At 36.2% G+C, this 275414-nt stretch overlaps 4 protein-coding genes across 8 annotated transcripts; 3 read left to right on the top strand and 1 right to left on the bottom strand.

Annotated features, from left to right (window-relative positions):
* The first annotated feature begins 32227 nt into the window (after nucleotides 1-32227).
* LOC145664846 (intraflagellar transport protein 27 homolog) lies at nucleotides 32228-64010 on the top strand. Its single transcript, XM_081731861.1, has 5 exons — nucleotides 32228-32445; nucleotides 42058-42137; nucleotides 46099-46218; nucleotides 50139-50411; nucleotides 58627-64010. Exons 1-5 carry the CDS (start codon nucleotides 32409-32411, stop codon nucleotides 58723-58725), a joined length of 609 nt encoding a protein of 202 aa, XP_081587987.1. The 5' UTR covers nucleotides 32228-32408; the 3' UTR covers nucleotides 58726-64010.
* Nucleotides 64011-68877: 4867 nt separating this feature from the next.
* Nucleotides 68878-125374, bottom strand: LOC145664844 (meiosis 1 arrest protein-like). Of its 3 annotated transcripts, XM_081731855.1 has the most exons (12): nucleotides 125232-125374; nucleotides 114216-114351; nucleotides 107620-107787; nucleotides 102106-102207; nucleotides 94811-94945; nucleotides 93526-93669; nucleotides 88322-88520; nucleotides 85490-85638; nucleotides 84560-84671; nucleotides 80853-81076; nucleotides 73633-73787; nucleotides 68878-69836 (listed from the first exon to the last, which is right to left on the bottom strand). In XM_081731855.1, exons 2-11 carry the CDS (start codon nucleotides 114327-114329, stop codon nucleotides 73635-73637), a joined length of 1500 nt encoding a protein of 499 aa, XP_081587981.1. In that variant the 5' UTR covers nucleotides 114330-114351; nucleotides 125232-125374; the 3' UTR covers nucleotides 68878-69836; nucleotides 73633-73634. The 3 variants fall into 3 exon arrangements, with proteins under 3 accessions (XP_081587981.1, XP_081587980.1, XP_081587983.1); XM_081731854.1 differs by lacking the exon at nucleotides 68878-69836 and having other exon boundaries at nucleotides 73050-73787; nucleotides 125232-125373; XM_081731857.1 differs by lacking the exons at nucleotides 68878-69836; nucleotides 94811-94945 and having other exon boundaries at nucleotides 73050-73787.
* A 43-nt stretch (nucleotides 125375-125417) lies between these two features.
* Nucleotides 125418-199581, top strand: LOC145664845 (casein kinase I-like). Of its 3 annotated transcripts, none has more exons than XM_081731859.1 (10): nucleotides 125418-125573; nucleotides 125704-125781; nucleotides 162271-162381; nucleotides 167431-167579; nucleotides 170848-171076; nucleotides 176156-176326; nucleotides 179760-179908; nucleotides 183618-183777; nucleotides 187579-187714; nucleotides 197880-199581. In XM_081731859.1, the coding sequence occupies exons 2-10, from the start codon at nucleotides 125706-125708 to the stop codon at nucleotides 197884-197886; spliced, it is 1188 nt and encodes a 395-aa protein (XP_081587985.1). In that variant the 5' UTR covers nucleotides 125418-125573; nucleotides 125704-125705; the 3' UTR covers nucleotides 197887-199581. The 3 variants fall into 3 exon arrangements, with proteins under 3 accessions (XP_081587985.1, XP_081587986.1, XP_081587984.1); XM_081731858.1 differs by having other exon boundaries at nucleotides 125419-125573; nucleotides 197845-199581; XM_081731860.1 differs by lacking the exon at nucleotides 197880-199581 and having other exon boundaries at nucleotides 183618-183822.
* A 57313-nt stretch (nucleotides 199582-256894) lies between these two features.
* LOC145665509 (uncharacterized) lies at nucleotides 256895-257812 on the top strand. The gene has a single exon (XM_081732815.1). It carries the CDS (start codon nucleotides 256895-256897, stop codon nucleotides 257810-257812), a length of 918 nt encoding a protein of 305 aa, XP_081588941.1.
* Nucleotides 257813-275414: the final 17602 nt, after the last annotated feature.

Below are 275414 nucleotides of genomic sequence, written 5' to 3'. Positions count from 1 at the left end.
GATAACTTTGCTGACAGGTCTCCTTTTGCAAACATTTGCTTAAATTAGGCACAGACCCCACACTAATGTCCACCATTAGGCAAAGGGGTAAAAGAAAAGTAGACTTTTACATTGCAAGAACTCACCAGCCAACGAAGTTGGATCTGTGAAATGCTGATGTAGATGCTCAGAAGTCAGCATTATTGAACAACATAATATTACTTAATGACAGAAATGGTGCTGTAATGACTTATGCAACGTACCTGTATCTGTCGATTCTAGAACTTTCAATGTAGAATCTAATATTTTTTTTAAACATGTATTGTGCAAAGTACTTTCTCATTTTGAATATCGATAAATCAAATTGTATGTCTTTTATAATGTTAAGAAACGTTTAAAGAAACTTAAATGAATTGCTTCCTCAGCTTCACATTTATAACTACAAGCAATGAACTACAAGCATTTATGACTACATGAACTTTGTAACGAATGTATGGAAATGGAATAGTTCTTTCTGATTTATCCGAAATTCCATTCTGGACAATGATAAATTACCCGAAAACTCGGTATCTCCATCAAAACTATAAACAACAAGATTTCCAAAGGTAAACCTAGTTTATTTCTCGTTCAACACTTCTCGAGTTTGCTTGTTTGACAGTGCAGTCGCTCAAGAATTTTCCTATTATCAGTTATGTATCACAGGTAAAAATGAAATGAAATCTTTAAGTTTTACGCCCCACGGTTATGCCGGTTAGGCTAAAGGAGACAGTGAAGATGAGAAATGAATGAAATGGTGGAATGAAAGAAGTGGGAGGAAACGGGAGAACCCCGAGAAAACCCACGAGCAAGATGTTTGTCCACCACAAAGTCCACACGGCGCGAGCTGGGATCGAACCACGGACCTCAAGCACCGGAGGTGAACCCTCTACCAGACATGTTTTCACTTAAATACAATTTATATATACATATATTATTCTAAAATCTATAGGACCTTGAGGTTCAATACTGCGTTCAAAAAGCTCTCCACTGATTTCTATACTTAACCAGCTGGATCCAGTTTCTACTTTCTGTGTCTGTTTCTTGTAGATCCATCTTAATATTGTTCTCCCATCAAATAAAAAATATGAAATCGGTCATCCTTTTCATCATCCGCTCAAATAACAATATTAATTGTAGTATTTTCACCCCTCCCTCTTTTTCCTTCCACTATACATTCTACTATGTCCCTTGGGATACAGTTTGTTCTCTAACAATATCCTAAGTAGTTTTTTTCCCCCTGTAATGGAATATATGTTTCAGCATTTTCGAAAATTCCACTTCTAAAACAGAAAAATAGGCCACTTCTACAATTTTAAAATTGCCCTTTATTTATTGAGAAAGTGTTGATTGTCAGGATTAGTTTAAATTGAAACATGTGAAATTCAGCATATGAACTCTTAGGTGAAAATAATGGAATATGTGTTTTTAGCGTTTTCGAAAGTTCCACTTCTAACAGAGGAAAGAGAAGCCACTTCTAAAATATTGAAACTTCAATTTATTTATGTGTTTATTTATTCATAAAGTTTCGAATGTGAGAATTCGCTAAAGTTGGAGGAATTTATAAACTCTTGAATGAAAGTAATGGAATACGTATTTCAGCGTTTTCGAAAATTCTGCTTCTAAGAGGGAAAGGGGGAAATTTCTCTTTATTCATTTATTTATTGAGAAAGTGCCTAATGTGAGGATTTGCTTAAGTTGAATTGGAGATATGAAATTCAGTATTTAAACTCTGAAATGAAAATAGTGGAATACGTGTTACAGCATTTTCGAGAATTACGCTTCTAATGAGAAAAAGAAAGGGGGTTAATTTCTATTATATCTAAATTTCCCTTTCTTAATTGAGAATATGTCCAGTATGATGATTCACAGTAAGTTGAAGATAAAAATTGGTTCATGAATTCCAAAATAAAAATAAAGGAATACATATTTTAGACTTTGCTAAAATTGTGCTTCTAAAGAGGAAAGGGGGGAAAAATTCTATAATATTGATCTTCTATAGATATACCGTATTGACTTGACACCTAGTCTTCCATTCCAAGCGCTACTATCGGCTGAAGGAATTCCACTCCGCTTCGCAACAGCTGAACCCCTATTGGCTGAACGCTTGGATGTGTAGCGGGTGTGAGCTTTAGTTCACATTTTTGCCACGGCTCAAGACATTTTGGCAGCACTATACTATTTATTCGAGAAATGTTTAATATAAGGATTCGCTGAAACTGAAAGTGCAAAAATCGTTATATAAAATCTTAATTAAAAATAAACACATGTTTAAGCGTTTTGGAAAATTCCGCTGCGTAAGAACTAGGGAAATGAAATCTTTGAATTTAACGTTCCACGATTATGCCTTTTAGGCTACTATACGGGAGATGAATGATTACAGCAAATGAATGATGATGGAAGAATGGGTGGAATGATAATGTGGAAGGAAACGGAAGTACCCTCGAGGAAACCCACGGACACGGTGTTGTCCACCACAAACTTACTTGGCCAGGGACTCCACGCACCACAGGTAAGGAATAGGGGAGGGGAAATATGTATTATTATATGAAAGATTGAAAGTGACTCGCACTGGTGGATGCCCAGACCAACCTTTATATCTTTAAAAAATAAATAAATAAATAAATAAAAATAAAAATATGTACGTATCCTAAGGGAGATAAAAGGGAATTCAAATATTTTACCCAGAATAAAGTAAGATAGGCTTTTAACACGGGATATAAAGTCGTTATTGAAAATAAAAGTGGACATATGTCCAAATGGCTTTTGAAAATTTCACTTTGAAGGGGAAATGTTCATTTGTTATACATATTTTTTTTCTCTAGACTAACAGCAAAAGTAGTCTGTTGTTTGTGATAGCATCACGGAAAAACGACTTACCCATTTGAAATGGATTTTGGAACAAAGTACCTATTTCAAGAGACATTGATTAAAGAGAGTGCCCTCCCTAAGAGGAATAGGGAATTTCAAAATTTATGCTAAAAATAGTGTTTTATGGGTTCATTGAAATGCGTATCCGAATGGGGAAGGAGATTCAAAATATTTCCCATAAACCTATCCTCCCCGTGCGAAGAACAGGCATTTCAGGTAGTATTATGTATTTTGATATTAGATTTTGGTGGTGATATCAGTAATAATTACTATTTTAGTCAGTTCAATTGGGCCTACTGTTTTGGGAACAAAAACTATACTTCACCACAATACACAGCGAATAGAAACATGAAGACTCGACAGAACTGATTAATAAATTTAGTAATTGCTTTTGTTCAAATGTTAGTAGATTTGCTTTCTTGCTCGATAACATTCGTCAGTGCTGGGCTCACAAAGGATGCAGCAGTATGTTCTGTGTACAGTTTGTTTACAGTTTTCAGAAGTATTCTTGTGGTTCATAAATTTAATACACAACGACTTGATTTCTAGTTTATTTTAATTTTCTTTACCACCACCACCATAGAGCAATTATAGTATTTGTATTTTTTTAAAAAATAATAACTTTTGGGTACAATAATTGTATTCTACCGCCGATCCGTCTGTCCGCGACATTATTTGTTATTACGGTCACTAGGAATGTTTTTTTTTTTTTTATTATTTTGCCGGTATCTCCGTCTTTTGCTGGTATTTGCGTAGAATCGAAAGATTGAAAACCACTGAAATAGAATATGCATAGGCGAATAATTAAATTATGCGAGTTACCAATGAACTATGTAAGTTTTATAATACAAGATAACGTGTAAAATAAAATAACTATTTTTTTAAAGTATATTTTTGCGTCCTAATTCAGTTGAAAAATAATCGGGTTAAGAAGCCAAAAGAAAGGACTGTCCCGACTAAATTGGGACGTTTGATAGCCCGGGAGTCAGAAAAATTACTGACCATGGTTGGGGATGAGCACATTGCTTAATGCTAACCTTTATTTATTTTTTTTTTTCAACAATTTGAGGACTGCTTAACCTCACTCAAGCAGAAGATTAAAACATTCATGTTCTCTTGTTAAAGTATTGAACTTGAAAGCGAGTTTTATTCGAATATAAATCTTATGATTTTGTCCATCTCTGATTCTGATTAAAAAAAAAAAAAAAAAAAAAAAAAAAAAAACCTTTAAGTTACGACATCACTACTACAATTTATTGAAAAGTTGATTTTAATTGTTAGCTTATTCATATGCTATCCATATCAAAAAAATATTAATCATTGTTTCTTCCAGGCATACTTCCGGAGGGAAAATCTTTCCGACTTTGCCAACCACCCCTCCCCTGAACTATCATAAAGTGAACAGTGGCCCATTGCAGCCAACTCATTTTTTTTATTTACTTCCTCCTTTCCGGACAAATTTTTCTGGTAGAAAGCCTTAATTAACCTAAAGAGCTAAGATGTATTCCTTACACAATGTTTTAACATAAGGACCAATGAACAAGTTCCGTTTGCTTCGAGGCAAACCTCGGATTTATCTGATTAAAAAAATAGTGAAAGAAGTTTGAAGTTTGCAAGGTTAATAGAGATCTACAAAGTTGAAGTTCAATATTGTTTTGGTTTATTTTTTATTTCTTTTGAATGTGTTAATGAGGAATTTCCACAGAATATTTTCAAACTGATCAACGGTAACAATACTAATAATTTGTTTAGTGTGATTACAATGTTTCAGAAATGGTAAAATCGTTATACTTTCAAATGCATTTGCTACAGTGCAATAGTGCAACGAAATGAACTCAGCTGGTTTTTTGTCACTAAAGAATGTGTGGACGTAAATCAAAGTGATCGCTCGTTGTCTTCCAGTTATGCAGGCGTGTTTTAGGATGTGATACATGTTCGCTGTAGGGCTTGAATCATCATAAATAAGAATATGATCCATACAGTAAGGAATGTACTACGTTGTAGATAGTAAGATACGCGGAAGCGTTTCTAAAAGCAAGAAAAGAAAAACGAAAAAAAGAGATGGCAAGAAATGATAAATAGAAAAAAGAAACAGTCAAAGAAGGTTGCTGAACTTGTTAGAACACTAAATTAGACAAAAAAAGAAAAGCCAAGCCTCTTTATGTTCGAATATTGATTGAGATGGCGGCTAGATAAGAAAAAGAGTCATTTTTAAAGAATCTAATTAGTGCCTCATTATATTTCTAAGTTAACTTGTGACAACTGAAAAGCAATAACAATACCTTTTAGTGTTGTGATATTAATTAAGGAACATGTTAGCGCGACATATACCTAATAATTTGCCAACTAATTTTCAATAGTCTTCAATATTTGAAAAAGAGGTTATTAATAGATATGTACGTCATTGTTCAAGTTGAAGACTGATGTTCAGAAGGATCCTAAACATACGTTTAAGTAAGTTGTTCGTGAACTTCACCAGATAACACAACATGATTAATGTTATTTGTGGGAAGAATCAGAATGTTTGTTAAGATTAAAGGAATGCACAAATTCTTATCAATTTGATGGAAAAACCCAGATTTGGAAACACTTCATGTGTCTGGATTGGCAACGGTCAAGTGGCGACCGAGGAGTTGGTGGTGTGTGGGGGGAAACTCAGTACTACGTGAGGAACAGCAGAACGGCTGTGTGCAGTGAACTGAGCAGACGAATATAGCAGTAGCGGTTCGTGGTTTGTAGACGCACCGGTTGCAATATTGCAATATCAAAGATGTGTAGGTACGCGCAAGAGTTCCCTTCCCCCAAAATTCTTGAGTCTTATCCAAAACATATTCAGGAAATATGAAGAGGAAAGTCCTTTTAAGCTCTATTTGTATATTTATTGATTAACCCTTTCACAGAGGAAGTCGACTTTTGTCGACAGAACCAAATTTCCTTAACATGCGAATGTCGACTATAGTCGACGTGTTAAAATTTGTTTGTCCGTATCTTGGCTTTGTCGAGAGTAGTCGCCAAAGTTGTACCGTTCATTTTTGTTTGTGTTCTATTGTTTTCGATAAACAATAGAAATCACACAGAAAACCTTTGGCGACTACAATCGACAAACCCAAGATACAGACAAATTTTAACACGTCGACTATAATCGACATTCGCAGGTTAGGGAAATTTTTTCCGTCGCCTTCCACAGTGAAAGGGTTAAAGTGTATTCTCTAATATTGATTTAATATAAGCTATTCCTTTTTTTTTTTTTTCAAACAAACACTATCAATGTACGTTTATACACTATTTATATACAAAACTTTTTCACTCATGTCATTGAACAAGAGATAAATCGAATATGTAAGCCATGAATGATATCGTTAAAAGAAGAAAAAAGCAAGAAAATTGCATATATTCATGCACGCAGTTAAACAGAATTATTTAATTAAGTAAATTATGCATTATTTTAAAATGGAAGATCTTTCTTCGTTCTTTTCGAGCTTCAAATTTTTCTATGACTTCATTGAAATTTGAATTGCTGCTCGCCAAGTATTTCTGAATAGAAAGCATCGCTACGGCAAATTTTTTCTGCTTATTTTCTTTAGGGTACAGAAACACCTCCCTCCTCCGACAATATGCATTTTGTTAGCATTTCTTTGTATGAATATAAGAGACAAAGAGTCTATTTTCAGTAACCACGTATTTTTGTCTGCTGTTCTACTATAAAGAAGCATGAAACCTAAGATTTTTTCCTTTGAAAATGAAAAAAAAAATATTAGTTTAACATTCCAGCAATTTAGACTAAAGAAGACAGATGAGTATTGAAAGTGAATGATTTGAGACTAATTTTTTATGCTTTCCGCCGGAAATCGAACACGGGATCATGTGCACGAAAGACACAGAGCTAGGAATTAGACCAGTGGTAAGACATTTTCTGCTTCGAGACTCGATCGCCCCCACCCCCCAAAATAGGATATTTCTTTCATTTTAAAAATAAAACCTGTAACAAGAATTTTCACCTTTGTATTACACATGTAAAATAAAACCTATTGACTTCGAACAACCGCCTACTCCAAACATTCAGCCTCGATCCGCCCCTGCTATTTGTTCTTTGCGAGTTTCTGTTTTGTGAATAACTTCTTTCTTCCAAGCGTCTATATCTTACCCACTCTATCAATTGAGTCAAGAGCTGTCAAGCGGAGGAATTCGTAACTATTACAGCAGCTGACTATATACCAGTGGCAGAAAAAGGTGCAACTGGAAGGGAGCAATACGGGAGGATATAGCCTGTCTATCTCAGATGTGCCCTCGGAAAATATGCCAACTAAAATGGCTAACAAGACAGCGCACAGCGAAGTTCCTGAAATAATTCATTGTGGGAACGCTTCTGCATCAAACAATTGAAAGATCTTGGCCGCAGCAACTTATTCCTCATGTTTCGAGGGAAATACAGGAAAACACACATCGGTTTATTTTTTACTAATACACTATTTTAATACCTAAAAATATATTTAGTATTAGGTTGCACAACTATGCAACATATAGTACCAGCCGCCGCTGGATTATAGTGTAAAATGAGCGGCCTCTTTTATTTTCAAAGAGACCAAATTGCCAGTTGTCGGTTATGTGGTGCAATTGTGGTGAAAGTGGTGTGTTGGGTGTGTCGCGAGGTACAGTATACTAGATGATGAAAGTTTGCAAAAATCACTGGAAAACTGCATCGGTGAAGAGGAACTGTGGTCGGTAGAAAACGCTCATTGTTAAGACCCACTGCGGATTGTCACTCAGAGCCACACCACTCATCGACAATCGTAGTCCGCCGCGAGTTACATGACATGGACGTACGGGATGGGGTTGTATGAGAGAAAGTGCTGATGAGCGACCATAACGCTTTAGCACGATGCCAATGGTGCTGCTAACATGCAACATGGACCACAGGGAACTCGAAGTTGGCGGATGAATTATCGTTCATCTTATTTCATACCACGTCTCATATTTATGTGAGGCGGACTCTCAAAGAAGCATATGATCCACAGTATCCTCGTCTAACCATGAAACGTGGTGGCGGCCTCTGTGATGCATTATTCTGGGTTTCAATGGGTCCTGTGCTGACACTAGCCGGTCGCATCGCACTGTCCGTAGGTATGTGCCATTTTAGAGTTATGTGCATCCTATTTCTACATATTGTTTCCGGACAATGGCGCTGTGTTCCAAGTTGATAATGTGTCCATCAACGCTGTTAGAGCTGTTGTGGCATCGCTCGAGGAACATTAAGATAAAGCTGAACACATCCCCTGGCCGATGAGCTCTCTGGATCTAAACATAATTGAATATCTGTGCTCCGTTTTGGAAAAACGAATCCGCCTCCATCTTTTCTCACGGGGCGCTCGTAATGACGTAATATTCACTTGCTACCATTCAAGTCCTCTTTTTCTCCATTTCACGTCTCATCAGAGCTTTTCTGAATGTTCCGAAAATCTGTCCATGGTTTTGTTGTGGTTTGCATTTGAATTTAATGAGGTTTCGGTGCAGCGTTCGTAGGTTTCTTTAAGAAAATTTCCCTCAACTGACTCAAAAAGTTCCCTTTTCTTATCAAGTTTTCCCTAGTTTGTGGAGTGTTCCTATTCCTATGACAGAAATTATGTCATAAGATTAATTATATTAAAGAAAGTGCCAACCATTTTTTTTAAACAAAAAGTACACACAATTAGCCTACACTCAGCCAACAAACGGTACAAATTACGCTGCTTTGAACAAACATTCACACAAACTATTGGTACTATATTGGTTTATTTATCTGAAGAACAAAGAAAAAATCAGGATTTATTTGGTCAATTAGTCATCACGAGAATTTCCCCGAATTTTTGTTTTATCGAAAACATTCCCTTTGTCCCTTTTTGTTATATTTACTTACAATATTTCCCTAGATTCGGGAAATTTCCCTCAAACTATGAAAAGTGTTTGGGTGTCCAAAAGAGACATTAAAACTGTGTTAATTAATAAGTTAACGTTAACGAAATAATTTAAACCAACACTCGATAGAAACCAAACTCCGGTACAATCAGTAGTGGATCCAAAACGATAATTTAGAAACTACGGATCGCCTTTTGGACGATGATTGTAGAGTAGATATATACGATAGGTAAATTTTGCATCAAAACAAGAATCAGTGGCGGATCTAGGCCCGATCGGAGGGCCTAGGCTCCCCAGTTTTTGAATGAAATGGTGGAATTAAGAAAGTGGGAGGGAACGGCAGAACCCCGGGAAACCCCACGGTGTTTACGGTGTTTGTCCACCACAAAGTACACTTGGCCGGAGCTGGGATCGAACCCAGGACCCCACACACCAGAGGCGAACGCTCTACCACTGAGCCACCTTCTTAAAATCCGAATACTATTCTCCTGTAAGTCTGTGTTTCTTTCCATGGCCCAAGGTTTAAAGAGACCAACCTGATATAGTTAACTATTAGCAGAACTGTACCAATAAATTTACATTAGAGGAGAAGTAAACTGTTTGTTTCGAAATTTACGCAACCAAAATTCTCTAACTAGTGCTAAAGTTGACGAGTTAGTGCCACTGTTACCATTGCGTTAGGGGGAAAGGAGGGGAAGGACTGCTAAGATTCGCTAGCCAGGTTTTGTGTCAAAACACAGTGCCAAGCTATAGTAAACGGACAAGGTAGTGGCTACATCCTGTGACGTACGCAGAGTATGGGTCTTCTTGGTCTGGACCTTCCCGAAATTTCCTATTTTCAAGAAAATATTAGTACTTTTACAAGAAATCATCAATTATATTGCAACAAATTATATGGATTTTGAATGGTGGACCCCATGAAGATCTTTGTATCCCGTCCGAGGGGTGTACTCAGCAAGTTTTTCTTAGGTGAGCCCACGATTATTTTTTTTAAGCGGGACTGGAGTTTTACATAACAAAAGCGCACCGAAAGTTCTGTTTCAGAATCTGAAAACATTAATAATTCCCTCTCGTATATTATATATATACCGTATATTACATTATTATTATTATTATTATTATTATTATTATTATTATTATTATTATTATTATTATTATTATTATTATTATTATTATTATTATTATTCTGCCTTTCTGCCTTTCGGCAGGTCCTGGGACTAATGAGGATTTTTTTTCAATTTTAGATTTTGGCCTGGATATGTTTCTTCCACTTTTGTCGATCTTCAGCTTCCTCTTTTAACTCCCAATATTTTCTTCTATTTTTCAAATCATCGATTAGCTGTGTTCATATTCTCCCTACTCTTCGCTTTCCTTCCATCTTTCCTTCTATGGCGGTGTGAAGAAGACAATTTCTTCGCAAGATGTGTCCAATCCAATTGGCCTTTCTACGAAGAATGGTGGCTAGAAGTGTCCTCTTTTCTTCTATCCGTTTTAAAACATCTTCGTTTGTTACTCTCTCTGTCCATTTTATCTTCTCCATCTTCCTCCAACACCACATTTCGAAGTTCTCCAAATATTTCCTCTCTAACTTCCGTAATGTCCAAGTCTCTGAACCATAGAGTCCAATGCTCCATATATTGCACTTGACAAACTTCTTCTTAAGTCCAATATTGAGGTTGCTAGTTAAGAGTGATATTTTCTTGTTGAATGCTTCTTTAGCTATGGCAATTCTTGACCTGATCTCTTTGGTGCAGTAAACGTCTCTCGTCAAAATACTTCCTAGATACTTGAAATGATCGACCTCTTCAAGTTCTCTTTGTTCTACTCTGATCCGTAAAGGCGTGTTTCCACGGGATATTCTCATGACTTTCGACTTTTCGATGTAAATTTCCATTCCATACAGTTTTCCAGTGTCAACTATTTTGTCAATAATCTCTTGTAGTCGTCCTTCGGTCTTAGCTATTATAACCGTATTATCTGCATACCTGATCATGTTAATGATCTGTCCTCCAATCTTGAAATCTCCAATTCCCATTAATGCTTCCTTCATTAAACATTCACTGTAAATCATGGGCGGCGATTAGGGGGGGCAAAGGGGGGCAGTTGCCCCCCCACTTTTTTGAAATCACCCATTTAATTACCCATACATTATAATGTATATAATTTCATTTCGAAATATAAAGTTTTTGTATGTATTAATGGTTCATAGAATAAAAATAGTGCCAAGATATTTGCCGGTATTGGTTGTATTGGTTGTCTTCCCGTACAGTGAAGAAAGCTACATGAATTGCGTTTTAATTGTCACGAAAAATGGCCCAAAAATTAACCTATTGGAGTGCCACAATTCGAGTGTATTTTCATTTCTTCTTAAAAGGGTTCGATATGTTAATCAGTCGCTTTAGAACTAATTGAGATAACATTTCGCAGAAAAAGAAGTTCTTCACAAGCAGTGTTTCTTTCGGAAACAATGTTCCGGGGCACACACTTAGTATTCCGGGGGGAGCACTGCAGGTACTATTCTATTTATTATTATATTATAGACGTATTATTTTGGTCTCCTTCGGGGGGTGGGATACTCTCAGAGTTTCGGGGGGGGGGCAGTGACTCCCAAAAGCATATCTGGAAGAAACACTGTTCACAAATTATTCTCTAATTGCACAAAAATCGACAGTTCCTAAAATGTCTTTTCTTCTTTCTACTGATAAGCAATATTTTGATTTTATTTTTTTGAGTTTAACATCCCGTTTAGCAGTGAGGCTATATGAGACGTGGATCTACTGATTAACATGGAATACAAACCACATGAGCTGCCGCCAGGAATCGAATCCGGGTCTCCCACGTCAAAGGCGCGGCATTGTTTTGCAGTGTAATATATGAATTTACGGGTATACATAGTGTATACAATTTTGTATATACAATTAAATTCAGTGAATTCAACATAAATCTAGGTTGTAGGATTATTTTGCATAACTGGAGTGTGGAGTGATTCTAAGTATTGTTGAGTTTTGATGTATTCCAAAAAAGTGAAAACTGTACCTAATGGCAACGAACATTTTTCGGGAAGCTACAAAAGTATTTCTTTAAATGTCGCAGCATATGCTTGTGGTATTTACTGTTTTTTTTTTAAGAGTAATAACATGTAGGCTAATAATATGCATGGAATTAAAAATATAAGTTGTTCATTAATTCCCAGTTTCAATATAACTTTTGCGAAACAAGCCTCATTTTTCGTTACTATTCGATTAATATTATCCTTTGTGTTTGTTTTACGAATTTGTTATCAAATAAGCCCCTAATCTGACCACACAATTTTCCAGACAGAATTTTAAGATGTTCATGAGCAAGGAATCAAATCTCTTCTTACATCTTCGTTGTTTAAGAGTACAAAGGGCTAGTATCTACTTGCGTTGCTCTTGTAAATTTACTTACAAGTGTTAGTAAAATATGAAACACGATATACGGTATATTAACTGGAAAATACAGTATCCTAATAGTTATACAACCTTTCGTCAAACAAAATGTTAGAAGCAACCAAAAAACTAACATTGATATACAAATATTGAGATCATGTCTTGCCCCCCCCCCCACTTTTAACGTCCAACCGCCGCCACTGCTGTAAATGTTGAATAATGGGGCGACAAATTACATCCTTGTCTGACTCCTGTTCCAATCTCTACACTATTGGTTTCTCCTTCATTCAAGCGCAACTTCACTAGATGTCCTGTGTACAGGTTTTGAATGAGTCATCGACTTTATTCTCACGAATTCAACCACTACCAAAATGCCATATGTTAATGTACTTTCCAATGATATATAATCACCAAAATGTAATTTTAATCACAAATAGCTATCATGAAAACTAATAATAATAATAATAATAATAATAATAATAATAATAATAATAATAATAATAATAATAATAATAATAATAATAATAATAATAATAATAATAGACCAACTACAACTAAAATAAAAATGAAATATACTCTGCTTATTCACTTTTATCCTGGAAACCTTGGAATTAGCATTTACTGTAACAATTCAGAATCGTTTGAGGACTACATAACTATCTCGAGTGTGCATGTTACCTGTTCTTTACACAAATTACATACAAAATAGTCTACAAAATCTAATCAAGTGCATGTTTCATTCCACCACTCCAAACACTGCCCGCACTCGATCCACTTCTCATCATTTCTCTAAATTTTATGCCATAAAGAACTCAAAAGGCACCGTTACTCTCATGTTGATCATAATTCACATGGATTGAACGAGTGTTCGTTCTTTACTCGCATCTGCACCATTTTCAAAATTTAAACGAAGAGATGTTTTCAAGCGTTTCGTTGATGCTGCTAAAACTTGTTCTCTGAACGGGCTGGACATAACGGTACTTGCAGACCCCGTATCACTGATACGTCGACCACATGCGAGGGCGAAGACTTGCGAAGGATAAACTCGAAATCCCGAATTTGATGACGTGGAATGTCAGCATATGGCATGAGAATCCACAGAGTGTATGGTGGAACACGTCAAATTCTCTGCATTTTCGTCTTCATCAGCAAAGTCTATATCTGAAAACAGTCCTCTGTTGATAGGGTAGATTCCTGTGGCACAAAATCCATTGACCGGTGTTTTTCCCGTTTATGAATTCAAGAAAAACAGAACTGGGTCATTTTTAATGGGTTTAACAAAGTTGACAAAATGTTAAGTCACAAAAGGTTTCACTAGTTATTCATCCAGAAGGTTAGCAAGCAAAAAGGCCAAGCATGAGCACCTTTTGCAATTAGGTGGCTTATTTTTTTTCCTAGAAACAATCATTGGTTGAACGTATGTTCCAGCTCCGCTTATGCAAAAGATAACTATAACTAGATCTTGCTCACCACTTTCCGAACCAGTGAGCCGTTTGAAGAGGAATTCCTTCTCTACTTTGTCAATAGCAACATCGTGACTTTCTTGGCTTTCAAAGCTCAAGATTAAGAAATAACTCAACAATATGTGACATTATACTACGAATATACACAGACCAGCCAGAACATTATTACTATCTACTTAATATTTTGTATATCTACCTTTGACTCATAGGACAGCAGCAATGCGGTTTGTCATGGAAACAATGAGACCTCGATAGGTGGCTGGAAGCATTAAGCACTACATCTACACACACAGTTCACTTAGCGTGAATTCCGCGGAGAGGGTCGATAAGCTCGGATTTTACGTTCAATTACATCTCAAAGGTGTTGAATCGAGTCAAGATAGGATGAGTTTGAGTTCCATTGCAGTAACTGAAATTCATCAACCACTGCAGCATAACGTTGGTCTTATGACAAAGAGCGTTGCTCTGCTGAAAGATGCCATTCCAAAATGAAAGTATGTCTTACATGAATGGATGTATATGATCAGCAATGACCTGTCGAAAGCTAGGAGCCATTATAGTACCTTCCACATGCACTACTAGGTCCAGAGATGAAAATGTGAAGGTTTCTCAAATCAAAATGGAACCACTCGTGCCTGTCGTCATCCTACTCTACACACCTCGAGCTGCTGTTTCCCTGGAATATGACGAATCATGACCCGACCATTGAGGTCATAAAGGCGGTATCGTGATTCAGCGGACCATGCAATGTTGTGCCATTGTTCTGCGGTCCAGTGACGATAGTTTCGCTATCCTTTTCCTACCTTGGGAAGACACTAAGCGCGGCCAGATCGCGAAATCTTGACAAGTCGCGCTGTTTCAGAAATGTAGTTCTCAGTCATCTGGTCACCTTATTAAACTCTGATATATCGCCGTTCTTCACCATTCAGCGCACAAGCACCACTGAGTAATCGAGTGAGATTCTTGTCACAGACTGGCGAGCTATTGTGATCTGTCCCGTAACTCTCACGTCAGTCCAATGATTTTGTTTAAAAGTAGCGAGCTGTCATAATGTTTTCGCTGGTCAGTGTATGTTTTGTTGGCTTTAGTTTACTAAATAATCGCGCAGGTGCTGCAGTCTTCACAGGCAAAAGATGAGATATAGTTGCAACATCATTTTTTAAAACTTCACGTCATTTTTAGATTCTAACACCATAAAGTTAATCTTCGAAACTTGAGCCCCCCCCCCCCTTCTCTGCGTTGTGAGCCGTTAGTTACGTCACTCAGGGGCGGATCCAGGATCGACTTCTGGGGGGGCGGTGGGTGTCATACTGCTACTTTTAAGGGCTCCAAACTTTGGGATGGTTTTTATTTATATATATAAAATAAGAAAGTTTCCTCTTCTGGGGGGGCGATCACCCCGATCGACCTTCCCTGGATCCGCCCCTGACGTCACTGTAAATATATATGCCAAATCTCATTTTCTTTTAAACTTCAGGGAACGGTGACATGCACCGTGACTCCGTCTGGCACAAAATTTGAACACTAAGTTACTCCTCCCTTAGAGTACGTATTTGCATAGCATAATCCTTCCTTATCTCTTGCTTCCGTGATGAAAGGAGTACTCGTCCAAATTCTAAGTTTCTCCTATAGTAGTATGGACCTGCCAATGATGAGCGAACAACTTCTACTCTTTTAGATAATAGCATTGGATAAAGTTTGATTGTCCCTTCTTCAATTATGTCCCTCCAAAAAATCTCATGAGCGCAACTTGCGTTCTAAAACCCACTTATAGACACTCCTGGTCAGTAGCGTAACGCAAAAATGTCTTCCCACCCGCAGGATTATTTTTGGGCCCCCATTCCTATGCAGATTAAATTCCTATTATATTATGTTCCTGTAGAAGACAATGGTTAAGAACACCATGGAATATAATAAAATTACAATTAAAATTAATACTCACCGAAAAAGGCAAAAATTATTTTCCCTAACCTTCGAGTGCTAAGATGATTTTTTAAACTGATGTTGCTAGAATGGATGAATTTTCACCCAGAGCATAATTTTCTTTTCTAAAGTAAATAACGTTAAGAGTAATGGATATTCCGTATTCAGCTCCCTTTTTGTAGCCTATAATTTTTGGCGTTTGCTTCGCAGTGGGCCTCGAAACCCTGCGGGCCTCGTCGCACTGCAGGCCCCTCAGTTACGCCACTGCTCCTGGTTTACAATGATACACTTCGTGTCATAAGCCATCCTTTACAAGTGCTTCTTGAATTAGGAACACCACGTAAAATCTGCCCTTGATGATGTAATGGCTGATGGTAAGTATAAAATTATCTTGGAATAGTTAATGGACTGAAAGTGAGGAAAGGAACCATAGAAAACTCATTGTCTTGTGATCGAACCAGGGACTTTTCTTATCAGTGTAAGCGGCAAGCCCGTATCCAGGGGGGTCTAGGGGGGCCGGGCCCCCTCTAAATTTTTGCTGGCCCCCTAAAAGTTTTACAGTAGGCTTGCAAAAGAAATATAATATAGTGATGAACTATCATATGGTTGGATCGGACCCCCCCTAACTTCAGCCGGGCCCCCCCTACATTTTTGGGCAGGCTACGGGCCTGGTAAGCGGTCAACCAAGAAGTGTCTCCGTCCTTATTTTAAATACACAAGAATTAAATATATTTGATTTCACTACCAGATATTCAATTGAAAACATTAATTACTGTTTCTTCTTGTCAGAAAGTAAACAGTTGTTAGTTCTGCAGCACATCACTCCTAACTTGATAACAAATTCGCTCGGTATTTCTTATAATGTTAGTACGTGGATAATCGGCAAAGACATGTATATGGCAAATTTCATGTCAAAAGAGCAGTAAATCAGAACAATAAAACGAAAATAAAACTTTCTTGTCCATTTACCAACATTTTGTTTTACTCATTCTAATTTTCGTATTTGTAATTCTTTTCCTATGAAATTTACCACAAATATACACTTCCGATTATACATATAGTATCAGTATTAAAAAGTACCAATCAAAATCATTATCAAATTATATTCCTGCAAGAAGAGAGTTACAGATATGCGACAATCATTTTGGACATGAGTGTACCATAACAGATATCTTCTTCTTCTTTTGTTTAAAAACCTCACATAGAAAAAAAAAATAAAACGAAATGTGTAAGGAAGAGTACTAGAAAATGGGAAATTACAATAAACATATGAACAGCGAAGGGAAAATTCCCTGTATATCATCCGAAATTTCCCTCTGGCTGGGCATTAATAGCATGAGTTCGCAGCACTACATTTGTGGTAGAAAAACAAGTTGGGCAGGTATTCGTTCGCCTGAGGTAAGGTATTCATTAATAATGAATGTAAAGTATAAAGACTCATGCTTAGTGACATATAATTGAAAACACGTTAGAAAAGACTAAATATTTTGCTTCAACAGTGGTTTGTTTAACTTGTACTTTTGAGGATAATCGGAACTACTTTTTTTCAGACGGCGATGACTCATACACCGTCGACAAGTGAAGAAGAACAGTGATAGACATTCCAATTTTCAAAGGGGAAAACGGGGGGTACTGATTGCACATAGAAAATCAAGCTATATATTCGTTGCTGGTATCGTTCTGAGTTGAGTAATAACCGAAGATAAACATGAGATTTTATACACTGGTTCTGTGTAGTTGAAATCTAGAAAATAGAAATGAAAACTTCAGGGTAGAAATATTAATTTGTAAATATAAGGGTTGTTGGGTGGGGCCCTGCTTTAACCGTATAACTAATTATAAAGAACAATGCATCAAGTGAGTATAAGCTCTTTTTAGAAAACAAATAGAGAAATTACCATCAGAACTATATATTCAATAGGCTATTAACTGGAATATTTCTTTTCATTTACGTTTTTTTTTTTAAATGCGTATAGTTCTAATATTGGCGGTACTTCTGGGTTGCGGAACTATAGGAGATTTGGAGCAGGGGGGCATTCAGGCAGTCTTCCGAGTCCGGACCCCCCAAAAAACTTCCTAACAACATACATTAGTTCATTTTATCAATAAAACTATAGGCCTACTTGTTTAACACAGTAGCGGTGCTAGACTTGTAATAATAGGGGGACAAGAGGAGAGGCAAGAAAATTTTTGAGGAGGCGAGGCAGCCACACTTGTTTTGCTTTGAACATTATTATTATCAGTTGTAGGCTACATACTATTATTTTAACAAAAGAGACACTGACCAAAGCTTAAAACCCACTTTATTTTAAATTATAATTTGTAACTGTTTCGGATATCTAGCATATCCTTTTTCAGACACTATCGAAAATAAATGAAAATACAGACATCTTTTCTCTGTCTCTTTATATTATTATTATTATTATATTATTCACCGGTTGTACATAGAAAAATGGGGGTCGAGAAAAAACACTGGGGTGGCGGTCGCCCCTCCCCGCCCCACTGTAGTGCCGCCACTGGTTTAACAGGGCAATGATTGACGTAGCATGAAACCTACACTTCATCTGTACTCTTTCTCTTACAAAATCATTTTTTCTGAATATATATCTGGTAGTATTTTTCAGTTACTTATCGTCTTTTCGGGTCAGAATAATACCCGTTCAATACTACATAGTTGTGGTGGCTAGCTTGTAGTATTGAATCCCTACCCCCCAAAGCTTGGATCCATCTCAACAAAAATTACTAGGTGTTCGCCTGGCTTGGGGGACCAGGTCCCCTATTCGAAATCTTGCCTCCCTTGTCAGTAGTGGCCATGATGCTTCTAAATAAAATATTGGAACACGTACGGTAGCCATAGTATAGTAGCATCAGTCTAAAGACACCGACTTGCTCACAAACGGATGCTGCCCCCGTGTGAGGTTTCCTTTCATAATGTTCTGTTTGTTTTTTCTCTCTCTTGAAAAGTAATTGACAGGCAATAAACTCAACCCAAATTGTTGCCAAATCTTTGTCAATGATCTTTTTCCTTTGACACAACCTCTGCCCCACACACTGTTAGATACATGGATGGAAGAGAAAGAGAGGGAGAGAGGAAAAGGGGAGAGGGAAGGGGTGACACTACGTATGGCAACGCTTAGTTTTTTCTTCTTCCGAAGGAACCACAAACTTTATGACTTTTTTTTTGGTGCTAAGTTCAAAGTCTCCCGACTGGCTATCGTCTGGGCGCGCCTTCTATACTGGTCGATATATGCTTTACGCAATTAAAAAATTCAAAACTATTTTCCAAGGAGATAAAGCTATGTATAATCCCGAAAGTATTAACCTTTGAGCTGAGCACTATACAAAGAATCGTTTACTATAATGAGCCTAGAGCAGGGCCGGATTAAAAGGGGGCTACAGCCCAGGGCCTCCAAGTGAACAGAGGCCTCTACTCTGATCAAAATCTCAACTGGCTATCTAAAAAGGATCATAAACATACAATCATCATCATAAAATAAAATATGACCAAAAATATGAAACATGTTCTCTTGGCCACAGAAAAGTATTAGGCGAAGTCCCCGGGTTTGAGATGGGTTGTGTCCTGGTCCTGGCCGGGAGTGTTTGTCAGGCCCGTATCCAGGGGGTCTAGGGGGGCCGCCCCCCTAAATTTTTACTGGCCCCTCTAAAATTTTCACGGTAGGTTTGCAAATGAACTATAATATGGAATGAACTAATATTTTTGGATCGGCCCCCCCTAACTTCCACCGGGCCCCCCTAAATTTTCGAGCTGGCTACGGGCCTGGTGTTTGTTCGTTATAAAACTGTACTCGATTTGAGTTGAGTTGATTTTGAGTTTAACGCCCCTTTCAGCAGCGAGGCTATATGAAACGGGACCTACTGATTAACGTGGAATCCAAACCACATGAGCTCCCGCCGGGAAAACTGTATTCGAATTCTTTAGAAAAGTCTTACTTTGGGAGTAAGACCCTAGCACTTCTAGGGCGTGAGTGAGAGGGAATGACATAAAATAATTAAAAAGATCGACCGATATTAGTGTACCATAGTTTTCGGAGCTGCTAAGATGAATAGTGACTCCCTCAATGCCGTTTAAGTCAAGTTCAGCTGCATTAGCACATTCGAAGGCAGAGGCGGATCCAGGACGGACTTCTTGGGGGCGGTGGGTTGTAATACTGCTACTTAGAGCTACTTTTAAGAGCTCCAAACTCTGGGATGTGTTTTATTTATATATAAAATAAGAAAGTTTCCTCTTCTGGGGGCGGCGATTGCCTCAATCGCCCTCTGGATCCGCCATTGCTTGAAGGGAGGAGAAATAGTGACATGTAACAATAATCGAAAACGAGCTATATCACAATTTCGAATATATAATTTTCGGGGTTCCTAAGTTGATTGGTGACAGTTCCGATATAATTTAAGTTCAAATTCATCTTCCAGTGGAGGTAAGACCCTCTATGACACCTAAGGAGAAGTAGGAGGAATTACATGTAAAATGATCGAAAACAACTGACATTAGTGTAGGGTCCATGGTTTTCGGTGCCGCTGAGATGATTAGCGACACTCCCCACACCGTTCAAGTCCATATTTAATCCAAATTAGCACTCTTAGGGCGGGGAGAAGGGATAACATAAAAATAATCGAAAAGACCGACATTGATCGAATCCATAGTTCTCAGTGTCGCTAGTCACACTCACAATAGTGCTGAAGTCCAACATGAGACCTCATCGCAATGGGGGTAAGGGGTGAAAAATAAAATGCCTCAAATTACCGAGATTAGTGTCGAATCCATAGTATTCGGAGTCGCTAAGGTATTAGGTTACAATCTTAATGGCATTTCGTCCGAACTTCATACATGAACAATACAGGAATGTCAACTGCGTTGAGAATTTAGAGGAGCAACGCCAAAGGATTTGCTCATGAATATATTTGGATGTATGTTTATGAACGTATATGTTCGAGCGTACTCCAGAATGTCTGGAGCAATTTCAACCAAATTTGGTAGACATGTGACTTACAATCTGGAAATAATTACTATGGGAGGAAGGCAACCCTAGGACTGGGAATTGGAAGGGTTGAAATAAAAATAACGAAAAGCGACTGATATTAGTGTGCAATCCATAGTTTTCGGAGTAGCTGAAATATATAGTGACGCTCCAAATGCTGTTGAAGTCAAGTTTAGCCACGCGTGGGTGGGCGTGAAAAGCAAAATGTCAACAAAAATAACTGAGATTAATGTCGAATTCATAGTTTTCGAGGTCGGGAAAACAGCTGACCCGTTTGAAATGCCTTTCGGAAGGTATTTAGTATCCACGTCAGGCCAAGTTTTTAAATCATATCAATTGATTAAAGGCATATTCTGTGGGGGGTATTTAAATGATTGTGCCAAAAGTGTCTTCTGTATTTTTTTTACCATACTCTTTCTTTGAAATAAGTATCCTAAGGGGGAAGGGGGTGCAAATATTTCCATAAACCTATTCTCGTGCGAAAAACGATCATATACAGTATATATATATATAAAATACTTTCCTCCAAAGTAAGCTTAAATAATGGAATAACCTAAGATAGAAAGGGTAATTTATATACTTCAGCATTTCGCAATTTACGATACTTTTATAGATTTTAAAAAGCACAGTACCATATCCATCGTCTTTTCAATACTAGTCAAAACAAAAAAGTATTAATCACATACATTTTAAAGGGAAAACAAAACTATATGAAATGATGTTATTCGTAGTGTATGATAGTTATACACATGTTATTTACAGTAAAGAACATCATGATTAAGAGCTGTAAAAGGGATATCAAGGATGCTGAAACAATTTCGAAATAAATTTATTGTAATGGATTCAACTATTCAGACATTTCAGACAATACAACGTAAATTTAATGTCGTTTCAAAAAGTTTTCTCTCTTATCTTTAGCATCAAGAAAATCTGAAACAATCTTCTCTACGTTTAGTCTTCAAGATTTTCTTTCTACATTTAATATTAGGGATGGGCACGAGTCGCGCTAAAACTCGACTTGACTCAAATTCAAGTCGAGTTTCGAGCCTACTCGAAGGTAATTTTCTCGAATCGAGTTTGATAAATGGCTCGCTCGTTCTGATCGTTTTAACTCGGTTTGAAATCATGATCTGATTAGAGTGAAAACCGAGTCATGAGAAATGTAACCAATAATGTGGAATACTTTTAGTGTTGCTCACAAGAGGGGATACTGTTCGCATCTCATCTGGTCTTGATAACAAAACAATAGGTTTTCATAACGAGGCAGCCTCAAATGTCGTGAGGACCAATATAAGTATATACTGTAGTTCTTACAATCAAGGCTTAGACCTACACGGTCGAATTTTTGAGCCCAAGCAGAAGCCCAACTCGGGTAGTGATGTCAACCGGCTCGGCTCGGTTCAACAGAGCGAACAGCTTGAGCCGGCTCGGTTGGAGTGAGAAATCTGTTCGGTTCGGCTCAGATGTGTCATCGGCTCGATTGGGTAAGTTGTTGGCTCGGCTCACTTCTCGGTTCTGCTCGATAGCGAATGAGCTGGAGCCGAACCGTTGACAACCCTAAACCTGAGCCAAGCAGTTTTGGGCATATTTGGCTGGCGCCCTATAACCTTTAACAATTTTTGGCTCTACTCCGAATACTTGCTCCTCTGGAACTCAAATCCAGAACCAGAACCTTGTATACGATTTCCTTGCCTCCTGAAGACTTCTCGACTACCGAGGTCGGTGGTTAACACTTTAACTAATTTTTAGTATTCAGATACAAACCGCCTATGTTTGTGTTATAATAATAATAATAATAATAATAATAATAATAATAATAATAATAATAATAATAATAATAATAATAATAATAATAATAATAATAATAACTAGCTACTGCTACTACTACTACTACTACTAGTATCATAGATAATAATTATATTGTCTATGTAGGATACTTGAAGAGAATACTTGAAACTACACACAGAATTTGGCTCGTTTTGGCTTGACTCTACTCGAAAATCGACCAGAATTCGAGTCAAGTTTCGAGTCGAGCTGGAGGAAATTTTTCGAGTCGAGCTCACAGATGTCTGTTTCGAGTCGAGTCGAGTTTCAAAGAAAACTCGCTCGAACACGCTCGTGCTCATCCCTATTTAATATAGCAACATTTGTTAACGTTTATTGTGAAATGTAGAATACCCATTTTCCACTAAGAATAAGGCTATTTCCCAAATTGTTCGAAGGTTACCTATTTGAGACCTATTATAATCTCTAAATACCAGTATTTGTCATGGAAAATTTAGGCTGACATCACTATTGTACTTTGTAGCAAAGCCATATCCAGATTTCTGAACGTCTTTCTCAGATCCAGACAACAATGTTGCTAGAGTGAGAAAATAAAAGCTATTGAGCACTTCAGTCATTCCTTGGAAACGGGTGCTAAGTTGTGACACAATACTATCCAGAATAGGATAAAATACAGTGACACGAAATATATCTTCCAATACATCTAGTCTACTATCCGTAGTCAATACATCAAAATATTTCTTTGGAAACCTTTTGCGTTTCTCTTGAAATGTTTCAGAAATACTCAATTTTGAGCACACGTCTTTTGTGTATTTTACAAGTTCGTCATACTTTCCCCGAAGATCTTCCATTTGCTGAAGTGATTTCTTCTGATTTTTCTCTGCTATTTGGAGATCAATATCAAAAGACTGCAAACTTGGAAGTTACATACATGGGCATTAGGATCTTGTCTAGGATCAACACAAATTGAAATGTCTCTAATGCCTCAGCTACTCTCAACTCATCTGGTTTCTTACTTGTCAGACAAATCGTGGCAAGGAACTCTTCAACATCAACAATTCTAGCTTTCATGCAGCTAACAGCAGTATGTATTTCCCCCCACCTTTTGTACGTTTTTTTTTTTTTAAGAGTTTTCTTCTTTAATTTTGAAGCCATTTCATCACCAAGTGACCATCTAGGAGCACTAAAACTAAAAAGAAAACAGGAAAATATCTTGAAGAACGTTTAAAAAATTGGAAACGTATGCGGAGACTTTTGCAGCATCGGCAATAACAAGATTCAAATTAGATGCGTACAGCAATGAACGTACGGAGCGTTTGGAGTAGTACTAATTCTTGCTTGTAAACCACTATAAACTCTGCTCATCACTGATGTTCCATCATATCCCTGCGCTCTGCACCAGGGTTGCCACACTCGAGCCTCACGATGATGCCAAACACAGGTCTGAATTATGCTAGATTTTTGTAAATTATGCCAGATTTTCTAATTATCTTTCCTAACTTATTTTAAAGACACGCCCCTACTTATCTTCATTATTTTAATGAAGTGTATTAACTGTATTCATGTACAAATTTAATATGACGCTGTTAGGAATTATGATAAATGGCACGTTATAAGGGAGGATGGTCGAATTTATATTTTATGAATGGATAACATTTTAAGAAATATATATACAACATGCCGCTTCCGACACAGCCCTGAAGCATTTCTTTTAGTGTATTACTAGTTGTCCCCTGACGCTCAAATCCCTCCCCTCTCAAGTTGTAAATTGAAAGGAACAGAAACATCCCAGATAATCACACATTCAGGTGTCAGTTGGCAGTAATAAAACTATGGGTAGGTAAATATGTTTTGCAGTCACGTTTGCTATTTTTGAACATTTGCGTTTGCTCTGAATTCAACAAAAAATTACAACCGCAGAAATACTGACTGGTTTCATTGCTCCAACCATCGCTTCAACTAAAAAGAATATTTCCCGACGGTCTTTAAACCATCTACATTTTCGTTCTTTTTCTTTTTAACAAAGGGTAAAATGAAATTATGTTAGATTTGGCCAGGATGCTAAAGTCAAGATGCTAGATACTAAATGCTTGTGGATTATGCTAGATCTAGCAACAAGATGCTAGATATGGCTTCACTGCTCTGCACCGTTGTATGTCGATTTGGTTGTTGAGTAAAATTTCACGAAAGAGATGTTTATAGTTCACGGCATCATGCTTATCTAATGCATAAAATTCTACGAAACTTTCTTTAATTTCTGTCACTTCTTTATAGTTCACAACAATGTAGCAAAGAATGACACTAACCTTATCAGTTTTTGTTATGTCCAATGTTGTATCTACGATTGTTGAAAAAAAAAATAGATTTTCGAACATCTTCAAAAATAACTTCATGATTACTTCTTCCACATAAGAAATAAATAACAGAATATATGTATTCAGCGCCGAGTAATAAACGGGTTTAGCGGGGTCCCCTGGGCTTGGAACTTCAATAAGGAAATAATAATAATAAAAAAAATGTTGCGAAAGAATTTCACCACAATGATTATTTCTCATAGTAAGAAGAGACCCTATAAGCTTGGGGGTTCCCCCAAGAAATGTTACTAAAATTGCTGGCAATTTTAACATTGACAATGATTTTTCCCAATACACAAGAAGTTAATAACAATATAAGTATTCAGTACTGAGTAATAAACGTTTTCAGCGAGGCATCTAGGTGTTTTGGGGGGCCTCAAAACAGAAAAAAATATTTCTAAAATAATATTTCTAAAATATTTTTAAAATTGACAATGAGCTTCTCTCGCACATAAGAAATTAATAATAAAATATAAGTATTCAGTAGCCTATTGAGTAATTAACGGATTCAGCGAGGCCTCTAGGCTTGGGGGCGCCAAAAACAGAAAAAATATTTCTAAAATTGCTGAAAATTTTAAAATTGACAATTATTTTCTCTTGCACATACGAAATTAATAATAAAATATAAGTATTCAGTAGCCTATTGAGTAATTAACGGGTTCAACGGGCCCCGGTGCGTTGCACCGCTTGCATCGCCCATTGTTACGGCACTGACCCTTCTTGACCTCCTCACTACACACCCTCCAATTCTGAATCATCAATTTCAACTTCCGAGCCGAAATCTTAACTACTCTTCCAAAATCATTGATATTTCTTCTACATTCATTTTACTTGCTTTAAACAATACAAGTTCTGTAAAATGAAATAGTTTCCGAAACAAAATATTTCACTATTTTATCGAACGTGCTGCAGTCAAATGCAGAAAGTTGATCACAACAATCATCCTACATCCTCCTTACTCTTGGCTGAATGTAAGATGAGTAGCATTTCTTCAAGGACAGAGTCTCAGTAAGTATTTAACACGCCCGACAACCAGCCGCAACCCATAATAAGTTACATAGGGGCTAGCTATTACATAAAAAACGAGTTAGACTCGGGCTTCGACGTTTTGGAATAAACATAGCTACAACCCAAGTCTGACTCGGGCTTAGGATCGAAAGTGTTAAGGAGTTCGGTTTATCGAAACTCCTTCATATATTTACACTCTCCGCGTAGTCACCCGTCCATCTAGGAGACAGAAGTCTTAAGAGCTGCTTGATAGACAACTACCAATTTTGGCCAGTATGCAAAAGTCAAAACATAGAAATCGGGTTTTTTAATGCTGGTGATATTTAAATCGTAATTGTAGAAATAAACCATTTTCGTTTTTTTACATTGATCACTAAAGAAAATAAACTGCAACAGAACCCAAGAAGAGGTTTCCTTCACTCGATTAAACGTTCCAAAAATTAATTTAATATCCATTCCTTACTCTCTACTAAAACTACAAGTAACAGAAATCCGTTTCTGCTTCCGTTTTCAGTTTAATCCACATAGAGCAAAATCGATAAATGGTAGCGAGAACAGTGCCTTGCCACAAAAAATCAGCGCCCGAGCGAGAGTATACGATGGCGCCCCCGTACATATGATTTTGGTTGACAGACCAGCCGCGAAGCGCTACCATAGTTGGCGCGAAGCGTAATAAAATTTTCAAAAGTAAACCCTACTTTCCCTTAATTTTGAGGACATTTTATTACTTTTTCCTCCATTTTATATCTATATCTATATCTATCTATCTATCTATCTATCTATCTATCTATCTATCTATCTATCTATCTATCTATCTATCTATCTATATATATATATATATATATATATATATATATATATATATATATATAGTCTTTTTCCTCCCGAACTTTGCGCCCTCTTACTTCGGCGCCGCTCCGCTCGCCCCCCAGGGGCACGGCACTGAGCGAGAAACAGATTTTTGGAATCGATTTAGCGATCTAAAACTAAGAATCATCTCTCTATATTCAAATCGGAAGTGGCAGAAATTCACTATTTCTGGTTTTAATGTTGGTCGTCATAGATGTTTGGTTGGCATATACGTACGTAATTTATATTAAAATTTTAATCTGAAATAAAATTAATTTACGAGGAAAGTTTACTCAAAGTGTTTTACTTATTTATTCTTGTTTCAAAGTTGAGTTTAGATTTAAGTTGTGATTAGTGAATATGTCTACTAATAAAATTAATCTTTTGATTTTTTGAAATGTGAGAATCTTTTGATTAAAAAAAAATATATTGAGATTCATTACATAAATAAATGAAAAACTTTATTTCCAGTGGTGTGTGTGTTTACAATTAAAAATGGTAATGCCATACACTGTGTGCGTTAGGAAACAAAATGTTTCTTCCTAACGCATACAATGTTCGATCCTATTTTTAGAATAGATGATAAACTGATATTTGACAAAGCATATGAACAATGTCAATTATGTATTCTTATGTGCTAATTCAGTGGGTCCTCATTTTCGTCTAGCTGGATGGGTTCTCTGGTTGCTGGTAAACGTCTCACAAGTAAAGGTCACGTTTCGGTGAATCGAGTTGCTGCCCGAAGCATATGTGATAGAGTAGTACTAAGTGTGCTCAACATATCAGGGAAGTTTTAAGTGCAAAGCTCAAAGGTTTTCGGAGATACAGCCACTAGAAGGTCACATGGAGGTACATGTTACATTCATAATACATAGTCCAAAACATAAGAGAGAAGTCTTATACCTATTATTTCCTCTAAACTAGATTATGTTTGTATTTCCATCATATTTAAGTGATGAAAGACGAAAGTTGTTTGTTTTGCAATTTTTAATTTTTTTTATTTTTTATTTATTTATTTTTTGCTATTGCATGGAAAAGTTACCAATTACTACAATCAATATGCAGTTCAGAAAGGAGTGCATGCCTCGCACAAATACTATGGTCACAGCGGGCACACCAGACAAACGCAATCAAGTCGCACTTGAAACATTTGTCGTTCACAATTCCGTCAAAGCAGGAACGATCCAACTTTCAGGCTCCTCATTCAATTAACTAGCCTTATAGAATGCGAATTGAACTATCTTGCGAAAACGAGGAGCACTGAACTGGTAAATTGTGATTGACTGAAATTGTATGAACCTCTCATGATGCTAAATATTCACGTCACTTCCTGTTGTTGTTGTATCAGTGATGAAACCAACAGGCTTTGTATGGCCGGAAGAAGGGGACATCCAGAGACGGAATCATGCCACTACATCACCAGGTATCAGCCATTTGATCAATGGAAAGCCTTCTGGCACACACTGTGATGAAAGAATGTCATCTCTGTTTGCAGACTATCAATCAAGTAACTTCAAGGGAGAACTTTCTTCCTATCACCTGAAATGCTTTTCCTCATGACGTCCTCTTGAGATCCTGCATGTTCATATTAGCTGTTTTACCAGCAAAGGAGATTACGATTATATTAGCCAGATCGGCTGCTTTTACTAGAGGGAACAGTGCATAAAATAAGGTATAACTAGGCGACAAAAGTGTCGCCTAGTGAACAGCCATATCGATTAGTGTCGCCTAGTGAACAGCCATAGTACGGGCAAATCGACGTCATCTTTGAGAAAAATTCAGAAAATTGGCAAGGAAACAAATGTTTCAAATATGCGTTTTTCTCTTTATTTCGAGGTGCGTTTTGTCGAACACTTGATAAAATTGAGTCAAGGTATTTGGAATAAATTACTTTGTATGCAAAAGCACTGGACATCAATCACTGAAAATGTAGAAGTAAGGAAAGTAGAAAAACCTCCTGCCAGAGGATTCCGTTTTTGGAAAGATTGTGATCAACAACATCTCACTTGTCTCATGATGGACTTATTAAGACACCTTCAAACGCTTTAAAAAAAAAGCCAAAAACCAATGATAATCATGATATACCTAATAAACATAGAGCTTGTGAAAAAAAACTGTCATACAGCCTCTTACGTTAATGGAACAAGAACCTTGCCCTGTTGGATTAGAAGAAGGATAGCTCAATAACGATAATATCACAAGTGATGAAGAAGATCTCATTCTAGCTTGGAAGCTCTTCCCCAAAGACGTGATGTCAACCCTCTTGTCCCCACTAAAATGTATACAATAAGGACAGAGTTGGTATTGAGTTGCAAAAAATTTATTTCCGAAAGACTTCATGACGAGCAACAAGGCATTCCGAATTCAATAATGCACTCATCGAGGCAAGAAGCGTGAATGAAGTTGATCAAGCAGCACGCGTCTAAATTGAAAATTTATTTAGAAAAAGTGCCGTTTCTTTTTTGACACACGACATTGTAAGTTTATTTGTTGCTGAAAAATTTCCTGTTCCTGAGAATTTGAGTAACTCCACGGCAAAATTATATCACAATTTAAAGGTATCCAAACCGAACGCTTTGTTTTTAAAATTGATGCTGTCTTACATTTGTTTGACCGCACATAGCGCTGGCCTGAGAGAGCAGTATCAGTTCATACAATATTGAAAACAAGTATGCAGTCAAGTTATACAAGGGAAGCTCTAAATTCAAGAATGTATATTGCTCTTAATGGTGTTGGAACAGCATTTTATTATCCTAGGCCTGCTGTGGCAAAATTTTTACAAACTAAAGACAGAAGACGAAAGCTTCCAGATCCGGAGTTAAATAAGGACCAAGAATATATTATGAAATACTTCTCAAAAGATAGCCGCATCTAGTGCGAAAGTTACCATTGTCTCTTGTGTGGTATGCTACTTTAACTCAGTTATATTTTAGTTCTAAAGCTATAAATATTTCGATTTTTTTTTTGGTAAATAAAACCTTTGAATTTGATTTATGTGCGAATCATTGTTCTAATCATTACTTCTCTTTCAGCATTTGTTTTGGCCCATTGTGATTATTTTTGGTACTTTATATCGTCGACCATCTTTAGATTAAGATTTTGATATAGGCCATAGTTAAAACTTAGTTAAGAGTCTTCATCCCGGCGAAATTAAAATACCGCTAATTTTACAGTAATTATGTGATATCTTCAAATAGATAAAAGATAATCGAAATGTGGAACAAGAGCGCCCTAAACAATATTATTTTACATGAGAAACCGTTATCACGACTCACTTATCTGCTTTCGATTTCGAGCCATTTTGATAATCGGCATTTATTTTCGCGTTTCTAAACGGCTGAACACGGAAAGCTACTAGGTGATTTGTGGTAACGGTACCTCATGCAAAATAATATTGTCTATGGCGCTCTTATTCCATATTTCAATTATCTTTTATCTATTTGAAGATATCACATAATTACTGTAAAATTAACGGTATTTTAATTTCGCCGGCATGAAGACTCTTAAGGAGATTCCGGTTAGATAGCGTATCGTTGACGATGCTTAAATTCGCCATATTTTGTGTGTCTTCTGATGCATTTAAACCAGAGCTGTCCGATTACAATAATCCCGAAAGCAGTAACTGTATTAACCAGAAATATAGAGGGAGGCAAGTCTTTAAACTCTTCAAGAAAAGTAATAATTAAAAATGTCAATAAAATGCAACTTTATATTAAATGACAAAAAATCGGGACGCTTGTGAGCCACACAGAATTTCTTCTACGACATGTGAACTACCTATTGGACGGCCCTGATTAAGATCGTTGTTTTGTCTTCCATTGATTTGAAGATCCATCCTTGGATTTTCTAATATTTTCTTCACTTTCTGTCCAATGTGTGTTAAGAGACCTAATCACTACGAAATTAAAATACCGCTAATTTTACAGAAATTGTGACATCTTCAAATAGATAAAAGATAATCGAAATGTGAAACAAGAGCGCCTTAGACAATATTATTTTGCACGAGGTACCGTTATCACGAGTCACCTAGTAGTTTTTCCGTTTGCAGCCATTAAGAATATTGTCTAGGCATTACATGAAATGCCGATTTTCTAAATAACTGGAAATCGAAAGCAGATAAGTGAGTTCTGATAACGGTATCTCATATAAAATAATATTGTCTAGGGCGCTCTTGTTCCACATTTCGATTATCTTTTATCTATTTGAAGATCTCACATAATTACTGTAAAATTAGCGGTATTTTAATTTCGCCGTGATGGAGCCTTTTAACGCATTCTAATGCTAATATTTCATTACCCAAGAAAGACTTGAATTTGTCCTGGCGACCTGATTTTAATAAGTCTTCTAAGGCTATCAGCCACGTGAAGATATTGACATCCGACGTTTCGAACGCGATGTCTGCATTCTAAACGTCGGCCGCCTTATGCAGAGTCGTTTCGACGCATGATTAGCGTCATACTAAACTACAGACTACTGCAGGAGACTTATGTTAGTCGAACTCTTTAGTATGGCACTAATCGCACTTCAAATTCGGTACGACTCTGCATAAGGTCCCGGATGTCAATTTCTTCACCTGGCTGATAGCCCGAGAAGACTTATTAAAATTTCATTACCTAATTGATTATTTATAAGTTACTGTACTTTTTGTTTCTACTATGCCAGTGTTTCATTATTTCATTTGCAATATTCTGAATTTCATTCTCTTTGGATTTCATAAAAAAAAAAAAAGTCAACTTCATAGATAAAAATATGGAACTTAGAATTACTAAGGTTTTAATACGACAGTAACCATTAAATGATTAAGCCATTATCAGTAAAGATTAAACGATACATTAAGGACAGTTTCATTTATAATTTATAAAATATATTACAGGAAGTGTGACATTCACTGTTCTTATGTTCCTTCTAGACGATGCGACTTGAATCTGTGACACAAAATGTTAGCGTGTAACGAGGCCTTACGAAGACCTTTATTTTGATACCTCAAATCATGATGCAATCTGTTCTTAAGTTCTAATGTCGCCTAGTGAAAGTCTTAAAATATGTACTGATAGGGAACCTACCGTTTGGTTCTATTGTACTATCAGAACATATATGGGACGCAGAATTTCTCCCTCCATGGACACAACCGGCATTATCAACGGGAATTATTATATATGTATAATTAATTAATATATACAGTCAAGTCGGTACAACTGAATAGAATAGAACCCAATATACGTATATAATTTGATGGTCTATTCTGCATCTGCACCTTGATTTTTGATCCGGTCTTCCATACTATATTACCTCTGCGGGGAATTGAGAATGAGATTAAAAACGTACTACTCCACTTTGTAACTGTGCTCTCGATACAGACTCCATCAATGATCTCATTTTCTCTTGCCCTCTCTATCAACAATATCGTCCGCCATTTCTCTCTATTCTTCATAAATTTCACTGTTCTGGTCCATTTAATGTAGATTCGTTTATTTTCACCTTATCCCCATCTGTTCTTACTGCCTATTATCTTTATTTACAAAGACCTACGTTATTTAGCATCTTATAATAATCTTTAAAGATTCATCTCAATTCATCAGCTATTTCTTTTGATAACACCGTCTATAATTGCCGGGAGAGCGATCTTCTCTAAGGAAAGTTGTAACCACAGAAGAAGAAGAAGAAGAAGAATGAGATTAATCATTTATGCGTAACCTTCTGTTGTTTCCATGGAAACTGGGAATGGCGTCTTTATGTAAACATACCATAAATATCGATGTAGGAAAAAGTGAGAACCATAAAATATACACATGAAATAACTCATTGATATTGTGATCAAAGAGGATCATTTGTAATTCAAACATGCCAAACGTTTTAAGAACAAAGTGTGCAGTTGTAGGTAAGTATGTCATAATTTTAGCTTAAGTTATAATTTTAATAACAAACAAGAATTGTGCGTACAGTTTAATTTTTTAGGCGAAAAATAGGAATTTAAATTTGAACTAGAGATTTCTAATAATTTCGAATACTTCATTCTAATTCTCGTTAAAGGTATATTTTGAGCAAAATATGAAGTCATAATATCAGCGGTAATAATCTTTGTGCAGCTTACGAATCTGGATGCCACTACATAATTAAAGTCAGTATAGCGATTTTGGTCCATGTTCCGTTAAAGGGGTCCAAAACTACACTGGACCCCCTTAAGCTATCCTAACCTAACCTGACCTAAGCTAAGCTAAGCTAACCTAACCTAACCTAATATAAGTTATGTAATCAAACTAAAATCAATATAAATTCATCACATATATACTTCTTTTTCGGTAAATCTTTTTGTACCTTAAACATTTTTGACGTGTGGACTTGCATTCCTCTTTTCAGATTCGCTTTAGGGGACCTTTAGTGTACGTACACAATTGTGTAAAAAAACACCTAACCAATGTATGGTATATAGACCTAAAAGCACGATTGCTATCTAATCGAGGTAGTCAGCAGCGGAGCAGGGGGGTCCCGTAGCGGGGGAATGCGTCCGTAAGAATCAGGCGCGTCAGCGAAGGTTATACACATAAACGAGGATAGCACAGGTAAAGTTCCAAAGTTGGTCGTCTGTTTCTAGCAAAAGTTTAAAAAGTTATCGGGAAGAAATGGATATTTTGCATGTTTGTGACCTTGATAATGTATAAGGAGAGCGAAAGTTGTGTTTATTTTCGTATATAAACGATTTTAAAGATGGGACTATTTGGCTAGCGCAGGGAACTACTTGGCGCAAGGTTACTTCATGGTATGATTATGGGAATGTAATGAGCATTGTTTTGTAAACATGGCTGGTGGTAATCTAAAATCTATTAAAAGTAAGTAAAAGTCATGGTTTAATAAATCTAAAATGAAATTATAGAAAACGTGGTAAGGAAGTAACTGCAAAGAAACGTGGAGAAAGTTATACTTTTCAATGTAACAGTAAGTAACATAACCAACATGGCGGCAAGGATATAGAACACGGTCCCCTTCCCATTTAGGTGTAATAAAGACAGGAAACAAGGTGCCTTGCGGGGCTTTAAGCCGCCTTCACTCGCTAACGTTCGCTCGGCAATACTATGTGAATTAAATATTAAATTTTGGACACAAAGGAACCAATTCTTACGCTTTTAGCCAGAATGTAGGCGGACGACTAACTTCGGAATAATTGCCCAAAACGCTGTATATGGTATAAAATTACGTACTTCATGTGTTAAATTATGTATTTGTACGTTATTACACATTTTATAGCTAATGTCCCGATATGTTTTCATTGCTTGCATATTTGTGTTTCAAATTAACATAACACATAACTAATGTAAAAATCACAATTATGTGCATCCCTTAACTCTCGGACACTTCTATAGTTACGCGTCATGAGTAAGAACATTGATTTCAGATTCTTCATTTTACTTCACTTTATATATTGTGGTTACTAGCTACGTTTTGGGTGAACCGTACATAACAGGTTCGACTTTCATTAATGTGTTTTTACGCATCCCACAAGTAAGAACACAACATATTTAAATTATTTACACACTAGTTTATTAAAATATTATTATAAATTTTACAAATCCATGGATCTGTACAGTAAATCTGCACAATTTAATGCACAGAGAATATCAAGGGCGACAGATAAGGGTGTTGCTCACACATTGTAGTAAATCTACGTCCAATCCGTTAATAATTCATCGTGTAGATGGCTTTCAATTTTTGCTAGGTATACGTACACAAAGGGATTTGCTCCCTAATCCACTGGAAAATGTGTGCTAGATAAGGCAAGTGTAGGAGAGTAGCCGTGATGGTTGGAACATCAAATACACTGGGGAGGACGCTGTTTACATTCAATTTACATCTTAATACTTTGAATTAGAGAACTTGAGATATGATAATGCTCTTGAAATTTGGGCATTAGTGCTATATCGCCAGACCAATATGACAATCGAAAAAAAAAAGTACTGCATTCGATTATATTTGGTTGGATTAGAGTAAATTACATTAGATTAGAGGCATAAAAGCTACAGTGCAAAAGGCACAAACCAACCTGTGCTAGGTGGTCACTAAAAAGACACGAAAGCTATCTAACCGAGTCAGAACAGGGCGAATCTGGTGGTCCTGCGCTTTAGAGCGGGGGAGCGTCCGAAGGAAGCAGGCGCGTCTGCGACAGAGGGTATATGCGTAAGCGATGGTAGTAAAAATATGTGGATTTTGACAATCATACAAATTTCAGTAGCACTTGTCATTGTTTCATACTAGTAACGCTTCACTTGTAAACAAAATACAGCATTTATACACTGTGTTGAAGTACATTTCTGATGAGTTAGAAGTCACTTACCTTCAAATCTGAGGCTTGTAAACTTTCGCAATTTCAAGAAGAAAATCGTGTACAACAGTTTCTTAACTGTTGCTCGTTATTTATGAATAGTTCTATATAACTCACACATGATATGCCACAACATTGACATAAACGCACCATTTACACACTGCCTTTCGCGCCACTATATCATAACAAGTGTACCTCTCCGCGAAAAAGTCCATCCGCCTCCTCATACAGTACCGCTTACAACATCAAAAACAACCACTTTCTTAACTTTTACTATTCCCTTACCTGACTTTCACTCGTTCTTCCTCACAAACTTAAATAACGTCTCCCACTGGCGTGGTAAATTTCCTAAAATTTGTGGTCCGGCGATACAGTACTTAACCTAAAATTTGTGTCGATAATCACACTTGAATTTTCTTTTATACGTACTCTCTTGCCTTGTTTATGATGATGGTGTGATAACGTTGTGAGAATCAGGTGAACAGTGTCAGACGAAAAGAACGAGTATACAACCTAGCCCAACTGAACATTCGTAGATGTAAGGGATCAGAGATGCACAAACCACAAACTTGACTCGATGAGCCTTGAGTTTAATAATAGTGCTCGGAAGACTGTGAGCGCAAACCCAATAGGTTAATAGCATGCTAGAGCCGAGCCTCAATACAACTAAGGAACGTAACCAGAAACAAGTACAAACCTATTGAGGATAACGATCTTGAGCTCTTAGTGAGTGCAAGCTTGAGATATGATGAGCCTCATTTACTTTGGGTATTTTTTAGTTTCTTCCACAAATCACTTCGTAGTGACTTTGGTTAAGTAACAACTTCAGAGCCGCTGATGAGAGTGTGGACTTGCATTCCTGTATATAGATTCACTTTAGGAGGATTTCAGTGTACGTACGCGATAAGAACTATTGTGCAAAAGACTAACCAACTTGTGGTAGGCGACCACTAAAAAACATGAATGCTGTCTAACCGAGTTAGGGCAGGAGCGCAGCATGGAGTCCCGAGCAGTAACGAGAATTAAGTCCATAGGCGCGATAGCGACGGTGGGTTTGTGTATACCCCAGCGCAAAACATATTATATGGTATAAAACACTTACCTTATATATGAAGATATTAAATGCCATCCGCAATTTTAATGAGATTAGTGAGCGAGAACCTTATTGAGCCGGAACAGTGACCGTGAATCTGAATGCGCCTCAATGAGATTCCAAAGTGGCCACTTTTGCAAGGGAACACGAATTATAAGCGCATTGTCGGCAATATCTTGTTTTTTGAAGGATAACGTAATGTACTTTCTGTCACGTTTTAAACGTTTTGTGCTTGTGTAACAAATATAGGAAAATAGTATTCCTTAGGGAACGTGATGGCTCAGTTGTAGGGTGCTCGTCTCCAGGATTTCGTAGTTCATTGGCAGTCAATATGAGTTATGTGTGGACAATGTCATACATTCGTTCGTGGATTTTCTCTGTGTTGTCCCACATTATTCCACAAATTATTTCATAATCCTCTAGTTTTATTAATTATTTCTCTCTTTTAGCATAATTGGCATAACGGTAGATCGCTTAATTAAAGATATAATTTCATTTTACATACAAATTAAATGTAACAAACAACATATATTTTTGTCCCCCATTGACAAGCAATATAAATGTTGAGTTGCTAATGATTTTAAAAAATAATAGGGTACTAATGACTCACAGTCAGAGCAAATGGAATACGTATAAAAAGTTAAATTACTATTAACCCTTTTGTATTCCTAAGGAAATAATAATATCCAATATTTCGAAAGCTCCATCGGGCATCCATTTTCAAGAATCGTTAAAGGCATAAATCACATATATAGCTGTAATGTCTTCACATTCTTAATGCTTCGGTTTCAGTTAAAATCTTTAACGTTAAAAATATAATGACCAAAAGGAATATCAGTATTATATTAAAGAACACTTAAGGGAATCCCAAGAGGCCATCTCCGAGTTATCTAAGCATTTACAGAAAACTATCCATGCAGTAAAAGATTTCAAGGTTTTACGAAGCAGTTTTATTCCAAATATAGCACTGTTCGTCTTATTACCTCCATTCCTTTAGTTTTATCTTAGAAAAGAATGTTGTTTAGTAGTTGCGTTTATAAACACAACAAATCAAATAGGCCTCGCTACTATTATTTCCCTTCAAATATTGGTTGAAAGGATTAGGGTTGCCAGATTGAACTTTCCAGAGACAACGATATTTGTATCAGTGAGAACCGAGTTTGAAACTGAAAATTTCTGTATGTTACAGGGTTTCCACAGACCTGAAAAATCTGGAGAACCTGGTAGTCAGGGAATTCAACTTACTCGGAAGAAGTCCTGGAAGAATCGGGAAATTTCATAGAAAACTGAAAAAGAACTTGGAGAAATAAAGTAATTTTGAGTAGGATTGTTACTTCTCAAAACCCATTCCTCTCTTTGCCTTATCCGGCTACTTGGTAGGGGATATTCTATAAGACAAATTAGTTTGTTTTGCAAAATTTCTACACACATACACTATATGTATGTATGTACGTACGTAAAAGATGAGGGATTCCATGATCGAGAAAAAAATAGTTTTTTTTTTTTTATTTTATTTTATTTTTTGCATTATATGTAGATCTGGAAATTTGTAAGTCGTGACCTAGGAAATCTGAAAAAATCGGAGTATTCGTGCTCGCTAAATAAGTGGGAACCCTAATGTTATTACCACCGTTACTTCTAACACTTATAACCACTATGACTAACATTACCATTATCATTACCACTATTACTAATATTACCATTTCTTCTAACATTACCATTATCACTATTACTAATATTACCATTACTACTAACATTACCGTTACCACTATTACTATCATTACACTTACTACTAACTGAGCATTTTGAAATACATGTCGGGGCCGCGGTGGCTCAGTGGTAGAGCGTTCACTTCTGGTGCTTGTTGTCCCGGGTTCAATCCGAGCCCCCACCAAGTGAAGTTTGTGGTGGACAAACGCCGTGTGCGTGGGTTTCCTCGGGGTTCTCTTGTTTCCTCCCACTTTCTTCATTCCACCATTTCATTCATTACTCATCATCACCGTCTCCTTTAGCCTAACCGGTATAACGGTGGGACCCAAAACTCAAAGATTTCATTTTCAAATCCATGTCAAGAGCAATTTCAGGTATCACAAGTTCTTCCAAAAGTGTGTTTGTATCATCTGATCACCAAGCTTTACTGACTGGTATAGTGAGAATATAGCTACTGCATTATTTTGAATAGATTTTTGTGCAGTCTACCTTCTTGAAAAACGAACTCCATAATTCACAATTGTTATTACCTTTCCTGTCAAATGTTGATATCATAGAGTTGAAAACAGAAAACTAATTGTACAGTTCATTTCTATCGAAACTAGTTTCAAATTTCATTCCTACATTTGTCCAATCATTAAATCCAAACAGCTAGTGCCGCGCGACAATAGAGGCACAACAATGAGAATAATTTAATCGTAAACTACAATACACATCTGTACAACGAAAATGCAATCCTTATTAATATCTGCAAACAACTAAATGCAACATATATTGTAAGATGTAAAGAGCATTTATAAGAAATTTAATATTTAAGGCTATAAATTTTGTTCATTGTCCCATAGTGTAAGGCGTCCGAAGACCCGGCAACCCTGGTACCGTTTCATTGAACTTCATGCTGTCCCTTCAGGGCACGGAGATTCAGTGATAGAGAAATCATGTCTGGTACGAAGAATCGATTTACACTAACTGAGTTTATGGTGAATATAATCATTTTTCGTGAGTTTTTTTCGGCTTGACCCGTTTCCTTCCACGTTCTTATTCCACCAATTATCTCGTAATCATTTACTTCCAGTAATTATTTGTCTCTTTTATCCAACAGGAGGGCATAATCGTATGTCGTAAAATTGGAAATTTTATGTACTTCATACTGCCCTCCTTAAATTTTGCTACTGGATATTAAATTTATTTCTCAGATTTCCAAATTAAAAATTAAGTGTATTGCAAAAGCTTGCGATCGAATTTACTTCTCTTATTTGCTTGTGTATTATTGTTTCAATTTGTGAAATAACTTATCAGTCCAACGTCTTGTTTATTGCTTAAATTGGAATTTAGCGTCCCGTTCAGCACCGAGGCTATATGAGACGTGGATCTACAGCTTAATGTGGGATCCTAATCACGTGAGCTCCCACCGAAAATCGAACCTGGGTCTACTGCGCCGAAGTTGCATACGCTGCCCATGGGTACGAGGAAGTTCAACATCCTATTTATTAAACACTGTGTTGAAGAAAGGGACAACTAGGATTTTGTAGTGTTTTTTTTTTTTTTTTGTTTGTTTCTAATTTATTCTAATTCTATTAAACAAAACTATAAAAAATTATAAAGGCTTTCATAGTCTAATTGCTTATACGTACTAAAGTAATTTTCATTGTATATTACACTAGTTAACAAAGGTTTTGTTACATAAAAGGAAATACCTGTTCTTAAAGGAACTTTTTGCGCTGAATTCGAATATGCACTCGGTTTTTCTCCATCACGTACGATTTTCCCGTAACAGAGGGATTTTCGGGAAAATCCCCCAACAATTTCCCTTTTCGTTTATTTTACACCCCAAGATCTTGTCCCCTTGCATATACTAACATAGAAATTATACCTAAGTATACTTTGATTCATATTTAACAAACCCTCCAAGTTTCGTAATAATCGCTTTATTCTTTCTAAAGAAATAAATATGTTTGTATGTATACTGTGTGTACTGTTTATTGCACCTTATAGTAATGCTTTCAGATCTCTTAAGTTGAGGTGAAACGTTTTGCTTTATTACCACAAACACATATATAAAATATAATACAATATAATTTACAAGTGTGACAATTTACAATAAACAATAATACAAATGTACCAAAAGGTCATGAAAAGACAATCAAAACTATCACAATATATGAAACTTCCATTGGGTTACAAAAACGTACACTACTTCCTTCTTTTGTAAGAAATGTTGCATTCTCTAACAAGACCCCAACAATAGTCCCCCATCGTCCCTGGCACCTTTTCTCCATTGCCATTATATCTTGGTGGAATCTTTCCCCCTGTTTGTCGCTGAGAGCACCTAGGTTAGCAGGAAAGAAGCTGAGGTGGGAGTGCAAAAAGTGGATTTTTAAAGACATCCTACAACCCAACTCTTTGTATTTCTGTATCATGTCCTGTACGATTTCTGTGTAACTCTCAGCTTTGTTATTGCCCAGAAAGTTGCGCACAACACACTTAAATGCTGTCCAGGCAGCTAGCTCAGCACTGTTTAACTTGCTGTCAAAGCTATCATCAAGCATTAATTTCCTAATTTGGGGACCAATAAACACTCCCGCTGAAATCTTAGCATCACTCAGGTTAGGGAACTTATCTCGCAAATACTTGAAACCTTCACCAGATGTGTCCATGGCTTTGACAAAGTTTTTCATAAGTCCTAACTTGATATGAAGTGGCGGTAGTAATATCTTATTAGGATCTACCAAAGGAGCGTATTTGACGTTGCATTCTCCAGGTACGTAATTCACTCTAGGTTCCCATTCCTTCACTTCATAATGTTTGTCATCAGCTCGGCTATCCCATAAACATAAAAAACATTGGTACTTCGTGTAACCGCACTGCAGTCCTAATAAAATACCAACTACCTTGAGATCACAACATATTTGCCAACAATGGTCCTTGTAATTTATAAGATTTAGCAAAGTTGACATGGTGTCATAGGATTCCTTAATCTTCACTGAGTGCGCAAGTGGTATAGAAGGTTTTCTATTTCCATTATGTAAAAGGACAGCTTTAAGGCTGACCTTTGACGCGTCGATAAATAACCTCCATTCTTCTGGAACGTAAGGAATTCCTAGCTCCGCCATCAACCCATTTATATCCGTACATACGCACACATTATCTTGCATTGAGAAATAGCTTGAAAATTGAACATGCCTTTTCCTGTACACTGATATGTTCGTTTCTGTATCCAATAAGTTCCACTGCTGGAGCCTTGATCCCAGAAGTTCCGCCTCTTGTTTTGTCAGGTGCAAATCACGGACTAGGTCATTAAGTTCACATTGCCGGATGAAATGTGGCTTGCGAACACAGTCAGGGATGAACGTTGGATCCTTGGATGTACATGTTGATGTCGATGGTTCATCAAGGTCATGATCATCATCAGAGTCTTTTGGCCATATCTCTTCCCAGTTGGTAGGGGGCTCGGGAAGTGGAAGTTCATCCCCGTGCGGAATAGGTCTAATTGCGGATTTAACATTGGGATAACTTATTGTGTATTTGCTTTTTTTAGAATGTCCCTTAACTACTGTGAGACAAAAATAACAATCATCCAGATGGTTGGTGGGTTTTCTCCACACCATTGGTACAGCAAATTTCATGAACCTCCGTTTCCCTTTGGCCCATGCAAGTAAAGTGACGTAGCACGACGCACAAATTATGTTTGATAACATAACATAACATTTGATAACAAATATTGATAACCATTTCATGAACAAAACGAAAAAACTTGGAGAATTGTATATATATGTATTAAGATATACATATACTGTACGTTTAAAAAAAATATACGTTGGAAGTACATTCTATTTTTATACACGTTTCTAATTTACAGAGAGCAATACAAGTGTGTTGTTGACTATTGTAAATATTCATTTTTATGTCTGTGTTTGTAGTAATAAAGCAAATCGTTTTTACCCCAACTCAGGAGATCTGAAAGCATTACTATCAGGTGCAATAAACAGTGCACACAGTATACATACAAATATATTTATTTCTCTAGAAAGAATAAAGCGATTTTTACGAAACTTTTAGGGTTTATTAAATATAAATCAAGGTATACTTAGGTATAATTTCTATGTTACTATATGTAAGGGGACAGGAGCTAGGGGAATAAAATATCTGAAAAAGGGAAATTTTTGAGGGAATTTCCCGAAAATCCCTCTGTTACGGGAAAGCTGTACGTGATGGAGAGAAACCGAGTGCATATTCGAATTCAGCGCAAAAAGTTCCTTTAAGATCAGGTGATTTTTCTCATGTAACAAACAAAAAGTTTAAATTTGTTAACTAGTGTTATTTTACATACGTTAAAAAATATTATCAGTTGTGTTATTTTATGTTGATTACAGGTGATTCAAGAGTAGGGAAGTCAGCTATTATTCAAGTATTTCAATCAGATGGAAGTCAATTTCCCAAGAATTATAACATGGTGAGTTAAATAATTTTTATTAAAGTATTCTAAATTTTTGTATTTATTTATTTATCTTTTTTTCGCATCATCATCATCATTGATTAGAAAGGTCTTACACAGTAGAAATAGAAACATATGAAAATATTTATGACAATAGATTCCATAATACAAAATTTATAACAGTCTGTACAGTAGGGCGGGGCGAACTTCAAGAAATGTAAACAGAAGCTTTTGTCTCTAGTTCTAAAAGTTGATACAGGTAAAGATAATTTTGTATGTAAAATTTCAGATTTTTATCTTTTGATTTAAGGGTCCCAACATTGAGTTAACAATGAAGCTATTATTGGCATATGATAAAAAGTAGTTTTTTTTTTTCTGTTCAGTAGGTTTATTGTTCTAGAACATGCATTAATTTTTTTAAAAGAAGTATTGCTTAATTATCTGCTTTCAGAAACGCATGCTTAGTATCCAAATTTCCAAATTTCCTTCTTGATTCCTCGGATGAAGCAATCATTCCATGTCTGGCTTTATGACCAAAAACTTTTGTGGAAATCCAGGAAACTTCTTTTACGACTCGTTCAACTGCTTGTGAATGACATTGAATTCCTGTAAATTCCAGTGGTCCTATTTCAATCTTTCAGCCAGCAATTCTTCATCTGACATTGAGTTTACAAGTGGAGGTGGCGTTGTAACGAAAGCATCCCAATCAATCATCTTGTAGTAGTTTTCTGCTTCGAGATGAATCATAATATTTAATTTACAAAATTTTCTCACACCAGCTTGATTGGTCGTTCTTGCAACAACAATCTTGTTTACTGCATCTTTTCTTACTTCAATGTCTGGATCTGCAAGAGCTGCAAGAAGAATATTTTCACTGTGGACAAAATAACAGTTTAACTTTAGAGATCTTATTGCAGCTTCCTTCATCTCACTATTGGGTAAATTTCTAACTTTCTCCAAAATAAAGTAGAAGTTACGTGATCCATCAGTGCAGTTAGAATGGGTTTATTATCTCGAACCAACTTGGAGCATACACTCTAACGATGTAGGTTACAAGCTGCAATAGGTTTTTGGATGGATTTCTTGTGCTCATGAACAAACGAAGGGTTCGATTAGCGAGCGTCAACCACCTGGCGTGATTAAGGGCACCTGGAGAAGCAGTTTGTAAAAATTTTATAACAGCAGCATCAGCATTGTCCTTTCCCTTTCGTACTGCGATGCAAGCCTTCAGCAAATACTTTTGATCAGCGATAAAATCTTTTGTGATATTCACACAAAAATCCCTTGACATTTCCAGTGACGGGCTGGAAATCAACTATTGGAACATCCCGTGGATCAAAACTTAGCATCTTTCCGATATGCCCCGAAAATCACTTTGGACCAGTTGTTTTGCCATCAATATTTTTAAAAATTTCTCTTAGTGGAAGCTCATTCAGATGCAATATACAAATGAGCCACTGTAAAAGTCGATTTAAAGCTGTTTCCAGTCGATGTATAATTCCAGAATGTTCGCCGGTGTTTGTATTTGTTCCATCATATACCACAGCACGCAAAGTTGCTGTCGAATCCGTGTCACCTATAACAGAGAGTATTTCATTTAAAATATCTTCTGCTTTGCCACTTTGTGGAGCAATATGATCCACGTATTGCTCACTAGGATATGCAATAATAACGTAGTGATCCTCCTCCTTTGTTAGTTGTTCTCCATCTGGTCCAAATAGTCTGGTTTCATCTATGCGCCCATCAAAACCAACACAAATTAGCCTGCGCAAGTCAAACGAACGAGATTCTGCTCCCTTGTCTCTCCAATAAATTCGCTGTCTCTGCAACTTTGTTGGTTCTAGTATATTTTCCGATTTATCCAGTTTCAGGTCTTTCAGGCATGCATTAATCAATTTGCAAGCATCTCGGTTACTAACGCCAGTTCTTTCCGTCATTTGGCCTAAGTTTGCCTATTTTGTGCTGGCCGTTTTTCGGAATCTGTGTCTTCAGAGTCGGATGTGTTTGCTTCATAAGGTAATTCATCTTCCAAGGCCACACCACTTGCTTCATTTTCTTCCATAAAGTTCAACTGACAGGCAGTAGTTTTAGTCGTAGTTAGGCTTTGCAAATGCTTTTTCCTAAACCGCTCTTCCTGGTCCTTCCTCTCTGCTTTTTTCTGAAGTGAACTCGAAACAATCTTGTCAATCGAACCGATTACCATTTTCCGACCCGAAGTCTGATCTACCCAGAAATTCCACTCAATTTGTGGTACTTTTATGGCGAATTTACACAAATGTCTGTCCATTATTTTGTTTCTAACACACTTGCAAGTACAGATATCAAATACTTGTTTGAAATTACTGAAGTCCACTTTGAATGTAAGTGATGTGCGCTTTGCTGGTGGATATCTTTGGAGCTGTTGGGCAAATCGTATGAGCTTTGAAAGTTTGTCCAAAACGCTGGAATATCCAATGACTGTAATGCTAGCTTTGTTCCAGATATTGACAAGATCATTCGCCACATATTTTAAAATATCTCTCGTAGAAGGTGTTTCTTTCCCCTGTTCAGATAGCATTTTTCTGTAGAACAAATAGCATTTAACTACTTCTTCCTTCGTCGGGAGTTGTCTTCCAGAAAATAACTTGTTGCAAGTTTTAGGATAAAACTGCGTTAATTGCATCGAACAAACATTTATTTTAAGCAAAACAAGAGAAAAATGAAAAAATGTATAAACTATAATTAAAATATGTTGTAAGGAAATTCTGCAACTATACGCAAAACCTTTTGTTTTACAAAAATACACTGACATTTGTGGTGCCATCTAGCGAGAAATTGGAAAAATACAAAATAATAAAATTACTGAATCAAATTCCAGTTGCGACCAGTAGAAGGGTGATTTTTTTAGAAATCACACTGAAAGTGTACTTAGCACATGCAAGAGCAGCGATCTTCATTAAATTTGCATCAATTAATTTTTTTGCCCCGCCCTACTGTACAGATAGAAACATATTTGAAATTCATATTCAAGTGCATAATAGAGCTTCAATTTGCTTTGGAGGGTGGTAAAGTTTATCTTATATGTAAAACTAAATGTAAATGTATATTTTTTGTCTGTCTATAAATCCACTGATTTGGCTTCGGTGACTTTTCTTTCCGTGTGTGATAGGACTGTCCTGATAATTCTATTATACCTGTATGTACTATTGTTCTTCTTCTGTTCGATGTTTTAACTATTTTTGATTTCATTTTCACTCTCAATAGAAAAAAAAATAAATGCAGAAAAGAAATGTATATATTTAAAATAATTTCCATAAGCCGTATACTCTCCTAGTTATAAATAAAAGGTTTATGCCCACGTATTTTTAGTCTTTTTCGTAGAAAGCAGTTTTATGTAACATAGTTCAGAAGTTAAATTTCAAACAGTTCAAATTGCAACAGGTTCGTGGATCAATGACGGAGTCGGCTTCTTGGATCGGCACATTAACCAATACATCAACCAGTTGTCTCCTGAGACCAGCCATACATTATAATTGTATAATTTGCTCAATGCCACAACTTATTGAAGTGTTCATTTAAAAATAATTACTAGGATTGTCCAGACACAACAGATATCAGTTGTAGTATGGTCTACATGGGGTGCTGAAGAAGGGACGCCAACCTTCAATAAACAGCATATGCATAAGCTGAGGTTCATATTGCCTTGTTGCTGAAAAGGGGACGCTAACCTTCAGCAAACAACATATGCGACAATTGTAAGCTTAGGTCCACATCTCATGTAGCTTTGGTGCTGAAAAAGGGACGCTAACCTCCAGCAAACAACATATGATAGTTGTATGCTTTTAAGCTATTCAATGTATGATTCTTATTTTTTGAGAACTGAAGTGTAGTGATCGAAAGTTGTAGCAAATAAAATAAATGTCTTTGAAATTGAGTTGTGAGAGTTTTCAATCATTTTTTTGTTAATATATTTTTTTTCTTTCTTTATATTATTTTCCAGACTTGTGGTATTGATCTGAATGTGAAAGCAATATGTATCCCAGATTCAAACGATGTTGTTGAAATGCAAATGTATGATTCCTCGGGCAAGGATATTTACAGGGAATATTTGCCAAAATATGTAAGTGATATTTAATTAGCATTAGTAAATTTACGAGTAGCATTGTCATAGTGTACACTGCGTGAAAGTGTTTGGTTTGCTTTTCGGTAGATCCAGCACGTAAAGCTAAATTTTACGAAGCCTGGAGTTAAATATAGCCTTTTACCTCTAATTAAATTATATATACTTTTAAAATAAATGAATGTTTGAAAATATAAAGCGGTTTGGTTTCATTTTAGCATGTTCCACAGCCGGACAGACCAATATTTCACATCCTGACCATTATACTAACCCGCAATCTAAATAGAACTGCGGGTAGTCTATCAAGCAAGGATGATATCCATAATTACTTCTATATGAATACATGGGAAACCGGGTTTTGATTGTCCATATCTTGGGTTCAATTGGATGTATCACCTCGATCAACGTACTCGATTCCAAACTTTTGATCCTTTATGTCTTGGACAAAATTGATGGTAATCCGTCAGGTAGTTCTTAAGATTTTGTCTCCTGGACGGATATGCGGACAGAGAGAGCATATATCCCCTTTCTCTTCAATGGAAATATTTTTGTTCAAGTATTTTTTATTGCCAAAAATTTAGTTAAGAATTTATTCATAATCTATATTTATATCACATTGACCTTAAAACCTGCGAAAATACAAACTATTACTGAAAAAGTCATAACATAATGATATGATTATTTCTTGCAACTACTAGTCAAACAAGCGATACAAATTAAATTTTAACAATTACAAGAATAAATAATATGCACTTAAACAGAACAATCCTAAAGCAAATCACATAGTAGAGATTACTTTATATACAAATCAAATTTCTTCTTCTTCTAGTATAAAAAAAATCAGATAACATAAAGAAATGTGTTTCAAAGAAGAAAAATTTCCTCTTGCTCTTTACCTGGTGGTATGGTTCCTAATATAGAGGTTACATTTCCTCTTTGCACTGCCATACTTATTCTCTGAATTAGGAAGGTGCTTGCTTATCATCACCAGATAATTGAGTGAGGCGTTTACCTACTTCCTTTATAAAGCTGAGGCCTTCTTTGCCCCAGGATCCACTGGATTCAATGGCATTGGGCACAAATTGGTACTTCTCTGTTAGGTTACTGTATTTTCTTCTTTTTTCTGTTTCCTTTCGACTGGCTACATTGCCCGCTTGGAGTGAGGAGAAAGGAAGGTTGGAAGGGGCGAAAGTATCTGTGCAGGTAAAATTCTAAATCAATGATTTGCCTCTCTTCCAAGGTATTAAGGTCATCCCATCTGTTCTACTACATCCATTTGGCTCACTTATACCTGCTGAAATGAGTGCTCTCATTATAATGTCATTGACATTTGAGTGTCGGGGATATCTACCTGTACTTTTTATACAAGACAGTCCATGAAGTCCTTTTTTATCTACTGGATTCTTACATGACTGACATTTATGAGGTTCACATACAGTATATTTGCTCCCAACTGTAACGCAACGGCTATTAGAAAACTCTCATTACTAACATGAAGGCCTAGAGGGGACGAAGGTAAAGCTTTAAGCCAAGCTCCTCCTTCTATGGATAATGCAGCAATTATTCTAGCCTTGTCTTCTAGGCTGTCTGAAGACCGTAGTAAAAAGGAGAAGTGTGATTTAAAAATAGCTTCTTCCCACGTGGATTGCTTTGCTCTGGTACTAAATTCGGGTAATTCAGATCCAACTAGCAGTGACCAAGTAGAAGAGCAATCTTTAACTTCAGAATCCATGTGGAAGCTTATATCCTGTTGGAGAAGTGATTCTATTAGACATCAGGAACCATAGAATGATGCCAAGAAGGCGGGAATAGCCAAATCTATGGCTCGTCGGATGCCTAATCCACCAAAACCAACTGGCAGAAAAGCCTGAAGCCATGTGTTATTCTCAAGGAAGCAATTTAGGATAGGTTCTAAACCAGATTTTACGGTGTTATCGAAGCGTTGTAATAAATCTTCTTCCTTCCATGAAGGTGAACTTCTCAGAAAATATAGTAATCTTGGAGTAGTAAATGATGTTCTTAATAAATAAAAGGCAGAATGTGCTGAGATTAATGACAGACGTGTGAAATACATCTCCAGTTTGGTTATCTTCTCAGTTAATAAGGTTTTTCTTGATTCTGTTGAGAAGGCCGTTCCTAGGAGATAAGCGTTTGAAGGAGACATTAATTGAATGCCCGGAGCTACCTCATTGTATGATGTGAACAGTATGTGCATATGCTCTTTCGTTGTTACAAGAAAGCTAATTCACATTTCGAAAAATTAAAACTCCCTGTGTATAAATCACTTTTAATGTATTTAATACGGTATCTGGATCTCCAGCTATGGTTCCATCATCTAAGTACCAAACATTCAAATCTGTGTGTATGTTATTGACTATGGACTGTAAAGTTACTGCGAATAATGCTGGACCTAAGGAATCTCCTTGCTGTACTCCTCTTTGTGAAAAAATGATGTGTTTACCATAATATTAATTGCTGGGCTGAGCATAACTTTGGTGTACGTAGGGATAGGTCGAAGGAAAATTTTCTTTTACGACTGATAACATTACGTTCCTGTCTATCTCATTAAAAGCATTCCTGAAATTAATTTTTAAGAAAACTTTAGGTTTCTGGTGAGGATAAGAATAATATATGCGAGCCGCATGTGCTGCTGCTTCGGCTCCATATCGAATGCCCACTCCAGGTTGGTGTGGAGAGAGAAATTGCACTAGAGGTTGTTTAATTCTCCTACAAATTATTTTGGATGAATGTTTTCTCCACATATTCCCTATTGCAATAGGTCTAATACCTCCACTTTTCTTTGTCAGTGCTATTAGCGATGCTCCAAAGAATATTGGTCGTAATTCTTTAGGCACATCCCCTGATATAATCTTAGATAGGAATTCACATGTGATCTTAATTAGGCGATCTTTGGAATCTTGTGTATTGTAAAGTATTAATTCTTTAAGAATTGAAGAGAGCATGTTATCTATACCTCCTGAAGAACTTGAAGGGAAGGATTTAAGCGCTTTTAAGAATTCGTTGGATGTGACTCTATTAATATTAATATTAAAATCTGCTGTCAGATAGCGTAAATCCAAAAGGATATGCAGGATGTTTCTCTTTTAGGACTTTCAATGTGGTGGCATCTGTTGAGGCTAAAGTATCTTCGGAAGTAAGAAGTCGAACAGCTCCATGTACGTCTCCATCTGCAAGTTTATTCTCTATGTGCTTGATTAAGATGTCATTAGGTGATTTGTTAGCAGTTTTGTTGCGTTTTTATGTGTTCTTCTTCAAACTTGTTAGGTTTGTTATTTCGTCACAACTATTTGACTATAATTGGATTCTCTGTTTCACTCATGTAGTAAGATTAGTGACTTTAACATAAGATGGAGGCATACAAAGTGTTATGTAGGAGAAGAATAAAAGATTCATCCAAGATTCAAAATTATTATATCACTATCTGTTGAAGAACTTCATATAGCGCATCTGCCATAGCATGTCTTGCTCCTCGCGGGACTCTTCGAAGCTTGGCTATTGACGATTTTAATCTTACTAAAGTATTATTGTGTTTAGAAATTAATGCATTTCCATCCTTATTATTGTCATTTGTGTTCAAGTCTTGTGTACCAGGAGATTGATTTTTAAGTAGTATTTTTCAAAATTCACAGAATTTTTAAGTAATATTTCTTAAAATTCATAGGATATTAAAGTAATATTTCTTAAAATTCACAGCATTTTAAAGTAATATTTCTCAAAATTCACATGATTTTTAAATAGTATTTCCCAAAATTTACAGATTTTACAGGTGTCCACAAGTTGTAACATTACTCTTGAAACAAAATGTTTTCTCTCCGTAAGTTAGAACATTAATTTATTGACAAATAAGTTCTGAATAATATGTTTTCCGTACATGACTTAATACTCAATTGCTTTTTCAGTGGAATAGTCCAAATATGGTGATGGCAGTGTATGATGTGACTTCAGAGAACTCGTTTAATTCAATACCCCAATGGGTTGATCTAGTGAAACAGTCCGTACCACAAGTAGCTCCATTTGAAAAGGAGTCAAGCCCCCACGGAAGACCAAGATACTCGTTCCTTGGTGTCCTGTTGGCAAATAAAACTGACTTGAAAGATCGACGGGTTGTTAGCCCTAAAAGTGGTGTAAGTCTAGCAGAGCGTTTGGGGTTGCAATATTTTGAATGTTCCGCGGTAAGTGTAACAATAATTTAAACGTATATTTAGTAATTATAGTTATAGTTGAATGGTTGTGTACTTATCGGAAACCACCGATGTTTAACCTTGCCTCTAGCTGTTAAGATCAATTTTAACGGGTGTCCTAAAATTCATGCAAGAAGTAATTTTGATACAAAACACAGGTTTATAATTAAAAATTGTATTTTTTTTTTATTGATTCATAAAGTATACAGTATAGGGTTATGTATGGAATAGCTTATCAAGCAAATTGCCTCCACAGCTTTGCTGCCACATTCGAACCCTTTTGTTGAAATTTTCCATGATCGTCTGCGTAAATGTGGCTGAATTTTGTTGATACAGCACTCAATTTCCTCCTTCAACGCATGAGTGCTCGTGTGCTAATTGGCATAAACCTTAGACTTCTAAAAAACCCAAAGAAGAATGTCCAAAGACGTTAAATCGTGTGATCTGGGCAGCCAATTCTGATCACCAAAACAGGAAATTACACGACCAAGAAATAACTTGTGTAGTATTTGAATTGTTTTTAGAGGTGTATGGCATGTGGCACCGTTTTATTGAAACCACATGTTGTCCACATCCATATGTTGCAATTTAGGTACGAAAGATTGGTTTTATCATGTCGCAATAGTGTGCACTATTAACTGTTATTGCGTGACCAGCCGCTTTTTTCTAAGAAGAATGGTCCGATGATGCCTTCAGCCCAAAATACGACTCTCACGAACTGCTTCGATGTTTTGTGTTGAACGAAGGACAGAGAGATCCGAAATTAATCTAGTCTCCCTAATTTTTTAAATTAATCTCTTCACAATTGATGAAGTTAAATCACTTTTCCGACAATATTTTGTACGAAAATAGCTACCAGACCTTCATTATTTGTAAAATATTGCTCAACAATGAAAATGCATTGTTCTATCGTATAGCCTTTCATTTTTAACAACCCTAAAGTGTCAGCTGTCACGCTCTTTTTTTTTCTCTCTTTTTTTTTTTTTTTTTTTTTTTTTTTTACTTTGCAACACTTTACTGTACAAATGGCACAAAATTCAAATCTTTCGTGTATTTTGGGACATCCTTTGCAATCGATAATCAACATGGATGGATTTTTCTTTCATATACACCAGGTGTATCAAAAGTCCGGGCTAATTCGTTATGAGCAAAGATAGAAAACATGGAAAGAGAAGAAAGTTGTTGAAAATTGGTGGTTTGGTGGAATTTTTCCCATCACGCCAGCCGTTTGTGCTCCACACTGATAAGGTACCCTATGTTAAGTGGAAAAGCAACGTTGCGCCATGTCAGCAGATTGTTCGAAAGGAACGTAAGCGTGCGAAAAAAAAAAATACACGAGGAACGTGTACATTGTTATGTTAGGGAACCTAGGACACCTTGAATCAGTTTCCCAACAATACTGGCATGGTGTGGGCTCAAGTGAACAGTCTTCTAAATTGGCAACATTGGTTTTCCATTTAACATAGGTAGCTCAGTATTTACAGGGGCAACGCCAAAGGTATTGCTCTTGAATATCGGACTAAATCTGTTCTCGCCGTGCGAAGAACGGTCATTTCAGATATTATATATATAATATAAGAAGAAGTCCTGAATGACTGAGTGAATGATCAATGGCCAGGCCACACTACGTAAGTCAGAAACTTTAAATTTGGCCAGTGGATAAAATTTGTGACGTAAGGTATTACTAAGGAAAGACTTTTGGAAATTCGACGAAGAAGGGGAGAAATACGGATGGCAACTGTTATATTAAAATGTCCATATCTCGGATTCTCTTAGAGTTAGAGACATAAAATCTGGTATTTGGACTTCTCATTTGATATAATTACATACATAATTCAGCGCTGTTTTTTTCTTTCGTATTTGATGTATAGAAAAGAAGAAAACAGTGTGTGGAGAAAAAGAAATGGGAATAACAATTGTTTTAATAACAGACCATAGCTCGGAAGAAGAGATGTGACTAAAAAGAGAAATGGGGTTGCAGTTAGTATAATAAGATGTTCATATCATGAAATTCCTTAAGGTTAGAGGCACGAAATTTGGATTTGGGCTTTTCATCGAAAATAAACACGTATTTCAGCGTTTTTAAATGTTCGACATAGAAGAAAGTGGAGGTGCTTCCCGAAGAAGCCCATACAAGACGTTCGTTTATTTATTTATTTATTTTTTTTTTCGATATTATATAATGAGTGCAGACGTATTCTATATGAAAAATACAGAAGGAAGAACGCAAAATATTGGTCACAATAACACATAGGACATTTACTAGTATATACCCAGGTTATAAGAAAACACTATGTTGTTGTTTAATATGATTAATAAAAAATAAGTTCTAATTTCGCAATGTGTTGCATAACATTGATCTGATCGAACTAGAGAGTACCATAAATGAGTGATATAGTTATGTGAATCAAATATTACGTTAAAACTGTTACTTTTATATAAACATTAGAAATCACAGATAAAAGCCCTTCAAGGCTAGAGTTCTGTAAAAGGCAGAAACTTGTTTCATCTATAGCTTGTAACAGTTATCGTTTTAATTAAAGATGATAACACTTCATCTGATTCTGTTCCTCCATTAATCTCTCAAAATATTTCAAAAAGATTTACTTGCCATAGTCTACAGTTTATTTTATTTCAATAAGCACTTTTTCATTGCTATATTTATAGTCCATTGAATACTTTTGACGCACACTCCCTTTCACGTATTATGTTGTTATTGAAATGATCTTCTTTCATTGGACATATAGAAGAAAATTTGAATTTGTGTGTGTGTGTGTGTTCCATTATAACTTTTATAAACAAATAAAAAAAGTAAATAAAAAAGGTGAGACGTGACGTACACTATGTGATCAAAAGTATCCGGACACCCCCATAAACATACGTTTTTCATATTAGGTGCATTGTGCTGCCACCCACTGCCAGGTACTCATTATTAGCGACCTCAGTAGTCATTAGACATCGTGAGAAAGGAGAATCGGGGCGCTCCGCGGAACTCACGGATTTCAAACGTGGTCAGGTGATTGGGTGTCACCTGTGTCAGAAGTCTGTACGCGAGATTTCCACACTCCTAAGCATCCCTAGGTCCTGATGTGATAGTGAAGTGGAAACGTGAAGGGACACGCACAGTACAAAAGCGTACAGGCCGACCTCGTCTGTTGACTGGCAGAGACTGCTGACAGTTGAAAAGGGTCGTAAAGTGTAATAGGCAGACATCTATCCAGACCATCACATAGGAATTCCAAACTGCATCAGGATCCACTCTAAGTACTATGACAGTTAGGCGTGAGGTGAGAAAACTTGGATTGCATGATCGAGCGGCTGCTCATAAGCCACACGCAGGTAAATGCCAAACGACGCCTCGCTTGGTGTAAGGAGCGTAAACATTGGGCGATTGAACAGTGGAAAAACGTTGTGTGGAGTGACGAATCACGGTACACAATGTGGCGATCCGATGGCAGGGTGTGGGTATGGCGAATGCCTGGTGAACGTCATCTGTCAGCGTGTGTAGTGCCAACAGTAAAATTCGGAGGTGGTGGTGTTATGGTGTGGTCGTGTTTTTCTTGGAGGGGGCTTGCACCCCTTGTTGTTTTCCGTGGCACTCTCACAGCGCAGGCCATTGATGTTTTAAGCACCTTCTTGCTTCCCACTGTTGAAGAGCAATTCGGGGATGGCAATTAAATCTTGCAACACGATCGAGCACCTGTTCATACTGCACGGCCTGTGGCGGAGTGGTTACACGACCATAACATCCCTGTAATGGACTGACCTGCACAGAGTCCTGACTTGAATCCTATAGAACACCTTTGGGATGCTTTGGAACGTCGACTTCGTGCCAGGCCTCACCGACCTGCATCGATCCCTCTCCTCAGTTCACCACTCCGTGTAGAATGGGCTGCTATTCCCCAAGAAACCTTCCAACACCTGATTGAAAGTATGCCTGCGAGAGTGGAAGCTGTCATCAAGGCTAAGGGTGGGCCAACATCATATTGAATTCCAGCAGCACCGATGGAGGGCGCCACGAACTTGCAAGTCATTTTCAGACAGGTGTCCGGATACCTCTAATCACATAATGTATTTCTTGTAGACTTACCTAGGGTTGCCAAATTTTGTAAACGAAAAACCAGGACACCAATCACAGACTATAAGGCCAGGTTTCTTACTCATTTCATCAGAGTCAATTAATTACCTGTCTTTTTCCGGTTATTACTCATAATTTTCTAGTTTATTCTAAACATAGTTAACACAAATGAAGCCGTACAAGGAATATATAAAGAATGTGAAAAGGTAATGTAAGAAGAGGTCTGGTGTCCCTTAATCCGAATTCCGATTTGTTGTGTTTAACAAATCCTAAATATTGTGCCAATTACGACACATCCTCCCATTTATGACTGAAGAGATACTTTTTTCTTTGTTGCGTCATCACCCGAGTCAGAAACACTACCCTAAACGCTAAATCTCTTGAAAGACTTACGCAGGTTCTCCAAAAGTTCGGCAGAAAAAAAAATCAATATAAAAATTAAATAAGACATATACTTTTATGTGTTAACTGCCATTTTTTCTGCCGGAGTAGGATGTTACGGAATTTTAGCCTGAAAATTACTGAAAATTTTATCAGATAATGGAAAAAATATAAATCCAAAATTATTGAATGCGTGCATAGTATATTTAGAAATATTTATCTACACATGGGAAAATATATTAAAGACAACTCAGTTCTCAGAAACTGTGCCTAAGAAGACAGCAGATAGGACGAAATAGACAATTTAAATGCGGTTAACTTGTAGCGACTGAAAGCAGTATCGCCATTATTGATTAAAGTTCTAACAGTCAAGCAGTTCCGTGCTGCCGACAGAAGTATAAAATAACTAGTAGTTAAAGCCCGTCACCAGAAAAAGGACGTTCTTTTCTATTGAAAGTGATATTCAAGAAATTATTTACATAACATATGCCTCCTCTTAAATATTTTTTTAAAATCCTTTTTCCCCCCTCTAGAAGCTAAAGTACCCATACGACGAAAGAATGGATGTGATTTCAAACCCCCTGTTGTTTGTTAAGTAAAATTAATTCGTTACTCAAATCTTCCGTTTTTAGGTGAGACATACTAGTCCTTGCAGGTTGAATTTTTATTTCAATTTGAAGAAAGAAAACCGGGACAAACAGGTGTCCCGGAAGCCTTTTTCGGGACAGTTAATTATTTCATTGAAAACTGGGACGTCTGAAACCCTAGACTTACCAATCATCCTTATTGACTAAATCTATTTTGACTAGATCTTGCCTTTATGGTGGAAAAACGTTGGATTGGTTGGCTACTAACAACATATTGGTTGTACCAAAATACAGGGTCAGTCCTTAAAGTAGTAGGACTGAGTCAATTAAAAACAAGATATTGACAGAAATAACACTTACGCGTAATATTCTTCGATCCTCCTACATCCACACACCACTGCCAGCGGAATTTCCAGTTTTCATACGCTTCCTGGAAGGCGGAAACTGGAATGCTGTTCAGCTGCCTCGTCACGGCCTGTTGTAATGCTTCCACTGAGCCGTGATGATGCCCTTTCAGGGAGGTTTTGAGGCGGGGGAAGAGGAAAAGTCTTACGGGGGGCGCGGTGGCTCAGTGGTAGAGCGTTCACCTCTGGTGCTTGGGGTCCCGGGTTCGATCCCAGCCCCCGCCAAGTGAACTTTGTGGTGGACGAACACCGTGCTCGTGGGTTTTCTCGGGGTTCTCCCGTTTCCTCCCACTTTCTTCATTCCACCATTTCACTCATCTCTCATAATCACTGTCTCCTAACCGGCATAACCGTGGGACGTAAAACTTAAAGATTTCATTTCATTTCAAAGAGGAAAAGTCTAGTGGGACAAGGTCGGGACTGTAGGGTGGCTGAGGCAAGGTTGCAATGTTATGTTGGGCCAGATACGCCACCACTCGGAAGGCTGTGTGGCTCGGCGCATTGTCATGATGCATTCGCCAGGAGTTGGCGATGGCTGGGCGGACGCAGACGATGCGTTTCCTCAGCCGTTCCAGGACCTGGAGATAAAAAAACTGCATTGACAGTCTGTCCGTGTGGAACAAATTCCCTGTGGATCACTCCTTGTGAATCGAAAAAGCAAATGAGCATGCTTTTCACTTTTGATTTCGTCATGCGCGCCCTTTTAGGGCGTGGGCAATTTCGGGTGTGCCATTCCGCACTTTGACGTTTGGTCGCAGGGTCATACTCAAACGTCCACGTCTCGTCCCCAGTCACCACATTGTCTAACAAGTTTGGATTTTCACTCACTTCTTCGAGAAGGTCCTGGCAGATCCGTTTGCGAACGCCCTTTTGCTCGTCTGCCAGCACTCGCGGCACCAACTCTGCACAAATTTTCCTCATTTGTAATTGTTCGTGCACAATTTCGTGAACTTGGGTTTTAGCAATGCCAAGTTCATCGGCAATCATGCGAACAGTTAATCTTCGGTCACTGTCCAGCAAATTCTTCACTCTTGCAACATTTTCCTCCGTTTTGGAGCTCGAAGGTCGTTCTGACCGTGCAGCGTCTTCAACTTCTTCTCTCTCCTCCCTAAACACCTTGTGCAACTCAAACACACTCGATTTTCCAATGGCGTTATCACCGTACGCCGTCTTGATCATTTCATGAGTCTCTGTCCCAGTTTTACCGAGCTTCACGCAAAATTTGATGGCCTAACGCTGTTCCAAAAGATTGGCCATGACGCAGCGTGACGAGGGTCACTCGCAGAGGTTACGATGACGAGCGATCTTTACCCTGCTATGACTGGCAGCCGACTGGCGCTGCTTCCTGTCTTTCCTTAGACCCACCTCAACCAACAACAGGTGGAGTAACCGCCGTCAGTCTGTAAAAAAAAAAAAAAAAAAAAAAAAAAAAAAAAAAAAAAAAAAAAAAAAAAACAGTCCTACTACTTTAAGGACTGACCGTGTATATCAATCCACTCTATGTGCCGCAAGCTCTTCCAATTGAGAGAGTATGGGCAATATTATCTCGATTGGTGTACACCAATGGTTGGAGGCAACATCAGCCGAACAGTTACGACGACGGTTTCTCGTAAGAAGCTGCGACAGATTGAGAATAAAGACCCGTTGCAATGTAGTTCTGTTCCGTTTGTGAATTAATGTTGTAACAAATAAGCCAATGTCTGTGTCTGTTTCTTTCTTTGCTTGTAATAATGGGTTACAATTTATGCCGTTGTCTCTGATACCATAAATTTGCTTTGACTTTTGAATTCGTATGTATGCGTACTTTTGAATCACTATATTTTGCTTATTATTCATGTTACTTGGGATTGTAGTCGGTCAAGGATAAGGATAAGGAGGGTATATTTGGAAGTTTTCGCATAACAAAATGTCCGTCAAATTGATTAATTCTAATTTTTTATTTGTTACATTCCGAGACTGTTGAATATTGTAAAATTCCACACAAGCAAAGAGAGGTTGGAGTCCCGCAAAGCTCAAGGCAAGCTAGGCGGAAAGGAAAATATAGAGCTCCATACAAGCTAGGTGGCTGCGGTTAGGAATCTCTCAGAGTTCCATGGAAGCTAAGAGCGGGGTTGAATTCCCACAAAGCTCCAGGCAAGCTAGGCGGGAAGGAAAATATAGAGCTCCATGCAAGCTAGGTGGCTGCGGTTAGGAATCTCTCAGAGCTCCATGGAAGCTAAGAGAGAGGTTAAATTCCCGCAAAGCTTCAGGCAAGCTGAGGGGCAGGAGGTCTCAGAGCTCCTTCAAGCTGGGAGGCTTGGGTTAAGTTAGAGTATCTTAGAGCTCCAGGCAAGCTAAGATAGGCGAGTTGATCAGCCGAAACTGTTGTCAATTGAGGCGATACATGAAGTTTTATATCTTCTTCTGAGCAGCAATGGTGCTGATGTTCCTCTTCTATCACGTGATTATATGGTGACGAGGATTCGTGTCGTCTGCTTCATGTAGTAACTTGTAGTAGAACAAGTAGTTTAGTTTATAAATAAAAGACACATGTTGATGTTTATAAATACAAACTACGGATAGGATATTACAATATACTCACTTCTAGCGTTACACATTTCACTAGTATTTTAGTGAGCACATTGATTCATGAAAAATATTGTACTGCTTGAAAATAGAGTGTTAATTGATATTGTGTTTATGTAAGAAGAAATTTATTGTGAGCTCTCTTTTATTATGAAAATGTTGTCAAGCATTTATTATATTTATATTTGCAGAAGAGTAACGAAGGAGTAGAGGAACCCTTCTTCTATCTTGCATACGAATGGCATAAATACTTCACGGAAAGGATTGGGGACTTCGCCCTAGCTTCCTGATTGATGGATGCTGAGGGTTGTTCCTCATCCTCACCTCAACCCTCAGCGCTTAAAGATGAAGCAGGAAACTAATAAGTTTCTATTAAGTTTATTCTGAAAAGTTATTTTTAGATAATGTTAATATCATACATATTGAAAGATATATATATATTTTATATAAACATTAGTTACGTTGAAATTTATAATCAAATTATAATTTGATTAATCTGTAAGAGTCAGGAACAGATAGTCAATTTCAGTATCTACCATAAGAGTCACTAACAAATAAAACAAGTATTTTATCTGCCCTTTTGGGTTTTCATTACGTACCTATTACAGAATGATCTTATTCCAGTTATGATGGGAACTTGATTCGAAGTGAAACTTGTGTAAAACGGAAACTTGTTCGAAGTAAATAAACTTCCTAGTCCAGTAATACTCTGGCGTTCAATATGGGTTTGCTGAAAAGTGCAATCTCACCTAATGTGAAGCAATATTTTGATCCTATCGATGGCATCTTTATCAAAATAATTTAAATTTCTACGACAGTAAAATGGAAAGTTTCCAGTCAATTTGCTCCCAGTATTTAATTGTATTTGTTAGCCTTAAATTTTTTTTTATCGGATTTTCGTTTAGTGTATGCATGCCTTTGTCTGATCAGTTGGAATTTAAAGTCCCTTTTCATCACCAGTGCTACATTAGTTGGGATCTACCACTGAAAGTGGGATCCAAACCTGGGACCTCAAGAAAAAAGAAAAAAATGTTAACTACTTGGCCATGAAGGGACACTGTGACTTACGTGTTTCGTATGTAATCTGTTAGTAGTTTCACATTCGGTGTCACGATTATAGTATAACATCCAACATGATCTTATCTTACTCAGATTAATTTTTACAACAGGAAGCAAATAAAACTGATAAAGCATGAGTCTGCGGAATAAGAGAGACGGTCAAGGAATACAAAGAAAAAGTTAATTGCAGCAATTTGTTAAATCGCTGCTCCATATGAAGGTACATTTTGCTGATACAAAATCCCATCGTTCCAATTACGTAGATCATGCGGCTCACAGAGTTTATACACAGTGGTGCTATTCTGCCGGTTTGCTAGAACCGGTTGTTAAAATACTTCGAGTTCGCAGAACCGTTTGTTATACCCAGACATAAACATAAATATGCACACATACGCATTACCTAACCAAAGCTTCTTCATGGCTAAGCGTACGCGCCTTTGGCGTGGGAGACCCGGGTTCGATTTCCGGCGAGAGCTCATGTGGTTCGGATTCTACGTTAATCAGTAGGTCCACGTCTCATATAGCCTCGCTGCTGAACGGGACGTTGAACTCCATCGTCATCATTACCTAACCAAGAGTGAAAGAAAGAAGCCAAACAAATTTGTGAAAACATCTCTGTACTTTTCCTACTCGCTTGTATTGTTGTGAAAACAAACAACACTGAATTGTTTCAATTCAATGGGCAGACAGAAATATGAATGGATGGGCCCCAATAAATTTATCTGATGTGACCGATAAAGTTTCCCGGTCATGTTAATAAAAAGTTTCCAGGTCTTAAATGTTAATTCTTTTGAGTGCTCCATATTTGTATTGGTAATATATATATATATATATATATATATATATATATATATACACAGGGGCGGATCCAGGATATGATCAAGGGAGGGGCTAAACCATATTTTGCCGTTTTATCCAGTGTAAAGCAGGATTGAAGCCCATTTTATCCAGTGTATACCTGAGCGTCAAAAGAAATCATTAAACTAAAATAATAATAGATATTACTATTTTGTTTTAGGTGTATAAAATCAGAATAGCACCACTGTTTATACACCTAAAACATAATAGTAATATCTATTATTATTTTAGTTTAATGATTTCTTTTGAAAATTGCTAAAAATTTCATAGAATTTTTCGGCATGCTAACAAAACAATTAAATTTACTGGACAACTAATTTCTTGAATTGATATTATTCATTGTGCATATTCTGCTTGGTTGTAAATAATTATTCCATTCATTTGATGACCATGGTTAATTTCTTCAAGAATATAGAAGGCGCTGAAGAAATGTTATTTGGTTAAACATAAAGAAAGGAGTATTCTTTGTTATGATAATTACAAATTAATTCGTCCACTTCATGAGTTATTATCTGTGCTACACAATTAAGTCAGTGTAGTTAGTGTCATTGTTTAGTAACTGTTAGAATTGTTTGTCAGATCGTGTATTAAATTATGTTAGATGTTAATGATGTAGATACTGAAAACATACTTGTTTATCCGAGTATAAATGCACATAGTCGTTCATGTTTTCGTTAGCCGAGCATTTAAAAGATATGTGTAATAGTAGTCAGAGCGCAGCCCATCTGCCCTTGGTGGAATTTCGAGATCCATACGGTGTTTTTTTCATGATGAAGCAGTTTTTAAACTTCCGCAATCCCAAAACAACATTATTATTGTTTGTATAATAAATAACTTATTTTAATAGTAATCAAAGACACGCGCACCACCAGTGGCATACGGATACTTCCTAAGTAGTAGGCGTAAGGTTGAGAGCAAAGGGAGATGTATAAAACTAAAGGAAAGTAGAAATTCTTAAGTGACATGTTGAGGACTGCATATAAAATGTGACACTTGCTGCGGATGACCACCTATGTACTATTAGTAGATATTTTTAGTAATTATATTAGTGGCATAGTCGTAAAAGATCATCTTTCATTTGATTTTTATTTTACGTAAAACTTAGGAATCAAAGAATTACACATCATAATATTTCACAGGTTTTTATAGCAGATCAATGTCTACCACCATACTAAATTTGATCGGATAACTTTGGTAGAACTCGTACGATATATACAGGGTGTCCTAATAAAATGTTTACAGTATTTAACATTTTTTATAATAGTATATGAAGGTTTACTGCACGGATGCAAATAAGCAACAAAATATTACTAGCCCAAGAAATAAGCCCACTAGCCCAAATCCCACAATAGAGATAATTTACTTACCTTTGCTATGATATTAAATACTCGCCCGCACCGATGAACCACTCGCTCCGGACGAGTGGTTATTTGCATCCCTGGTTTATTGCGTCGGCAATACGCATGTCCTTATTTCATTTAACGTTAATCTTAAGCTAATTATTCATTTTTATTAAAAAGAAAAGCACTGAACAAAAGTATTGAAAAAATTCAACACAACTCCAAATGCTTTCATGAATGGCAAAGTTGTTTATTTTTATGAACGTACAGTGAAACTTAATGTAGGCCTAAAGACATTTTTAAATCGATTTTCGGAGCGTGAAATTATTTTAAGAAATTAGGAAAACTTTAAACCGGCACGAAAGTACGTCTACACGAAAGTTTCGCAGGACATTCTAAAAAAGAAGGACATTGCTCGATTTTTTAGACATCTTCGCAACACGTAGGATAGCTCTTTAAAAAACAGTACTCTTCTGCCAAAATCAGTACGTCTGGTCCCCCTACCCTACTAATACCTACCAAACACGTGGATTGGACTATCGAGTACCCTCCACGCTCACCGGATTTGACCCCTATGATTTTTTTTTTTTCTGTGGGAGCATGTCAAGCATAATGTTTATAGCTTAAGTCCAACTATTATCAATGAATTGAAAGCAGCCATTGAAAACGAATGTGCCCAAATACCAATTACAACGATTAGGAACATTTTGGATTCATCCGTCAGCGTTATCAGCTGTATCTGGACAACAATGGCCAACAATTTGAACACTTTCGAGAAATGGCTGGTTTCTATATTTGTTCACAGTAGGGATTGCCAACTCCGGAATTTTTACTTTCCGGAATCCGTAAAGCAAAATAGGGAAAATTCCAGAAAGTGAAATTTTCGATTCCGTAAAATAAATTTTCTGGATTTCGAAAATATTTTGCCATCCCTAACTCACAGTACATTTGAATTTTGAAACTTTTCCGTATCATAATAATTATTAGTGTAATAGTCATTCAAAGAGTATATACATTTTATTGGGACACACTGTATATAGTGTCTTAAGTCATATTTTCAGGGAAAATCAAATGATGGACGAAAAGAGTCTCATTTGATGCGTCTAACATTTAATGCACTATTAATTGTACTGCTTCGGTGTTCCCTGATATTTTCCTCAACAGATTTGGTCAACTCGTACGCAATGATTAGGTTCGGAAGTAGCAGATACTAAGCTTTCAAGTCTCGATTGTTGTTCGTCGAAGTGAAGACAAGAAAAGCGGTATGTCCGATCGAGTGTTATTATCAGTTGTTATGAATGTAAACAGAACTGGACTAGTCTCTCTAGTATTCATTTTGCTTCTCTCCACTCCGTTGATGATCTACATTCAAGGTTTTATTTAAGGCTGTACCTCTTTTTTGTAAAGTGCCTATAGGTGTATACGTTCTGTACAACCATGTAAAACTTATTTTGCTTTCATATGTTCAAATTCCGTTAATTTTATATATATATATATAATGATCTTTTGCCAAAACTAACGGAAAAGGTTAGCACATTACTACCTCATTTGTGTCCAAGAAAACTGTGTTAATTAGTCTTCGTACTTAGTAAGAATATATATGAAATGTGTAAGGATTTCTGTTAGTAACTTTAGATAGGTTTTTCTTGGTCTATGAGTATTAGTTTTGATTTATACAGAGTACACATGTTTATGTCACACAATAAATACATGTAAAAGCAGTATTTTAATGTATTTTTTCAACTTGATAAGTTATTTGCATAAAAATAGTAGTGGATATGTACGCATAATCTTGTTAAAGTTATCGTGCATATGCGTGCCCTTATTTCTTATTACGAGGGTCGATCAAAGTTTTATCCGTCCGTAAAACTGTATAGAGAGATAGCGTCATGTGTACAGAGTAAATAACCAAAAATGTATGTCACTATCTGTAAAGTTTTGTTTCTATTGATAATCGGACCTTACTTAAAAAAATAGCCCTCGAAAGTAAATCTGCATAAGAAATATTGTTAAATATTTTTTTTTTTTTCGTAACATAATATCTCTTTATCATTTAGAAAGTGTCATATACAAAAGCGTATATACGAAAGCATTTCTGAAGGCAAAACATTATTTGTGACTCAATATAGTTGTAAATGCTTGTACCTTTGTTAAATGTTACTTAAGTTCTTATGTGCGAATTAAAAATATATTTATGCTGTATTCTTGTTTTCTTGTATGTTCAGTGTATGTTATTTTGTAAAGTTGTTCTGTCTTGTTGACGTAGTTTCCTGTATCATGCTTTAAGTCGTAAAATGTAATAAAAAAGTAAAACAAATTTTGTCCTTAGTTCTTTTATTAATTTTTAGAAAACTTTTCCTCATAATGCGTACTTCGTATTAAATTCATGCAGTGAGTGACATTGTCATATTTTCCAAAACATCAAACTCGTATATACAAAAGAAACATGTGATACTACTACCTCCCCCTTCCCTATTCGGTGGAATTCTCAAAATTCGTGCAAATAAATAAAAGTATTCTGTATAGCACGAGTCTTTCTTAAACAAAATTTCGTGCTTATACGTCCAGCTGCGTATATACGTATACAGAAACAATTGCACTTTACTGTCTTGGGATAAATTTTAAGAACTTTGTGAACTTTTCTATAAATGATAACCTGTCAGCCATCGCGATGGTAGATTACAGAACTATTTTTTCTCATTCTCACCCACTTCCTTCCAGGTTGTATTTTCAAACATTCAATATGATATAAACATCCCAGTCGCTGACTTAACCATGAGTTAAAAAATAATTTCCACAGAGTAATACAGCATATCAAGATACTGAAAATCACAATTTCGTTGCCTCCTGTGTCCGTTATATTGAATTTATGGAAATAAATACCGTATTCTATGAATGAAAAGTTATTTTATAATATGTCAAATTTCAGGCTATAATGTTCAGCAGTTGTAAGCGCCGCACAAGCGTCAGTTGCCTCCGGAATGCGAGAGTGAGTAGATCGCTAGTGGCGTGAGTGCGTGTCAGTGATCCCCACCGAAACCCGAGTGGGTGGAAAACGCAGCGACATTTGGAGCAGCGTTATGCTGTCAAGTTCTGTGCGAAACTTAAAAAAAAAAAAAAAAAAAAAAAAAAAAAAAAAAAAAAACAGCTACAGAGATTTTTTATATGATTCAGGAAGCCTACAAAGAAGACTCCATGTCACGTGCAATGCTTTGCATATGGCACAAGAGGTTCAAAGAGGACCATAAGGACGTTGAAGACGATGACCGGCCTGGGAGACCTGCAACAAGCTTAACTGAGGAAAATCTGCTGAAAATGCGAGAACTCTTATAAACATTGATCATCGTCTTAGTGTTAGATTAATTGCCGATGAACTGGGATTGGGTCCGACTAGTGTGTTCAAGTTAGTGACAAAAGATCTGAAGACGAGAAAAGTGAAGTTTTGGCACAGTTCAACGTGGCAACGCTACCGCATCCAGCCTACAGCCCCGACCAAGCTCCCAGCGACTGTTTTGTTCCCCCGAATCAAGAGAGACTTGGAAGGGAAGCGATTCGGCACGATTCCAGCATCCAGGCGGCTTCGACGATATCCCTTCACAGCCTAGTGCGCGAACACTTTCAGGGAGCCTATGAACAATGGAAAACCGGCTGGCAGCGGTGTGTTGATGCCTAAGGGTCATATTTTGAAGACTTTTAGTTCGTTGTACAAAAATGTGTAATGCATTTGTTATTTTGAGACCAATCTTGAAACTTTGTGAACGCACCCTGTATCTCGGAAAACAAAGGATCTTAGGGAATACGAAATCTTAGTTCGGTGAGTCAAAAGTTGGAATAGAAAGTGTAGACTTATCGCAGCAGACGTGAATACTTGATATTACGTTTACAATGTTGGGATAGATATAATAATTAAGACGTGCCAATACTGTCAAGAAGACCTATTTAGACAAAGTGATTTGAGGCTAGGATGTGATGTCAAAACACATCTCAAAGAAGTCTAGAATAGGTGTGTCAATCTCAGTAAGACAAGTGAGACAAATAGTCATCGTGTATAATAGTGAGAACCGTAAGAAAGAAAGATAGAAAAAAATCATTTTCATACTTAATGATGTATTTAAAAAGTGAATAAAATCTTATCTAATGCTGTAGTGCAGTGTTTCCCAACCGGTGTGCCGTGCATGGGCCGCTGGTGTGCCGCGAGGAATCGAAACAAAATTATTAATTTTATAGCAATCAAATTGCAAAACGTAGGGAAATGTGTATATTTGTATTTCACATTACTATGAACCTCTACTATGATCTACAATTGTAAGTTTCATACCGGGACATTTCTAATGTTGAAAAAAGTATTTGTTATCATTGTTATGACCATTATTGCTTATTTATTGTTGGAGACTAATTCGTAACTTGAAAATTTAAAATATCATTCAATCCTTTCGACAAATTACCTACATTTGTGTTTCAAAAGTAAAAGAGATTTATTTGTTCGTTCGTTATTTAGTGATCTTCCTTCTTAGTAAAAGGTTGGATACAGTTTTTAAAAAGAAAGCCTATTTTTAAATACCTGAGTCCAGTATTTAATTGCAATTGTTTTCTATTTTAAAATTAGAATAAAAAATAAGCACAATGATTTACCACAGGGAAATCCCAGTGATAGAGCTTTCTTCTCTGTGAGAAGGAGATCAATAATCAGAAAAAATACCACTGTGTTTTATATTTATAAATAATAATATCTATAATTGTGCCGCGAGAGTCCAAGTAACACCCGTAGTGTGCCGCAAGTTGAAAAAGGTTGGGAAACGCTGCTGTAGTTCTTTAAAAAAAACTCGGGTAGTGGATTGATACCTACTCTCTTCTTCCTGATTCCTGGCATCTTTTTCCTGCAATAGCTTCCGGGTGTCTGGAGACATGCTGTCCGCACTAGTGATTTTGAGAAGAGAAGTCAGATAGATGAATGTCAGTTAACCTTGATCTCGCTGCAACTTGTTCGTTTTCGTGAGAAAAGTTGTCCACATTTTAATATAGGGTCTACAGGGTGTTCATAAAAATACTATGATACTTTAAAGTGGTATTACGTCACTTTGGACAATCGTATTTAAATGAAATTGGTCACATTTGAAAGAAAAAACTCAAATATTTTTTACTATACTTCATAGACATTGAATGTGGTCCCCACGAATGGCGATGCAGATACCAAGACGATATTCGTTCTTGTGGGATCGCCCCGTAACTCCTTAAAATTTATTCTTTAATAACACAAAACAACGAAAGGAAATAAATTTACGTTAGCACATTACGGCGTAACAGTACAGAAACATAAAAGCTTCCCAAGCGCCTCCAGCAGAAACATTAACTGCCTGCTAAATATCCAACAATGAACCAATATCAACTAATCACAAAGTAAACATGAGTGAATTTGCTTTTCCTGTACTTGATCCCGTTCATTATTGACATTGCTATCTATTGTTGACCAGTACAAAAATATCTCAGTTGTTCTTTTAAATGTGACCAATTCCAGTTAAATACGATTATCTAAAGCGACGTAATACCACTTTAAAGTATAGTATATTTATGGACACACTGTATATGCAGAGAAATGACTTAAGTGTCACGAGTTTGAGATTCTTGCTCTAGATTACTTTTGTTTCCAAAACACCATAATCTATCTGAGAATAACTCTTCAGCTGTCATATTTGGCTGTGTTAGAAATTTCAGACGAGCTACGCTCGCGCTTTGCTTCAATCGTAAATGAACTCTGACTTTAAAAGCCAATTCAAAGAAAAATTTCTAGCAATGCCAATATTAAAAGTTTGTGAAATTAGTTCCATTTCATCACTGTTGTCCAATTTAATATGCAGAGTGTTGTCCAATAGGAGTCGCATAGTACAGTTCGCAGCGAAAAAACTTGCAAGATGAGCATGTAAGTTTATTGTGAAAGACGAAGTATTTTGCTCCAAAATAAGTGTGCAGGGGAGGACGCCGAGGTTTCTCCTGGCGTGATTCGTGCCACTTAGACTTCTGTTGATTCCGTGCGCTGTTAGGCGTAATTTCACAATAAACTTACATGCTCATGTTGCAGGTTTTCTGCTGTGGACTGTACCATCATGATTATTAACAGAAATCGATTCTTCTCTCTCTTCGGTTTTATTGAATTCAGATGAAACTAAAATCATTTTTATGGAATTTAGGATGCACTAACACTATCATTAGCATAGGTGATACTGTTACGATTTTCCGTTCGATTTACCAAAAAATTCTTTCCAGTTACATTTCTTTGTGGTGTTAGTTTCTGAAGAACTGATGTTTCTCAATCATGTAGACAGTCCGTGTCGTATTCAGTGTGTGTTTGTTTCTCTTTTGTTACTCATTGGAGCATTGCTACGGAGTTCAACAAGAAGTGCTGGTTTTAAAAAAATTGAATTTATTACGTAAAGTATTTATTATTTATTTGAAAAGTCTCCATCCTTACCTTCATACCAAACTGGTAAAAACATCCAAGCATATTGCAAGCTTTTGCAACTTGAAACTATCTGCAGAGAGGCAGGGCTGGATTAACCCATCTGGAGGCGTGAAGTAGAAATAATATGTGGTCTCTGTTGACTTCTCCTAATATATTTCTGTGAAAGTGCAGTAGGAAAGCTAAGGGAATATGTTTCATATTTTTGGTCATATTTTATTTTATGACGACGACTGTATCTTCATGATTCTTTTTACATAGCCAGTTAAGATTTTGATCAGAGTGGAGGCCAGGGACTATAGCCTCCCCTTAATCCGACCCTGCAGAGAGGTGAGTAAATATATTTAGGAGATTTAGGATTTAAATTTCTGGGCTTTCGGCATCTGTGGCCATTTAGCCCGTCATGTTTGAGGGATGACATCCCTCGGCGAGCACACTATCCGGGGAGAGGGAGGAAAGAAAGGAAGCAACCTGGGACCTATAAGTTAGGTACCACCTCGGCATTCACCAGGTGTGAATGAGGAAAACCCAGGAAAACCTCATTCAGGGTGGCTGGCCTGAAAGTGTTTTACACTGTTTCGACCGAGTGCCTCCAACGGGAATCGAACCCGGGACCGCTCGTGAGTAAATATATAAAGGATGTAGAAAATACCATGATCTTTTACTAGAAAGTGAAGTAATTATTGTTATAAAATTTTTAAACTTTATTCAATTAATAAAAAGCTTTATTTAATATTGAATAAATTTAATTCGACTGAAGTAGTTTACAAGTAAAATAAACATTGCACATACTGTTTTGCAGCAATTACCCTTTCTTTACTGCAAGACCTTGGTAATCTACTGGATAGATTAACTTACGAACACATTTGAGTTCAGAATAATGTTTCCAACTTTAACATAATCGAGAACTGAAAATTTTCAATTAAATCGATAGGCACAGTTAAGAGCATGACATACTAAAAAATAGTACAAAATTTACCATTTTTTCTCTTGCTCGTTTTTCATAAGTGAAAGGAGATAATGAAATGCAACTTACCACAATCATAGATAATGTTATTCTACAACAGAAAATATGAACTTGTAGAATTTTCAATGTTACCATCCATAGAAATAACAGTGCTGCCAAAATTACATTTCCTCCAAAATCCAAGTTAAGGCAGCAACTAGAGGAACGAACTCAACTGCATTTGATTACGTATCATGTTGTTTTGGAATCCTGTGAACCACTTTTTAAATAATAGTTGTATTTAGTTCGTAATAAACAAAATACTTTTAACATGCAGTTATTAAAATTAAACAATAATGTTATTTAAAACAGTAGCTAACAGGATTCCAAAACAACATATTACGTAATCAAATGCAGCTGAGTTCGTTTCTCTAGTCGCTGCCTTAACTTGGATTTTGGAGGAAATGTAATTCTGGCAGCACTGTAATTTCTATGGATGGTAACACTGAAAATTCTTAATATTTTCTGTTGTAGAACAACATTATGTATGATTGTGGTAAGTTGCATTTCATTATCTCCTTTCACTTATGAAAAACAAGCAAAAGAAAAATGGTAAATTTTGTATTTTTTTAGTGTGGCAGGCTTTTAACGAATAGATTTCTATAACTGTTCTTTTATTACCTTATTTAGGGAACTGGAATTAGATCGATTAATACCACCTTTGAAGAAGAAAGAGGGAAAAATCTGGCGATTAAGAAAAAGAACAACTGTTAGGGATTAAATACATTTGAAAATACTCTTCTATATGTTAATTTATGTATTTATTTATTTATTTTAAAGTATGAACTAATTTCAAGGTATATTCATGAATAACATACAATATAACGCGCGAAACTTTTTTTTTCCCTTAAACAACAATAGAACAAATACTTCTTAACTTACGGAAAGCTATATATAGCATATAAAGATTTCGTTGAATGTATAACGTTACAGGTTGTTAGTATAATCAGCTTAAAGAGCTGTCTTAGAAATGATCTCAAAAAGAAATCGCCGTGTTCGTCTTTAATATATACTGTGGACATTACTTTGATAATAATGAAACTTGTAGAGCTTGGTCAATAAAGCTGCTGCGTCAATGAAAATATTTATTTGTTGAAAATTTAATGGAATTAACTATAACTGACTAGTCCTTACACACTTTTTGGATCATACTCAAAATCTAACATCAGAATTATACAATCTACTTCTTAGCATACAAAAAATATAAAGAAATTTAATTAGAACGGAACACATATGAGGCGGAAACTTATCAATACTAGTTGGATTACATTCTGTCTTAAGCAAAATTTCCTTTACAATATGTACGTGCTGATAATTCTGCTTGCTTATCAAAGACAGCGTAATACGGTAAAAACATAAACTACTTTAATATACAGTATCTTATCACTACAAATAACTTAAGAGCTGGCATCTTGTACAGAAAAATGACAACAGCAGAAAAGTATCAGTTTTACAGTAAGTTTAATTTAGTGGCAATAATAAAGGGTTTTACAAAATGTGTCACAATGTTTTGGGAACAGATTCATTACATCAAAATAAGAAAAGAATTCATAAGGATCGATAGTTTCCTAAAGTCGATAGTTTTCGGAGTTATAGGGTCCCGAAAACGTGAAACAAGTTAACTTTAAAAGCTCGTAGCTCCACTACTATGGGACCTATCGTAGTCGGGTCAAGACCATCACTGAGGAACTGGTAAGTGAACTATCCAAATATCCATATTTAAGAATGCTCCAGTCCTTGCACACCAAGTTTTTTAGAGAGGTAGATGGAGAGTGATCAAGTATTCCCAAACAGCCTCTCTAAAAATGATTGTGCAAGTATGGGAGCTCATAATGAACAAACTCCATGGCTCTGGATAAGTAGCTTAACAAATAAAACGCAGTTCTGACCAGAGCAGAATGAAATATATTAAAAACTATACTTACAATGTGTTACAGTTTCAAGGACCTAACGTCCTTTTGTGTTGGTGTCTGATGAAGAGGACGTTAGGTCCTTGAAACTGTAACACATTGTAAGTATAGTTTTTAATATATTTCATTCTGCTCTGGTCAGAACTGCGTTTTATTTGTCAAGTATGGGAGGTTCTGAAAGATGGATATTTGGATAGTTCACGTACTAGTTCCTCAGTGATATCTTGACCCGATTACGATCAGTTCTTTAGTAGTGGAACTATGGACCTTTAAAGTTCATTTTTTCATGTTTTCGGCACCCTATAAGTACGAAACTATGCAATCCCGACCATATGATTTTTTTTTTCTTATTTCGATATGAGGACTCTATCCCCAAAATATTGTAAATTATTGTAATACCCTGACTTTTGACTATAATTTTCTTCAAAATGTTTATTAGGAACTACCAAGATCTATTGATGCCTCCAAACGTGAAAGGTCTTGTAAACTCTTAGTTATTAACAGTCAGTACGGCCCACTTTTTTTATTCTTAGAAAATTAACAATTAATTAATATTAGCAGGAAGGAGTTTTCGAAATAAAGTCGAATGGAGTCTCTCTTTCTTTTTACATATACATACATGTACAGGTCCCATATGTCTGGGGGAATAATAAAATCAGGATCAAGATAAACTGAAGGAGACTTCGAGTACGGGGTCTTTAATTACTGCAAAAGAGTATCAACATTTCACCTACTCCTCAGTATTGAGAAAATTTAATAATGAAATTTGTTCCTAAATTTGAAGGCAATGATGTTCTGCATGAATAACAATATTTTATACTAGAAGTAATTATCACGATACTTTCAACACTTCACTGGAAATGCTCTTTTATTTGTTGTTAATTCCAGTTAATAACTAACACTTACTGCCGTAATTCTTTAACATTTAGTGATTTTTAAGAGAAATGTGTCAGAGCAAAATTCTTATTGTACAGGACTTCGCTTTAAACAGATATATCCTAACACAAATGTGGCTTGCCACCTTACACAAATTTCGTTACGCAGCAAAACTCAAAATAAATACTCCTTGCGCGCAGCAACATTTTGAACAATGGAACAGTAGAAAGAAGGAGTATTAGGACATTCAAAACATTTAAGACACAAATGTTTAAAGTTAACCATTAGCTAAATATGGCTTTCTATAAAATTTTCCAGTTCAGGAATTAATTCACACACTAAACAGTACGTTTGGATTGTTGTCTCTGGAGCCTATCCTCAAAATCGACATTTTTCAATAAACTATTAAATATATTGAAACCAATTAATTACTAATGTTCATTTACTTTGTTCGATCTTTTTAGAAGCATATTGATACTTTGAACTTAGTTAGAGTTCTTTGTCAAATATAAAAGAAACAATTAAGATAAACCGAAAAAAAAAAAAATCCCACTAATAATCCTTATTACCACTGTTACAGTTCATTTTTATTCTCTTATTGAACTAAATGGTGAGTGCTTATTATTATTTTTTAAATACCGCTCCAGCGCAGTATAAAAGAAAAAGTCTAGTTTCACAAATATCTATAACAATAGTAGCACATTTACTGATGGATCCTAGGGATACACATTTAAAAGTCTAGAAATATCTTACCTTACACCTTTGTACTAAATTATAACATATTGTTTCAAGACTGCTCGGGCCTCTTTCTCTCAAAGTGACTTCTTCAGCTAAGGTGCTAAGCATGACAAATGGGTGGGATTTCTTTTTGTTTTGGAAAAAGCCCATAGTTCGAATAGAATGCCTATTACTTTGTAGAACTATGCATATTTATTCTATACTTGCAAGTTATGGTGCTCAAAATTGCTTAAAAAAAAAGGTTTTTCTTGAAAACCCATTAGAAGGCTGAAAAGTGTTTAAGAAATGTTTGTTGTACTAAAAATATGTTCCAGACATATTTACATTTTAAAAAGTATTTTATTCAAGTTATGAGCGCCCCCCCCTCCCCCCCCCAAAAAAAGCATTACTATGTCACACATTTAGCAGCTTAGCCGAAGAAGTCATACTGAGGAAGAACCCTGAAACAATGTTATAATTTATTACAAGGGTGTAAAATAAGATGTATTTCATTATTATTATTATTAGTTTGGTTCACCAAAATATATTTTATAAGTCAAGCACATCAGTAATCATAAATTACACGAAATAGCAATAACCTTAGCTTGAGTATCCAGTTAGGTGAATTGTTCGGAGTAATGAAAAGCTTAGGTTTCACGTAGCAAACACTAAAAACAGCACTAAGTTATTAAATATATTACGTAAGTTATTAAGATTTATGTTTTATTCTTTTTCTAGGATGGCTCCACAAGAGGGATTATCCCGAAATAAGTATAGTGTAATCAATTTTTAAGAAGTAACTGATTAAAACGTTAGAGCACGCTGAAATTGTATAAATAAACAATTCACCTAACTGGATACTCAAAATAAGAATATTATATTAAATATGTACCCCATAGTATCCACAGTAAATACGTAAGATGGATTCCTTTTATATTCTTATTAATGCTTCTTCTTTAAACATTTTTAGCTCTTACATTTAAACTTTAAACTGTACTTGAGCTCGACTTCTTTTTTGACCTCTACCACGGCCACCTCGAGTCACTTGTGAGTCGTTGTCTAGAGCTGGATGTGAAAACCTTCTATCTCCGATATATCCTTCTCCGCTGTCGCTATGTGCAAGCAAACTTGACTGAAAAAGTAAATTTATTAATTAATAACACATGTTAGTTTTAGATTAACTAACACTTACTTTATAATGTGCCCTGGAAATCCTAAAAGGAATTTTATAATCCAAGAGTAATTTCGGCAACCAATCCGATTGCCTTCGGCGGCTAGTCAGTAATGAAGAGTTTAGGTTTCAAATAGAAAATACTAAAATCAGCAAAAGTTATTCAAAAAGTCATTAAATAATATATGTTAATAACTAGTTGGTCATTCTGATTGATTGATGAGTTTAGCGTCCCTATCGGCACCGAGACTATATGAGACGCGGACCTACAGTTTAATGTGGGGTTCGAACATGAGGTCCCATCGGGAATCGAACCCGAATCTCCCGCACCAAAGACGCGTACGCTAACTATATCGCCACGAAGGATACCAGAAGTGTACAGGGTGTACCAGAAGTAATGACTCACCTTTTGAGTGATGAGTACATTTTTATTATAAACAGAATGGCTTGACACAAAATTATAGGTACAGAGGAATGATGTAAAAATCAAGCGCTTTACAATATCTAATCCCTGTTCTCCATTTAGAGATCCACCTGGCGGCCATTAACATCAATGCATGCCTGCATCCGGAGATGCACATTTCTGCACGCATCTCGGCACATCTGAACGGGAATGTTGTTGAATTCCTCGGTGATTCGCGCCGTCAATTCCGCAACACTGCTTATGGGTCTTGCATATATCTTGTCGTTCAAATGTCCCCATAGGAAGAAGTTGGGAGGGGTGAGGTCTGGTGACTGTGGCGGTCACTCCACTGTTCCCCGACGACCAATCCATCGTCCGGGGAAGGTGTTGTTCAAAAAGTTACGGATAATTAGGGCAAAGTGTGGTGGAGCACCGTCTTGCTGCCACCACAATGAGTCAAAGTCATCCTTTCCCTGCAACAGAGGTATCATAGACTCCTCGAACAACATCAATCATACAGCCTAACCTACTGCACCTAACACGTGAGTCACTACTTCTGAGACACCCTATATATTTCTTGTTTTAATGTTTTTAAAGTGTAATAAACGTATATTTGTGAAGCAGATGCTTTTCATTATTGACTATGTTGAAGGAACATTAAACAGGAAATTAAACAGGAATATAAAAATCCTTTCAGGATGTCCAAGGCACATTATACGTGAAAGTTAATCTTATTAAAATGTACACTCAGGTCCAAAATTATTGTCGCATGTCTATAAATATGTTGTTGTAGGAATATAACTTGATAACGAATTCGCCCGGTATTTTTATAATGTTAGCACGTGCATAATCGGCAAAGACATGTATGTGGCAAATTTCATGTCAAAAGAGCAGTAAATAAGAACAATAAAACGAAAATAAAACTTTCTTGTCCATTTAGCAATATTTTGTTTTACTTATTCTAATTTTCGTATTTATAATTCTTTTGCTATGAAATTTACCACAAATATACATTTTCCGATTATACACATACTATCAGTATTAAAAGTACCCTGCAACATCATTATCAAATTATATTCTTACAAGAAGACAGTTATAGATATGCGACAATCATTTTGGACATGAGTGTACAAGATGGCATCTATGTTAAAATATTAGTTTTAACGACAAGTATGAATTAAAAAAAAAAAATTTACGTATATGCAAAGCAAAAACACGCGCACAAAACATAGGTCCGAATGCGTTGGAATTTTAAAGACAATCTCATACATTGAAATATCTTGACTCATAGTAGGATGATAACAGATGGATAATGTTAATCCTGATCGACACAATCTTTGTTACAACGCAACAACTTGTAAACGATCTCACAACACATTCATTCTTATGAACTTCATTGTATTTATAAAAAAAAATGTATGTTTCAGCATAATTCCGGAACGCCTGGAGCAATTTTCACCAAATTTGGTACAAATACTACTTACTGTACAGTACGGAAACTAGTACTGTGAAAGTAACACCCTCTAAAACTCTCCTAGGTGTAAGCAAGATGCCTAGGAGCAATGTCCTTTTAAATTCGAAAAAATGACCTTCGGGTCGGTGATAGTGATATATAAAAATGATTGAAAACGACCAATATTAGCGTCGAATCCATAGTTTTTGGGGTTGCTAAGATGAATATTGATACTCCAGATGGCATTTAAATTCAAGTTCAGCCTTATTAGCAACCCTGAGAGAGAGGAAAAGGAGACACTTTCGAAAATGACCGATATTCGTGTCGAATCCTTAGTTTTCGTGGTCCCTAAGTTGATAGGTGGCAGTTTCGATACCTTTTAAATCCAAGTTCAGCCTCCAGTGGGGGCAAGGTTTTCTTGCGTCCCTTGAGGAGCGTGGGAATTAGGGAACTACAGAAACAATAAAACATGACCTATATTAGTATTAAAGCCATAGCTTTTAGGGTCCCTGAGACGAACAGTGACACTTCCGCTGCAGTTTCTGTCTACGTTTAGCCTTCATTAGCACCTTAAGAGCGGTGGAAAGGAAGTGACATGTAAAAAAAATCGAAACGACCAATATTAGTGTCAAATCCATAGTTTTTGGTGTTGCCATAGTGAAATGAATAGTCACACTCTCGACAGCGTTAAATTCCAAGTTCTGTCCCATCGGCATGAGGGATCAGAAGGAGTGAAACATATAACGCTTCAAATGACAGATATTAGTGTAAATTCACATTTTTTGGGGTCGCTAAGCTGTTAAGTAACAAGCTTAGGCAAGAATGGGCATGTGAGCTGGATTGGGAATTTACAGGAGCAACGTTTGGGAGGTGATTCCTGTCACCAAGATAAGACAAAAAGTATAGACCAACCTGGGTGCACAAATGCTTCCTTTCGGAGTTATAGGCTGCCGAAAACATGAAAAAATGAACTTTAAAGGTCCATAACTCCAAAACTATGGGACCTACTGTAGTCGGGTCACAACTTCAGTTAGGAACAAGTACGTGTTCTATCCAAATATTTAAGTTTCAGAATCCTGCGGTAATTCTACAACAGTTTTTATAGGAGGAGTTCGGTTACAGGCATATAATTTGAAGTGCCCACCAACTACTTTTACAAAAAATCTTGCGGAAGTACCGCAAGATTCTGAAACTTGGATATTGGATAGGGCACATACTAATTTCTAAATGAAGTCCTGACCCGACTACGGTAGATTCCATAGTTTTGGAGCTATGGGCTTTCAAAGTTCACATTTTCATGTTTTCGGCAGCTTATAACTCCGAAAGGAAGCATTTGTGTACACAGGTTGGTCTATACTTTTTGTCTTAAATTGTGTCAGGAATCACCTCCCAAACGCTGTCGGCGTTGTTTTTAAAGTCGGTCATGAAAGTCATGGGAAAGTAACGAAATTTAGCTTTAGGGTCACGATTTTTTTTTTATCTGTATGAATATAAGTACAGACTGGAAATTTTATTGTATAAAACGTCAAAATTCACCACCAAAAATGTCTATTGTAGTCTTTAGACGCTACCAAATCGCAAGCAAAGCACACTCCTATCGCATGCATGAAAATTCGGCCTAATTCACATTCGAATTCGCTCCTGAGACTGTCCTTCAGCTGGTATCATTGAGCAGTGGCGATGCAAACCGCATCGCATCGCCGAAACCACTTAACCAGTTCACTCAACTGTGAGAAGATACCAACCTTTTATCACTCCAAGGAACAGCCTTTGACAGCAGAGATAAGATAAAGATAAGTGGTGAAGAATATAGGTACTGTTATTACGTTTTGAATTTTACGAAATTTTATGGTTTGGTAAAGAAAAGGTCACGAAACTTCATTTTGAAATTTTAGTAAACACCCTGTGACACTTTTAGGCACAAATTGAGAGCACTCGTTCCGCCGGTACTGGAGGATCGAAAATATAGATATTTAGATAAAGCGCATATTAGTCCCTGCGCAATTTCTTGATTCCATAGTTTTGAACCCAACGCATTTTAGAACGTGATGTTTCGCATTTCCGGCGGTTTGTAACTCTGAAAGAAGGCGTTTTCACCCATGTTTATTAGAACTTTTTTCTTTCATTTGATATAAGGCATCACATTCCGGAGTTTAGTCACTGAATTTCTTAACGTACCAGTGGCGGCTTTTGAAATAAGTCACATCGAAAAAAAAAAAAAAAAAGCTAAATTTTCTCGTTACAAGCTACGAGAAAAAAAAACTTACCTAATATACTAATTCATATACATATATAACGCTTTCTCAAGCTATATGAAGCTTTTTTTTATCATCACTTGAAGCGATATATGAAGTATGATCGAAAAATACGGTTAACATGCAATTCAATTTGATCTCCTATAAAGTACTATCCTTGGCTAGAAATGCACTTATTCTAACGTTGAATCCATGACGGGAAGCATATCTGGAAGGCTTCTTTCGGAATGGCGTTCAGCTACTAAGTCGTGGCCCTCCCAATGTGAGGAATGGTGTCAAAACCTTTTTCCTTTAAACACAGTTTTAATTTTTAGGAAGAGCCAGAAGTCGCATAGTGCTATATATGCAGAGCACAGTAAATGTGGACAGACAGGAATATATTTTCAGCCAAAAACTCGCTGATCAAAAGCAAGGTGTGGAACGGCGCGTTTTCGTGATAAAGAAGGAAGCCATCTGCCCATTTAATCGGCGGTTAAAATGCTTTTCATGGACTCATGCGATGCGAGAGATGTTTAGTTCTTCGGAAAGCTCTCAAATAGTCATTCGCCTGTTTGAACAAATCATTTGTGCCACTTTTTGCACGTTTTCATCTGTTTTTGACGTGTTTCGATCGTTGTTCGTTTTCAACCACTCCTTGCCGCTTTTGAATCGATCATACTATGGTTCGGTCCGGAAAAATATCCCCACTAAGAACTTTGATTGAAAGGTATCTTTAATCAGATTTTCGTTCAAGTTTGCGTCTCTACACGAACTGTTTTCGTAATTGGGCAACCATGTTCGTGTTTTATTCTTAAGTCGTTTGTAGGAGTTTTCACTGATATCTAGTATAATCGACCAATTTTCTCAGAATCAGAATTTTCTCTGTCATGATTAGGGGAAAACATATGCAATCTATAATTTTTTCGATACTTGCAAATATTCATTAAATAGGAAACTGAAGCGTATTGAGATCAAAGACATGCCATGTGTACTGTGTGGGTACTAGGTGGCAGAAATATGTTTGAAGTTCCAAAAATACTTGTCCTAGATGGCGCAACTTTTCGATTCTTGCCATTTTTCAGTCAGCTGTTTTTTTAGGAGGCACAGTGATGGGAAAAGAGTGCGTATTGACAAGTTTAAAGACTGCTGGTGCTGTATTCTAAATTACAACGCTAGGTTTGGCGAATACAAAGTTGTGTTCGTGTTAATATTCATTCCGTTCAGTGATTTTCTCATATATTTTCACTTTCTACATCATGGGAAAGAAAAAGGACCTATTGACCTATCCTCAAGAAAACAAGGTATGATTTTGGGACTGAAGTCGAAAAAATATTGAATAGAGAAATCGCAAGATTAGACATTGACCACAAGAACAGTGCGTAATGTTTTAAAACGTCAAACTGAAACTGGAATGTTAAGTCTACGGCATCAGTATGGACGTAAAAAGAAGGCAACCCCGAGATTGTGCACGGCAATCGAAAGGAATACGAAGCAAGAGAGAAAATTAAGTACAAGGCAGGTTGCTGCGAAGATCAAGTAGGACTTAGGTGAGAGTATTTCACGCCAATCAGTGTTAAGACGTCTCTTGGGCATGAATATTAAAAAGAGGACAGAAAAAGATTCGTGGATATGTTTGGAAAGTGGACAGTTGATGATTGGAAAAGCGTAATTTTCTGAGATGAGAAGAAATTCAACGTTTTCGGTAATGACAGTGGTGTAAAACTGTTGACAGAGCCGAGAGAAGAGTTAAAGCAAGACTGCATCTCGGAAACAAAAAAGGTACAGTGAAAGTGTAATGTTATGGGGAGCAATATGTTCCAAAGGTGTAAGAAGAATTAAAGTTTGCACAGGCCCAATCAATGGTTTATCATACTGTGAAATATTAAAGATGCTTTTGAATACAGCTAGGGACAATTTTAGTGGTTTAAACATTGGCCCATTCATTTTTCAAGATGATAATGCATCGTGCCACCGATCTAGGTTTGTCCAACAGTGTGAGTCAGAATTAGGTACTCAGAGGTTATGGTGGCCGGTCAATTTACCTGATATGTATCCCATCGAAAATTTGTGGGCTAATACGTCTTTCAAATTGAGTAAATATTGTTGTAGTAACAGAATTAATGGTACATGTTTGGTACCATGAAACCGAGCCTGGTACATGTGAAAAACTTGTTGCATCAATGCCAGAAACAATTCAGGCTCTTAGAAAAGGTAATGGATGACACACTAAATAGTGAAACACTGTTCATTTGTATGTTAACTAATGTAAACTGTATTGTAAAGCAAAACATGAAGGTATATTACATAATATGAGTAAATAGCCTCTCATTAACGTCATGAACAAAGTTTTTCTAGAAAACATATGGGTGGGGATATTTTTTTTTTTGGATCGAACTGTATTTATTAAAAGCCTTCAATACCACCGCTTCATCGCATACTCTGATTTTGACATTCTGTGAACTTCTTTGGCACCTTTTTTGCACCTTAGAACAGGTGTTGGCGCGCGACAGACGTTCTTAACACGTCCTCACTCTTCTGCCTCTGGAAGCCAACTAACATGTCACAACTCGTTCAAACTCGACACTGACTGTACCAAAGGTTTAGGCTACCGGGCTTACTAGTTGAAATTCATACAACATCGATAGATGGCACTGTGCAACTACATTTACCGTACTTTTTTAATCATACCTTGTAGTTTTTTTTTTATTTATTTAGTTTTTACTCATGTAACTTCCCACAAGAGGCGCTTCTGTAACTAATGTATATGTAAAATATCTGCAGCACAATTAGTCAATTAATTCTCAAGGTAAACTGCACGGAAAGCCAGTGAAATACTGGACGAAACCCTAGCATAACATATCATTTTGGTTATTATTCTATGTGTTTAGTCTCCTAACAAAAGTAATGATGTTTTATGATTCATTAGTAATACTTACTGCGGAAGGATTGTGCATCAGACACTTGCTTAGAACATTATACAATCCCGAATGGTGTTGATGTGGATCATATTCTTGAAGAAAAGGTAAGTGGCTCAACACTGATCGGACTTCAGATACAGCCTGTTCGGGAAGATTCTCTCCACCGACTGTTTTCTCCGTGTTGTTTGTCGGTAGCAGAAGTTCTGACGACGCCACTGACTTTACAAGCAAGTTATTACTTCCTACAGCATCAGAAAAAGACAAGGAGAAAATGAAGTACCTGAAATTTAATAAACCTTAATAATTTCAACTATCAAATGTAGTCATTCTTGATTAAAATATATTTTCCTAAAGAAAGAATTGAATTTTTCCTGGCATCGTCGTTTTAGTAAGTGTTCTCGGGTTATGTCAGGTGAAGATTTCAAAGATAAAAAATGAAATAAAATACACAACCTCCTAAAACGTACTTAAAGAGGGTAAATGTTTATATTTGATAGCGATGAACTCTTGTGACAGTCACTTCTATACTTAACTTAAATCTTTTCTCACAGGTTATGAGGAATTCGCCTTCCTTGTATTTCTTTCGTAATCAAGTAGGTACGGCTGTGATTTCTGATGGAATGGAAATTACGGCAAGTTATATGAGCGAAAAATGCTGTATATGTGCACGTGGCAAGTAGTAAATTATAAATATTTTGTTCTTTGTGAGATTCCATGATGTTTATTGTTTAGTAGCGAGACACAAGACAGCTGTTTCAGGTATTTGTTTATAATGGTGCACAGAGATGGCCATTATTCCTAATCCTCACTCACACTCACTTACCCTCACTTATCGTCACTCTCACGTATCGAAATGAGAGGAGAACGACCCTCCTGAGAGTAAAATGAGTGAATTTCCACCTCTGTTGCACAAGCTAGCAAGTGACTGGCGCTAACACTCCACTGTATGAAAAAAAAAAAAAAAAAAAGGAAAGGAAATTTTTGAGTTTTACCTCCCGCGGTTATGCCGGCTAGGCTAAAGGAGACAGTGATTATGAGAAATGAATAAAATGGTGGACTGAAGAAAGTGGGAGGAAACGGGAGAGCCTCGAGGAAACCCATGCACACAGTGTTTGTCCACCACAAAGTTCACTTAGCGGGAGTAGAGTTTGAACCCGGGACCCCACACACCAAAGGTAACCGCTCTACCACTGAATCACCGCAGCCCTCCACTGTATGAAGTGGAACAAGAATGGTTGGCGTGAAGTTCAAGTAACATGTGTCTTCTCGTCATGAGTTCGAATTTCTCTTACTGACAATAAAGTTGGGGGCCGCGGTGGCTCAGTAGTAGAGCGTTAACCTCTGGTGCATGGGGTCCCGGGCTGAAACCCTTCTCCCGCCAAGTGAACTTTGTGGTGGACAAACACCGCGTGCGTGGATTTCCTCGGGGTTCTCCCGTTTCCTCCCACTTTATTTATTCCACCATTTCATTCATTTCTCATCATCACCGTCTCCTTTAGCCTAACCGGCATAACCGTGGAACGTAAAACTTAAAGATTTCATTTCATTTTTTTTTCGACAATAAAGTTGACAATCAGCATGTATAATGTCAGTGGAATTTCTATCAATAAAGAATACATGTCAGTTGTGTCATAGGAATTTCTTGATTGTAACGTGATCAGAGATTTTAGTTTTTACGTCACAGGAACAAAGTTCAACATATATAGATACCTCTTTGTAGTAATAACAATACCGGGTTCAATCGCCAGTGAGAATAGTTGCTTCAGATAATACTGTAAGCAGTGGTTGCGATTCAATTTTAGGCACCAGCTTCTACTTTCTTTAACCTCGAAGATAACTACAATGAATCAGACCCCTTCCTAGGATTCACGATAGTAGTTGTGGAGGCACCTACACTATGTTTTTTACATGCATCGAAAGGAAAAATCACAAACTGTCAGATCAGGAGATCTAGGAGGCCACATGTTCAGCACATCGCCCAATCCAACGCCGTGGGACAAAATGCTTGGACGTCCTGTTCTTTAAGCTTTACATAGGCAGCCAGTGTTCTTAAATTGTTGATAACATCTCAGAATGCTTTGGTGACCTGGCGGTGCACTTACAAACTGTTTACGAAATGCATATGCACGGTAACAACGGAGAAACACTTCTCATATTTCAAAACAGAGAATACTTTGTACTGCAGTTAGGAAACTAGGCGTGCTGTCATCTGTCGCCACAAGCCAAGATCACGAATACGAAAAATTAAAGTTTCAGATGTATTCGTTCGTTTTATCATTAGCACAAACGTAGCATATTAAGTTTTCGACATTTTTCACTTTAAACCTTGTGTACTACCTTGGGGTCCTTTTGCGTCCCCAGAGAGATTTAATGTAGTGTATCTCTTAAATGAACGGGGGTATCCAATAGTTCGTTCTTGTATTTTCTCCCCGGTATTTGTTCAATATATTGGACAAACAATATCGCTTGCTGCTGTTTTGCTTCTTTTATATATATATATATATAACAACTTTACCGCTGAAGTCGTAAAATAACCCCAAGGTAATACCCATGTACGTAATCAATTATTTCTTTTTTTTCTTTTTTCTTTTTTTTTGTTTCTTCTTAACAAGCAAAATTAGTAGTTTACATAATGCTCAATAGGTGGCAGAAATTACTAATATATTGTTCCCGCAAATTACTTCATACTTAGCATAATAAAATAAATTTGGTATGTAGTAAGAAAAAAAAATCTTAGATTACGCTACATTGTTTGCGACCTTGTATTTCTTCCTAATATTACAGTTTAAAGCAATATATATATATATATAGATAGATAGATATATAGATATATATATCTTGAAACCTGCTTATATTTTTGAACAGTTTATGAATAATAATGTGGCTAGTTTCAAAGGATTAGCGCCTGTTACTTCAGACAACAACCCCAAGAGGATAACATGACTTGACTATTCTCGGCTGTAGTTGCTCCTGTTATCTGGTTACGAGGTCGTTTGGATGACGATGATGTTAGTAATGTGGAAGGTGACAGTCTAAGTTGGAGTGCAATGCAATAAAGTATTGTTTTGAAATCTATCTGTTTAAAATTTCTGTACGAAATACCAATAACTACTTATTTCTAATTGGGGTCTCAAAGGGACCCACGTTATATAAAATGAACTACTTAATACTTCCGCTCTAGCCATAATTATAACAACACAAATGCTTAACAAAATCAACGAATATCTCCTATGGTATATTTTTCACGGTAATACACATGGATTAAAACCTGATGACTTTTTTATAATCAACCTGTACTATCAAATTCAATCAAATGTTGTTACCAAAAATTCAATCAATGTAGTTACCAAAAATTCAATCAAATGTAGTTACCAAAAATTCAATCAAATGTAGTTACCAAAAATTCAATCAATGTAGTTACCAAAAATTCAATCAATGTAGTTACCAAAAATTCAATCATTGTAGTTACTAGAAATTCAATCAATGTAGTTACCAACGTGTAGTAGTATTTACACACTGTATGTCATTTTCTCATTATTAATAAGATCTCAAAAACCACGCTTACATGTTTGAGACTGTGAATTGTTACCAGCTCACGATATCATGCAATGGGTTTTCGATTGGAAGAGTTAACATTTTTAACATCACATGTGAGGGAAAAATGAATCAGCAAATTAAGAATCTATGATTTTTAACATGTTACATCTATCTGTATGAACACTCACCTGGCACAAGAACAAAGTATCCAGAAACACTATCTGTCCGATAGTTAGATTTCAAATGCGTAAGTAAAAACTGATCGCCATTAGCAAGCTGTTCACACAAAGCAGTAAAATGCTGTAAGAGAACAAATGAAAAATTTTACTAGTACTTTAAGAAATTATTTATTATGAAACATATGCTGCATAGTACTTATTTAATCGCAATTATTATTATCAAACTAATAATTAAATATATGTTCTATTTTTAAATATACATTCATATTAAGGTATAATAAATATACTCCATGGTTCTGGATAATCACAATAACATTTTAAAACACATTTTTCTGACCAGAACAAAATGAATTATTTAATAATTATACGATTTTCGTTAATTATTAAACAGAAAAATGTGTTTTAAAATATTAAGGTATACTTAAGTCTTTAGATTTGTCGAGTAGAAAGTCACTTAGTTCCATTTTAGCGTTGTATTCCACGGACAGATTAGTATTTTACATTCTGAGCATTATACTAACCCGCTAATCTCAACAGCACTGCGAGTAGTCTATCTAATAAGGATGGTATCCATAATTAAGTATGTTTTATCTTCAAATATTCATTCATATTAAGGTATAGTTAATTTAATTTCAGTAAAAATGCCATATTTAAGCCTAATCTTGATAAAGTTTAGTTTCCAAATGAATTTGGTTTATCAAAAAGCAAACCAGATTTCTTCACGTTGTATACACTGGTCATAGCTGCTTGTTGGCAGTATACTAAATGTGACAATACATTTAATCAGGTAATTTATAAAGTATTGCTTTCCGGCCTTCGTAGTGAACATTTCACAGCCTGGCGGCGAAACCACAAACCTGAGAAGTTACTCGAAATAGTATCTACAAACATTACCAACATTTTTTTCTTCCTTTTTTGGAAAAGACTTATGATAATCACCTGTTGATTTCTCAGAAGTTCAGTCCAGTCTAGACGCCAACACTTCGTGGCGAAAAGACGCTGAGGATGACCAAATAACAGAGATTCACACAACCCACTTGACGACAAACTGGCAACAACTTCCAACTCATAGACAGGCAGGTCAACAGCTGTGAAAAGGGAAAACTGGAAATTGGGTAAAACGGATGGATCGAAGGTTAAAAGGAAATACACAAAGGAAAATGAAGACATAGTACTCGCAACTTACTTTCAGTAAATGTGAGACAGTCAGTAATAGTGCTTTCTAGTACACAGCACGTTTATAAATAGATTAAGCTTGAAACCGTATCATAGAACGAATTATTAAAAGATAATGGGAATAAAACAACTAAGCTTCTTGTTTTTTTTTCTTTCTTTTTTTTTCGAAGAATGCAGTAACAATAAACAATACGGTAATTTTCAAAAGTCGGAAACTTCCTACCTACAAAATGCTACTAAATAAAGCTTCACTAAAAAAGGGCCATTTCCTACTTGTAAAATGAAATTAAATGACGCTTACCTCACTTTTCTTTTTACAAATAGCTCAGTAACAATAAAAAACATTATAATTTTGAAAAGATGGCCATTTTCTACTTTTAAAATGTTATTAAATTAAGGTTCCTTCGCCCCCCCTTTTTTTCCAAAGAACTTAGTAACAGTAAACAATACGGTAATTTTGAGAAGTGGGTCATTTCGTATTTACAAAACGGCATTAAATGAAGTTCCCTCCCTTTTTCCACATAATTCAAGTAACAATAACAATATGATAATTTTGAAAAGTGGGCCATTTTCTATGATACTTACAAATTGCTATTAAATAAAGCTTTCCCTACTCTTTTTTTTTTTTTTTTTGCCGCAAATAACTCGGTAACAACAATAAACACTATGATAATTTTGAAAAGTGGGCAATTTTTGGATCAAAAGATCCAATATATTTCAATCAAAAATTTTCTTGTAGACCTCTTATATCTGGAGAACTACATATAGCGTAGCCTAACCCAAACTATCACTTAACTCAGTATGATGTGCTTATTCCGTAGAAAATACAAAAACTCGATTTAGGGTCCGTTCAAAAATTTTGTGGCCCATGATCCAAAACCTAATTATTGGCCAAGATTGGAATCTTTTGATTCATTTTCTTTTTTTGGATCACTCCTAAAATTCTTGTTTCGTAAATAATTAGGTAACAGTAAACAATATAATAATTTTGAAAATGAGTATTTTCCTCAAACAAAATGCTATTAAACGAACTACTTGTTGCTTAAAAGACCGTTCAGAACTTCCTGACGCCCAGAGGAAATCGAGTAGATGAAGCAGGAGGAACCTTAACTCCTGCCCAATTGCACAACATAAGGCGCTTCAGCTATTGTTTGTCTGCCGAAGCAAAATTTGAAGTACAGAAATTACCCTACAAAAGGTTTCAACTCAGCAAAGTTCGAGATATCCGCAGAAATGAACGGGCAATGTCGTTATGTTTTGTACAGCCGGCTCTAAGCGGGGTGTCAGGAGGATATTGTGAAAAAAATTGAGTGCTCGATAAATGTGGCATACGAAAATGCGTGCCAAATTTTCTACTCTAGTACAAGAAAAGACTTAAAAACAGTTGAAAAATGAAATGAAATGTTTAGCTTGACGTCTCACGATTATGCACAGAGGCTAAAGAAGACGATGATGATGAGAAATGAATGAAATGATGGAATGAAGAAAGTGGCAGAAAACGGGAGAACTGCGAGAAAACCCACGCACATGGTGTTTGTCCACCACGAAGTTCACCTGGCACAAGCTGGGATCGAACCAGGGACTCCACACTTAGAAACAGTTATTAAATTATTTAATAGCATTTTGTAGATACCTGGGTTTTTCATATTCTCTATTGCCCTAAGTTATTCATTAAAAAATGGTGAAACTTAGTGAAAACACTTAACACTGCTTTAAAAAATGTTCTATACACTTTACAACAATTAGTAAACAGATAAATTACTTTAAGGGTTTAGGAACTCACAGATTAAAGGCCACAGAAACAAAAGCCATATAATCATAGGATCTTATCCCGTGTCAAGGCAACCCAGTCAGGATTCTTTACTCCTTAAAAAAAATCATGCTCTATATTATCTTTTGATTTACTTACTAGCCTACCGAAAAAGCCTTTTCCCAGAAGCTTTCCAAGCAATAGTCTACGCTTCTAGTGTGTATGGAAGATCGTTGACAATTTTCTGCAAGGGAGCTCCTTCGTGGCTAAGCGGTTAGCGTACGCGCCTTTAGCGTGAGAGGCCAGGGTTCGATTCTCTCGCTGCTGAACGGGACGTTAAACTCAAAATAAACTCAACTCAAATCAAATTTGGCATGGGAGTAAAAGGAAAGAGTAACATATAAAAATCGAAATCAACTTATATTAGTACCCAATCCATAGTTTCCAGGGTTGCTGAGATAAATAGCGACACTTCCGATGCTCTTTTAAGTGCAAATTCATCTCTCATCGCACGAGGGATAAAGGGGGTAGGGGTAGGAAGCGGTGACAAATAAAAATTATCGAAAGCGACCGATAGTAGTGTCCAATTCATATTTTTGGATCGCTGAGATTAATAATGGCACTCCCAGTACCGTTTAAGTGCAAGTTCAGTCTCCATGGGTATGAAGGATGAACAGGAAAAGGGTGGGGTGTGGTGGAAAAGGGATGATATTACGGATTTTTGTCACTATACTTTAATTGAAATGCATATCCTAAGCGGGGAGAGGTCACATATTTTTCATAACCTATTCTTCCCGTGTGACGAAAGGACAATTCAGCAAGTAAATAAATATTTAAGAATTTACCTGAAGATTTTGCACCAGCCATCTGAAAACTAAAGATGTCCGACTGGATGGAGAAGTGGTGTCCAAATGGCAGTGATAAAGAGTTGATTAGGCACTCATTAATGTCACATTTAATGGTAAAGCTCTCTCCACATGCCGAAGTAGGAGGAAACTTAAGGCACACGTGCTCCTGTTCCGTGTCACAATCCAATAACCAACTCTGAAAAATTACGCAAACAAGAAAGTATGAATACAACATTACAATGTACTGCATATTTCAGGATACATGTAAATTTGGATCCCAGGTTAAACAGTATGAGCATGTTTCATAGAGCTTAGGTATGATATGTGATGATAAATGACGAGGAAAACAATTAAACAAATCACTTTATGCGACTTCGTATAATCTTTTTCGACTGTTTAGACAGATCAGCTTATAGGTATACAGTTTTTTTTTTTTTTTTTTTTTTTTTTCAAAGCATAACCAAGTTTTTCCACGCAGGTCAAGATCTGAGGGTTTACTTGTCCCTACCATAAATCCTTCTTTGTAATTCTGGCGTTGCCGCTCGAACTCTGATAGAACTGTATTCAACTCTCAGTATGGCTAATTCCATTATGCGGTTATCATAGTAGCATCATACAGCTTTTGTTTCGTCTGGCATCCGTAGCCTTTACACTGATATAGGCTAGTATTAGCGTGATTGAAGAACGTACATTTCAATTGCTAGGCTTTGCAGTCAGCGCACGTCATTTGGCAATATATGTGATAAGTTCCAATATTGTTTATTTTATCTATTTATGTGAGAATTTTTAAAATAATATTCAATCAGGTCTGATATAGTGGTTTATGTGAGATTGATTCTAAGTTGCAATAAGAGCATAAATAAGAAATAATAATAACAATAATAACGCTATTTATAAAAGATTAATATTAACGTGTCACTCTAACTCTTAATAGCAAATAACGTTCATGCTCATTGCAATAATATAACGCAATAATTTGGATACGAGCAATTATATTTAGATAATCGCAAGTTCATTGGTCGGATAGCTTTAAAAAAAAGTGAATGCAAAAATTAGAGCTCTTAATTAAGTATGGTTTTAACCTATAATTAGTGCTTGAACATTTCGGGTAAACAGGCACCCGTCCGATACGTGTTGCATTTGGTTTACTCGACCGTTAGACCTGATAAACCCGTTTGACCCGATAGATTTGTTACGAGTTCGTACATAATAAATAGATTAATAATTTGTGTTACGACAATAAAGGGAAACAACACACTATTTGCAATGATAAAATACGTTTGTTTTCATACAAACGGGGTTATCAGGCCAATCCTATTCATAGGATTAATCGGGCCACTCCGATTCATACGGGTAAAAATACTACTACTACTACTACTACTAATAATAATAATAATAATAATAATAATTAGGGACAAACAGTTACAGCCACAAAGTGCCCCCAAGAAGGATTATACAAATATAGGGCGCTTACATTTAAATAACAAAATTGCAAAAAAAAAAAAAAAAAAAAAACATGCAATGGGTATTACAGATAGAAATACAATGAAAAGCATAATGAGAAAACAAATAAGCAGAAATATCATCTTAAGTACATCTCAAACAAGTACACCCTGTCATGAGACTAAAATAACATATTGATATGAGTATACAGTAGGAAAAAAAGTATATAACATATTAAAAGGAACATACATATAGTCAAAGTTACAAATGAACATACACGAAAAACATAAAATAATATAAGCATGATTTTCAAATCAATTGACACCTTAATTAAAGTACACTCATACAAAGACAGAAATAAAAATAAGATAAATTTACCAAAGAATACAAAATAAGCATATGGCATGTGAAACTCATAACCGAGGTAATAATAATGATAAAAAGAAGTGTAGTATCCAAAAAAAGCAAAGATAAAAGAAAAAAGATGATAGGAAAAGAGAAAGAAAGTTAAAAGAGAGAACAAGAAAACAACCTAAAAAAAATAAATTTTTAAATTTAAAAAAAAAATCAAAAAACCTTACAAGTTAAAAAAAATTTATTTGTCGTTTAGAATTTTAATTAATTGTGAACGAATTTTAATAAAATTACTTTGAAAGATATCTATAGCATTGTAGTGCTTATTGGCTGTATCTATAGTTTTATAAATTGAACTCTTCAGGGTAGGAACATTCGAAACAAAGGGTACAAAATTTCTAACATTGCGATATGGAATTCTTATGGACCAGAGACCATCAATAGAAAAGACACCTTGAAAAATATTATGAAAAAAACTTAAATCAAAAATACACCGCCTATCAGTTAGAGGTAACAAATAAAGCTCTTTAGATATGCAAGACAGACTCTTATCTTTGAAGTTTTTAAACTTCCATCGTAACCAAGCCAAAAAATTGTTTTGAACAGATTCTATAGCATTTACAAAATACTTAGTTTCACAATTCCAAATAACAGTGCAGTACTCCAAATGGGATCGCACATTGCAAATGTACAAAGTCTTACAGGTGTTGACACTCGAAAAATTACGGCATAGACATTTTAACATAGCTAAGTTCTTCCTAGCCTTAGAAGTTATTACCTGTAAGTGCTTATTGAATAATAGCTTGTTATCCAAAATTATTCCTAAATCCTTGACATAGGCTCCAAAATCGATTCTCTGTTTACCGACTGTGTAATTATACAAAAGAAGATCAGTTTTCCTTGAGAAAATTATGCCTTTAGTTTTGGTGAAATTCAAAGGCAAAAAATTGGTTTCAGACCACTTGACCACTAATTCAATATTATCTTGTAAGGATACTTGATCTTGAAAGGTTTTAATTTCTTTAAAAATTTTTATGTCATCGGCATACATCAAATATCTACAATTTAACTTCTCAGGTAGATCATTTACATACAACAAAAACAGCAACGGACCAAGATTAGAGCCTTGAGGCACACCAGATGTTATATTATGAATAGAAGACATATAGCCATTATACCTTACTTTGAATTTCCTATTGTTTCAGTACGAATCTAGCCACTTTATTATTTGATTCGATAATCTGTACTGATACAACTTACTTATCAATAAGTGATGAGGTAATTTGTCAAAAGCTTTGGCAAAATCAAAATAAATAACATCTGTCTGACCAACCGATCGAATAACAGAAAACAAACTATGTACAAAGCATGCCAAATTTGTAGTAACTGATTTGCCATTTATAAACCCATGTTGATTTACATCCAACTGATCACGTACAGCATTATACAAGTAGTTGTACATTATTTTTTCAAAAATTTTAGGAATAACATTCATTATAGATATTGGTCTATAATCGTTAATTTTGTCACCTTTAGTCTTAGGTATTGGTGTTACGGCTACAATTTTCCAGGCTTCAGGATAAATGTTTTCATTTAAACTCCAATTAAACAAAGATGCTAACACTGGTGAGATTACCTCAGCTACACCTTTTATTATAAAAACAGGTATTCTATCTATACCTGACGCAGATTTAGTCTTTAAGGATTTAATAGCATCTCTGACATTTCTAGTTGTAATAGGATGTATTTTCGTTTCACAAAAAGTTTCTGATGATGTTATATAATTATTTGTATTGCTAATATTTGAAAATGTCTGGTAGACTGATGCGAAGTACTCTGCAAAAAAATTTGCCAACGACTCGCAGTCGGTAACCAGAGAATCATTTACTACTATTCCAGTTGCAGTCTTGTTATTACCCTTAGATACATATCTCCAAAATTTCTCAGGATTACTTTTTAATTGATTTTCCATTTTAGTATAGTGAATACGTTTGTCATCTTTTAACTGAGTCTTAAAAGCCTTGCGGCAGTTAGCAAATAATAAATAGTCTTCGTGTTTTAATGTATTTTTATACTTTTTATGAGCTAAATTCTTTGCTTTTAATAAAGAAACAGATGTTTTGGAGTACCAACACGGATATTTAGATATTCTTGGCCTAGATTTCGGAATATTTGTTTCCATAGCTAATACAATTGCTTTTTCAAAATCAACAACAGCTTCATTTATATCTGGTTTTAACAAGATATTATACCAATCTATATTGGCCAGTTGTTGATATAATGCATAATAATCACCTCTAACAAATTGAAAACGTTCAGAAAACTTATTTATTTTACAACCTTTAGGTAAAAACACAATGATTTCAATCGGATAATGAAAAATGTCAGGATAGACCATGCACTGATTGGTTTTTCTTGGCATAGAAGTAGCATTTGTGATAACAAGATCAAGACCAGAAACTGAAGGTTCAACACACAGGTTAGTATTTTCTAAAAAAAACAGACAATTGCTGAAACTTCAATTTGGAGTAATAATGGATTCCTGGAAGCTGTTCATTATTTAACCAATCAACTTTGGATATATTGAAATCTCCAAGAATCAATATATCATTTTCCAAAGGATTTAACCTACTAGAAATATGGTTCAAATAATTTTCAAAATTCACAGGGAAAAAAGTTGGTTGAAAATAAACACACGATATTAAGAGATTCTTTCCACTATTACATTTTAATTCAATCCACACACATTCACTTATAAGTTCAAGATCAGGCCTGCGATTCACCATAAAGTTTTTCTTTATTGCTATCAAAGATCCACCACCTCTTTGACATGACTCTTCACTATATAATCTGTCGGCTCTAAAACATGTATAGGTATCTGGGAAATAATCGTAGTCTCTATGAATATCGGATAACCATGTTTCTGTTACTGCAATTATATCATATTCACAATCAGAAATTGAAGAGAAAAAATCACTACTTTTAGTTCTAAGTCCACGGACATTTTGATACCAAATTTTAAGGTTTAGGTTCATCATGCTTAGTAGGAGAATTATGATTAGTAATAATAATAATAATAATAATAATAATAATAATAATAATAATAATAATAATAATAATAATATAGTAATAGGAGAGAAAATTACTTTGTTAAATGACCTGTACATATTTTATTCCTATTTTGAATGGGTATTCTTGTTTTATTTCTCTGCTTATTGGTTTGCAACACTGAGTACAGAGAACAGTTCCCGTCTTCATTGTGGCCGCTATTAACCTCTTGACAGTTTTACTGCTGATAAGGAAACTTGGTTTAGCTTTGGAAACGACTATAGCTATAGTTATTAAATATACAATACACGTCTAATATCATCTTTACGAAGCTATTTTACAAATAATTCACTAACCTTGAAGAACTCCTCTAGTTGGGCTTCTGTATCAATTAGTTGTATTAGATCAATAAACCCGCCGGCTGCTTGACGTTTCTGACTGCTATTAATTTGGAAAAAATCATCGATGTTACAAAGTTCTGGATCACTCAATTCCACCACCTACAAAAGGGAAAAAAACATTATTTCAGATGTCACTGAAAGTATGAATGAATTTATTTCAACATAATATTAGAGTTAATTACAAAGCTAAGATCGCTTTACATTTTTTTTAAAATGAAAAATATATGGTCACTGACTAGATCACAAGTAACTTTGTTTTTTTATATACAGGGTGAGTCAAAATGACGTTCCCAATTTCAATGATTATTTTTTTGCTTTTAATAAAACATACGTACACAGGGATTACACACACTGATTGATGAACTCAAAATATGTGCAATGTGCAGTCCACGAGTTACATGACACACATCTAGTCTATAGATGTTTCAAAATCAATATAGGGGTTTTAAGGTTTTTTAGTATTTATTCCATTTAACGTACAATTATAAATACATCAAATGAAAGAGTAACTCAAACAGTTTTTGCTACAATTGTTCAATGTGAGCACCATTCGTCACACGACACACATCGTGTCGATAGGCAAGAAAGGCACATAAACTCTCCGCCGGGATATGGCACAAAACACATTTAACTTAGGGGAGTCTCGTTGCAACTGTACCATCTCGTAGGAATTTGGTGACCCGCAGATGAGAACATTACGAGTGTTCACATCGACCTTAGATGAAATGTCGATTCATCAGTGAAGACGACACAATCCAGAAAATCTTTATCGTCATGCAGCAAATTTGCAAAGTCGGACGTAAACCGTGGCTCTCCACACAGACGGTTTCACTGTAATTACAGAGTCAGTCTTTGTAAAATGTAAAACACAAAAGGCTTTCTGCTCACACTAGTCGCCATCTTTGCTACTAGCGCTTTCTAACGGCAGACAGAGGAAATAGTGCATGCGCATGCATCTGTACAAAACTGTTTGAGTTGCTCTTTCCTTTGATGTGTCATTTATAATTGTAAGTTAATTGTAATAAGTGCTACAAGGCCTTAAAAACCCCGATATTCATTTTGAAACACCCTGCATATCAGATGGATTTGATTTCTACACTTCATCAACTAAAATAAGAAACTATATAAAAAATTACGAAAAAAATAATAGTAACAGATCAGCGGTTTAATATGTCTTCGTTTGTCTATCTCGGAGACTTTTAATGAAATTCCGTTACTTTTATTTTTAATTCTAACTTACCTGTATTCTCTTTAACTTGACTGTGGGTATTTCCTTGATTACGTCTTCTAAAAAATCTTGAACTTCAAGTCCAGATTTTCGTGTCAGAACTGTTATTTGCAGCTGAGCTGGAAATCTCCAACTACTGCTCCCTGGCTGTAATTACACAATGTAGTAACTAAATATGTATATTGGCTAGATATGAGAATATTCTTAACACAACGAAGTATAAGGATAAAATTACAAAGTTCAGGATCAATATTAACAGATGAAAATCATATTCACGAAGAAATTAAATGTCGACTAAAACCAGGGAATTCGTGTTACTATTCGGTTCAAAATCTCTTGTCGTCGCGAATTCTGTCGAGGAATTTGAAGCTTAAAATATATAAAACTATAATCATGCCTGTTGTTCTGTATGGTTGCAAAACATGGTCGCTTACTCTGAGGGAAGAACATAGACTGAAAGTATTTGAGAACAGGATCCTGAGAAGAATATTCGGACCCAAGAGGAACGGGAATGGGGAATGGCGGAAACTTCATAACGAGGAACTACATAATTTATAGGAGGCTAGGAGGCTTAGGTGGGCAGGTCATGTAGCTAGAATGGAAGAAAGTAGGAACGCTTTCAAAGTCTTGACTGGAAGACCCATCGGAAAACGACCATTAGGAAGACCTAGGCGCAGATGGGAGGATAATATTAAAATGGATCTCGCAGAGAAAGGAATACAAAGTAGAAACTGGATCCAATTAGCTAAGGATAGAAGTCAGTGGAGAGCTTTTATGAACGCGGCATTGAACCTCCGGATTCCATAGGCCATAGAGTTAGTTAGATAGTATGTAAAAATAAAACAAATGTAATTATTGACTACTAATATGTGAGGGATGATAAATAAGGTTACAAAGCTTATTATAGATTATGTGTGAGAAAGAGCTGTAAGATCAACACACCTGATGATAGGGGGCACTCAACACTAGTTCTCGATGTAATCACAGATTTTGTTCAACCGCTCATCATAACGGCAGATAAGATTTTCTATATCATTTGCATAGAAATCCACAAAAAATTCTCGTACCCACCGTGAGGCACGGTTTTGATATAATCACATGCCAGATAATGGTGGCCAGCCATTTTTTTGCTTTAGAACAGGGAAAAGGTAGGTTACTGGGGCCAGGTCAGGGCTGTAGAAGGGGTGCTCTAGTCGTTCCAAGCGTAACGTCAGTGGTTCAAGTTACTGGGTCTACCGCTGTGACCAGCGTTGTCATTAACAATATTGCTCCGTCTTCCTTTGAGGGCACGACACCACTTCCCTACATCTTGCTTTGAAATTGAGCCCTTCCCATATACCTCTACAATCTGCCTATGAATGGTAGCAGGAAGTGTTTTTGCCCCACAGGAACCGCACTACTGATCTCATTTCTACTCGACCAAGTTTCCAGACAAGTCGTCATTTTTAATGTCCGCTTCTCGGGCATATATGATCAGAATCCGAAGTCTTCAAGCCTGCATCAAGAGACAGGTTATTAATCTACAAATAAATTTTCGTTAAGTTACATTAAATAACGTACAATATTTATGCTTTGTAACATTTTTTTCGATCATCCTTCGTATATTAATACACTTCACAACTAATCTTTCTGCTGTCGATGTTTGACAAGATTTAGATATCTACACAGGCATTCTATCTATACACTATTAAGCTAATTATATCGTCTTCTAAAAAGGTTGTAGATGATGAAAGAGTTGACAGATATTCTGAAAATGCTATTATTGTCTTCCTGCGTTCTCGACTCATTTTCCTAAATTTACAGAGTCAAGATGGCGAATATTAACCCGTAGTATTATTTCTTCTTCTCCTTAATATAGAAACATCATACCTGTTATTTATCGCTTTTTATATCAGTTTGCTACCTCCTTGTGATTCGGTGAGAATTTTGTGTCCCCATTTCGGAATCGAACTCAAGGCCTCGTACACCGATGGTATGAACTCTTAACAATTCAGCCACACAATGAATTTAGTTCATTCTAAAACATTACATTTACGAGGTGTGGCAATTAAATAACGAGACTGTCCACCTCCTGTCGCGCAGGATCGTGGGGGGTGGGGTAGCTAATGATGTGTTGTTGATTTTGAACCTTCATGAGCAGACACTGTTTCATGATTCTGAAAGCTTTTCTTTTCTTTGCAGGCTTGCATGAAGAGGACAGTGTTCTGTAGTGGTGCCGGAATCATGGTGAACAGTACAGTTAAGCAGCGCATTAACATCAAATTTCTGGTGAAATTAAACAAAACACCGATGTAATGTTGAGCAATGTTAAAAGAGGTGTATGGTGATAATGCTATATCACGTGCGCGAATTTTCGAATGGTACAGAAGATTTTCAGAAGGTAGGGAGGAGGTTGAAGATGATGAACAACCAGGCCGCCCTTTGAGTTTAAGAACGGACGAAAATGTTCAAAAAATTAATGAACTTGTGCGGAAAGACAGACGTCTGAGCATTCGGATGATTGCAGACATGACGAACATTAACAAAGAGACAGTAAGACAAATTCTGCATGACAAAAGTTAGTGAAAAAATTGTCCCGAAAAACCTCTGTCAGGAACAAAAAGACATTCGAAAGACCATTTGCTGTGACGTCATGGAACGACTCAAAGCACATGTGATGAAACATGGATTTTCCAGTATGACCTCAAGACTAATCGTCAATCCATGCACTTGAAGACTCCCACATCGCCAAGAATGAAAAAAGCACGAATGAGCAAGTCGAAAGTGAAGGCAATGCTCATCGTTTTTTCCGATATCAGGGGTATCATCATGATTGAATGGGTGCCTCAGGGTCAAACGGTGAATCAGACCTACTACAAAGAAGTCCTAATCAAGTTGAGGGAAAGAATAAGGAAGAAGAGACCGAATTTGTGGAAGAAGGATGCATGGATCCTCCACCAAGACAATGCGCCTGCCCATAATGCCCTTTCTGTGAAGCAGTTTTTAGCAGCCAAGCGAATTTCTGTGCTCGACCATCCTCCGTATCCCACAGACCTGGCTCCCTGTGACTTTTATCTATTTCCAAAAGTGAAAAGTGCATTGAAGGGAACATATTTTCAGTCTGTGGAAGAGGTGAAACGAAAAACGTCAGAGTTGTTGAACAGTGGGCACCTGATGACCTACAACATTGCTTTGAACAATGCAAGGCACGTATGCAGCGATGTATAGATAGAGGAGGGGAGTATATTGAAGGGGATAACAGTCAATTGTAACTTTCTTTGCAATACATCACATTTATGACATCAATCTCGTTATTTAATTGCCACACCTCCTATGTTTATTCATATGCTTCTGTTTGATTTACCTATATTTTTGTAGAATTCTTTTCGTATAAATATAGTCATTTTGAACAAAGATGAAGAAAACTTTTTTCTATTAGAAGACTCACGTTTAATGTGTGATGCTTTGCCTAAGTATCGAATCTCAACTTTTATATATATATACATATACACATACAGAGTACGAGATTTCTTTTCATTTTAAACAGCTTCCCATCTATACTACAATGCTACATCAGGACTTGAACTTGCGAGCAAAGGAAATGCGCTAACCATTCGGTTATATGCGAGCATATTATTTTTAATTTCTGAGTTTAAAATTTGTAGTTAAATTTAAAATACACATCAATGTTTAAAAACACACAATCGTTTCGACAATGAGATTAGGATTTTATGTGTTAGAAATATTTTCTCCATTCAATTAACTAATTTATCTATCTAACCTCAACCCATGAACTTAAAGCCTGAAAAATTTAATAGAATATTTTCAAACTATTTACATATTTACGAAATATGGTTCTTACGCCTTTTCTCTGTAGTTGTAGATATACTGTAGCTTATATTAAGTCCTACTAATTCGAATTCAGGTATTAACATCAGTTTTCCACTACATAATTTGTTTAATATTGCACGCTTCTGGTTAATATGGTATCTAGAAGTGTTCCTTGTATTTTCTGCAGTCAAAATTACAGTAGTTTCCATATTTTAGAAAAAATAATAAATAAACAAAACATTCTGTTCTCTCTCTTTGCCCAATCTGTGGGTATGACTGTACTTCTGCTTCAATAGTAGTTGGTTTGTTTACGCGTTCTCAAAAAAACTTTAAAGCTGCGATTGGTTTTAGTATCTGTTGATTTAATCACGAAATCTATTTGATTGGTTCTTCATCCGATTGCTAGAGGGTATGCTGGCAAGAAAGAGACGAAGTGGGCAAAGTAGGCTACAACTGATGAACGATACATATATATACAATGGCGGATCCAGGATATGATCAAGGGAGGGGCTAAACCATAGTTTGCCGTTTTATCCAGTGTAAAGCAGGATTGAAGCTCATTTTATCCAGTGTAAACCTGAGCGTCAAGGGGGGGCTATAGCCCCTATAGCCCTTCCCCCTTGGATCCGCCATATATATATATATATATATATATATATATATATATATATATATATATATATATACAGAGGGTTGATTAATTCGTGTGTCAATTTCATTTGTTCACTGTGCAAAAGTGGTATGAGGTGAAGCCGTGCAATTTGGTGTAACTTTAGACGAAGGACATAAGTTTTGTTTCGCCATGGAAGCATGTCACTTGTACTAAAGATTGAAGAGATATAGGGTCAAAGGTCAAATTTCGATTTTTTTCCTTATGGGATTGCAATGGTAAATTCTGAAAGAGCCTGAAAAAAAAACGTAAATCGAAGTGATAACAAAGAAAAAACTGTATGGTATGATTCTATGTCGCAAGCCGACCAAATATGCGTCAATCAAGTGTCAAGGTCAGAGGTCACGGTCAGATCAAGGTCACAGGTCATCTTGAGAACCCATTTGAATACACTGAAAACAACGCAATGTCCGTACTTCATCATATTAAATGGGTTCTCAAATAGACGTGTGACCTTGATCTAACAGTGACCTCTGACCATAGCACTTGATTGACGCATATTTGGTCGGCATGTGACATTATAACTTTCGGGCGTCGCTGCTGGGCCCATTATAACAGCTAGGAGTCGGATGCTGAGACGACAACGAATTCCTTAAGGGGACAGCTCCCGACTTCAATATTGGTTCCTAGATAGTATTAATTGTAAGAGATAGCGGGAAACTTTTTCATATGCATTAGGCTTTCATTTCTGATGCAACCATAACTTCTAGATCTACTTATTAAGGATTCAGCATTGAATTCAAGTAGTTCAGAGATCTACCGTAGATTACACAACATGAAACGAAAATCATTTGAATACCACTAAAAAATCATTTGTACGTATTATTTAAAATTGTTATACAGCAATAATCTTTATTTAAATTGAAAATCTGTGTTAGAAAATTTTCATACATCGGAATTTTTAACAGTTTATTCTTTTTTTAAAAAAGGGATTTATAAATTAACAATGACAAATTTAAAAAAGAAAAAACCAACAACAATCAAATTGTTGCTAAGAGTTAAGTTTTTCTTATTCGTGTGGCAAAATTCAGTGAGTGTATTCAGGTAAGTATTTAATTCCCCTATTTCCCCATTTTTTTTCTAGTGGCGTTGAAGTCAAAAACGTTACTAGGAATGAGGGAACTGCATATATATACAAGAACTTGCATGAATGTTAAATCAATATGGTAGTTTGTAACTTGGCTGTTAAGATTACTTAGGGGCAACAGAGGGAAGGGGAACAGCGCCCTGGAATAAATCCGTCTATGAAATGGAAGCTTCGATGGTTGTTTACCTTAATGGTATCTTCCTCAGGTTCCTTTCCCCTTTGTAATTTGCAGGCCATGGGCGCTGAGGGCCTATATACAATCAATTGGCATCTCTTCAGGCCCGACAAATTCCCGAAAGATGCCTGGATGTTTAAGTAAATGTAACAGTTATCTTCATATTTCTCAAACATTAGTATTTTTAACTATGTAGATACTATTTAAGAGCGCTGAATGATTTATTATTATTATTATTTATTTTAAAAATCCAAAGTTGGAGCAAAGCAGTTTTTTTTTTGTTTGTTTTTGTTTTAAGCAATTTACTTTTTCAGCAACTTCTGCTCTTCATAGATTCATGCAATCCATAAAGTACTAAATCGAGAGTATACATTTCTGAGTTTTAAAAGAAGTTCTGTTTTGTTTGAAACTGTGTTTCCTTTTGTCACAGCCAGCGGGGCAAATCTGTCTTCAACATCGGGGTCGGGTAAGATCGTTCCCATTTTTTTTTTTTTTTTAAGCGATACTCGAAATATTTATGAAGTTGAAAAACAATGCTGTGGAGGGTCAGGGGAGCAGAGTTGTCTTTAACATTGGGAGGCTGGCAGATTTGAGGCTTATTCTTGCGGGACATCAATTTCATCTCACTTTACTTTGTGACAATCGAACACAAGTCATCACATTTCTATCCAAAAAACACATTTCAAATCGGATTATTGGGAGGACAGTCCCCTTCAGTTCCAAGACTGGAGGGGACATGTATATGATTCCGCTTTTAATATAATCGCTTTGAAACCAGCAGGTTTTTCCGTTTAGGTGTACGGCGCTTTGTATCAGCTGCACCCGTAGCGACGCCTACTGTCAGAATCTTCAACTTTAACTGGAAATAGCCTCATGCACATTATGGTAACATGTTACACCAAGGGAGGGTACTTTATGACCACCACGAAAACTTATTTTTTTTAAAAATTTTGGGGTTATTTTCTAGAAATTAAAAGTATTGAATGACAGAAAATAAAATTATATTATTTTAGACACAAAACTTGAGTTATGACATTATACTAGAGAAACATTCATAACAATTCTTATCCTAATAATTGGGGTCCCTGGTTCGATCCCAGCTCGCGCCATGTGGACTTTGTGATGGACAAACACCGTCCTCGTGGGTTTTCTCGGGGTTCTCCCGTTTCCTTCCACTTTCTTCATTCCACCATTTTCACTCATCTCTCATCATCACCGTCTTCTTTAGCCTAACCGGTATAACCGTGGGACGTGAAACTTAAAGATTTCATTTCATTTTCTTACCCTAATAAAGGTGTGGACAATTTTCAACCCACCTTGATGTATGCAGGGTTAAAAGCTAGGGAGAATAATAAATTTTATCGGTGTACTATCATCAGAATTGGACCATGGTTTCTCGCACCGAAGACACAAAACTAGCCATAAGCAGTGGAAACTTTAGAACTGAACCTACTTTATGAGTATGAAAAAGTATTAACAACAATACAAAAGTACAAGAACAAAAAAAATTTCTCCAACTTTACGTGAATTGGTATGCAAAATTTACGTGTAGTACCTAAACTTACCAACAAGTCAAATTTTCCTTTAAACTCATCCATTGCGTCTTCTACCGCCAATTTTAAGTTCACTTTAAAATGCGAAATATCTGCTACTGCCTTGGATTTAACCTGAAAAGTATAAATCATAATATATCACATACCAGGGTTTGAGTTCAAGTGTTTTACGTCTTTATGCAACATCGAGGTCGTGAAGAACAGAAACTACTCTTAACGTGGGCTCAGGACCTCTACTGGGACTTGAATCAGGTATCGTTGAGGACACACAGACAAATGTGTAAGATAAACCTAACAATGTAACCCATTCCCCACTGCACTTCTCGCCTCCTAAAGAGGCGGATTACGTACAAGATCACACCATCGTCACGACGATGTATTATACAAAGTTTCTTTGGAACGTATATGGCGATTGAAAATTAATTCTCTATTAAAAAACTGCTCCTATTTTGTGAAAATATTACAATATTTCTATGAAACACGTTACCTTTGCAATGGTAATAACAACTGTCGATTTTTATTGGTATGCTATGGTTGCGATTTGATTTTACTTTTAGTTTAACGTCCTTTTCAGCAGCGAGTCTATATGAGACGTGGATCTACACCTTAACGTGGGATCCGAACATGAACTTCCTCCGGGAATCGAATCCGAGTCTCCCACGCCAAAGCCCGTGCTGCTTAGCCACGAGGGAGCTCTTGTTACAGTGACGAAAGGAGTCTTGGACGAGAGCGTAGACGAATTCTCGTTGTAAGTTGTAATAAGTCTGTGGTGCAAGCTCTGAGTGTATGGACTCCTTTTGTATCGGACACAAGATTATCACGAACTGTTACTCCAAGCTTAAGACTATAGAATTTATGGAAGATACTCGCAGAATTAGTCGTTATCCGATATCCTGGTTGAAGAATATGCGTAAATGGTATCGGAAATGTAAATTTGAAGCCTCATATAAAGTCAATACCGAGTCGCCCGTGAAAACAATCTCACAAATTCACTGATTCAATGGCCACCGCAGTGGAGTCCGTATAATTTTCACAAACTACCACTTTTGTTTGGTATAAGGCTAGAACCAGTTATATAAAAATATCCTGTGAGTGACTACATTTGATGTACGAGGATTTGTGTATTGTCATTATTAATGACCACGAGAGAATTCTATGATCACCCGAAGATCACAGCATGACGTGCCATTCAATTCTATAACATATTTGAACCTGACGTTAATGAATCGGATAAATTTTGAGAAAGTTATTATGGAACGTATAAGAATTAAGAAGCAGGTTGGAAAGTAATTTCAGAAACAATATTAGCTCTTTAAATTAGTGAGTTAATATGCATACATTGATATACAGGGTGTTTCAAAATGAATATAGGAGTTCTTAAGGCTTTGTAGTATTTATTACATTTAACGTACAATCATAAATAATACATCAAATGAAAGAGTAACTCAAACAGTTTTTGCTACAATTGTTCAATACGTATGAGCACCATTCGTCACACGGCACACATCAAGTTGATAGGCGAGAAAGCCCCATAAAGTTTCTGCCGGATATGGCGCAAAACACATTCAATTTACGGGAGACTCGTTGCAACTGTACCATCTCGTGGGGATTTGCTGACCACCAGATGCGAACATTATGAGTGTTCACATCGCTACTTAGGTAAAATATTAATTCATCACTGAAGACGACATGATCCAGAAAATCTTCATCGCCATGCAGCAAAATTTCATTTGCAAATTTGGTACGCAAACCGTAGTTTGTAAGTTTTAGTGCTCGTAACAACTGCAAATGATAAGGATGTAGTTGTAAGCGTCTCCTTAAAATTCTCCGCACAGACGGTTTTACTGTAACTACAGATTCAGTCCTTGCAAAATGTAAAACACAAAAAGCTTTCTGTTCACTAGTCGCCATCTTTGCTACTAGCGCTTTCTAACGGCAGACAGAAGAAACAGTGCATGCACATACCTGCGTACAAAACTGTTTGAGTTGCTCTTTCTTTTGATGTATCATTTATAATTGTAAGTTAAGTGTAATAAATGCTACAAAGCATTAAAACCCCAATATTCATTTTGAAACACCCTGTATTATCATGGAACATATTTCTGTTGTTGATGAGTGCACTTCACTTCTCATCATTTATCGATTTCAATCAGAAATTATAGGATTACAAGGTGATCGACCTTGTATCCACCTGGGACAACGCTGACGATCATACTCTCATGCAAGTTGGCGCCCATAATCATTTTACAATTAATGTCCGTACACAAATTTCCGGGATTTTGCCTCGATTATCGTCGTGCACATTAATGGTGATGAAAGAGGTCTGAACTCATGTAATGTAACTTCTATTGAATAGAACAAGAGCGTGGTAACTGATTAACTACGCTGATTCTATGTGGGAGTTTGACATTCCATTAATTTCTATCATTCTACCGTACTCGTCAAATATGTTTCACGAAAATCGACCAGTAATTGGTAAAATTATTAATAGAGAGCTAATTCTTAATTACAGCGAAAAAGGAAATGCAAAAGAATCAAGTACTGTGTTAGAACACTATTAGGTACTTAGAGTATACTGACAAATTCTTTGAAATAAAATGCACCAATGCTAATACTTAAACTACTCCAAAGTATGTTTTAATTAAATTTAGTCTGTGTTCTCTGTTAATAGCTAGTCACAGTCTAAAGCAGTGGTTCTCAAACTTTCCGATAACGCGGACCTCCTGCTCATTCGGGAAGTAATCTGCGGACCCCCTTGCAATGCTAATCTGAAATTTCACATGCTATTAAAAATATACTAATTACAACTTATTACTGACAAGAAAAAGATCAAGAAAAATAATGCAATAAGTAATTTATTCTAAAAATACATGATTGTTTCCTAGTGAAGGAAATTTCAATTGAAAGTACAGTAACTTTCAAGACTAAACATCATTTAAAAAAAAAAAAAAAAAAAAAAAAAAAAAAAAAAAAAAAAAAAAAAACCTTGGTAAGCAACGTTCTCAAATGTGGGGGGCCACTAATGTGAGGAATGAAATTCTTTGTATTTCTCCATAATTGCATTGAAATCTGGAATAATTTTTGTCACAACCAATCTTAGGTCCGATCCACATTAAGACGATTTCGCTTTAAAGTTTTAATATACTGCAACGAGCAGAAAAGGTCTGCTTACATAAGTAAGTGGTAGGGAAAGGCATCAAATGCTGCAATGACTTTTTTAGACAACTCTTCGTACTGACAGCGCGCACACAAACCAATTTGAGTCAAGAGTTACTCGTAGTGGCGGGTCTAGGAACATACTTTGGGAGGGATTTCTCATAGTTTTTTTTTTTAAAGAAATACCAGAATTGGGGGGAGGTTTGATATTTATAAGCATAGAAATGACTAACATTTACTTCTTAAAAAAAAAAAAAAAAAAAATGGTGGTAGTGCTGGGAGTTTACCGCCACTTGAAGATGAAATCCATGAAATTCCGAGTTACAGTTAATGAACAACTGCTTTTGAAAATGTGCCCTAACAAAGAAGAAATTTCTCTCACTTGAAGTAGTCCTATATAACGGTTGACCAGCCTCAGGGCAGAAATTTAGTAAAGTAAGAAAACATTTAAATTTACAAACGTAGGTATAATTTCTAATTGCTTTCTTTTAGTAACTGAAAAAATACTTCTTGCCTAACAGGTGTGAGTTCCATTTTATTGCAACACATTTCAATTTTTAGGCGTCGCGGATCCCATGGTCTCCCAGAGGTCTGCGGATCCAACTTTGAGAACTACTGATCTAAAGGAAATAAATAACTAGAAATATCTGGACATTGTACGCAAAAAAGACATTTTAATCTCAAATGAATATTGAGCTTATTGTGTTCCTCAACTGCGTTTTTGCATTCAATAATTTTAATTACCTCGCTGGTTAATACCCTCGACCGTACAAATGTATGGCTTGTTATAATAGGTGAACTAATTGTGTGGAAGTTGGGAAAGGTTATTTTTTTTTTAATACTTATTTATTATACACTGATAGCAAAGAACACAAAAGAAGTACAGAAAAGGTCCGATAACTGTGATTAGAACACAGAAAGCGAAATTACATATATTGTGCGAGCTATAAGTCACTTGTAGAAATAAGGGGGGGGGGGGCGGTGGCTCAGTGGTAGAGCGTTCACCTCCGGTGCTCGGAGCCCCTGGTTCGATCCCAGCTCGCGCCGTGTGGACTTTGTAGTGGACAAACACTGTGCTTGTGGGTTTTCTCGGGGTTCTCCCGTTTCCTCCCACTTTCTTCATTCCACCGTTTCATTCTATTATCATCATCACCGTCTTCTTTAGTCTAAAGGGCATAATCGTGGGACGTAAAACTGAAAGATTTCATTTCATTTCATTATTTGTAGAAATAAACACTTACTAATAAAACTGGCGTTGGTATTGCAGCTCTTTGAAATTAAAGCTTTCAGTTTAACGTTTCACGATTATGCCGTTTGGGCTAAGGGAGACGACGACTAAAGCAAGTGAATGATGATGGAAAATTTGGTGGAATGGTAATGTGACAGAAAACGGAAGTACCCCGAGAAAACCCATGAACACTATGTTGTCTACCACAAACATGCTTGGCCGGGGATCGAACCCAGGAACTTCACACACCAAGGTAAGCGCTCTACCACTGAACACCGTGCTCCACCCAGTCTACTGCAGCTTTTGTCGTCAAATTTTTAATTGTCAGCAAATTCCATTACGTACAAAAATCTGGTACAGATGTGCAATTTTCTTGTTGAAAATTCGGCGCAGATGTTAAAAATTTTGAATCTGGCTATTATTCCAAATTATGTTTTTTTTTAAAAAAAAATCATTATAATAATAATAATAATAGAAAAACGTCTAAGTCTGTGCGTAACGCTAATTCGTAATAGTTCACTATCACCTTAATAGGTGTCTCTACCTGCACTGCCTGGCGACAATAGATGACGCTGGCATACAGGCAATTTGCGATTTCCTACATTGCCTGACGTCAATAAGAGACGCTGGAATAGAGGCAATTTGCGATTTCCTACATTACTTGAAGTCAATAAGTGACGCTGGAATACAGGCAATTTGCAATTACCCACATTGCCTGATGCTAATAAATGATGCTGGCATACAGGCAATTTGCAATTAAATTACATCTTAAAAAATGCATAATTTCAACTTGTTTCAAAGTAGAGACAAAGCGCGATTTTAACCTGAAGTGTTCAGTAAGTGGAAGTCTTGGGGAGAAACAATTAGTTTTAGTGATAAATATACATATCACAAATCCTAACCTTACCAAATTACATATATTCGTGTTTAATCCTGGATTCTTTGTACAAATGCACAAAGGCTTGAATATATTTCTTACTATTTGTGATGCTGATTTGTGTAATATTCAACAAAATATTTTTTCTTGGGGGGGGGGGGGGAGGGAGGGATCCATACATTCAACGAGTTTACATTCCTAACGTCAATTTTCTCTTATAAAAAAATACCTTCTCCAACAAAAGTACAAAATGTTTGGTACTCACCAGACTGGGAAGCACATGACAAGCAGTCACAATCTTATTGAAACGACCTCTAATGGTATCCAATTTGCAAATATTTTGCACCTGAGGACTAAGAACCGAGAGACCAAAAGCCGGTATTCTAACACCACCTCGAATCGAACACGCTAAACTCATTACATTATGCAACGCCTGAAATGAAACAAGTTCGGCAAATAAATTCACAAACATTATAATGCAGAAGCGGATTTGACTCACAAAAATATTCAATGAAGGAAAAAAAAAAAAAACTCGATAAATAGATGTAAATTATAGGTTAAAAAGTATAAATTCATTCCTGAGATATTTAATACACTGGTCTGCAAAACTTACGGACGAAATAGATAAAAGAACATAAAATAGTGCACAGTCGTTGAAAATGAATGGAAGTCCGGCAGCATATTGCCAAAGACCTCCCACATCTGCAAATGAGGCAAAACGTTTCACGGTGTGATATCAGCATGGCGATAGCACCAAATGGATCAGCTCCTCCAATACGAGGCAGCTGAATGAAAGGGACGAAACAGTCAGTGGCGGATCTAGAAGGTAAAAATGGGGGGAAGCCAGAATTCAGACTATGATAGGTATACAAGGTGTAATCAAATTGTACGGTGAACGTAGTTGCACAGTACTATCAATCGACGTTGTATCCATTTCAACCAGTAAACTCGGTAGCCTAAACGTTTGGTACAGTCAGTGTCGAGCTTGAACGAGTTGTGACATGTTAGTTGGCTTTCAGAGGCAGAAGAGTGAAGACGTGTTAAGAGTGTCTGTCGCGCGCCAACATTAAGTTTTGGTTCAAGCTGCCAAAGAAGTTCACGAAACGTCAAAATCAGTGTATGGCGATGAAGCAGTGGCATTGAAGCCTGACAAGTGGTATAATCCTTCAAAAGTGGCAAGGAGTCGGTTGAAAACGAACAACGATCGAGACGTCCTTCGACGTCGAAAACAGATGATAACGTGCAAAAAGTGGCACAAATGATTTGTTTAAACGGGCGAATGACTATTCGAGAGCTATCCGGATGGCTAAACATCTCGTATAGATCCATGAAAAGCATTTTAACCGTCGATTAAATAGGCAAATGGGTTCCTTCTTCACCACAAAAAAAGCGTCGTACCACACCGTGCTTTCGATCCGCAAGTTCTTGGCCGAACAAATATTCCTGTTTGTCCACATTCGCTATGCTCTCCAGATATACCACCATGCGACTTCTAGCTCTTCCCGAAAATTAAAACCGTGCCGAAAGGAAAACGTTTTGACACCATTCCTGATATTGATAGGACCACGATAGAGCAGCTGAACGCTCTTCCAAAAGAAGCTTTCCAGAAATGCTTCCAGTCATGGATTTAACGTTGGGATAACTGAATTGCCAGCCAAGGACAGTACTTTGAAGGAGATTAAATCAAATTCCATGTAAGCTTATTATTTTGTTTCTAATACAATTATTCACCGTATTTTTTGATCATACACCATTATCATGACTTTACAATTTTTCATGTGTCCTGCAGATTTTTCCAACTTAACTCTCTCCCGATGGATATTGTGGCTAGATTTGACACTGACATTGTATACCTCAAGTGTTGTTTTATACATTGCATAACAGAAAAACTGCAACTCAAACTATATTTAATGTTTCAAAAATGTTCCAATAAAGAATAGAAGGCATATAAATAATAGTTTCAATTACTTTGTCACTCAAAAAACTTGGCGGGCCTAGGCCCACCGGCGCCGGTCTAGATCCGCTACTGGAAACAGTGTCAGTCAGAGAGCCGTTAAGATGATTTGTGATGATGTTACTCACAACAACATGGTCCGGACATTTGGATGACACTGGAGACATTTGGGTAACTTACACGAGGAACTGGAAGGACGAACTGTGTCGAGGTACTATCCACAGCATTGTTTTACGTGCTTGGGAAGCGTTCCGAACCACAGGCAATGCTATCGAAAGGAAATGTGGTAATCGATCACGATCAACTACAACAGTGGGAACCGCTACATTGTGCAACAGGCAAGAAGGGACCGACGTCATAACAATGGGTGCAATTTAAAACACATTTAACAGAACTCCAATGGGCCCAATCTCAGGCTTTACAGTGGCACGTCGATTGCTTGGGGGTGGTCTCTTTGCCCGACGACCATTACGTAGTGTTTCGTTGAAATCCGCAATTTAGCGGCACAGTTTGTGGTGGTGCCAAGAACATCAGGACTAAATCGACTCGAGCTCTCTTCTCAGATGAGTACAGATTCAGTACGACTAGTGACTGTACATATACATTCATCTGGCAAGAGCAATGAACCCAGAAACGTTATCCATTATGATTGTTTTAGTTGTCCAGCTGTTCTTGTGTGGGAAGCATAACGTTGCATGGGCATACAGACCTCTAAATTTTTGAACCGGCACACTCACCGCTCAATGTTATTACGTCACTGTATTCGTACCCCGCATGCGTCATCTTAGAAATGCAGTCGGCTCCAACTTCATCTTTATGAATGCTAATGTGCGGTGCGATTTCATCGAACGACAGAATATTTGCCGAATGGGCTGACCTGCCAATTAGCCCGACTATTATTCCATCGAGCACGTGTGAGATGCTATGGGAAGACTTCTTGCAGCACATCCTGATGCATCAAAGATCATGAAGAAGCTGTCAACGGCGCTGCTAAAGAAACGAAACTCCATATTACAACAATTCATTACCGAACTTGTGAGCAGATTGAAAGCACATTGTGAACATACATACCGAACTTGTGAGCATACATCGCTGTCCATGCTGATCACAGATTCTTGCTAAACACCATTTAATTCCTTCGGAAATGGCAGGGGGCCATTGTGAATCGCAGTGCCTTTAGTTTAAGCTATTGTATCTGTATAAAAGTACCATTTTTATTCTTCTAATCACATACTTTTACCTGTTGTTTCTGTATCGTACTGTAGCACTATTTTATATGTATGATTCGTTTCACCGATCTATGCTACTTCTGAGTGACAAAGCATACAAAAATTACGGGGGGGGGGGGGGTACAATAAGTTATCAACCTAGACAGGAAGGAATGCAGATAGGCTCACCTGGTCATCACTGTTTTTCGATGTAGTCCCGATGGAGGTCTACGCACCGTGTCCACTTTGTGGGCAGCGAAGAAATCCCAGAGAAGTCTTTGTCGTGGCCTGCAAACCACTGGGAAACAGCCTGTTGGATCGTTTGACGAAAAACATTGTCAAAGCAGGTGTTTCTTCAGGTGTCGGAAGAAGAACTACGCACTAGGGACCATGTCCGGACTGTAGGGAGGATGATTCAACACTTGGAAACCACAGTCAGCAATGGCAGCCTCAACTTTCCGGGCCGTCACAAAAACATTTGCTACGTGGCATAACACAAACACTTTGCTCATGGCCATTGTGTAGCTCCGACTGACTTCAAATTGTGCAGCTGTGTTCCCCACAGTGGCCTTGGCATGCGTGTCAGGGGTCATTATGCTCCGCCTCTCCCTTCCTGTCTAGGTACATAACTTATTGGACGCCCCTCGTACTTTCATCCTTAAGTTTTGTACACCGATGTATTAAATTGCACTAAGGTCATCATCTAACTTACTTCATAATATGGTTCTTGAAAAGCTCTTGTACTTTCGACTTTCTCCTGGAGCCTTGTTCGGCGAGAATAAAAATCGAAAGAAGAGAAATAAACACATCAAGGACATCTGAAGAAATGGACTAAGGGAAAGCAGTCGAGAAACACTCCGTTCTATCAGCTCCTATTCACTATCACTTGTCAAATAGTGGCTTGGGTTGCTGTGAAATGGCGTCGTCAAGTTGTGTGTTTCTTTGCTTCAAAAGGAAGTTGCCAACTCATGTTTTCAAATAAAAAACATACAACTGGATTGCGTTATTTTACACCAAGTCACACTGCTACTTGAGAAGTAACGGCAGTACCTGAAAGAACAAGGCGTACCTTGATTGTTCCTCCTCAGTAAGACCTTCCTTCCATAAACTGAATCGCCACGGGAGATTCAAGGATTTTTCAGGATTCAGAATTTGAAGAAAAATGTTTCTGAAAGTGTTAGCATGCTGTTTAAGACCAATTTAATATCCAGTTCTTTAAATCAGGGTTCACACTAAAGTTCTAGTATTGATTTCTCCGACTTTTTCTCAATGAATGAGTAAATTTTTCCTGACGTGCTACCGCAAACATTATCACTTATGTTCTGATATATATTCAGTTTCCACAAATCCCATATAGCTGTACAACCGTCTAGCAATGTCAACATCTAGGCATTGTCCGCTACGATCACGATGAAGTTATTATGGAAAGTAAGTACTTTGACTCTTATGAGTCTCTCTTCCTACTTTCTGGTAGGCGTCTGCCAGCAAACCTTACCATCTCAGTTGGAAGCCTAGACGTTTTGTGTTAGATCAGCTAGATGAGGAAATGAGGACTTTGTCAATTTGGGAGTGATTGACCATCTCCATGTGATCATGTGGGTGTTATCACCGTATACTCACTCATGATGTCGTGGCCCCGCGTTCGATTCCCGGTGGGGGCACTCGGTCGAAAAAGTGTAAAACGCTTTTTCAGGCCAGCCACCCTGAATGAGGTTTTCCTGGGTTTTCACACCAGGCAAATGCCGGGGTGGTACCTCACTTATAGGTCCCAGGCCGCTTCCTTCCTTCCCTTCCCCCGGATAGTGTGCTCGCCGAGGGACGTCATCTCTCAAACGTGACGGGCTAAATGGCCTTAGATGCCGAAAGCCCAGAAATCTAAATCCTAAACCCTAAATCACTCATGATGTCAGAGGGACAGTCGGATAAAAGCTATTGAGAAAGCAACTGATCTAATCATAAACGAACTTAAAAGCGTCGCGTGTGAGACTATGGCAAAGCAACGTAAGGGGTAAAGGTACTAGAAAATGCTACCACAATTTCTTAAAAAAGCTTTTACACATACAAGGACTTCCTTGTAGAAAGCAAACAAATTATTCGTTGAAGTAAAATTTAGATATCAGCTGGCGACTTTAAACGAATGTCCGATGTCAATAACCACCTAAAGTTACGAACTCCAACTTAGAAGGCTCTCAATTGATGGACGACTAATTCCCAACATGAATAAAGATTGCCGAACCTTGGTTCATATCCCGTAACAATAGGTTTACCTTCTTACGGTAAATATATGTTTGGTTTGATTTGAGATTGGCGTCCCTTTCAGCAGAGAGGCTATATGAGACATAGAATTAACAGCTTAACGTAGGATCTAAATCACACAAGCTCTTATCGGAGTCGAAGCCGTGTCTCCCGCGCCGAAGGCACGTATGTTAACCATATATCTGTAAATACAAGTATCAAACTTCCTAAAACGCTAGTACCAAACGATAAATATAAGTTAACGAAGTTTAGACAATATAAAACGATGCTCAGAAATTCTATCATTCTAATCGATGTTAATTGACGAAGTGTTTTGTAGCACTGGTCTTTCCTTGGTAAGTCCGTTCCATTTTATTCCTTTGTGTTTCTATTTTTCTTCTTCCTGTTTTATCCTTCGTGACCATGATGCCACGGAAGAGTTGAAACATAGTTGTAAATAATATTCAGGAATTAACAGAAATTTGTAAGTATAATGATCTTCAATATCTCTGCATTCTGAATATATTCATAAACATAAACAAGCAAACATATATATTAATTTGGTGTATCTCTTTGATTATCTACAACCAATAAAGCGAACTTATTTTCTTCTTTTGTAATATTTGATTTTTTAATTTAATTTTCTTCTTTTTCTTTCAAAGCTTGAAGTTTTAACATCTTTCGGCGCTCCTCAAGCTTCTGACTCTATTCTGATCTTTTGAGTCTACCTTTCGTAGCTTACAAAAAGAAATTCGCTGACTCTTCTGTGAAATATAGTAGATTTGCATGACTTTCGGTCTATTTTGAAGCATTTCCCTGATTCTTCCTGACTTTCAAGTTCAGTGTGAACCCCGTGAAGATGATTTTCAAGCACTGATATGAAATTTCATAATAGAAAGGCAAAGAACTAATGAACTAATATTAACCAAACGTTATTGTAATTACCTGTATCAAATACTTAATGCAATATTAAAGTAAAATTGCTAATACGGTCGAATTTTCAGTGATTGAAGGTGGGGAGCTGCCACTCTTATACGAGCCAATTAACTAACTTTTAGGTTAGTAATAAAACAGGGCAAGTTAGGAAATATGTAACTACCTGAATCATAAGTGATGTCTCTGTAGGCCACTTCTCTTCTCTGTTTTAACACACTAAAAACAAGACCTTTCATAGATTTTGATTTGATTTGAATTTAGCACCCCTTTCAGTAGCGAGGCTATATGAAACGCAGCCTTACATCTTAACGTGGGATCCGAACTACATAACTTCCCGCCAGAAATCGAACTTAGGTTTTCCGCGCCAAAAGCAATACTTTTTATAAAGATAATTGATAAGCTCGTAAGTTTGCGATTTTTTTTTTTTTTTTTGGCACAAACCAAATATTTGTGTATTAATATGTAAGATTACACTACATAAAAATATGAAAAACAATAAAATGCTCAAAATCCACTCCAAAACTTTACCTGTGCTGTATTTTTTAAATTCAAAGGTGTAGTTGGTGATTCAATGTCTATTAACAAATAGTGAGCTGGTTGGCGATTGAACGCCGTCCTTGTACCCGGAACAAAGCGATTCATTGTCTTTTATATTCAGATGACACTGAAAGAAAAGAATTTGGAAGTGAATGATTTAGAAAAATCTGAAAGAGATAAATTAAAATCCTTTATAAAATGTACAGTATTGGCCATAATGGACGACTCGCCACAAATAAGTGTCATGCTTATGAATACACAAGAACATTATCATTTAAATACGGATGTATTTGATATAAATGATACATTCCAGTTTAAAGACAGATACAAAGGATACAATTCAGTGATATGCTTGAGAGTGACTTTAAAATTTGGTACGTAAGTCTATTTTTTTAACACAGCTTGGATGCCAGAAAGCACGGACAGACACAATTTTTCGCAGTATTCTGGTGTAATTTTCTGTAACCCAGACGTATTTTATAACTTCTCTTAAATGAGAAACTGAATTAGGATTACGTTAAGCCACTTTTCACTTTAAAATTACCCAACAGTTCTCGATAAGATTCAGGTGAGGAGAATTTCCGGGTTAAGGTTCAAGAATTTGACATCCACTGGTTTCAAGTCATTCCTTAACAGCCTTTGTCTGGTGGCATGAAACTAAGCCACCATGTTGGAAGTGGGTGCACTGGTAACTTCTCTTTAAGTACATCGAGATAGATAGATCCATTCACTGATATCCCTTTTGGCACGAACCACAATTAACATCTTCCTTTAGCAGAAACGGCACCCAGCCCATGATTTTTGAGAAATTCTTTACGGTGGGAGATTCCCTTGTATTGGGAGACTGGCATATGTGTCTACAAAAAACATAAAACTGCAATACTTGGGTCTCGTCCGAAAATATAACTCTGTTTCATAGTTCAACAGTCAACAAAATGTCAATCAATCGGCAATGTTCTTGGTCGACAATTTCGGCTCTTTGGAAGGCGTGTAAGATTTTAAATTGGAACATAATACACTCCTGCGGATAACCTTTGGCTAGGAAGATTCCCATCGTTTGGTAAACCAGCCTGGATTGCTTTGGCTAATTTTTGGGTGACTTCTTTGCTGCCAAAAGTATGGCGTCATCCATACACTTACTTGTACACTTTTGACACCCTTTGGGCTTTTTATAAACATAATTTCCAGTGCTTTTGAAAGTACTTATTGATCCGGTAACTATTTTCTGTGCCAAATGCAAATGGCAGCAATTTGGCGAATACTGTAGCCTTCTTTACTCAGAATCTTTATTTTGTGCGTGCATTTCCAGAAATCTTTTCCCAAGCATAGTCACTATTATTACCCTTCAACGAGAGTAAAAAGAGAACTATTATCGAGTTACTGAAAGGGGCCTCTGACAGATAGCTGCAAATGTAAACAAAACGTGAGGAACAATCTTCGCCAATCACAGCACTATTCTTCCACGCTGTTTCTAGGCAACGAAGGTCACTGACCGCGCTGTTGTCGGTAGTTAAGACAACTTGTTAAATGTCTTAAGTTTGTCGCCAGAGCTGCTGTCTCTGTTGCTGAGCTTCTGGCAACAGCGCCTCCAATACTCCACGTGCTCACCAAACTGTCAGAAGCTACCTTTCCTTGTGCACACAGTAGGACGCGTTCGGTGCGAACAATACAATCTCTAGATACTTATGAACAAAACTTGATACAATGAACAATTAACAGACTACAAACCTAGCAGACGACACTATCACGTGCAAAGAGAATGTCTATTAAAAAAAAAAAAAAAAGTGAGTCACCCATTCTGGCTAACACTGTATATGCATAATGCCATACATATTTTCCCAAAAATTGGCCAGTGTTAACATAACCATATTATACTAAATTTAAAGATATGATTTAACGCTTAATTATATAATTTGTAAAAAATATAACTTACTGTATCCAAGTGTAGTTTAATTTTATTTAATTTTTTTTTCAGTAATTTCTTTTCTCTTCGAATAATACCCCTGTGGAAAATTACATCAGTCACACGAAATTATTCTCATTTCTCAGTATGTTATTGTGCAATTTTTACATATGCCCAGGTGAAAAATAAAATCTTATTAATGTAAATGTTTTGTATTCAAAAAACCCTTGGGGATCCATGGTGGCTTAGTGGTGGAGATAACCTCTGGTGCTAGGGATCCCTGGTTTGATCCTAGGCTGCGTGAATTTGTCGTGGACAACATCGTGTGAATGAGCTTTTCTCCTACACGCTTACTACACCAACCTTTTCACAATCATTGATTTCTTTTATTATCCGTCTTCTTTAGCCCAAATGGCATTATCGCGTGACGTTAAGTTACAAATTCATTTTCGAATAACTTTTTTTTTTTTTTTTTTGAACGAACTACTATTGTAAGCATTTTACACTAGAACTTCTTCTGCAACGACATATTTAATGTACAAGCTAACCAAAAAAGTTTTTGCCGTTCTAGAGCAGTGATAAACAGAGAGCAATACAATGGACAGTATGTACCTTTAGGTTTGGAAGAAATCTCCATCAGCTTCCAACGTTTCTGCAGTTGTACAATACCCTGGTCATAAAACTCGGCAGTCGTGGATGCAAAGATCTCCATGAGTGCGTTCAGCAGGTCTCATTCATTTATGAAGAATCTCCCAGGAGGCGGTTCTCGCGGGAATGAAACAGGTGCTATCTGTTGGCTGAAGGTCCAGTGAATATGGTGCATGACAATGTTTTTCAGCTAAGTTGCTGAAGGGTATCCCGGCTCCTCTTTGCCACATGTGGCTTGGCAGAGCGATTCACCAATACCCTGAATGCACAGTGCATCCTTGCACCGGAATGCACAGTGCATCCGAGAGATCAGCAGTGATGGTTTGACCTAGAGAAAAGGGCTCGTAATGCACCACTTATCGTCAATTGCACCATTACAGAGAGCATAAAATTTTGTAAATGTAGAGCTAGTTTTGAGGTGTGAGGAACAGGGTCACGTGACGAGAACCAATGCCTGGTAAACTTGGGAGTGCCATACAGGACCCACTTTTCATTATCAGTGAGCAAGCGATTAAAGATGGGTGTGTTCAGGTGGCGAGTGAGCATGGACAAACAGGCTGTCACTCGTTCTACCTTGTTGGCTGCCAGCAATGTGTGAGGTACCCACTTGCTTAACTTGTATTACTCTAACAAAAGAGACACTGACCAAAGCTTAAAAACCCACTTTATTTTAAATTATAATTTGTAACTGTTTCGGATATCTAGCATATCCTTCTTCAGACACAATCGAAAATAAATGAAAATACAGACATCTTATTATTACAAATTATAATTTAAAATAAAGTGGGTTTTTAAGCTTTGGTCAGTGTCTCTTTTGTTAAAACAATCAATCCAAAGCCATGAATAGTCTTACTATTGTATAACTCCCATGTAGGTGCAAGTCTTGACTGTTTCAGCGGAAACATAGAAGCTTTGTGCAAGTTCATCATATGTTTGACCACTGTCCCCCTCGATGCCTGCTTTCAGGGTCTCGTCATCCAACACATGTAGCCGTCCACTGCGAGGTTTATCCAAAAGTATCACATCTCCCGAATGGAATTTCTGGAACCGATGCCTGGAGGTGCGTTCGTTCACGGCATTCTTCCCAATGCCTGGCATAAAGTCATACAACAAACACACGCGAACAAGCTGCTTCGATACCTCTATTTCTCTTTAACACTGAACGAGCTATGGCTGCTGTGTGTGCGCAATGTGCCTGTATTACTGACGGTTGATGATCAGACCCCAATGGCAGAACTTTCTTTGACTTTCTGCGATGAGCTTTTGTAAGTCAAAATTTTCTGTAAAAGAAACACTTGTGATTGTTAAAAATACGCTTTACACGACGTAAATAGTTCAAACTATATTTATGCGAGTCGTCCGTGAATGTAAGACATAGCAGGCATGTTTTTACACTTTTCTGTTGGCTATATTTTTTTTTTTCTCTGGCAATTTTTCTGCACAGGCGCAGCAAATTTTCTGCGATCACATCGCAGATCGCGGCATGTTCTGCTATAGAGGATCAGACTGGCTCTCCATTGTTTGGCAGCCACGTGAGTCATTTCGTTTCCTCTCCGTGAGAGCATGATTAATGGGACGTCACAACGGGAAGAACTGTTTTGGTTATCTTGTACATTTTTGAGTGTTTTGTAGACATTTGGAGTGTTTCATTAGCACAGGAATAAAAACTTCGTAATATCTGAGTGATTTCTTTCAGTTTGCAGTCGGAGTGTTCACGATCATGGCCCCAGCGCGGCTGAAATATCGAATAATAAGTTTTAACATCAAACAACGGATACAAAAGCACCGGATGCAAGGTGAGTTCTTTTTCTATGTTTATTAATATTGTTATAAGATAACACTTCTTTCTAATTACCCTTGTAATTACGTTTTCCTCTGTCATAGCTTCTCCTACATTCATACCTGATGACTCATATACAAACAATGCTGGATGACGTTACTGAAGACTGGACACAGTGTTTACAAATCTCAATATTTATCTTTTTTTACTCATTAAATTCTCTCTTACAACACCAGGGATTCAAGAAAACACGGGGAAATCTTAAAACTATTTAGTTCACTCCTTAAAGTCTATATATTAAAGTATATAATCCACATAAGCAGTTCGAGTTACAAATAAAATGATTAATAATAAATATTCAGGATCATTAGAGGTTTAAATGTTGGATATAAAATAAATTTTGGTAGGCTGACGCCTCATCCGAGTTATTTAATTAAGCTTTAAGACGGTAATAATAATAATAATAATAATAATAATAATAATAATAATAATAATAATAATAATAATAATAATAATAAAAATAATAATAATAGCAGTTATTATTATTATTATTATTATTATTATTATTATTATTATTATTATTATTGTTATTATTATTATTATTCAGAAGTTAATGAATTTTGAAAATATGAGATTATACGAAATACAAATATGGGAAAGAAACCGTACTTGAAGTCCCCTCGGAAACTTTACATGCGCTGTATTTCTTAAGTTATAATTGTTGATTTAATGTTTATTAACAAGTAGTGAACTAGTTGGCTGGTTGGATGCAATCTTTCTTCCGAGAAATGCAATTCATAATCTGTTATTTTCCCACGAAACTGAAAGAAAAGAATTTGGCGTAAATGACTTGCAAAGGACGAGAAAAAAAAAAAAATCTCAAAAACAGACAAAAGCGTGCTGTGGACTCATTGGATGACGCCAAGTGCCAATTCGGCTGATTCAGACTATAATTATAGTGATCACGTAGCATTCATTGGCTGGTGTAAGCGTATTGCTTTTATCTTCCTTTACCCGCATAGTCACCGTATCTAACTTTCTTGCTCCCTACGGATGCACCTCCAAAAGGGCATCTAGCTTCTTCCTGCCCCGAAACGGAATAGATTCACTGTTAACTTCTAGTCTCTACAGAGCACACGCTGCAACATGTCTTCCGTACTTGTCTTCCCTTATGCGCATGAAGCACTGTAGTCCAGTGGTTAGAGCGTTGGACTTACGTCCACGTGGTCCCAGGTTTGATTCCCGGCCGGTGCTTCCCAACTTTCGACGTCTACCGAGCATCGTGAGGTAAACTGAGGAGTCACGTGAATGAATGACGTCACGGTCTAGAAAGCTAGTGACAGGATGATGCAGTGCACTGACCATATGCTCGTCGCTAGATTGGACATAGTTCAGCCGGTCGCTGACAGATGGCGTTGGAGCGGCTCAGGTCTTCAAGTGGACTTTTATGACTTTTTTGTTTAAGTTTCTTCCCTTACGCGCATAGTCACTGTTCCAAAATCCCTATGGTCGCATTCCCAACTTTACCCTAACCCAAACCGAAATTGATGCAGAGCTCCTTCGTGGCTAAGCGGTTAGCGTACGCGCCTTTGGCGTGGGAGATCCGGGTTCGATTCCCGGCGTGAGCTCATGTGGTTTGGATTCCACGTTAATCGCTGCTGAACGGGACGTTAAACTCAAAATCAACTTAACTCAACGAAATTGGTGCACTACTAGCTTATAGTCATCACCTTATATAGTCATGATTTTCAAAAGTTTTATTTTTATGATATATACGTGTACACACATGAAATATGGGTTTATGTTTAAGAGAAGGGGTCCAGAATGAGGGTTAAAAAAATTACAAGATTTACAGAAGAAATCAAGTTGAAGTAAGGCAAGCATAATTGATTTATGTTTCCTAAGGAATGCAATAAAAGTACATTTTGTGTCTACTTACCGGAAGGCGTCAAATAAATATAAATAGAACAATTCAAGTACATAGTTCTTTTTTGAGATATTGTGGGCCTGTGTGTTGGATGTGACATTTCCATTTTCAACTTTGTACGTACTTATTGGTAATGAAGTTGAACTATTACGATTTGTACATAGACACGGATTATTGAAGTTGAAGACTGATTGTGGAAAATGCAGTAGAGAAAAGTAGAAATACTTACAACATAAGGGATTATAAACACAATGATGTAAGTAGTTAATACTAACCTAACCTAGCCCAACCTAACACGAACACAAATCACGGAAGTTGTAACATTATTTTAGAAAAAAAAAAAAATGGCTGGGCAATTCAACCAAGTATAGGACGAAATATACAGTAGAGCGTCGATTATCCGAAGTAATTGGGGGACATGGGTGTTCGGAAAACTGGTTTGTTCGGATAATCGAACTGTACATCTTTATTTGCCAAAAAGAAGTACTGTACAGTAAATTTATTCATAAAAAGAAGTGTGCTGATTGTTGAAACACAGCGACTGGCGGCTTGGCCGGTCAGCAGCGCCTTACGAAGGCCCCATTAGAAGCAATGTTCCGCCAGCGGTGGCTCAGTGCGGCGACTACTGTGGGAAACTTGGTTTGGGAGTGAGGGGGATGATGGACGATAGGGTGGGAGAGTAACAGGTGCGAGCGAGTACACAGTTCGGTTAAGCGGTCGTTCGGTTGACCGACGTTCGGATAATCGACGCTCTACTGTATTTGCAAGTACAGCCCTCCTTGCTGGTTTAGTCGCTAGAGCGTATGTCTTTTCTGCATACGGTCTTGGGTTCGATTCCCGTTGGAAGAGCACATAAATTCCATTTCACAATCATGAACCTTTGATATTCAACATTTACCTTTAGCCTCAAGGGCATAATATGGGACGTCAAACTAAAATTTTATTTTGTCTCATATAGCCTCGCTGCTGAAAGGGACGCTAACTCAAATAAACTCAACTCAACTAAAATTTTATTTTATTTATATGAGCTGCATAAATTCTGAACCAATCTTCTGGAGATGGCGGCCCCGGATTAGACCTATATGAACTTGTTTTCAACGTAGTATTACTATTTATTTGTTGTTACTTTAATATACCTTAGCTAGAATTACTTCTCTTTCATTTCCGTCATTCACTCTTAACTGTTAATAACTAATATTTCTTTATTACTTTATATTACTTTCTTTGCTCTTCATTAGATAGGTATTCATCTGTACTGTATTGCTGCTCAAATTTAATACCTTTCAACTGTTAAGTGTTGCACACTACGCACTCTTTAGAAATAACGAAAACATGAATCCTTACTTTCTCATGTTTCCAACCAGCAATATACACAGCATTCTTGTACAATATTATAATATTTAAATACACTTTTAGAGGGGGGGGGGGACTGGGAGCGATGCATCAAAAATTACAAAATGCATATGAAAACACTTCTTTCCTGTACTAGGTTGCCACACAAGGATATACTTATATTCAAAAAATATGAACTTCTTTTGGTGCTGGTGTAGTTGTGGCGCACCACATTTTGGAAGATTCACAGGTAAAATTGTATACTTTGTATGAAAAGACGTATTTATTAGGAACATATTTATGCAGGTGACAGACTTTTACACAAAGTAATACTGATATATTTTAGGTTTACAAGTGTAAGGTGTGTATAAATGTGACATAAAAACTGTAGAGCATAAAACAAGAATTAACTTAAAAACAAAAACAAACTTGTACTTTCTTTCCACTAAAAAGCACGAATGCTCTATAATTAGGGTTGCCAACTCTGAAAAACAAAAAAACTAGCACCCCTTCAAAATTTCCTTTGATATAGGTCTAAGTGTGAAATATGTCTGTATGAACCCATCAATGGGAAGGAAATGTACTATCGTGAACAAAAGTCCATTAGTATCTGGATTCTGTATATCCTTAGTACATTCACTAATAAGCTTAATAGATACATTGTGCTATAAATGAGAAACTGAAATCGGCATTGATCATTTTATTGTATCTACCAGTAATGAAATTTATTCTTTGAGCTTATACTTTAACTACAGGAAATTTCTTTAAGAACTCCTTTTTCACTCTCGATAAATATATAAAATTCCTTACAAGTAAATTTTACAATTTCCCTGGTACAGTCTCTGTCATCTCTTTAAAATTATCTAAACTGATGAACTAAATATATTAATCGTTGATAAACGGTGAAATGCCACAGCTTTGGATTTACAGAATGAAAATTACTTTTTAAATCTATACTTCGAATTAGATGAAATTGCTTCGACCTAGATACAAATTTGAAAAAGCCGGTCATAAAGGAGCTAGTAAGAAGTTTGTACCGGTCACCACTTTTAATCAAAATAACAATAATATTTCAGGCGAGGTCGGTGAAAAAGCGGCCAGCTGGCAGCCCTATATCTAACCGACGCAGAGCAGAAGGGTCCAACTGTTAGCGAGGGAATACTTTCGCAGTGATCTGGTGGACATTTTATTCCGAAGTTGGTCATTCGCTTGCGTTTCGACAAAAAGCGTAATAGAAGCTACGATTAAAAAAAAAAAAAAAAAAAAAAAGACTGCTTTAAAAGGGTATGGTAGAAAAAGAGTATAATAGAGTAGGGTATGGTAGAAAAGAGTAAGAAAGGATAAGCAGGGTAGGGTAGGGTCGGGTTAGGGAAGTTTGGACCCATTTTCTTAAAATTAATAGAATGCAATTTCTCGTCTCTGCCTGAGTATACCAAATGAAGCGTCTTTGTACACATGTAGCCATGTTCAGAATACAAATGCTCGTTACTTTCCCACAATTCAACCTTGCGCGAAATAGTTCCCTCCGCTTGCCAAATAGTTCCATATTTATAACCACGTGAAAAAAAAATACACACAACCTCCGCTCTGTTTACCTATTATCAATCACACAACGGACGAACAACTTTGGAACTTAATCCATCGGGTGCGTCAGAGACGGTAAGTATATGCATACAGGAGAATAGCGAAAAATCTATTTATATGGAATAAAACACATGTCTTGTGTGTGGCACAGCTTTGCGACAATTCTTTGATCACTTTGTACACTGCGTTTACATAGCATTTCACTTTATTATATCTTTCTTCTGAAGTACCGGTAGTACGTGGTGTAGGACACACATTCCATTTCGTATTTCTACCATATTATACATGTAAGAGGTAAGATCCCGATATATTTTGATTACTTGCACAATCTTATTGTGAAAACAAGTAACACACACACACACACATATATATATATATATATATATATATATATATATATATATATATATATATATTGTGCATTTTACAATTGTAGGCTATGCGCCCATAAAATGAGATATCACTCATAGTTTGTCTCCATTTCACTACATTTAGTTGAGATGCTGCTCTCTGCCTCTCTTATTAGTTACCGCCCTACATTCTGTATTTCCCTCTATTACACCAGCACACACGTTCTAGGTTAGTTAATAACACAGTGCCACAGTTAATGAAACGCTACCACTTATGCTCTATTGCCTGTTTATCTAATGTCACATCAATATGCGAACCCATATATTCCAGATTTTCAAATTTTAACTTTGGTTTTCTTCCTAATTAATCAGATTACAATGATACCCTTGGTATAATTTTGGATTTGAGGGGCCAGTACTAAGTTAACCTGATCTAATCTGAACCAATATAAAATACAGAAATATCTGCAGTATAAGTAAGAAATTTTAACTCAAAAAATTCTGGCCCCCCCAAATCTACAAATATGCAGATGATCTTTATTATTAAAATAATAATAATTATTTGTTGGTTACTTTTCGTTTGATCCTGTCTACTTCCCCGTAAATTTTGCCTTTCAGGGTCGCCATCTGCGGTAGTTAACTCAAATTCTGTTCGCAAATAATGGGTAGCATCTTAGTAAAAAGTGGGAAACTGTCTTTTAGGCAATGTACGCAGAATTTTGATAAGAAAATGCTATGCAGTATTACTATACGGATCCATAGTATAAGTAGTTGTTGTAGGAACAGGTTACAAGCCCCACAGGGGTTGGTTGGATTCTGTTTTCGACATAAAATGGGCAAATTAAAGACTTGCCTCAAATTTACATCTATGGTTCCGTATAGTAAAACTGGACCGAAAATGCTGTTTTTATAACGATTTTTCTCTCTTGAAGTCAACCTGCATCGATGACTATAATTAGCCTATGAAATATGATTTTTGAAAGTAGATCTACGAAGCTAAAGCAAAGATAATGGGTCGCCTATTCTGAATCCGCACTGATTTTCTACTCCATAGCTAGTGCATATACATACATACATACATAAACATACAAACACACACACACACACACACACACATATATATATATATATATAATTCTCCTTTGAAAAAAAAAACTCTTTTATCCTTTTTTCTTTTAAAATATTAGTTTGTGAGGAAGTTTTTGTTTTTAAAATTTTGTTTGAATGTTAAGAGCTCTTGTGTTGATACTAATTTATTTACTTTCACATTCAAAAGGCTACACGAGTTTTTGGAAAATTTATCGACTTGTGTCAATTAGGGATTGTCACCTGATCTCGCTGTTTAATAAACGTGTTATGATTCAGATCTCACATGTACTAATAAATATAAACAGTTCATTTTTATCACATAATGTTTACACAGAATAAGAGAATTAACAATCAAAGGAAGTAAACTGACATGATAAATGGCTATAAACTTTACCTCATAATGCATGTACAAGATTTGTTTTTGTTTTCTTTCATTTGTAAACACATAGAATCACCAGACAAAACAAGTAAGTTTACATTTCATATGATTGGTGCGCAATGTCCCCGCTGTTTGTTTCGTTGTCTGCGACTACAGCGCCATCAAAACTAAGAGAGTACAATGCACAATGCAACATCCGGGGATTTGTAAGTTTTAGGTGAAATGATGAGAAATGAAAGATGAATTATCGAACGAATCCTTGTACTTGGTGTGCTCTATGGTTTTCCTGATGAAGTAGTGCATAATATAGGATATTTGCTGGGTGCCCTGCATAATCTTTTTGAAGCTTCGCCCCAGGTAAGATAGAAATTTGTCGTTATAATGAAGTGTTGTTTCTGTAGGAAGATAAGTAAATTTTCAAGATGGCTGCGAATACTGTAGCTGTTTATTATGCCGTTGTTTGACAATGCCTTTGTTTCTTTTACAGAAATGGAGCTCCGCGTTGGAAATAAGTACAGACTAGGCCGAAAAATAGGTAGTGGCTCATTTGGAGACATATATCTGGGTGAGTACTTACTCTTTGATATCTTAGTATACGTATAGTAGTATTAAAAAGCGTAGTAAGCTATCAATTTGAATAGAATAGTAGCTTTTGTGGTGCTTCTGTTTCCGCTCTAGAGGCAAACGGTGGCTAATATTGAAATGTACGTCATTTTAGTAGGTTAATAATTTGAACTTCCCCATACTCTCCTGAAAATCCGGGTTGTTTATTTCTATAGGAGCAACATAACTTACCTTGGGTGGTCGGAGAGAGTTTGAAAAACCAGTATGTTTAGTCATGGATGGGTTTTGGGTAGAAATGACGAAGATATCGATGTAGCATGAAGTGATTTATTGTTTGAATACCATGACGGATTTGTGAAGAAAAATACCAGTTGAAGTTGACCATCTGAAATCTCAAAATAAAATAAGTTTCGTGTTTTTGTTATTTGTAACAAAGGCTAACAGTTTGGTAATTATATTTATTTTTGCTTCCGCATAAGTAATGCAATGTTAAATATTTTAAAATTGAAGTATTATCATGGCTTTAAGCTCCAAAGCCCTAAGAGCGAAGGCAGCAGTGGCGGGTTTGAAGGGAAATCAAATCGGAAAAGAATTTAATTTTAATTACTACAAAGTAAGGGAAGAAATCCTTATGTAACTGCTGAATGCTGCATACGAGATCTGGTATGTTAGGAGACTTTTTTTTTCCCTCTTGTAATGATATCGAAATGCATACGGATGTGACTTTCCTTAAGGTTGAACTGAAATAAGATGAATTTATACTGTATGTTAGATAGGGTGAACTTTGGAAAAAGAAATCGCCACGAGAAATAATTTGAGTGGAAGTATAGTCATTAAATAACGTAAACTCCTTGTTTGAAGGAGTAATCTGTATCAATGAGCATGATTGTAATAGTTGTGTATATTTGTAGAGCAATCAAAGTCAGAAATCTGGTATTTCCTTGTGACGTTCGACATGGTTAATAGGGTCCTACTTACATTGCACAAGTGATTGTTTATTGGCAATCACACACACAAAATAAAATAATAAAAAAAAAAATAAATATAGTAAATAGTTAGGTTACGTTTTAAAGTACGACTACTATGCTCCTGAAGCATCGAAACCTTCCACATCTTCCAAATAGTACCACACTCTACTTTTCTATATATGGTTTCTCGTATTAAACATAAGTTCACTCTCAAGCTTGCACATCTGAGGATCACATAAGAGGTCCAAATCACCATTCCTTGCCTCCTTTCTCGTGTAAATTTTGTAAACATTTAGTAAAAACGGAGGACACCTTTAAGGTGGATAACTAGGTGTTCTCGGTGCTATGCTAAAAGCTGCTTGAATAGTGCGCCGTTGCCAGGTAGTGTCGAGTGCTTACTGGTACCAGATAATAAAAGAAGTAATCATGAAATTCTGCTGGGATACTTACATAGAAATTAGTTTTCGACCCTTACCGCAATTCACAGCTAAGTTTCGCTTCTCGAACTGCAACGCTAGAATCCAAGAATTGAATGTACAAATTTGGCAATAACGCACTATAGTGTTCTGCGCAAGTTTCTTCTCAAAATCTATTTTCTTAAATGCAAATCAATATTTAAATAAAATGTGAAACATAACACGAAAAACGGTCAAACAATATATCTATTTCGTAATAAGATCGTTACTTTAAAATACTTTACGCACACAAAATAAAAATTTCATAAAATCGAGCACTTTTAGTAAGATCTAACAGCAAGTGCCATCTTGTGTGGTCATTGTAAAACGAATCAAATATTTTCTTTTATTTGTTCCCTTTTTCGGTATCTGAAGACACAACCAAATGAATCAGTGTCTTGTGTTGTAGCTGTAACATAATTTTATCTTACAGTATAATATTTATAATATGTAATGTTTCACTGCGCAATAGTTAAGCAAATGAGGTAAAATATGTACTGACTTCCGGCTGGTGATCCACCTTAAAGTAAACTCTAATTTTTGCTTTAGTTATTTCAGTCGATCAGTGATTTGGTTTGTTTGGTTTTGAGATCGAATCTGTTCGACTAGGTTCGTTACTGTTTTTGCTTTGAATGATGAGTTTTTGTGTGCGTTTACGTGGTCTCGTTTAGCAGTCCATTTATCATATGGTCTGGGGCTATGCTGTGTGATTGCAAGTATTTGGCTATGGAGTGCGTGTTACTTATATAGATTCAAATAGCTAATAAAGTTGATGTGCCGTGTTTGAACTTAAATCTGCAAAAGCCAATTATATAGGTATTTTGTTTCACAATCGATACATTGCAGTTGAATTAAGATTGCCGTGTGCGTCAATGAGGATAATAGGCTTTGTTATTGTGTTTAGTTTCTGGTTATCGTTTGAAAGTTAAGTACGTGAGCTGTAATAGAATATAGCTATTCTTCGTATTTATTAGTAAATCTAGACTGGAGATTGGTGAAATTCTTTTAGTATCGTATATGTTAATGTTTGGTATTGTTGTGTGTGTGTTCATTCACTGCGACATCAAGTTCGAGAACTGTGAATTGTTCAATTTTTGTAGTTATTTAAAGGCATTCTTCACATTACCATTGCAAGTATTTGTTTAATTTTCTGTTTACCACTTATGTTTCTGATTATTTTCATTGTCGGTTTCGGAGATTATTGATGCTTGCATCCTTTGAAATGTCTAGTTCAGTGCGTGGTTTATGTTGTACATCATGGTACCTATTGTTTTTGTCATTTATTTCGAAGTTGGTCGTCCGCCTAGTTTGTGGCTAAAAGCGTAATAATTGGTTCCTTTGTGTACCAAAGTTTACTATTTAATTAGTGCTGCCCAGCGAGTGAAGGCGGGTTAGAGCCTCGCATGTTTATTACAAGTAAAATGGAAAGGGGGCATTGTGTTTTAGAACCCTGCCGCCATGTTGGTTGTTACCGTTATATTGACAAGTATGACTTTCTCCACGTTTCTTTGCAGTTATTTGCTTACCGCATTTTCTACAATCTATTTTTAGATTTATTAAGCCATGACTTTTACTTACTTTTAATAGATTTTCCTGATCACCAGCTGTGTTTACAAAACAGATGCTCATTACATTCCCATAATCCTACCATTAAATAACCTTACGCCAAATAGTTCCCTCCGTTTGCCAAATAATTCCATGTTTAGAGTCGTTTATATAAGTAAATAAGCACAATTTTCGCTCTCCTTATACATTATCAAGCACACAAGCAAGCAAATTATTAATTTCTTCCCAGTAAATTTTCAAAGTTTTGCTAGAAACGGACGACCAACTTTGGAACTTAACCCTTGTTTTTTTAAATATGGGTTTCGTGCATTACTTCACTAGCTTATATCCTCCGTGTTGGTGTAGTGGCTTGCGTGTGCGCGCGTTTGGTGCACGGGTACTATGTGGGAAAGCACCAGAATTTAATTATACGATTATTCACTGTGATTAATTATTCGTCTCATTTTGCTTAAAGGGTATATTCGTGGAGTGTTGAATTAAAAAAAAAATGCTTTAGTTAGAAAATTGCGATATAATGGTGTTTTTAATATAAGTTGTATGTTTTTCAGGGGTCGGGAAATGTAGGGATTCTTGGTGTAATTTTTCTGTTATTATTTTAAACCTTGGATATTTGAAGTTTTGAGCAATTTAGAACTAGACTAAGAGAAGCAGTTGATGTAGATCTAAATTTATCATCGCTTAGATGACAAGAGTTTACTTTGTATCGACCAGTGAAAGTTACAGCCGGAGCCGCTAGAAATTCTAGTAGATCCGATTCCTGAGCAACTTCTTGCTCAGAGTATTTAGGGAACTGTACGTTAGCAAACAATTCATTGAACGAAATTATTAAGGTAAAATCTTTCCGAACACTAGTGCGTATTGCTGGTTTCTTCCTGCGTCACTGCGTTTTTAACCTTCAAATGTATTGATGTTTAATTCCAACTCGGTGCGAAAACCTTATTCCATCCGTCCCTCGCATCATTGGAAAAGTTTGCATCATGAACATTCTCATTGGTGCGAAAAACTGCGGAACAGCCGCTCTCAATCTTACGTTTCGTCTATTATTTTCCCATTAACAAAAGTTGAATCAAAATAATCCAGCAACTCGGCACCTTCTTGGGAATCGTCACGTAGCTGTTGCTTCACATCTTTCGTGGTGAGGTAAATGCTAGACTTAGTCTGACAGCGAAAAGACTTGCTGTCTTGCATTGCAGCTAGTTATAAACTCAGCACCACTTTGTCCACATTAGGGGGAGATGTCAGGGTATTTTTCACACTTCATAGTCAAAAGATTGAAAAGTTCTTCGTAACTTCCATGGTTTTTGTTTTCCAACAACAACTACATTGCATTCTCTGTCTCAGGCTTATTTTCTCCTGTAGTTTTTGCGTACTCCATAGGTAACTATGATTAGGAGAACGCGAGACTAATGTTTTATTTATGTATTGCCATCTTGAAATCATATGAATCGTTTCCTGAGTTGTGGAATCGAAACTTATCAGTTCAGCGTGAAGTGACTGTTGAAATATTAATTCATTTCTTAAAAATGGATATCCGAAAGACTCATGTGTTATTTCGATACGTTGAATTATATTACGTTTTAAAAATTTATGGTAATACTATAAAGTTCCCAGCCGAATCTTTTCATTTAGTTTAAGTAGGATGATCGAAGTCTCAGAGGAGGTTTCTATTAGGGTTGCATAAAGTCTACTATATAATGTGAGAGGATTTTCAGGGTAAGAGTGCACTTTGTGATTTTGTCACAGAGAACAAGTGATTTTGTCACAGGATGTGGCACAGGAGGAGTAGTGTCATTGTTATTTGTACATGGTAGGTAGTAGGTACGGAATCGGTGTTTTTGCTTCTGTTGTTGATAATATTGTTTCGGAGTTTTAGCAGTAGGTGGCACTGATATTGTGTCCTGTGCAGTGGTAGTTTTATTATTTGTTGTTGGTTTGGATGGTTTATTTTTTCTTATTTTTTAAAAAATGTGTTTTGAACGGGGGGTTTGAGTAATCACCATTTAGATCTAAAAATTGATAGTCAGCTTTTCACCTGAATTGATTCCTCAAAATATTTTAGATATCGGTTCCCAAGGACGTTTCCATTATTCGGTGCAGTTCAAGAGTCAATTTTCGGGAGAGTGGGAGGTCATTTGGTTAGCCATCGGAACCCAGTTGTCGCTGTTGTGATGTACCTGAGTGTATTGATTTTACATTAAATGGGTGCATTACTGACGTGAACTTGGATTATGATTGCTCATTAGGTAGTCTCCGAAACTCGTCCAGAATTTAGTTTTTGATTGCTCCGATTGATGGAATCGTTCTTCTGAACTGATCCTTAAACTGTTCTAAGGTATCGGTTCAGGTGAATCGGTTCCTATGAATGTTCTGCTCAGAGTGCACTTTGGCCAATTTCAGTAATTATAGTGCAGTAGAGATAAGCGGGTCTAAGATGTGGAAAATTGAATGAGAAAAATCTGTTTACTTCACAATGAAATATTAGTGTCGAATGAACTTATGCAGGGAACGTATGTAAATGGTAGCGTCATTAATCCTTCTCAGACAAGGTATTCCGAGTTACAGTAACTTGAAGTAGCGTTTGTCCTTAAGCCTTCAGAACTCTAACCATCAGCGCTACTCTTCAATTTTCAGTCTCTTAGCTTTCAGCTCTCCTGTTGAGTTGCAAAACCAATCCTGTTGTTTAGGCATATGTAGTAAAAATGAAATGTCGCTTATAATGTAATAATTTTTAACCCATCAAGAGTCAGTTGTATAAGTAAGTTAAAAGTTCACACCGTGCACGTGCTTTAGTGCAAGGTTTCCCAACCTTCTCTGACTTGCGACACAACTAGTGAACCACCACAACATTTAGAGATACACCTAGGGTAGGTTAGAATTGAGAACTGTTGCTGGTGTTGATTGGTGCTAGCCATCCTGAGTGAGGTTTCTCATGAATTTCCCTCATTCACATCTGGCAGATGCCGATATGATACCTAATATAAAGGTCCCAGGTCGCTTCCTTGCTCCCCCATTTTTTTCGCGTAGTGTGCTCGCCGAGGGACATCATCCCTCATAGTGATGGGCTAGAATGGCCGTAGATGCCCAAAGGTCATAATTATAGTTCTTAATTCCCGTATATATATATATATTTTTTTTTTTAAATTAGTTTTAACGTATTATTGAAGGTATCATGGTTATTATATGAGTACATCTGAGGAACTCCAGACATGGCGTTCTGGATGCTACCGCGTACAGTTTTTTATATTTTAAAATTTCGCTACATTTCCCATGGGATTGCGCGATACATTACATTGGGAAGACTTGCTTAAATAGATGAAGAGTAGTAATTTGTTACGAAGATGGGCTACGGTATACTTACTTAATGGGAATCTCCTTCACCTATTATGTAATCGCACGGTAATTATTTCAGACGCGTGGTTCAGTATTTCTGTTCGCTTCTTTGATTCATTTTGTGTCTTGTCGCGTTTAAATAATAATTGTTGGTGCGGCAAGTTGAAAGAGTATACAGCAAGAAATAAGTATATATATTTACAAGTACTCGTCCACTATTCATGCGACAACCGTGCGTCGACCAATTTGATTCACAGCTGTACATCAAATCTTTATTTTACAGTTACGTCAGTGACGACATCTGTCGTGAGAAAATCGTAATACACATTGATACTTTAATTTCATCAAAAGACCCACAGATATTATCTGCCAAACTGTGTATACACTTTTTTAAAAAGTTTGTCACAAAATGACTATCATGTGTTATGTACTTAGTGATTAGATCATATGAAACTTGCAGAACCTGTTATTTTTGTTGTGTCGGATGTTTTTTGGCTTGCAGGCATATATGTTGTATTATCATTCTTGGATGTTTTTAGTTCTTGTTGGTGAAGCACAAATGTTTGAAGGACGTTACGGAGAATGGGAAACGAGGTACTTATTGTGACTGGGTACTAATTGGTTGTATACAATACTGTGGGCATCCTTGCTTCATGTGGGTTTAGAATCACTCATTCCCAACTAATCATTATTTTTTAAGGTTGGGTTACATAATGGAGTTTTTTTTCTTTCTTTCGTGAAATTTCTGTATATACTTTTACCGTGTGAAGTGGTGTTTTTATGGTTATGACGTTTCATGTTGCCAGGTACAAGGTATACATATTCAATGGGAGGTTTTATGGGATCGAATTTCAGGATATAAATCTCTGCTTATGAGGAATAGGAAGCACAGTGACAGTGCCCACAATTTGTGCAAGAGGTTCCTGTTCCATCCGAGGCTATTGAGTAGGTATGGGCAATATCGAATCCGTAAGTTTTCGAGGGTTCTCTCGTTTCCTTTCACAGTCTCATTCTATTAATTCATTTTAAATCACCCTTCTCCTCTAGCCTGTGGGGCACAGCATAACTATGGAATGTAAAATTAAAATATTTCTTTTTACAAAGTTTCAATGAGGAATGGCTTCGAGTGTCATGATTGGTTATATGGTCTTTATTTTAATTAATTTGACATAATAATGTAATCATGGACGCAGTTTTTGTATATACTGTATATATATATTTCCTCGAGCTCTTAAATTTGTATGAATATTTTTTACATTGGTTTAGGGCGGTTACTTGGTTACGTCTGGCGGTTTTACTGTACATTGCGCCCGGAACTTACATTGAGTGATAGAAAAGTGTTGGCTAAATATTTTAATATTTATACTAGCTAAACATGCGCTTTCTACACAGCGCATCACTCACATATGAGCATGAATCTTGTCACTCCTCATAACATGTACATGTTCATATACAGATACAAGTGAGGGACATCTTGATAAAAATCTGCAAGAGATTTCAGTAAGGGGAAATTTTCTCAATATCTCGCACCGTTTGCAAGATTTGAGCTACTTCCGGTTGGAGTTTCTAATTTATGTATGATCAGTGTTTTCTTTCTTCTTGTATACAGTATGTAGTAAGCAAATACATTGCACACACACACAATTAATTATAATGTCAGTGATATAGGGTGTTCATTGGGCAAAACACTCCAAACGACAAAAATTCATCTTAGACTGGAGAAGTGGTTATCCTTCGTTTTTCATTATCATTAGGCCGTGAAACAAACGCCGAAGAGATATATACTAACCCCGTATACAAATGTGTGGCGTTGAAATGTATAACTCGTAGGATATGATGATTTACTTTTTAAAATTTCAATACTTCCAGTGTACCCCTAAAAAATGTAACAAAGAAATTACTTTTTAAAATTTCAATACTTCCAGTGTACCCCTAAAAAATGTAACAAAGGAATTACTTTTTAAAATTTCAATACTTCCAGTGTACCCCTAAAAAATGTAACAAAGAAATTACTTTTTAAAATTTCAATACTTCCAGTGTACCCCTAAAAAATGTAACAAAGAAATTACTTTTTAAAATTTCAATACTTCCAGTGTACCCCTAAAAAATGTAACAAAGAAATTACTTTTTAAAATTTCAATACTTCCAGTGTACCCCTAAAAAATGTAACAAAGAAATTTTTTTAAAATTTCAATACTTCCAGTGTACCCCTAAAAAATGTAACAAAGAAATTACTTTTTATAATTTCAATACTTCCAGTGTACCCCTAAACAATGTAACAAAGAAATAGTAGCCATTTTTAAAAATATTCAATTAGAACCGAACCATCTACACAAAATACGGCATCTTTCTGGAGCTTGTGGTTTCCGAGATATCATTGTTAAAAGAATTGTCCACAAACATGTAAACCTAGCATTTTAATATATATATTCTATATTTCATTTTACGAGCTTGGAGATTGCTGTCCAATGGAAGAATATATCTGTTTATCTATTTATTCTGTTTTTGTCTTTGAAGTTGAACGCTTAGTCCCAGTGCCACATATAACTCAGTTGAACAACAGCTATTATTACATCTAGATACAGTAGGGCGGAAGGTTTTTTGTAATAATGGGGAAAAGTTGAATTTTAGGTTCAAAAAAGAAGAAAAAAATTGGTTTCTATACTACATCAACTTGAGGTACCTCAAAGAGCTTGAAGTTTGTTAAAAAAAAAAAAAAATTAAAAAGTTGAAAAATTATAAATTCTGGTAACTTATTATTTATGATCTTGTCGTACATGTAATGTTACAAAAGATGGCTGTATATGCATACGCATTAGAATTGAAAAAAAAAAAAAAAATACAAAATATAATCAATAATTCTTTTTTAACGTACAAAAGTTTGTATTTTTGCTAGTTTCGAAACATTCGCGAACTATTTTTCTTGTTACAAATAGTAGTAAATAAGGTTGAAATGAAAGCTCATCAAGTCAGTTACATATTTTTTATTAGAGAACACGTAGAAAAATATCATAATTCATTTTAAAGGCATTGATAGTTCCTTTTTTATCACTTATAATACCCTTAATGATGACAACTGTTACAGTTGCAAAATATTTGTTTCTACTTCATTAACACAGACTGTTTTTCTGTATCAAATATTGGCATGTTCTTACGTAAGTAATTTTTGGTTTTATGTATCATTCTCTTGCGATTGAACCACAGACATTTCGAACCGATTCGGTCACCAGTTTCACAGTTCTTTCCGCTGCTTGCATGTGACAAAAGAAGCCGGGGGTCTATAAGTGGGTTCACTTTACTATTTGGTTGAGCTTAAGATGTCTTCCATATAAAGTCTTTGGGAAACATGTTTTACTAAGGGGAATTCAGTTACGTCATCTTCAGCCCATGATATCATGTTTATGTAATCTTTTGCGTCTGTAAACTTCCTGATTCTGCCTCTAGTTTCTGTTCTTGCTTTTAAAACACGTCGTAAGCCATATTCTCTTACATTTTGCGCTCATCACATAGCATAGACAAGAGGATATTTCTGCAGCGGCAAAGAGTCCATTTCTTTAAATAATCGGATCTAGAACGATCTTGAAATCATCAGAGAGATAGCGCGAATGAGATAAGCTTAAACAGGTATTTGGAACGATAACTACATGAAGGTTTTAACTTAATGTTACAGGCAAAGTCTTAAGGTTTTCAGTTGCCACATACAATCTTAAGTATACGGTTTGCTAATGTAAGCTACCTGAGTGACCAATTTCCTCATGATACAGCGATACATATATGCAGTAAATACATCTGATCTGTACTTACATCATTTATGTTCTTCAAATGAGGAAGGTTATTTTGAATTGGCAAGAAAGTAACCATAGGAAGATTAGCACAGTTTTCCAGCTGCTGACCTGTTTCGCCTTTAAACTCGTTGAGCCCCTTCGTTTTACCGTCTAAATGACAAAAAAGATGTTGCAAATGTAGCATTTTCATGGTGCAAACTAACCATTGTAAAGGTCTTCCTATTTTATTTTCTATCAATTAAATCACACCATTATTATCTCCAGTATTGACGACTGTTCCATCACACCCCCAGTAGTAAAATTCAAAAGGTGTTCGTTGTGTTCCCTTATCTTCAAGAAACTTCAGTATTCTGTCTGCTATGTCTTTTCCACTGCCATATTTAGATGTTACGTGACCTTGAAACTTAGTTTACTTCTTGTATTAGTGAAGCGTGCTCTTCTGAAATAACTTTTTGTATAACTTAGTTCCTTTCTTTTCTTGAACAATTGTTTTGTGTTCACTTTCACCAGAAAACGATCCTCTATTTTCGGTTATCTAATAAGAAAGACTATGACTAATGGCGTTTCTTCGATTTTTTCATCTTGCTCGTCTCATCCTGACTATTTGTTTTGTCTTACCCTATGGTTAAACCAAAGTTCTGTAAAGCAGTACGAATTATAGCTGTAGCAGCTCTATCTGATATTCCGATGCCGTCACAAACGGAAGCTACAGATGGCGATTTCATTCGAAATGAGTGCGTATTTTTTTCTTTCTTTCTTTTTTTTTTCAGTTTAAAGGGGCTGGTAGCTGTTCTTAAAAAAAAAAAAAAAAAAAAAAAATCAAGTCTTTTTGCTCTTCAGCACTGTCATTGTCGTCAGTAACTGTTTGTTACACTAGTATTTTGTGTCCGTTCTTGATTAAACTTAACTTTTGTTTGTAGTTTTTTTTTTTTTTTTTTAATTTTTTCTTGCTGCTTTCTTCAAAGGGCTTGTGTTAGTTCTATCGACATTACTCATAAGCATTTTTCTGGTAGAGCGTTGAACTTTTAGAGCTCTTGTTCTAAAACTGGTGCTTTTTTTTTTTTCTCTTATACGACTGCAAGTATCAAGTTTTGACACTTGTAGGCAGCGGTTCGAGTCAAACTTAATTTGACCCTTTTCTACTTTTAAACTTTAATAAATTCCCATATTTAGCATAGAAACAGCTGTAATAGAAATTCTTGATCATGCTTGTTCTATTTTAGTAACGTTCACCTCCGATGCTTGGGATTCCTGGTTCGATCCCAGCTCACGCCGTGTGGACTTTGTGGCGGACAAACACCGTGCTCGTGGGTTTTCTCGGGGTTCTCCCGTTTCTTCCCACTTTCTTCATTCCACCATTTCACTGATCTCTCATCATCACCTTCTCCTTTAGCCTAACCGGCATAACCCTGGGACGTAAAACTTAAAGATTTCATTTCATTTTCTATTTTAGTAACTAAAGTCTCAGATATTTCCCTTATAGTAGGATCCTTCCACGTCCCAGCTTCGAGGTTATGTCTAATAAAACAGTTCGCTTGTTGTTCTAACTTGCTGTCCATGATAAAATCACAGACGTGGTTACGCACCTGATCAGAATACCACCAGCTGCACAGCTTCCGATGTACACAGGACGATGTTTCTTGGTACACTGGCTTACGAAAGTTGGTTCTGCCTCTGCGTGCAGCCGTGCGCTGTCATCTGCTGGTGTATTACAGAGCTAGTTATCAAACTTTTTGAAACTACCTCGTACATAGCATACATACACGCTTCTAAGGTTTACAAGTCTTCGATGTAGCCACAACTGTTGCGTACAACGTGTTTCCAGCGATGCGGAAGTCTGTCTGTTAGTATCTTGGGACGTTAAACGAAACCACGAACTGAACCACTGTATTTCGTTCTATGCTCTCGCACCGCAAGTGGAACCCGGAACTTGGTTGTCAGTGCTAGGGCGCTCGCTCCTGGTGCGGGGGGTCCCTTGTTTGATCGTAGATCATATGACTTTGTAGTGGACATCCTCAGTGGGTTTTCTTGTGATTTGGCCATATTGTCGTTTCGCCATATCCTTAAAACTGGTTTAGTTTCGTTAATCCTTTCTGACCCAGGTGAGCAAATTAGCACACACGGGTGTGTCACTTTTTTAATCCGCTTCTGTGTGGAGACTAATTGATATACCGGGCTTTTTTTTTTTTTTGCCAAATATGGTTAGACCATAGTTTATCATTTTACTTTCTTTTTATTCTGGGTGTCGAATTTCCTTTTCAAATTTCAGCCCAAAGTAAAAAATTCGAGAATTTTCGGATTTTATTTTTTCCCTGTAGCTTCCTTCGTCGTAGAGAGATCTCCTTAAGACTTGTTAAGCAGATGCCTCAGTTGGATACCTAATTGTTGACATCAATTGGACCGGCCTGCGAGCAGTGTTGCCAACTAGGGAAATTAAAAATTCCCTAAATTTGGGCGAAAGATTCAAAGCTTTTGTTTATAAATCCGTACCTATATCCGAGCGCAAGTCAACTTACGCAGGTCGAACATTGGTCCTTACTAAACAAAAGTTGGTATAGATCGTTACAATGGGGCACCAAAAATTCGGAAGTTTACAGTTTGTTTTAAAGTACAAGTTTTGTTTCTTAGACATCGACATGATACTTGTCGGATATATTAGTGGTGTACGAAAGTTTATAAGATAATCTGCGTCTGTCTGGTAGCAGTGTTTCCGTCCACGGAAAATTTTAATTCTCTGCTTAGGGGGAAAATTTGGAAAAATCCCTTTTCCCTCTCTTGTTACATTTCAGTCTTGTTGACTACATTGGGGAAAGAATGTATATGAAAACCTCGTCCTTAATCTACACAACGCATCATAAGAAGTTTGAGTAGGATAATTGAGGTTTATAATGAACCATGTTCTGTAAATGGTAAGAAAAAAATGGTGAATTTCTTAGGTAGAATTAGATTTTTTTTTTTAAATTTCATGCTTGCTTTGTTAGATATCACCATGGTACCTGTAGGTTATATTAGTGGGGTACCAAGGTTTATTTTTAGATAGTTTGCGTCTGTCTGGTGGCAGTGTTCCCAGCCAAAAAATTAATTCCCGATTTTAGGTGAAAAATTCGGAAACATTATCTTCTTTCCTTAATTATTTCCCTCTTGCCGGCTCATTGGAACAAACGTATCACTATCTGAAAGCCTCCTCGTTAGTCGACAGAACGCACCATAAAACGCCTGTGATTGCGCCTTTACTGCTTAAAAAGTTTCAATAGGATAATTAGGGAAACTGTAGTCCCTGCATATCTGTTGATTTTTGCTTCTAAGGCGTAAAAGGTGTCAAAATTTCATGTGTATGATGATGGAATTTCTCTTCGTCTTTGTATGGCAGCCACTATTTTGTCAACACACCAAAGAATATTTTAGGTGACTTTAACCCTTGTGGCAACTACAGTGGTGCCAGCTGCAAAAAATCTTGAAATTCGGTTAGGGATTTTGTAAATTTTCACTTCTACATTTCCCTCAATTTATCCGTTGGCAACACTGCAACGTACACCAAAAAATAGCCATATCTCTCTTCTAAAAAACAATACCTTAACCATATGAATTGGGTTTTTGAGCAATAAGTCACTAGCTGAAAAATTAGGAAAACTCCAAAAATGACCTGGGTCCGAAAGGGTTAAAGGGGGTGCTCGTGGTCCCGAGTTCGATTCCCAGTTGGAGAGCACAAAAAATTAATTGAATTTTCGTAAACTATCCGTTTCCTATAGTCTAAGAGACATAACCGTGGGACGGTAGATTCATTTTATACCTCTAAAGACAGTATTCTTAAAGTATTCCTTATTATTTTTTTTTTCTGTACAACTACAGAGAGGATAGAAAAGTAACAATAACCTGTTACCCTTTACTTAATGCTTACCGCACAATGATATATTCTACATGCCGTTCGTTATAGATAATTACGTATTCCATGCGTTCTGTGAATGTTGAGGACACTTTCAGGTGTTATATCCCAAATTACTGATGGAATGTTCTCTTGAAAATCTTCCACAGTTCGTGGGTCGTTCTTGGTGAAGTATTTTTCAACATCACATGGGTCTGGACGTCTAGGAGGAAAAGGAAAGCCAGTCCTTCTGAAAACAATTCCTCTAACATTGTTTTATTCGCTAGGCCTGTGTGGGCAGTGACTCAGTCTTGTTGAAAAATTTTGTGATTAAATTGAAATCAGGATCATGCACATCCGGACCATGGTCTGCTCGTATTGCTTAGCTGTTACTATTGTGTTGTCTTTGACGAAATAGGATCTGATGACCCATTACTTCAAATCACAACCAACATGGTTACTCTTGTCGAATAGAATGGTCTTTGTGCCGCTCGTTGGGGCTCTCGTAGAAAAAAAAATATTTTCATGACCACATGATACTGATCAGAAACACATAACCACCAACTATCTATGTAATATAGACCCTCGTACAGTTTTGTTAAGACACGTCCACAGTACTACAAGCGGCTCTCGAAGCACTTGTATTTTATAAGAATAACAATCATTCAACAAATTAACATTAAAATGCTAAAAGCGCATAAGAATTTCAGAAAACAATAATCAATTTTCATATGATTTCATGATTACATTTTTTTCTCTTTCTGTATTCCTTGTATTTATTTTTCACTAATAACTCATATTTCCAAGATTTTTGTTACTCAGCTAATTTTCTCCATTATCCAAGTTCACATGTTAAACGGCTTCCAGTCTCTTTTTGATCTTCCATAGTTTGCACGTTTCTGTTTTCTCAAGCCAATAGAATAACTAGGGCCGCGGTGAGTCACTGGTAGAGGACTTACCTCTAATGCGTAGGGTCCTTGGATTGATCCCAGACCTTACAAGGTAAGCTTTCTAGTGGACAAACACCATGTGCATGTTTCTTGTCGGTGTTCTGCCGTTCCTTTCTGCTTCCTTCATTCCAATATTTTGTTCACTATTATCTCAGTCTCCCTTATCCTGAATGATAATCAGTGACGTAAAAAAAAAAAAAAAGTTTTCGCAACTAATTGTGAAATAAACTATACGTAATGGTTTATAAATGCATGATTTTGCTTTTTATACTGTGTGATCGTGAAGGTTGACCAATTAACTTTTTAAGATAGGCGGCTGCTTTTCAAAGATAAAATCTTAAGAGGAATATGTGTGGCAACAAGTGACGAACAGACTAGTTAATGGAGGAAATTACATAATTCGGAGCTTTATAACATGTACACTTCATTCTTTATTATACTCGTGTGTTACAGATAATCGAGGCATTTCAAATGGGCGGGAAATGTAGTGTATAGTGAGTTGAAACATCTCTATGGAGAATATATTTGCGTATTTCATTTTGTTTGTTTATTAAAGTTTATCGTCTGTTTCTGGCACCGAGGCTATGTGAGATTTGGACCTACAGTTTAAGGTGAAATTCGAGCCATCTGAATGTGTTCAAAGCTCCCGCGACGGAAAATCGAACGCGGGTCCCCTGCACCAAAGACATGCGCGCTAGACAATAGACCAGCGGGGAAGGAGTGCTCTTTTGGTAGGTCGTGAAATAAATGGGAAGTTAATGTAAAGGATGAGGAAAGTTGTATGGTCCATTTGCAAGGTTTTGTGTGTTTTCTGGGGTGATGAGTTAATGCCTTCAAATGTGCCCCATTGATGCATGCGTACGTGTACCGTATATGAATCAAGCAGTACTTAACCTGTTGCTTGAGGGTGACTACTATATATACAGGATTTTACAATTGTGGCGACACTTAATATTGCGAGGGGGCAAGGGGCTCAGTGCTGGAGCGCTTACCTGCAGTGCGTGGGATTCGTGGTTCAATCCCTGGCCAAGTTAGTTTGTGGTGGACAACATTGTGTCCATGGGTGTTCCCGAGTACTCCCGTTTCCTCCAACTTTCTCATTCCATCGTTCACTTGCTGTAATCGTCGTCTCTCTCATGTAAAGGACATAATCGTAAATTGTTAATCTAAAACATTTCATTTTACTTATATGAAAGATTATTTGTACTATTCTGAAAGGTATTTAAGATAGAAATATATTACTTTGTACAAAAAAAAAAAAAAAGACAAATCTTGACAAGGTAATGAAATGTGTTGATGTAAAAAAAAATAATCTTGAAATTTCTTTTGATAAAGTGTCAGAATTTTTTTTTCAAACCCTTTTGTCGGATCGTAGTTGTAATAGTTTAAACTGGTCTCCAGGTTCTAAACTCATACTTCTTTCAGTGTTTTTTGTTCGTCAATAAAATATCATGAGGAGATGAGTCTTATCATTTTCCTGCAGACGTGAGGGTGAACAGAGAACTTACCCGTGCTGCCACGTTTTGCATATGCAGGTATCCAGAATATTTTCCTTGTTGCTACGTTATCCTTAGCTGTCAAGCTGCTTACTTCTTGGAGTTGACGTCCTAGGATTATGCTAAGACAGACAGTGATTGTGATGGAATAAATTGTGAAATGGTGAAACGTTCTGTATGAAGAAAACTAATTGCTGTAAATTCTAACTTTCAGTCATTCCTCTGTACTTTAATATCTTGCGATTGTTCCCTTTAAGCTAAAGGAGATATAATTAATATAAATAAATGGTTATGAAAGAGTTTGTGGAATGAGAATGTAGGAGGAAACTGGAGAGCCGCGAGAAATTCCGCAGACACGATGTTGTCCACCACAAACTCACTTAACCTAGGATCATACCAGGGGCTCCTGGCATCAGGAACGAGCGTTTTACCGGTATCGCCATATCCTCCTGCTTATAGACAGAAGAGGAGTTGGGGAAGAATGAAGGCCCATTTCTAAAACATTGGTTAATGTACATTTTAAGTATCTTCTGGGAAACTATGTGTATTCTAATAAAAGGCAAACCTGCCAGTCTGTACGACACGCTATCCTTGAATGTTATACAACCTTGCTTAAGATATTTGTAATGTTGGTTGTAGAAACATAAGGGTCACAATGAAAATCCTTATAATGAACTGCAAACTTCTCAGTGCGTTAATTCCTAATAATCCTAAATAATCATGCTAATAGATATCGCTCCCTATGGAGGGAAGTGTAACTAAGTCATTGAATAATTGCATAAAAAAAAAAACGGCGAATGGAATTCGAGGTGGTTGATGGGAGAACTCGAATAAATAAATTTGGTAAACGATTAAGTTTTTAATTAAGCCTGGCAATGTACAGTGCTAGTGGCTTAACAACTGCTAAATTTTATTATTGTTATTATTATTACCATATTTACTCGCGTAATTTTCGCACTTTTTTAGACGAAAAAAGTTGTTTTGAAATAAGGGTGCGTAAATTATGCGGGGAAAAAAATTAGCCACATCAGTGAACATCATGTAATTTTTTCCCCAGTCAAAATAAGACGAAAATACCGGTACACATTTTCTTTGTACCAAGAATTGACAACAAACAACTAATTCTAAATTTGTAGAAAAATAACATTTAATAATTGATTAATAAGTCGTGTGGTTTTTTACCTTACAACAATGGCTTTGCTGCGTTGCCAATTGTTCGTTAGCTACCGTAATTGATTCCTGGAGAAATGCTGTTTCACAAAAAGTTTCCGCGTGCGCAAATTACGCGAGGAAAATAAAATATACAGAAAATGCCCTTCAAAACTGGAATGCGAAAATTATGCGAGGGCGAAAATTACGCGCGTATTTACGGTATTTTATTTTACAGTATTTTGAAACTGCAATGATTTGAGTAGAAACAATGTTACTAAAAGCAGTATCATGGCGGCACAAATTATTACGCATTATAATACGATGCTACGATCTGCGTTTATAAGATTCTGGTTTTTTTGAGATTCAGGTTTTCAAATGAATGTCGGAATGTGTTCTTATCTGTCATCATCATCAGCAACAGCAGTTGTTTTCCAAAGCTTGTTTTCCTTTTTTTTTATATTTATATCAAAGCGAGCTTTCCTTTATTGCAAGTCACGTGGTGGTACTTTGATTCTGTTAGTCATACGAGGAAATAGTTATACCTCTAGGCTAGGGGTGATTAAACTCCCTTAGTGACTCATGGACTTGGCCCCTTTTCGTATCGATTAAAATGCTTGGATGAAGGATGGGTGTGTAATTGATTAACATGACGTCAAGTACATTTATAGTGTGTACTGTGAGGGTTGAAAGGTTTTAGAATGATGTACTCCTTTTGCCTACAAGAAATGCAGTTCGACATATATCAGGTTTTTCTCTTGCAGAGTTAAAAACGGCAGTTGAAAAAGAAACAATCGAAATAGATTTTTTTTTGAATCCACATTGGAACATACAACTCGAATCTTTTTTTCTCTTTATTTAATATCTTTCTTTCCGTCAAGGCTCGTCTTTTTTATCTTGCTGTAAATGGAGTGGTGTGGTAAGGCTTTCCTTTGGTATGAAGTTCAGTCTTCGAAGTTAGATTAAATCGCATGAGTTCTGTAACTAGTGGACACTTACCATTTTCGTGTCTTCCCGCTTTCTTTGGCTCCACTTAGCGTAGTCGCAAACGCTTTCGTCTTTGGTACGAGAAGTCCTGGGTTCGATTTCCGGTGCGGACACTTGGTTAGAAAAGTGTAAACACCTTTCCGGGTCAGCCATGCTGACTTAAGATTTTTCTGGATTTTTCTTATTCACTCCAGGCAGATGCCGGGATGGTACTTAATGTTAAAAGGTCCTAAGCCATTTCCTTTTCCTTCTTCCCCGGGTAGTGTGATCGCCAAACTTCATTAGTTATACGTGATGGGCTTAAAATGACCATAGTTGCCGGATATATAGAAAAATAATTCCTGATCTAAAAAAGAAAAAAAAAAATATTTCTTTTCGGCACTGACATGTCATTCAAGTTCTATCTAAAATGTCTTCACGTTGATTTAGCTCCACTAATTACTAGAGGGTTATGTTTAATAATCGGTGGATTTGGCAAGTACTGATTTTAGGTGAATTTATATTTGGATTGAAGTAATTTAATTGTATTGTCTTTATTTATTCCAAGAAGTCAATCAACCCTATGTCCCTTCGCGACCAAGAAGCCAATGAGTTTTTTTTTTTTTCATATATTTTTGGGTTCGATCACCAATAGGGCCACGTGCTTCGGATAAAGATGTTCAGAGTCCACGTTAAACAAGGTCTTGTTTCATATATGCTCGGTAGATAAAACAAACGTTTAAAATCCAACTAATTGGCCACTCATTACTAATCCAGTCCTAGTTGTTGTACTGAACCGTTAACACTTCTGCCTTCCAGATTTGAATTTTGCGACCGATCTACCTGGAAGTTTTCTACGACTTTTTTATTCAAAGCCACGAGGCGAATAATAGGATGAATAGTGCTTTTAATGTAAATGTGACCTTAGACTTTGTATGGAACATTAAAATTTGATATTTGAATGCAATTTACAACAAAGATAATCTAATATATTAAACATATTCATAAACGTAATATGTTTCTTTGCAGCTCTCCGTTCTTACTAGGGAGAGCAATTTCAAACCAGTATGAATTTTAGATTCCCTCTTCCCGGGTCATTGAGATAGGGGTTAAAGTAGTTCACAATGAGTATCAGATGACTCGGGGGAGGAAGGAATATTTCCCTTCGTGTCACCACCTGAAATCATCACTTCCTCAAACTGTCGCCTGAAATTTGGGTGCTGCGATGGCTCAGTGGTAGATCGTTCACTTCTGATGCATAAGGTTCTTGGTTCGATCCTAGGTCGCGCCAAGTGAGCTTTGTGGTGGAGAAACGGTGTGTATGGGTTTTTCGGGGTTCTCCTCCTTTCCGCCCACTTTCTTCATTGTACCATTTCATTCATTTCTCATCATCACAGTCTTCTTTAGCGTAGCCGGAATAAATCTTGAACGTAGAACCGAAAGATTTCATTTCATTTTTGTCGCCAGAAATTGCAATATATTGTGGTAACAGACATTGCTTTCGCTAGTTTGAGAAAATAAAAATCCCCTTGTTTCGTCGGTGCTATTTTGAAAAAAGAAAAGCATAACGAAGGGTACTTCAAGTAGACGTGTTTTGTTGCAAATGTGCATTCTTATAAAGAAGAAATGGGCGCCTTCTCCAGATACCCTGCATTTGTGTGTAAGAAATGGTGTTGATTTTGCTTTTCGTAATCAAACAAGTTTTCGTTAATCCGATTTTGTTTGGAGTTTAACTTTTCTTTTCCGCTATGATAGTCGTGGCCTACAACTTAACGTGACATTCGAACATGTATTTCCACCAGACCCGTACTTATATATTGTGCGCTCTTGTGCTCTAAATAACCTCTTCCTCCGAAAACTTATATTGAAAACAAGGAAATAAGCCGTGATTTTGCAAATATACCAGCTCTTGTTGAGTAGCAGTTGAGGTATTACAAGTTACAAAAGTTACAACGTAATTTTAAATGGCCTAATTCTCTCAATGATGACTATGATAGGAGGTGCAAAGTCCCCATAAGAATAACATGGGGACATTTTAAAAGTAATGGAAAACGACCAATATTAGAATTGAATTCATAGTTTTTAGGGTCGTCGAGATGAATAGTGACAGTCTTAATTCAATCCAATGTCAGGATCATACTCAACTCCCCAGGGAGGGAGCAAGATTTTAAAAGTAATCAAAAACGACAGACATTAGTTTTGAATTCATAGTTTTCGAGGTCGCTGAGTAACTTCTAAAAAAACATAAACGGATAAGCTAGCTAATTATTTAGTACTGTAATTAGAGCGAATTAAACATATTAACATATTTTATCGCAATTGTAGATTTCTAGTTTTAAATATTACTTTATTGTAAATCATAAAAAAAAAAAGTTGCCGCGTTGTGCTCGAACACAGAATAGCACTTACTGACTTCCATCAGGAATCGAACACGGATCTTCCGCAAAAGACGAAAGCGTTAATTATCCACGAGAGAGCTTTCATTTATTGGAATCAATTGGACTTACAAATATTCAAGTATAGGGTAATGTGAAATTTTAGTAACTTGGTAGAAATGACACAAACTTTTGTTTTTGAAGGAACTAATTAATTAATGTTAAATGTCAACCTGTTTTGACTTAAAAAAAAAAAATATGCTTTGGAAATTAAGGTTGACCTTTAAGTCGATTACTGACAGCGTGAATAAATACTGCCTCATTTAAAGTTTGATGAAGATCGCGCGAGTGTCAGGGAGATCAATTCTCGCGTGTGGGGGCTGTACATTAGAATTGGCTAAAGAGAAACGTGAGAGTTGTGTCGTCAGCGCAGAGAGGCAGAACTTTGTGATTAATGTTTTATTTTTTCAAGTTGACACGCGTGAAGGAGCTGAGGCCTTTGTTTCAACATTTCCGCAGTTTTTCAAGAGAAAAGTGAAAGTATTTCATTGTTTAACAGTTATTGTTTAAGTTTATATTCTGTTAAGTAATGTTGATTTAAATGCCGAGCAAGGTGAATCCAATTTAGTTCCACATTTGTAGCTCAGCCTTGAAGTATTGTCAGGAGGGGATAGAGAATGAAGAGAGAACTTGAAATGTTATTCGATATTATTAGAAGTGAGACCGAAGTGTGCGTGTAGTTTTAATGGACGAATAATAACATATCTTTTTCTTTTCACACATCAATTGTGAAATTGTATTTTATATTAGGTTGAAATGATGCAATTAATGCTAACATGTAGTTAGCAGCGAAACGAATATACGCACCTGCTTGTACTCTGGTCGATAACTATCGAACGAATGAATTGGTTAAAGTACGGTTTTTTACTGTGATAAAAATCACGTTCCCTCTATTTTTTTTTTAAAGTGTATATGAAACGGGAAACTTGATACACAAGGCTCCTTCCCATACCCTCTGTACCTTAGTCCTGCATCGTACTTAATTTTCTTTAGATTGAATCAAGCGTGTGAAAGATACCACACACATGGCTTAGGGATGCGAAATTCGGGAAATTTCCTCCCTCCCCCCTAAAAAAGTCCAATACATTGTTCAGTCACCATAAGAGCCTATAAGATTAGGTAACTGCACCAGATAAAAAAAAAAGTGCTTTTCCTATGCTTTTTATTTGCCAATTTTCATTGCCGTATGGTCAAGAGGTATGAAGAAAAAAAACGTTAATTTTTGTAGAAATTATAATTTTCTAGAAAGAAATTAAATGAAATCAAGTTTTACGTCCCATGGTTATGCCGGCTAGGCTAAAGAAGACGGTGATGATGGGAAATGAATGAAATAGTGGTATAAAGCAAGTGGGTGGAAACGGGAGAACTCCGAGAAACCCACGCACATGGTGTTTGTCCACCAGAACTCTTTAAGAGGGCATGCTTTCACATGCATGTGATAATCCGAACGTTAGATATAGGAATGGCTACTGTGTTACCCGCAATTATAATACATTTAAGAAAATGTAAATTCCATCGCAGTGGTGCATTTTTGGAGCCATATGGTTTTTTTAAAGGTGAACACACATGGTCTGTTCTACTTCTTTTTGCTGGTGACTGTATATGCGTTATGAGGACAACTTCACATTCCCCATCAAAATATCAAAAGTAGGTGTCTTAGGTTTGGTTTGAAATGTGCGAGATTTAATAGCGTACGCAGAAGTTCAAGCGGACGGCTGAAGATCCTAAGTTGATATAATATCAGATGTTTCTATCAGGGTTGTAAAAGAATCAATATCTTTTTCAAAAGAATCATTTTGTTGATTTTTTGGATTTAAATATTTAAAAAAAATATATAAATCGCTTGTACTTAAAAAATAAATACTATCCCTTTTCTTCATTGGTAAATTTCGGATTTCAGTTTTTTTTTTTTTTTTTTTTTTTTTAAATTTTATCAAGTGATGTTAGAATAAAACGAAATCAAAAGTTTCCTGCAGGGTGTCTATCGGTCACGAAATCAGAAAACGGTCATGAAAGTCACGAAATTTAGCTTTTGGATCACGATTTTTTTAAACTGTACAAATGTAAATACAGGTTGGAAAATTTTGTTCTTTAAAACGTCAAAATTCACCTCCAAAAATGTCTATTGTCGGCTTTAGACGCTACTAAAACGCAAGCAAAGCACGTTTCTATCGCATGGATGAAAATTCGGCCTAATTCGCACGCAAATTCGCTCTTGAAAATGTTGGGAAATTTTTGATTTGGTAAAGAAAAGGTCACGAAAAAGGCACGAAATTTCATTTTGGAATTTTAGTAGACACCCTGTTCCTGACATTTGTATCGTGTTTTCTATAAGGTGTCTTCGCGTGACAATTACTCACTAGCAGTATGGTGTTATCGTACACATAAAAGCGGCCGCGGTCACCGTGATCTTGCGAATTGAATTCACAATGATTGAATGAAAGTGAGATAATGTATGGTAATCTTCATTTTTCTTTTTAAGAATGTTAATCAGTAAACAATAAAAGTAAAGTATACAGTGTGGAATATGTTATCTATTTTGCAAACTGAAAAGAAAACATGCATTGCCCTACACAGCCTTTGAAAAGTGTTTTGTTTATAAATTGAATACATTTTATTAAACTCCTTTCGTTCTAACTTTCCAATCAGTGATATCAGTAACTTCTGCTTTAAAATTGTGAAGTTATTGAAGATAAACTTTCATGTCAACATTCATTGTGCATGAATGTAAATATTTGATTTAAAGTTATCTGCATTGAGTATGATAAAGATAATAGCACAATATGTAAGACATTTTAGTAGTAAGGTGTTTCTAATGAAAAATGACTTTTTTTTTTTTTTATATTTTTCATTTTTGTTTCTGTTAACAAGTAATTGAAATGTCCGTTCTTAGCACGGAAAGAACAGGTTTATGTCAAACATTTGACAGGTACATTTGAACCTCGTTTACACCCCCTTAGGATGCATATTTAAAAGGAAATAATAAAGATCCAGTTCGACTTAAGTGCTACGCTTATCTTCAAAATTTCATTTCAAATGATGCAGCCGATTGCGAAAAATTTACTTCTACTGCCCTTGGGAAACGCATTTGTCAAAGTGCAGTAGGACTAATGATAAACCACTCAGGTCAACCCAAGTGCTAACAATATGTAAAACCTTCTTTTAAACGGTTAAACCGTAAACTTTGTGCAATTTATATATCGAGTTCCATCTTCCTAACATGAGAGGACCTGAAATACTCGGGTTTTAACTCCCCTTTACCCCCTTAATGAAACTGGAGCGATGAAAATCCGGCTCAAGTCAGCTGCTATGTGCAAAAATAATTTCAGACAATTCAACTGTTTTCCCGTGATGATTAGATAAAACGTAATGTCATTTTAATATTAAGAAAAAGAAGTTGTTTCCTCCCTGCCTCTCTTAAGAAAAGAGGATTGAAAAACACGGGCACCTGTCCATTAATTTTCATTTAGAGGTTATATACGAAGTTTAATCTTCTGAACGTGAAGGACTCATGAGATACTGTATTTGGGGCATTCGTATTAAATCCGCTTCCTCCCTTAGATACGCATTTTAATCAAACTGGTGATAAAAACTCTGCTGTACATAGTAACTAACTGTAAGTAGATGCTATGCTCAAAACTGTTGAGACTGTTTATACCAGTTTCAATAACGGTAAAACAGTTAAACTATGTATTACCACCGTATGTAAAATTCTCAGCTAAGAATTTCTATACTGATATTAAATTGGTTGTTTTCTTCTCAAGTCTTCGGTCAAAAATTCTTTGTCCATTAACTTTAATCTTAAAAATTAGATATTTTGCTTAAACTTCCATTATTAAGATTCTATCATCACATAATACCTGTTAAGATTCTAGTTTCAGACTGACATATGATTAATGTTCAAGAATAGTTGAAATTTACATGTTACTTTTGTTTTAAGGGAAATAAATTTGGTTTAAACCATTGAGTTTTTTTCAAGTTATCCGATTGATTAACTCTGGTTTGTATACATCTTAAATACGGTAAATGTTTATTTTTGTATAATATCTCGATCAAATGGTGTTAAAATCCCGAGACCTTCCTTGCGTACGCAACTGGCGAGATTCGATTCCATGTGACATGTTTTTCTGTGATCACACCAGGATTTTTTTTCTTGCATCTTTGTAGTTATGTACTTGGTTCACCTTGATTTTTTAAGTTCTTAAGTATTAAGGGAATAATAGAATACGTTGTGAAGTTGCAAAATATTTATTTAGTACTTAATGAAACACATTATAATAGTCATGGTTGAGGTCGTTCTTAGGTAATTCATCAATTAAATATTTGATCATGAGGACGTTTAAAGAAATGGCTTCTGTTTCATAAGTACTAATTTACTTTCTAGCGGTGTTCTACTACTACTAGGAAGTTAGAAAAAGAATAATAATATGTTCGTATATTGTTGTCCTCAATAGGACTCCCGACTACCTGATTTTTTATTATTATTATTATTATAATAAAGAAAGACAGTGCTTCACTTATATTCCACTTCAAATATGACACAGACCTCTAATGCTGGTTTATGCAGCATCTTTTAGTCTGGTTAGTTTGAGCAACAAATATTGTATAAGATTAAAGAGTTTCAAGAGTACAATTTATGTTTCGTAGTGTTTGTTTCTGGAAATTTACAAGTTACTGCATAAATCGCTTCCACACTAACATACACTTTCCAATAACAGAATTTGGTAATTACCACTGATATCACGCTTATTCAAGCATCATTAGCTTACTTTCCACGTACAGAGAATTTTGGTTGCGTCGATAAAGAATTATATGAAAGAAAAAAAACAACATATATGCTGCCAATTTTGATGAAAATTCTCTTTATCCCCATTCAAGAAATTAATTTAAAAAATATGAGATTTTCTCCACAAGTTGGCATCACTGGCTCACACCCAAATTAAAAACGTGCAAAGCCTTCATGACTCCAGTGATTTCCGTTCCCGCTGTGGGTTTGAGACATTCTCATTGAATCCATGATAGGAATAGTCGACGTATAGTCCAGTTCCATATTCTGGTTATTATAAATATACCTAGATATTGTAAATATACCTAGGTGCATAAAACTGTAAACCTATGCCTTAGAGTTTTTTTTTTTTTTCAGTCCAACAGCCAGTCAGCTTGACAATTGCTAATTTGTTTTATATAATTTGTGAATTATGTTACGTACCTTCTCACAAAACAGTTGTAATATACAGAGACGTACGCAGGAAAAGCTTTTCAGGCGATCCGAATTCAATATGAGGATAAATTGTATTAACATTTGTAAATTACCCTCAAATTAGACTAAGTTTACAGAAAATTCAGAATTTCGGGGAGGGTGATCCGGAATTCCAGGACCCACCCCTTCCATATGTAACACAAACATATTGTTAGCGTACGGTTCGGGAGAGTCAGGATGGATTCCTGTTGGGATTTCATGTTTCGATCCCACGTTAGGCTGTAGCTCCATGTTTCCCCATGTAGCTTTGGTGCTGCGCTAATCTTCAAAATAACCAACCGACCAACCAATAGAACAAACTTTTGCCTATCGTGAGCGAGGGTTTTCTAGGTTAGGTAGGGTGGCGCAGTGCTAGAGCGTTTACATCTGGTACAAGAAGTCTTTGTTGATTTTAGGACCACGTAATTTTGTGTTGGATAACGTCATGTTTCAGGATGTTTCATGATATGTTATTATTACCGTATAATTATAATTAAAGCTACGATGTTTTTCTCTTTACGTTTGGGTGAATTCTCATTATCCTGACTAATTTCAACCCAGAGCAGTTTTTTTAAATGTTAAAGAAACAGTACAGCATGAGAACTATATCTATATGGTGGGAGGTAAATATCATTATACGCAACTTTTTTGTTTTTTGCATTTGCTCTGCAGTTATTCATGACCTTGGTGTTGCATAAGGACGTAAAAGAGAAAAAAGCTTTGTTGTAAAAGAAAAATCTCGTAGTTCATGGCAAGAGCGGTTCTTTTTTCGTACGAGTTATCGCAATCAGACTGTTGGGGTTAGAAACTGAATAGAACCCCGAGTATTTCTCGAATTCCACAACTGTAGGTGGTTGTTGCATGAGGACATAAAGCAGAATAACAAATTTACAAATCTTACATGCAATGGATACATTAAAAACAAGACCTGTTTTGGAACTTATCAGTCAATAACAAGAACATACATGTATAGGTATACTAGAGAAATTTACATTGTAAACCGCCTCGATGGAACTACATGTAAGACACATCTTGGCAGTGATATTACATGCAATGAATACGATATTATAGGGAGGATAAAGATTTTATTAGAAACTACTTTCATGAATGCTTGTTTGCGAAAGGACTCAAAGATGTGTAATAGAAAGTCACTTAGTTCATGACCTTTCTGGCTGATAGTTCTGAAAGTTTTGAATGTTAGGTGGATAAATATTGATATATTTTCTCCTTTATTATTTTAAAATAGGTGCATATCCTAACGTCTGTTTTTATCAGTTCATTTTCGCATTAAATAATTATATCAGTATTTTGTGTTAAGAGTAAGTTGGCTCAACAGTGTCCAGACAAATGTCTTCCCAGAGTAAGGACATCTGCTTGAACTGACGAAAATCTTCCTGACCTGAATATATAAAGAGCTGTAGGTGAGTTCCATCTGTTAAGTATGAAACAGTGCGAGCCAAGGGCTAATTTCGATGCCGCCTAATATTATTTGCGTATGTTTTTCCGTTTCACATGACATCCAATGAGTACTGTGACTTTTTTGTTTTTAAATGCCTCTTCACTTTTTTTTTTTTTTTTTTTTTTTTTTAAGTCGATACAACTGGTCAATCCATTCTCCAACGAACTCTAGTGGTTGGACATGTCTCTGGTTTCCATAAGCAAACATGCGTTGGCGAAAACAAGTATATCTGGACCATTCCAGCAGTAGTACCATTAGCGTTAATCATATGAAAGCTGCATACTAGAAATGTGTTTTGTAGCGAGAAGGTTGCAATAGATTTACAGTATATTTTCTTCTACAGTTTTCCAGATTATTGTAATACAGTATCTCGTTTTGGAAAGCAATAATTTTAAGTCTGATATATAAAATTGAAAGGCATCATGTTTGTGACTTCGTACCACTTAAATCATCCAACCGGTCTCCATCAAATTTTCAACATAGATGAGGTTCGGGCCAGCCCCCGCGTCATTCATTACTCATCATCACCGTCTCCTTTAGCCTAACCGGCATAATCGTGAGACGTAAAACTCAAAGATTTCATTTTTCAGCCCCGCAACTTGGGGGAGGAGGAAGATATTTAAAAATGTTCGAAAATGACCGATATTGGCGTCGATTACATAGTTTCCGGGGTCGCTGAGACAAACAGTAACACTTCGATGCCGTTGAAATCCAGACTCAGTCTTCATTGCTCTTTATGTCCAAAATGAAACGTATTATCCCCGTGCGAAGAACGGCTATTCTGCTAGTACTGTTTTAAAATAAGGAACTTTTTTTTTCCTTGAATTTGGAGGGGTCACGGTGGCTCAGTAATGGAGCGCTCACCTCTGGTGCGATGGATTCGTGGTTCGATTTACACACTGGAATATGGTTGAAAACATCGTGTTCGTAGATATTATCAGTTTTCTTTGTTTTCTCCCACATTCTTATTCCACTAATTATATCATGATCTTTCACTTCCATTAATCATCCGTTCCTTAGCCAAACGCGTATAATCGTAAGTTGTAAAGCTAGGATTTTTATTGAGGAATTGTGAGATCCTATTTCAAATCCCGCGGTCGACTACCTTCGTTAATGTTCAGGATTTTCCACTTCCTATTGTGTTTACACACACATAGGTCATTATTGTTACACATTCAGTTTTATTGCTTTCTTTTGGTGTATAACATGATTGGTTGATTGGAGCTGACACCAAATTTTCAGCATTAAGGCTATGTGAGATGGGGAGACTTCACTGTTGCTTAAAGTTAAATCTGAATAACTACCCGGCTTTGTGGCTTGAGCATTAGGAGAAACAAACATATCAAACAGAATGCCATTAATCTACGAACAAAGAGAAACCGACACAAACTTCCATCAGAGAAGTTTTCTCTTGTGGGCAATCGTAAGAAGAAGAAGAAGAAAAAAAAAACTACCATTTGTATTGAGAGAACACCTGCTTCATGCAAATGAGACACGTTTGAAGAGTATTTACGTTCTTCTGTAGCATGTTTTTATTATCTAAATGTAACAGTCGTGTTTAATTGTTATTAAATGGTATTATATCTAGCTTTAGAATGATGGAAAGGGCTCATTTGGAGGCAAAATATTCAATATGGATTTCGGATTGCGGTCAAGTTTGGAATGCAGACTCACTGGAGCATGAAGGTTGAGAGATAAAACGTTTAGTGTAGGAGTTAATTCTCAGTTGAGATAGTTGGCAGCGACACTGCATATTTAAAAGGACTGTGAGCGAGGAGGAAGAACAATGAATGAAAAAAAAAAAATCATTCCATGGGTTGTAATATGAGTTAGGGTTGTCACCAAATGGAATGAATGAGAGCGGAGGATTTTTCATCATGAATCTGCGTTGCGCGGGCGTATTATGGAAAACAGTGTTAAGAAACTTCTACAAGGTCAGGAAAGTTTTCAGAACTTTTCCTAGAGATTTTCTTTTTTACAGCCAGGTAGTTTCTTTGTACCTTTTTATACGTAGCCCAGGGCAGGGCCGGCCCTAGGCAATATTCCGCCCCCCCCCTTTCTACAGAAAGGACAAATCATAAAATACACTATTTTAAGTATGCTACCCCATCGTGAACAACGGTGAGGGAAAGAGCACCCGAACTCAAAAAGGTCTAAACACTACAAATACAATCTCGTTATGTCTATTTTTTCTTTCTTTAAATAATAATCTGTTATGTTAGTGAAAGATAAAGCAAGCACACCTGCAGAGGAAAGATGGTAATGTTTTTTATAGAATTCAAATATCGAGCTTCAATCTCAGTGTATGTTTGCAATTACAGTGGAACTAGACCTTTTATCTTTAATTCTTAATTTTCCTTCTACATCTGTTAAAAATATTTAAAAGAACTAGTGTTTATATCAAAACTGTCATAACTAACTGAATGGAACAAACGTTCGCTACTGTTCGAGAATACAGTTCTTGTATTTGACAACACTCAAGAAATTCATGCTGAGATTTGTTTGACCATTTGCTTTAGCATTGTACATGTGACCTTAAACTACTGCGATCTAAACGTGATTTATAAAGTATTCAAATAGAAGGTCAGCTTAGTAAATTTACTACCATCATCATGAAGTCTGTTTCCAACAACAAAGATGTATTTTAAATAATATAGTTATGATATTTTGATGCCCCGGGCAAATGCACGTGTTACGCAGGCCCTTGTCCAGGGTTCAATTCTCAGTGGGAGCTCAGAATTGCAGTGTTGACCCCGAAGATGGTCATCTAGCAGTTGGGCTCGTGCAGTCTCAGACTCATGGTTGCTTAGACTCACTTATTTGAACTTTGGCTCACTATCTTAATGCTAATTCTATTTCGCGCTGGTTCACCTTATTGAGCTTGTGTTAAGGGCTCAGGTTCACTACTACCCATCCTCAATGAGTCTCACACTCGCGTGGCCTCGCGCTTTGCCACTTTACTTACAGGACTCATACTGACATAACCATGTGACTGATTATTGTGGTAGAGGTCAATTGACCCGAAGAACCGAACTCGTGAGTTTGGATATCAGTGGTTGAAGCAGAGCTACGTGAATTAAGAAGTAGTGAATCCCGATCTAGGAAGCCGTGTGCCGACCACACATCATCTAACTAAAATCTGTCTGATCTCCTTCAGAAGTAAATTATTAGTATTTTCGCTTTTACGGAAAACCTCCTTTTCCTGTCAATTAGAGTACGTGACATTCATCTCGCGGTTGAACGGATTAGTTTCATTGCTTGAAAAAAAAAAAAAAAAAAAAAAAAAGACTCCTAACAAATAAATATAATAGCCGCAGGTCAGCTATAGCCCTTCATGGCTTTAAATTCAGGGACTTGCTTCAGTTTGGTGAGGACAAAATAGATCTATCAAAGTCCATAAGTAATACAGAAACTTCCCTTGTATTTATACCAAATCGAGCTAAGAAAAAAAAAAGTGCCAAGTAGACGAGTGATTATATGTATGTTTTTCATGTGCTTAATCCCAAATTCTATTTCCAGTGTTTCTTTGTCCTTTAGCCTACATGACAAATCACTGCAAGACATAAAAAAGGCTATGGGGTGGCGCAGGACGTGTCGTAAGATGAAACAGTACTGTCTAAGCACAGATTTTCCTAGACATAAGAAGGGACACTTTTAATTTATCAGAAATCACAGGTTAAGCACATCTACATGTCTGGATGCCGTTATTGTGTGAGCATCATTTGCCTCGTACCAGAGGAAGAATTTCGAATGTCTTCGATTTCTCATGATTTTTCTTAAGCACCTTCAGGGTATAATAAAATGATCATACTGTTTCCCGAATTTGATCATTTTTAGTTTCGCGTTATTTTGAAAATTAGTATAATAAAACTTATTTCTTCAAGAATATTGCAGATGCAATTTTATGTCACATGTTGTGTCACCCTCACGAATATACGAGGGATGATCAGAAACTAAGGTTACAAGGCCGATATTGCTTGAGTTTCATCTGTTATAGAGGAGTGTGCGGTAATTATAATACATGGAGTTGGCAAGTGTGCAAAGTTTCAGCCACCCGCCTGCTATGGCGCTAGTTGTATGTAAACAAAAATGGCGACTCATTTGGAAAACTGGTCTCGCGAAGAAGTCCGCTCAGTTATTCGATTTCTGTGGACAAAACATGTAACCGCGGCTGAATTTCACCGGCAGCTGGTAGATGTTTACAAAGAGACCATAATGTCTCGTTAATATGTCGAAGAATTGTGTCGAAAGTTTGGGGCTGATAAAGAAAACATCACCGACAAGGAACGCAGTAGCCAAACCAGCACAGCATCAACAGATTTGAACACAGCTCGCGCGGAGGAGCTCATTTAGAACAACAGGAGGATCACGTCACGGCATCTGATGGCAGAATTGAGAATGTTGTTCGAAAGCTTTCGTCTTATTGTGCAAGATATTCTGCAGTATTGGAAAGTTTGTTCCCGCAGAAGGACAGTATTTTTACCAGAAAGGAATCTTCAAACCAGCGTGTCTATCGGTCACGAAAAAGTCACGAAATTTAGCTTTTGGGTCACGATTTTTTAAAAACTGTACAAATATAAGTACAAACTGGAGAATTTTGTTCTATAAAAATTCACCACCAAAAGTGTCTATAGTCGCCTTTAGATGCTACCAAATCGCAAGCAAAGCACACTTCTGTCGCATGCATGAAAAGGAGCGTAATTCGAACCCAAATTCTTAATGTTACGAAATGTTATTGTTTTCTGAAGAGGTCACGAAAAAGTCACGAAATTTCATTTTGGAATTTTAGTAGATACCCTGTAAAACTCATCCCACGATGCCACAAGTCTCTCAGCCTATATGGAGACTGTCGAAAAATAACCTTAGGTATGTGCTATCTGCTGGCTCTATTGTTTGTTTGATATAATATATACACTTTTCACTGTAGGCTTTGTAACCTTACTCTCTGATCACTTATCGTATAAATAATCGCGCGTGTGTATGTACCTTATTCGCTTTTTACGCAGAAAGGAATCATTTAAAGCCACCAAATTTTGTGCTCAGATAGATCTTCATCAGTCTAACGGCATATGAATTTTTTCGATTCTGACTTGAGAGGGAATTTAAGGGGTCACACGTCCTAGATTAAAAAACTTGAGTACCGGTATCTTAGAAGCCCTTCAAGTTAGACAATCTCTAAACAATCTACTGTGTAGCAGATTGCATAATTTTCGGTCCTTGGGAAGAATGGACATTTCTACTAGTAAGTAATAAAATCAGAAACACAAAACTTGTATTGTCAAAACATGGGCTGAAACATTCATCATCCGTCGTCCTTAGCAATAAGAGATATACCTTGAACAGGGGATATACTCTACTATATGTGCAGCACGGGACGGCAAATTTCGAGGGGCTGCAAAATCTGTAATAGCTATATTATTTAAAATAAATATTTCTTGTTGGAAACAGACTTCATGATGATACTTAAATTTACTAAGCTGACCTTCTATTTGAATACTACATTCATAAATCATGTTTAAGTAACATGGACAGTGCTAAAGCAAATGGCAATACAAATCCCAGCATGAATTGCTTGATTGTTGTCAAATACAAGAACTCAATTCTAGAACACTAGCGAACATCTGTTCCATTTAGTTAGTTATCACACGTTTTGATGTGAAAACTAGTCTTGTCTTTATCACAAACAAGTTCCTTAACATTTAAGATGGAACTAATTTTTTTTTTTTTTTAAGAGCTAGTTGCACTGCAATTGCGAACTGATATATTGAAATTGAAGCTCAATATTGAATTCTAAAAAAATGATTCTCTCTCCTCTGCAGGCGTGTTTGCTTTATCTTTCAAAAGCAATATATTAATATTTAAAGAAAAAACACAACGATATTGTAGTGATTAGGCCTTTCTGAGTGCGAGTGCCCTTTTCCCTTCGTTGTTCATGATGGAATAGCATACTTAGAATCGTGGCTTTTAAAATTTGTTCTGGTTGGAGAAAGGGGGGGGCGCCAAATGATGCGATTGCCATTGCACAGGCGGCAAATTGCTTAGAGCCGTACGTGAGACGTTCAAGATTTTATCATTTTCATATCTTGAGTCACTATTCTTAGCCTAAATATAGTATTATTGAAGACCTGATTAATATCAGACTGAAAGTTTTAAGTTGATGATTAGAACGTGTGTTCATCATGATATGTGCGAGTGTGATACTGTGAAACTGAAGACATGATGCGTGATTGATGTAGGTAGACGTCAGTTGATCATGTATGCACTACACCTTAAGAAGCGTGGGTTTTGCATTATGTATTAAGTGACGTATTGTTTAATTCACAAGTGAGATACTACAGGAAACTGGTTTTCTGCACCTGCATGTTAAATAATAAAACCAAACAGTGTTATATCTTCTGAAGAACGAATATAATAATCCTGATAATAGCAACTCCTGTGTAACGTGTGTGTAAAGTCACTTGATGAACTTAACGAAAAATATTGGGAAAATGATGACAACTTCATTGTTAAAAATTTTTTTAAAAAAGTTCTAGTCTTTTCTTGCCATTACTATTTGCAATGTTTTTGAAGTAAGTTATTGTGGCACTGATACCCACTCCATGCTGTGTCGTAGATAACCCAAATAAACAGTGGTAGTATGGACAGTAATATGTAAGCTCCAAATATTTTATATATAAGGGAGTAGTGGCGAATAGCATCTACCGCAGGCTATAGTTGACCAGCAAGTCGTGAGAGGTAGCTTGTGTCATACTGTCTGTATCGATCATTGTTACTGTTTTGTAACTCTTTCTAGTGGGCTAATGAATATATAAGAAGATCGCCAGTAATTTCTGAAATGAAACAGTAGCCCTCAAACTTGCTAAGGTTGGTTACCCCTGATGTAGGGTTTCCCAATATGATCTTTCTAATTTTGGAATTGTGTGTTCTGGCAACACCGACTGGATTGGCAAAATTCGGCTGAGACAGACGTGTACAGTAGTTTGTGACAAGGCAACAGCACAGAAGTTCGAATTTACCATGTTAGTTTGGACTTTTTGCACGAAAAGTTTCTAGACGCGAGAAAAGTTCCATTCTGTCGAGAAATGAACTGGCCATCAACTGATTCCTCCTCCCTGGGTTATTTTATATAGGATTGTTTTAGGTCTGTGACAGTAAGACACGAATAATTCGTCAACTGAGAGGGAACATTGAACACACCATTGCGAATTCAGTGCTAAATTTCACCTTCAGAATCCTTTCCACCGAAGTATAGGAGAATGTTTAAACGACACTTCAAAACACGTCTTTGATTATTTTTCACAGTAAAACAATAATAAGAGTACGGGCGGCTTCTTTTTCAAGGCATTCTCCATGTATACGCATACTTGTCCCATCGGTTCCAGTTGGAAGTTGCAGTGAATTTCAGCCACGTCGAGTTTCAGTGGTGATAATGGCGGGATGGATCTAATTTTAGGCGCTGAATCCAAATCACAAATAAAGAAATCTTGCTGTCTGTTAGCATTTTTGTTCCATAAGTATTAACACTGAAACCAGAAATGGTAATTTATGTCGCTTCTGGTTGCAATAGGGCAGGGTTAGCCAACCTTTTCATGTTTCATTTCAGAAATCCCTTGGGTCTACTCATCTGTTTATTAGCCTGTTAAAGGAAACAAAATAATAACAGTGGTCGATTTTGACAGTCACAGACCACCGCGGCTACCTCTCAAGACTTGCCAGTCGATTAGTAGACCGCGGACGGCGCGTTGACCACCCTTGCAATAGAATCTATTCTTATTTATCGTTTTTGATCTCTGACAACTAATATTGAAACCGAAAAGTGATAAGTTTCTGCCACTTGCGGTTACAGTAGAGGGATCACAGCCGGGCTTTTAAACCTATTCTTGGGTGACTAAAAAAAAAAATTGTTTCCCGTTGCATAGGGATCACTTTTAAAGTCGAAAGTTGCAGTAAATTGCAACTACTTCCGGTTTTAGTAGAAGACAGTAAAGAGGATGTGTCGGATACTGGGAGGGGCATTTTGCAGTAAGAGAGGCTATATTTCTTTGTTATTGCATAATAGGGAAGGGGAACGGGATATGGATAGCCACCGTTAATGTCACAGTTACCTCCCTGGAGATGTTAATCGCTTCATTAACTCACTCGAGATAATTGCTCTAGTTGTCTAGTGCAAAAAAAAAAAAAAGTATTCAAAACATCTTTGTTCAATTGCCCACTTCCCAATTTTGCCATGTCTGTGGAATATAAGTAGTGGTGTTGTCATTACTTGATAAGTTGACCACTTTCATAGTGGTTACGGTAATTTTTGTACTCGTGTTAAGTATAAATTAAAAAAAAACCGCCTCTGATGCTTTGTTGACAGTTATTGGCATATCATATAATACAAGTAGTTTTAAATGGAGTGAGATTTTATTCGACTATACCAGCAGCAGAAGTTTTCCTCTTGAGCCTGGAAAATACAGTACCAATGGAAACGTGTGCCAGAACAAGGAAAAGATGAACTTTATCGATGGTGCTTTCCACAGTAACTCTGAGAAACCTTGAAATAGCACAGTCAGAGCATCATAGTCGAATTTACATATTGAATATTCTATTCACGATCATCATCTATCAGAACTAACTTCCGACATAATGTTCGTAAATTTAGGAACTTAAGGTACAAATATATTCATTCATTCTGTTGAATAAACCATCATTAACCAAATCTACAAACATCATAAAAATTTGACCTTAGCTTACTGATGGTAGTTCCTTTCCTATTGTAGATTGTATCTAGTATTAATATTTTGATATTTGTGTATTTTTACTTAATAATACAATTTTCTGTTCACAGGCACGAATATCTCCACGGGAGAGGAGGTGGCTATAAAGCTAGAATGTATAAAAACAAGACATCCGCAGCTTCACATAGAGTCCAAATTTTACAAAATGATGCAGGGTGGAGGTAAAGTATTTTCAGCACAGTAATTTTAAACACGCATATTTTCTCTCGTTTTCTGTATGACAATATTGCACATAAGGAAATTGAATTTTAGTACTAAGGCGAAAATATTTGGAGAGCTTTGTGATAATGCAGAGAACAACTGTGGTTAATTTTTTGGTATTAAGTCCTCACGATGAATTTTGTTTGAATTTTTATAAACAAATTTGTAGCTACTGCTATGATTTTCAAAGAGAAAGAATGACTGAATGTAGTTGGATACATTAAACTGTGTGCTGCTCTTCGCACTTTAAATATACGTCTGGAGTTCCCTGCTAATGAAATTGTGGATTCACGAAACAAAATTTAGTTGCATGCACCACTATTTGCTATTACAAATACAATGACAAGTTGTGTTGTTACCGTCATGCTTGTTCAAAGTTACAGTACGTGCAAGTTCCAACTAATATGAGTATTAATAATAATAATAATAAAAGCTTCATTAGTGTTTTTAGCCAAATGAAATCGTGATTATAATATCTTACTAATGTACACATCTCAAATCACGTTATGTAAAGCCGAAAAATAACCATGATTTTAGAGTAGCTGTTCTCATACATTATGGCAGTAATTGTTCTAACAAACATGGATTAATGTACCTCTGACCTTACCCTGTCAGGCACATGTCGTCACTCATGGTTTTGATCAACTTTGAATTTCGATTTTTTTTTCAGCTAGATTAACGTTTTGTCCTAGTGTAGGGAAAGTTTTCGTTATAGTGATTTTGGGTAATGAAAGATCCAAATTTCTTCATCTGTGATTAGTCAGCTCAAAAATTCGTCTTTGATTGTTATAAGGGTCTATTAGGTTGTGGAGGTTGATGCACTTACTGCTCCTTTTTGTCTCAAGCTTTTTAGCCACTTCTACTTTAAACTTGTCTGTTACGCAAGGTGATTTTGAGTTTAACGTCCATTTCAGCGACGAGGCTATATGAGACGGGACCTACTGATTAACGTGGAATCCGAACCTCATGAACTCCCGCCGGGAAACGAACCCGGGTCTCCCACACCAAAGGCACGTACGCTAACCGCTTAGCACCGAGGAGCTCATAGATTTGTCTGTCTACATATACACTTTTCTACGCGTTGTATTTAATGTCTCTGATGAATTTGTCTCTAAGTTGTCTTCAGGTCAGAGAAATCGGGTCATTGTCTTGTTCTTTGGTGCACAGTTGCAACGGAGCGGGCATGTTCTGTTTGCAAAAAGAAGAAAGAAGAACGGAGCCATTAAGATCAAACTATTATAACATAGAACAACAAATACATCATTACAGGGCAAAAGACAGTGTGTAGATTTTAAAGAATGTTATGACTAAAATGTATAATTGACTTGCCCTCGTATGTTTTAAAGGTAGGGGAATCTTAAGTCCCAAACTAATGAGAATTGAATCATCAACAATAAAAACTAATTTATTCTACTCCTGATACAAAGCGGAGAAAACCACAAACCACATAAAGTTAACATCGAAAAGGCACATTTTCAGAAGGTTAAAAGGTAAGTTTTCTAAAATGTAATGTGTAATTGTCACACAGAAAACGTTGCTGTAGTAGTTTTTTTTGTTTACCTCTCTGCCATTTTGAATTTAATTAGTCGAAAGCTTTCAACACTCATTTTTTAGACTAGCGTGAATGTATTTTTTTAACTCCATGGAGAATATTTACATTCACTAAACAATCTGAAGGGACAGTTGTGAAGAACTAGTTTCCCTGTGTTACTGTTTCTTGATTTTCCCGTCAAGTGAGCCAATGTTGGCGATCAAAATTCATAGGATGAAAAAGTTGCAGTTTTGGGTATTGAAAACTTTCATCTAATCCAAACAAAACAGCAGGTAGCTAAGTAAAAAGCACTTCAAATTTTTCTATCTTGAACGAACAACTTTTCACTTATATCACTAGTCTTTCTCTAATAAACGAGCCTGCTGGAAACCACAGTAGCTGATGAAAATTGAAAATTTGCTCACATAGAGGACTTGATACCAAGGTTAGTAAATTTTAAATTTCTATGAAACTTGGAAATTTTTGTTTAGGCTCAAGTAGATTTTTCAAAACAATTTTATTCTGGTCTATGGTAAAAACTAAGAGCTTTTGTTATGAAGCTGAATTTCGTCTTAATTTCGTGAAGATTCATATGCTCTCAAGAGGCTTAATAACTATTTTATTTTTTTCTTCTAACTTTTTGTTTCGTAACAAATATGGGGGAAAATACAGTGGAATAATTTTAAACCATGTATCGCATATATTGCACCAAATTAGAATTTATCTTTCTATATCTTAATTAAAAGTATCTTATGTTTTCAAACAATAAGTTGAATTTTCAACTGCTTTGTGCTGCAGCCTTTCTTTGAACCGAGTATGAGGAAGAGGTGGGAGATCAGGTTTGTTTTTGATGAACTAAATGCAGACTTTCTGGAATTACTACCAGACTTTTAAAAATTTATTAAACAGAAACTTTCTAAAATTCTTACGCATTCTAGTATTTGGCTGAAAAGGTTTTCAAGATAGGAAATTGAACCTAACGTTTGAAAAAATAGGACTCATGTGAGTATTTTTAACTTCCTTCCATTGTGATGTGTTACAAAATCAGCACAGTTTTGAACAAGTGTTTTGACAGTTTTTCCATTGTGTATATAGCTAATATGTGTGTATATGTATGTCGTATTGATGCGTGAAGGTCCGAGTGCTGTAGCTTCTAGAACACATGAGAATTAAAAGAATCTATTACTCACCTCTCACGTAAAGGAAAACCAATTTACTGTTGCATTTGGTGACACCTTCTCCGATCGGTGATAAATGATGTGTGATGATTAATCAGAAGAACAGGAAAACTATCACATTGTTTGAATACGGTCTCGGGTTCTGTTCCCAATGGGGGCACTCGGTCGAAAAAGTGTAAAAGTCGGGTGGTACCTCCTTTCGTCGGATAGTGTGCTCGTGGCCATAGATGCCGAAAGCTCAAAAATTTAATTTCTAATCCTACAGTATATTTTTATTTCTAATCCTACAATGTGTGAAAATATTTTTTTTTTCAATACTAAGACCAAACAGTTGTTCTTTTAAACAATAATGATAAGTAGGGGTGCCCTAGTAAAACTAGAGAAAACAGTTTTCAGCTTTCAAATTGCCGAGAGCTCAGCGAATATACAGTAAGCGGGAACTGGCCCCTTTTTAGATGAGGTGTGAGTGAATTAAAAGAAAAGTGTTGTATGATAAAAGCATTAACTTTATTTAATAGTACATTTGAGATACGGGGGTTGCACTGAGTTCCGGGAAACTGACACAAACGCGATAGAATGTTTTTTACTTTTCAAAGTATTCGCTCTTAGCGGCAATACATTTATCCATTCGAATAAACCAATTTTTGAAGCACGCCACTCAGCAGTAAATGCTTCAGAAACATGCATTTTGTGTTTTCCCACCCTTTGGTGGACAGAAATTGCTGCCCCGCCAACTTACTGTCAGTGGTTGGAACTAAGAAAAGTCGTTGGGGCTAAGTCTGTTGAATAAGACAAGGTTCAGCATTTTCACTGTTCAGAAATTTCAGTGTTTGTGTATGAGCTTGCATTGTCATGATGCAAGATAATGCGACTTTTGGGGTTGTGGGATCTAAGTATATTAGTTACTTTTGACAAACAAATGGTAGTATACCACCCAGCATTAACTGTTTCGCAATTCTCCAAGACATAGTGAAGATGTGCTCAGATTTTTCGACGGATGAAGCCACCATTTGCTTCACAACACTATTTTTGTTTATTTTTTACTCATCTTAGAATACCCATACCTTCGTTCCGGGTTCCGGAATTGTCGTTTAGTTTCTGGTATCTATGATTAGATTCACGTTTCATCACCTATGATGATACACGCAATATTTGACGCTCGTGGTTTGATCCATTTTAGCATAGTCTACACTACATAACATGAGTCTCTTTTTAGTTCTTGAGTTAAATTGTGGGGAATCCAACAGAATTACTCTTTCAGGCATACATCATAAAGATAAGACATAAATGATGATAATGAATTAATTGTATTTGATTCATGTCAATATCTATATATGCCTGAATTCCACGGTATGTGACACTCAGTTAGCTCATGCGGAGTGTCCTGTTTTCATGCATTATGGGGCTGTCGTTGTGCAGTCGTTAAGAATTTTATCATTCAGGCTGTCACGGCCAAACCTAAATTCCTGAGTGGTTGTATTATATTAAGCGTAATCACCGAACGTAGCATTCATTCAACTGATATCATTGTTGTGTTAAACCCTGTCGAAAGTCATAATAAATCATTGCGCGAAGAGCTCTGATCAGATTTATTATTATTTTTTTCACCGACTTCCTTACATCAAACTGCTCCTTTAAAACAAAGAGCAATCGTTGTTTGTTGGGAAGCTACTTGTACATTGAACACAACAGATCTTACAAATATAACAATTTCCAACCTACTGCAAGTTCCCCACTACTAAATTCTGAAAACTTTCAGTACAACCCTCGTCATACGATAAATGTATTAAGATTTTTTTAGCTGCACTTTGCATATTATATTACAATGTTTTTGCATTAATATAAAAACTATTATAAAATTTGTTTCGGAGTATCACAGTTTGTCTTTCAGAGATATTTTGGATAAATTTTATTGGACAAGTGTGATTGTAAATTCTGATAAGAAATTCCAAAGTTTATATAACGCCTCCATTATCCTATCTAAGCTGTTCTAATCTGTTCATCTCTGTAGCTATTTTACAAAATATGTTGCTTCTTATTGTATGGATAATTGATCAGCAAATAGCAGTGTTAACATTTGTGTAATACACACTTCCAATTTCTCAGCATTCATTGTTTATACTGATTAGAAACGCTGTTGTACTAACATGTCCGTTTACATGATTTCAGTGAACTCAATGTAACTATATATATATATATATATATATATATATACAAAAAAAAAATCTTTTTAGCAGAGTGACGTTCTACTAATTGTGGTTCTAACAAAAGTGATATTTATTGTGTTTCTTGTTTTCCAGTGGGCATCCCAACTATAAAATGGTGTGGTTCTGAGGGTGACTACAACGTAATGGTAATGGAGCTCCTGGGGCCATCTTTAGAAGATCTTTTTAACTTTTGTTCTCGACGATTTTCTCTTAAAACAGTTCTTCTTCTAGCTGATCAGTTGGTAAGTTAGCGAAGGTCACTCTGATATTCTTTTGTATCCATTGTAGAAGACAAGATTTCGGAATCTTAATTATTGTACTATTTCTTTATTTAGTGTATTCTGTTTACTATTTGAGTTGAATGTTACTGAATTAAATTATATAATTTTTTTTATCATACTAGAGCAACAATTTTGGGCATTTCTAATAGGATATACAAATAATAAATACGGTATATACTGCACTTTTATAAGAAATAAAGATGAAAGCATTGTTTATTATCTATTAGAAAATGTGAAGAAAAATTTTCAGTTTGGAAGAAAAGGCCATTTTGTATTTAATAAAACACCCGAGTGGAAGTAAATATATATATATATTTTTTTTTAGTTTTATTTCTGTAATATTTGATATCAAAAAGATTGGTTTTGTCGAATTTCCACCTTGTTGCACTGTACTGCTTCTACCTTTCATAATGAGAATTAAAAAAGGAAGAGTTAGTAAGTGCTTCTTCTTTTAGCTTGCTGATTGTAGTCTCCACAGTTAAATGGAGATAGAAACACCAGTGTTATATTAGGTATACAAAGTTTGTCCGGAAACTAATAACATACATTTTATTATGAAGCGACTGTACGTTGAAGCGTACTCTAGTCTCCGGGACCGATGTTGGCTTAAGCCAACTACCGAGCGAGTGCTTGCTCAGATGTCTTTGAGCTCTCGAAGATGAAGGTCGGGCGATTTCGTAAACCTCTGTTTTGTCTCTTGTACAAGTCACGATGCAGCGCTCACTGGAACAAAGATACGCAATCAAATTTTGTATGAAACTCGGCAAGTCTGCAGCGGATACTTTTCTAATGGTTCAAGAGGCTTTCGGGAATGAATCGCAGAGACAAGTCTACAAATTGCACAAGGCAATTTTGGAAGGCCGTGGAGAGGTGTGCGCGAAGCTTGTCCCAATAATTTTGACCAACGACCAAAAATCTCGCCGAGGGGAAATTTGTCAAGACGTTTTGGAAATGCGTGAAAATGATCCTCATTTTTTGGACAGTGTTGTTACGGGTGATGAAACATGGATATTTCAGTACGACCCCGAAAAGAAGAGGCAAAGTACTGAGTGCTACACCTCGGACATACCTTCACAACCCACCAATTATGACGTAAGGAATCACGTGTATAGATTTACCGTCTATACCACATGTAAAAAGCGTTGAAAATATTGTTGTGTTCAGTTTATTACATTTTATTAAGTGTAATAAGGCCTATTTAGTTATCTCTCATCGTCGCTTTGCGTTGAAATCGTATCTAAAAAGAGTGTGTAGCGACGTAGATGTTGTTCAAGATGATATGATGTGGTATTTATTTGTTTCTAAAGTAATTTGTAGATGCAATCGAAAGTACAAAGTCGTACAATATTTATTGAGTAAACAGTTTAATTTTAAATGAACACTGTTAATGTTTAATCAATAGTATGTGGTATTTTTTCTTAACCTGAATTTTTTTATCGAGAACAGTTAAACTCATTCAGCCTTTCGGATTTACATCTATTTGCTATACCGCATCATTTATTTATTACGGAAGAATGTCCCACGCGCTTGTCAATTGTGCTTGAACTTTCTGTTACGAAACGCAGAATGTGTATTGTTCGTTTCAAAACATGAGAGCCTTGTCTCACACCACTACCAAAAGAGGAACCCAATCCTTGTTAGGACGGTGGTTGGTGAATGTTGCCGTATGTCCGATGTCATTAGGTACAAGAAGAAACAAGTGAAAAATAGACATTGCAATAATAGTAATAATAGGATTTGGCTATGCTGTTACTTTCATAAATAAATTAATTAATGTATTACTCAGGGGTGTCCACAGGCGAGTTTTCGAGTGCAGGTAACGCCCATATGATTTTCATTGCAACAAATCGCGAGTAGTCAGTTTTGTTGAACTGAAGATTTTGGTTTGAAATTTTCTTTTCAGTTGGTCTCGAAACGTTTTTAGCATCAATTATTCCAGAAATCATTTTTACAGTACTAATGCTAACGCCAGTTACCTGCTAAGTTTTTTGGAACATATGACACCACCATTGTCGATGACACTTAGTAAAAATTCTCATATTTTTTAATTAACATCACTGTTTGCTTATGAAACTTAGTTTCCTTCCTAACTACAATATTACCTTGTTTCATCGAAGTTCTTGGCGAAGAAGGCCCAAGATCCGAATTTTCATCCAGATGTTGCTCGTTACGCACGTTATTATTTAACCAAGGTCGGAAAAACATTAACATTGTAGCGATTTATAACCGAACACACTGACACAAACAGTGATTCAAGACAAAAGAAATCTGAAGAAAAGGAGACGTTTGGCAACTTCTTTTCCTCTTTTTAACTGTGGGTCGCTTATTGTTTTCTTAGATTTATGGCCTGTTACAAGGGACAGAGCCATGTGGGTGTTCTGTGTATTTCCAGGAACTGAGGCTGTCTTGTTCTGAAACAGTATGTTGTATTTATTTGTACATCTGAAATCAAATGTTTTAAGCTGTGCTGCAGATACAAAGAAGTGATTACAAATTAAGTGTGCCAAAATACCACAAGAACTCCATAATTCGAATGGAGTATGCGTTACTTCACATAGAATCGCAGTACGGCTTGAAATACTGGCTATTCTGCAGTATATCGTCGCTGCGCCTCGAAGAATCGCTGTGTTAAACCACAACTTTCCAGGAGAAGCAAAAAACATTCCAAACTCTTAAAATTTTGCCAGATACACGGAAACACTTGAAAAATATAATAAAATTGGTTTTGCGTATATTATGCACTGGACATTGTTGTGGCTTGCTTCAACAGTATTATATTACTATTTTTGTGTTTGTTGCGCCTTTATAGGCACATAGAGGATTTGTATACATTAATCAATACGTACGTGATGAGAACCTAAGCCTTTATTTTCAATCTATTATTTTTTCATTGTTGTGGCGAAACAATTGAATATTCACTTATCACATATGGGATGCTACCTGATAGCTTTCATGTTTATTTGCGCCTCATAACTCATTTTCGACAAAAATGTCACATAGCGATTCTTCGAGGAGCAGCGACGATATAAAGTAAGTAGTAAGAAGAAGTATATTGTGTTTCATAATATACTTCTATATATTTTATACATATATTCTTATTCACATATTTTGGCCATAATGTTTGCATCACTTTTTTGTTTTATTGTATCGAACTATTGAATAATTAAAATAAAATTTAGTTTTTTGCTTTTGATACTTTGCTGATATTATTGTTACCATTTCGTTTCAGATCAGTCGAATTGACTACATTCATAGTAGAAATTTCATTCATAGGGATATTAAACCAGATAATTTTCTAATGGGTTTAGGGAAGAAAGGTAATCTGGTTTATATAATAGACTTTGGTCTTGCCAAAAAATATAGGGACGGAAGGACACATCAACATATTCCCTATAGAGAAAATAAGAATCTGACAGGAACCGCACGGTATGCAAGCATAAATACTCATCTAGGAATCGGTAAGTGTGAAAAGAAAAGCTCTTATTGTTTGTTAATCTTTTCTTTTTCGTTCTTTTCTCAGTTCTATTTACGTAATCGTAATGAACGATCTTTGGAGTTCAAAGGTTCCAAACAAAGTAATTTATGTTTAAAAAAAAGTAGAATAGCTTTCAAGGTTTGTTTCCCACACATAGTAGTTTATTTATGGTAAAAGGAACATACCAGAGAATCCTGGATGGAATAGGGAATTCAGACCTATATTGACGTGACAAAAAAACATGTATGCTATTGGGTTGGCCCATAAAGGTTTTTTAAGTGAAAATTTTGCATGAAAAATAAAATGTTGTGGTATTGCGTGTTATGTTATACGATAGAAATTGTATTTAGGTAGCTGAATATATTCTAGTGATTTGTTTTTAAAAAAATAAAAATTTTCTGCCATTGAGGATGATTGGATGGTTTCATAAAATGGGCTGATTAAATGACTATAGTGAAAAGAATGTTCAGTTAAGTGTTTTAAACCACTGAAAATTTTCTACTCTACACCCAGTGTTTCAAGTCATTTTTTTCGTTCTTTCTGGAACCAATGAACTCTCTCTCTCTCTCTCTCTCTCTCTCTCTCTCTCTCTCTCTCTCTCTCTCTCTCTCGCTCTTTCGCTCTCTCTCTCTGTACCGCATGTACGTCAATGAATATAAAAGTTTGATCACGTAGATAAACAAAGTTGTTTATAGGCTCAAATTAAATAGCAAGAAAGATTGATTTAGTTGTACGTATGCGCGCAGATAGCTTTTCTCTGTTTCTGCTTGGTAGCAACAGTTAAGAAAAGAGACTCCTCAACAGAAGACATTTTGCAGTTCCGTACTTGTAAATCAGTTACTACAGTAAGTTTGTAATCTCCAAAAACCAACAGCATTCGTCGATGGAATGTCTGTGTAAACGTGAAAGCACGGAATGACCAAGAGTGTCTGAGAAGAAAGTTCAGCACGTTAAGGAATGTTGTGTCCTAAAACATCTGTTAGGAAGGCTAGTCGTGAACTAGCAGTGCCACTGTGATGATGGTATGGAAGATCATAAGAAGACGCCGTATGCGTTACCACTTACAGATGTTAACAGGCTTTTAATCCTACTGATTATGCTATGCGCTGCAACTTTGCAATTAAAGTGTTACAGCAGGAAACTGATTACTTTCTTGATCGTGTTGTGGTCAGTAATGAATCAGCATTTCATCTTAGTGATAAGGTCAACACGCACAATATCAGAATCTGGGGATCTGAAAATCTCCATGAACTCATATAAGGCGAACGAGATTCCCCAAAAGTTAATGTATTCAGTGCTATTTTCAGACGAAAAGTCCGTGGACCGTTCTTTTTCGCTGAAGATACCGTAACTGGAATGATTTGGATATACCCCGAGACACTCTCTTTCTTCCGACTCCAAGATGAACCAAATAACTCCCTTTTTTTTAACAGGATGTAACACCTGCACATTAGCATCACTGTGTATGAAGTTGGTCAAATGATGTCACTGACCGCTAGATTGGACACCATGGACAACATTGTAATGTTTATCTCCGGTGGGGTCCAAAATTATTAGATCTCACCCCATGCGAATTTTACTTTTGGGGTTTGTAAAGGACTGCGCCTACGTGCCTCCATTGCCTCCTAACCTGCCTTAGTTGAGAGAAAGTATTCGAGGAGCTGTTGCTACCATCACTCCAGACATACGATTTGAAATATCGGAAGAACTAGCCAAGGTTAGATGTGTGTAGTGTGACAAACGGGGCTCATTGAACATTTATGAGGTAAACCGGAGATGCTACTCTCTCATTTAACATTAATTTTGTTATTGTTAGTTAAACTGTAATTAACCACTTTTAAAGTTTCTATATTCATTTATGTATATCCGGTGTATACAGAGTGATTATCTTCTTACTTCCTTATAACTTTTTGAATTTTAAACTAATTGTCAAAAAACTCTGAAATTTTATACCGTGCAAATATTGACAAGGAGCTTTGTTCGGCATACTCTGTGATACCACAAAGTTAACAGTGTTACCAACTCAAAATTGTATTTTGTTGAATGACGCCACGTCAGGTTATTACACATTTCAAATCTACATGTTAAAAGAAACTTAGTGTTATATTTATTATTCAGTGTTTCAACTTAAGGACGCTAGAGTATCACACAATATTCAGAATTTTGAAGATCTCTATTGCAGTAATAACACAAGAGGCAGAGAGAGAGATAGGGCAGTTAACATTTAAAGTACTTTAGTATCTAATAATATGATAATGATGTGACGAATTTCGAATGTATACAATCAAAGTTATAAAGGATTAAAAATTTGATTTTTTCTAAAGCGTTCATTTTGAAAAAAAATGCTTAGATAAGTACCCCATCCAATTTCAAAGATTATTTTCAATAAGTACGAAGATCACAATGTCGTTTACAGCAATTTGATATCTCAAACCATTGTGCAGGTATAGTGTAAATTGTTAAAATTCGTAACACTGCATAAAATTATGTATTTCCGAGAACTTGTAATTACACATACCAAAAAGTATTGTTACAATGTTATAGAAGGAAAGTAAATAAAAAAAAAAGTCTCACAAATACCCAACTTCAAACAATATACAAAATTTTACCCTAGATATATATATAATAAGGTGCGTTGCAAAATGATACGAACGATACAAGATATCGTCATATGTGATCGGAAAGGAAACGGAAAATGGTAGTGAGGGTGAATGGCACAATGTCGTATTTATATTACGCGATAACAGGTATTGTAGAAATAGACGCGTAAAGACGACAGGGCGAAACAAACAAACACACACACAAAAAAAAAAAAAAAAAAAAAAAAAAAGTGTTGTAAGAGAAGTGTTGCAAAATGATACGAACGCAAACATCTTTAGCGTAACAACCCATAGCTAGGTCGCCGCTACGAATATAGAGGGCGCTGGACAAGAAGGCGAGATGTATAACAGACGAGTGATAGAAGTGTAAGGTAGTATACTACATTGAGGACGTCTGGGTGAGCTGGCGAGTAAGAGAAGCATAATGGGCCGTGGCAGAGTATTGTCTGAGTGCGAAAAGGAGCAAATAGTGGCATATGAAGAATAAGGTGTATCTGTTAATGAAATTGCACGTCGAATTGGGCGGAGTGCCTACGTCCTGAACAATTTTCTTAAACTTGGGATGCGGTATGGAGTAAGGAAATCATCACGAAGGCCGCGTTAACTAACACCACAAAAACAAAGACAGGTTGTTCGAAAGCTAAGTTGTGGTGGAATATCCCTTACACAGTTGGCACGAGACCCTAATATTCGTGTACATAAATCTACCTTATCAGGAGTTGTGAAACGCTGCAATCATCTCCGATATAAGAAGCGCAAGCGATAGCCAGGACTCACCGCGCAGCACAAGGAGCGACGAGTGAATTGGGCCAAGACACATGTGACCTGGAAGCAGAACTGGTGTCGTGTCAACTTCAGTGACGAAAAGAAATTTAATTTGGATGGTCCTGGTGGCTGGTGCTACTATGGGCACGATCTACGAAAGGAGGAACAGATGTTCTCTAAGCGACAGCAAGGAGGACAGTCGGTAATGGGGTGGGGAAGGGCTTTGGTTATTGTGGTACAACAAACATTGCATTTCCTACATCTCGTATGACATCAACCACGTACCAAACAACACTTGCAGACAATTTGTTGCCATTTGCCGCGCGAATTGCTGGTCCCGAATGGATTTTCCAACAGGACAATGCCACTATCCATGTTGCTGGAACTACCAGGGATTGGTTTCGGGACAAAGGTGTGATTGTCCTTGATTAGCCTTCCAATTCCCCAGACATAAACCCGGTGGAAAATCTATGGGGAATATTGTGTCGCTCAGTGTACGCCAACGGTACTCAGTACAAGAATGTTCGTGAGTTGCAGGATGCCATCATCGCTGCATGGAATCAAATTGATGTGACTGCTGCAAACGCTGGTAGAACAGCATTCTGGTAGTGTGTTCAAGTTGGCGTTACGAAACGGCTCATTTATTGGCTATTAGAACTGGCTTTTGTATTGCGTTCATATCATTTTGCAACATTTATTATCGTGTTGTTTTGGTTGTTTTTTGTTTTCAATTTGGTGAGCCGTGGAAATGAGAACTATCTATTGTCTGTATACATATCCTCCTTGTGCATATATACATATCATGTATTCCATCCGTGACATGCGTTTACTAAAGTTATGTCACATATTTGGAGCTTTCGTATCATTGTGCAACATATCTTATATCCCGGACAGTTTGAGACATCAAATTGCTATAAACAGTTATTGTAATCTTTGTGGTCTGTTGAAAACCACGTATGTAATTGGATGTCATACTTACCCAAACAGTTTTCCGAAATAAAGTTCTAAAAGTCAGAATTTCAATTTCTTGTAACTTTGTTTCTACTAGAATTACGCCATATGATAACCGTATATTCGACAGCAAAATACTATTGATTGTGCATTACTCTTTTGAAGTATTTGATACTTACTTTCATAATTAGTTTGCTAGTTATTATTACAGGATTCATTCTGATCAGGGAATTCGGAAAACTCAGGGAAAATGGTGCTCGTGAGGGAAGCTCGGAGAAAGTCAGGGAAATTTTATAATATATATATATATATATATATATATATATATATATATATATATATATATATTTACAATAACTGTACACCAATTTCAGCTTAGCCAACCATTATAATACCTATTAAGTTTTTATCGCTGTTCGTATGAGTAATTGATTACTATTTGTCTCTATAGAATAAATGTTCTCATATATATAAATATTCACCGTTATTTGTTCCTTATATGTCAACGTCATCCGACACTTGCCATGAAAATCAGGGAATTTCCTACCGAAGATAAGAGGAAAGCCAGGAAAATAATTTCTCCAGATCAGTAGGAACCCTGTATTGTATCCTTAGTTTGGAATCTTTCCTAAACATTTATTTACGTTGAATGAGAGGAATGCTTAGGTACATAGTTCGAGTGACGCTTAGCGTTTCAATTGGCTTAATGTAGTTGATTGAATGTGTTATATTTTGTCTATTTCCAGAGCAAAGTAGGAGAGATGACTTGGAGTCCTTAGGTTATGTACTGATGTACTTCAACAGAGGTTCACTACCATGGCAGGGTTTGAAAGCCGCTACGAAGAGACAAAAATATGAAAGAATAAGTGAAAAGAAAATGTCAACACCAATAGAAGAGTTGTGTAAAGGATATCCAGGTTTGTATAGATACTACAGTATATGCAGGTTTAATAAAATAAAATAAAATAAAATAAAATAATTCAGTACATGTTTAATATGATTATCTGGTCAAGATTTCAGTTTTATTAATCCTAATTATATATAAGACTACATGAACTCACTGACATAGAGTAACGGGTACCTGCCAGTTGACGTGGAAAGTTGAAATTTAGAATGATTGTAGTTTTCCGGGACTACCCAAAGGAAAATTGCCAAGAGTGAATATTTTTAAGTTTTAGAGAGTCTAAAGGGGAGGATGGAAGAAATTTTCCATGTCATATAAATGGGCCTTTTTAAACCTATAATCTCATATTTTAGGTACTTGAAACTGGAGGAACTTAAATTCGATATGCTTATATGTTTCTATAGGGTTTATTAACAAAATCACTAAAAATAAAAATTTCCAAGTTTAGAGTGACTTTATGGGGAACTGAAAAATCTTCCCCGTGTTATATGGGACATATACACTTCAAAATGTGTAGGCACTTCCTGTAGGGCTACAATTATGAAATTTGGCATGATTATATTCTCTGGGAGTAACCCACAGGAAAATTGCCAAAAGTGAATATTTTTAAGTTTTAGAGGGTCTAAAGGGGGATGAAGAAATCCCCCATGTTATTTATAAGTGTTATATTTTTTTTTTTTTTAACGTATAATATCATATTTAGTTTTTAGAGAGTCTAAAGGGGAAGTGAAAGATCTCCATGTTATTTAAAGGGTCGTTTTGTTGGGACACAGTCTTATCTTCTAGGCAGTTGAAATACGGACAGAAACTTGACATTCGGTACAATTGTGGGTTTAAGAGGTGCGAGGCCGTAGGCCGAGTAAACACAGGGGGTCTGGGGGCTGAGCACCCAGCTAGCCAAAGACTAGTCTATATTTGAAAACGAATGTGAGTTTAATGCATAATTACTGAACCAGGTACAACAATTCTTGACCTGATTATCAACCTTGGGCTTCCCAAGGATCGTATATTACATTTCCCATTTTTCGGCATAGGGAAAGAAAGAGAAGGTTATGTATATATATATATATATATATATAATATGTATGTATGTATGTATGTGTGTGTGTGGGGGGGGGGGGTTTGGGGAGAGTGATGACTTAAAAAATAATTGAAAATTACAGATATTATTGTAAAATGTGTAGTTTTCAAAGTCATTGAGATTAATAGTGAAACTCCAGATGCCGTTTTAGGTAAAGTTGAGCCCCTGAAGCAGTTTTAGTCAAAGTTGAGACCTTATCGGTATGACTGTTAGAAGGAGAAACATAACTGATTTTTGTTGCCTTTAATTCAAATGCGTATCTTAAGGATGGTAGGGGTCCAAATACTGTTAATAAACCCATTCTCTCTGTGCGAAGAAGGAGCATTTCAGTTAGCCAGTAATACACTGTACGTTTAATTTTGTGGTTTGTTTTGTAATGCGTATCGTTCCTATATTTTCTGTATAAGAGTGGAAGCGACATGTTTGAAATAAACATTCAGTAAAGTTTAATACTTACATTTTAGTGAAAGTTTGTTAAACAATATTATAGTAAATTTTTTTTTGTGTAATTGGAGGATGTTCACTCAGTTCAGGATTATGTCTGTTTCTCACAGTTTAGTCTTACTATGTTGCGAAACGAAATAGTGTCATGTATGAAACACTAGAAGCTGTATTTCTTACCGTAATTTTGTTCAAACATCCTCTCGAAGTGCTATTGTAAACTAAATAAGGTGAATTTGGAAACAAGGTACGTTTGAACTAACAATAAACCAAGAATTAAGTTAAAGAGTGCCTTAACTCCAATTACTCGTGTAGTAATGGCCTTCTATATTTTAAATGAAACAATCACTCACAACATTATCTTCAGTTGTTTAGTAGTAAATATCTAGACAGATAGCAATATAGCGAGATAAAACTTCTTTTTTTTCTCTCTCTCTCCCCCGCTCCCTTTTTGTATTTTACAAAAATAGAGAAATAGTTCGACCTGGATAAAATTGTTCACAAGCGATTTAAAGAAATTATCTGTTGTGATGACGTGCTAAAGAAAAATAATCGATTGGAGTGAAAACTCTAAAAGACAAGTGAAAAAGCTTATTAGTAAATTTATTAGTGCATTAACAATTGAATTATATAGAGTATTTCAAAACAACACCCGACAACATTTGGGAGGAGATTCCTGACACCAAGATGAGACAAAAAGTATAAAATAATCTGGGTGCAGAAACCCGTCATTTCGGAGTTATAGGCTGAAAAAAAAAAAAAAAAAAAAACTAAGGTTTCATAACTCCAACACTATGGACCTACCGTTGTCGGTCGGGTCAAGACTTTACTTAGGAACTAATAGGTACGCTATCCAAAAATACATATTTGAGAATTCTAAGGTACTCACGCGACAATTTTTATAGATGGAGTTTGGTAACGAGCATATTATCTGGAGTACTCACAAACTATTTCTATAAAAGTTGTTCCGGAAGTACCTGTGGATTCTGAAACGTGGATGTTTGGATAGGGCACATACTAGTTCCTAAGCGAAGTCTTGAACCGACTACGGTAGGTCCCATAGGTTTGGAGCTATGGATCTTTAAGTTCCATTTTTTTTTCATGTTTTCGGCAGCCTATAACTCCGAAAGGAAGCATTTGTGCACCCAGGTTGGTCCATGTGCTTTTTGTCTTGTCTTGATGTTAGAAATTACCTTCCGAATATTGTCGGTGTTGTTTTGAAACACACTGTATATTACAACTGGTGAGAGACAGAAAAAAAAGTGAAGGTCTTATTGGAAAGGATTTAACCGTGTGTTTCTGTCGAAATACTGGAGGAAAGCTTGATAGGTAATTCGAGTTGTTACAGTGTATTCAATGCGCTTGATAAGCAATTACCTTATTTATTCACGACTAAAATATTTAGGTCTAAAAGAAGCAAAATTACGTAACACAATTTATAAACTAGAACAATAAAGGAATTGTAGAAACTTCGTACCGACTATAAATGTGGCAGATTTTTTATTAGTTTGTACATAATTCTTATGTTTCTTTCGTATGTTTTTATGTGTAAATCCTGGTATTAATTTTACCTTATATATATAATAAAAGGAAATAATAAACTTATCTTGCATATTTTCCTTGTTTAATAGGACGATACTTTCGACACCTATAAGAATTTCTGATGTGTATTGTCAAATCTACTCCTCTAGAAGTCAAAGAACAGTAGTATATGAAGCGAAAAACTTTTTATCTTTGTTTCTTCTTTTCGGCGTGAATGTAACACAAATTAATAGTCTAAAACTTAACAATAGTTTTAACTACTGTGTCCTTGTACGTTGGTGTTTGAATATGGCAATCACTAAACTTGATTCTGTATTATTTCTTTTTTTTCTTTGAGTATAATTGTTTTCAACTCTTAATTCTTTAATATCTTTCTTTTCAGCTGAGTTTGCCACGTATTTAAATTACTGCCGATCTTTGAGGTTTGAAGAACGACCAGATTACAGTTACCTGCGACAACTTTTTCGAACCCTTTTCCATAGACAAGGCTTTACATACGACTATGTATTTGACTGGAATATGCTCAAATTCGTGAGTCGTCTTCTGTGTATTTACTATTTGTAGTATAGTGGTTGTAATTCTTATAATTGTGTTTTTGCGGTTGGGGGGGGGCGGTGGCTTAGTTGTAGAGTTCACCTCCAATGCTGGGGTCCCTGGTTCGATCCCAGCTCGCGCCGTGTAGACTTTGTGGTGGATAAATACCGTGCTCATGGGTTTTACCGGGGTTCTCCCGTTTCCTCCCACTTTATTCATTCCACCATTTCATTCATTTCTCATCATTACCGTCTCCTTTAGCCTAACCGGCATAATCGTGGGACGTAAAACTTAAAGATTTCATTTTTAATTTTCTATATTTTTGCGGTACAAGATGAATAATGAACATGCTGCACTATGTGAGGTTGGGAAGTGCTGTACTAGAGTGTAGAACAAAATGTAGATAGAACTCACCAATCATGGTGCTTTAATTCTGATTCATGAAATTCTTGGGGAAAAGACCATAATAGTGTTTTGTTGTGTACATCTTGCGGATACTAATTTCAGTTTTAAATGTGCTTGTAATTACGGAATTAATTTAAGGGCTTTACTTTTACTGTAATTAATGACGAACTTCTTCAAATATGCTTTTGTGTGCTAAATACGACGGAAGTAATTTCTGTTCCTTATAAAGAGGTTACTAAAACGTTGGACAGGGAGAAGGCGGGGGGAAATGTCCGTGTTCGTAAAAGGAGAATCTATATATAATGTATATACTTCTACCGGGACAGGAAAAAAAAATGCATGGAAAACCCGGGTTCCGTTTCTGACAGCAGCTCATGTGATTCTGGTCCGACGTTAAGCTGTAGGTCCACGTCTTATGGACTTACTAATGAAAAAAACCCTAAAACGAAAAAAAAAAAAAAAAAAAAAAACCTGTTAATTGCAAAATAGGCCTGTGAGAACCATCTCAATTTTTTAAAACCAAAAACCAGAGAAGTTTTGTAGCGACGGGATTGCGGTGTTGCCGGAAAAATTGCAGAAGGTCATCGAACAAAATGGCGAATTTATGATTTCATAATGTTTTCAAATCTCAATAAATATATTTTCAGTTTTGACCCCCCAGAGACTCAATACTTTTTACACAACCTGATATTATCGTGTTTTTTTCAGACATTAACTTGTGATAATAAAAGGAAACCTTTTGTCTTGAAAATACATGATAATAGCTGGTCTAAGCAGAACTTCTTTTTGTCGACCTTTTCCTTGTCAGCTTTACAAGCACTGAAGTTCGCTACTAGAATATTCATGCACGCGATAAGAGACTGAAAAGTGTGATAATTTCCATAATTGGGCTCAATAAAAGTAATGTCATTGTTGTTAGATGCAGTGATGAAGTACGGATGTTATTCTTTAATCATATTTTCGTTGGAATTAAATTTTTCTACTTATTTGTGGAAGCATTTTCACACATGACTTGGTTCAAGGCATATATATCTAGGGACCTCAAAATTTGTGAATATTTATAATTAATGTTTTTGGTGGAGCTGTAAAGCTGCAAGGGTACCAGTATTTAATATTCAGCTCAAGCTGAAAAATATAATAATCAAATAATAACTTTTCTTGGTAAACAAGTATAAAATCACAAGGAAAATTAATACCCTTGTCTTATCAATTTACTTTCTGTAATGCTTACAATTCCATAGTCCATCTTATCTAATTGCTCTAAAAGTGCCAGGTTTCACATTCGACACACGCGCCCTGTTTGCATCAAACCCACGCGCGATACGGGGATTCCCTCAATCTGAGAATAATTGGCCTTAACTTTCTACTTCAAACTTATTTTATTTAGTTACTTTTCCTACAGATATATTGATACATTTATTTCTGAATGACATATTGTAGGTTCGCCTGAAACATTATTACCTGAAGTAGTTGAAATTGTAACTACTTGCATGGATAGCATGGAATGACTATATATATATCTGTTAAAAGAATTTAAACTTTGTCATAACAATGTCTATATATATGTCTGTATTTTTCATTTATGTTCGATAGTGTCTGAAGAAGGATATGTTAGATATCCGAAACCGTTACATATTATAATTTAAAATACAGTGAGTTTTAAGCTTTGGTCAGTGTTTCTTTTGTTAAAATTTGCATGGAGTTTCTCGAATGAAATCCCACGCATTGACGGGGATTGCCAATACTGTTGAAGATTCCTATGCTCATAACCTCGAGCATCATTTTCCAACCTTTTTAAAACACATCTTTGTTCTTCATTATACTGCATTTTGACCACAATTATATGTACAAAAAGTATAGTACGATCATAAAAAATACGAACAAATTCACACGCGGTAACGGCTTTTCTCAGCAAACATAATATTTCCACAACAGCTCATTGAGAACAGCGTCATGTATGTGTACTAACAATCAAAAGAGGAAACTAGAGGGCGCCACAGCTCCTAGCGTAAAGCTAGTCTCAAGCAGTTATATTTTTCTTCCAAAGCGGGGAATTCCTGTCAACGCGTGTGCTTGAGTGTTAAAAAGAATCATTGAAATATAAATTACGAAACATTGATTGCAGTAGAACACGTAATACAGGAGTTTACAGTAATGCGTGTTTTATCATACCTTAACAGTTTCAGCAAACTCAGTTATAAAAAAATATTGGGTTCATTCAGAGTATAAAAGGAAGAGTGTTGTAGCTATACTTGGATCAAAGTAAGAGACGAATTGACATTTGTAGGAGCACGTTACGATACTGCCATTTCAGGCATATAACTACGCACAGATTGCTTTTTTGCACCTCAATTAACATATACTTCTGAGAATATGTGTTACGTGATGGTAACATTTGAATATTGTTGTTCCTCACCCGTCTTGCAGCTACCATTATCACGTTTATAATTGGTCCACGGTGACAATAATCTCCGTGACGTATATTGCCTTCTCAGCATATCTTCGCAAGATTGTTTGTACTGACAGTTAGTTTCTAATTTTCTTCGGAGTACAGTTACGAGATTTATACACGAGCTTTTTGCGTATATCTTGTCAAAATTCATTGTTCATGATGAAAAAGAAAGTGTTTAGCTTAAAATAATTCGTGATCGGTCCACTGGATGATGAGTGAATCTGGATAACATGTTTTGCACATAAAATGGTTAACGTAAATTCTGAATTAACGTCTCAGTGATTAGTTTGGAAAGAAATTGACTTGTTTTCTTGCACCTTGTACTGCGTTTATTTCAGTGCACCTTGCATAGTTTCACAGGAACAAATTAGTTCAACATTAGGTAGATTTATTAAACGCTTTAGCAAATGCGTTAATCAGAACTTAGCAGGTTACTCGATATGTTCCCTCATTTGACCCCAAAGTAGCACACTTAGGGTTTTTAGTTACCTTGTTATTGGAAAGAGTACTTCTGTAGGTAGGGAAGTGATGTAAGCTTTTTTTTTTTCTTTCTTTAGCCGATATCGTCTAGTAAGTTGATTACTTCCATATTCATATTTCTGTTTGTCATGTGTGGAATCTTGAAGGAAAACCCTTAGAGTTAAGTAAAATTTAAACGCGTAAAATCTATGCACGAGCGCTTGGAAATGCCTGTCCAGTCTTGAGAGCGATTTCACGTGTAATATTTATGTAACATCTCTAGTGCGTTTAGACAAACTAGCTGAATTAGTACATGCTGTATCGATTCTTTAAGAGTACTGATGTAAAAAGTTTTCATCTAGTATATTGAAGCTGTTAACTTTGTTCCAGGGTGGATCACGACATACTGGCCAAGAAGAACAACGCGAGCGAAGGTACACTTCGCGAACAACCCAGGGAGCTGGGGGAACAAGTGGGCGTGCCAGGGCTTCCCATGATGTTACGACTACACCAGGACCCACACCCACAGTGACAGCGAGCCCTGCCACTGGTGAGTTTTTGTCCTTGGACCAGTGCACTCGTCATTGACTACATGGTACATAAACAATAAGTCCCGTTCTTTTAATATGGGTTTTAAGATATTTATAGGTGCTCTTAACTCCATCTGTTACTAAAATCAGTTGTAGCAATAATGATGTACAAAAGTAAATTTTAATCAAACTACCGAATCTACTATTTGGGAGAGATTTCACATTTACAGGACATTGTGGAACTCTTCTGCAGTTATAATTGAGATCATTTAAGTCAAATGATAATTTTCAGTCTTGAAGAAATAACTAACTATAAAAGTGCCAAGGACAAAGTTCGATGCCCGCGAATGGTGTCACACTTGTTGTGTTGTTGTTAAATTTAAGGCCCCTGATAATTCATTGGTATTAATTATATTGCTATACATACCTGTAGGTATGAAATATTTATCAAGAGTATTAAATTTGATGTTAATAATGTGTCGTTGGAAAATAACTGACAAATTTAATACAGTTTATCAGTTTTGAAGGAAGAATGGAGAAAGATGTCTATGTTAGCACAGTTTCTGAAATGAAGATGTGAGTAAAATTAATGCTTTCGAGAGTTGGTAATAGAACACAGGTGTTTGATGGTCTGTTTCTTGTTAACATTCTGTAATGTCAATGAGTTAAGACAGCAGTTTCTTTTCATATTTATATCAAGTGATGCTGATTATTTGGCACTGTCTACGCCACTTCTCTGGTTCTGCGCAAGAACAAAACATCGGACTTCATTCATGGCACTCACTTTAACTAAATGAGTATCTGCATGAAAACTACTATGTGATTAAGATTAACTTTCTATTTAAAATTGTTATTAACTATTGAGTGTGGAAATATTTTAAGGTAACGAGTTTTTGTTGGTAGTAGAATTATATGGAGTGTTAAAATTGCACGAAGGCACCAGCGTTGTACATAATTTCTTTAGTTGTCAGAATAGCTTTGGCTGACTGCAGTAACTTCGGTATACTCGTAAATGTCGAGTGCTATGCTCAGTTTTTGGGTTGGTCCGCTAAACTTGCTTCGCCCAACCCCTAAAAAAGTGAGATCAGGGTTCGTTGCTGTCATTCATTTGAAGCATGACGACTAGCTAACCGTCCTGAAAATTTATTATCGAGGTATTTGCAAAATGAGAAACGATACCTATGAAGATATCGATATTGTCCTAGATGGTCAGAACTGATATTTTGTAATATAGGTAGGTAACGATCTATGTTCATTAAAATAAATAAATAAATTCTCGTGTTCAGTAATGGCATTTGTGACTGATCAACAATGTCTCCACATGAAACACAGCTTAGGCACTCACAGTATGTTGTTAAACGCCGGAGATTCTATCAACAAGCATATCTTCTCGGACGGTTATAATCTTCTGGTAACAGTTCTGACAATAATGCGACCTTCAAGGGTGCAAAACTATTAACTCCTCTTTCAGAGCTGTTTGGATAATGTGCAGGCTGTTTTTACTGGCTTCTAGTTGTATTGATTTTGTAGAGATTCTGTTTAACATTTCGTGTACCACTTATACATTATTAATCCCCGGGATATGCAATGACTACAGTTCAGCGAAGTCTCGTGTGTAAGCTAGTATGTACACACAATGTAATTATGAAATTGAATACCAGTTCCTGATGGTTTTGGCAACCACTGCATAAGTTCGATGAAAATCTCTATCTTTGCACTCGTATGGAATTCTGTTACACTATATAGCGACGATACTGTTGAGTTTACCCACCCGATCTCAATTGTTCCATTCAAGACTATTGTCACATAATATAGAAACGAAGCTTGGCATTTCAGATTTTCTCAAAATCTATTATAAAGATCATTATACATTTCATTTCATCTATACACGATATTTACATAGAAATAAGCAATTTCCAATGGAGAGAAAAGTTCTCAACTAACAAATTGCTTCAACGCTATCTTGAACTCTGTACAATTTGATATTTAGTTTACCAAATTATTTAATTTTCTCAGTCTGACATTTCCTTATATCCCTTATATTTTTGTTATTCGAAATTCCTTATATTGTTTTGTATCGTCACGCGCTAACAAATATTGAATACTTGCCGTTATGGCGAAGTAATAATAGTAGGTGACAAGAATGAAAAAGACTGTAAGTGAAGTCAGTCAGTAAATATAATAAAGACCACTTCGATCTGTTGTGGCAACTGTCGCTATCTTTATAAGAAATAATGAAAACTAGCAGGTTGTCAGCATCGTGAACCCAGTGTTAAGCAAGTTTGGAACCTGTCGGTAGAAAATTTTATATCAGATACAAAGTGTGAAATTTCTTTTTGCTGCTGCTTTATAAAAGACTCGCTTGTAATTTGATTGTCAAAATTTGTAGTCTGGAAAGACGAAGGCAGACTATGGGAGTTAAATAGTTGTTGTTGTTTTCTAGTAGACAATACTGCGAAAAAATATAAATTTTAGTTCGAAAGAAGCTGTTACTGCTCGTTTATGGGTGCAGAAAAAATACATATAGCAACGATATTTTCTAAAAGTAATGCAAGCTTCATTTTATAGAAGTTGGTTGGTAATCGTACTTCTAAAAGAAATAAAAATGGAAAATATTACACCTTAACAGTCTTTATAAAATACGGTGCTGCATTTCTGGGCAATTTGTCTCAAAACAGTCTCTTTCGTACAGTGTATTTGATAATGTTAATAGAAGATGCATTGTAATGAAAGTGGCATGAAGTGTATTATTGATATTGTCTATTGTTTCGTGTATTATTGATATGTATGACGTTATGAAGTTGAGGTTGCAGAGTGACTAGAATGTCAGATGAGTTGTGTTGTGTGAAATTCAGGAACAAGTTGATAAATTATATTACAGGGTGTCTATCGGTCAAAAGTCACGAAAAAGTGACGAAATCAGAAAACGGTCATGAAAGTCAAGAAAAAGTCACGAAATGTAGCTTTTGGGTCACGATTTTTTTTTTTTTTTATCTGTACACACAAATATTGACTGAAAAACTTTGTTCTATAAAATGTCAAAATTCAGCGCCAAAAATTTCTATGGTCAGCTTTAGACGCAAGCAAAGCACGTGTCTGTCACATGCATAGAAATTCGGCCTGATTCGCACTCAAATTCACTCTTGAGATAGTTACGAAATTATATAGCTTCGCAAAGAAAAGGTCACGAAATTTCATTTTGGAATTTTAGTAGACACCCTGTATTATAAAAATAGACATAAATTTTCTTAAGTGTACTCAGGAAATCTTTTTATGATTTTCTTAATGAAATACTGCATATATTTGCGGAGAGTTGATTTTCCGAAAATGGCTGAACTTTGCGCTTTCTATTTACGAATGCCCTCATCTCCACCAAAGCCTCGACTATTGCTGTGCAACATAATTTCGACTGCAGCTGTACGCAACGATGGGGGAGTAGAATGCAGACCACACTGCTTGATAGGTTTCCGTAATAACAATTCTAATCGCCTGTTTATTGGTTCTATTCACCAAGGGCTAGTGTTCTGTGGTTTCGAGGCTTTTTGTCGGCAATTAATGCAATACTAGTATAGTGGAATACCACAGTGTGTCATGCTCGAGTTAGGATGGTACATAGGTATCATCTATCTCCCATTGATTTCGTGGTATTTTAGGCTGATACATAATTATTATTGTTCCTTATTCTGAAAAACGTAAGCTTTACAGTGAATGATTTGAGATGGTAAGTAGAAAGCGTAGTTAGGAAGTATAGTGTTTTGTTTGTTTTTAGAAATGCTTTTAGATTATTAATCGTAGTGTCTTCTTTGTTTCTTTTTCGTAAGCTTCTCCTCGGGGCCGGACTGGTGAACAGGAAAGGCGCGTTAGTATGAGACTGCATCGAGGTACTGGAGCAGCAGCCAACGTATCTACGTCAGACTTGGCAAGCGCAAGAACAGCAGATAATTCCAAACAGTCAAAGTAAGTTTCAGTTATGTACTTGATTATTTAAGTCGGCAATGAACTATGTGCTGGGTAATTGACATTTGACAAAAATCAAGAAAAACAGTCTGATTAAAAAAAAAAAAAAAAAAAAAAATCTAATGTTAATGCGATTTGAACATTTATTTTATGAACGAATCTTTGTTTTGGACTATGTGTCCTTGAATGAATTGGAATAGTTGTCTTGGATTTTAAACATACTGTATCTTGTACTTTTTGTTCTTCATTTTAACCCTTTTATGTCCTTAATAGTTTTTCGCATATTTTTTTTTTTTTTGTTTTGTTTTTTTTAAAGTCACTTTGCTTCATGACATACCTATTGATGTGCAATAACATCACAAGAATGGAAAATGTGAATAAAGATATGTAGTAACTTTTTCATATTCATACTTGTAAGTACTGTTAGAATTCTTGCCAAGAAAACAACATATTCAGTTAGATTCACGTTGCTTATTCATTCAGGTACACTAATCGTAATTTCTATGACTGTGTGATATTCGTAAAAGCATTTTTTTTTCTTCATTGCAACACAAAACACATTACAAAGTGAACATTTTGACAGAATTCTGTTTATACAACACATTACATCTTCCTCTCGATTGTACAAATGTTGGTTAGTGTGCACCCATGTTTCTTTGTAAGTGGTAAAAACTTTGACATATGCCAATTGTAGCACTCCAAAAAGTACCTTTTTGGTTTTCGATCCCAGTCTCATAGGAAGGGAAGCATATTTGCTTTTCAGTTCCGCTCATTGATGAATTGTAGTCTTTCACTAGAACAAGTACCTGCGTAATCTCATTGCTGTGATTAACGGGAGATAAACGCAAAATTATTATGCTTTCATAATCAAATCACCACATTCCATCTGTGTGTCATCCGAAATTTCGGAAGAATTTCCTATTGGAAATTCACATATTCAGAGGAGAAAATATTATTGGTCTTTAAATATTGAAACAGTTCAGTTACTGTAAAGAGGTTATCCGTCGTCAAGACGTGGTGTGAATGAATTTGTCCACGACACTTCCACCCACAGCAAATTTGTTTCGTGTTATTGGCATCTTTTCCTTTTCCTTGATAAATTTCATATTCCTAAACATTACTGCTCATATCCTTCTGAAGAGCCGGCGGTAATAGGAATTTCTCCATCGGAACTAACTTGATCTTCTTACAGGATAACCAGTATTTCGTCTCCCGTGTGGGATTTAGTTGCATTCGTTCTTGATAATATCTAGAGTACAAATGTTCCAAAATGTAATACGGCTCACACATATGACTGGTAATATCATTTTCACCATAACAAAAGTAACCCCAAGAATATATTACAAAAAAAGAGTGTACAGTCAACCTCTCAGGATGGAGACAGAACTGCAACTGCAAAGGAGAAAACTTGCACAGCTGCGAAGCTGAGTATCTGTAAACTTCGATTCCATCTACCGGTTGTTCCGTGAACTGTGGCAGCGTGTTCTATAAAGTTCCGTCAGGATTGACAGCGACAAGGTTGAAGTATAAACGTTAATTCATCACTGTCAGGATATATAGGATTAAGAATCATATATGTCCAAATTAGAGTTGGACTTTACTAGGTTTCTCGAGAGCTCATGCAACAATAGAGCAGTCACGAAAGGATAACTTACAATACTGCTGCTAGTTGCCTGGTGAAACATAGTTCTCTGATCTCCATTTTAATTCTTGTTCTAGCAATACAGGTTCACATAGGCCAGAAGTTACAGCAATTGTTTGGCTATTTATGCAAGGAAAGATATAAACGCAAATGATAGATGTAAGATAATTAAAACGTTAAATTATTAGGAACATAAAAGCAGTATGGAGTAATAAATTCAGTGACTGTTTTTATAATTCATAAGAAAATAACAACATATTTTCTTTCTGCATTAGTACCAAAGTTTAACAATTATCGAAATTAAAACTCGTGCTTAACACATCATGTAATATGCAGGTAAGACAAAGGAGTACCATCATGGGTATTTGTAAATCAGCATTAAGTTTGAAAAAAGCTACATTTAACTATAATTAACAAAAACACACTTCAAATGACTAGATATACGGAAACCTCGTTTGAGATTGAGTTTACTGAAGAAATAGGAGGAATTGGAAGAACGCTTAGATAAGTTTTCACAGTTTGCCATGTTTGAAGTTTTTGTTTGTTTGGTGATTTGTTTTTTTAATTGAAGATCCCACAGTTATAATAATCTTCAGGCCAAAGGAGGAGGAGCTAAATAAAGTGAATAATTATGAAAGAAGTAGTGAAATGAGAATGTAGGTGGAGAGAGGAGAACGCGGAGAAAACCCGAAGACACAATGTTTTCCAACACAAACTCACCTATCCTGTAATTGATCCAGGACTCTCTAGCACCAGAAGTGAGTCCTCTGCCACTCTCTTCCCCTCGTCTGTGTTTGAAATACTGTCCATTTTTATGACGGAAGTGTGTGTGACCAGGTATGATGTAGGTGTTGAGGGGGGAGGATAGAGGAAGGGGTAATAGCCCGCAGAAAATCACTGCAAAGGATCTTGGGGATATAACATCTGCAGTCTGAAGTAATGGTGAAGGAACCATGATGGACGAATAGTAACCAAAGTGATAACAATGTGGATAACAGGGTTCGCGGGGAAAATTGTTTTAGTACTCCGGACTCTTCGCTGAAGAATGAGTCGTGATCCTCTTAGTTTTCTTGCATGGTACGTCTTTCTCGTATACTGAGGAGATCCCACTCCAGAAGGCATTAATCCAATAAGGATAGGTAAATGAAAGTTAGGTGGTAGATTCGTCTAGCTAATGGATGGCATTGATACAAGTTGAAAAGTTTCAGCACATTGAAGGGCGTGAAGAACCATAGTGCATGTGCAAAAACTCGTTTCATGTATAACTACACGGGTGTAGTAGTTTATAAATCAGTGGGTCTACAGTCGAGCTATTGTTCCCTGAGTCTATTAACCCTTTTAAATTCTTGCCTTTTTCGGCGTTTTTCTTGAGTCTCAGATAAACAACGACAGTCATATCCCTATTTACCCTAGGATCATGGTTCATACCTTTTTTTTCTCAGAATTCCTTTCAAACGGTACCACTTACATATCCCTTTGATGTACCAGAAGGGAATTATTTGAGGGAAAAATCGGGATTTTTTGCCCTCCAAAAATAAACTTCTTCAAAGTTTGGGGTCCCCAGAGGTTCTACCGGGTCTGCGCACAAACCTCCAAAAATTTGGAAAAATACTACGTAGTGTACTAATTACTTGAGACAAATTCGAATTTCCTGTCTTGAATAGTAAGGGCGGGAAAATTTTTTACCCATGTTGAGAGAGCATCAAAAAACGCCCAAAAATTCCCTAAAATACACCCTACAAATTAAAAAAAAATACTGACACGTCCCTAATGATCGTAAAATTATGGTTCATACGTCGTTTTGTTCAGAATGGAATAGCCTTTCAGATGGTATCATCCGCATGTCCCTCGGACATCCCTAAGGAGGGAAAAATTGAGGAAAATGGGGATTTTTGCTGAAAAACCCCTTTTTTCCCGGTTTGAAGCCCTCTGGCGCGGCCCTGGGTAAACATAGAGATCCAGAAATCACTTTTAAAAACACTACGTAGTGTACTAATTGCTTGTGCCAAATACCAATCTCCTATCTTCAACACTAAGGACGGGAAAAATATTTTCTTCTGCGAATATTCCCAGAATACCCTATATAAATTCAAAAATTTCTTGACACGTCCCTAATTATCGTAGGATCACAATTCATACACCATTCTCTTCAGAATAGAGCAGGCTTCCAGATTGTATTACCCTCATGTCCCTCGGACGTCCCTAAGGAGGGAAAATTGAAAAATAGGGATTTTTGCTGAAAAATCCCTTTTTCCCGTTTTGGGGTCCTCTGGCGCGGCCCTGGGTTAACATAGAGATCTGGAAATCACTTTTAAAAATATTACTTATTGTACTAATTACTTGTGCCAAATACCAATCTCCTATCTTCAATACTAAGGTCGGGAAAAATATTTTCCTCTTCTGCGAATATTTCCGAAATTTCCCAAGGATACTATACAAACATCAAAAATTTCCTGACACGTTCCTAATTATCGTAGGATGATGATTCATACGTCGTTCTCTTTAGAATCGAATAGGCTTTCAGGAAGTATCACTCAAATGTCCCTATCATGTAGCCGAGCGGAGCAAGAATCGCGAAAGTGGGATTTTTGGACCAAAAATATCCCCTTTTTACCCTTTTGTTCCTCTGAACCCCCCTTCTGTGTTGACGAAGAGATCCGAAAAAATTCTCATAAAAACTAATGGGTCCACTGATTGCTTATGGAAAATGTTAGGATTCTAGGATTAAAGAAAAGCTCACCAAAAAATGTTGAAGTTAGACCTCAGTAAAAAAAAGGGAATTTGTAAATTGACGTCGTCATATCCCCCTATGTTCTGAAGCTTGGAAGCGTATAGACCCTTCCAAGGCTTTCTTGAATGCCTCCTCTCTTGGGAAATAATAATAATAATAATAATAATAATAATAATAAAACTGAACTAAATAGCATTCTTAGTTCTCTTTTAATCGAATTTTTAAGACACTACAATATCGGTCAAAAACGACCGAAAAAACTTAAAAGGGTTATGTGCAGAATGGAATTGCACTGGTTTCAGAGACTAAAACCGTTTCTGTCTGGGTACTAGTGACGACGTGGTTGAAATACATTGCCGACCTGTATTCGCCACTGATGTACAAATTCTTGTTCCAGACTATATGATGTGCGGAGGTATCCTCTTCGATAGCAAGGCTCTAATTTGTGGGTTACCAATTAAGCATGATATGCGTAAGGGCCGGCTTAACGCCAGCTTCGAGGTCCCCGCAACCAACAACGGTCATTGCCGATATGATCATTCAGGTGCAGCAGGCTTGGAGCACTATTCCACAGAATCACATCCTACACTTCTGCGATTGTATGCATGTGCTTGTGCATACGTGTGTTCAATGTGGCTGTGGCTATAGTAATTCCCAACGTAGTCTAATACAGTAGTCACTTAATCGAAGTAGCGAAACTCATTTGTTATGTTGGGATTTAATTTTCAGTGATATCTTTCCTCTCGTACAGAAGGATGTTATTCAAATTGACCCTTCGGTGAAACGTAAGTTCGTCACAGAGCGTGTCAAACGAAACATTTTAAAGGAAAATGAAGCTTCATTCCGTGCTGACAGGTGTCTAAAATAATTTGTAATGTTAAATGCTACAGTTGTGTTTAAATGGTGTAAGATGTTTTGGTGATACGCAATGTCCTTAAACATATAGTAGCCTTTAAATAATATACTAACACACTCAAGAATTGTCACACATCATATAACTTACTTTAAATCCTGATGCTTGAAAATTCCGTGTAGTTCCAAGCTTTAAACTTTGCGCTAGAGTTTTGTTCATGAAAGATAAAAATAGGAGAAAATAATACATAAATAAAGTAAAAATCAGGAAAATAGAAAGGAGTGGATGCAGTAGGATCGAGTAGTAAAAATACACATTGTCAATTGCTGCTTGTTACACAAGTAGTATTGTAGTGATCTGTGAAATGGCGGACTGAAGTAGTTCGTTCTTTTATTCAAGCAGGGAAGGTTGCCAACACATTAATGTTTTTCTTTTCATTATCCAATTTAGAAGCTATTGTCCCAGTGTAAAATTTGGTGTCTAATGCCTCGAAAGTTGTATATACACATGATGAAAGGAAATTTATAGGTACAGGTCAAAGAGCATCTTAGAAATGCTAAAATTCGGTTTCTGGCATTTCGAAACTCTTAATAGAAACACAAAATTATAAATTCAAATCAGTTACATATGGAATCAAGAATGAAGCACAAAGACTTTTTTTTTTTTTTAAAAAAAAAATGTTTATTCTTCTAAGACATCCAGAATTTAATAAAATAAAGGTTTGTTAAGTAAGGAATGGGAGACGGTAATTAAAAAAATATATTCAATATTGACACAAGAAGAGAAACATTAACATGAGTTGGCAGCTTTTCTCCCTAAACAAGAGAACGCGCAACTTGAACCCTCCATTTCATAACATGTCACGCCAGCATTTTAAGCCGCAATTGATTATTTTTTTCTTTTGTCTGATGGGTCCATTGCTTTTACTTTTGCCGTTCCTTTGTAGTTGTAATAGGTTTAGCTTCTTTGATACAGAAATCGGTACCAAAAGAAACTATTTAAAATAAATGTGTACGGAATATCAAAGAACAACAGGGAATATCTTAGGAATTTCTCTGTATGAAAGATAATGCCACACACAGTTTTTCTGAAGGAAGCTTGCACTTGAGCTTACCATGAACAGTTATACAATATAAGATGATTAGGAAGAATGGTACAGTAATGTCTCCTTGCATAATTTTTGTCATATAAACTAGTTCTAATGTTTCATTTCATCCTAACCTCACTGTAACTAACTTACTCAATCTATGGCCTATGGAACCCGAAGGTTCAATGCCACGTTCACAAGAACTTTCTGTTGACTTCTGTCCTTATCCAATTGGATCTGGTTTCTACTTTGTATTCCTAATTTCTGCGAGATCCATCTTAATATTATAGTCTCATCTGCGCCTATGTCTTCCTAATAGTCGATTTGATTTTCAATTAAAAATTTGAAAGCGTTCCTGCTTTCTTCCATTCTGGCCTCCTAGACGTGGTGACTCTTAACAATGTTTGCTGAACGGTATAAATTGTGCAGTTCATCACTATGAAGTTTTCACCATTCCCGTTATTCTTGGGTCCAAATGTTCGTCTTAGGATCTTGTTCTTAAATACTTTCAGTCTACATTCTTCCCAAAGCGACCATGTTCTGCAACCATACAGAACAACAAACATCATTTTGACACCTCACTGTAATCAATATTGAAAAAGGAATGCAGTTGAATGTGGTTATTATGTTATCTTGATTTTTTTGTTTCTTCAAATGTGCAGAAAGATGGGTAGGATGATAAAAGAACTGAAGGAACTTTATAATATATAAGAGGCCTAATCATTGCGAAATTAAAATACCGCTAATTTTACAGTAATTATGTGATATCTTCAAATAGATAAAAGATAATCGAAATATGGAACAAGATCGCCCTAGACAATATTATTTTGCATGAGGTACCGTTATCACGAGTCATCTAGTAGCTTTCTGTTTATCAGCCATTTAGAAACGCGAAAATAAGGGCCGATTTTCTAAATGGTTGGAAATCAAAAGTAGATAAGTCGTGATAACGGTATCTCATGTAAAATAATATTGTCTAGCGACCTCTTGTTCCACTTTTCGATTATCTTTTATCTATTTGAAGATACTACATAATTACTGTAAAATTAGCGGTATTTTAATTTTGCCCTGATGGGGCCTCTTAACAGCGTTTAACAGAAAAAAATGTGCAAAGGTGATATTATATTAACCTTTAGATTCATTTGGGATTTTTCTACGTTATTACATTTCGGCGGTCATATTGACCCCGTGACTATTTTTCTTGTTTCTTCGAACATTGTTTTGTAATTTTTGTTTGAAAACGTACTGCTAGGACCATAATCAATATTTTCTTAAAATTTCCTATTTAGGTACAAGGGCTCCCAATTACCACCCCAAAGGAAAATACGTAATGTATGTAATAACTACATACCTACCATTATCATAAATAAAATTATTAAATAAGTATATACTAATAATCCAGGAAAACCTACTGCAAGATGTCAGAAAGAACCAGTAAGATTTTTAAAAAATACTAAAAGAATACCTGAGGGGTCAATTTGACCCCCGAAATGCATCTAAAGGTTAATCGATAGCTCTAATTGAGCCGAGCAAAATGATATGGGCGAGTTTAAATTCTCATGCGTATTTTTCTAAATAATCGATAAAAACAAGTTTTTAACAATTTAAAATCTGATGCTGTGCGACAACAGCGCCACCTATTAAGACGAAACTGATATTGAAGTGCACTGTAATTAAGCTTTCCATTATGAAACTACCAATATGACAGAAAATACTATGGTTAATGAGATACAGTTCAAAATTATCGTTAATTCTTTAATTTTTGTTTACTTATAATATTGTCCAAATATATAAATATAACAATCGGTACACGACATCCTGATGGAATAAAATTAAATGCTGGAGGGAAAATTCTCATGTGTGGTTTTTGAGAAAATCGAAACAATTTTTCTTCAGTGCTAAAAGTATGCAGTTTGTTGCCAGTATTATTGATTGTTTTTATTCTGCTAGAGCAAGTTTTTGTTTATTTACAGTATGAAAAATCCTGTTAAGTAACAATGTGTCTTCTAACGATGGCACTCATACTCTTAATAGTAATGCAATAGTAATGGCAATGACCTATACTCCTAACAGTGACACGTGACGGTGACACGCATAGTGATACATATATTAACAGTGACTGAGCTCCTTCGTTGCTAAGCGGTTCGATTCCCGGCGGGAGATCTCATATTGTTCGGATTCCACGTTAATCAGTAGGTCCCGTCTCATATAGCCTCGCTGCTGAAAGAGACGTTAAACTGAGTTCCTAAGTGATGCATACTTTTAATAATGACACGCATACTCTTAACAGTGATACATGTACTTCTAGCAGTAATATACATACTTCTAACAGTGACATACGTATACCTAACAATGGCACAACTACTACTTGTAATTTTAATAATTTAGAATTTTAAAAGTTAATACTTTAGATTTTAAGGCGCATGTGATCATAAAGTTTGACAGTAAACTGCGACTTTTTCTCCTCTTTCTCATATACAAGGTAGGATCAAAAAGTAAGGTAACAATGTTTTTGTTTCAGAAATCTTTGTCTCGGTTGCTTATACTGCTACAGGGTATACATGACACTGCAAACTAACATTCCACATAGTCGCCATATTTGTCTAAACACTTGTTCCAGTGGGCATCAATGTCACTATGAAAGAAATCTGTGTCAAGGCTGTTCAACCAGGTTTTCACTGCATCCTGTGCCTCTTGCAATGCGTTGAAGCATTGTCCTTGAAGATGCTTCTTCATTGGTCCGAAGAGATGGAAATCGCTGGGTCCGGGCTGTATGCAGGGTGTTCCAAAGCCTTCCAGTTGAAAGGTGTGACATGGACACGGGTGAGATGGGCTGTGTGCGGTCGAGCATTGTAGTGTCACAAGACACCCTCCCTTAGTGCTCCAGGTCTTTTCCGACGTATGGGCTTTGTCTGTCCAGCGTCTGGTAGTAGATCCGAGCAGTGATCGTAGTATCTGGTAGAAGGAATTCCAGGTGAATCACACTAAGGTGGCCCCGAAAGACAGTGACCGTTGTTTTCCTTGCACATGTTACTGTTTTAAACTTTTTGGACGGGGGTGATGAAGGATGTTTTCACACATCATGGAGGAACGTTTCGATTCAGGTGTCCACAATGGCACAGGTGTCTCATCACTCGTAATGATGCGATACAGAAATGAAGACCCTTCTTGTTGATAACGGATCAGGTGGTTGAGACTTGCTCATTCGTCTGTTTTTGTCTGTTTGTGTGAGATACCGTGGTACCCAATGTGCACACACTTTGTGGTAGCCAAGTGTGTTGTGAACAATACTGTGAACGGAACAATACGAAATGTTCAGTACCTCTACAATGTGTAACAGTGGAATACGCCTATCCTCCCTAATCATTTTCTCCATCTGACAAATGTTCTGGTCGCTAGCAGACGTTGACGGTCTGCCACTTCGATGCTCATCAGTGATGTCAGTCCTCCTATTATCAAACTCCGTACACCAACACCACACTTGTTTCCTCGGTAACACGTTGTTGCCATACACCTCTACAAGTTCCCGATGGATCTCGGCTGGTTTCTTTCTCTTCGTATGTAGAAACCTTTTCGCACTTCAACATTGGACCATGTTTCCAGTAGCTCTGCCATATTCGAACTGCGATTATCTGCAACTGTGACCGTGCTGCTCTCTAGCGGTCACCAAGGATACCCATCAATACCTACAACACACAAAAACAAGAATTATAGCATATAGTGGTTCATTTTTAGGGCACTTGTTACCTTTTTGATCCTGCCTTGCATTATTTTATTTTTTATGTACTATTAGTAATTATTGTTTTCTTTCTTGAAGTGCTACACCTCAGATGGCTCCTCCAATCTCCACAGGAATTAACACCACTTCTGCTCGTCGGGGTAGTATGTCCAAAGACACGAGGCACACGAAGAAGTGAGACCAATTCCTGTTCAAGACTGAAACTCGGTGCCTCCCACGCGAAGACTGCTGCTGCCTCCAGTATTGATCTGGAAGAAAGAAAGTGCAATGTGCCGAATGTTAAGCTTCACCGTTTCGTCTCGTCTCGGGGAAATTCGATCTCGTCAGTTCACTTGATGGCAAGAAGGAACTTTTTTAAATCTTCTTAATAGGAAAAGTAAAACACGTGATTTTGTTAGGTAATTTGTAAGGTATTTGGAGTGTTTCGAAGTGATTGGTGAATTATTCTGTCAAGTTAACGTAATTGTATGAAATTTGAACTTGGAACTAGCCTCGCATAACAAGAAAAATCTGTCAAGGCAGACGTAGAGGTTGCAGGGAGTGAGCCTAGTTGCTGTGCTCAGTTTTTTTAAAAGATACATATAAAAGTAAAACCAAGTGCTCCAGTGTAGTACCGAAAAAAAAAAGAAAGAAAGGAACTAATTTTAAGCGAGCACTAAGCATAAAGGTAGATCTATTACAGGAAAAATATTGTGAATATTTGTTGAATTGTCTATAGGTCTGTACGTATGTTCTCGTATGTGTTGACTCACGAGTGTTTGCGAATCTAGAATGTGTTAACAAAAGATGTACATATATATATATATTACAAGATTTTTTTTTTCGCTGGCTGTTGTATGACTTATTTAATGATAATTCTGTATCTGACTTTGTATATCCTGGTGGGTTAGGCTACTCAAAACAAAGTAAGTTTGCAAAGTTGTGGATGTATGGGACGAGATAACATACAGGGTTTTCACGTTCTCTTTTTATATATACATATATAAACATGGACCATGTTTATGATTACCCTGTACTTTGGAACTCTTGATCTCATACTTCTTCCAGAATGGACTCTTGATTGATTTTTGTATGATAAGAAGGTTTACATAAACCTGAACCAATGCCAACAACATATAACTTTTTTTAATTATTATTGTTCTGAGGGCTTAAGCCTGTTTGTATGTATGTGGATGTGTATGCTTGTGATTGTTTTATCTAGGCGCTAGATTGGTTGTGTGTGTGTTTGTATGTATGTAAGTATGAACAGATGAGTGCTTTAGAATAAAAGAGCCTGTGTGTACATGTGTATATATTGCACATAACAAGATGCTTGTGTGTGTAGACTGACAAGTGTTGTATACTTACATTGAGCGAAGTAGTCAATTTTTTTTCTGTCAATTCGATTTAAAACAAAAGCCAGTGCGTTTACGAAATGTTTCATTGAAAAAGTAAATAAGTTAGATTGTTGATAGAGAACCATGAGAAAACGCTCTCAAATTTTTACTTTGTTTAAAAAGAAAATATAAGTCAACTAGTGTGTTATTTGTGCCTCATTAGACCCGAGGACTTTTTATCACAAAGAGTGGACAGGTTCGTAAGTTTGTGAGAATTTGCAAAACCTTCTCGTCCTGACGAAATCAGTGCATAATAATAAAATAATAATAATGAATGAAAAAAAATCTTGAAGAGCTTCACAAAGACATTCCTTAAGAATGCAGAATGCTACGCCTGAAACAGGTGAAGCTTTTTGTAGAATAACTGTTTTATGAAGCAAAATGATTTTGTTATTCAGATTGTGTTAATTTTATTACAGTCTGTGATTTTTTTGATGTTTCATTGACTTTTTTTCTGAAAGTATTACCCTCCCCCTTTTTTTCTAAATAAGAATTTGACATTGAAACTATTTTAATCCCAATACTTTTATTTGTATAATTGTTTTATGTATTATTGAAGAAGACGAAAAATATGCTGCAGTCATTGTAATAGTGCGTTATTTCTTGTAGTGTATTGTACCTTCACATTCTTCAGCTTTGGAGTATGCAATCTTGTGTAAATTTAATGTGTGCAGAATAACGGAACAACTAATTACATAGTTCCGTCATTCCCATGTCACCGACGTATGACGTAGGATCTCTGTTTTGGGATCGGAGAAAGAGCCACGTGAAACAGGTAGAGTAGAGAAGGGGACGTTCAGATAGAGGTAGGGAAATGGAATGGAATAAAACGTTGGTAGTGTATTAGGAATTGTGGATCCAAGAATAGCGTATCTGGGATAGCCAACAGTCAACTACATCATCAATGTTGTTTACTTGCCACCAGTGCAGTTCTCAAAGCTGGATTTAATATTTGGTTCTTGTTTTCTCCATGTAGCTTTTGGAGAATAGGAGCAACATCTTGTGACATCATAAAGCAACCAGTTGGAAATGTCGGTTTTTTTTTTTTTTTTACCTCGAATACGTCCAGGAAAAAAAAAATCGACCATATTTTAAGATTCAACGATATCAATTTTCTAAGTATAATTATTGACCAACAAAATGTTTTAAAAAAAGAACTCAGTAATTGGAAAAAAAGTAACCTTTGAGTTTAACATCCCATGATTATACCCTTTAGGCTAAGGGAGATGACTAAAATAAGTGAATGATGATGCAAGAATTGGTGAAGGTGGGAGGAAACGGGATTACCCCGAGAAAACCCATGGGCACGATATTATCCATCACAACCTTACTTCGCTGGGGATCGCACCAGGGGACCCCACGCACCAGAGGTAAGCGCCCTACCACTGAGTCACCGTGCCTCCCAGTAATTGGAAGAGATACTTGGCACTTTAGTTGTTACAAAACTGGTTTATAAGTTGTGTAAGCAAAGCGTTTCTCAGAGACATTGACATATCACTTTTGTTGTATTCTTTTGAAGTCCCTTTATAAAGTAGTTAAAACTATCAGCGTCAAATAAATGTCGGCTACTTTTTAGGATGGAGGTTGCATTATATGTTTCGTCAGGGGCTACCTATCTATCTAGATTGATTATGAAACTGACATTTCTTCGGGTGCCAGGAAGCGTAAGTTGTGCAATCCATCATATCATTGGTGTCAGTTTGGCTGCCTAAATTCAAGCCGACAGGCATGAAAAAAGGTATCATAAACAAAGAAATAGATACAGTATCATTTCGGTGTTTGTATAAAATTTCTCTTGCATTTCTTTCTCTATTGGGAAACACTAGTGTGAGCTCCAGACTTTCTATTAAAATCTAGAATTATGTACAGTTTTCAAATACTATAGTGTCTACAATTATTCACAAAATTAAAGATACTGACGTCAGTTTTGAGTAGGATGTTTGACTACTGGTTTGATTAAAACTTGATTATTCACAGGGCAACGTCTTCCTTTACTCTTATGTTGTGTTACTGTGTCTGAAGTAGGAAACTTGCCCTCAAATTGCAGCGACCTATTATATATATGTAATATGTAAAAAATTTGTTCCGAGTAATCTCTTTTATTAAATGTCTGTTTAGCTCCTAAAACGTTACTGAACTGAAGTTTTAGTCAATGCATAAGTTGTAAACGATAATGTTGTACGAAATCTAACTACTACATTTCCAGAACGATTATAGCTAACATTATTAAAATATTTTCTGAAACAGTCTGCCGTTGAAAATTGCTCTGTAAAGCTCTACAAGCAGTTCGTTGGAACTAGAAAGCCCACTGCGTCCACTGATTTTCCTTTTTTTCTTTTCGTTGGAGTAACCGATTCTTTTTTTTTTTTTTTTGATTGATTTGTAGTTTCTTTTTCTTTCTTTATTCACGACACAGTAATTAAATGTTGTTTTGTGTTATAATGGGGAAAAGAAAGAACATAGTACTGTTTCTTCATTAAACTCCGTATCTTCTAAAAAGCCCAAGATTTCCGAAGCAAGTTTTTTTTTTCTTTTCTTTTTCCAAAACTTTTACTGAGTCCTTGTCTCTCTAACGTAAAATAAGAGCAGAATCTGTCCTCGTGGATTGGATATGTGAGCCTCAATCAACGAGTATTCACTGGTTTTCAGTGAAATGGTGAGACAGTCACATATTATGTTATAGTCGCTGCAGACTATCCACTGTACTTCACCAGTGCATAAAATATAAAGATCAGTATGACAGCTTTTTTCGCTTCATTGGACATTGGAACGCTATTAGTGGTATAATGTACAGGGTCGTATCCAGAAGTAGTAGGACTGATTTTTTTTTTTTTAATTTATTGAACATTTTGGTACATCGACTTAATACTCTTCAAAATAGGCCCCTTAGGCATTCACACACTTCTGGTAGCGAGCCTTCCAATTCGCGAAGGCCTTCTGGAAGTCGTCCTCTGGGATGCCGTTCAGCGTCCTCGTCATCGCCGCTTGGACCGCTTCTACCGAGTCGAAACGATGCGCCTTGAGCTGCCTCTTGATAAGGGGGAACAGAAAGAAGTCCGGCGGTGCCACATCAGGGCTGTAGTGGGGGTGAGGCAACGTGGAAACGCCGAATTTGGTCAGGAGATCCCTCACAATCCACATGGTGGAGCTTCCGTTTCCCCACAAGGTCTGGTCGCACGCGTGTGGTTCGATTTCGAAGCCGTGTGAGCACTTCCACGTAAAATCCTGCATTTACACTCTGTCTAGGAGGTACAAACTTCTTATGGACAATGCCACGACGGTCAAAAAAATGCAGTCAACATCGATTTTACTTTCGATTTCGACATTCTGACCTTCTTTTTTAGGGGTGATTGTGCGGCTCATGGTATCCTCCTTGTAGGCCTGCGTAAGTATGTCCTTGGTTTCGGTCGCTGATTTTCCTAGTTTGACGCAAAGTCTACTTGATGGCATACAACTTGATGGCATACAACTTGATGGCATACCGTTGCTCTAAATTTCGCTCCATCGCAACTGACGACGAGGCCTCACAACAGGAGGTCACCAACACAGTGGTCCACACTCAATTAACGCACGGAGGCGACTGCCGCCGGTCGACACCTGTTCCCAAGGCTCCCCTCCATAACATCCGGTCTTGCAGCCCCCCCCCTCCACATTGCTCCGCTCTCGCAGGAAAAAATTAGTCCTACTACTACTGGATACGACCCTGTAAGATTCACAATTCATCCTACAGCTCTCAATACTACCAGAAACACGAACTGACATCTATTTATGCGGAAGCAAGGGTGTCCATGACTTTTTTTTTTGGGGGGGGAGCATACAACTTGTCATTGTAAATTGTACAATCAAAGTAGTTATTTATTTTTGGGGTGAGGGGGGGTGAGATATGCGTAAGGGTGAATTTTCATGCAAGCGTCCCTTGCTTGCAATTCCTATGTGTAGCCAACAGAAAGTTGTGTTACACGTAGAACCGTACTTAAACAACTTTCTCAATTCGCTATTCAGCCAAATCGCAAGCAAAGAACGCAATGGACGCTTGCATGAAAATCCGCCTTAAGCATTTACGGAATGATCACCTGCCTCATTTGTATGGAAATGACATAAATCAGTCTGCATTAAGACAGGATCTCCTCATTCTACGCAATGATTTCTCTAACGAATGGAAGAGTTGGTCGACTTGTTTTCTTCTCATTGGATCAACTTCGATTGGAAACAAAAGAAAGGTAAAACCAGTTACGTAACTTGTTTGTATTTATCCAGGTTTGTAGTTTTCAGTTTCATATTTTGCTTTATTTAAAGGTTCTATACTTCTTTTTTCTGAAACATTATTCTCGGTTTTCAATATTCAGAGGATGTGCTTATAACAGCTTAGTTTGCAACTACCAGGGCTGAATTTTTTGAAGGGGATAAAAAAAGAGTTGTTTTTTTCCTTTCCTGCAAATGATGATAATAAATTTATGGAATTAAATTGATTCCTAATAAAACGTATTGCCAGAGTGCTGATCTTTAGTTAGTAATTGGTTTATACTAGTTCTCCCTTATTTTGTTTCAAAGTACTGACGTGACGTTGACTAGGAACTGCTAAAAAAAAAATTCTTAGCCCAACCCAGAAAGTGTGCACGTGGAATGGTGAAGTTTTACTACTTCTACACTTCCCCCGAGAGTCAATATACTACCTTGTACAGTGCTCCAGTTTTTGCAGAAAAGTTAAAAAATCTGAAGATTTCCTCCACCAGTGTTCGTAGCTATGGCACCACTACCTCTATGAGATCTAAATGGCGTCCTTTCAAGTGTTATTTAAGTTTGGGAAATAAGTACACGTAAAAGTTAGACGGAGCTAAATCTGCGGAATAAGAATGATGATCTAGACATTGAAATCCTAGATTATGCAATGTCAGTTGTGTTCGCAGGGGCTTGATGGACAGGTGTATTCTCCTGAAGGAACAGAATTCCTTTCTTTTCATTTTCTGCGGCGTTGAACTTTGAATTTTTCTTTCAGTTTTGTAAGTAATGTAGAGATTCTAGATTAAATATCTGACCATTGCGGAGGTAGTCTATGAGTACGACTCCATACTTATCCCAGAAGAATGTTGCAAAAAGTTTCTCAACCTACTTCTGTGTTTTGAACTTCTTGGGGCGATGGAGAAATGAGTGCTACTACTCCATTGACTGTTGTGAAATAATGCATGATGTGACTGAAATGATGCATGCCCTTGGATGACAAAGTTGTCCGGAGGCTCGCTCGGAACGCGTTATCAACAGCAACTCTCACAAACTGACTACCAATAATGTGTGAGGTGCTACAATATTACGTGCATCAGAAGCGTGAGCCTGCTAATCAATTCTCAATCCAAGAGCATGCATCATTTCAGTTTTGTGTGTTTGATACTATTCTGATTTTCCACTTGGGCAAAACTGCTTCGACACTTTGCTTCGTCCCTTATTTTCGTACTTCAGTGATTATATTCTTGTTTGTGGTCTCATGTTTTGTTTTCAACTAGTTCGAATCGTGTACTGTGTGTACTCTGCTACATCCAAGATTCATATAGGAATCTATATAGGCCTATCCTCAAACGTTGGCAACACTGTACATCAAGACTTCACAGGTATGGTTCTACTCCTAATTAGATTTTCTAGATGTTATAATTTGTGTTCCGTGCCTTTTAACAAAACTTTATTTTGTGCTTAGTTACCAACACAGAATTAGATATGATGTTATTGAACATGTCTGTGGGTACAATGTTTGCTTACTATAGTATTGTGTGAATGCCATTTTGATTAATTTAATCATTTTGAAGTTCTTTCCGTGTCAGTGTATCTTTTGTACTGCTATTTTCACATGATTTTAGCTCCTTTCCTGTATCTTCTATGTTTCTGGGTTTCGGCCAGTAAAACTGGTGATGAGAAATGAATGAAATGGTGGAACGAAGAAAGTGCAAGGAAACGAAAGAACCCGAAGTAAACCCACGAACACGGTATGTGTCCCATCCACCCCATGTACCAGAGGTAAACGTACTAGTACTGAGCCACTGGGGCTCCCATCACCCAAAGGGGTCAACGAGTAGGATTTCAATATCATCCGTGATTTCTTCAAAATATTCAGTGAATAATTGTGATTACAGTGATAGCAATAGTTACTGACAAACCATTAGTAAATTGGCAAAAAAATTAAAGAAGCCATCAAAAAAGTCTTTCCTCGCTTTTCGTAGCCACTCTAGAAAATAAATGTCAATCGCACTTTGAATCTATCCTAACAACATGTACTCTATACTTGAATTGAATTAGTCATTTCGAAAAGGCCATATATCCACCAAAGTAAATTGTTGAGGAGAAAGAAAAAAAACTTTGGGTTGCAAACTCGACGAGTACAATGGGATCGATGATATTGAGGCAATAATGTAGAATATGTAACATAATGTGATCATACAATTCGTCGTTTCACAGGGGATGCGCGTTTCTTTGCGTACGTTTCGACTTTGCACTAAATGAAAATGTTGTGGGGATGAACATATGACCTTTTCGCAATGACTGATTAAATTATAAATAATTGTTTTTTCTATGGATAATAACATATTGTAGATTTACAATAATTCAATGAAACACACGGAGCGTATATGTAAAACTTCACTATTAAAAATTAATAAATATTTTTTTTTTTTTTTTTTTTTTAATACAAGAAACGTGGTGCATTGCAAAGATACCACTGAAGGTTAAGGTATATAATTGCGTTAATCAAATTTGACATGATACATCAAATTTAACATGGTGGAATCGCAGTATGCATTAAGAACAATTTGAATTTTCAATCTAAATTTAAATAGTTACCACTTCCACATTCAAACCATTGGAATATAAGTTTTAAATCTAAAATTGGTAGAAATTTATCTCTCTTCAAAAATTTAATTGGATCAAACTTTCTGGCATCATTTACTTTTCAATAACAAAGACATTGACTATATTGGGGGGAGACTTCAATATTAATGCTAAAATCTGGGACTCTAATAGAACCGACCCTGTGGAAAAGCAACATCTATACTTCAAAAAGCAAATAAAAATATGTATAATGGTACCTCACATTCTTACAATATGTAATCATAACAAACCTATATGATGCAATTATCAGTGTCAGAAAAGTGTGAACAACAATATTAAAGCATTCCGGTTATTTTTACTAGTACGAACTCTTGCTTTTTTCAACTATTAACCAAAAGACTCAGTAAATTAATAATAACATCAAAAGTCAAAGCTAGCAAGACTTGTAATTCGCTTTCTGAACGCACTCCATCTTTCAAAACATGGAACTTTTGGAGAAAATTCAAAAATTACCACACAGAGTGTGACGCCTAATTTCATCTCTACGATTTAAATTAGATTCATATTTTTGACCAGCAATTAACTTCTTGTACAGTTAACGATTGTCTTCTTATAAATACATATGTCTTTAATAATATTAATCCAGAGCTAGAATAGGATTTTACAATGTCTGAACTGGAAATCTTCCTCCAAAAATATTAATTGTATCACAACTTCTGGGCTGGATGGCATAGGGTATAACCACTACAAAAACCTCCCACCTTCGGGCTTACAAGTTTTACTTAATTAATATTTGGAACACTGGCATCATTCTATCACAATGGAAAAAGTTTTAACCTATTTCAAAAACTAAAAAATCAACAAATGTGACAAAGAATTTTAGACCAACAGCTCTCTTATTGTGCTCACAAATTTTTTGAGAATCTATTTTTAAATAGACTAAATTGGTTTCTGGAATATTCACAAGTCTTTCCCTTTGATAGCACAGGCTTTAGAAAAAAAAAATCCACATATGATGCTTTAGCTTTACTAATTTTATACATTTATAAAGAATTTCTAACCAGAAACATCGTTTGATATTAGAGGCGCATACAGCAATTTTGCATTAGATATTCTTTTGCCAAAAAACGTATAATCTTCCGATCCCAGGAAAAATGATATAAGTTATTCATAACTCTCTTATTAATCGAAAAGTCTACATCAAAGTATAAAACTCCTATTTTTCTCCTCGACAAACCTTTTTGGGCCTTCTTCAAGGAACTAAATTAGTCCAATATTATTTAATACATACATCGCTGATTTACTTCTGGAAAATTGGAATCACAGCTCAATAACCGCTTTTCCTGATGATACAGGTATATTAATCATCACTTCTACCATAACATTGAACAAAGACATATTACTGTGAAAAATAACTTACATAAAATCAATACATTGATGGTTAATAATGGTCTTGAATTAAATTGGAATCAAACTAAATTTATCATCTTTACCACAAAGAGGAATTTTCACCAATATAGCTTACAATTCAACAATGTTAAGATTTCATCTGAAAATGTACTCAAATTTTTAGGATTGTTTTTGGACCGTAAACTTAATTGGAATTGTTATATGAAGCAATTACTCTAGGATTCAAATATATAACTTACTTAAATGTCTCCCATCAAAAAAAAAAAAAAAAAAAAAAAAAGGGGGGGTATAAATTATTTTACGTCAAACTAGGATATTTATCTAAAATAACTTATGGAAGAATATTTTACAACAAAATTTGCAATCCTGTAATAAATTGGAACAATCATTACATAATTTAACAAAGACTATTTTTTTCGCAGCTATCATTTTGCCCTAAATTGGCATTATTAAGGAAATCTGATTGCATACCATTGAAAATTTTATTTTCCAAATTGGCTCATAACTTTATCATAAACTCTTTTGGCAAATCCGTATCTCCTGTTGTGTATAAACTCCAGAAGATAGATTTCTTATACAACAAAAGAAAATTCCTTACAAAAACAATAATTTTTGGCTTGTACAAGGTTATTTGAAATTTAAAGATAAAATACACTGAAAAAAGTACCGTCGCTTCTATGCTTTGTTTAGCATTATTACACTAATTTGGTCCATATTAAAGCTACAATACCTAATTATATCTAGATTGTAAACGAAGATTTGAAACTTAAAATCTACTAATACATCTGGAAAGATCTAATTCAACAATTCGATGTGGACTCCACGTTTGTTTATACTGACGCTTCAAAATACGTCAACGTTAATGAAGGTGCAGATGCTTATATCTCAAACAGATCGACTACATTAAAACCCAAATTACTTGATATATGTCTATTTAAAGGAGAAGCGTTTGCTATTCGTCAAGCTTTGTTAGACATAAAAAAATAAAAATAAAAGACTATCATCTGTTCAGATTCATTAAGTGTGCTTGCTTCATTGAACAAAACGCAATGGAACAGCAGAGCTTCATGGATTATACTAAATATCAAACATTCATATTTTTGTATGTCTAGAAATCATTATAATATATCTTTTGTATTTATCAAAGCCCACGTCAACATTGATACTAGCAACATCATTGATGCTAGTGCAAATATTCATTTTTTGAAGGTCAATAAATAGATATTAAACTACCTGCAAGGAATTTCTATTGAGATATAATGGAAAAGTTGAAATCCGAATTATCTACGTGGATATCTAGTAATCAACAACTTTCAGGAAAACTCTTCTGGCATATTACTGATAATTACCAAGATAAACTACATAAATCCTAAAAACCTGGTCTAGACGAGAAATTTTACTTTACTATAGACTACTATTTGGTACGGCGTTAACACCATCAAAATTATTCCAAATTCAAAAATACGATACAAATCATTGCTGGTGTGATAAAAAAAAAAAAATCGGCATACTTAATCATCTGGTTTTCGAGTGCGAACTTCTCCAATCTTCTCGATCAAATTTAATAGCTTAGTTAAAAAGAAATACACAGATACGCATGCTTTACACGCCTTTACATAAAAATTACATACTGTTTCAAAATATTAATATATCACAACCTGCCCATATGTATCTTCATCCTATTAGATAACTGAATGACCACCACATATGTTCGCTCAAAACATTGAGATCTTCATATGTAGACACGTAGAGTGACTGACGTTTATTTTTATTAAGTCGCTTCAGATTTGTATTATATAATTGTTACATGCTGCACGTATGGATGTACAACAAATAGTAGTGAGAAGAATTTACCCGAAATAACCTTTCACAGGTAAGAAAATCACCAATTATAGTATACGTATGACTTCACGATTTGGTGATAATGGACAAATCCTCTATTTTATAACATCCTTGGCGATACCTCCACGTGACGTCACCGACCTCAAAGTATCCTGGGAAAAATGAGCAGAAATGCTGAACCAAGAGTGCATATTCGTGGATCCCAAGAATTCCAGGTATCCTCTGATCTTATTGGCCAATGCAGATAGAACATCAAAAGTCATTACCTACATATAGTAGAAAGTAAACACCGAATGGTGTCGGTCTTCGAGGCCGAGCTTGCTAGTGATAAAATTAATTTTTGGCGTGGGTTCAAACCCGACCCAAGGAAACCTTTTTTAATTTTTTAAAATTTTCATAACGCTTTTTTCATTAAAATAAGCTTGCAGTTTTACGATACGGATCCATAGTAAAAGTAGTAGCAGTAGTAGTAAAATTCGTAGTAGTAGTAGTAGTAGAAATGGGTTAGAAGCCCCGTAGGGGTTGGTTGGGTTCTCCCGCACAAATTTTTCTGTCCCTTTTTCATGACCAACTTCAAACAGCTGGCTAGGATGTCGCGCGAGAAATAATACAGGGTAGCGTGCGAATACTGAAACTCTTGGTATTGGCGTATATTCACCGAGAGTCCCCTGAAAATAACAGTGAAGAAGTGGAAGTGAAATTCATCCCATGACCTACTTATGCGCAATTTGTTCGTTTCATTACATATATATTATTGTTTAATGTTTCGACCGAAAAACATAGAAACATTAAATTTTATAGTACATATAAATATAACAGTTATAAGACAGAGTAATACCGCCTTTGAAAAAATGGCAAGTCAAGAGAATTGTTTCTGTTCATGTTTAGCTTGCAATTGGTTGACCCACAGATTGTCACATGCCTATCAAACAATTACTCATCATTAAATATCACAAACTTCATTCAGGGCATAGAGGAAGAGGTTTCAGCTGCTCTTTGCGCTGAAACTGCGGAGACTGTGGCGCCACCTCTCAAGGGAGTTGTGTACCACGAACTACTTAAAGCAAGAACAAATCAAATCATTCAGAGCGTGTGAGTCTGATAGAATTAGCCAATGATATACTTAGCTACTTCCAGTAGCAGACGATGCAGTTAGTTACAACTCTAGCCGGTAGTGTCGCCGAATCACTTTCGTTACATTATGGGAACGATTTGAATTTCAAATTCGGAAAATAGGGAGTGATTCATCAGGGTAATCGGTGATTCAGGGCGTCTGTTCTAAGCGAGAAACTTTTTTTTTTTTTTACATTAAAATCGTTTACATCAACGTTCTTTCCTACTTGATCTTGTGCCTGCGTGCTCAACAATATTTTGATATATGTTTCTCTAGATGTTTCATTAATTTCTTTTATCTTCTGTGAATTCGCTACCTTGATTACTACTTCTATAAACATTAACATTATTGATAGAACAATTATTAAAGTTACAAATACCATAATGAGGCCAAATACCATCTGTTGCAAAACCAACACTTTTTGAATTCTCTTTGACTCCCGTAGACGACTCTTGTTTTGCTTTGAACACGTCAGAAATTTGACATCTTTTAATAGCTTGTGCAGCATTTGTTTTATCATTTTGAATTCGTCTTCGTTTTGACGGTGTTGGTGAAGAAGTATTTTCTGTTTCTTCAGCTTCAGTATTGGAAGTTTTGGTGACAGAAGTTGAAGGCTCATTCAAAGAAGAATCTTGTGGTGGATCCAGTATTTCTTGTTCCTTAACGTATATTGTGCTGCTTCTACCATCACTTTCACTTTCGTCATCTTTTTCGCTAATTTCATCATCTTCATTGTTTACTTTTAGAACACCTGTGGTACTGTAAGTAGAATCAGTGTCGCAAAATTTGCGTTTTGTTATCGCTGGTTTTTGTCCGCTATCAGTGGTTGATTCTTTAGAAATTCTCTTCAGAGAAGTTCCGTGATATTTAAAACTTCTCTTTTCTGGATCATATGAAAATCTTTCACGAATATGATTCATTAGTTCCTCACTATTTCCTTCTGATGACTTCTCCAGTAGCTCCACAGTATCTTTTCCATACTTAAATTCTAATTCACGTCTGCATCCAGCAGCAAGTGTTTCATCCAGTTCGTTAATTGTTTCAAAGGCTGCCAGCATATCTTGTTTCAAGCTATCGGCTAACTCTTGTGTCAACGGTTGAACCTAAATAAATAAATAAATAAAAAAAAAGAAATTATGCGGTAAGTATGCTTGCTCCACTTTGTTGCTCAATATTGGAATATTGTAATAGACGGATCAATTGTTATCCCAAGAGTTAAAGGATAATATGAAAGGCAAATATATTAGGGAGAGTTGTTCAGTTAACAGTTTGATAAATCAAATATACTTTTGAATCACAATTCTACGGTTGGATGTTATTCAACTTATTTGTTGTATTATAATTACAAAATACATTCTACATATATACAGGCAATACATATAGTTCTACAAGAAATTAAACTGAATAACATAACTGTTATGTTTATCAAAACAAAAATTTTGGGTGAGGAGCAGGAAAGTTTGAAGTTTTGTTTTGACTAGCTAGTCAACAACGCTTGCACTGGTAATCAGGTTAACACCTGGCTCTAAATGGCAACTACTCGTATACAGGGAAGGGTACAGCATGCTCTGAGGTTTGCAGAGTTAAAATTTTGTGTTTCGATGCGGAGAAAGTTCCAAACAACGTATGGGAAATCACCCTCAATAGAGACAAGCATCAAGGGATAGTATGAAGGTGAATGAAGTGTTAGATTTTCTAAACACACAGTGGAAGACCAGGAAACAGTGACAATGTAATTTTAAAGTGCTGAAGAGTGTGTTTTAGACATTGAGACATACCTTGGAATAGAGATTGATAAGATCAGGCCCATATCCAGCGAGAGTCTAGGGGGCACCCCCTAAATTTTTACTGCCCCCTAAAATTTTCACGGTAGGCTTGCAAATGAACTATTATATGGGATGAGCTATAATATGGCTGGATCAGACCCCACCTAACTTCTACCGCCCCCCCCCCTACATTTTTGGGCTGGCTACCGGCCTGGATAAGATCAACCTTACCCAAGATCGTACACAAAAAGAAAAAGTGATGGTGCACACGTTTTCTTTATACGATTTGATAGACAAAGACTAATATGAGAATTGAATTGTGTGAATTAACGCTTAAAAGGTGATGGTGACTCGCCAGAGACTTCAGAGACTCAGGTGAAGCCATATTTTACGTTTCAGAAAAAAAAATAAACAGGCACAGCTGCAGAATTTGGCGAACAGACAATCCACCAATCCACATGACTTAGAGGAGCATACACGGGGAAGCTCCAAAGTTAATGTGTAGTGTGCAGTTTCAATGGATTACATCATTGATGCATTTTTCACCAAGGAAGACACGATAAATAGTGACAGTTATCTGAGCATGTTACAGACATTGCTAGGATTGCCAGACGTCCCGGTTTTCAATTAAATAATTAACTGTCCAGAAAAAGGCTTTCGGGACGCCTGTTTGTCCCGGTTTTCGTTCTTCAAATTGAACAAAATTTAACCCGCAAGAACTAGTATGTCTCACATAAAAACGGAAGGTTTTTGAAGTTTCATTTGAAATCCCACTTCAACTGAGTTGTCTAATATACTTCTCCATGTGTGGATAAATATTTCTAGAGATGCTGTTGACCCATTCAGTAATTTTGGATTTATAATTTTTCCTTTCTCTAATAAAATTTTCAGTAATTCTCAAGTTAAAATTCCGTAACAACTTATTCTAGCACAAGAAGTGGCAGTTAAACGCATAAAAGTATGTCTTGTTTAATTTTGATACGGGATTTTTTTCTGTGAAACTTTTGGAGAACCTGCGTAAGTGTGTAAAGAGATTTACTTTTTGTTTATCGTTCTGAATTTAGTGTAAATGTATTTTTCTTGTTAAATGCTAAATTTGTGTTTCTTTTAGGGTAGCGTTTCTGACAACGAAGAAGAATATATATCTTATAACATAAATGTGACGAGGGGGTATCGTAATTGGCGCAATATTTAAAACTTCTTAAACACAACAAATCGGAATAAGGGACGCCACGCAGCTCTTCTTATGTTACTTTTTCACTTTCTTTATACACCCCTTGTGGGGTTTCTTTGTGTTAACGGCGTATAGAATGAGCTGGAAAATTGTTAGTAGTAAGCTGGAAAATACAGGTAATTAATTAATTCTGACAAAGTGAGTAGGAACCCTGAACTTATAAACAGTCAGAGACAGGTATCCCGGTTTTTCGTTTACAAAATCTGGCAACCCTAGACATTGCATCATAATTGAGGTACATTTGCAACAAGATGGACCACAGCCTCACTTTGTACTTGAGGTTCTGCAGTTTATAAACGGACAAATTTGGGAGAGAAGGATTGGAAGAATAGGACCCACACTTTGACCTGCAAGTTCACCATACTTATTCACGACCATACTGTGAACTTACAAAGACCTAGATATGCTTAAGAACCAGCTAATCTGGACTACCTGAAACAAGATAAGAGATGTGATTTTGATTGTCCTGACGGGCCGTTCTCGGATTCAGAAAAAAACTGCAACGATGTTTGGACGTGAATGATGGAAAATTGGAAATTTGGTTTTGAACTTTAAGAAGCAGAAACAAAATGTGAACCTTACTGTAAGTACATTTAAATTTAGTGTTAATAAACTTCATACTTTCAAGTTAAAGACTGGATTTCCCGCAGAATTTTTTTAGATTCCCTATGTACGTACAATGGGTCAATAAAATAAGGCTACCAACACTATATTAAATCTTATGCGATTACTTTTTGAGGGAAGTTGAAAAGTATTTCCATAATTCAGCAAGATTTTTTTTTTAGAAGAGCCTCTATTCCAGGGATGCAAATAAGCACTCGCCCGGGGGGAGTGGTTCTTCGGTACGGGCGAGTGTTTGATATCATACCGAAGGTAATTAATCATTTCTATTGTGAGATGTAGGCTAGTAGCTTTTTTCTTGGGCGAGTAAAATTATGTTGCTTATTTGCATCCCTGCTCTATTCGTAAAGCTGTATCTTGTGATTATGAATAATTAACTGAATCTATGACTTCAAAAATGACTTGAAAACCTTTTGTGCAGCCTTTGAGGTATTAAAGAAAAATTATTTAAATCTCTTCAATTACCATCTTTCTGCACTGAGTCTGTAATTTGTAAACACTGCATTTACAATGTTGTGAAACCATCGACTACGATCTTTCCTATACAGAAAGTTGCGTATACCTCTAGGAAATCGACATATGTTCATAAAAAATAGATTCAGGTCTTTTCTGCAATCATCAATTCCATTACTATGTTATTAATAACGAAACATTTTGCGCTCAGTGTTTTATCGCCATAGAGGAGAAGTGCAAGTCGTTGGGGTCACTGGGATAATATAAAGAACTAGAGATACTCTGTTGCGTGATTTATGATGGTATCGAACTCATGTATATCAAATCGATTCGCCATATTGAAAGAGGATAAAGAAGTGTTTTTCACATAAGGCTCCATAGTAATTTATGTCTGTTTTATTGTTAATTGTATGTGCTCCTAGGGAAAATTGTACGACGAAAAATCAACCTTCTTTAGAATTTCATAATATGTCAAAGGTAAGTCATTTCCTTTCTTCTTTTATCCTGTAACAGTCAATAATATAACGTGGTTGTGTACTTGTAATAACATTGGGTTAATTGGCATATGCATTGTATTTCCACTGTCAAAAGGCTCGTAAAGACTACCTAAAGAATTGTCAAACTATTATTAAGTTTGCTTATTTAGTGAACTATATGTTTATGTGTTGTTGGAAATTTTGCCAAAATTATGTAACGTACATGTGTTCTGTGACACCTTGGCAAGGCAACTGTTTTGTTGTGGAGGGAGTAGGCCTACTTTGCCTACGTTAAAAATTGTTAATAGTGGCAATTACTGTATAAAATTATTCTCACTCACTGTAAAAGGAACAATAGATCTATCTCTCATACAAGTCGCACGTTACTTATCAATATTCTGTACAAAAAAGTAGACCTATATTTGTAAATGGGTTCACGTTCATTTTAGCAGACGGTTCTACCAAATTGAAAATTTATATTTCGTATATAGTATATAATTATTTTTGTTTTGGTGGAATTTGTTAGTTAAAAATCACAAGTGCTACGATTTACCTTTAAAAATAATAATTTCCGATTTAGTGTCGTATAGCGTATAACGTATAACGTACAGGGTTGTAGAATTTGGTATTGTTCAAAATCTACGGTAATTTTTAGGCACTTGTTCCAAATTTGCCTTCTACAGATTCTTTTAACTTCCACTTACATCTGCACCAGTGGAGGGATTCAGCTTAGTTAAATACCACAAGAACAGAGTGCTGAAAAATATGACAAGCAGGGGTGTAGCCAGCAGGTTCGTGTAGGAGGGGCCCGTCGTTTTTGAGGGGGGCAGCTACAATGTACAAAGTCAAAAAATGTGTTGCTGCTAGTGTTTTTGAGGCCTGAAAGAAAGAAAAATTTTGGTTTCCTTCTGGAAAACTAAAAACGCTAGTTTAGCTTCTTCTTCTTCTTCTTCTTATTATTATTATTATCATTATTATTATTATTATTATTATTATTATTATTATTATTATTATTATTATTATTATTATTATTATTTTCTCCATAAATTGGCGTGGGAGGCCCGGGTTCGATTCCTGGCGGGAGCTCATGTGGTTCGGATTCCACGTTAATCAGTAGGTCCACGTCCCATATAGCCTCGCTGCTGAACGGGACGTGAAACTCAAAATCAACTCAACTCATTCTCCATAAATTATATTTAAGATAGTTTTTATTATGCTTAATCAAGAACTACTGCCCGGGACCAAACGCTATACTTTTGTGCATAATTATAAAGGTAACCAAGAAAGTTCTGTTCCTTTTCGTGGAGATCTGTGTTCAATTGGACCTCACACCGTGAGTTGAATGCGAATGAAGATAAGGCGAACTTCAGTTGTTGGTGTGGGTATATCCAACATACTACCTGGTTGTGGCAATTCAGATACACATTGAACTTGCGTAAAGACAGAGGGAACATGGGACATCCACAGACCGTCATAAGAGCATGTATGCTGAACGACTTCATATGGAGGTCAAACGCCGCTGTAGCAGGACTGAAGATATGCCAGGACTTTAGTGAGGGTGTCGTGACGACGCGGACAGTGCAGCGATGGTTTAAGAAGTTTAAGGACGATGACGAAACACTCGAAAACACCACGTGCCGGAAGACCAACATATGTACAAAGAGGAAATGGGACTACAATTCAGTGTGTAGAGAAACCATTCGCCAGCACATCCATCAACTTGGGAAGCACTACAAGTTGGGTCGATGGGTCTCACATGTTTTGACTCCGCGCCAGAAGGCAACGCGGCAGTCGCCTGTGTTTATTTACCGTTTCGGAGCCATTTCTGGACAGAGTGTTGACATGTCATAAAAAGTGGGTCCTATACGAAGCTCCACGGCGCCGTGATCATTGGTTAGCATCCCATGAACCAATTTCAAAACAGCCGAAACCAGCACTGTACCAGAAGAAGGTACTTCTGTGTGTTTGGTGCATCGTGCATCGGGAACTGCTACCAGCTGGTCAGAGTATCAATGCAACTGTGTAGTGTCAGCAGTTGAGCTGTGCTCAACAAAAACTCAAAACTCTGGAGCCATCACTTCTGAATTGCAAATGGGTCCTCGTTTACGGGACAACGCTAAGTCCCACGTGGCTAGGATGACTCAGGACACCATTTTCCGCCTTGGATGGGAAACAATATTGCAACCACTATATTCCCCGGGTATTGCACCGTCCGATTATCACCTGTTCCATTCTTTGGACAATCACCTTAGAGGACGCCAGTTCAAATCCATAGTAAAAGTCCAAAATGCACCAGATACCTTCTTCGTTTTACGGCCTACCAAGTTCTACCGCGATGGATTCCATGGCCTTCCAGAACTTTTCAGAAGGTCGTCGATGCTGATGGGGACTATTTTTGATCTTCCAGGTTAGGTGACATATCGATGTTCGAAGGTGGTGGGTGAAAAAGCAACAGAGCTTTTCTTGGTTACCTTTATATTTCAATTTAAGACCTTGTATACAGAACCTATCTACACAAGATTGATTTTCTTTGAAATTTCACTTAATTTCTTTACGGTTTCCTGACAAAAATATTTATTTATTATTCGTGACTAAAAACATAATTATTTTATTACACTATGTAGAAATAAAAGAGAGAGCGAATGAAATGAAAATTGAATAAAAACATTGTTTCTCACTAAATTTTCCATTCTCTATGTCTTTTAAAAACACTTGTTAAAGCATATAAAAATATACTGTACTTACAAATCAGTTTAGTACCTTTGTTTTATGGCTGTATTTGTAGTACCTTCTTAAAACGTTTGTCTTCAAACTGTCAAATATAAATCGCAGTAAATTGTGTAATCTGCTTTAAAAAAAGAAGTATCCTATTTTTCGAGTGGTATAAGGAAGAGATACCATTCTATTTTTTCGATCGGTATGTAAAAACAACATTTCTCCATACTATTTTATCGTAAATTATTAATTGTCAATAAACTTTGTTACTTTTAAATGAATAAAGCGAGATAATTTTACTATGATGTTTTAAAAGCTGGTCATTTGGGGGGGGGGCAGGAAACCATTTGGGGAGGCCTGGCCCCGATAGGCTCCCCCTTGGCTACACCCCTGATGACAAGTAATCTATATTATAAAATTGAAAGTGTGACCCTTAATCTCTTCAAGCACCCGACCGATCTCGATCAAATTTTTGACGTAGATGCAGTTCTGGCCTGGGAGTGTTTTTAGCTATTCACTTTGACGGTAGAGCTCAGGGGGAGGAGGAGAGGAAGTTACAAAAAATAAACTTAATAATTCTTGAACTACCCGACCAATCTCGATCCAATTTTCAACATAAATGAGCTTTGTGCCTGGGATGTCTTTTATCATTTCACTTTGACGGAGCAACATAGGGGAGGGGAAGGGAAGATATACTAAAATCCATATATATAAATATAAAAGTGACTATGTTGGTGAGTTAATAACCCTTGAACCACCCGATCGATCTCGATCAAGTTTTGAACATAGATAAGGTTCGGAACTGAGATTTTTTTTTACATATAACTTTCATGGTGTAAATTAGGGGGATAGGGGAGAGACATTTAAAAATGATCTAAAATGACCGATATCAGTGCCGAATATATAGTTTTCGGGGTCGCTGAGATGGACAATGACATTTCCGATGCCGTTTAAATCTAAATATAGCTACGCAGCATTGGAGGGGAGGAGAGAGTAATATAAAAATCATCCAAAATGACCGATATCAGACAGCGCTTTCGTAATAGTAAAAAGTGACTGACTAACGGGACGTATTACATTTTTTTAAAATTTAACCCAGCGAAGCGGGTAATTAAAACTAGTACATAAAATAAATAAAACTTAACTCTCGAACCACCCAACCGACCTCGATCAAATTTTCAACATAGATAACGTTCGGGCCTGGGATAATTTTTGTCATTGAACTTACAAATGGGTACAACACAGGGAAGGAGGAGGGAGAGATATTTGTAAAAAAAAAAAAAAAATAAATAAATAAATAAAAATAAAGTGACTGTCTTTGTAACTTCATCACTCTTGAACCAACCGACCGATTTCGATCAAATTTTCAACATAGATGAGATCCTGGTCAGGGATGTTTTCTTTATCAGTTTACTTTGACGGTAGAATTCGGGGAGAAGGATAGGGGAGATATGTAAAAATAAATAAAACTTAATAACTCTTGAACCATCGGACCAATCTCGATCAAATTTACAACCTAGATGAAGTTTAAACCTGAGATTGATTTTCTCATATCACTTTGACGATGTAATTTAAAGGTGGGAGAGGGGAGAAACATTTATAAACGATCGAAAATGACCGATATTAGTGTCGAAACCATAGTTTTTGGGATCTCTGAGATGAACAGTGACACTTTCTATGTCGTTTAAATCCAAATTTAGTCCCGCAACTTGGGCAGGCCCGTGCTGGCCCACCGGGACACCGGGACGTGTCCCGGTGCGCCCTCCGAAATATCACACTATAAATAATGGTACAAGTTTTTAGTAATAAATTCTTACAGTTTTATTGGTAAAGAACCCGTGAAAGGTGCAGTGCGCCCTTTACATTAGGCCCCCTTCCTAGACCACATCAAAGATGAACGATTTTATTTACTCTTCTGCATAGCATAGTTCTGTAAAATAAATACAGTTACTGTTGGCGAAGAACCCGTGAAAGGTACAGTGCGCCCTTTACATAAGGCGCCCTACGAAACATCACATTATAGATAAGCGGTTTTAGTTATCCTGTATACCAGCTTTGTTTAATAAATTCAAATACTGACTGGTAGTACAGAACCTGTGAAGAATACAAGGCGCCCTTTACATAAGATGCCTTGTGAAATATCACATTATTTTTTTATTTTATTCTTCTGTATTTCAGTTTTGTATAATAAATTCATACAGTTGCTATTGGCAGAGAACAGGTAAAGAGTATAATCACTTACAAAAATATTATAAAGTTATATAGCTATAAAACGAAACAATGTGATACATCAAGAATAGTTCGGATAGTCAAACGTACGATGCATTTATGTAATACTACAGGGTGGCGCGTATTGTATCTACCAACTTCAAATGAAAATACAAAGGTGTGTTATGCAAGTTTTAATGCAAAACTGTTATGGAATATAAGTATATGGACTGGCAATTTGTACACTGTACAACACTTGTCGAAGGAGCTCACTAAACTTTAAAAATAACGTCCTGTAAATGTCCGCCTTTTTCCTGGATGCACTGCTGCAGGCGACGTGGGAAGGCATTCATCACACGCATTAACGTATCCTGTGGAATGGAACTTATCACATGACGAATGGCAGTCTTCAGTTCGTCAATTGTCTTCACGCGATTGGCAAAGACCCTTTCCTTAACATATCCCCAGAGGAAGTAATCAGGAGCTGTTAAATCTGGGGAACGGGATGGCCATGAGACATCGCCAAATCGGGATATCACGCGGTTTGGAAATGTTTCTCTGAGTATAGACATACTTTGGCGTGCCGTGTGTGCCGTAGCACCGTCTTGCTGGAAATAAACGTTATTGATCACACCCCTTTCCTGCAATTCCGGAATGAGAAACGTCTGTAACATATGGCAGTAGCGGTCGGAATTTACAGTTGTTGCATGTCCGGCGTCATCCTCAAAAAAATAGGGACCAATAATGCCACACATTCCAACTGCACACCATACCACAACTTTTGGGCTACCTTGAGGCTTTTCATGTAATGAACGAGGATTCTCCTGAGACCAATACCGGAAGTTTTGCTTATTAACATACCCAGTCAGGTGGAAGATTGCTTCATCGGACATCAAAAGTTGTTGGAGGAACAGTGGATCTCGGTTAATCAACTCAAGAATGTTCTGGCAGTTATTGAGTCTGTTTTCCTTATCAATGGCTCTCAACTCTTGTACCACCTGCAGTTTATACGGATGGAACTTCAAATCACCCAGCAAACGACCCAATGAACGTCGTGTCAAATGTAATGTTCGTGCATGTTGCCGTGCTGAACGTTTGGGACTGCGTTCCATCGCTACGCGCACTCGTTCCAAGTTTACATTTGTTCGAACACTTCGTCCACGACCTGGTGATTTCCGGTTCACAACACTACCTGTGGCCCGCCACTGTCTCACCCATCTCAGAATACTGTGTCTCTCGGGTATAGCAACATGGCGATCATCACTGTTTCGTCGCAGTGCCCGCTGAGCCTCACTGACAGAACCGGTTCGGATAAAGGCTTCCACCGCCGCAATTCGCGTCTGCACAGACCACCGCTCCATGGTAAACTAATTGCCAGAGGCCCTGCTATTCAGTGCCGTAAGCATGCGCAGCATTCGTACGCGCATTTGATCAGGGTTGCCAACTGCAACTGGTAGATACAATACGCGCCACCCTGTATATTGACACTAGTCTCTAATTTACGATTTTTACGGCAGAGGAGAGTCAGGTGAGAGGGGAGCCAGATTGAAGTGTCGAATAGATTCTCGGTTTTAGAAGGTTCGGTGTGCACTAGTGTTCACGATACTTGGTTGAAATTAGAGATAACATTAAAATTTCAGCAAAAGAAATATTGCAGCACGCAGAAATACGTAGGAACAAAACATGGTTCAACCAGAAACGTACTAAAGTAGCAGAGAAGAAAAAAAAAACAGAAGAAACTACGTTGGCTACAAAATCCGAATCAAATAATTACATAAAATTTCATTGTCATCTGGCAGTGACTTCTAAAACTTTTAGAACAAAGAAACGCGACTTTTGAAAGTTAAAATTAATTAACTTAAAGATAATAGTGAAAACAAAAACATTCCGGACATGTATAAATGCATCAACGAACTTAAGAAAGGCTATCAACTCTGTGCTTATATATTAAAGAAACCTAAAGGAACAGTTCTCACTGATACAGATAGCATCTTAAATAGATGGAAAACTTTCTTTGACGATTTGCTTAACACATAGCCAAAAATTAATGCGCGTGGAGAAAGTGAAATGCATGCAGCATAACCGTATATTCCAGAACCTAACCAGACAGAAATAGAAATCGCTATTTAAAAAAATAAACACACATCTCCGAATGTAGACGAAATTTTGGTTCACTTAATTTTAGCTGGAGGGGAAAAAATTGTAGAGCAAGATACACAAACTCACTCTCATTATCTGGAACAAGGAGGAATTACCACAAGACTGAAGAGAATCAATCATTGTTCCAGTTCAGAAGAAAAGCAACAAAACAGATTTAATAGTTATCGAGGCATTTCTCTTCTGTCAACATCCAATAAATCCTCTTAAACACTGTTCTATATTAGCAAGATTGACTCCATACGCAGATGAAATTATTGGAGATTATCAGAACGGATTTAGGTAAAATCGATCAACCACCGACCAGATATTTACCATTCGACTAATACTTGAAAAGAAATGAGAGAATACAACATCCTGGCACATCAATTATTGACTTTAGACTCTGGTAGGAGGGAAACATTGTACAAGATGCTTACAAAATTTGCAATACCGAAAAAGGTAGATTAATTAAAATATGTTTAAATGAATCCCAAGGTAAGGTTCGAGTAGAGGAATTCTTGTTCACAAGCTTTCATGTTGAGAATGACCTGAAACAAGGAGATGCTTTGTCGTCATTATTAGTTAACTTTGTTCTGGAGAACACGATAAGGAAAATCAAAGACAGTAATCAGGTCCTAGAGCTGAGTTGTATTTGCCAGGTTATGCCGTATGCTGATGATGTAAATTTAATAAGTAATGACAGAATAATAGAAAGGAATGCAGAAATCTTAATTAACGCTTGCAGGGATATAGGCTTAAAAGTAAATGCAGATAAAACTGAATAAATGGAAGTTTGTCGGGATCGTAATACTGCATTTTATTGATGCGTTAAAATACCAAATAATATTTTCTTTCTACAAAGTGGATACTTTCAAATATCTAGGATCATTATTAACAGACCAAAACCATAATCACTAAAAAAATTGATGTCAACTGAAAGCAGGGATTTCGCGCTATTATTCAGTTAAAAATCTTTTGTTGTCGCTAATTCTGTTGAGGAATTTGTAGCTCAAAATATAAAACGATAATCATGCCTGTTGTGCTGTATGGTTGTGAAACATGGTAACTGACTGAGGGAAAATCGCAGACTGAAAGTATTTGAAAACAAGATTCTTAAACCAATATTCGCACTCCAAAATGAACGGGAATGGGGAAAGGCGGAAACTTCATAAGGAGAAACTGCATAATTTTATACCGTTTACCAAACATTGTTAGGGTCATCAAGTCTAGGAGGCTCAAAAGGTCATTTTATGTAGCCAGAATGGAAGAAATTAGAAACGCTTTTGAAGTTGTAACTGGAAATCCAAACAGGAAAATGACCGTTAGGAAGACAGAGGCGTAGATGAGAGGACAATATTAAAATGGTTCTCGCAGAGATTGAAATATAAAATAGAAACTGGGTTCAGTTTTCTAAGGACAGAGATCAATGGAGAGCTTTTGTAAACACGGCAATGAGCCTTCTGCGTCCATAGGCGTGCTATATTAAGTTGTTGATACATTTAGCTTCTTTATATTTGACAGAAATGTTATTACAGGAACTAAAAAGTTTTTCTGTAGTAAAGAGGATTTCGATTCGAGGTTAGCTATTTACGTTAATACTAAATCAAATTTGGTGGTGATTTTGATAAATGGCACCCATACTTTCTTTAAAAGTCTCTTCCTCTCTCTCTCTCTCTCTCTCTATATATATATATATATATATATATATATATATATATATATATATATATATATTCCCTCCCGTTGTTAGGCGCCCTTTTAGTAGACTTGTCCACCGCCCTCATTAGTATCCCAGCACGGCCCTGAACTTGGGGGAGGGGAAGAGGAGGGGGAGATATATAAAAATGATCGAAATGACCAATATCAGTGTCGAATTCATAGTTTTCGGGGTCGTTGGGAAGAACAATGACACTTTCGATGCCGTGCCCTGCAACATGGGGAGGGGAGCGATATATATAAAAATTATCGAAAATGACCGATATCAAAAAGCACTTTAGTAATAGTAAAAAGTGACTGACTAACGAAACATATTATTATTTTCTCTTAATTTAACCAAGCAAAGCGGGTAATTAATGTAGTACAATATATGGCAAAGCCAGAGGTGTAGATAACTAGCCCACCATATGTGTACCATTAGTAAGTGTAGTATTCTAAAAGGTACAGCTGACTGAAACTTGCGGAATATGCCATCTTGGAAGAGGACATTTCGAATCAAGCAGTGCAATTGAGAGCACGCCCGAACAATACTGCAACGTAGGGAAGAGTATCTCTAGTTCTTTATATAATCTCAATGGTTGGGAGCCTGTAGATAACAAGGCAAAATGAATGACTGTTGTTGCTGTTGCTACTGCGTCTTATTTTTTCTCATTATCGTCATAGAGAAAGACCTTTGACGTCAGATACACAGAACTTTTCCTTCGAATGACAATTTTTAGTCATGGTAATATCTGTAATAACGTGTAACATTGATGATTTCTTTCCCACAAAGTCCTACAAAAGTACAAAAAGAAACCTTTGCCACAAGAAAAGAGAGATGAACTCAAGGGCCATAACAGTGTTTACTAGTAAAAGGTGATGGGTTGCAGCTAAAAGACTAATTACAAAAGAAAATCCGTATGTAAAGAGGTGTATGTCTATTAAATTTGACAAATGAGAGCGACCAACAGTACTTGCAAGGGTTGGGATATCCACCTCTTATTTCTGCTGTTGCGAAATGGAGAAGATGTGAAAATAACAGAAAATCAAAGGTAGTTTATGGATCTGTTCTTAACAATCTTCATGGAAAATACACTTTCAAAAAATAAGTACTATGAAACATTTACATTTTTCCCAATGAGATCACAAAAGTTTTTTTTTTTTTTTTTTAAAAAAAAAAAGCGTTACAAAATAGTTTGGAGAAATCTGCTCCTTTCTTTATTCTTGTCTCAAAGAACGGGTCAGCTTGAAAGTCACAAAGTTCGATCCATAAGTAAGAATGTTGCTCTCCAATGTCAGTTGTCAAAGGATTATCTTTTATTACTTTGTTAATGTCTGACAATTTTGAATTAAAATAACTCATAATATTCCGTTAGTCTGTACACAGGTAAAAACAATCAAGTGCTTCTTCCTCAAAATCTAACACTCCAAAATTAACACCGGCTGTGAGTCAAATAGGGAACACTGGGCTTGTTAACCGCAACATCGGATTCAAGTGGTAGTCATGCTAGGACTACTGACCTATGTTTAAATTGTGTTCTATTAACATCTCCATTTTTTGTAGTGTACGTGGGTAGCCAGGTATATTATATCGTATAATATACCGTGGGTATATGGGTGGGTATATTGTCGATAGAAAACGCAGATAGTCCGAACTGTGTTTCCGTTCAATCACATGAATTTTCGTCTGGGATTGAACTACTTTTCTTGCACAAGTTTCCACAAGGACTAATATGATTGGGCTATCTAAAATCTGAAGTAAGATATTTGTTATCTATTCTTAATTGCCGAAAAGTCCTTTATGTTGAATTAAAAGAATAGAAAGCATTTCATCCTTATGTATTTCTCTTCATTATAACATTGTTATAGTAATACAGGTACTAATAAAGTAATTCTGGAATGGGCACTAGCGGATCCAGAAGAGTCCTTTAGGAAGGGTGGATTCCTGCTGGGGCCTAATTCTGAAACCTACTAGTCTTGTAATACATATTTTACAAGTCGTAAAATATCATGAGTAAACATCTATAAATGAAAATGAGTATTTATAAAGAATAATATTAATTTTAAATACATAATGTAACAAATGATATGTAGAATGTGATTGGTATTACTTTTGATTGTAGCTTTCATATTTTAAGCTTTCATATTAATATCCTTACAGTTAACAAAGATCGTAAATACATATGAATTAATCAATTATAAAGGTCCCAGATTACGGAAAATTTTTGATAAGGAAAGTTGGATGCTGTCCCAATTTACGAATACCGTTGTAAAATTTTCAGATGATATACGTATCTCATGTTATTCCAGAAGAGGAATACATAAGTAACCAAAATATATTGGGATCTGATCTCTGACATCCCTAATACGTAAGGTTAAAAACGTAATCAAAAGTGTACGATTGTACGGATTTGTATGATGGATTGAACTTGTATGAGAATGCAGTGTGTTAAATCATGATCTGTAACGATGAAGCTATCTGATACGTCAGGCATCTAGTAACATGAGGAACATAGTGTGTTTCGACTATTCTCGCTTACGCAGTACCCATCGTCGCTGACGCGCCTGCTCCCTTCGGGTACACTCTTGTGCTACGCCCAGCCCTAACTCGATTAGATAGCATTCATACATTTTAGTGGCTACCTAACAAAGGTCAGTTTGTGTTTATTGCACTATAGCTTTTATGGAATATATCCGGACGCTGTATATATAATTACGTATATACCTACAGCGGTTAAGTCTTTCTAAAGTGAATCTGCAGCCAGGTATGAAACTCATTTCACAAGAAATAATTTATAAGGTACTAGGAGTGCATTTCGTGATTAAAGAACTACATATTACATGAATTTACACATATATCTATAAACTGGGATAACACGGAAAGCTGAACATTCTACTGCCAGTGACGGATCTAGCCCGGGGCTAAGGGGCCTAGGGCCCCCAGTTTTCTGAGTGACAAAAATAATTTAAGTTATTATTTATATATTTGGAAAGTTTATAGCAAGCTCATGGTATACCTATCATAGTCTGAGACCTCGTAGCCCCCCCTCAGTTTTTATCTTCTAGATCCGCCACTATCTACTGCCCCTTTTTATAAGCTCTTCTTAAACTTACAGTGGTTCAACTGTGTGATAACTTGCAACCCTAATATAGCTAATTTCCCGACGTTACACAATGAAGAAATTTTGTGCAGCGACATAAGTCAGGTGACTTTACAATATTCCATTCTTACTTTTCTTTACTTTCTATATAATAATACCTTTCTTTTCTTTTTAAAGATTGACCTCAGCCTTTTTATATCCAACCAACCTTATGGGGCGTTTACACTTAGTCGATTTAGTCGCCTGACTAAATCGACTCGCTGCATTTGCCACTAAATCGAAGCAACTAGGCCGAATCAGATTGATGGATGTGTTCAATTATTTCAACCACGGAAAATAGAACGTCTTTTAATTCAGTTGCCAGTCGATTAGTCGCCTTCGATCAACAAGCGATTAAGTTGAAGTCGTGGCTACGTTGAAGTCCCGTTTACACGGTCGATTAAGTTGAAAGTGACGTCAATTCAACTGAATCGAACGCAAATCGACTAAGTGTAAACGCCCCATTACTCTTCAGTAAGGCAGAAGTAAACGATAGGCAGGGGTTAACATGCACAAGTTGGAACAAAATTTGATATTTTCACAATTTCCCATAACATATTTTAAAAAATAAAATATGTTTTTTTAAAAATACATGCTTCACTTAAAAAATTATCAAACAAAATAAACAATCAAACGAAAAGTAAAAAAAAAAATCCAATAAATAAATTTAACATGCTTTCTGTTTTTTAAATTAACAAACAAAAGAAATTGTACTCAAGTGTAAAAATTAATATTGTTTATTAAAAAAATTACTTTTAACCGCTTTTGTATTCGACTAAAAAAGCAAAGCGTGAGGCATATTCTCATGTACAACTTGATTTACATGAGAATTAAGAATTTATAAACTGATCGTATGAGAGTGCTCCACATGTTTTTATCTTTTTAATTATTCATAAATACAACATATTATTAAAAGTAATTTTCTTGAAAACAAAATTTAAAACTTTTGTCGAATTATTGTCGTATTGATTCTCAAAGCAATCTTCGTCTCGTCTCGATTCTCAGAACGATTTTCTCGTCTCGTCTCGATTCTCAGATATATTTTCTCGTCTCATCTCGATTCTCAGAGATTTTCTCGTCTCATCTATAATCTGAGAAATATTTAGTCGTCTCGATTCTAAAAAATATTTTCTCGTCTCGTCTCGGTTCTCAGAAATATTTTCTCGTCTCATCCCGGTTCTCAGAAAGATTTTATCATCTCATCTCGATTCTCGGAAAGATTTTCTCGTCTTATCTAGAATCTTAGAAATATTCTCTCGTCTCCATTTTGAGAAATATTTTCTCATCTCGTCTCGATTTTTAGAAAGATTTTCTCTTCTCTTCTCGATTCTCAGAAAGATTTTCTCGTCTTATGTCGAATTTTTCTTGACTAATTTATGTAAATTTATATATTACAAAATTTAAGCGCTAAATTTCTTCCTAATTTCATCTAGGAGTGATCAGAATCCTTCCACGTCACGAAAGGGCAACGAAGACTCTGATATAACATCATTTAAACTATATTTATTATTAAAGTATAATTTCTAATGACTTGCGTACCTTTAAGTACTATTGATATCTACTCTTTTTCTTATGACAAACTCTTTAAGAGGTTTTATGTGTTTACTGTAAGTTTGAACTAACAGACTGTGAAATTAAGGAATGATCATTTAATTATCAAGAGATCAACTAAGACAGTGTATTATTAAACACCATAATAAAACTATTTTGAGAAAATTATGAAGAGAAAAAGAAAGAAAGAATATGTTTTCCATACCTTTGAACTCGACATTTTAAACTCAGCTTTTTGTTTGGGCTTGAAAGAAAGGTCGAAATATTTCAGCAATCCTTTTTGTGTTTTTCGTGTAATCTTCTGTATGTTCCTCTATCAAATGTTCTATCTTCCTTCATTAACTGTAGATATTCAAATTATAACACTTTCCCTCCTCTTTGTAACTTGTAATAGTCTTATTTAGCTAAATAGTTCCGTGGTCGCACACTGTTTCTCGAAATATAATTGAATAAAAAATGCCAGCATTACTTTCCAAATACGTATTTGCGATACAAATACCTAAGTGTAACTGCTGAATATTATATCTACATTACTATGCGTGTTATAAGTTACATTCGTAAGTTGTCATAGCAATGACCTACGTATTCACGCTGCACGCAAAAGGTAAGTTAGTAAGTAGTATTCTATTGATTCAAAACGAAATAAATGCTACTAGCGACATGGGAGTTCCCCGATCCTGACTTCCTTCTCCTCTAATCGTAACATTAAATATTTGATGGGTGTTAACTAAAACCTGTATTCCTGTATGTACGGCTGTATACAAGGGCGCCCATTAGGGGGGTAAGGTGGGGCGCTTGCTCCCACTAAGAGGAAATCGTACTTGGGAATATCGAAAGCCCAATACAATTTTTACATTAGTTATAGCAAAATTTCAAACTATATTTGAAACTTCGCTTATATTTGCCCCACTTGGAAGCCGCAACATGGGCGCCCTTGGCTGTATATTAAATGAATATGCATGTATTCATTATTTCCTTTGTGTATTCATTATAATTTATACTTACGTATTTACATGTCATCATCATCTCAGATCAGGAATATCTCGATTCCTTTAACGCAGCTTCCCACCCTTCCCTATCCTGGGCCGGACTTTACATTTCTTCATAGCTTTCATGTGATTCTCGCATTTCTCAACAAGGTATTGCCACTCTCTGGCTAGTATAGAAGTCTGTAGATACCTACCCTTCTTCATAAATTATGTTAATTATTTTACGCAATCTGTCCCAAACTTCCTGTCTCGCACTTTGCAAGATTTCTGTTGGTATCTCATCTACACGTAGAGCTTTTCCATGCTTTAGATCTTGTAATGTTTTGTCGTACTTGAATCTGACTATGAAATCTCCTGTTGCATTTTGTTCTACTTCCTCCATGTTCTCTAATTCTTCTAATATTTTGTCTTTCACGTAGAACCTTTCTAAATATTTCTTTCATGTTTTCACTTTATCTCCAGCTTCAGTCAGGGGATTTCCTTCTTTATCTTTTAGTGCATTGGTCTTTGGTTTCCGTGGTTGGAAGTTCATCTTAACCTTCTTATAAGTCACATTTACTTTTCCTGTATTCATATCCTTTTCTATTTCTTCATACGTATTGTTGTCTTAACATATCCGTATATTTATATGTATACTTTGTATAATTTATCTCCCGTATTCAGCATTTCTCTTCATTCTGACCTCAAACATTGTTTGCCATATACATTGAAGGGATTAAAACCTATTTTCATTAAGTTTATTTCAATACATATCTATTTTTCGTTTATTAGAGCCTCTATCACAAAGTTTTATAGTATTGTTTTCTACATAAATGCATGGAGAGAACAATGATAAACATCATTTTAAATATGACTGAGTTGAGTAAAAAAAAATGATAATACTCATGTGAGCCAGGCACGTAGCCAGGATTTCGTGAAGGGGGGGTCCGTGACATGAAATACTGTGGTCATCATACCAGGGGCTCGATCATTCTAAACTATTTTACTGGAATATATATTGGTTCGTTTACCCAGGATTTCGCAACGGGGGGGGGGGGGGGAAGGAGTGACATGAAATTCTGAAGGCCCAGGAGCTCGATTAATCTAAACTACTTTACTATCAACATATATTGGTTTGTTAGGACAATAAAATGAGGATATGTTGGTAAGTATTTGAATAATAAACTATGAAGAAATCTCGAATAAAATAATAAAAAAAATATTGAAAAAGATTATACAATATTTAAGTCCTTCCTCTGTTTATTCAAGTATAACAATTTTCCTTTCATTATGACCTCAACCATTAGAAAAAGTACATATTCACTATTGTAAAAAGTACATACTCAATAATGTCTTGTAAATTATTTTACAATATCTGTGTTCCTTTCTCTGTTGAATCAAATGTTAACAGAACTTTCTTTCCATATAAATTTTTGTTTTTATTATTCCGTTACTACTGTCTGCTCCAAATGACAGGTTAAAAGAACAGTAGAAGATTGTTTTTGAAATAAAATGTTTGATACTGCATGGATGCGATGACGAAAAATTATGATAAAAAATGTTTACGCTGTTACACAAGAGCACTATGCTTTCCGAAGCTTGAAATCTCCCTGACTAGAAATTCTGAAAAATCGCTAACTTTCCTAGAAATTTCAAATTCCCTGACTCTTCCAGGATATCTCGCCCACTTCGCCACCATGTATTGCAAGTAATACAATCTCCTCATAAAAAGAGTAACCAAAAGCTTCGTGTAGTTTATTTTTAACTCTGGTTCTTCTTTTACTCATTTCATTTTGTTTCATCCTTCCTTAATTTTTTTCATTTCTGGTCTCGAAGGGGGGGGGGGGTCCGGACCCCCCGGACCCCCCCCCCCTTGGCTACGTGCCTGACTGCATCAATTCTAGAAGGCGAGTCGGAAAACTATTCTAGTAGTTCCGATGATGAAAATATACCTTCGGTTGCAACAAACGTTTCCCCATCTCTTGAAATTATTCAACAATCAGATCACTGTTCATCAGAAAACATCATCGCTCCCGGACCCTCAACACCATATTGTCCACAAGTTTCAATAAAACCTCCACCAGCAGCCACACGCAGGGATGGTATCGAGACGAGTCGAGACGAGACTTTATACGGTCTCGGTCTCGTCTCGGTTGATAAGTTGCTGTCTCGATCTCAATCTCGTCTCGAGTCAAAAATCGCCGTCTCGGTGTCAGTTTCGTCTCGGTCAACAGATGCTTGTCTCGATCTGAATCTCGGTCCCGAAGTCCAAGTCTTGGTCTCGCCTCGAAAGTCTCGAAATAAATAGTGAGAAATTAAAATTGTGAAAGTATTATTATCGTACAGTCTGTCGTTTCCGCTTCTTATTTTTTTGCCTTCATTCTTGACTTAGAATTATGGTATGATATACCTCTTCGTAAATAATTTGCTAGCGCTAATGCTTTCTATGCGTGTGTTCCAGGTTCAATCATCAGTGGGTATAACATACCTGGGATAAAACCCTACTAGTAACCCATATTTCACATTCAGCAATAGACTTTGTCTCAAATAGCCTCAGTACCCCTATACAATTAAACTCTATTAAATTAACTCCAGTATTATACAGTAGTGTATTTCCTTCCTTTGTATCAGAATTGTTCAATACCTCCTAACGGATAACACAACAACAGCAGCACGAATGTATTTAATCGTACCGAAATTGAAATTTTACAATTTTTCATTTATTATCAAATGCATTCTGCTTTGACTATCATTTTAAAAACAGAGTATAACGTTCATTATCTTAACAAATAGGGAAAATTATTACTACAATATGTTTTGTTTCAAATTGATCAAATGCTTTATTGCCGTTTCACATCTCAGTGTTTAATTGGCACTTTAAAACAGGAACCTTCTTAACCTTGTGGTGGGAGCTACAACACTCATCTTTGCTATCTGTGGTCTCGGGTTGGGTCATCAAACAAATTAGAGTCAAAGTGCGATGTTTCGTATAGTTCGCGTCTCACTTCAAGTACATTCTGTTTCTTATACAAGTTCGCAAGTTCGTAATATATTACATATGCATACATCCAGTGCCGTAACCTAAATTAAGCTTATTCCTGAGCTCTCAGCGGTGCATATGATCTTTATTCGAGAAAACTAATCGTACATTCACTGCGTTGAAATTTTATACTGATTGCAAATTACTTCCGAAACATGGACATACATATTATATAAGTATATAGATAGTTCAAGCTATCTGTAGCTATTTTCTCTCTCTCGCCAAAACAAATTATTCTTAACTTTCTAGTTTTCTTTTGTATTAATTTTCGTAGTTTTGCTGCAACATGAAAGATCAAAAATATATTTTTTTTTTTTTGCTGTACGACTTTCCTTAAATTTTGGATACATTTTTACCCTACCTTACCTAGTAAAATTTATATATATATATATATATATATATATATATATATATATATATATATATATATATATATATATATATATATATATATATATACTTTAGAGTTAGACTATGCTAAGTCACGTTTTGGTCGAAATTGAGTTAAGGATACTTTTTTAATAGACTATGTTCTTTCTAGTGTATAATAATGTAAGTCTAAAAGCATCCTAGTACTTCGTAACTACTTAGTATAGTTTGAAAAACAGTACTATAGGTCTTACTTAAGGAACCGGTTTTTCGCTTTCCTTGTAAAATTACGAAATTATGACCTTGTTTAGTTTATCTCTGAGGTCCAGATATAATAAAAAAATAACCATAATCTTAATCAACCATTATCAATTCACTGGTGGATGAAGGTCTTTTCAAGTCTTCTCCACAACTATCTATCTTGAGCAATTCTTTTTCAGGTTACTCCCCAGTTGTTCTCTATTTCGTCAAACCTTCTTGTATAAGGACGTTTCCTAGGCTGTTTTATCTTGTGGTATCCAGTCTAGAATTGTTTTCGTTCATCGATCATAATTTCTCGCAATATGTTTAGCACATTTTTTCAGTCCATATTAAAAATTATTTCATTAGTATGTAACGCCCCTATATAATCTGACTAGAATTGTAATACTAGTGTATCTCACAAAATACTTCTTGTAACAAAATTGTAGTTTGCAACCCTGTAGAAACATCATGCTCGCGTTCGCGCGCAGGGAATTGTGGGTACCCTGCAAGAAGATGGAAGTATAGTAAGTTGTAGTTATACTTACACGTCAACCCATTTTCGGTGTATCTTTGTTCATGGTGCTCATCTGCGTTTCAGAAATTGGTTTAACTCACGTTGTGTTACGTAGAACATTTTAAGATAGTTAGTCTTTGTGATCGACACAAATTGAAGCAGTATTTGAATGGTGTTGGGACGTAGGCCTTCTCTTTATTCCACCACGTGAGTCGGCATTGTGTGAAAATTTCTCACGTTCTGTACAGTGGCTTCGTAGAAGCACATTCTCTTATCCGGTGTGCTATTTGTGAAGTGAATTTGTCATTATGTCAGTAGTAGCACACAAATTCAGTTTTCAGCATAAACTAAGTCTCAATATGCATAGTTAAGCTTCTGTTAGTGGGCCCCCCAACCCATTCACGTCGTCAATGAAGTAACACAATGATCGAATATTCTATCTGCCTTCATCATTAGCCTACTTCAATTTTGTTCTCAACTATGGAAGTCCGTAGATCTTACGGTCAATATAACAGTGACAAGTTAGTTTTTGTGAATGTGTCCTTAAGAGGCAGTCCACGCACCATGTCTAGTGGCCAGTCAGCATTGATATATTTTCTTCATACCATTATGAAAAATATGAATTCATCTCACAGCAGCTTATGCTTTTGTAACCGTATAATCAATCTGAACAACTCATTCTATTTACGTAGTGTAAAAGCAAAGATGAAGCAAGATGTCCTTTAAGTGAGATATGGCTTTGCGCCTTGGATGTATGCAGTTCCATGCCATTGAATTTACTCGGACACGTTTTCTCTGGCTTTTCTTCAATGTTTTAGTTAAAGTAGCCAGTCTTGGTTTTGTTTTGATGACCCAATATTTTGTACATGACTACATATGTTATGCATGTGGATCATTTTAAACCACCGTGCAGCCACCATGTCATTTGAATTGCCCAGTACTGTCCAGGAAGTGGATGTGTCGCCGGCTTCTCCCCTGCCCGGAGAGGGTTTTTCACAATGAGGACATTTTCCTACAGACAGATTTCAGTTATGGGTAATCAAGAGGATCAACGTCGCAATAGTGATTCGTCAATTTGTCCAAGATCAGTATATTATGTGTGTGAGTGAGGCATTAGTTCGTGTGTCTGGTGCAATTATTCTTCTCTCCTAAAGTGTTGCTCATTTGTGTAGCAAGTGCATCTAAGAAAATAATAGTGAATATATATATCTATCTAATGTCTGCAAGTAGGGTAAGTACCCAAAAGAATAAGCGCCTGCCCTCGCAGCTGGCCAGTAATTCTGCTTCGTACAGGATTCATTGTCATTTCTAATGATTTATTGTCACTTCGAGTACGTATTGCACCCATCTGTGGATTTGCACGTACATTATTTAAATATTGTTTTTGCAGGCAATCGTTTTAATTGCCAGAAGTCTTAGTTGTGTTATAAACACCTCTTGAGCAAGGTGATGTGCATGATTAAAAATTGTAGTTTGAGATCATTATTGCTAAGCCACGAGCGCGTCTCCCCCATCTAAAGTTTGCTTGGCCATTTAGCACAAGTTGTTTCAGTGTGTTGTCCCCTTTGGTTATCCTAGCTGTATTACAACTAATTCAATTCTCTGCAGAATTTATATTGTTCTTTCTCTTTTTTCTAGCTCTTATTTCTTAATCTCTGCCCGAAGGTATCCTTGCCGCAGTCGTGGTCTACGTTAGATTGATTACATGGGTCTATATTATGGCATGTCACAATTTCGTTAGAGCCATATTTGGCAAATTTGTCCACATCCTGTCCACCTTAGAGAATCCTACGTTTACTGTGATTGGCAGTAATGACATGATGTTTCTCTTAAAAGGGGTTAATTTGGCTTTTAATATTAAGTTAGTCATGTATGATGTTTATTTATAACAATGTCTTATCCAATTCTATGTCCACCCGACTAGTCGTGGTTCTTAAAGTTAAAGTGCTCGAGCCATTTTGTTGAAGTATGTACTAAAGCCATGGTAAATTTATCAACATAACGTTCTATTATTTTATGTGTGTGTGTTTGCTCTTTGTATATTCAGTTACCTATGCAGCATGTTTAACGTTCTTAACATATAGCTTAAGTTTGTTTCGTTGCATGACTGCGTAAGTTCAAAGGTCACAGGAATTTTATTTTATTTGATTCTAGTCTCAATGTAAGAAAACAATATTATTCCATTTCTACGTGCATAATACTTATTGAATAATTTTACTTGTGGAAATATATATAGGTAAATAAATGTTACAACCCATATAATCCTGATCTTTATATTTGGAGAAACCAAACCTCACGAGTGTATCTTTGGTAATTAAGTTTTGATTTTATATCAGGTAAGGAAATCATGACACAAGAAAAGGGCTGCTCTCTTACAGGTGGCAGTCTCGCTTAGGTTGGATTCGTTTACCGTTGTATTTTTTTTTTTTCGTATTCTTAGGATTTCTTAGATGCAGGTTTATCCTGTATTGGTTATGTTTTGTGCTTAACTTCATTCCTGTGTTCCCAGCAGTTCACAGGTGGCGACCCCTTTCGTATAACTATTAACTCGGTGCTCCGGCACTGAGCGCTCAACTTAGCTGTGGCTTTCCAGGGATTAGGGCCCTCTGGGGCGCTACAAGTACCAGTCATTAGTTGCCAAATAATTCATTTCTATATATTTGGGCTACAAATAGTTCAAATCCGCTACTTTTGGAGCACAGACACACTACTTTTTGATCTTCGAATTTGACAACACTGACTCAACGATTTAAATCATCACAATGTGAGGACCTCCATTTGGCCTAGCGGCTAGCACGCCTGACTTCGGTTCGTGTGGTCCCGAATTCGATTTCCGGTGGGGTTACAGTTAAACAACCGAAGTGGTTTGGATTCCACTATAATCAGTAGCTCCACGTCTCCTTTAGCCGCCATAGCATAATCGTGGGACGTTAAACTTAAACAAGCCAAACCAAAAATCAACAGAATGTGTATTACTAACTGTAAGTTCTTGAATAATTTCATATAGCTATGGTATGGATCGAGTTTGATGTGGTCGGTGGTCAAATTAAAACAAGTGAAATGTAACTAGGGTGTAATTAGAACTTTTAAGCACTTTCTAAATCTAACGTGTACACCAGGCCTAAGTCTTAGGGAGAACAACTAGTGTTAATGAAAAGTTATCACTTACATTTAATTTCAGTTACAATTTGCACTTACATGTATTGCTGGAACCAAAACTTTGATATTAACATTAACACTAACATTATAAAGACTGAAAAAAGTCGTATTTTGAAAACATTTTTGCACCACAAAACAAATCACGAATAATTTTAAAATATTTTACAGTTTAACATTATTTGCATATGTTTAAGATAAAATTTAGCAATTTATTTAAGTTGGCAACACTGCTTGAAATAATGGAACTGCGACTTGCAATTAAAGCCATCAAAAACTATTGTTGTAATGTTGTAGAAGCAAACGAAAGCAACAATCATTATAAAAATTGAACACAAATACCTGTACGTCATTTTACGCAGTATAACAATCACTATCCATATGTTTGGTATTTCTGAAACAGTTTTAAATAACAATTGTTGTAAATGGCATTATGATCATTTAAGTCTTTTTGAAGCATCTACATGATGAGACGTGATATGTCAGCACGATTAAGAAGTAAAGTCTTTAGAGAAAGTTAAATTTTCCATTTCTTGTAACTTTGTTCCTTCAGTCATTCGAAATACATTATAGGATGATCATTGATCATAGCATTTGACGCTAAGATAGAATTGCACCGTCTATGCCATTTGAGTTATTAAAGATCTTTAAAATGTTGAGGTTAGTGAAACTATATTGTCCTTTGTTACACTGAATAATGTATGTGGTATTGTGGTTTTATTTAATAACTAAATTAGAAATATGTATCACCTTACATAGTGCAATTTGAGGAAATGCAACTTTATGTTGCGGTTGGGAACACTGCTTGTTTATCTAGTGGTGTTGCAGATTATCTAGAAGAATTTTCACTTCAATATTTTGCAAACGTGGTACAAAATTTCAGAATTTTAAATATATATGCTTCTCCAACACGATATAATTTCTCACGGAATTACTGAGATTGAGGATTGCTCTACAACTTGGTCAATATTATTAGGCTTAGAATTACCCGAAATCAACTCCAGATCAAAACAAATCACATGGGGTATGCCTATCATTAAATCACACCTCTCCTTTTTACTCCAGTCGGCAGACAACTTAGAAGACAAAACCAGATTAATCTCTGCTTCCTCTTTAGAAGCAGGTGCTTGGCTCAAAGCCCTGCCTTCGCCCACGCTTGGCCTTCACCTAAGTAATGAATGCTTCCGAATATATATACAGGGCCAGATCCAGGATTTTCTGAGGAGCTGCAGTATTAACTACCAGTACATTTGAATAGTTTTTTAAAATGCCTTTAGGCATCTGTGGTGTGTATTAGGAATTGACTTAAACTATTGCTTTTGCAAAAATCCGCTTTCTTTTAAGCCCAAAACGGAAACATGACATGACATTTTCGGAAGGTATTGCTATTTTCACTGCCACCTTTTCACTTTAGATAGTGTATATTCCCCAACGAAGAGGGCTGCACGTGCTCCGGTGCACCCCCTAAATCCGGCCCTGTATATATATAATATTAGCATCACATGTATATACATACATACACACACACACACACACACACACACACACACACACACACATATATATATATATATATATATATATATATATATATATATATATATATATATATATATATATATATATATATATATATATATATATACAGCGGACTCTTTTTAATTCTAACTTGGATAATTCGAACAATAGTTTATTTCCCTTGAAAACTGTATAAAAACCAATGATAAAAAATCGTGGGTAAATCGAACTTTTGAACCTCCTGTTTGGATAATTCGAAGTATTTACACTGGAAAAATTTGCAGTGTACGACAGATTGCAAACATAACAATGCACTTTCAACTGGCCTTTGTTTATCTGTTATTTTATCCAGAGGTTACCATAGGAAAGGGAAAGCTTTGTTTGTTTATACCACCTCCACTGGACTCCCTCCCGGTATAGAGAATCCGGTCAGCAAAAGGTGGTTATGCATCCCTCCTCAATAACCTGGAAGTGTCCATCCCTTCTGTAGAAGTGTGAACGACCTTGAACCCTGTCCTCAACTAGTAAATGACATATAAGAACGATACATTTGTCCAGTTCCTTTTAACTGAACTAAAAGCAGTGGCACAAAGGTAAGCAGATTGGTTTGAGATCTATTGGTGTGCATTATGCACAATGTCGAAGCCGGCGCGTATTCTAATTCCTTAAGCAAATTTGGTGCTTTAAAGATAAGATGCATTGCATGTTAATTAGTTTTTCATATGCAGCACAGTTATTTTGTTCTATTTATTTTACTTAAAAATGAGTGTTCTGGTTAATTCGAATTTTGGATAATTCGAATTTTCTACGTGTCCCCTTCGACTTCGAATTAAAGAGATTCCACTATATATATATATATATATATATATATATATATATATATATATATATATATATAGTGGAAGATATTTAGAACACGAAATATTTGCATCATATATATATATATATATATATATATATATATATATATATATATATGATGCAAATATTTCGTGTTCTAAACTTCAAAGTTTAAAATGCAAGGAAAAGTTTTCCTTGTGGACATTATTTTCAATAATACACTAATTAGAATAAAATTTGGGTATTCTTACTCCTCTTTTCTATACATTTTCTTCCTAAGGTTTAAGAAGTTGTTTTCTTTGTTTTCGATAAATTTTGACGTTCGCATTAGATAAATTTAGACTTAAACTTCTCCCAATCAAGAAACAGGCTCCATTTACACTGTTAAACCAAATGATGTCAAAGAAGCTTATATAAAAAAGGTCATAGATAATATCTATAAATAAGCGACAGAAAACATTCAACTGTTTGGCTGTAGAACGAGTAAAAGATAGAGAAAGAGGTACGTCAAAGTGATATTATTTCTCACATGATTTTTCACAAACGAACTTAAGTACCGTGTTTACTCGCGTAATAGTCGCCCTCGCATAATAGTCGCACCTTAAGTTTGAAGTAAAAACATTCGCCAGAAGAAATCCCCGCATAAAAGTCGAGGTCTATGGGATTGTTGTCTTTGTGAACGAGATTTTCTTGAAAATTGCTTATCTTGGACGAGTTCGGGCAAAATAACTTTTCGTGTTTACTGATGTAACATGACCCATCTGTAAACAGAGATCATTCATCCTACTTTCACCCTCTATTCTGCGCGCTCCCTTCCAAGTGTGACACATCCCAGTATTGTACCTGTTTACAACCCCCTCGTCTGCTTTGGCATTCCATCGTATTGCCTCGAGAACTTTAAACATCTGGTTGTGATTCCAAAAATCATTTCCTGGCTGGCGATAATGGAATGGCAGCTTTCCTCGTATAATAGTCGCAGTTGGATTCTCGCATTTAAAAAATGGTACAAAAAGTGCGACTATTGCGCTAGATGTTTCGATTTTTAAAGTGGGAGAAACGAAGAGATGAACGCAAAAGGAACCATTTGATCCGTCTTTATTTTGCTGGTGACGTCGTTCTCTTTGTAGATAAGAGATATCTACAAGATTTGGTAGATGATTTAAAGAGGAGAGACGTCTGGTTGAAAATTAATATTTAAAAAAATAAAAAATAAAGTGATGTTCAACAAAACAACTTCACAAACATATTAATGATTGAAGTTAGGAATTAGAAGTGAATATTTAAGTCTACCTGAGACAGGAAATGCTTATGTGGGGTAATATTAAAGAAGAAATTAACAGACATAGACTAGAGCGCATTCGGAGAAAAGTGTTTCATATTGAAAATATAACAACAGCAAGGGCGCCTATCCTGGGGAGTCGAGGGGGCCCTCCAAAGCTCATATGGGCCCGCGTGTTGTATTTATGAATATACAATATTTTGCATAATTTGAATGCAATTTGTCTTAAAATCCTCATATATATACCTTCTGTATCTGAATGGGCCCCCAAATTTACAAAGAAATCGACGCTCGTGAACAGCAGTGAGTCTGATGTGTAAAATCTCATTGAATGTATGATGCCTCTTTTGGCGTATGGATTACAGACGTGGATACTGATAAAATTAGTCATTCACCGTCCTCAGACTACAAAACAAGGAATGGAAAAATATATGCTAGAAATCATCCATAAAGATAAGGAAAGAACCATATGGATCAGAACAGCAATAGAACTGACGGATATTATTATGAAAATAAAGGCATCGAGACCGACATATTCCAAGAAAAAGTTATGATCGATGAAGTAAGAGAGTTTTTTGAACTGTATACCAAGAGACGAGGAGAAACTAGAAGACATCTTCGAAGAAGGTAGGTGACGAAATCAATAGGTATAAACACTACAAAGTAAGCTGGAAAAGAATTGCCCGAGGCAGTAGCGTAGCCAGGATGTGTGTTTGGGGGGGGGTCCAAGTGCTGTTATAGGTACATATAGAAACATTACAAACAAAGAAATATATAAACATAAAAATATATAAAAAATTACGAACGTCAAAGTAGCGAAGTACATTGTCGGACCTCTTTGGGGGGGCCCGGCCCCTCTGGGCCCCCCTTCCCTACGCCACTGGCCCGAGGCAAATAGTTGTGAAAGAAGAGTTGGAAGATCTTCATCCAGCAGTGGATTGACAACGGTTGTGTATGAATATATGAATATATATAACGCTCGAATAATTTTCTTCTGACCTAAGTGCCAAAAGAACACAAATAAAATGTATTACAGAGGGCTACATATTTAAATTACCTAGACGCCATACTCATATTTCCAGTCGCCATGGTGACCTAGCGCCCATTCTTTACGAGCCCTGTATACATACGTATGTATTTTATTCTGCTTCAGATGTACGATTTGTTTTCTGCACCTTTTGTGTATGTTCATCGCCCTGGTGATTTCTTCCCCACAAATGATCTGGACCCGCCAATGGTCCTAGGATATTGGGATGTCGGTTAAATGTCACATTTTTGGCAATGGATTTCTCGAAGAATCGTGTGGAAATTCACATGTTACTGACGTCTTGAAAACTGAACATTTTGCGGGGTTACTATGGGAATTTTCTGGCCTCGTTGCGGGAAAATCACAAGACAACATTTGAACGCCCAAACAATGTCCTGTATAGCATATCCCATTCAAATACAAAAGAAATTCCACGTGGATATTTCTATTATCTTCAAAATTTTGGCAACGAGCATGAATGTTCCAGGACAGGTATAGAACCTGTGAGATGTCCCATAGATATGACATACTATACAGGAATCAAAATGAAGACCCACGAAATGTTACGCTTAGAGGGTGAGGGAGTCAGAATCTGGGGGATTCCCGTTTTATGACTAACATGGTCTCACTTTAAATCAATAATCTACTCTTACCTCGCTTTTTGCGTGAAGTGTGCATATATAGGTCATTGCTATGACAACTTCCAAACTTATAACATACACAACAATCCTTAATATTCAGCAGTTAGAGTTTAGCATTTCTTACAAACACATATTTGGAAAGTAATGGTGGTATCTTTTGTTCAACTATGTTTCGAGAAATAGTGTGCAGCCAAGACATGAGATTATAAGTTACAAGAAGAAAGTGCTACTATAGTTTGAATATCTTGCATTAATGAATCAGGATAGCGGAACAATTGATACAGGAACACACAGAAGATTTAGCGCAACAAATTAGATTTCTTTCTCTGTTCCAAGACCAAAGAAGAAGCTAATTTTATAATGTCGGATTCAAAGGTAGACTAAACACATTCTTTCTTTCTTTTTCTTTTTAAATAGTTGCAAATACAAAGTTTAATTAGTTTAACTTACATTCATTACTTATTTTGACTGATAATACACCGCCCACGACTCTAGGTTAGACATTGTACACTCAACCACAAAAGTATCACCCCCCCTAAATGCTCTAATTCCATTACTTGGGGTCCAGGTAATTTGCAGTTGTGAGAACGCCTGGATACATGCAACCCAACTTACACGTAACTTTTCTCGGCACTGACAGCAGTTGGTAGTACTAAGTCAAGTCTTTGTGCAAGTAAAATTGTGAGTAGATGACGCAAGAAACCTTTCTCCATTCTGAGATGAATCGCTCTGGTTCAGAGCGTGTTGTCCAATGAACACCACATATTAATTTCAATATTGCTGCGAATGTAAGGTATTATTTCATTATATACTGTGTATTCAAAGAAATAAAAGCACTGATCACACATGAATCAGAAAATGCTTGAAAGTAGATGAAAATATCAAATCTAGAACAACTGCTGGAAATAAGTTTGTAAATTACTGTCTCCATTGACAGAGCTCCGATTTTCCTTATTCCAATATTTTCTTTCTAAGGAAGAGAAGATCTTGCTTGTCACACTGAATACGTATGCATTGAAATTGAAACACTTGAAAAACTTTCATCTTGGCCGGGATTCGAACCCGGGTGTACCGAATAGAAGTTCAATGCGCTAACCACTCACCTACCGCGCCACTCCATTTTCCACCCAAACTAATATCTAGTTAAAACCATTTCATGGAAAAATATAAACAAGATACTAATTAATGCTTGTGTGAGTGTCTTAATGACTTACTCGATATTTCCTTGTTTAGTTCAATAACAAGTTATATAGACGTTCCACAATAAGGAAAATATCACGAAACGTTCTTCAAGTTGAGGCTATGTAATCGGGTTCACGGATGGTCCCGATTTACATTACATTTCTTCTTTACCATAACTTTTTATTTCCAAAGAAGAAAAGACGACAGAAATTATTTTCACATTCTTCGACTTGTATCAATACGTGTAGAAATAGACATTTCTATGTTTATGTTCCATAACTACTAGTTTATTTTCTTATATTCATATGAGGAATTTTTGGCAAATTGAGCCGATGGCACTAGCTGAGTGATCTCGGGCCTTTGGCTTCTGATCATGAGGCGCAATCCACTAGGGGTTCGGATTCCTCTGAAGAGCATGATCGGAATTTTTACTGTCCTCAGTATTTCTGTGTTCGTGTCCCTGTAGTGTTTGGAATACGTCGAAAGGACATGAAGTGCCAGTGGCGAACAATATCCGATTGGTGCGATTTGTTTAAAAAAAATTGTGAAAGCGATAAACTCCCATTGCAGCTACCTGGGTTCAAATCCCGTCGTGGCAAATATTAATTTTTCTGTATGGGAAAGTAATGTTTATGTACTTGGTATTGTAATTATGTTATTCCTTTATTATTATTATTATTATTATTATTATTATTATTATTATTATTATTATTATTATTATTATTATTATTGCCACAGAAGGAAAGAAAGTAGCATAGTTAAAACATTTTAATATTTAAAACAGAAAAATCAACGGTATATATTAAAATGTTAGGTTTATATGTTTGTGGTCAAGAAAAGTTTATGTATCTGGACATTTTATGTGTTCGTGGCTAATTCTTTTGATAATGACGTCTCGGAAACCAGAAGCTCTAGGAAGATGCCTTTTTCACTGATCGATGGCAAATTTTGTGATTGTTTAGTTTTAATGGATTTTTTTAAATGGCCGTTATTTCTTTATTACATTTTTTAGGGGTATTGTCTGTCAAACAAATAAATGCATGTTTTCTGCGAGATAGTATCTTGCCCCTTGCTGTTATGAAAATAAAATACTACACATTACCCCATATCATTTCGCCAGTAGCTCCCTATTTGCTGATCAGTTATAACAGTATTCCTGGGCATCGTGGCGAAAAATGTATTTGCTTTTACGTGCATTGTACGAAAAACACAAAGAGTGAACTAATAAAAACGAAACTAGGAAAAAAAATACAATGCGATGTAAAGTGCTTGGACTCTTTCGACAAATCACTCAATGTAGCGCTTTCGTTGTAAGCAAGTTTTGATGGTGTAATCGGTAACACCGTGGACTCAAGTTCACGGGGTCCTCAGATCGATTCCCCGTGAAGACATACGATTTTTTATGACAATAGTAATTATTTAAAATTATCCAGTCATCCGAGAAAAGGAAATTCTGTAGAAACACAACATTTCACTTTTGTATTTACATTATCGCGAAAAAATATGATCATTTCTTGCATTTCAAACCGTAGACAATAAATTAGTGAATAATGTTTTTCGGTCTTTTATAAACAATGTCCAGTGTGTTGTTGTAGGCAGAGCTCTACACTGTATACCTTAAAGTCACAAGTTTCTTAGGAAAACGGTGTCCAATTATTATTATTATTATTATTATTATTATTATTATTATTATTATTATTATTATTATTATTATTATTATTATTAAAATTATTATTACTTGAATGACAAAAGAAGGAAAGAAAAAGACACATAGTCGAAGCTATGAATAGAAACAGAAGAGATATAATTTATATCAGATTCTTTTTAGAATTACTTGATAATATTATTACATTTATGGATTGACAGTATCGTATAATTATTATTTTGAGAATAAGAAAAGAAGTATAAATATTTGTTAGCTGGTAACAGTAATGAATTTTGTTTCGCCCTTCTTCTAGATAGGTTGAGTTGATTTTGAGTTTAATATCCCTTTCTGCAGCAAGGCTATATGAGACGGGACCTACTGATTAACGTGGAATCCGAACCACATGAGCTCCTGCCAGGAATCGAACCCGGGTATTTTAGGTAGGAAGGTGAGGTGATACCTTGACTAGAGTTGTAAGTTCGATCACTATTTGTAATTTGTGCCGTTCCTTTAATGCTCTTCAATGCTTTACCAAACGTTGTATGTAGCGTTAAAGCTAATAATAACCTACTGGCCAAATCACATGTAAAATTGGAAGACCGATTTAGTTGTGTAAATTCGTACACAGATTCGAGGTAACGTAGTCAGAGTATGTCTCTCCATCCTCCCTCGTAGAGTATTCGATAGCAAGGTAGTCTGAAGATCTTGTAGTCCACCAACTGATTACCGTGCATGCAAAACCATTTTTATTTCTTGAGCACAAGTAGAAAAGGTAAAAAAAGAATAGAGACGTTTGAATTTTACAGCTAACAAGTAAAACCAAACCAAAGGTATGGGTCATTATGTAATTTGTTTAAAGAAACAATAAAATGGAGGAAAGTTGTTTTGTCTATGTCTAAGAACAAAGTATAATTAAAAAAAGAAACTACACTTCCATCCAGAACTTTTGTCGCATTTCTTTCAAAATTACATAAATAGAAATAACTCTCTTTCTTATGATAGAAAATGTTAAATGTCTTCTCAGAAATATGCAGAAAAAGAAAACTAATATTTCTAAAAAAGAAACATTTCTGTAAAAGAATTAAGAAATAAAGAAGTTATAACTAATAAAAAAAATCTCCGAAACTCATCGCCAAATTCTAAGTTCCGTTTTCGTAAGCGTGGCAAATGCGCGGCGAAATTTGCAGAGAGAGAGAGAAAGAAATTTATCCTTTATTTAGAAATACAACGTAAATCTTTCATAATCTTAGTTACTACACATATTGCACAGCTCTAATAATAATAGGAATTAAACATTTTATACATAAGCCAACAAATAAAAACAAATAAGCCACAAATTATGCCAAGCGATCAAGTAGTTTGTGGTAGTGATTTTCTGATATGCGTCTACTAAGAGAGTAAACCTTGACATATCTTCGTAGAATATACGGTTAGCGCACGCTCCTCAAGGGTTTTGTTTATATTCACGATCATTAGTTCGAATCCCATACACTACGTCTTTTTTTTTAAAAAAAGAAAAACTTGATTCTATCAATTTCGTAAACAGCTATGTTTTGTTCTAATAATATTGCTTAGTATTATCGTCTTCATTCTAGTTTATTTGAATATTTCCAAATAATGCAGAATTACGTCCTTATTACAATTATCAAGAATTTTATAAAAAGAGGAAACTTCATTTCTAATCATCATCCTAACCGGAAGGGGAAACTTATAAATATTTGAAATGGTAATTAATATGTGACTAAATTTTAATGAAACATTACTAAAATAAAACATTTACTCCGAATAGTCTCTACAAGTAATTTGTAGAAAATGGACAGAAATAATGAACAAACCATCAGTTGTCAATTAAAAGTGTAGTAGCGATGGTTCTAAACCCAAGAAGAATATTCACTGTTTCTTCATGAAAATAATAAACATTTTACAAAAAATAATGATCTTTTGGGTGTATCGCATATATGTTTTAGTAAATAAATAAATAAAGTACATATATAATGTATAATTTAATCACCATGACTAGATAGTTGATTGCGAAGGTGAAGATAATGAATATTACTACAAACCGTTACAAAGCTAGGGGCCGTAGTGGCCCAGTGGAAGCAGGTGGATGTAGCTGAGCAGCCTGAGGTGTTAGACTGAACGATCGCGAGGTTTTCGAGTCCCTCTGCATGGGAGGAATTTTAACTGTCATATATGTTTCTGTGTTCATGTCCCTGTCGATTCTAGTAGTCCTGAAATGTGATCGAAATAGAGAATAAGTCAGGAAGTTAAAAAAGTGGTAGAGAGTTCACCTCTGGTGCATAGGGTTCCTAGTTCGATCTCAGCTCGCGCCAAGTGAACTTTGTGGTGGACACAGCGTGTGTGTGTGGGTTTTCTCGGGGTTCTCCTGTTTTCCCTACTTTCTTTATTCCACCATTTCATTCATTTCTCATAACCACAGCCACTTTTACCCTAGTCGACATAACTACGGGACGTAAAACAGATTGCTTTTTCTTTCTCTTTTTGTTAGAGGTAAATGACTAAGTAAAATACTGTAAATAATTGTGAATAGAATTTTGTACCCTCAGATAAGACATTAGCTTTTAACCCTTCCCGTTGGTCTAGCAAGTTGCAGGTACTCCTTTAGTGTATGCGGTTCTGGGCTCTATTCCCGCTAGAACACAAAAAAATTACCTTTTCATTTACTCTTATTAATTGTCTACCATTTTTAACCTGAAGAGTATAAACGAGAAATATTAAACTAAATAATTCCGTTTTAATATTGTCCAGTGATTTCATATTCTCAATCTTCAATTGTTGCGATCGTGCAAAATACTACCATGTGTATACTAGGGCCGCGGTGGCTCAGTGGTAGAGCGTTCACTTCTGGTGCTTGGGGTGCCGGGTTCAATCCCAGCCCCCGCCAAGTGAACTTTGTGGTGGACAAACACCGTGTGCGTGGGTTTTCTCGGGGTTCTCCCGTTTCCTCCCACTTTCTTCATTCCACCATTTCATTCATTACTCATCATCACCGTGTCCTTTAGCCTAACCGGCATAAACGTGGGACGTAAAACTCAAAGATTTCATTTCATTTCATTTTCATGTGTATACTATTAGCTTGTCGCAGCTGATCCGAACTTGAATTTGGTCTTTTTGAGGTTGTTCAAAGATTCAAGAATTGTTTGTGTTAATTCTTAGGCTACCATTACTGCTGTGGAAAGATGTCTTTGCTTTAGGCAGGTTACCTGCGTGACCCATCTAACCACTAGCTTGTAGCTCGTGCGTACGTGTTCTGTGTTGTGCTTAGCACAGTAGTCTTAAACGAATAAAGTAATCTTTTCGTTTCTACATGAAGTCTATCACACAAATCAAGTATAGGTGAATGTATTTGGAAACGACAAAGTTTTCTCATGTCATTCACTACAGACAAACTTCTATTATCCAGTTTTGATTGCTGGCAGAAGCTAATGTTCTATACTGAAAATTGGAATTCAATGCACAAAGGAATAAGGTTCACTTTTGGTATGAGATTTCCAAACTGTGTTATGCATAAGTATCTAAAGATTTATAGAACAGCTATCGTCCGTTCGTCCGTCCGTTTGTCGACAGGTATCAGAGAAAAAATGGTAAAATATAAAGAGAACGGATCTTGCAATCGATTCACTGTCCCAAGGATAGATTTCAACTCCTCTGTTTACTCTCTGTTCAAATCGCAAGTTGCTTAAGTTAATCATTTCCTGCTTCAACGTTTATCTCATAGAACAAAATGGTTATTAGATAACAGAAAGTGGTTTTCTGCTATTGTATACACATGGTAGTATTTAGCACGATCGCAACAATTGAAGATTGAGAATATGAAATCACTGGACAATATTGAAACGGAATTATTTAGTTTGATATTTCTCGTTTATACTCTTCAGGTTAAAAATGATAGACAATTAATAAGAGTAAATGAAAATGTAATTTTTTTGTGTTGTACCGGGAACAGAGCCCAGAACCGCATACACTAAAGGAGCACCTGCAACTCGCTAGACCAACGTGAAGGGTTGAAAGCAAATATTTTATCTGAGGGTACAAAATCCTATTCACAATTATTTACAGTACTTTACTTACAGTCATTTACCTCTAACAAAAAAAGAAAGAAAAAAAAACAATCTGTTTTACGTCCCGTAGTTATGTCGACTAGGGTATAGGAGGCGGTGGTTATGAGAAATGAATGAAATGGTGGAATAAAGAAAGTGGGGAAAAACAACAGAACCCCGAAAAAAAACCCACACACACTGTGTCCACCACAAAGTTCACTTGGCGCGAGCTGGGATCGAACCAGGGACCATATGCACCAGAGGAGAACTCTCTACCACTTTTTAACTTCCTGACTTATTCTCTATTTCGATCACATTTCAGGACTACTAGAATCGACAGGGACATGAACACAGAAACAAACATCGAGGACAGTTAAAATTCCTCCCATGCAGAGGGACTCGAAAACCTCGCGATCGTCAGTCTAACACCCTAGGCTGCTCAGCTACACCCACGGACTTCCACTGGGCTACTGCGGCCCCTAGCTTTGTAGTAATATTCATTATCTTCACCTTCGCAATCAGCTATCGAGTCAAGGTGATTAAATTATACATTATATATGTATTTAATTTATTTAATTACTAAAACATATATGCGATATAGCCAAAAGATATTTTTTTTTTTTTGTAAAATGTTTATTATTTTTATGAAGCAAAGAGTGAATATTCTATTTTGGTTTGAACTATCGCTACTACACTTTTAATTGACAACTAATAGTTTATGTTCGTTATTTCTGTCCATTTTCTACAAATTACTTGCAGAGACTATTCGGAGTAAATGTTTTATTTTAGTAATGTTTCATTAAAATTTAGTCATATGTTAATTACCATTTCAAATATTTATAAGATTCCCCTTCCGGTTAGGATGATGATTAGAAATGAAGTTTCCTCTTTTTATAAAATTCTTGATAATTGTAATAAGGACGTAATTCTGGATTATTTGGAAATATTCAAATAAACTAGAATGAAGACGATAATACTAATCAACATTATTAGAACAAAACATTGCTGTTTAAGAAATCGATAGAATCAAGCTTTTCAAAAAAAAAAAAAAAAAAAAAAAAGACGTAAGGTATGGCATTTGAACTAATGATCGTGGATAAAAACAAAACCCTTGAGGAGCGCGCTCTAACCGTAAACTCTATGAAGGCATGTTAAGGTTCGTTCTCTTAGTAGACGCATATCAGATATTCACTACCACCAACTACTTGATCGCTTGGCATAATTTGTGGCTTATTTGTTTTTATTTGTTGGCTTATGTATAAAATGTTTAATTCCTATTATTATTAGAGCTGTGCAATATGTGTAGTAACTAAGATTATGAAAGATTTACGTTGTATTTCTAAATAAAGGATAAATTTCTTTCTCTCTCTCTCTGCAAATTTCGCCGCGCATTTGCCACGCTTACGAAAACGGAACTTAGAATTTGGCGATGAGTTTCGGAGATTTTTTTTATTAGTTATAACTTCTTTATTTCTTAATTCTTTTACAGAAATGTTTCTTTTTTAGAAATATTAGTTTTCTTTTTCTGCATATTTCTGAGAAGACATTTAACATTTTCTGTCATAAGAAAGAGAGTTATTTCTATTTATGTAATTTTGAAAGAAATGCGACAAAAGTTCTGGATGGAAGTGTAGTTTCTTTTTTTAATTATACTTTGTTCTTAGACATAGACAGAACAACTTTCCTCCATTTTATTGTTTCTTTAAAGAACTTACATAATGACCCATACCTTTGGTTCGGTCTTACTTTGTTAGCTGTAAACTTCATGCATCTCGAGTCGTTTTTTGCCTTTTCTACTTATGGTCAAGAAATAAAAATAGTTTTGCATGCACGGTAATCGATTGGTGGACTACTAGGTCTTCAGACTACCTTGGTGTCGAATACTCTACGAGGGAGGATGGAGAGACATACTCTGACTACGTTACCTCGAATCTGTGTACGAATTTACACAACTAAATCGGTCTTCCAATTTTACATGTGATTTGGCCAGTAGGTTATTATTAGCTTTAACGCTACATGCAACGTTGATAAAGCATTGAAGAGCATTAAAGGAACGGCACAAATTACAAATAGTGATCGAACTTACAACTCTAGTCAAGGTATCACTTCACCTTTCTACCAAAAAAAACCCGGGTTCGATTCCTGGCAGGAGGTCATGTGGTTCGGATTCCACGTTAATCAGTAGGTCCCGTCTCATATAGCCTTGCTGCAGAAAGGGATATTAAACTCAAAATCAACTCAACCTATCTAGAAGAAGGGCGAAACAAAATTCATTACTGTTACCAGCTAACAAATATTTATACTCCTTTTCTTATTCTCAAAATAATAATTATACGATACTGTCAATCCATAAATGTAATAATATTATCAAGTAATTCTAAAAAGAATCTAATATAAAGGATATCTCTTCTGTTTCTATTCATAGCTTCGACTATGTGTCTTTTTCTTTCCTTCTTTTGTCATTCAAGTAATAATAATAATAATAATAATAATAATAATAATAATAATAATAATAATAATAATAATAGTAATAATAATAAATGGACACCGTTTTCCTAAGAAACTTGTGACTTTAAGTTATACAGTGTAGAGCTCTGCCTACAACAACTCACTGGACATTGTTTATAAAAGACCGAAAAACATTATTCACTAATTTATTGTCTACGGTTTGAAATGCAAGAAATGATCATATTTTTTCGCGATAGTGTAAATACAAAAGTGAAATGTTGTGTTTCTACAGAATTTCCTTTTCTCGGATGACTGGATAATTTTAAATAATTACTATTGTCATAAAGAAAAAAACTTATGTCTTCACGAAAAATCGATCCGAGGACCCCGTGAACTTAGCCCACGGTGTTACTGATTACACCATCAAAACCTGCTTGCAAGGAAAGCGCTACGTTGAGTGATTTGTCGAAAGAGTCCAAGCACTGTACATCGCATTGAATTTTTCCTTGTTTCTTTGCTTTTATTGCGTTCAGTCTTTCTGTTTTTCGTACAATGCTCGAGAAAGCAAATACATTTTCCCCCACGATGCCCAGGAATACTGTTTTAACTGATCAGCAAATAGGAAGCTACTGGCGAAATGATATGGGGTAATGTGTAGTATTTTATTTTCATAGCAGCAAGGGGCAAGATACTATCCCGTAGAAATCATGCATTTATTTGTTTGACAGACAATACACTGGAAATGTATTTTTTTAAAAGCATAATATCCTACGCATTATACATCCCAACTGAACAAAGTTCTATACATTGGTTGCATATCTATCAGACGTTTGTTTCATGGCTAAATGATAATGAAAAACGAAGGATAACCATTTCTCCAGTCTAATATGCATCTTTATTGTCTGGAATATTTTGCCTAATGAACATCATATATCACTGACATTATAATTAGTTGTGTGTGTAATGTACAGGGGTAGAACAAAAAATCTAAAACGTTTGCAAAAGTGTGAAAATCGTACCTAGTTTGGTGTGGGGCCTCTTTTTGTGTCCAAAACCGCTTGGATCCGACGTGGAATGGACGTATACAGCCCCTGAATCGTGGTGTGTGGAATGTTGTACCATTGTTCCTCCAAAACATGCTCCAGTTCGTTAAGGAATGCTAGCGGAGAGTAATGAGAGCGAACACGCATTTCTAACTCAGACTACAATGGCTCAATGATGTTCAGATTTCGTGATTGTGGAACCCAGGAGAGGTGTGATAGCTCTTGGTCACGCTCCTCAAACCATGATTTCACCGTTTTTGCAGCGTGACAGGGTGCCAAATTATCTTGGTAGATGCCATCACCATCACGGAACAATATTTGGGCCATGGGTAAAACCTGGTCCCCAAAATGGCCTCATACGCCTTAGCATTCATCATTCCATGCGGGGCTATGATGGGACCTGCAGAATACCACGATATCACTGCCCATACTGTAACAGAACCACCCACGTACTTTACAGTTGGGAGCAGAAAGTCTATATCATAGGCCTGCGACGGTGTTCTCCATACGTAAACACGACCGGTTGTTCGAAACAAGGTGAAGGTCGATTCATCGGACCACATTAGGTGTTTCTACTGCTCATGAGTCCACGCCTTTTGGTCCTTGCACCGATCGATATGCCTCTTCGCATTTATTGCTGTGACCAGGGGTTTGGGGATTGCGGCTTTGCCATGAACTTTCATTTTATGAAGTTCCCGTCGCACTGTTTGCGACGAAACCGGGTTCTGTAGACCGGAATTGAGTTCAGACGTAATTTTCATTGCAGTGGTCTTTTTTTTTAAACTGCTACAATCCCAAATCAACGACTTTCCTTGCTTCCAGGGCACTAAAGTCATACCATCCGACCTTTTTCCGTCTGAACGGCTGCACCCAATTGGTTCTCTCACTGCTGGCACCCCTGCGGATGTTAAGGCTCTCAAAATGATGTCATTCACATTCGAATGGCGTGAATGTCTGCCGACACTGCTTTTGCATGACAGACCGTGTAAACGTCTTTTATCTACGAGAGCGTTGCATCTTGGGCAATGGTGTTGTTCGCATATATTTGCTCCTAGTCGAAGAGCAACGGACACACGGAAGCTTTCGTTGTCTAGGTGTAGGCCGAGAGAAGGTGAAGGTAGCGCTTGAAGCCATGCTCCGTTTTCAGGGGACATGACAGCAAGTAATCTGGCCTTATCTTCGATGTTATTAGAAGTCTGCAATAATGAATCCAAACGGTAATTCACGATAGGCTCGTCCCAGACTGACTGATTATTTCGATTTCGGGAGCCGGGGGGTCTGACCCAACTAAATTTGACCATCTGGCTATGCAGTCCTGCACATCCGGGTTAGTGACTTCATCTTCTCTCTGAAGGAGGGTTCCAATCAATGGTCTTGAACTATAGAAAGAGGCCAGAAAAGACGGGATAGCCAGATCCGTGGCGCGACGTATTCCAAGACCTCCATTTCTAACTGGTAGTGATGCTTGTAGCCATGCTTCATCACTGAGGGTGCAATTAAGAATATTCTCCAATCCTGTTTTAATAGCATAGTCGAATTTCTCAAGTAGATTATCGTCCCTCCAGGAGGGGGAACAACGTAGAAAATACAACAATCTTGGGATCGAGAAAGATGCTCTGAGGAGATAAAATGCTGAATGTGCAGAAAGTTTGGAAAGGCGTGAAAGTAGATGATCTAAAGATGAAATCTTTTCCAGTAATATCTTGCTCCTTGTGTCTGGTGTAAGAGCCGCTCCTAGCAGTTCGGCGTTAGAAGATGTTAATAATTTAATTCCAGGCGCCGCCTCGTTGAATCTGTCACATAGATTTTGAGTTTCAGCATTTGTTACTCCTAGAAAGCCAATTTCGCATTTTGAGTAATTGAGAGACAATCCGATCGATATTGCTTGTGTGCGTATATGATCTAAAGTATGTAATACTGACTCAGTGTAATACTGAGACTTATATATATATATGTATATAAGAAATATGTTGTTTATTTTGTAAATTAAAATGAAATTACTTGCTTTTAGAACGTAGCGCTAATAGTGCTGCTTTTTGTGTTTCTTTTATCGTTTTATTGGAAGAACAACTACACAAATCAGCTTCCTTATTAGTTAATATTTCACTTTCTCTTCTGAATGAATATATGAATAAATATATGTTTATTTCCAGAAAATGGTCAGTATTTGCTTTCATGAGTTACTTAAACTCGAATTTTGGGTAGTCAAAAATTTACAGTAGGCACTTTATATTATATCTACTTATTTATAAATGTTGCAGTATGTAATTCTATAAAAGTAGTAAAGCTATGAGAAAACCGACTTATGCGTATTAAACGGACGAAATCTAATATTGTAAGATCAAAGGTAGATTCTGAGGGAAGAACGCATTGAAGTTTTTGAAACATTCTTGAAATGAAGAAGCGTTAGATTTTCACTTCATGAAACTTTTTAAGACAATATTTATTACCAATAAATTTTACGGCTAAACAACGATGTAGGAATAAGCGGAGTATGTTTTTATGAATCGGAAAATATTCATGACTTTTAAGAAATTGAAATTTTAAATAATAGAATGGGATATTTGTACGCTACGTACTCAATATATGTTCTCTGCACTTTGCATACACACACACACACACACACAGAGAGAGAGAGAGAGAGAGAGAGAGGAGTTGAATTGAGTTGATTTTGAGTTTAACGTCCCTTTCAGCAGCGAGACTATATAAGATGGAACCAACTGATTAACGTGAAATCTGAACTACATGAGCTCCCGCTGGGAATCAAAGCCAGGTCTTCCATGCCAAAGGCGCGTATGCTAACCGCTTAGCAACGAAGGAGCTTGTAGATGAAGAGAGAGAGAGAGAAACACTGTGTAAAATTTTACTTCCCAACTTGAAATATTAGAAAATTTTAAGGTTCCCGAAAACTAATTGGAAAATTATAATTTGTTGCTGACTAACTTTCCTCTGCAGAAATTCAATTTTATAGCTGAATGTGAGTTAAATACAGTGGAAAATTTTCCACCTAACATCACTGTACATAATATCCAAAATTTTCCGGCTTATGGAAAGTTTTTTCCTCTTGTTTCTACATCGTGATGAAAATTTTCCGATCTATGAAAATCCTTTTCACTTGTTTCTACAGAGCAATAAAACTTTTCGATTCACGAAAAGTTGTTTTACTTTTTGCTTCAAAATGATGAAAATTTTCCGACTCATAAAAAGTTCTTCAAGTTTTCCGTATAAGACAGAAAATATTTCGATTCATGAAAAATTGTTTAACTTGTTCCTACATAATCCTGAAAATTGTCTCAGCCATAAAAATTTTCAGATTCTTTAAACAATCTTTCACTTTTTAACATTTCTGCACATGAATTCAACCAATTTTATGATTGCTGAGGAATTGTTACTTGATTACTGATATTTTTTAGAACGGAAAATTTTCCGGAAAATTTTCCACCTCACATCATTACTCATATTGAATACAGCATTGAGAAAGACGCAGCATTTTGTTTCGTTTGCAGTTTTTTTTTCCAGAGGGTGTTGGCAGAGAATGTGCTGATAAAGCTTGGGTTCGACTAGGTGTAAGGCAGTGGCATAGAATGAAAAGCATTGAAAAGTCTAAAGACGGCAAATTGGCACAACACTTTTCTTCGAAAGCACATAGAGCAGCACTTCAAGACTATTGCAATTTTGTTTCAAAGACAACTCATGTTGACATTCTATTGAGTAAAACAAAACGGAAGGAGATAATTAGACAGGAAGAGGAGAATGTTTACAACACACAGGCTTTAAAAATTTTAATTGACATCGCTCGTACTTTAGGAAGACCAGGTTTGGCATTTCGTGGTGGGGGCGATGACTGCAATGTAAACTTTCAGCAAATCATTCAGCTTATGTCTAGGCATTGCAGTGTAATGAAAAAGTGGCTTTATGATCGGAATTTGCGTCCATATCATGTCTCTTACTTGGGAGGGAAATCACAGAATGAATTCATAGAGCTACTTGCAACAGAAACAAGAAAAAAATATTGATGAAATAAAAAAGGCGGAAATTTTTTCAGTTATGGCAGATTCGACGCCTGACACTTCTAATAAAGACCGTCTTTCTCTTGTTGTTCGTTATGTTGATGAAGAGGGTAAGGCTAAGGTGCGGCTTCTTGAAGTTGTTGAACTTCTTGACAAGACTGGTGAGGGAATTGCAAAAACAATTTATGATGTTCTTGTAAGGAATGAATTAGATTTGAACCATATAGCATTTCAGTCTTACGATTGTGCCAGCGCAATGTCAGAAGAAAACAAAGGAGCACAGAGAATGTTATCTGAAATTGTAGGGCGCGAAATCCCTTACTTGCCTTATCAGGCACACAGAGCTAACACGTTTCTGAAACATAGTTGTGATGCAAGTGCTATTATTGGTGAGTTCTTTAGTATCCTTGAAAATGTGTATGTATTTTTTTTACATCAAGTACAAAACGTTTTAGTTTCTTAAGTAGCGAACTATCCAAATCTGAAATAGCACTTCATTTGCGTACCCTTTCAAAGACCCGTTGGACAGGGGCCGCCGAAGCAATCAGAGCTCTCTCGGCATCACTTAATGAAGTCGTGAAGGTTCTAAATACAATGTCTACGTCTTGTCAGTTTGATAATAACACAAAATCTGCAGCGCTTAGTCTGAGAAAGAAGTTGTTGTGTTTTGACTTCATTGTTTCAATAATGTTTGTGAAAAATATGTATAAGGTTAAGATTTTAACACAGAAACTTGAAGAGAAGGAACTAAACATTCTTGAGGCATTTGTTATCATTGAAAGCGTCATAAGATCATTGGAAGATATCAGGAATGATGGTGAAGGAATGAAGAATCTGATTCTGAGCGCCATTTCGTTTGCAGACACTTTGGGTTTTGATGCTGAAATTGACTTCAATCGTCATCATCGTCGTCGTGTAGCGCCTAAACGTCTGGATGACAACGCGGAGTCGCAAGTTCATCATACTCTGGAGTCTTTTTATTCAAAGGAGTTTATAGCAGTGTTAGATACGCTTCTTATCTTGTCCAAGGAAAATCTGAAGAAGTGCAAAGAAATAGTCAAACCTCTTTTCTCAATTTTCAGTGCACCCATGAAGAGAGAAAATATCCATATTAGCCGTGTTGAAGGAGCAGTTCCTTTATATCCAGCAGCAGCTTCAAAGTTTGATTCTTTTGCAGTGCTATCCGAGTTGGAAATTCTCAGTGATCAGTGCGTGAGTGAAGTATCATTATCAGGTGTAATGAGTACAGCTGAAACTATGAAAAATATGCTACCCCTGGCAAACAACATTTGTCGTCTTGCTATTACAGCCCCAGTGTCAGTTGCGTCTAATGAGAGAGCGCTCAGCAAATTGAAGCTAGTTAAAAACTACATACGTACGACAACGACGGACAATAGACTAGATTACTTCATGATACTGTGTAGCGAGAAAGATGTTGTAGATAGTCTTAATATAAGAAAGATAGTTCAGAGATGGGCACTTCTTAAACAACGCCGTATCCAGATAGGCTAGTTTCAGAATAATTTTTTGTTGGTTCACATGAATTTCTTTAAACAAAACGTGTTTCTTTCTAAAATGTAAGATATACTTCGGTATGTAAATTCTTGTTATTTTCAAGAATTTGAGTAAAAGTGTAACTTCTTCCTCTTTAAAAATATGTGAAATTTATTTTTGAGAATAGAAGTATGTTATTGTTATTAATTTACATAGTGCACGAGTTAAAGAAACAAGATTTCAGTTTTTAATTGTAACTCGTTGTATTCAAATATAATGGATATAAGATGTTCATTTATGTAAAAATTTCGTATGTTGGCAAAAAATGAATACTCTGCAAAAAAAAAGAGGATATTGTACAAATTAAAAGTTTATAGTACATTGGCTGGCGAGTGTGTAAAGTGCGCTTGTCACAAACTAATTTTGAGGAAAAGCACTTTGATTTTTTTTTTACGTCATAAGGAATTTTGTTATAAGTATTAAGCAACAAGAGAACATTATAACATGCTCGTAATGTGATAGGACCTTGCTGATTTTGTACAATCGTAGAGAAACCAAATCTTAATTGGAAAAAGAAAATGCATATTTTTTCGAACATAGTTAAGTTCACACACTCCTATCTGTCAATTTAAAATAGTTATCATTTTTGAATTTTTACTGTCGATATAAAAATAACGACAAAAACCTTAGTTCGATACAAACTTTAAAACTGTAATACACTCTCTAAGGTATTTATCCGGTGAGCCTTTCATAATGTACTTCTTCCTTTATATGTGTATATGTATTTGATATATGTATATATAACTGTGTACTGATAAACGAATAATGTACAAGACTCTTTACATAACCATACAGCAAACAGATAATACTCCAGAAAGGTGGTTCTGGGGATCTTTCTATTGCAAGATAAACTGAGTGCCTCTCGTTATTCGGTACATCATACTTATCCATTCGGCACATTAACGCACTACACTCCCCTCCACCTTATGAGCCTTCGGAACGCCCCTGGTTGAATGTTCAACAATTTCCACAAAAATATATATATCTATATATCTATATATCTATATATCTATATATCTATATATCTATATATATATATATATATATATATATATATATATATATATATATATATATATATATCCACATGTTCGTATGAGAAAGTTGGAAGTTATAGCCATAGTCTAGATCAGCGTTTCCCAACCTTTTTCAACTTGCGTCACACACTACGGGGATTTCTTGAATTCTCATGGCACACTCAAAGATATTATTATTATTTGTAAATATAAAGTACCGTGGTATTTTTCTGTGATTATTGAATTTCTCACAGAAGAAAGCTCGATCACTGTTTTCCCCCTGTGGAAATCGTTATGCTTATTTTTCAATTCAATTTAAAACTTCAAAACAATTGCAATGAAATATAGGATTCAGATTTTTTTTTTTTTTTTTTTTTTTAAATACAACTTCTGTTTCGAAAGCAGTATCCGATTTTTCACTAAGAAGGAAGATCACTCAAGAACGAACGAACAAACAAATCTCTTGACTTTTAAAACACAGTAGGTAATTTGTATGCACGTTTGCTTTGCCGAGAGGATTGAATGATTTCTTTAAAATTTTAAGTTACGAAATAGTCTGCAACAATAAAGAAGCAATAATGGTCATAACAATAATAACAAATACGTTTGTCCACATAAAAATGTACAGAAAAATAACAGTATGAAATTTAAAATTGTAGATTCATAGTAGATGTTCATAGTAATGTGAAATAACAAATATACAATTTTTGTCTGTGTCTTGCAATTTATTGCTATAGAATTAATAATTTTGTTTCGATTTCCTCGCGGCACACCAGCTGCCCATTCGCGGCACACCGGTTGGGAAACGCTGGTCTAGATTCTTGAGAATTGCACTACTTCCTCTAAAGCAGTGATACAAAGAACAATTGTCTTATGGTTTGAAAGATGAATTACCGTTCTATTTTGCGTTTTGCTCTTTCAATTGGAGTAGTCAGTAAAATGACGATGCAATGTTAAATGTTCATTCTTTCAAGTATTCTGAGATACAACTTAACCTTAAGTTTGAAGGAGTTTTTTTTTTTTCTTAAACGAACGACTTTGACGTTTGATTGCGTCACTTTTCTAGCAAAATGAATACTGAAAATGAAGATGCCTGCAGTTAATTATAATGCTTTTCAACTTGTAGCTGATTGATGTTGACGCTCTGTTATAACTTGTACTCTCTTTCACTAATTCCTACCAGCAGATTCAAAATTCTAATATCTGGAAATGACAGTCCTACGTCTGTGGAGGAGCCACCAGATTTTTTTTTTCAATTACTCTGTAATATCATCTAATATTTTCTCTTGTGTTGAGCAATGGAAGTCATCTGATGTGTCACGTACTGTGTTCAAGATTTGTTGAAGCTATGTATACGTTGCACTTACAAATTCAATTTTGCTTAGCGTTACTTTCAATTTATTAAGTATATCTAATATAAAACTAGCATCAATTATCCGCTCCGCTGGGTTAAATTAAGAAAAAATAGCAATATGTTTCGTTAGTCAGATGACAAAAATCATCTCATGTTCGAACTTAATCTAGGTTGAAAATTTGATCGAGATCGGTCAGGGGATTCAAGAGTGAAGTCAAATAAACAGTCACTTTCATTTTTATCTTTTTTTTTTTTTTTTTTTTTTTACATATATCTCCACCTTCCCTCCCCTACGTTGCACCGTCAAAGTTAAATGATAAAAATTATCCCAAGCCGGAACGTTATTCATGTTGAAAATTTGATCGAGATCGTTTGGGTGGTTCAAGAGTTATTAAGTTTCATTTATTTTTATATATTTGTCCTTTCCCCCTCCTCTAAGGTCTACCGTCAAAGTGACATGATAAAAACCACCCCAAGTCCGAACTTCATCCATATTGAAAATTTGATTAAGATCGGTCCTGAGGTTTAAGCGTGATGAAGTCACAAATACGGTCACTTTTATTTTTATCCTTTTTACATATATCTCCACCCTCCCCCTGCCCTAGGTTCCACCGTAAAAGTGAAGTAACGAAAACATCCTAGGTCCGAACCTTATCTATGTTGAAAGTTTGATCAAGATAGGTCTGGTGACTCAAGAGTTATTAAGTTTGATTTATTGTTATAGATTTCTCCCCTCCCATTCCCCTCTTCTAAGTTCTACCGTTAAAGTGATATGATAAAAATCACCTCAGGTCCGAACCGAACCTCATGTATGTTGAAATTTTTTTAAAGATCGGTCGGGTGGTTTAAACGTGATGAAGTCACAAAGGCAGTCACTTTTATTTTTACTTTCTTTTCTTTCTTTTTTGCATATATATATATATTCCCTTCGTTGCATTGTAAAAGTGAAATGAAGAAAACATCCCAGGCCGGAACCTTATCTATGTTGAAAGTTTGATCGAGATCGGTCGGGTGGTTCAAGAGTAATTAAGTTTATTTATTTTTATAAATTTCTCCCTCTCCTCCCCCTCCCCTAAGTTCTACAGTTAAGGTGATATGATAAAAACCACCTTATATCTGAACCTCATCTATGTTGAAAATTTGGTTAAGATCGGTAGGGTGAATTAAATGTGATCAAGTCACAAACACAGTTACTTTTATTTTTAGTTTTTTGACATACATCTCCCCCGTCTCTCTCCCCTTCGTTGCATTGTAAAAGTGAAATGTTAACATCCGAGGCTAGAAGCTTATCTATATTGAAAATTTGATTGAGATCGATCTGGTGGTTCAAAAGTAATTAATTCACGAACATAGTCACTTTTATATATATATATATATATATATATATATATATATATATATATATATATATATATACTAGCAGCGTTCACCCCGCTTCGCTGCGGTCACCCCGGAACGCAATAAACTTTGTTACTTAGATAATTTTTACTTTTTCGCTTTCAAATTGCAGTAAATGTTAAAATTATAGCGCCTGTCATTTATGTTAACCCGCCGAGTCACATGGTCATGCGGGTTGCATATAAATACGTTTATTTTTACCTATGATGAACTAATAACAAAGGATTTGTACGTATGGACACTTGAATGGTCAATTATCTCAAGACACTGGTAATTAAAAATTAAAGTGATATGATAAAAACCATCTAGGGTCCAAATCCTAATAACCCCCCAAAAATGAAAGAAATTGGTTCAGCCGTATTAGCGTGATGAGTTCACAAAGGATTTGTGCGTTCTCTTTTATATATATAGATATATATATATATATATATATATATATATATTGATTTTTGTATATCTTCCCCCTCCATCCCCTTCCCTACGTTGCTCCGTCAAAGTGAAATGATTAAAATCATTCCAGTCCCGAACCTCATCTACATTGAAAATTTGATCAAGATCGGTCGGGTGGTTCAAGAGTTATTAAGTTTAATTTATTTTTTCTGTCCCCCTCCTCCCCCTTCCCTAAGTTGTACCGTCAAAGTAAATAGCTAAAAACACTCCCAGGCCAGAACCGCATCTTCGTTCAAAATTTGATCGAGATCGGTCGGGCGGTTCAAGAGATTAAGGGTCACAAACATAGTCACTTTTAATTTTTTAATATTTATTATTTCCAGTATGTATTGTGATCTCGAATAATTTGTTCGATTTCTTTCAAGCATTTGTGTGATGTCTTTCTCCTTGTAGCTGCCTCTATAAAAACACCGTTGTAACTAATATACCAATTATTACAACCTTTAATTTTACAATTGTTTAAAACTCAATATATGTCCTATTTACTTAATCCAATAAATGCATATGAATTTGTAAACTGACATATTAGAATTATTCCGTAAGAAATTTTGACAAGAATTTATTGAATGAGCTAAGATAAAATAATGAAAATATGCTGAGTAAGCAAAAAATGAAAAAATAACTATATAAAATGTTAAAATACATATTTTAAATAAGTTAGATAAATATGAAGCTGACAAATCTTACATCTCACACAGTATTTTGTTATGTAACTTAAAATATCACAAACGACTTTCATCTATTATCTTAGTGTTTAAAATGATCTGCATTATATAAAAAAATAGTCTACTAACTATTACGCTATTTTACGGTCTAGAATTTTCTTTTCTTTTTTTAAAACAGAAATTGTATTAGTTTTTAATTTTAAAAACATTCACTTCCCTTGCCGTTGCCTGTATCTTTAAGACTTATTACTAGACGAAACTGTTTCGCAACGATTTTGATATTTTGTTGCATTAATGATCACAATTTTCGCATTTATTTTTTTAAAAATGTAGAACAAGTTTTTTTTTTAAATATGAAACTTGTAAACAGTATATTTTTTGTACTAATGTGTATATCTAACACAGTGGCGGCTCGTACTGTCATTAACAAAGCGTGCTACAATATATATATATATATATATATATATATATATATATATATATATATATATATATATATATATATATATATAATATACAGATGGTGATCAGAAAAATGGAAACACCTGTAGTTGGCAACACGTCAGATGTATGGGTTGGCAGTGGTGTCGTGGCGCACGCAGCGCCGGACCGCTGGTGGTGATGTGTTAGGTCGGTCTCCATACTACGTCAGGCGCAGTGAAACAGCAGTGTCTAGTGGCTGCAGCAGACGGAGGTAGTGTAAAATGGGAGACCTCTCAGATTTTCAAAGAGGGCAAATTGTTGGTGCGCGGTAATGTGGAGTGAGTGTGACGGCAGTGGCTACTGTGTTAGGTGTGTCGCGTGGGACAGTGTCGAAGGTGATGACGGCCTACACAACACACGGGAGAACCACATCGGGGAAACGGAACAGTGGGCGGAAGAAAATCATGAGTGACAGGTCACGCCGGGTATTAAAGCGCATTGTCACGCACAACCGTCGTGCCACTGCGGAGCAAGTGACGGAGAAACTGAATCAGCACCTCCCCCACCCTGTTTCGACAATCACAGACTGCCGCGAATTACATGACATGAACTTACGGGGTCGTGTTGCACGGGCTAAACTGCTCATCAGGGACCATAACGCTTTCGCACGCCGCAAATGGTACCGCGACCATGCAACTTGGACCGTTGAGGACTGGAAACGTGTGATATCGTCGGATGAGTCATCCTTCACCCTATTCTCAACCACGGGCTGTGTTTATGTGTGGAGAACGCCCAAAGAAGCTTATGATCTGCAGTGTCTCCGCCCAACTGTGAAACATGGCGGCGGCTCGGTGATGCTGTGGGCCGCCATATCATGGTTTTCATTAGGTCCTGTGGTCACATTTAGCGGACGAATCACTTCCAACGATTATGTCGAAATTTTAGGAGACCACTTGCATCCTATGGTCTGGATGTTGTTCCCGGACAATGGCGCCATCTTTCAGGATGATAATGCACCCATTCACACAGCTGGCGTTGTCACAGCGTGGTTTGAGGAACATCGGGATGAAGTTCAACACCTCCCCTGGCCCGCCCAATCCCCAGATCTCAACATAATTGAACATCTGTGGTCCGTCTTGGAAACACGACTCCGGCGACGATTTCCACCTCCATTCTCTCTCACAGAACTGGCCGATGCCCTGCACGAGGAATGGTGTAAAATTCCACTTCCTACCATTCACGACCTCTATGCCTCCATCCCACGTCGCATCAAGGCTGTTCTGAAGGCGAAAGGTGGCTCGACACCATATTAATGTGGTAAGTTGCAATTTCGTTCAGATGTTTCCATTTTTCTGATCACCATCTGTATATATATATATATATATATATATATATATATATATATATATATATATATATATATATATATATATATATATATATATATATATATATATATATATATATATGAGAAGGTAGTGGTATGGGACAGTCTTTTATTCTTTGGCAGAAATCAGAAGTATTAAGGGAAAATGTATTGATTTAAGTAAGGTCCTATTGTCGTATGTCTAAGCATCATGTCCGAAAAGTTCCACTTTGAAAATCGCAAAATACCTGGAGTATACAATAAAAAAAGAAAAAAGAAAAATGAAGCATGCTTCAAAATGTACACTCATGTCCAAAATGATTGTCGCATATCTATAACTGTCTGCTTGTAAGAATATAATTTGATAATGATTTTGCACTACACTTTTAATACTGACACTATGTGTATAATCGGGAAATGTATGTTTGTGGTAAAATTCATAGGAAAAGAATTATAAATATGAAAGTTAGAATGAGTAAAACAAAATGTTCCTAAATGGACAAGAAAGTTTTATTTTCGTTTTATTTTTCTTATTTACTGCTTTTTTTGACATGAAATTTGCCACATACATCTCTCTGCCGATTATACACATACTACCATTATAAGAAATACCGGGCGAATTCGTTATCAAATTATATTCCTACAACAACGTATTTATAGACATGCGACAATAATTTTTGACGTTAGTGTAAATCCTGCAGAAAGAGGGGTAATATGGGATAGATCATACATGCAACTAAAACATTAACGTATGTACAAAACTTATAAGTAAATGCTTGCAGTGGACCAAATAAAGCAATGCAACTGTACGTAGCAACTTTATGGAATTATATTTCGGTGTTTAACTATAGATCAAGCGGAGAAATGTTTTCTACTCTGCCAGCACGAGAAAGTGTTTCATGAAGGACTGTGAATGGAGGCATACAATAAAGTCTCATTGTCACATACGAAAACACATCGCCTGCAGGCAGAGCATTCCACATGCGCCCATCTGCTATACACAATACACCGAATCCATACTTCACCAGGTTTTGAGTTAGTGTAATTTACGCAAGAAAACATGCATTTAGCATCTGCATCACCTATTCCTGTTTCAACTTTAATTGGAATTGATAGAACTGTGTCTTCTGAAGATATTGACATATCTGAATCATCGGAACCAGATGATTGCTCTGGCTGGGTGAATTTACTTCGGACATTCAGGTTTTGATTACTTGTTTCTTTTCCTATTTCTTTCGAACTCCCTTAGACGCTGGTCCTAACTTATCCATCGGCATATCCACAGACACCAGCGTGAAATAAAAGAGGAGGTTATATTATGGGACACCTCCTACCTGTGTGTTAAATAATACCACCTCACGTGTATAATATTTTAACACACTACCACTAACCTATCGATTACATTATCAGATTCACATTACTACTACATTTAACTCACTACTATGTAGTACAGAAACACACATGAAATATTTATTACAACTTACGTATTAATCAGGATATTTGTGTTTGAATCCTCCTCTACAAAAGTTTTCACTCGTGCACAAATTAATGCCGACTTGCCAGAACAACCTTTCTTAACCAACTGGCGCCCGATGCCTTCTAGGACCTTTTAGTACCCTTCTACATATACATAGTATGACAGCATCACCAATAGAATGCAGTAATACTTCCAGACATATACATGTGTCCCATTTTCCAACCCCGTTCTATATTACCACCTTTTCCTCTCTCCCTCTCTCTCTCTCTCTCTCTCTCTCTCTCTCTCTCTCTATATATATATATATATATATATATATATATATATATATATATATATATATATATATATATATATATACTTGTACCTACCCACTGAAGTCGGAAGTTGATATCCATCCTTGGATTCTTAATGCTGGCAAACTTCTCTATCACTCTGGAGTTGAAATCTAGCATGTTGTTGATCAAACTTTTTTCTATCGAGAGCATGGCAATCGCAGTTAACCTTCCTGATCTATGGAGATTCCTCACCAATGTCTTAATTCTCTGTAGAGATGAAAAACATGTCTCAGGCTCTGCTGTGGACATTGGTATGGTCACTATTTGCAAAAGGGTTGCTATTTCGCCAAAATTGTCCTGTAAGTTTGTTTTTAAAGATAAGCTGACAGAACTAAAAGCTCAGTGCGAAGTCGCTGCTTATCTAACCTTGGGTAGCTTTTAAGCGCAGTGTCGAGAATATGTTCCGGAAATTTCTTCGAAAAATCACTAAAATTCGCAGAATCCAGAAGTTTGGCGGCTTTCAAAGGGCTTGTTTTCTCAAATCGATTTCGCGCATCCGCAGAAATGCGATCACATACTTCTTTGGCATTGGGCAAGGTTACTAGAGAACAGGTTGCCTCTTAACCATGGGTGATATCAATAAAAATAAGTAACTACTCCTGAGAAGTCCTGCTCGAGAATCGGAGTAACTACACCTGGAGTAATCTCCTCCCTCAATTTCGTATCAATAAAACAAGCCACTACTCAGGTCTAGTCTGCTCCAGATTTATGAACGTTTACTCGCGCTTCCTCTGCACGTAGCACTGAGTCGTATCAATAAAAGAAGTGATTACTAATTTCTCCCATTCATCGCGCAGTCATTTCGTTGTTTTTAACTTATGGCGTGTATCTTAAAAGCCATGAAACGGGCAAGTAGCAACGATAGCTTCAATCAAAGTGCATTTGTGGATATTCTAAAAGAGTTTCCAGTGGTACTTTCAAAGTCACAGCTACCAGGAAGTAAACGAAGGAAAGCCGAAACTTTGAAGGTAATTACAGTGAAATGCAACGAAATATCAAATACATCTACGACTGAGACACAAATTCAAAAGAGAATCTTTAATATTCGAGCGAGAATAAAACAAAAATAAAAAAGAAGAAAAAATAAAAAAAACGGGAAAGAAGAAAGTAATATTGAAACCATGGGAATGAACTTATTTGAGCTGACGGATGTTGATTGGAATCCAGCAATATCAAGATTAACACGACAAGCGCATATCACGTGTTGTCCAAGGTCTTTGTAGATTGTTTGGCTTTAAGAACGAATTCAGACACTTGACTCCTTTGTTTTCTTTTTAATAAAGTCCAGCCACCCACGTCATAAATCACGTCCATCTGATTGCGTTTTCCACACCATACGTGTCCCCTTTCGCCTTGACATAAACAAAATATATTCTCATGTATACACCCTTTCTATCAACGTTGAGTTCAGTTGATTATTAGTTTAACGTCCTTTTCAGTAGCGTGCTTATATGAGACAGAACCCACTGATTAACGTGGAATCCAAACCTCATGAGCTCCTGCCGGGAATCGAACGCGGGTCTCCTATGCCAAAGGCATGTACGCTAACCGCTTAGCCACGAAATAGCTCTTCCTATTAACGTATTACTCTCCAAAATACTAGGTTTCTTTAATGCCACTTGTGTATAGTCAAGTGCTCCGATAGCACCCGGAAATGTATATTGTTCTTGCCACTCTGCCTTTGCTGTTTGTATATTACGCACACTTCCGGAAACAATCCATTTTCAGGTAGTCATAGACAGTACTTTGAGCCACACCAGAATCCCCTGACATTCGACCTTGAATCCCGGATCACTCACGTAACGCAAGAAAACCAAGGGCACCGATTTCTCTGTAAATTGGGGGGGGGAGGACATTCAGATGTAGAAGGTATATATATCAGGATTTTAAGACAAATTGCACTCTAATTATGCCAAATATTGTATATTCATAAATACAATAGGGGCCCACATGAGCTTTGGGGGGCCCGGATCCCCTGGCCCCCACAGGATCGGCGCCCTTGAAGAAAACCCGCATCTTTTCATCATTACGTAGTCCACCACCCCGAATTTCGGTTGATTCTCCTTAAAAAATGTTGTGCTAATCACTACATTTTCTTTCATAAACTTATAATGCTTTTTGTAATCTCCATTTCCAACATTTCTATGCAGTTTATAAGTTTTTCTACGTAGTAAAACAATCATATACTCTGTCATATTTCGCACGGAGTCACCTATTTAGCTTGCTCCACAAATTTGGAGAAGTTACTAGCATCACAGAGGAGTCTTTGATTTTTATTGATATCAAACGCGTAGTAGTTACTCGGCTCGAGAACAGAGGTGTGGTTACTTCAAAAGGGCGGGGCTTCTCCGAGGTCAGCCGAGACGACTAGTGCTCAGTTCTCTTTTTATTGATACCAATGCGAGTAACTACTTCAAAATTGGGCGTAATGAGTAACTTCTCCGTTTTATTGATATCCCATACTGCGCGGTCATAAGCTGTCCCTGAATGACGTCACTTATAGACCCATGAAGCGCGCAAAAAAATTGTCGTCTGTTTTTTTCCCACTTAAGAATAAGGAAGAAGGTCTTCGCGGGAGAAGTCCTATACTGAATTAAAGTTACATAGTAAAATCCTTTTTGTTGCTTGCATGTAGAATCAAACTTAAGTGTCTGTAATTTACTACATAGAATAATGATCGAGAACAGAATTATAATAATAATAATAATAATAATAATAATAATAATAATAATAATAATAATAATAATAATAATAATAATAATAATAATAATAATAATTGTGTTTTACGATAATCTATTGTTAGAGACCTTACCTCACTGGACAAGTTTCCTGAGCTTTTTCTCCCGTTTGTCCTGAGAGCTTCCTTCTCTTTTTACAGAAACCTTAACACTTTTCTGTTTTGCCAAACTATTCAAAAACTTAATTCTGGCATATGTTCTCATTCGCACAAATGTAGTCACTATTTCAGAATTCACATTAGCATTACTCCCACAAATAATCCTCTTTAGACATTTCATGGTACCTTTACACACTAAAGCACTCTTCAGTGGGCTGTGTGAGATGGCCATGAGACAAGCTTTAAATCAGGGGTGTAGCCAGCAGGCTTATCTAGGAGGGGCCCGTCATTTTTTTTTGGTAGGGGAAAGACAGCTACAATTTACAAAGCAAAAAAAAAAAAAAAAAGTGTTACAGTTAGTGATTTTGAGGCCTGAAAAAAAGCGGAAATTTTTCGTTTCCGTCCGGAAAACTAAAAACACTTTTTTTTTAAAGCTTTGGTTTTTGCTTTTTCTCCATAAATATTATGTACCAAGTAGTTTTTATTATGCTTAACTAAGAACTACAGCTCCCGACCAAATGTTATAACTATTACAATTTAAGCCCTTTTACACAGAACCTATCTACATAAGAGTGATTTTCTTTGAAATTTCGCTTAATTTCTTTAAGATTTCCTGACAAAAATATTTATTTAATATTATTCTTGACTAAAAACATCATACAAATTCTCGTATTAGCATAGATTGACAATTATTTTAAAATAGGTCTATATAAAATATTTTCATGTTTCATATTGGACATGATCCGGACAGGAGCACTAGATCAAATGATTGTAGCAAATGTGGCAGCAAGCTCTGCATTTGGTCTTTCCTTACACGGAAGAGATGCCATACTATTTTTCGATCGGTAAATAATTTACCAATTATTAATTATATGTGCTTTGTTATTTTTAAATGACTGAAGCGAGGTAATCTGACGATGGTGTTTTAAAAGCTGGTCATTTCGGTGGTCCAGGAAATCATTTGGAGGGTCTGGCCGTGATGCCCCCGTGGCTACACCACTACTTTGAATCGATGATGGTAAAAGAGTGATGAACGGGAACATTTTTATTGTACTGATTACTTAAATGAGAGTGTATTTTTTGCAATTTCTTTATTATTATTATTATTATTATTATTATTATTATTATTATTATTATTATTATTATTATTATTATTATTATTATTATTATTATTATTATTATTATTACAAGCCAACGTGCATTATACGCCAGTTCATCATCTTCCATTGCTGATTGTGTCTCAATGTAGCACACTTGACTTAAGAACATCTTTGTCTTCGGTCTTGTCTTCAGCATTTCATCAGTATATACAACACCACATTTTAAAAGAAATTTGCTTAAAATAAATTCTTCATTTTCAACAGTATTTGTGTTTTTGTTAATTTTCAGTACGTCAGAATTATTGCCTAAAATAATCATTCTAATTCTATTTAGTGCATTTAAAACTAGGATGATCATAGAGTTCTCAAGTGTCATCTAAGCGTTTGGTCTACGGGTGACGTATTACGATCTTCACCGACTCTCTCCGAACGAAAACCGAAATGTTTCGAGCCAACCAGTTCTCTAGTAACCTTGGGCATTGGGTACTCTGCAAGATTTAATCCGCCCACATTTGTTTTCACCAACTGTTGGAAGAACCATAACACTTGTCCTAATATTGTCTGTGTCATTCCGAATTTTCTCAATGTCTTCAATGAAATATTTAAGTGCTGTTTGTACTTTGATGGTAGGCCTGCACTGAATTTGATTATAGAAAATATTCACATGCGGCATTATTTTGTGAAAGAGTCTAACCAAAACATGAATTCACTGTGTTGAATTTCTCTAGTTCTGAACAGCACTTTCAAATAATTTTAATTTTCATAGACGGAATTCACGGTTCGTGACTTGAAATTCCATCGAGTAGCTGACCCACTACACACACACACACACAAAAATTGATTTTGAGATGCAGTTCTTTCCATTATCAAATTTAGTTGGTTAACAATGGACGTAGTGTGCCAAAGGAAAGTGTTCTTTAATTTTAGATTGTACGCCATTAATGGATCCCTTATTACCGATGCCCCATTAAATGTATGTACTATAATTTTGCTACGATCTGAATCTGTGTCAAAAATGTTCAATTCATCTAATATACACTCTCGACAATTTTGTGGCTCCCTGACCTTTAGGATTAAAGAAAATAAATACAAAAGAGCAGAAAACAAAGAACCGAGCGGCGAGCGCCGTCAGCAAGCAGAAGAAGAAAGTGAGAAAGATAAATACTTGGCGTATGCACATAGGGATGCGCACGAGACGAGCCGAGACAGGATTTTCTTGACAAAATTCGAGTCCAGACACCGCTCTTCCAATAGTGAAATATACATTTTTCGAGTCGAGACATCACTTTTACAGCACATTTTCGAGACGATACAGCCACAAATCTTGTCTCGTGCGCATCCCTATATGTGCAGAATGTCTTCGGGCTCAACGTAACTCAGCACGGTGGAAGCTATTCTGGGTGAAAAAAAGGAAAGTGGACAAGGCATATTGAGATCTTTGCTCCATCCTAGAGATATATTTGTTGGGCAGGCTTGTATAGTTCAAGCGGGCTCCATTCAGTACAGCCCGCTCGGTTCGTTAGTACAACTTTCACACTACGGAAGGCGCTGATAACCGCGCTCGAAAAACAAGATCGTCATGGGAAAGTTCTAATTAACGAACAGTTTAAACAAATGAATGGATGAAATTTGTTTGAAGTAAAATTAATCTAACACAAATACACAAACATAGGAAGCGTGCTGTAGCCCGGTAGCCCTACGTCAGAAATCGCTACTGATCTAACACAAAAATAAGGATATACCTTGATTTGTTGCATATTCTAACTAATATATTCACTGAAATATCCAAAGTAATGCAAAAATTTCAACACTTCCTTTAACGTCATCCTTAGTTAAAGGATAACATGCAGTAAGACATAACCAATTCTTCTTTTAAGTTTGTTCTCCTGTCAGTAACAATCATAATATACTTGATACTTCGAAAAGAATCTCTCGGCACCAACAATCGAGACTGGCAATCATTTTGAACGTAACGAGCTGACAGCAAAAGACTTGTGGTTAAGTTTTAATCAACAATCTTTAATAGTGATACAATGCCAACTTACGTATCCTCACTGTTGAGAACTTCAGTAATCTTACTTCTAAATTCACGGTAAGCAACCAACAGATCATGAACATTTCACCACATAACACAATGTATCCGAAGGATTTAAACAACAGTTCAGTTTTGTTGATGTCTACATCTTTATGAAGTGAAATACTTTTTGGATCAAATAACTCGCAGAGCTTTTCCGTAAATGCAACGTTTTTAAATGGAAATGCGTTTTTTTTAGTTATTATTACCAATAATTAACTACAATTCCATTTTTGCGTTTTCATTCGCATTTATCGCAAGTAATGCCGAACTTCGTTAAAAAAAAAAAAAAAAAAAAATCGCGGTAGTATAAACGTGATTTCTGTCTCTGAAATGAAAAGTTTGAGGTTTCCTGAAATATATATGCAATTTTTTTTAAACGTTTCACACATATATCACATTAACAAAAAAGTTTTGTCACAGGCACAGTCACTATTGGCTGTAAATCTTTTTATCTCTCTCTTCGATTTAATCATTTATAGTCGGATTCAAGGAACTTCTTCTGCAGCATGTTGCCTTATATTGGGTCGATGCATAAGTTCGTGCAGTTCTTATATTTTATTTTTATTCTGCTGTTTTATTAACTCAAATTCAAATACAACATAGACATAACATTAACATATTCTACGAGTGTAATAATACACAGCAAACATTTTACTCTTACTTACATTAACTCACAATCACTCAGTGATATATTCAGCTCAACTATTTATGACCTTCTGGCAACGATCAGCTAGCAGTTCAATGCCTCGCCTGTACAACCGTTTTGGTTTTGACTGGAAGAAATCTGTTAGCCATTGGTCAAGAGAAGCGTTTCTGTGCTGTTCTTTCAGCAATTGCTTCATTTCCGTACACTGCACAAATTGTTCTCGCAGCTGCTGCTGCAGTGGATCCTCGGTTAAACTTAAAGAGTAAAATGTGACGGAAATGATCAATTTTCTCAACTTGACATTCCATATTAGTTTGTCTGAAATATATACAATAACACGTTCACAATCAAGAAAACTTGTGTTTCACAACACACAAACTCCAAACTACGGTAAAACAACGGAATAACGATAAACGATCGCTTCACGCCGCATTGTTGCCAACCCAAAAGAAAAGCGCACGAACTTATGCATCGACCTTACATATTTAAATGTGCCCATTTTCCTATTGTAATTACGTTTATGATTTCATTTTACTGTTTTCTTTTCTTTTTCGTTTTACAATATACAATTTCCTCCACCCTCCAAATCAACAACACATACATGAAACCGAACAAAACAAAGCGAGAAGAAATAATCAAATTGCTCAGTCGTTGTTAGCATTTTGTTTCCATTGATATTTCTTAGTTTTGTATATAGAATATAGAAAGAATATTTCGATATTCCTTTTCTTTCCTCATGTTTTTGTTACTCTTTATCTTCCTATTTCTTTCTTCATTTTTATTTTTCACTTTGGTTCCTTTTGGATACTTCTCTTTGTGGTTTTCCTTTATGATTTTTCACTTTGACTTTTTTCTTTCTAAGTTATATGGGCATTTCTACACACATTTTAAAATCTTGTTTGCTTTTCGGTTTCCACCTATTTCTCTTTAGCTAAACTACTATAAAACATATTTGCAAAAATCATTTTCATTTTACGATTTTTCCCAGGATGTTATAAAATAGAGGATCTGCCTATGTATCTTCATCCTATTAAATCAATGAAGCCAAAAAACAATCGAGCATCGCCAAGTCTGATTGGCTACTCTCGTTTCTTGCATCGTCTGATTGGCTACTTTCGTTTCCGCCATGATTGTTGGATCAAAACATTGCGATCTTATTGGGCAGAGTGGGCACAGTAGGGGTGGCGAAACTGTGACGTATGGCTTCAAGATTTTGTTGTAAGGGCAGATCCTATATTTTATAAGATCCTTGGATTATTCACTATATTTTCTCCCTAGATTCTTACCTGTTTTATTATTATTATTATTATTATTATTATTATTATTATTATTATTATTATTATTATTATTATTATTATTATTATTATTATTATTATTATTATTATTATTATTATTATTATTTCTTTTGTTTACTTTTGTCATTTTCATACTTTTTACTTGTATTTAATATGCTTTTCATCCGTTTTCATGTGACATTTCATTAGTTTCTGATTTTGTTTTGTTTCAATTTATAAAACTGTTCGACTGAACACATCTCTCATTAATATAAACTGCCTTTCATATGATCTTTTATCTGTTGATTTAATGCATGATCCGTCCATTGGAAAATCAAATATTAACAATCATACTTTTAAAATATTTTTTATTTAGGTTTTGCTATTGGAAGAAGAGCTAGCCAATCGCTTGAAAAAGAAAATGATTGCAGACTTGGAACAAATTGATGGACTGGACGATGAAGAACTTGCTGATAGATGCAGATGTCAGTTCGAACTTCAGTACGGGAAAGATACTATGGAGCTGCTGAAGAAGACATCAGAAGAGAATGACAAAGAACTAATGAATCATATTCGCGAAAGATTTTCATATAATCCAAATATTGATAGATTTAAATATCGCAGAACTCCTCGGAAAACCATTTCCAAAGAATCAACAATTAATAGCAAAGGGAGGCAAACAAAAAGAGGCCGAAAACGCAAGATTGATCCTACTATCACTGCCAATACAAGCGATGAAGATGATAAGAATAGCGAATTTAATGATGAAAGTGATGACACTGTTGTCGACTCTGAGGATGATGATGAGGATGATATTGATTCTGATGACGATGATGATGCTGAAGAAGATGATAATCCTAAAGGCAAGTATTCACTACGTAGCAGGAATAAGAACATTGTTGAAGAAAAAAAGAGAGATCCATCACTGAATGGGCCTTCTACCTCAGCCAATGTAGCTCCCAACACCATAGCTGTAGAAACACAAAATACCACTTCATCAACATCGTTAAAACGCAGAAGAATTCAAAAGGATAAAATAGTCTCTTCATCTCCAGAACAAAAGAAATCAACATTTTTAAATCCAAAAAGGTTTGGCTACACAACAAATGTTCCCCATTATATTAGGCCTATTTGTAATTT

This window comes from Thermobia domestica, chromosome 11, assembly GCF_964235325.1.
Source record: "Thermobia domestica chromosome 11, izTheDome1.hap1.1, whole genome shotgun sequence".
Lineage (NCBI taxonomy): Eukaryota > Metazoa > Arthropoda > Insecta > Zygentoma > Lepismatidae > Thermobia > Thermobia domestica.
This window is presented reverse-complemented; position numbering and strand designations above follow the sequence as displayed.

Excerpts from the sequence above, each read along its gene's own strand:
- LOC145664846 (XM_081731861.1), top strand. The coding sequence starts at position 32,409 with ATGCCAAACGTTTTAAGAACAAAGTGTGCAGTTGTAG. Across the intron at positions 32,446-42,057 it reads AACAAAGTGTGCAGTTGTAG|GTGATTCAAGAGTAGGGAAG; the intron begins GTAAGTATGTCA and ends TGTTGATTACAG. Across the intron at positions 46,219-50,138 it reads GGGAATATTTGCCAAAATAT|TGGAATAGTCCAAATATGGT; the intron begins GTAAGTGATATT and ends TTGCTTTTTCAG.
- LOC145664844 (XM_081731855.1), bottom strand. The coding sequence starts at position 114,329 with ATGAATCGCTTTGTTCCGGGTACAAGGACGGCGTTCAATCGCCAACCA. Across the intron at positions 93,670-94,810 it reads TCAAGTTAAAGAGAATACAG|GTGGTGGAATTGAGTGATCC; the intron begins GTAAGTTAGAAT and ends TCCCTTTTGTAG. Across the intron at positions 81,077-84,559 it reads ATACTTTGTTCTTGTGCCAG|GAAGTAATAACTTGCTTGTA; the intron begins GTGAGTGTTCAT and ends CTGATGCTGTAG.
- LOC145664845 (XM_081731858.1), top strand. The coding sequence starts at position 125,706 with ATGGAGCTCCGCGTTGGAAATAAGTACAGACTAGGCCGAAAAATAGGT. Across the intron at positions 167,580-170,847 it reads TTCTTCTAGCTGATCAGTTG|ATCAGTCGAATTGACTACAT; the intron begins GTAAGTTAGCGA and ends ATTTCGTTTCAG. Across the intron at positions 187,715-197,844 it reads GATAATTCCAAACAGTCAAA|TGCTACACCTCAGATGGCTC; the intron begins GTAAGTTTCAGT and ends TCTTTCTTGAAG.
- LOC145665509 (XM_081732815.1), top strand. The coding sequence starts at position 256,895 with ATGTCTACGTCTTGTCAGTTTGATAATAACACAAAATCTGCAGCGCTT.